This window comes from Doryrhamphus excisus, chromosome 1 (genome assembly GCF_030265055.1).
Source record: "Doryrhamphus excisus isolate RoL2022-K1 chromosome 1, RoL_Dexc_1.0, whole genome shotgun sequence".
NCBI classification, from domain to species: Eukaryota; Metazoa; Chordata; class Actinopteri; order Syngnathiformes; family Syngnathidae; genus Doryrhamphus; species Doryrhamphus excisus.
Window position 1 is genome coordinate 6,917,040 of NC_080466.1, and position 249,792 is coordinate 7,166,831.

Consider the following 249,792-nt stretch of genomic DNA (forward strand, 5'->3'; position numbering starts at 1 on the left):
GTGTCTGCCACACTCCGACACCCTGCGCCACCTTGCGCTGCGCCATGAATGATAATGCATAATAATTATAAGTGTCATGGTTTCAATCAGACCTCACAAATTTTTTGCAAATTCAGCATTGTTTACTGATGTAGGGTTTAGATTTAATTTGAAAGTCAATTCTGACTGCTGAGTCTTGTTTGGTTGCATATTATAGCACATTCGTAATTTTTTGAGAAAGAAATTTGTGAATTTGTGGCCCCTCCCCACAGGCGTTCATTTGGGTTCAAGTCTGGAGACAGACTTTGCCACTCCATCACATTCACACCTTCAACATCCTCAGCAAAGCACTAGGTATCTTTGAGGTGTGTTTGGACTCATTATTGGGTTTGAAAACTGCGTCCCAATTTTCAAAAGTGTGGCGATCTTGTGCTGCTTCGGTGTTACAGTACAGTGTTAGAATTCATGTTAATGAACGGCAGCTCCTCAGAGCTGGCAGCACTCATGCACCCCCAGACCATGCTGCTGATTTATTGCTATTTCGACAATTATGGTTCTTTGTCAGTTAATTTTCAGTATAATCTACACTGCTATACAGGCTGTACACTGACTACTCTAAAGTGTCGTCTGAATAGTATTGCCCCTGAGAAGATATACTAATAAAAAAAAACAGAAACCGACTACATCTTTTGTGTAAAACATTTTAAGTATAAGATATTATTTAGCTTTGAGAGATTGTTAATGTTTTCAGTCTGTTGTCTATAAATATCAACATAACCCTCCCACAATAGGGAACAAAACGAGGCTGCCAAACACCAATGCCATGTTACTGTAGTGTATCCCTTGGTGTTCTATTTGCTTTGGTGCTCAAGGTTGTTTTCTGTGTGTGTTTGTGTGTGTGTACGTGTGTGTGTGTTTGTCGTGGCTGGAACATTTAAGCCTTTCTCCGATTGTGTGTGTGGTCACCACTATTTGGAGTGCTCTCAGTTGGAGCTCTGAGTAAAACCTCATTAGTGCGTAAGGTTTGGCTGGTGCTCGTCAACTAAACATACTCGAGGGCACAAAGGCGTGTGTTTCACTGCCGTCGGTCCATCTGTCACTTTGGACCCAACACTTTTCTTTTATTTCTGTATACATTCATCTTTGTAAGTCGAGCTTGAAAGTAATCTAACCCTGGGCCAAGTGATATTTTACTTGTTTGCATTTTATGCATTTCCTGATCTAATGAATTGAACGGAAGGGGAGACTTTACCAGATCCTAGACTCAGCAGGGCTGTCCATTCATTCTTTTTCTACTGCTTATCTTCAATAGGGTCCCTGGACTGGTTGCCAGCCAATCACAGAGCACATATAGACAAACAACCATTCACACTCACATTCATACCTATGGACAATTTAGAATCGTTGTTTAACCTTACACTTGACATTTTTGGACTGTGGGAGGAAATCGGAGTACCCGGAGAAAACCAAACCCAGGTCTTCCCCATCTTGTGACTGTATGGCCAACATGCTAACGACTCGTCCACCACGCGGCTTGTAGCAGGGCTGTAATGTAATGTCCAAAAGGTGAGCTAATTGTTGCAGATTAACTGGTCATCCACAACCATCAAAGAGAGTATTTTTGGTTATGTATCTCTGGTATTTATCTTTTAAGGAACCATATTTGCTAACATTACAAATGATAATGAAATATATTTTATTACAACTCACTGGAACTGAATACTATCACCACTCACGGTGACTGATTGGTTAGTAGCAAACACTAATGACATCTCCGTGCACTGTGAGAGTTTGTTTTAGTCATTAAGTCCATTTTATTATATGAACTTGTCAAGAGTAATTACAACAGTCGTTTGGGTTCAAATCCATCTTGGGCCATTTTCTTCTTGTCAACCTCCCTTATGCACATTCCTCTATTAAGTCTGAAAACATAATTAAATACCCTCAAATGGATGGATTTCTTTTTATTATTGACTGTCCTTATTTATATGAGAGATTAAAATGAGTCACCTTTATAATCATGCAATTAGTGGTGCAGTAAACTAACTAGGTATCCCTGCTTATACATTAAAGCACTCCATGTCGTATAAATCTGTTTAATGTCAGCTGTCAGCTTTTAACACCTTACCTCAACATGCAAGATTTGTAGTCATGAGAAATCAGTTGGATTGTGTCCAAAGATTTCACTAAATGTAAGTATTTTGGATTACCTTTTTTAAATGAATACAATATATCATCGCTATTTAAGGATGGTTATGTTTCAGGACCATCTGTTAATAGCAAATAAACATGAGTAATTGAAATGTCTATTTTTGATACTAATAAAGCCTGGGTCATGCTTCAGATCAACATTTGCTACTATAAAAGTGACTGTTGTAACTATTGGATTGAATCTCTTTAATCGGTCCTTAAATGTTTGACGTCTACTTCACATTCTTATGAAATAATTTTCAATTGTGAAATGTATAAGTACTCACCACTAATGAACTATAATGGATGATGATTATATTTCAATGTATTTATATAGCGCCAAATCACAGCAACAGTTATCGCATGTCACTTTACACATGAAGGTTACTCGTTAATACTCGTTACTCATAAATGAAAACAGAGTATCAACTGAAACGCCACTCACATGATCAAGTGGGGTCTGGTGGGGGGCGGCCATAGGAAAATAGAGTAGGGGGATAGACGGTAGATGGGAGCACATTGTTCTCCTGGGTTGGTAGGGTACTAGGAGTTATTTATGTTATACCGGTGCCTGATCATGAAGTGCTTTTTAAGAAGGAGAATTTTAAACTCAATTCAAAATTTTACAGGTAACCAGTGCAGTGAGTCTAACACGGGTGTGTGCTCTTCTGGTATCTGTTAAGACTCGTGCAGCATGGATGATGAAATTTGCTGTGCAACATGACGATGATGAAGACATGTACAGCACAGCATGAACTGATGCTATAAATTTTAAAGACAGCTCTTACAGTGCTTCTGATATTTTTCTGTTTTTGCATTATGTATGGTATGAACAGTGCCTCATAATGGCGACCTACAGCGGCAAAAGTTGTTCCTGCGTGAACATATCCAAGTCCAACTTTGCAATGTAAATAGAAAGATCTATTCCACAGTTAAATAAAACAGACATCATCTGTAAAACCTTTCACTTTTTTGGACTTTTCAGTGTGAGTTTAAGGTTGTTGCAACCTTCATTGCAACAAAAACATATCACCAATCCAATCAGCATTCATGTTCTTACAGCTTAGAGTTGTGAAATATGGACAAATCTGGTCAAATGGTCCAAATACAATAATTATGCACGTGGTGTATATTTGCTTTTCCATCTTGCTGTTACATTTGGTGTGCATGTGAATGATGAGTTACAATTGAAGATTGTTTATAGCGCTATGAGTATATGACTTTTATGATTAACATACTGTATACCTATACAGTATGTTGAGACATGTACAGGTAGAATGCCGTTTTGAATGATGCCGTATACGTAATGTCACCGAACGTGTACAACAATTCTTAACAGTTCAAGTTGTGTTCCGGTTTATGTTTGTGACAAAACCCCTTTACAGTCGCCGTTTTAATGGCTCGACTCAGCAGGAGAAAGGTTAATTACCACATCCTGCTGTATACACACACAGTGGGAACCAGACTAGTCGATCAAAGACCGCTGTGTGTGTGTGTATTTGTGTGTGTGTGTGTCATATAAAGATGTAATCTAGCATCTGTTTGCCCTCATTTTCCTCATCACTCGGTTGAGGCCTCTCTTAACATCAGTTCCCTTAAATTCATTCTGAGCACCTTTTCATGTGAAAGATATGTCCAAAATCCCTTTGGATCAGATTTCATCACTTTGATAGCAAGTATGAATTGGGCAGGTCTTCAAAATGGGGCACAATTTGAGAAGAAATGACAACTGAGCAGGCAGAGGTGTGAAGTGGGTGCGATGCGCTGAATGATTGCTGTTGTGTTGCTCTGGTGAGGCCAAATGCACACACAGACACACACACACAAGAATGAAACTGACAACTCAAAGGAATATGACTTCTTTAAAAGAAAAGAAAATCCACTTTTGATCATCAACCTTTTGCAATATCTTTGCAGTCTTTCTACTTACATCCTGTTTATCTTCTCCGCTGCTCCTCCTCCCTCCTTATTGGTCTAGACCAGGGGTCAGCAACCCGCGGCTCCAGAGCCGCATGTGGCTCTCCAGCCTCTTTGTTGCGGCTCCCTTTGCAATGCTTGAATATTTTTTAGCACCCGTGTGGTGAAAATGCACGTCTTTGTTATGAGTTTACAAAAATCCAACTTTGTGTGAGACCATGAATGCATCCTGACTGAGTTCTGACTGGTGACTGAATGAGCAGACAGGATGCTATCCAGTTCTCTCTGACAGGTTAACATGAAGGGAAATGAGTAATACTTTGAGTTATTTGAGTTATTAATTATTATTAATGAGTTATTTGACGATTCTAAAAAATAAATTAGAGCTCATTTAAAAACAAAAGTTTATCTCCAGTACTAGCAAGAGTACTCCAACTCGTCTTTTTTTTCCCACCAATGTTGTTTTAAACATACAATGTTTTGCGGCTCCAGGCTATTTTTCTTTAGTGGGCAAGTGGGTGAAATGGCTCTTTTCATAGTAAAGGTTGCCGACCCCTGGTCTAGACGTCTTCAGCAGCAGGTGCCGAAGTTGGGAGGGGTGAGAAAAATGGGGTGAGAAGAAGAAGAAGGAAGAGGTGGCAAGGGAGGAAAGGAGCCAAGGGGATAAGGAAGACTGAGAGAGAGAGACAGAGATTAATAGATCAAGCGGCGAGGCGTATGATGAAAGTTTAGAGAAGAGTAGAGAGAGGGAGAGAGAGAGAGAGAGAGGAGAAGAGAGGAGAGAAGAGAAAAGGAGACGGATGTGAGGTCAAGTTAAGGTAGGCTTGGAGTAGAGAGGAAGCGGAAGAGAACTAAGTAAATGGTGAAGAGGCAAAGAGGCTATTTTAAAGCAGGTGCTGGAGGTAGTAAGTAGGGTGTGTGAAATGAGGAGAAATAGTCCTATAGGTAAATGTTTGGCCTAAAAATGCATGAACTCATGGATGGCTAGAGCATTTGAAGGATGGAAACTGTTTTTATGGGATTGGGAATGGAAGAGAGGGTGGTGATGGGTGGGGTGATAAGACCATAGCTCATGCCTGAGTGTGTATGTGCGCACAGTTTGTCCGTCAATGTGTGTTTACCTCCATCCTATTACTGATTTCCCTCTCACTGGAAGATGTATGCCCCTCATTTTTCACCAGTGTGATGACACACACATGTATCACATGTGTAAGTTCACACACGAGAGGAAAAGGTGATGCAACTTGCAATTGTATCAATACAGTAAAAGCAGGAGGATGGATGGGGCACACATTGTAGTCACTCCTAATATGAGTGACATTTTTTGCCTGATAAGATCATAATTGGTGCAGATATACTTAATTTTTTTTACTAATGAAACATGAAATAATCTGCTGTGACCTTTTATCTCAGTAAAACATACAGAATTGTTGTATTAGTGATGATCTAAAAGAGAATCCATCACACAGAATTAGCTTGGAATAAGAATTTCAGCAGATACTTGTGTCTAGAATAGTGCTGATTATCGAGCTGACCTTTGAGCCGAGCTACCTCAAGCGTCTTTGTACCTTATGAAATCTTTATGGTGCTTCTTGAAACATTTGCCTAAAAGGTTTGAAAACTGAGTTTGATATTATGCCTTCATCTTTTCTGGTTCAGTTTAAAAGCTCAAATAATTCATTGCTTCACACATGAAACAGTGTTACTTGTGTATGTCGGTATGGACGTTTTGTCAATAACATACAGCTGAGGGTATTTGTTTTTATTCAATTGCTTATTAATTCCTGTTTATAAAGTTAGACTAAGCATAATCGACTGTCAAAAGCAAGTTTCTTATACAGTGGAACCTTGGTTAATGAATGCCCCGGTGAGCATGTGTTCCCATTAACGTAAATAATTTACAACCAAATTTTGCCTCAGTTTACTTACATTTTGTTGTGTTATGTATACACTGTGAGTACAACTGGGCTCTTAATGTCTTTTTATCACAAAATGTTAGCCAGTTTGCTAATACATGGAAACAGGAAGTCATCTTCCTTCGCCCGTCTGTGATATCATCAGCAGTTGATTCTGTAGTTATTTGCTAAGTAATACAGTTATGCCACAAGTCTCAAAAATACATGTTTTTTTTTCTTTTGTACAATTAAAGTTTTACATGCATAAAACAATTCTAAACGCCTATGAATGACAAATGAAGAGGATAAATGAACATTTAAAATGACTTTTACCTTCAATAAAGTAGGGCTGCAGCGATCGAATATTTAGTAATCGAGTATTCTACTGAAATTTTTGTCGATTAATCAAGTATTCAAATTATCTAAATAATCGTTGCAGCCCTACACTGAAGACATGATACCATGTGGACAAAGATCATCATGGACGCCACCTTCCTGTTTTGCCATGACTTATTTCCTGAATTTCAAGGATAAATCAGCCAAGAATTGTTTGTATTATCCTGCACGCAATCCAATCACAAAGTTGCACACAAGCAAAGTGTGATGCAGGTAATAATCCCTAAGGTTTGAAGAAAATTGCAACATGAAACCTTTATATTGCTGATGCAGCTGCGGACACAGCGAAACAATTAAAGCCAAAAGACCATGCAGCGTTGTCTCTTTGCAGGGACAACAAAAAAACGTGTCCGTTTAATACAGCACACACACATACACACACATATGCACACAGACACACTCCCCCACAAATGCTATTTCTCCACTTGATGGAGTTTCCAAGCTTGCAACAATCCGTAGTTCAAAGTTTAATCCTCCTCCAAAAACTGTAGATCCTTAAGAGATTGCATTGGCAATGTGTGGAAAGCCCTCTCTGAGATCTCTCTAGCTCTGTGTTTAACAGACTGGTCCTTTAGTATAGTGTTTTCTTCCAAATACACCAAGTTCTCGTGGAAGTTTCAATTTGATAGACCCAGAAACTGCAGTCAGAATGTATTGATAATGGCAAAGTTCATGTGGAACATAAAACAGTTGATGTTTTTTTTAAATACAAGGTAAGGAATGTGTAATAGTAAAGTTAATAGAGTTTGTTGAGTTTGTAGGCTAATTCAGTAATAATGAATACATAAACACACTCATCCATCCGTTTCCTATACTGCTTATCCTCATTGAGGGGGTATGCTGCATGCTATCGCAGATGACTTCGTGTGAGAGGCGTTGTACACCCTGGACTGGTCGCCAGCCAATCACAGGGCACATATAGACAAACAACCATTCACACTCACATTCATAACTATGGACAATTTGGAGTCACAAATTAACCTAGCATGTTTTTGGAATGTGGGAGGAAACCGGAGTACCCGGAGAAAACCCACGCATGCACGGGGAGAACATGCAAACTCCAAACAGAGATGGCCGAGGGTGGAATCGAACCCTGGTCCTTCTAGCTGTGAGGTCTGCGCGCTAACCACTCGTCCGCCGTTCCGCCCACTTTTTGTAAATAGTTGCAAAAAATCTGTGTTTCTAGTTAACGTTACTTGCTGTTTATTATCCCTTATCGTAGTTGTGTGTTTGTTTACCTTACCTTATGCTATGCTGTTATATTGTTATTGTTATTATTTTGTTATTATTCTGTGTAGTGACTCTTCTGTCAGCTCCATCTGTTGTGTTCTTTATCATCTTTATCTATTTATCTAGCAGTGACATATGTGTTCATGACATATTTTATTCAAATTTCAGTTTTAATGCGAGAAACTGTGTCTTTAGACATGATATTAGTTACATAATAACTAAAACATACCGCAAACTAAACACATGTCAGCATAGTCTTACGGCCATGAAGCAAGTGCAAAGTCGAATACAGTTAACTTATTTGCTCCGCTCGCCGTGTTAAGGCTGTTAAGCAGTACTAGAAGTGATAAAGCAGAGAACTAAGTAGTGAGACCGTTACATTCCATTCCATTGCCAAGCAAATGTCCAATTGCCTTCTAAATAAATGCCTTACTTCCAATAAACCTCTGGTACTGAGATGACTGAATCGGAAATGCAAACGGGAAATTGGCAGTATGATAATGAAATTATTTCTGTTAAAAAGCAGAAGAACATCCACAGTTATGTCATACACTCAATCTCCTTTTTTTTGTCCTTTGAAATAAAAGTTCATTTCTGTGTTTTTGTAATTTGCACATTGACATTTCCTGCCACCAATGAAGACTGACCCCCGTCGGACACTTTCACCCACTCGAGTCCCAGTAATTCCAAGGACTAATGGCTCAGGGAAATTGAATATAAGAATCTTTGCCAGTCATTTTAGCCTTTTTTAATTAAATTTATGTATATGCTTTTCCCAAGAAGAAGAAGAAGAAGAATTTAGGGCAGCTGCATCAGTGATAGCGAGAGGAAGAAGAGAGGAGAGCGATAGAAAATGGGTCACTTTGGCGCAGGGACTGAGAGGCTTCATTAGGAAACCCTTTGCAGTCATTCTGGGGCTTTTTCTAATTCTGCCTTAGCTTTCCTGCACTGATGGGAGTCCAATAAAAGCCTAACATTTATGATCTCATCAAAAGTGAAAAATAAGTGCACGTCATGACACCTCTGTGACATTTTTTTCCACATCTTTATCATTTATGCTTAAACTAAAACACATGGTAATAGAAATGTCAGGTGTCTCTTATGTAAAACTTGAGCATCCAAGGGGCTGTATAGCGAGGAGAAGAAGCCAGCAACTGTGATACTAACTTGACATTATCTGTGCAAGGGGAGTAAAGGTAATGTGTAATTTACCCATAAATGTGTGAACCTTTCACCCTTTTATATCTCATTTGTACCTCTTCATTTGCAACGTCTATCTGCATATCATGCTTCTTCGTTATTCTTCCTTTTCCATCTGGATTGTAGACACTGTCTTTAACGTCTCTTTCTCATTCACTTTTTTTTTGTGTGGCCTGGAGCGCAGTAGTGTCTAACACGTCTTAAAAAGTAGGACACTGTTGAGTAATTTTTCGCTAAACCAAATGATAATTCACCATTGTCACTATATATCCATAATTTCAGGGCCACCCCAAGCAATTGGCTGCTCAGTCATCGTCCTTTCAGTCGAATTACCAAGAAGGGATTATTACACACAGGAGGCGTGACATGGTATCACATAAAGGATAGTTGTGCTGCTCATGTAAGCTGCGCCAATATTCTACCATTACATGGAATGTACAGTTTGCTGCCTCACTGTCTGACTGATATCACTTCTCTTCCAAGTGCTAAACTTGGGGATGATCATTTAATATAAAAATAAATGTTGCGGAAAGTCTGTCTAGAAGTCACAATGTGACGATTTACTGCAACTCCCAAAATGAAAAAAATAAAATAAAAATGAGTACAGTCAAACCTTGGTTTTCATACACTCCAGTTTGTGTATGATTTGTTGTTGTTTTTTTTTTTAAATTGTTTGCTCCCTACTATATTGAACTTAATACAGAATATAGTCCCTTTGGGCGGCACGGCGGCCTAGTGGTTAGCGCGCAGACCTCACAGCTAGGAGACCAGGGTTCAATTCCACCCTCGGCCATCTCTGTGTGGAGTTTGCATGTTCTGCCCGTGCATGGGTTTTCTCCGGGTACTCTCCGGGTACTCCGGTTTCCTCCCACATTCCAAAAACATGCTAGGTTAATTGGCGACTCCAAATTGTTCGTAGGTATGAATATGAGTGTGAATGGTTGTTTGTCTATATGTGTCTATATATGGCGACCAGTCCAAGGTGTACCCTGCCTCTCGCCCAAAGACAGCTGGGATAGGCTCCAGCACCCCCGCGACCCTTGTGAGGAAAAAGCAGTAGAAAATGAATGAATAGTCCCTTTGCCCAAACAGAGGATCCTCCACGTTGCTAACTAATTGCCTGTGCATTGTTATTGACCACAACTGCTGAATGACCTGCCATGGGGGCAAAGAAAGTTCTGGTAGTGAAGGTGAAAAACACTATTGAATTTGAGCTCACCAGAATGTACAGGAAGTCTGCATCAATAATAAGTTCCATACAAGTTACCACATCAATATGTCTGCAAACATTTTCTGCACATTGTGAGCTGATCTAGACTGACGCCATACATGATGTGATCTTGTTAATTCATAGTTATTGTCACAATCATACAACTTTTGCAAAAAAAAAAAATGTGAATGCCCTGTCTTGCCTGCAACAGTCTCAGTTGTCCATCCTGTCCGGAAAGGAACATTCCCTTCCTGTTTGAATCGTGCTGTCAAAAAAATCTGAAGTTACTTAGCCTAGCTTGAAGAGACAGCACATCTGCTGCCCTGCAAACCCACTTTCCTTGATGTTGAGTCGGGTTGACAGAATCCTAAGAAGAATGTTTCACACATGCTGAGTGACTGAAGTTCCACTGAATTGACCAGCTTGGGGTTACATATCAAAAACATTTTTCTGGCACATTGCTTGGCACAAATGGTATGCTTCATAGATTTTACTTTTGTCTTTTTTGACTTTACTCTTTTACCTTGTCATCGCCACCATGAAGGTGATTCCAAGAAGGCTTTTTTGAGGGATTCCTCTGGGATTCTCACAGGGATCAAAGTAACCTAAAGTGGTTATAAAAAATCATTGTTAGGCTTCATGGCGGTCTGAGAGATGTCATTATGTTAAATCCGTAGTTAAGTATAAACCTACATGCATTGTATTAGCACTACACACGTTTCTGAACAAGTGGCGGTGTCCTGGCTGAAACACTATTGCAATATTATATTTATTATATTATTTATTATTAGATCTACCCTATTTAAAGGTCACTAAAGTAGGTGATGTTATTCTACATATTCAAATCCAGTGTACAAATGAAACCTTATTCTTCAGACACATTAGCCATTAGACATAAAAAATCACTATGCACATTTTTAAAAAGCAGTGTGCCTTCCAGACAACTGAGAAACTGGAAATATCCCACTCGGAGCTTCCGAGGGCTGACCTCAAAGCATTGTAGTTGAAAGTAAACAACAAACATGGCTGACGACCTCAATAAGAGTGTTGTTGTTGTATAGGATAGATCTAGCACAACTAACTAGTCAGCAAAACTATAAAGCACAGGTTGTGTAAGTGCTCTGACACAAGCTTTCCAAATGATCTAGTTTGAACTCTTGCTTACAAGGCTGCTGATGCCTTAATTACTTGTGATGTCCCAGCACAGGTCTCATTAACAAGGTGGTTTTCCATCTGGGACTAGTGAAACCCCCACAGGAAAACAACATGATGGAAAGTAAAATTGGTACCCACAATAAAGGGTAACACATACAGTGGTGAACATTATCCGCTACGGCTGATGCTGGTTATTTTTAAGGTTATTTTTCTCTTCCTTTTCTTCATAGGAAATAATGTCAACTGAATTCATTAGTAGCGATTGACTGGCGGCCACCCCAGGATGTACCCTGCCTCTTACCCCAAGTCAGCTGGGATTGGCTCCAGCCTACCCTTATTTTTTTCTTTTTTGGCCCTCCACCTTTTGATTTTTCAGTCTGCAGGCCTAGAAGAAAAAAAATTGGACACCCCTTGTATATGTGATTCATCTTGACTTCTGGAGCTGCAGCAATTAATGGATGAATTGGGGGGGGTAGTTATCCATGGAAGTAGAGCTGTTATGTTTGTGTTTGAGGCAAAACAAAAATATTCACTTTGAAAACAGCGTTTTATGTACATTTTTGCCTCTTTTGTGATATGCTGCGGACCAAACCACTTAGTCTTTGTGTTTGATTCATATTGATTTGGTCTGTCTAGGGCAATCTCTTAAACAAAATAAAAGCCTTTATTTGTGTAAAATTAAAATACATCATAGGCCACTTTATACATAAAAAACAGATACAGCTTGGTAGTTTAAAAAAATGAAATGTAATTTTTTTGACAAGTTACTTTCAGTGTGGTCTCATCCTCTTCAACCAGAGCACCTGAACATACAGTAAAAAATACAAAAAAAAAGCATCAACTTCGGGTGTTTGCCACATGCCACATGCTCTGGAGCCGCGGGTCGCCAAACCCTTGTCTGAGACCTAACCGATTACTCAATTAAATGAAACAAGCAATGTTTTTCTCTGCCTGGCCATAATTAGTGGGAGCGAACACTCTCTCTGTGCTGCTGTTGTTGATGAAAGTAGTGTTGGTTGCCATGGATTCTGTGAAATCAGTGCACCCTGGAAGAAAGTTATGTTAATGCTAAGAAATGCCAGAAAATAGACTCAAAACATGTGAACTCGACTTGTCCTGTTCAATACAATACGGTAAAATAGGCATATTTCAGACATAGTTGCAAATGCTGAGTAATCATGATTCATTTGAAAATTGTGATTAATGGGATTAAACATTTTAATCATTTGACATTCCTAGTTGTCATGAATGTGCCTGCTACTACATGGTCACAGCACGTATATAAAATGACACAATGTTGGTTTTTCAAATGAAAGATTGACAGTTGGAATAATTGAATCTCATGTACATGCATTATTAGGTTATTCATGCTAGCAGTGTTTCAATATTTACAACACACAGAAAAGACAAAGACATACTGTATTTGTTCGTGTCTCAATAGGCTTTTTTTTGCCTTTAATGTGATTTCGCACTCATAGTGGAGATGGTGGTGTGAACTTTTGAGCCACAAAACTTGGTTGAACTAAATTAAATGTTGTATTCTCGTGTTAAATGATGCCAAAGTTTCAGACAATGAAGTGAGCCTTAAAAGAAGTTTTGGATGGCTCAAAATGCTTGTTTTGAAAAGACGTGATAAAAGAAGTAAGCACAAATCCAAGGAAATATAGCTGGAATAGGTGCAGATTATGGAAAATCGAAAAAGCTTTCTGTGCGGGTTATTGTGTGTAACTGCTCTATAGGAGACCACAACTCAATACAAAGGGTAAAAAAATTAGCATAATAGGTCCCCTTAAAACATTTTCAGATCTGTATTAATTTAATGTTTTATTTGTGTACATTCAATAATTAATTAATTCATTTTCTATGCTTATCCTCACGAGGGTAGCGGGGGGTGCTGGAGCCTATCCCAGCTGTTTTTGGGCAAGAGGTGGGGTACACCCTGGACTGGTCGCCAGCCAGTCACAGGGCACATATAGACAAACAACCATTCACACTCACATTCATACCTATGGACAATTTGGAGTCCCCAATTAACTCATATTTTTGGAATGTGGGAGGAAACCGGAGTACCCGGAGAAAACCCACGCATGCATGGGGAGAACATGCAAACTCCACGCAGAGATGGCTGAGGGTGGAATTGAACTCCTAGCTGTGAGGCCTGCTTGCTAACCACTCACCGCCGTGCGGCCTATTTGTGTACATTTTGGATCAAATATGTATAAAAAAATCTAATGTTACAAACACACAATAATACATATTTTGACATAATACAATACTTCTCTAGTGCCAGTGGGAATTGAGCATTTTTGAATGCAACTCTGGATGAAATGATATTGTGTACCTAATTTTGTGTTGGAGGTGGAAATTCCTTACACATCATCACTACCTGAAAAAGTGCTTTTATTGGTTAAAAATTGCAACACATTAGTGATACACTTCCTAGTCTTTCCTGATTTATATTTGATCTATCTACCAATGACTAAAGCATGCTGCCATCATGGTCTTCCATTATAAAGTAAGTATGCCAGAAGCACAGATACAGGTGTGGTGTAACAGCACAGACCAGTGGTGAATCAGTGCTATGGCATGTTGCTCCATTTACCAATGAGGCATCATAGTGCTTCACTCAACCTGTCTCCTGAGTAATAATGAAGAGTTGGATTTGCTAATTTGTGGGTGCTTGCCTGCAAAGATGGCAGGGTTACTTAAATTGCAAACCGAGTTGGCGAGTTCTCATAGGATGTGCAAATGTACACAGTGTCTTGCTGCTTACGTTGCACTCACTTCCGTGTTAGTATTCACATATGTGTCCTAATGCAACCTCTTTTGATGTGTCGGAAAATGTGCTTATCATACTGAGGTGTTGCATGCTTTTTCAACACTCATTTGCATGCCTACATGCACACACACTCTTTTTCTCTTGCTCGCACACGTGCACAACTTAAAAGCCCCCCCCCACCCGGTGTGGGAATTGAAACAGTGCCGCCCGTTTGACCCTTTGTGCTTTTACAACTCCACTGCAGTACTTAAACTTAGGATGCATACCAGTTCCTACAATTGGAATGCCGTGACATAAGCGCACGCACACACACGTGTGAATGAAGCACCGGAGGGAACTTAGCTGAAAGCCAGAGTTGGTTTTAAGAGCGTTGAATTTTGAAAGGCGAAGGCTCTCTTTCCTAATCTCCTCATCCCTTTCCCACCCCTTCCCTCTCTCCCTACTGTGTTGCAGGAGAATTCTGGGGAGATTTCTGACTCTTTCAATCCTCAAGGATGAAGCAACACTGGGGACCTGTTCACTGAGATGGGGTAAGGGCTCTCCGCCATGATGACCTCCACACTTTTATCTCCTTGCCCGGATTGCCAAAAGTTTATATATGCAAATAGAGAAGCTCTCGTCTATGGGAAAGTAAGCGAAGGCAGATTGGGAAAACAGATGAAAGTTTAACCACCATCTTCTACAAAGTGGACAGATGTGTGTAAGAAGCAGACAAGACACAGCGGTGATCCTGGGCTCTTTCTAAAAGGCCGCCTCTTATGCATTATTGACTGTGTAGCTCTCCAACAAATCGCTGAGCTTTTTTACTCTCATGCCGTCACAGTTCTAAATATATACCATGCGCTCACCCCGTTCACTTTGTTAAAAGATGCCAAGACTGTGTGTGTGTGTGTGTGTGTTTGTGTGTGTGCATGCACACTCTGGAATACCACTTTCCTTCACTTTTGTCTGACTCATTTCAAACCAGCACATTTCCATACAAAAAAGATGCTTTGAAAGAGGACTTCACTGGGAGTCCCATTTACTGTACACTCGGAGGAGGTCACATGTGTCACGAGGATAGCTCTCAAATAATCAAAAACAAGGAGCTTCGTTTTACCTCACAAGGGTCAGGGTCCTCAGGGTTTTTGTAGTACTCAATCTACTCTACAGGTGGCAGCAACACACCCAGCAGATACTGTACAATAACAACTCAGGGTCAGATCCCTGAATGGTCAGTCTTTTCTATTGAGCAAGGCATATAATTTTACTTTAGCAGACACTTTTTACACTTTTACATAATATTCCTGCACTATTATATTTTATTTTCTTATTGCTACAGTTGTTACAGTACATATTTTTTTTATATTACAGTGGGTAAAAAAACACAGTGCCACTGTTCCACCAGTATTTTTTTTTTATTTTAAGAACATTATTAAACAACGATTGCAAATGTTGGTACAGTATGTTAAAAAAATACTAATTTTGATTAATTCTAAATAAATATTCATTCATTCATTCATTCATTTTCTACCGCTTTTTCCTCACGAGGGTTGCGGGGGTGCTGGAGCCTATCCCAGCTGTCTTTAGGCGAGAGGCGGGGTACTCCCTGGACTGGTCGCCAGCCAATCACAGGGCACATATAGACAAACAACCATTCACACTCACATTCATACCTATGGACAATTTGGATTCACCAATTAACCTAGCATGTTTTTGGAACGTCGGAGGAAACCGGAGTACCCGGAGAAAACCCACGCATGCACGGGGAGAACATGCAATCTCCACACAGAGATGGCCGAGGGTGGTCTAAATAAATATTCTGATCTATAATTTTTTTTATATTGCAATTATTAATTATTAAGCCAATTCCTCAATGTTCCCAACACAATTGAATGCCTTCTTCGAGGACAAAACACAAGTAAACTGGTTGGGTAATCTTCCATGCACCCTCAAGGATCCTGCTGGGAGTGGAGAGTTGGTCCACATTTCCCACAAGGATGGAAATCACACTGCTCCTTAAGCCAAGATTCAACTATCCGCCGGACCCCCCTTTCGAGAATCCCTGAATAGACAATACCAGGAAGGCTGAAAAGTGTGATTCCACATTGGAAAACATAACACAGCTTCTCCAGACTCTTCCTACATCCCAAGTTTTTGCCTCCACCAACCGCTTGCAGCTGTGTCCAGCTTTTAGGCCCATGGGACTCCTTCGGCTTGACAACATTCCTCACCACTGATGTCTACCAAAGGGTTCTGGGATTTACACTATGACACTATGGATTTACACTATCACCTCTCAATGCATAGTCCTTCCTATATGATGAGGACTTTATCTCCCTGGGACTTCTCAACCTCGCCCACCAGCTCAGGCTGCTTCCCCATCAGAAAAGTGACATTCCATGTAAACTTTTGCAGCTGAGTATCAGACTGCTAAGGTCTCCTCTTATGGCTGCCACCCAAGCTCATGTTGCTTCCTTTGAGTTTTGCCTTGCTGGGCCCAGGGGGGCAGGCCCGGGCTACTTGGGCTATTTGAGCTACACTTTGTCTGGTCCCTCACCTAGAAGCTGTTTGTCTTGGATGGTCCTACCAGGGACATAGAAGCTCCTGACAACTTAGCTCCTAGAATCATCGGGACACGTAAACTCCTCCACCAGGAGGTGGTAGCTCAGAGAAGGTGTTCATCTATCATTATTTAATAAGTTATTGATTTCTGAATGTCGTGCCTTGGTTTATATTTTATATTTTATTTCTGTCAGTTTTTATGCTTTTATTTATTTATCCATCTATATCTGTCTTCAGTTGCTTTATTTAGTTGTATTATAATTAATTTTCCTTCTTCTTACTTCTTTTTGGACACTTTGAATTGTGCAAGTGTACTATAAATCTTCTAAATGTTCCATAATTTAACTTGTAAGTATGAAACAAATTAATCATTGCCAAAAATAAATGTTTTTGTATGTATTTCTTCTTTTTTGTGTATTGATACAATTCCAAAAATACACATTGACTCCTGTTTATTCAATTTTTCTGCTTTATTTACAATATTAGTTTTTATATATCAAAGTATGAAACTCGTTCTTTTACAGTTTATGTTACTTTATAATAAAAGTGAAGTAGTGTGATGACCATAGTAGATAATACATTCCATAGCATTACATACAATATTATCTATACGTACATGTAGACATTTTGTGTGTAACATGGCCAACACTTTTAGTAAATGAATGATTTTTATGTTCTTAATCATGAATTGATATATGTCAGTGAGCTGCAAAAAGTTCTGAAAAAGAAGAATTGATTGGCCCACTTAGCCAGCCAATGTGTCTGCAGGCCCTTCATCCAAACGACAAGTTTATCAAGCAAATTACTCTTCTGGACACGTGAGATATTGTTGATTAATCAAGTTTGCAGACAGTTAACAGTCTTTCTGTTCATTTCAGCTCCCACTTCAAATTGTCCTGCTTCCGCATGAACCATGACTAAAGGTAATTTGTGTGTTTCCGTGCTTGTGTGTGTGTATGTGTGTGTGGGCATTTCTGGCATGTTTTTCAAGTGATTTCCAGTCGCCGTCTGTGAGGGTGTTATATTGACAATGCACATTAGTGCTGGGGAGGCCTGAGTGGTATATGAGGGGTGCAGAGGGTGAGGACAGGGGGTGGAATTGGAAATGAAGTGCTTGCTGCCTCCAGCTTATGTGTGCAGTGTTGCTGGTGCATGTGTGTGTATGTGGTCTTGTGAGGATCGCCGTCAAGTTCCTCTCTCTATCACACACACACACACACACACACGTATACATATGTTGCAAATAAGAGACACAGCGTAGGTTGGGGGTAACCTGCCTCTCTGCTTCACACACCAACACACTGACGTCATGATTGGTTCCCAGATTTAAATTGAGGAAACTGGACTCTTCTCGTTTGTTGAAGATGTTTCACCTTTCATTCAAAAGGCTTCTTTAGTTCTATAATAATGGGCATAGAGTTTCCATATTTATGTCCCTGGTGAGTGTGTCCACTGGGGGTGGTTTACATTAAGATTGATGTTGTTATCGTGGCCTGATATTATTGGTGACAACATGACAATAGGTCATCTTATGTTGGCTTCAGCTTAAATGTCTTCAACAAATTTCCTTTGATTCAACCTTGTCGAATGACCATGTCGTTGGTTGACTGAGAATGGACACGCATGCCGTGAGTGGTTGTGTTTAGTGTCCCGTTCAATTGTCACGTCGATGGAGATGATGTGACACAGCTGTGTTTATAGGGTGAAATCCAGCTGGGTTTGCCAGGATTGTCTGAATTCATTCATTACTCATGCAACTCCAATTGTGTGGAGTCATAATACTGCCAAGGTTTGGCATGGGAAACACATCAGCATTGTAGAAAAAGAACAATTGTCTTTTGAAAAGCACTGTCACTGAAAACATTGACATAAACTGGAAAGTAATATTTAAGTACATATACAGTAATCCCTCATTTATCACAGTTCGGTGGTTCTGGACCCAACCATGATAAATGAATTTCTGCCTAATAGCAATCAATATTAATGAACCCTCTGCAATCTAGACATGAAATAACTCTCTTTGCTTTGATATTACTCAATATAGTAGATAGAATCAGAAAAAATAAGCCATTTAAGACAGTTTAAATCAGGTGCAGAATTGGTGGTGGACAGGAAGTGACGGCTATGGCCGGAACAGTTATGTTATTATGATGAATAGTATTATTATTATTATGATACTGCTGTTCTGCCTGTTGATAATTTAAATGTGTGTGTATATATATACATATATATACGTTTTCATGTCGCTGGTGCATTTAAGTGTTAATTCTACATCTTTTTCTGTCATGCCAAAATGTATTTTCACTGATCTCTGACACCATCAAATAGCGATCTACCACTATCTGCTGCCATCTGGTGGCTCTTTTTCCTACATTTTAAGCCGGCTGTCATCCGTTTATTCTCTGAATTTATGAGGAGGACACCATGTTTACACACCCGTTCATTTGAATTGCTCCATCAAGCCGTGATCAAGATGGTTAAGTAAACATTTCTAAGAAAAAGAAGATGAACATTGTCCAGAATAGATTATGCAAATGCAGCATCTGCGGTCAAACGCTCTTCAGACTTCCAAGAGAAAACCCACTGAATCATCTTCTGTTTAAATTAAAGCTGCCTTAAAAATGATCCTTTTTTTTAACATCATTAGGCAAGGATTTAAATTAATTCAGCCCAGAACATTGAGATTATGTTCCGGCATCATTATCTTCAACGAAGTAACACCGCTTCTACAATCCATGTTCTGCTCTCTAGCTCCTTTTAATTCCACTGTTACCACACATTTGCATGAGTTACCCAGTTTGTGTGAATGATGATGTTGAGATCATTTGAATTTTATTCAAAAAGTAAAGCATTTTTAAGATTGTGCTTCACCTTCTGATGTTGTTGACTTTGAAAACTTTGAAAGGAGTGCTGCTATTATGCAGTCAGTATATTAAACAGTTTCTTAAAAAAAAAAAAGTACACAATTTCATCCATCCATACATCTTTTTCCACTTATCCCGAGTCAGGTCATGGGTGCAGCACCCTAAGCAGAGAAACTCAGACTTCCCTCTCTCCAGTTAAATCGTCCAGCTCCTCCTGGAGGATTCTGAGGCCTTCTCAGGTCAGTTGAGAGATACAGTCTCTCCAACACGTCCTGGGTCTTCCCCCAAGGCTGGCCAGACGTGCCTGGAACACCTCCACACGGAAGCGTCCAGATGTAGGAGTCACCTCATCTGGCTCGTGTCAATGTGGAGAATAACGTCTCTACTCTAAGTTCCTCCCAGATGACAGAACACTCTCACCTATCTCTAAGGGAGAACCCATCCACCCTACGGGGGAATTCATTTAGGCCGCTGATGACCTTGTGAGGATAGTAATGTAAATTAAAAGCTGCCCCTTTCCACCATGATGGACCAATATCAAGAGATATTGACATAGATACACTGACATAAAATCATCAGACAGATTATTAAAATAAACAAAACTCATTCATTTTCTATGCCGCTTGTCCTCACTAGGGTTGCGGGGGTATGCTGTTTTTGGAATGTGGGAGGAAACCGGAGTATATCAAACAGAGATTCGAACCCAGATCTTTCAGATTGCCTGACTCTAACCCAGTGATTTTCAACAACTGTGCCGCGGCACACAAGTGTGCCGTGAGAAATCGTCAGGTGTGCCGTGAGGAATTATTCAATATCACTTTTTTTAATTAATATGTATTAATAATTTTCTGCAAATATTATGTAATTGTTGCGTGTCATTGGTGTAAAGACTGGCAGAGCAATACAATGTTCGTCCGTGTGGCAACACGTAGCTGATTGCCTCGTTCCTCTAATAGACTTAGTGATGCATGTGAGAGGTAGTGGTGACATGTTGTAACATTCATTCATTCATTTTCTACCGCTTTTCCTCACGAGGGTCGCGGGGGGTGCTGGAGCCTATCCCAGCTGTCTTTGGGCGAGAGGCGGGGTACACCCTGGACTGGTCGCCAGCCAATCACAGGGCACATATAGACAAACAACCATTCACACTCACATTCATACCTATGGACAATTTGGAGTCGCCAATTAACCTAGCATGTTTTTGGAATGTGGGAGGAAACCAGAGAAAACCCATGCATGCACGGGGAGAACATGCGACTCCACACAGAGATGGCCGAGGGTGTACATGTTGTGTACATGTTGTAACATTGTTGGTTAAATTAGTATGCAGATCAAAAGGATCTGCTGTGGCGAGTCCATAACAAGGAAAAAACTGAAAGAAGCAAATAATGTTGGTTAGTGGTGTGCCACAAAATTTTTCCAATGTAAAAAACGTGCCGTGGCTCAAAAAGGTTGAAAAACACTGCTCTAACCACTAAACAACTGGCCCTCAAAAAATACTTATAGTAGTGTATAATATAGTACCAGTATTAATGAATTTTTTGTATTATTATATTTAGTTGTAAAATATTGCCACTGTCTCAAAACTGCTTTTTTATTTCAATCAACATTTTTATTTGCAGTAAAAAATACAAATGATTGCTTTTGTGCAATATAGTTTTCAAAGTAAAAAATAGTGGGCTTGGCTAGCTTGTTTTTGTTTTAGTTACATATAATCATTTTTATTAACTAATATAGTAATAATTATTGCTGTGGTGGCTACAGATTTTTTTTATTATCAAGAATTTTTGTTCTTAAATAATTGCTAATGTTTTTGTTTGCAAATATTACCAATAGTCTTGTTATTACAATATACGTAATTGTATTATTTTAATTGGACTAAATATTGCTACTGTGGTGATAGTATGAGACAAAATGATTTTTTCTTTAAATAGTTTAGTGAAAAGTCCTTAATTGCCCTTGATTTGCTTTAAATGTTTGTGCATTGTTTCACTTTTATTCTTCTTGATGCGTTGGTGTCTACGAAAAAAAACTGTAATTATTAAGATGTTATAAATAGACTGTTTTTTAAATATTTAATTTCTCCAATACTGTTTTTTTATTTTGGGTGGAGGGCAACCTGACTAAAATTCCCATGTTATGTAACATTTGAAAGAAGCCCCAAGGCTTTGCAGCACATGGCCAGCCAAACATCACACATACTTGCCTCCTGCATGTGCAGTCTGCTGTGTATTCTAGTCCATGTGAGAGGTAGAATGTGCTGCACCTTGGCTTCACACAAGGATTACACCTAGATGATTCTTCAAAAGAGAATTTCACATTGGCCAGCAGGGCTTAATCCGTGCGTGTGGAATGGGACCTTGGCGCTGTGGAGCCGTGGCCAGATATGACGGAGAACAAAGAGCAGCCAGATTAGTCTCCACAAGGAAGAGGTCTGAGCCTGACAGGCCGTCTCCTGGCAGCTCCTCCAAAATCTCTCCACTCTCTCTAATAAAGTCTGAGGGAGACATTATTCCCCCTCCATTCCTTCCTCCCTGTGAGGTGAGCATTTGGGCGAGAGAGCAAGAGTGTGTGTGTCTTATTGCTTCATTAGCCTGTGGATTTCTGGGTCACTCGTAGCCTTGTTCCCACTGTCTCTCATTCTGTAATTACCCTCACGTGAGTCACACCACATAATTAGGATGGCCCCAGACCCATTCAGCAGGGCACACACACCCACATATAAATGTCAGCCTTACCATGCACAACAATGCTAATAAGATTAGCATTGTTGAGAGTCCCGCAACCGTTCACTAACGATGATCAAATCCATGGATTAAGCCGGGATATCTTGGTCATCCTGGCTCAATTCACTCATCATCCGGTTGCACAAAAGTGGGATAGTGGAGGGTGGGCTATGTTATGACATAAATTACCAAGAGGAGTTATTCTGTGGAGCTAGCCTGGACCAGACTGAGATTGATAGCGAGATCTATTTAAGCAAGCCGCATAAATACTAATCCACCTTGATGAATCTACGTCTGCTAATCCTGGCTTGGTCTTTGTGCAACCAATTAAGCTGAGACGCTCTTGTTTTGGATTGTTTGTAGCTCAGTCATTTACCCTGGATGTTTGAATCCTACTTTCCTACTTTTAATGTTGAGGTCACGGGCATGCTGGAGCCTATCCCAGCTGTCTTCGTGCAAGAGGTACACCCTGGACTGGTCGCCAGCCAATCACAGGGCACATATAGACAAACAACCATTCACACTCACATTCATACCTATGGACAATTTGGAGTCGCCAATTAATCTAACATGTTTTTGGAATGTGGGAGGACCGTAGTACTCGGAGAAAACTCACGCATGCACGGCAGAGCATGAAAACTCCACCCAGAGATGACCGAGGGTGGAATCGAACTCGGGTCTCCTAGCTCACATGCTAACCACTTTGCACGGTGCAGCATATTTAATGTTTAATATTGTAATGATTGCTTCTGTCTCCCTTAGCTGTATTAGTTAAAAAAGACACATAATTAGGGCTGCAAGTAACAATTAATTTCTTAGTCAATTAGTCTGAAGTTTGTTGTTTTGATTAATAGAATAATTTGTTAGGTCCTTGACCAGCCATCACCAAATAGCGAATCTCGGTTGGGCTCTGGAACAATGACCAAGGAAATTGAATGGGAAATATAATCACATGTAATGGGATACACCGCCTCTCGCCCAAAGACAGCTGGGATAGGCTCCAGCACCCCCTGCGGCCCTTGTGAGGAAAAAGCGCTGCCGGTGGAAATTGGGTTACTGTTGGTCAAAGAAGAAGAGGAAGAAGATGTATCCATAAGAAAAGAGAGATGTGTGTTGTAGTGTAGTGGTTGTCAATCATTTTCTGTCAGAAATATTTTCACATTTCTGTCTGTCCGAACGATAATGGAGATACTGGCATCGCTGTGTACAGTGTCACTGTCCAGGCAATTGTGTTGAGTGCTTCAGTGGATAACTTCAGGTCTTTCTATGGTATTACATGTAGTGTGGAAGTCGTGGGAAAGAGAGGGGCTCTGAAAGATTAAATACCATGCCTCACACACATTAATGTACAACAAACACACAGGCAATGGATTAGGATGGGGGATTAGGGAAGCATCCCTGTAGCCACAAATCAGTTAGAGACAGATCAGTGTCCTTCTTCATAAATATACTATACATAGTGGGCATGCATTAAGAATGTACAAAAAGATAGATTTGGAGGGCTTGACTTTTGTCTATTTTGTTTGTATAGAGTTGTGGACCCCTATAGAGTAGCTACACACAATAACCAGCACACAAAGCTTTCTAGTTCCTCCAGAAGCTGCACCTATTCAGCTGTATTTCTTTGGATTTTGGGGTTCCTGTAAAAATGTCCTGTTTTGCACCAATGGCCCGCCTGCAGGCACGCCCACTCCGCCGTGGTTGGCCACACTCACAAGTGTATAAAAGGACTTCCCTTGACAGCGTTCACTTTTGTCAGCTTTTAACCCAAGGCCATATGTGTTGGATTCCGAATCCCATCCAGTAGAGACTCGACAGTCTGACGTTTCTCAAGAAAGGACGTTACTTCAATATGTCTCTAAATGGTAATTAGCGTTAGCATTTTAGCATTTTCTATAGTATTGGTAATGTCTAATGTGGCCACTAATTGCAGGGGGATACGGCAACCCCACTTCCTGTATGCAAGAGCTTTTGCTCCATGACTTAGACAAAATAAACACAGTTAGGATACTGATAAACTGTTACTTACTGTTTGGTCTTCTGACTCTTCCACATGATCAAGTAGTTGGAAAGGCATCGGACTTCAGCAAGTTTGTCATCTTGTCCAGCTTGTCCACTGACCTGATGGTGCCGTCTTTAGGAATTCTAAACAAATGTGGCTTTCCCGTACCAGCCATTGCTAGCAAGTAAAAAGAGTAGCAGAGCTTAGGGGAGGGCAAAGAACTTATCTGGCTTACAGTATAGCCACTCCCATATAAGGAAGTCCACTCCTCTGTGACATCACAAAGGGGCAGTTTTACCACGCCTTTTGAAACCAAACGTTTTGAGCCATCCCAAACTTACAATACAACATTCTAACTACATTTATAGGTCAGAAAAGTGGAAAAAGCCTAATCGGTCCACTTTATTATTTGTGAGCATACTTACACTATAAATATGTGGGAGGAAAATCTGAAAAATCCCTTTTTGTGTTTTTTGTCCGACCTATTCTCAAATCAGCAATGTTTACTATGACAATAACAAGGTTGTCGATGTCAACGGATTGTCGTTATTACGAGTTTGCACCTACAATACAAACACATACCATAAACAATAAGCATGATTAAATGATGTGCAACAACTGAACTGGACCGCAGAGAAACGCCTGATTGTAATTCATAGATTCTGATAACCCATTGGAAAGTTGCACATTCATACGTTGCGCAAACATCCGTAAGAGAGAAAAGAAAAGTGCAATGTATGAAACTAATACATCCATCCATCCATCCATTTTCTGTACCGCTTATACCCGCTCATGAGGGTCGCGGGCATGCTGGAGCCTATTGGGAACACCCATTTGCTGTTAATGTCAGCCATTTTTATTTTTTTCTGGTGTCTTCTGTTCTTCACAATGCATTGTTTTGAATTAGGGCGGTATTTGTGCATTACATGAGCTTCTTTGTGTGCTCTTGGCCCCCATCATGCATTCCAAACACTTTCATATGGTGTTTAAAAATCCAGCCGCACAACGCTCAGTCATATCCTGCTCATCCATGATGGAACACTAGTCATACGCTGACTGAGTTCCTCAGTCTGTGGCGAGCTCCGCTTAGGCTTGGCTGCCTCTCTCATGTCTCGGGCCACCAGACATCTGTCATCAGCACGCAACTCACTGGAGGTCTGTGGCTCCCCATGAGGCCGTCTTCTCTACCACTGTCAAATACAATCAGCGTCTTTGTATTCCCTTTTTTTTTTTCTTCCAATCGACATTTCTCCTCCCCTTCTTTCAGCACACTGTAATACATAGCCAGCAATTTGCCAATCATGCCCACGATGACACCCACGTACGCAAATACACATCATACACACTCTCATAGATGTGCACATGAGGCATCCAGGCCTGCTGTGGTGTATAATAACAGATAATTGCCTATTGCGGGTTGGCCTTCAGCAGAGGGAACCAATCACAGTGACAACCACTTTGCGAAGACGCGTGAATGTGTCTGTATGCATGCAACACACACCATTTTGAAGTATCCTCCAAACCAATGTGCATGTTACGAGTCTCAATACTGCGTTTGCCGCTGTCTTTCTTGCATTTGTATTAAAATACATCTGTTCGACTGCAATATGTGCTTTTTAGAGGCAGTTGGTATGTTGGGCTGCAGCGTAACAAAATGCAGTCGTGCACTTCTTCACTAATATGGTCGCTGCTCAGCTTGTCACTCGTCACCCATTTGGAGAGAGTCAGCATCCCTGGTTAATGGGCTGTCCTCTTGCCAGGGAACCTGATGACTCCAATTGCTCCACACTCACAACATAATGCTTTTTTAGCGGGGGGAGGCGGTGTAGTTGGGTTCACACAGGGGCAAACGCTTGCTGCAGAACATGAATTTCGGAGGATCTCACACCAAAAAGTACATGGTAGCATCTAATGTAATATGTACAATCCGGATGGCTGGTCCATTTTGTCTGATTGTTCCCATCGGAAATAATAAGAATAATCACTTCCTTGTATGTATGCTGCCATTGTTAAAGGAACCGTATCCAACAAGCTCAAGGTTAAATTTTTTAAAACCTAAATATATACAGTTGGTTTCAATTTTTGTTTGTCTGGTACTCACATACACATTGCAGCTCGTCCACACAAGCAAAAGCACTTTCAGAAATGCAACTAACAATTTTAACGTAAATTGTTATTATTATATACACCCATCCATCCATAAATCTTCTATGCCACTTGCCCTCCCGAGGGTTGTTTATTACTTTTTGCAAATGGGCCGGGGGGGGGGGGGGGGGGGGGGGTCTGGTTGCCAGTCAGGGCACATATATCAAACAACCATGTTAATAACTTTATTAATTTATCTGTATAGGTTAATTGCCGACTCCAAATTGTCCATAGGTATGAATGTGAGTGTGAATGGTTGTTTGCCTATATGTGCCTTGTGGTTGGCCGGCGACCATTCCAGAGTAACCCGCCTCTTGTCCGAAGACAGCTGTGATAGGTTCCAGCACCTCCCGGTACCCTCGTGAGGATAGTAAGTGTTAGAAAATGAATGAATGAATTCATCTGTACAGTACAGACAGAAACCAGGAAAAATGGAAAGCATTCAAGCATATCCAAGAGTCAAATTGCATGTTGCCTCTAACGTCCCCCCGACAGTTCTCAGCGTCCCCCCGAGGGGACCCGCCCCAAAATTTGAGAAGCACCGGGCACTGTTCTATAGTAATAGTTCTCAGTTCTATATGAATATATATTGCTTACTTGTATGTGTGTTTCTTCACGAACCTCTTGGGAGAACACACCAGCTCCAGTCATGTAGCAAGTGCAGGATGACTCATTTTGGGCTCTGACTTTTTTTTTGCTCTTTTCCTTCATTTTCCTCCAATTTTTGTCGTTTATTTTTCCTTACTCTACATGTTTCTGTCACCTCCTCTTTGCTCACATTTTCCCCCTTCTCACTCTTGCTACATGTTTTTCTCCCGGTGTCTGCTGGCTTACCCAGCACATGCACAGTACAGTATACGTATACTGTATGTGTTCAGTTTATACTCTGCAAATACCATCTTTTCTCAACTGTTAATAGGTGCTATCATGAAGATGTGCACATCTATGTGCATACTTCATCTTTCCAGCCGGCTCAATATGACCAAATGCAATTTCCTCCATGTGGCTGGATGTTCATCATTCCTTCTTCCCCCCCTTCTTAGTTTTTAATAAACGGCTGGTCTCTTTTCTTTTGTGCTGTTTTTTCAGACACATTCTCATTTTCAGACCTTTCTCGTAGACACACATGCGAGAAGACACACTCGCACACACTGCAGAGTCATACCTTACTGCCATTTGCAGGTCTTGTGCAGTGTATCAATCTCTGCTACCTGATTAAAGTGCATATCGCAGCTCGTCCCTGACTGTTTCTTTACAATGCTGCTTTACATTCAGAGCTGGTAGGAACTCACCATCCAGCCTAGCCAAGTGCATCTTGTGTTGTCTCTGCAAAAGACAATTAACTCAGACAATGACGTTGTCACAGCACTTACGTTGAGATTGAAATAAAACACTTTGGCGCCAGCTTTAGTGAATTGATCAGTTTGCAATTGGAAAAGATAGCAATTACATTTTTCTCCTCAATAAAGCCACGGGGAGGCTTGCTATTGTGAGCACAAAATGAACACATTTAGATGCCTTTTAACAGGCCCATACACACATCACATAAAGAAGGCTGTGTGTCATATAATGGAAAAATGCTGTTGTTACTCTTCAATCTGCCGTATGATCTATATTATGACTGTGGAGCAATATCATGGCAACTGTGGGCATAAAAAGGAATACCGTAATTTGGACAATAAATTGAAAATAATAATTCATTCATTTGTTTGTGTTTATCCTCACGAGGGTCAGGGGTATGCTGGAGCCTATCCCAGCTGTCTTCGGGCGAGAGGCGGCATACACACTGGACTGGTTGCCAGCCAATCACAGGGCACATATAGACAAACAACCATTCACACTCACATTCATACCTATGGAAAATTTGGAGTCACCAATTAACCTAGCATGTTTTTGGAATGTGGGAGGAAACCGGAGTACCCGGAGAAAACCCACGCATGCACGGGGAGAACATGCAAACTCCACACAGAGATGGCCGAGGGTGAGCTTGAACTCGGGTCTCCTAGATGTGAGGAGATGAGGTCTGCGCACTAACCACTCGTCCGCCGTGCAGCCCGAAAATAATAAGAATTTTATTTTTGTAAAGTTATGATGTATTAATCATAGCATTACAACTTAATTAATGTAAATGGCAAACTTTGATGTTACTCCGCTCGGGCATCTCTGTGTGGAGTTTGCATGTTCTCCCTGTGCGTGCGTGGGTTTTTTCATGTACTCCGGTTTCCTCCCATATTCCAAAAACATGTTGGGGGCACTCAGATTAGTATGTCCCGGACACAGCCTAAGCTGTCAACAGCCCTGGATGTATGCACACTGTAAACCTTGCAATTCAACATGATGTGTGACTATTTTTACATCAAAGTTCAACAGCTGCTGCCTTACATTAGATCAAACTTACTTAAGATTTGTCAGATAAAAACACTTATGAGTTCTATCAAAACATGTCATAGTAGAGGCTAATTGGAAACTACTTGCTGGTGTGCCACTCTCAGCATCACAGGAACATACTGTAACTACACAAATTCACATTATAGTAGTAGCAGCTAAAATTAGCATCACTTGTGGAGGGTTAACAAGTACTAAGTAAACAAATGGGATAGTTATGGTTAAAGTATACACAAAATATTCAGCGAATGGATGCACATGGAAGTAGGGGTCAAGCGTTTTATCACTATTAATCATGAACCAGCGGTGGTTGAGGCAAGTTTGTGGGTGTAGAATGCAAGTGGGAGGCGCTGCAGCTGTAACTATGATGCTGACATTAATTCAAATGTCATGGCTTTAATGGGCTTCTGCTCTGCACCCTCCTCATAAGTCACTCGTTGAACTTTCAAGGTGACACAGCAAGGTTTGTCTGGGACTTGGGTTCTTTTATATATACAGTATATTGTCCGTTGTTAAATTGTTTATATTTAGCGGTTTACCTACATTAAAATGTCATATCAATTTCCGCATTGGCGTGCGTATATTCTTTATTGTATTCAGTTTATCTTTTCAGTGATACTTAAGGTTAGTAGCAAAACATTGCTATTACTAGTTAACCACAAACAACTCATTTGCATTTATTTGTTACGTTTCACATACTACATTGAACGATGGCGTCCTTCAGACAGCTGGAGGATATGCTGCATCCGTTCCTTTGAGATTAAAAAAAAACACACATGACTTGTTGAGTTACATTTTATTTCACGACCACAAGCTTTGGATATGTAACAAAAGATGTCAAATACAACAGCTTTTCACTTAAATGTAAACTTGTCTTGTGGTATTTCTTTCATTTTAGTGGGTTAGGCACAAAGACACTACAGTCATGTATTTCCATTAATAGACATTTAGGTCATAATGTTGGTGTAGGGTTTCCAAATCATATATAACGTAATTGAGAACATTTTCCATTATTCACCTTAAGAGCCAGAGGTATTTCATTTAGCCACCTTCAATTTGCTTAATGCGGTCGCAGGCAGTATCACGAACAATAAAGTGACAAGTCAATTAAAAAGTCACTTGTACAACTGTGTGTGTGTGTGTGTGTGTGTGTGTGTGTGTGTGTGTGTGTGTGTGTGTGTGTGTGTGTGTGTGTGTGTGATGCAGGGTTTAGTAGACACCAATCAAGTGTAGTGTAGTGACAGGAAATGTCAGGAGATAGCAGAGTTCATGCATGACTACAGCCACTGACAACTGATAAATTAGTTGCTTGATGCTATGTGTGGTATTCCCCCAGGGAGTGTGTAAAATTGGCTTTGTGTATTTGCGTGTGTGTGTTTCAAATCCCGTGATTTATCACATATACAGATACAGTAAAAGCAAAAGCCTTTAAATGGACCCTGCATATGAATAAAGATTCATCTGTGAGCCGCTTGATTATGTGATTGAGAGCCGCTAGGAAGCGTAGATTTATGCTGTCGGGATTGTGAATCGACAGAAGAAGCACCGTTTGATGAACGGGATGCATTTAGTGGAGGTCTATATGGTGAACACAGCTGTGCCTTGCAGCTTGGCGCCTGCGGTGCATTGTGGGTGCTCCCACACGAGGGCCATCAAATATAGCTCTACATCCCATTTCAGTCAGTGAAGTTATCTTGATAGCAAGACCCTTATCTCTAATGTGCTGAGTTATTATCTTTTGAGTGTCTCTGTGTGTGTGTGTGTGTATTTGATTGGAACCGTGTACAGCTCTAGTATGTGTGCACACTAGGGAGACCGCTGTGTTTATATATGTGTATGTGTAGATCTGTGATGCCTCTACAAAGATGATAATACAACAAGGTATTCATTGCACAGTGTGTGGTAGGACCTTCCATACCACTGCAATCAACACTGCATGGAACTGTCATGCAAACACAAATAACACAGTTATGAGAGCTGTCACTAAGCTTCCAGACTTTATGTTTCTTGTTATATAACAAACCAGGATCAACGGTGTGCAGCAATATCTATAAAGTCTTTATTGTTTTATTAGCACAACACCCTTAACAACAGCTTCTACTTCCAATTCTCCCCTAGAGCGATAAGGTAATGTAGTGCATGTCGACATTTACTAACACAGACTGGGTGAGAGTCGCCACTGACTAATTTGGGACAAATGAGGATCCAGAAGCTAGTGGCACACATTGTTGTCATCAATGGAAAGGCTTTGTGTATCTGGGAGGAGGACATTGCTCCAAGAGATTGCATCACAATGAACGAAGAATTATCAGTGCTAACAAACCCTGCAGTGAGAGAAACTTTTTTTTTCTGATATTTGTGAATCCGAAATAGGTGATATAGGTGAATCCCATTATGTGAATTATTAGTTGTTTATTTTTAGCAGTTTTTCACTATCTACAATGCACAGGAAAGGGAAAGATGTGTGTTATTGTCGAACATAAGGATTGTGGATGATGGGCAAATTTAATTTTTTTTATTTAAATGACATTTTAACATACTTAGCTTTCATACAGGCTGCACCGCAAGGAGACCCGAGTTCGATTCCACCCTTGTGCATGCGTGGGTTTTCTCCGGGTTTCCACCCACATTCCAAAAACATAAAAAGGAACGAATTAACTTCCATACAGCACAGTGTACAAGTGGTTAGCCACACAGCCAGGAGACCTGGGTTCGATTCCCCCTTGGGCATCTCTGTATGGAGTTTGCATGTTCTCCCCATGTATGCGTGGGTTTTCTCCGGGGACTCCGGATTCCTCCCACATTCCAAAAACATGCTAGGTTAATTGGCGACTCCAAATTGTCCATAGGTATGAATGTGAGTGTGAATGGTTGTTTGTCTATATGTGCCCTGTGATTGGCTCGCGACCAGTGCAGGGTGTACCCCGCCTCTCGCCCGAAGACAGCTGGGATAGGCTCCATTATACCCCCGACCCTCTTGAGGATAAACACAAAAAAATGAATAAACTTTCATACAAGTGTAAAAAGAAGTTAAGCATTGTTAATAGTAAGAACCGTGATGAAGATGACTCACATTTAATCACATGAAGAAGTTAAAACCTTAAACAATAAGTGTCATCATTTATGATGACACTGGGGTCATATTGGTTTGAAAGTGACTCGATTTTTTTCTCATGTTGTTATTCTCTTAACACTCCTTGATGAGGCTGCTCCTTTTGGAAAATGTCACTATAAGAGCTAGAAGAAAACAAAGCAAAGGCACATGCGTTGTTAATTATTTGATGATAGGCTTGTGTGGCATCCCCCGCAGTGGTGCTTCAAACTCTAAGAAAAGTACTTGCTCAGGCTTAAAAAAAAATGTAGCTTGAAGGTGAATGCTTCTATAACACTGTCCTCCCAAGCCTTTTCCCTTTAAAGACACATTGATGCTATTCAAGTGTGTTGTCCTTATGCACAAACTGCTGCGTCTGCACCCCATAGAGCCGCATAGGAGACAAAAATGTACAGAATCATTCAATTACATCCACCCCATCTTATCCACCGAGACATATTTTATTCACTGTTAAGAAAGCTGACATAAGCATTAGCTTTTGCATAAGCTAGCATGGTAATTGAATTTCTGTTACTCTTCAGTGTGGATGCAGTGATGGACACAGGCTTCGTTTTGATCATCGCTACAATGAATGGAACCTATATGAAAGTAGATGTAAATTGAAGCGATCATTGCAAAATTCTGCATCAAGCATCACTTTTTGAGGTTTCCTTTTTTCTGTGGTCAAGATGATGGCCAAAATAATTATCATTTCTATTACTGTTAATGGCTTCTATTCACAATTTGCTGATAACACCTTCCCCCGCTCTGTGTTTACAATCTTTCCTCTTGCGTTGGGGCTTTCCAGCCTGTCAGTGTGTGTGTAGTGTCCCCAACCTGAGGTTGTGTTATCTTGCAGCCAATGAGCAGGAGAGTTTCTGCAACAAAAGCGCGTTTATGCTCCTCCATCTCATTTACATCGCACTAATGGGAATCTGCTGCACCACTGATTATATTTGGTGTTCAAGGTCAGCACACTCAGATTAGTCAGTGCGTGCATGTGTGTGTCTCTTTGGATGTTGTCTCATGCACCAACATTGTTTTGTTTAAAATTCCATCTTCCATTTAGCCCTTATGCAAACAGGCCCGTTAAGACGCTCACCAAAACGTTGTGCATGCAAGCGTTTGTGGTTTAAATTTAGCTCCCTCCAACTGTTGTTAATTATCCTCAGTGCCTTGAAAATGATTTGCTGTCATTCATTCGATATAATTGCCCACAAAACTGCCCTGCCATGATAACATATATTACAGTAGAAATGTGCTGTTTTGGCTTCCAGATGACTGTAAAGATAAGTCATCCATCACATTTCAAACTGAAGTCGCACACATTTCTTGTTTGCCTAATAAATAGACATAAACCAAGCCAAGTCATGACATCGCATTGTAAATTACAATTTAAAATCTCTTTTAAATGCTGAGCGTCAAGGGAATTTGAATGAACTTAAAGGGACAGTATGCAGCAGATTCTTCCAGCCAACATTTGAATGTACAAATAGCATTATAATCTCCCTCTTTCTGCTTTGACCACCTAAAACTCATGCACATTCTTTATAGCGATGTAGCTAAGTTTAGCTACTAATGAAAGCTACCATTAACTGTACGGTAATGCCTCATTTATAGGGATTAATTGGTTCCAGACCTGACCTTCTTTATAGATGCGTATGACGTCACTTCCTGGATGCTTTGCATTTTTGTGGTAATATGAACAAGAAAAAATTTAATTTTAACAAAAAATCTGAACTGGGCATCATACACGGGAGTGTGTCCCGCTCGAGCATGAATGTTAGGTTAATTGGTGACTCCAAATTGTCCATAGGTATGAATTTGAGTTTGTCACAATGCATTTTAATCACTTTATTAACAACCAGAATGCTACATGCATTCTGCTACAGTGACCATCCACACAGGGGTTGCTGTCTGCCACAACTCACACCAGTCATTCACGCTCTCCACAAACTAACAAACTCTCCAGCTAGTTTCCCAGTACCTGCCCTATAAAGACACACATAAGTCACAGATATACACTATATACAGTATCACATCTTTATGGTTGAAAATGTGCAATATGTATGTATACTTTATGTATACTATACAATATGTATACTTTTTTTGTTTCAATCAGCCATAGCCTACCACTAAACAGTGCTACTTTATCAAATAATTTATTTAGAAAAAAACATGATAGAGTCGAAATTGAAACTGTGCAGTGGCAAGGAACCATGGTATAGCCTATTATAACCACACAACGACTCTTATTGTCCGTCACTTCTCTGAGACTCCTTTTGTGTGTTGTAATACACCACATACTTATGTGAATACCAGAAAACGGTGAGTGACAGCCATGAACGGTAGCTATTTTATATGGGTTGAACGAAAGTAATTTTAATTGTGGGAAAAAAATGTATATATATTTTGGATGATCTATTCTTTTAGACCACTATTGGTAACACGCTAGCGGTTGGTGGTTCTTACATTCTTACATTTGTAAAAATGTAGTTTTGTGTGTCTGTAGCTTTAATGCTAATGAGATGTGAGCGGTGTCCACACTCTTCTTAGAGTGTGTTTCTGTCTCCAAGAAGTGCTCAAGTGCACTTTATCCACTTTTTACATAATCACTGTTACTTTGCACTTGACCGTGTAATTGATTTAATATGTGTAGCTTAAAGTGGTGTGTATATACGTATACTTTTTCTTCATAAAGTCACCCAAAATCAACAGTTTGAGAGATATTAGATGTAAGGATGTGCATAATAATTAGTCTTGAAGAACTCACTCAACCTGCACTATTTGGATGCAACCAGCAGAGGTGCTGTTGATTCAATCACAATTCAAGTTGCTAATGCATGATGTCAGCTATGGGAATTTAAGACCTTTATAGTGACATAATGCCTCTGAGGGGCATTCTTTTGCTCCATACACCATTGTCAGTGGTGTTCCTGTCTACTTCTTCCACAGCCTGTTGATCCATTTGATCACTACCGCCACCTACCTGGAAGCTTATGTATCATTCAAACATGAATACCATGCAGGTAAACAAAAAAGGATAAAGCTTGAGGATTTAGAGCCTTAAAATAGACTGTAAATATGATTTAACAGTGACATTGACTGCAGATACATCAGTTAGTAGTCATCACATGCACTGATGGCTCTCCTGATAAACCCTCATTTCTAGCCACTCCAATTCAGGACCGGTTTGTGTACACTCTCTGTCTGAGCTGCACATTATACAACCTTTCTTCCAAAAAGGGCATTGTGAACTATGTGTGCAATGTGCTTTAACTTTGCTGCACTTGCAGCCACCACACCAGCAATATGGCATCTGCCTTTACTGAGTCCTGTCCACACTGGGCAGAAAATTATTGGAGCGAGAGAGACTGTGCAAGAGAGAGAGAGAGAAAGAGAGAAAGGGTGGGAGGAGGTAGCAAGCAAGGGAGGGAGGGAAAAAGCGCACGGTGCTGGATCATTTGGGCAGAGCGGCTGCAGCCACGGTGGATGTTAACACAAGACAGGCGACGGACGGAGAGAGCTTCAGTCTGCTCGTATTGACTTTTCCGTAGACAGGATGCTGATATGGTGAGTCTGCTCGCCCTTTATCTGTGTGTATTTTAGCATCAACTTCTCATGATAACATGTGAAAGCACCTGAACGCATCGTCTCCCATCCAATCACTCGTGCGTCCCAGACCTCTGATGACTGACACTTCAGCCTTCCTCTTTAGGTTGTTTTGAGCCTCCGTGCTGGCTTTGACTGACGGAATAATGATCATATATGTAATTAGATTTCAGTTATCTCACTGTACCTCTTTTAGGAGTTTGCTTGTGTGGTAGCTTCCTGGTGTGTGTGTGTGTGTGAGAGAGGATGGTGTTCTTTAGATCTTGTGGTGTAAAAGCAACAGTAGCTTACAGACCATTATTGTTGCATGTTATTTTGCACCCATGTCCACCAATTGACTGTCATGCTGCAGCTCCTGTCGCTGCAGGGCGACTCTATAAATGAGCTTTTGTAGCCTGGTGCTTATGATGACAGATTAAGGCTTGTTTTTTTTGCTTGGTGCCTGTCTGGTGTATTGGTAACCCTTTTCAGAGGGCTTTCCCAAGCACCCCCAGCTTTTAATGGGAATTTTGTGATTGGTGCACATAAAAAAAACACATATTTATTCTAATTTTAATCCATCTGTGAATGTATGTAAAATTGCACGACTCAAGAGGACACAGTGGATTACTGGGGAGTATTTCCCTCCGCCAACCTCTTTCCAATCAAATTAGAACACCCTGATTACAGTTGATGAGGCACATCATGCAAATATTATCAGATTACATGATCTCACCCGCACCTATGAAGTATGCTTGGCCTGACATTTACATACACTTATTTACATTTCTTTTCTTGCCAACAGAAAGTGGTTGTAATGTTCTGAAGTTGTGTGAGTGTTAATGTGTGTATGTGTGTTTAACGGTCGTCAGCAGTCTCTCACAAACATTATGGCAACATTACAGCCCTCGCTGGCTGGCAATCAGTCATGCAAGTACTTTGTAGCAATTAGACTCAACTATGTGTGGCAGATGTGTGCGAGCACATATACATATCCAGTATATATGTGTATATATATATATATATATATATATATATATATATATATATATATATATATGTGTGTGTGTGTGTGTGTGTATATATATAGGTGTGTAATGCACTATAAACAAAGAAATGAATGTGTTTGTTTGATGTTTATGCAAATCATTTCACAGTTAAATAACTTTATGATCCTGTTTAAGACATCAACACACACATTGACAGTCGTATCTGTTTTGGCTGCAGAGTAGAATGTATTGGGAACATATTGTACAGAACTCTAAAACATTTTAATGGTACACTGGCTGGCAATAAGCAAAATTGCATCGGCTTTATTGCTATGGCAACCATCAATATATATTATAGGTCTCTAATAGGGTTTGCAAAACTAGAATTTGACCATTTTTATACATTTTGTAATTTGAGTTTAAAAAACTTTTCAATTTGAAAAATTTGGGAAAGCCGGAAGCCCAGAGATGACCAATGTGATTTGAGATTTGAATATTATTGAATATAATATACATAAGTAGATAAAATAAGTTATTTAATACATAAATAGGACTCATACTCATGTGTGTTTCTATGAATGTGATCCCTTGGAGAACTGAGTGACGGGTGATCAGAGTTGACTTTTAGCTTGCCGTGGGTTAGGACCGCAACACTAGCCCTTGTTTTTATGTTTTGTTATATATTGTAATATATATATATATATATATATATATATATATATATTGTTAATTCAAACCTGCAATAAAAGCCTGTTGTTTCTGCAACCATTGTAGAATACTACATATCATTCACAGCATCTTTGAATGCGTCTGCTGAATACCTTATATTTGTACTTTACTTCATTTAGCCATTTCATGCTTAAAATTAATTGGAAAAATAAAATATATATGAAATATAGGCCTTATTCAACCACAAAACATTAATTATTAATTATTAATCATAAAATAATTCAGAAAAAGTAATGAATTTCAATCCACCAACTGGAGAGGTATGACTGTACATGTAAAAAGTGGACAAAGTGCACAATAGCCCTTCTTGGAGCCACACTCAATGTCGGAGATAGGAATGGTCAAACACAGCTCATTAGCATTAAAGCTACAGACAGTTAAAATGGTTTTAAACTACATTTAAAATTTGAACAACGCTTCTAATACACAATGGTGGTACCTCTGAGATTGATATAAAATTGTTAGAAAATAGAATAGTATGAGAGGTTCGAAAGTAAATGACACAATATATACAAGGGGAGTCCCACTTATTCCATACTTTTTTGCAATAATATTTTTTTTCTCCATTTTTCCATTTGTCTTGGTGAAATTATAGTGTATGTTTATGGAACAATAAATGATTGAATTGAAGGAATCCTGTGTGTAAGAAGTCAGTGTGTTGGCTTGTAAAAGTGTTACATTGCCATAGATGGACTTGGCTCCTTAAGCAAGTGGACTACAACCTGTTTTATGAGCCCTGCCAGCCATTCCTGGGTCAAAAGGTGCTTTGTCATATGCTAGTCTGTGACAAGTCCTTTACCCCAGCTGATCTTTAGCTGCTTTTCTGCGTGTATGCGTGTGTGTGTGTATGTGTGTGCACACACGTGCGTGCCACTGCAGCTGTTCCTCCTTTCAGAGAGATTAAGTTTCACAAGATGTGATGGATGCCAGTGTCTGCAGAGCCAGCTGTGTGTGTGTGTGTGTGTCAGCGCATTTCTACATTTTTCTGCGCCGCACACGTATGTATATATATATATATATATATATATATGTAGTAAGCGTTGTGTCACTGCACAACTCAGGGCTGGGTCAGGTTAGGAGTGGTGACACTGAGGTCACGGCTGTTATGAGTCGGCCTGGTAATTATAGTGATGGTCACTTGGGTTCCCACAGACCAGACCGACACAGTCTAAAGCGAGCAGGCCAACAAGATTCTGCCTGAAACAAACAAAGACGCCAGCCAAGAAGGGATGACAGACTGGAACTCATTTAATCTTAGTCCTGAACAGCAATGCCAAATATTAGAGCCTTAAAATATGAGTCATTCATAATTTGGATGCAAATCATTCCCTTAACTTAAAGTAGTGTATTGACCAGTATGGCATGTTTGGATTTGAGTACAGGAAATGTTCAAAATAACATTGCTAACTGTCATACAAAGGTAAAAAAAGATAACATTGTTTTATTATGAAGTTGTTAAAGTCATGTGGACTGGTGTGGCTTGTTCCAGTAACTGGAGAGTTTACCGGTTTGAATCCTTTCAAACCCGTATTGCCCACACATGGATATTTCACTAACCAAGATGCGGACCTACAACCCAGTCCAGCCCACTGCTCCTCAGGAGGGTTAAACACAGAGACAAATGCCCCTGTACATAGTAGGTGGGACCAATGAAAATCTTTTGTGGTATAGTGGTTAAGTGGATAAATCGGAACTCAATGCCAGCATTGTACTGAGCAGCATAATGCCGCCTGAATGCCGTCAGACATGTTGGTCTTCTTTAGACCACAAACCATCTGAATCTGAACCAACAGCAAGTAGTGCATCCATGCATATTCTTAATCATCATGTAAGTTTAAAAATAAGTTCAAAAGTAATAAAAATAATAAAATGTTCAGTCTACACTTTAATGATGCATGATGGAAGTCATATTTTAATTGTGTTCAGCCTTAAGAGGCTCTACGGCAGGGGTCTCAAACTCAATTTACCTGGGGGCCACTGGAGCTAGGGTCTGGGCAAGGCTGGGCCACATCAGGTTTTCCAAAAAAAAACCCAAACGCATTTATTAAAAACAGAAAAATATACAAACTTTTTCCGTGCTTTGGTTCCGATTTTCTACAATAAAAGCTCTGATAAAACATTCCACTGTTCTCAAATATCTTAATTTTTATTTTTCTGCACAAAATAAGATGAAAAATAAATAAACAAATCAAGAATAAAGAAAATCCATCAATCAGTAATAAATAAATATAATAATAATAATAAAACGGCAAATAATAACTTAAGAAACCACATATAGTTGGTGGGTAGACAAATTATTTTTTTCAGATTAAAATGAACAAAGCATTATTAGAGCCCTGTAGACATGACAAAACACGACTATAGTCACATTTATACATTTTTTATTTACAACATATTGCGCAACTGCAGGGTCTTGAGACACATGCTAACTCGCAAACTAGAGAGCTTGCGACCTAAACGGTAGCCTTCAAGTTATTTCCTTTAAACTTAAATAGCCAAAAACTTACCACTTCCACACGGATAGGGAGGATAACTATTAACAGTTATTTAACCTTTAACATGAACATTAATCAAACGTAATAATTTTTTCTGGGTATATGATACCATACAGCATCCATATCAAACTTGCGTGGGCCGCACTAACATTAAACTTTCATATCAAGGCGGGGGCCTCAAACTAGTGTCCTGCGGGCCGCATTTGGCCTGCGGGCCGCGTGTTTGAGACCCCTGCTCTACGGCAAGAAGAACATTTAAGTATTGAAACAACAGTAAAAGACAGAGATGTAATTTTCAAGAAAACCCAGTGCCAAAGCTGCTAGCCAAAAGCCCCCAAAAAACCGAGGGATTAAATCACAAAGACATGAATGGCGGCCAAGACAAGTGAAGAGCATTAATATTCTGTTTCCTCAAAAATTGCAGTCAATATAGGATGACAGTCTTATCTGTGGGTCTATAGACTAAAGAACCCTGTGTCAGCAATTTTACAGACGTTGTGCTGTAAATTGCACCCTTGGGTTGGAACAATGATTAAAGATTAGATTAAGAAGATGCAGCATCAGAGCCATGTCCTCACAGGACATTTAGTAGGATTTTGCATAAAATAAGTAGTGCACAGGCATATTATTGGTTAACTTTGTTCTTTTCAATTCGTGAAAGTTATTCAAGTAATCAGTCATAGTTGCATTTTGAGCAGGGCAGTGATGCTCATTTTGCAGGAAAATAGTTCAGAATAAATTGACCCGTCTCCTCTTTTTCAACATTTTTGGAAATCCATTGATTTATGATAGCAATTGTCCTTTGTTTCTCGACAGTTGTTTATTATTCTGCTTCATTGATCATCCATCCACCCATTCTTTATGCCACTTATTCTCACTAGTGTCGTGGAGTATGCTGGAGCCTATCATTGGGCGAGAGGTGGGGTGCACCCGGGACTTGTCGCCAAACAATCCACCCCCACATTCATACCTATGGACAATTTGGAGTTGCAAATTAACCTAATAAGCAAGTTTTTGGAATGTGGGAGAAAACCTACGCACGCACGGGGAGAACATGCAAACTCCACACAGAGATGCCCAAGCGGAGATTTGAACCCAGGTCTTCCTGATCGCCTGACTGTGTGGCCAACATGCTAACCAGTCGGCCATTATCATCATTATGTGTTTTTATCTATAACAAGACTAAAACGCAGTTTTACATTCAGCTCGATATACAGTCGCCCCCCGACAAATCATGGTTTGAATTTTGCTATCACTTTTTTTTTTTAATTAATAAATCCTGTTTTGTGGTTGAATACGGTTGTATTATTAGTGTAACATAAAATGCATTTAAACCATTTGTCCATATATATTTTACCAAAGCATTATCAAGCTTAAAAATGTATATGTGCCATGCAATTGGCTGGCGACCAGTCCAGGGTGTACCCCGCCTCTCGCCCGAAGTCAGCTGGGATAGGCTCCAGCATACCCCCACAACCTTACTGAGGATAAGCGGTATAGAAAATGGGATGGAAGCATGAAAATGAACTAAAATACCAATGAGGCATTCCAGAAAATGATGCTACGTAGTATTCTGCTCAGGTCACTAAGTGTCAAGTAAAGTTCCCATAATATTTGATGCGGAAAACAAGCATTAGACTTGACAACAGGCTTTTATTGCAGGTTTATCTCAAACCAATCAAATAATAAATGTCATAATAATAACTTAATAACATAGACTACTTTTGCAGCCATAATCAACTTCAAACCAAATCTAAACTCTGAACCCATGACATCACTTCCTGTTCTCTGTACGTCCGGAACACATTTATTGCAAAACACAACAACCACGAGTCTTATTTATGCCTTAAATGGCTTATTTTGTCTGATTATGTCTGCTTCATTGGGTAATGTGTGTGTAAAGGTGTTATTACATATCGAGGGGGCTATCATAATGTTCAAACACATATTTAGTATATGGTAATCAGGTTTTCTATGATCTAACTAAAAATATTTGATTTATAAATAAGGAATTCGACTTGCTGGAAATTCATTTATCATGGTCAATTTCCTACTAAATCCTGGCGAGAACACGTTCATCTTCAAACATGTTTTTCGATGGCTTTAATGTAGTCAAAAAGGCGCAACATTTCCTCTTATTTGATGTCATTAGTTTTTGCAGGTGTACCTAATGAAGTGTCTGGCGAGTGTAGTCAAAAGACGGCGAGAAATGCAGCTGTGTCACCACTAAGCACCCCTCCAGAGCAGATTAAAGCGTACAGTGGCAAAGAGGGGTGAGGAATAGAAGAAGAGGAACGAAGGAGAAAATAAGACTTTGTGGTCTGGCGCCAGTTTGCTATGTAAAACCATGATGCGTGCCGGAGGGATTGAGGATGGAGTTGTGCAGCATGGGTGAGCAGGAGACAGCAGTGATGATAATTATGGACTAGGACAGACGTGGACTGAAAAGACACGTCGAGGTGGGAAATGGTAATCCTTGCGGAAAAGCACAACATGTTTGGCTCTGATTATTTTTCAGCGTTTAAAAACAGACAGGTTCGGAGGAAGAAAAAATCAGCTTGGAAAATGGAATGGTTGGACTGGAATGGACTTGTAAGATTTGTAAAAGAATCCCCTCCATTTGAAGAAAAAAAAACCCCAAAAACAAAGTCCTTCCATAATTTTCTGTCTGATCTTCATATCTTTTCCATTCTTATTCTGGGAAAGAGTCAGCGATGCAGAGCGGAGCACATGTCCTGTAATAATAATAATAATGTCAAGTATGGAAATGTGATGCTAGCACATCTGCTGTGGAATAGTCACAGCTAAAATAACGAAAAATGTCTGCAGGTCATAAAGAGTTTGCTCGCCTGACTACGCTGCAACAAAAAGAGACAAGGTGAACTGCAATGGCCCTCATTGGTGTGCCGTAAAGACCTCCACCGACGCTGAATAATACAACTTTCTCAGTAAAACTAGCATGTTAATGCATCGGCAACTAAAGAGAACAGCTAGCCAAATTGTTCACTTAACTTATCAATTCAAGGGAATGTTTTTGCTTCACATTTTGAAAGTGTGTTGGAAATACATCCATTTTCAATATCAAATCAAATCAAATCAACTTTATTTGTAGAGCACTTTTCCTGCAAGGAGATGCAACACAAAGTGCTTTCCAGAATTAAAACAATTACCACAATTAAAAAGGAAAACAATGAAGAAAAAAGAAAGCCCCTCCTTCCCACCCTCCATACTAGACCCACACACACACACACACCCATCCACCCACACACACGCAAGCACACAATCACCCACAGTAGGGAGACATGGCATGGTACTGAGGAACAAGGAAACGCCACCTTTGGGGCCGTCCACACTGGGAGAAGCTGCAGGCCGTGCCATCGGAGGACCAGCACCCGGGCCCTCCGACTCCGTTAGACGGGCGGACCCCCACATTAAAGGGAGGAACCCCCCAGCCGGCCGTGTCGAAGGGACCCAAGGATGGCACCCCCTCGGCAGACCCAAACAGCCCCCAGTGTGGAGGACCCCCCTGAGGAAACACTGGAGTTAAAAGCTGAAGACTAAGAGCATAAAATAGGACTAACAAGATAAAAACAAAACACTGGAGTTAAAAGGTGAAGAATAAGAACATAAAATAGGACTAAAAGGATGAAAACATAATAAAAGCTTAACAATATTAGTTAAAAGCCTGATTAAAAAGGTGCGTCTTTAATCTTTTTTTAAAAATATCAATAGTCTCCGCAGTCCTGAGGCTCTCCGGCAGGCTGTTCCACAGGTGGGGGCCATAGTGGCTAAATGCTGCCTCACCGTGGGTTTTTGTTCTGGGTTTTGGTATAGCTAAAAGGCCAGTGCCGGAGGACCGCAGGGTCCGCAGGGGTTGATATGGTAAAAGCAGATCAGATAAATAAGAAGGGGCAAAGCCGTTAAGACATTTAAAAACCAGTAAGAGAATCTTAAAATCGATCCTGAAGCGGACGGGGAGCTTCTCCTCAGCCAATCAGAAGGCTGTTAGAAATATTAATGACAAATGCTTGCATTTTCAATTTATTTGCCATTTTTCAATTGGACAATTTGTGGGAAACACAATTTGCAACATTCTTAACGTTCATCTCCACTGTACATTTAGAACACCGGATGTAACTATGTGAAATGGTGACATTCGATATGATTCATTTTTTCAGAACATAAAAGAAAAACAATAAAGAAACAGTGAATATGTATTTTAATTAAAATACCACTTTTGTGTACACAATTTGGCCATGGTATGAATACTTTTAAAACTGCAAGGTGAAAAATTATTACAGTATAAAATCATTCATTCATTTTCTACCGCTTATCCTCACAAGGGTCGCGGGGGTGCTGGAGCCTATCCCAGCTGTCTTCGGTCAAGAGGCGGGGTACACCCTGCGCTGGTGCATCTAAGCCCATTTCAGCCCATTTTATGTCCTTAGCTACTAAAAATAGATCCATTTAATTTATTCATTCATTCATTTTCTACCGCTTTTTTCTCATGAGGGTCGCGGGGGTTGCTGGAGCCTATCCCAGCTGTCTTCGGTCAAGAGGCGGGGTACACCCTGCACTGGTGCACTGGTGCATCTAAGCCCAAATAGATCCATTTAATTTAGCAGTTTAAAAATGATTTGCTTTCTTTATTTTTCTCAAGTTACTGCGTCTCCGCTGAAGTCCTCTGGCGCCTCACACAACCGTGAATTTAGTAAAAAAAAAAAAAAAAAACACTCAGAATATGTCACCACAGGTCCTTGTGAATACCAGCTCAAGCCGTGTATGTGAAGGCGGTCTAATGGATGGAAACCACAACAGTGAAGTCTACCAAGTCAAACAGACATCTCAATAAAAGTATTTAACATAACTTGCATGACGTCAGACAGAGAAATGGACAAAAAAGGCAAAAAAGAGGACTGAGCTGACGGACACATGAGGAGGAAACCCCCCCCCCCCCCCCCCCCACCTCCCACCCTTCACCACTGACTATCTGGTAAATCGATAGCATCGCTGCTCCTCTTTTGCTCCTTGCTGCTGCACTTCCTATCAAGGAGCACACAGCGGGATCCTGGCAACCTGCAGCCACCTTGCCTGCCAAATCCTCCTTCAGGCTAGATCTCAAAATAGCCTCTTTGAAACTAAGGGAAACTTTGCTTCTTTTTTTTTTTTTTTTTTTACCTCAAGTCAAGGAGTAGAAGATCTTATTACATTTTAATAATCAGTATTAAAAGGCCGATCTCAATCTTATATTTAATTGTATCACTGTGGAAGCTCTAATTCTGCATAATTCATTTGTTTGACCAGTTCATAATGCTCATTACTGCCATCTACAGAACAGGGGTGGAACTATGTGTTGTAAATCCAAATAAGGCAGGCGAGTGGTTAGCGCGCAGACCTCACAGCTAGGAGGACCAGGGTTCGATTACACCCTCGGCCATCTCTGTGTGGAGTTTGCATGTTCTCCTCGTGCATACGTGGGTTTTCTCCGGGTACTCCGGTTTCCTCCCACATTCCAAAAAACATGCTAGGTTAATTGGTGACTCTAAATTGTCCATAGGTATGAATGTGAGTGTGAATGGTTGTTTGTCTATATGTGCCTTGTGATTGGCTGGTGACCAGTCCAGGGCGTACCCCGCCTCTCCACAGCTGGGATAGGCTCCAGCAGTAGAAAATGAATGAATAAATCCATATAATCATTTCCAGAGACCCAAATTAATTTGTTGTCATCAGTATATTATTGATTATATAAAGTCTGCTACTTTACAAAAAGCACAAATCGTTGGATGATCTTGGATGTTACGTTCAAATTTGAACTTGAACACACTCCACTTTTGAGAATGTACCAGAGAATGTCTTCTTCCTTGGATAAACGGTCCAATCCCGGTCAACGATAAATGTACAAGCTTTTCATGTGAGCTGGAAATGAAGCACTGTTGTCTTATATCAATCAGCAATGGAAAAGTAGAACAGACGTTTTTATGGATATTTCATAGCCGGCTACCTCAGGCGAGTGAGGAATTTTCCAGCCCATTATATGAGCAGAGTGTGTTTTTGCTGCGTCCTCAGCGGGAGTTTTTTACCTCTGCTGTGGCAAAGCTTCAGTCCTTGGCTGCCGTTCACACAAACTCCCCATTCACGTTGGCCGGGGCCAAGTGGCACCCGAAGGCCTCAAGATGGCTCCCGCCAATCCTCCTCCGCCATTCTTTTGTAGTTTCTAATTATCGCGCATGTTTAGGATTAGCTGTTCGGGTGCAGATTTGTAATTAATGTCTTTGATTGTTTGGTTGTTTTTGTCAATGGAATCAGGATAAGACTGATGAGCGTCTGCGTTTCTTTTGTCCTCTTCTTTAGCCTTCATCCTATAGTCGCTCGCCTGCCTTCGTCCTCTCTTTGGGGGGGCTGCGAGTTCACCACAAATCCCATTTCCTCTTGTTCATGTTCAGGAATTATGTGCTGCCCCTGCCTCTCCCCCATTCCCCTCAGACTCCCTGAGGCACCTGGGATTAAATGTGTGCATGTGTGTGTATGCTATTTCCCTCACGAGCTGGGATTGTGCTAGGGCTTTCTCTGTGTAACAATCATGGTAAAGACAGACCTGAGATGAGGTTTAAAGGTTTTACACAATGCTAAGTATTGCTCTGCCATGTGGGCTGTGCAAGCTCGTGCATGTGTATGTGTGTGCAGCCCCATGTGGATGAATAATCTCTTTACAGGCACCAAACATTCGAAATTACTAGACGTGCTCTGACCTCACAAGATAGAACGCCACAGGCTTGGAAGCAGACCTGACCTGAAATGTCCTGCAGGATTTTTGGGATTTAGTGTGTTTAGTGAGGATGCTGCCAGGTTAAATGTGTGTAGCAGCAAAGCATGTAGTCAGTAGTTAGCAACTTCACTAGATATGGACATCAATAACACGATTATTTAACTTATTCTACCCCAGGTAATATAAGACAGTCGAATGGCCCTGAAGTCCTAAAAGTTGTACAAAACCTCAGAGGTCATGAGCTATGTTAGTGTACCACACAAGAGCACATGATTCTTTTTTTTTAGACTTTTTGTGCTCTTGATAGTCAAAGGTTACATATTATACTGTTGTTCAACAATTTATATCCTTGATGGTGGAATTTAGACGGTTATCCGTGTCTGTAGCTTTAATTGTAATGAGCTGTGTTTGTCCACACTTGTCTCTGTTAGTGTGTGCAATTCCAAGAAGAGCTATTGCAAACCTTTTTATTCATTCATTCATTTTCAACCGCTTATCCTCACGAGGGTCGTGGGGGGCATGCTGGAGCCTATCCCAGCTGTCTTCGGGCAAGAGGCGGGGTACACCCTGGACTGGTCGCCAGCCAATCACAGGGCACATATAGACAAACAACCATTCACACTCACATTCATACCTATGGACAATTTGGAGTCACCAATTAAGCTAGCATGTTTTTTGGAATGTGGGAGGAAACCGGAGTACCCAGAAAAAACCCACGCATACACGGGGAGAACATGCAAACTCCACACAGAGATGGTCGTGGGTGGAATTGAACTCGGGTCTCCGAGCTGTGAGGCCTGCGCGCTAACCACTCGAACACCGTGCAGCCCCCTTTTCATCCAATTTTCATCCAATCTATACCACAAACATTAGAAATTCTGTGAGAGTTCTAACATTAAACTTCCATTTTAACAGCAACATCATACTGGGTTAGCCTCTCCATTGAAGAAAAGCTAAATAATCAAATGTAATGGCAGAATCTTTGGCTTTATTTTAATATATGTAGTGAAGCCTTATCTAGCTAAGGGTGAGTCAGATGTGGTAACATGTTCATGAGGAAAGAGGATTTTCTTTCGTCATACAAATCTAAGACTTCAAAAGCAAACCATTTGAGCGCCTCTTTTCTCAAAAGTGGAGCAAAACGAGTGATGGAGATGATAGCTTTTTCTTATGTTTGGTGCTCATAAAGCGGCTTTAGGGACACATGTTTCTGTTACAACATCATTAAGAGGTCCATTTTGCATAATAGGGGACCTTTAAAAAATGAAAAGAACTCAGCCCACAAGTGTGTGTCCTCATTGTGGAAACTAACCATCATTAGCCAACAAAACAAATAAACAGAACAGATCTTATCAAGCAGCTTACTGTAATTACTGCTGGGATGTAAGAAACCTGGGACTATGGGCATTGCCTTTATTGCATTATTTCCTTATTTTGGCTATGGTCACCAAAACAATGCAGTTTTTTTTCTGAATGACAGTAATATGGGAATACAGTAATCATGAAATCATGAAAACAAAACCTATATACTCACCTTTACTTGCATATTTCTCAATATAGTAGCTATAACCAGAGGATATAAGCCACTTAAGACATAAATTTGGTTGTTATTATTGCGATTAAGTTAAGTAATGTGTCTGTTCTGGGTTTGTGTTGTTGAAGAGACCGGAAGGTCAGTTGAAAGTTGATTATATAGACAAAAGTAAACAAATACAACAACAAAATAAAGTGCAGTGATCTTACTGCGTGCCAGGCCCATACACCATCCACAACAAACGTGAAAACAAGACTTATTATCTTTGTGTTTTAGCCAAAAACAAAAACTTTTCTGATATGTTTAGGATCCAACCATACCTTCATATTAATTTGATCCATCTCTGGCAGGGGTCTCAAATCCAATTTACCAGGGGGCCGCTGGAGGCTGGGAATCTACGGGTACCTCATGATACAACATAATACTACAATAATAACAATAATATATTGATAAAAAAAATAATTTCATAGTTTACATTTTGCTGCATTTAACTGGGATAGGCTCCAGTTTACCCATGACCCTAATGAAGACGAATTTTTTACCAAAGTTTTTAAGTGAGTCAATCACTGAGTTTAAGTGTAGGCTTATGTGTGTATCTTACGAGTAACACTGGCTTGTCTCATAACAGGCGGGCAGCAAAATGTTATCACATGGCCCGCGGCCCATGAGTTTGAGACCCCCTGATCCATGGTCTAACCCTAACCGATTAAGCGATTAAACAAAAAACTTAAGATTAATCAACATGAAAGAATGTGATCACAATTGCTTTTTTGTCTATGTTTGTTTTTTTATTGAAGCTATGTATTTGACAAACATTAATATATATATATTTACATTTTTTAACTAGTGTTTCTGCACTTTTTTGCTCTGTCAGTTCAAATCTTCGATTTCTCAATAAAGAGGGGGAGATTAAAAATGTGTAACACTACAGTATGCACATCTGATCATTAATAACTAGTGTTCAATCCTGCATTCACAATCTGAATGCGTCTTCCAAATGCCTTATATTAGTATTTTAGTTCATTTAGCCATTGTTATGTTTGAAAATGAATAATTTCTGAAAAAAAGTGCAATTTGCTTAACTATGCATATACATACAGTATATATTACTTTTACTAATAGGCCATATTAAACCATGAAACAGCTGCAAAAGTCAACTGCAATGTGATAAGGGACAACTCTTGTGATCTTTGTAAACATATACACTCATTATTCCAATGTTATAATGCAGCCAAAATAGACAAAATCAGCTTTTGTTTTATAATATATGCGATCTACTTTGTGTGGTAAACTCCTTAATGTATCCCAAATCCCCCGACTCAGCAACGACTCCATTCGCGGACAGCCCTCAGACACAGGAAGTGCCTCAGCACATCCTCCTGATATTAAATTTGAACTGTTATCTAATACATCCCTCCGGTGAAGGGATCGGCATCGTTTTTCCATTCGCATCCATCCGAATGTCTCCACTAAAACGACGAGACACCCTAACAAAACTGCCCCCCCCATGCCTCCCACATGCTTTAATAGATTATTGAAAATAACACGGTTGTCTCTCAGAGTTACAGACTCCGTCTCCAGCTTGGACATCAATAAAGTGCGGCGGCGGGTTTTCTAGCTTCAAAAGGGAGGTTGTGTTCATTGGTGTAAATAAATCACAGCTAATGTGTATTGGAGAACAAGAAATTGAAGACAGAACAAACAAGGCGCAAAGCAAATTCCTCTCCATCTGCTCCGACTCTTTGGCGCTTTCTCCAAAATGCTAAATGCTCAATTAAAGTCTTGCTTTTATGTGAGGCGTGTAAGAGCACCGAGAGAGTTTAGATGCTTCTCCTCATCAATTGACTTCATTATATAAATGCAATTGGCCTTCAGTTGTTGTGCTGCAGTCGCTCTTCAGGTTCAGTAATGTGTGTGTGTGTGTGTGTGTACACAAACCATTTAGGCATCTGCTTTTTTTGACAGACATAATAAGGTGGTGTTGATGCCAAGTTAAAAGGCACCAAAATGCAGGATTATAACATAATCTGACATTTCTTGGCTGATATGATGATTCACCGATTAGAAACCAGTCTGCCATGCCAGCATGTGTGTGTCTTAGAACAAGAGACAGGATGGATGATAATGTATTTGTGCAATTGTGTGTGTTCATGTGTGTTTGTGTGTGTGTGTTGGTGGGGATTTATTTGCAGGCAAGCTTAACGTATGCTGCCTGCTCGACTACATGAAAGAGAACAATCATCCGAATGAGAATTGCAAAGCCGCATATTTCAAACTGTCAACCGCTGTATTGGCATCCACACACACACACATACATACACACACACACACACACACACACCATCACTCTCACATGCAACGGCACAGCATGGCAGTTTGCGATAAGCTTGCTCGCTCTCTCCAGACGGGCTGCAGCCACACAAGCAGTGCAGGTTCGCTTTAAAAAATTTGTCTGCACTTTCTGGAGTGTACTGATATGTTTGCTCTTCTGTGTTGTGTTTTGTTGTGTGGTGTTGTGTGCGTGTGCAAGCATGCCGGCTGTGCTCTTACACCCTTTAGCCTCTTCTCTGCGGCGCTGGGTGACAGCCAGCAAAATGGTGGCGCTCATTGTGATTGTGGCTGCCATTGATTTGCCCAGCAGGTCTCTGGGCTGGAGTGTGTGTGATGCAGGCAATGACTGCTCTCTTTTTTTTAAATAGGGCTGTCTTCATCGAAGGATTTTAATTGTCAATCATTAGATTGAGTCCATATTTGACTAATATGTCAAGGTTTAGATTTTGTGCAACAAAAAGCAATAGAAAAAAATCCTGGAACAAGTTTAACCACATCCATTCCTCCACAAGTTACCCACAGTGAAATGGTAGGACAAAGTACCAGATACAGTGATCCTTGAACAGACTTGCATGTCCATGATTCGTCAGTCTCAATTGCGATGGGCGGAGCATGTTACAAGGATGCCAGATGCCAGATGAGATGATTCCCAAGAGTTGCATTTCGGAGCATTTCAAGGATACCCTAAAAGTCTCCCTGAAAGACTTTGGTGTGGACCACAAATTGTGGGAGAATCTTTCCCAGGATCAACAGTATGGCACAAAGCAATCAGAAAAGAAGCGGTAGTCTGTGAGACTCATCGTCTGAAATCTTACAAAGTTACTTTCGTGCCATTGAAAATTTACCATCAAATGCTGATGCTCTGCACTTTCTTGCTCCGACTGCACACGGACCTTCCAGGAATTGGATTCACCTCATCAGCCATCTCCGCACCCACCTTGCCCCACCACATGGAAGACTGACGTATTAAGATCTTTTATTAAGGTATTAAGGTCTTTTTTCAGCAGGAAGGACAAAGAAGCAGTTGACACTAAATGAGCAATTTTATTCTGTTGGTTTGGAACAACAATACGTAACAAAAAGTAAATAAAAAGTAAAAGATACAAATAGTATCTATAATATAAAATATTAAAATGGCATATAGCGGTTCAAAACAGCACTAGAAGAACTATTGATGGAGTGAAATAGAACCATCGAATTACAGTATAGCATTATTTACAGGAATACTGAGAGTGTAATTATATTTGGATATTTACAATTGTACAGTGTGCAACATGAGCATGTGCATTAATGAACATGTTATATAACATTTGGAGTTCATGCAAGGGTGAGGGGGTCAGTGGGGGTCCACGGCCTTGTCATGGGGCTGGTGAGAGATGGAAAGAGGATCTGGTCCTGATAGCCGAAGCCATAGACTCCTGCTGTAGGGCAGTGATTGGAAAAGTATGTGACTGTGGTTGGGAGAGTCAGCCACAATCTTACCGACACGCTTCAGAGTCCTGCAGGCATACAGGTCCTGGATGGAAAGCAGATTGCAGCTGATCACCTTCCCTGTGGAGCGGATGATACGATGTAGTCTGCCCTTGTCTTTGGCAGTAGCTGCAGCGAACCAGATGGTGATGGGGAGGTGAGTGAGGATGGAGGAGGTGATGGAACGTCTGAATGTCTTCAACCACCAGAGGAACTACATCCCCTGCGGGGCTTTTTTGTTGAGGGAGCTGATGTTCTGCTCCCACTTGAGGTCTTGGGTGATGATCAGAATGACTCAACATTGACAACTGGAGAGTCTGTCAGTGTGATGGGGGTTAGTTGGGCTGTAGTCCTCCTGAAGTCAAAAAAGCTTTGACCTCCAAGTTGTTCAACCTGTTCAATCAGATAATCTGTCTCCAACCTCAAACTCAAACTCAATTTACCTGGGGGCCACTGGAGCTAGGGTCTGGGCAAGGCTGGGCCGCATCAGGTTTTCCAAAAAAAACGCATTTATTAAAAGCAGAAAAATATACAAACTTTTTCAGTGCTTTGGTTCCGATTTTCTACAATATAAGCTCTGATAAAAACATTCCACTGTTCTCAAATATCTTAATTTTTATTTTTTTGCACAAAATAAGATGAAAATAAATAAACAAATCAAGAATAAAGAAAATCAATCAATCAGTAATAAATAAATATAATAATAATAATAATAAAACGGCAAATAATAAAAACTTAAGAAACCACATATTGTTGGTGGGTAGACAAATTATTTTTTATTTTTATTTTTTTATTATTTTTTTAAAATTAACAAAGCATTATTAGAGCCCTATAGACATGACAAAACACGACTATAGTCACATTTATACTTTTTTTATTTACAACATATTGCGCAACTGCAGGGTCTTGAGACACATGCTAACTCGCAAACTAGAGAGCTAGCGACCTAAACGGTAGCCTTCAAGTTATTTCCTTTAAACCTAAATAGCCAAAAACTTACCACTTCCACACGGATAGGGAGGATTAACTATTAACAGTTATTTAACCTTTAACATGAACATTAATCATAACGTAATAATTTTTTCTGGGTACATGATACCATACAGCATCCATATCAAACTTGCGCGGGCCGCACTAACATTAAACTTTCATCTCAAGGCGGGGGCCTCAAACTAGTGTCCTGCGGGCCACATTTGGCCCGCGGGCCACGTGTTTGAGACCCCTGCTGTCGACGAACTTGTCTCCCTCAGTGATAAGCCCAATGAAGGTCGTCATGTCATTCACGAACCTCAGGAGCTTGACAGAGAAGTGATTGGACATGAAACTGCTGGTGTGCACAACAACTAGCTGAAACCTTCTGTTAGCAGCATTGCATTGAAATTCAGCCTTACTCTATCTACTCACTGCTATTGGCATCCTACATACACACCCTGCAGAGGAAATCCAAGCCTAATCAAGGTTTATTGTGGTGAATCGGACCCAACTGTACAGCGTGGTGAAAACTTTGACAATGTAAATCCATAGCAGTCACTTGCACAATGCCACAGGGGGTTTAACGTACAAAGTACCCCATAATGTTGAAACCTGTATCCTAAAAGCCACGGCCACTGAAAGCTTCCTCAAGAATGACTATTTCTTCATATTTTTTTCCTGTGTTTCATTTTATCCTTCACTTCTTTTTTTTTTTCACGCAGTCTTAGACGAGCTTTGAAAAACAAACAAAAGGGGAGCTAGCATTGGACTATAAATAATGCAAAGACACAGATTGGGGTCAAATGCTTTGGATTCCACAAAGCATACCCCCTCTGACTGAAGTGCACACACACACACATTCTCATTATTCACTGTTTTCTTTTCCATATCAGAGATATGCATTCCCCAGCGAGCAATCAGTGTGATGAAGTCTGGTATGCGGTTTCATGTGCACACTCTTTCTGCAAGAGGGTGTTTCCTGCATCCATCTCAATTGCTAACAAAGCTTTGGGAAACATTAAATCTCTTCAACTCTCCTTTTCCGCCATCATCTATTCCAAAACTGCGACAAGGACAAGTTAGCCATCTTTTCTCGACGTAGCTCCGATCCATCTTTAACCTGCTGACGGTTTGTGATAAATTAGTTTTCCTGTTATGATGTATGGGCCTATCAGACTTTGAGGAAATGACAGATACATCATTAGGTCTCTTTATGATCCATGAATCTTTGTTTGTACGATGCAAAAAAATATGTATGCTACAAACACAGTTACATGTATACTGTAACTGTAAGGGTTTTTTTGGTACGTGTAAATAAGGGAACCTTCTAAATACGGTGCTCTTTACTGTATATGTGCACCGAGTACCAAAATCTGTAAAAGCGTTAAACCAATCAGAGAACATGATATATCAAAGTGCCTCTCAAAGCGTTTTTCTTAATGTCTTATAGTTGTATTTTTGTTCATTTTATGCTTAATTTAAGCCCAGCATGCATAAAATTTGCTAGGCATTCATATTTACTAATGATAGTCGGTATGCGAGCACAAAACGCAAATTAGGATATTTTGAAGCCATGAAATTCAAAGCACAATGTGACAATGGATGGCGATGCGGCCTACTCAGTGACTTATTATTTTCTCACATACATCTAAAACAGAGCATCGATGTTCTAATAACGGATATCATCTACTGCCTTGTTATTCCCAAATTACATGTAATAAGTGGGGCTGCATTTTCATATAGTTCTGAGACTGATCTACAGTATAGTGGCAATAGAGTCGCATATATATATATATATTTTAATGATTCATCTGCAGCATATTTATCTTCTTCTCCGTGGCGGTCTACTAATCCTGTGCATGCAATAGATCAAAATTATAGATGGTCATGGTCTAAAAGGCTTTGAATTTTCATATTTCTGCCTTATTTATTTAAACCGAGCTGAGACAGAGAATTCGGACATATCTAGATTCATATTCATGCATGCATGCTTGTCGGGTCTTTTAAATTAAATTGGTATCTCTTATGACACAGTATACATAAACAGCATCAAATACACAATACAGTAGCTCACTCCTTACATTTCAGCAACCATGTCTATTAAAGTATATCTTCTCAAGGGAAGTGTGCAGCTTGTATTTATTAGCCAGAGAAAATGATTCAACACAGAGCCATTACAGGTGGTGCTCGGGTTATGAATGACCTCCGTTCCTAGACTGTGATGTAAGCTTTAGTGTGGATGGGGCGGCATGGCTCAGGTGGTAGCGTCATTGTTCCCCAACCCGAAGGTGGAAGGTTTGGTCCTCACGTGATCATGTGGAAGTAGTCTTGGACAACATACTGAACCCCATTTGTTCTTAATAGTGTGTCATCAATACTTGCACACTGGAAGGGGCGTTGCATGGGAGAGAGAGAAAGACCTACTGTGATATATTCTGCAGAAGGTGCTGATGTAGAGTATACCAGACCATTTATAGGCCTTCCTGGAAGGATAACCTCTTCTTCTCCTCCTAGATGTCACAGAATCCATGACCACTGTAGCATTCAATAGCAGTCAATCATGAGACCAAAAGAGGAGCCAATATTGGTGGCAGAGCTCTTGGAGCTTTTTATGATGTTCATTTTTTACTTTGATTTTGATAGTTTTCCTTTTCTTTGGAACACTGCCGCTTGGGAGACATAACAAAGGGCAAAGTGTTATCTTGTTGTGTAGCTGCACCGGCACACACTGTATTATTTTGTATTATTTGTGCACACTGTAACTAGCTCTTGAGTGGATCTTGTGTTTATGGACCAAAATTACATTTTTAATGAATTTATGGGAGCACATTTTTAGCCGCCAAGGTAATTGTGTCTTGCCGAATGCCCTCTGTCCAGAGTGCTGCCATCTGAGTGAGGGTGTACTCACTTCTGTAAGATATGATGGATCTCGGGAAGTATCGTAGATGTTCATAAGAAGGCAACATCAATAAATAAGACCATTTTTATTAATCCTAACCTTCAAATCACCAGCAGAACTGATTCAGTTTCTTCTTGCTACTGTGTTTACCCAGTGAAGCGCATATACTATATTATATGAACAGTACCTGTACACAGTTTTCATTGAGCCTAAGGGCATTATTCCGTGACCCCAGGCTCCCTGAATCCCCTGCAACTCTGCAGGCATCATGATTGATGACGTCATTAGTGGCATCAGTGAGACGTAAAAACTAGAGCAGGGTTTGATGGACATCTGCTCGACCTCATCCGTTTCCCTTGTGTTTGGGCTCCGCACGACTATAAGCCATTTCTCTTCATACAGGAATGTGTTTTATTTTCCTGCTGTGAGCAACTACCAAAAGGGGAACCTTTTATGTATTTGCTACATGTTACATGCCACATATTACAGCGCACACACCCCAACATTCTCTTCACAGCTGTGGACGACAGTACACTGTAAGACAAGTTCTGCACTGCTGTCAAAAGGCATTATAAAATATAGAGAGACGTAAAGGGCTGTTCTCCTCTGAGGACCAGAGATCAAATACACACACACACAGTATACAAGCATACATGTCAAGTGAAGGGCGCAGATGCACATATGGCCTATACTGTATGCACGCTCTGCATCACCCATCATGCACTAATTGGTCTCTTGAGTTTGTTTCAAGTGAGTTTCCTTCATCTTTAAATTTGCTGACACACACATGATAATGATGACGATGGGATAACTTTAGGAATAAAAACGTTAAAGTAATTTCAGTTAAGAACTACATACCGATGGAGAAGTCTGTACATTTATATATGACATAAACTTCCTTCTTCAGTGACATCACTAAGATGCAGTCCCTCCAGCTGCAAAAAGGGGTGGAGGTGACGCTTATGCTCACATGTCTGATTTAATTCACCCTGACAACCAAGGACCATTTGGGAGCCCTGTAACCACGGCAACTCCCATCACAACATTCTGGATAGTTAGCCGACAGTGCCGGTCAGGACCTGTGTTCCTTGCATCCATTTTTAATAGCCAGTGTACTTAGTCGCTCTTCCTGAGGCTGTCTCCCAGCGGTCTCATCTCCAAGAAGAAGAGGCAGCTCTTGGTGGAAAAAGCCCCCATTACATATTTATTGTCCATAGTCTTAATTATTGAGCTAGAAGGGATGTGGGTTCTCACTCACTCTTCTTTTCTCTCCCGCTATGTCCTTAAAAGCTATGCCACTCCAGATCCATATAAAGTAACCACCAGTGGAAAAAGTGATGTTCAGTGTGTGCTCCACTCCAAGGAGCTCATGTTATGGAGCGTTTCTCACACACACACACACACACAGCTCAAACATTCCAGCACAGACCAGAAGAATTTGCCTATGTGACAAGGCCTAAGTGATGTTTTCCTTCCTCTCACGATTCCCTAGTGTATAGCTCATTATGACATCATTAGTAAATAGGCCAACTGAACAAAGCCACATTCTGACAGACCATTAACGTATACAGCTATGATGCCGTGTTAGATATTCCATGAGAATTTAGGGGGAAACCAGACTAATATGTAAGCATTATAATACACAGTACATAGTATAGTTCAGTATAGTATAGTTCACTTTTCCAAAATATTATTTCCATAAGAAGTAATGGAAAATAGAAATAGTCAGCCGTCATAAAACGTTTGTGCATTCTTAGCTGTCCATCCATCCAATTTCTGTAACGCTTATCCTCATAAGGCTTTTGTGCAGGAGGCGGGGTACACTCTGGACTGGTCGCCAGCCAATCACAGGGCACATATAGACAAACAACCATTCACACTCATATTCATACCTATGGACAATTTGGAGTCACTAATTAATCTAACATGTTTTTGGAATGTGGGAGGAAACCGCAGTACCCGGGAAAAAAAAACACACATGGGGAGAACATGCAAACTCCACACAGAGAGCCCAAGTGGGGAATTTAACCCATGTCTCGTAGCTGTGTGGCCTCCACACGGTTACCGTGCAGTCATACAATTATAAAAATAAGTTAACTGCTCATAGTAAAACATAACAATACAAAAGCAGCATCACTCAAACACTCAATTGGTTTTTGCAGACTATGCACCCGGTGACTAGGAGACTAGTTGGCTACAAAATACAGGCTTGAAATTTAGCATTTTCTGTATATTGCAAAGAAAACACTATACTTTTTGCATTAAAAAAAACAATAATAAAAATTATTATTATAATAAAAATCATTGTAAGCTGTTTGAGTTTTCCCCTAATAATGTTGAGAATCCTACTTAATTCCCACGAGGACAAGTTAGTTTCAGGTTGACTAGAGTGTGTGAAATAATCCTAAATCTGTTAGCGGATCACATCTTTGCATTTCCCTGCATGTTATTTTGAGTCTTACTCGTGTACTCTCGCTGCGGGGCTGGCCAAAATCAATGTGAGGGAAAAGGTTATGTAACCCCATCCTTCTTTTTCACTCATTGTAACATGACATTGGAGAAGATTGATCAAGAAGTGTATTTTTGGACTCAATTGTTCCCTTTGACCTTCATCATGGAGTGTTAACATGATGTTGCTTAGCTCCCATTCTTTATGTTTCAGTTGACTTGTCAAATCCACTCCATCTCTACTCCGGATTGTTGATCTTGTTTTTGGGCAGATGTGTAAACATTCCACTGGTTATTCTGGACTTGCATTAGAGAGATGCTGTGTTGCATTTTGCCCACACCACATGAAACGACTTTAAAGTGGGTACAGATTGAGTGTGGCTCAGTTTTCTGACACAGCTGGTCTCGATGAGGTCTGCTTTGACAATAGAGGCACTTTCTTAACTTGTGGTGCGCTGTGGAATCCAGTGAGAGTATGGTGGCGGAGGGTTCTCCCTTCTTCTTGTGAGGCTCATTGAGTCATTGAGATTTGGATGACGTCATTTCTAGTATTTAATAATGTTTAAATGGTTGTTTTTTGTGCAGAAAGGTAAATATGAGGATGTGTGAAGTAGGTTATAAAGCAGCATGTGGGTAAAAGGTTCAGTTATTGAAGAGGTTAGCCTGCTTCCGGGCCCTGGGAAATCCATATTTTATTGGAACGTGGGAGCCACACAGGGCCTGTAAATTATTACTGCTGTATTCCACCTGCTTTGTGGAGGTCAGCCAGCCATCCTCCCATTGGCAAGATGTGTGGACGTGGTGGCAGTGGCCCAAAGTAGTACGTGCTGGGCTGAAGCAGTGGCAGTGTCACCATACTGCAAGTTCACCCATCCATGTAATAAAAGTCATTACATAGGTGACTGCCTCAGATGGGCCATTTTCCTCCCAGCACGAAGGGCTCGCCACTGTATTGCAGCTGTGGGCCGGAAGTATCGTGTCAGACCACAATGGGACGCACACATGCATGTAGACACTGACACGTGCAGGTACATACTGCCGTGCATTGTTGTACATTTTAGATACTTTTTAATAGTCACAGCAGGGCTATCTGGTGAAATTGTTCTGTTGGCCACACTTTTAGAAAGCCTACCTACCAAATAGATAATGTAGAATAGAGTAACATGCATTTTAGTGTCACTATACGCAAGTACAATGACATTCAAAGCATCTCTGTGAACACAGTCTGCTGTTTGAAATTCAAAGATCATCTCTATGACAGGAAAGCACAGGACGATCTGCAAAAATGCCGGTCAAAGATCCTCTGTATGACAGGAGCACTAGTGGTAGTATATATGTACTCAAACAGGGAACAAGGCAGACAAAGTACAAGGGATTAGTCCAGGGGTGTCCAAAATGTTTCCATGTGCTGCAAGGACAAAGGTTTGGTTTATTATTGGTTATTAGTATGAATATTGTAGCTTCTTCTCTTGTGGCCGACTGGACACCCCTGGATTAGTCAAACAATCAGCAATAATGAAATAGCGACACAACAGTACTTTGTCTTTCTATCGCTGCCTCATGGCGATCATTAATCAGGCAATCAGGTGCCGGCAAGTGGCTCCGCACCCAGGAACGCCAAATAAGGGCACTGAAAAGCGAGAACCAGAGCAGCGACAGAAGGACTGGCACATGTGTGGTAAAACAGGCTCATGACATGAATGTTATTTAAAGAAGCTGCAACCCTAAAATAATGCTGTGAACAATTGTAATTCACTTTTCATTTGACTTTTCTTGGACTTCCTGTGACCAGAAGAGTCTGTCTTCGGAGACGTAATAAAGGTCAAAGTCAAAATGTTTAATAAAAACAAAAAAAGGGTGTCTCAACATGTGACAACATGCATTATTCCACCGAGTTGATGTTTTCTTTTAGACAGTATTAATAAACTACAAAACGTCGTAAACACAAGGGCCAACTGTAATGAATTAGCATCTTCTAAAATCTCACTTCTATCTGTCCCTAAAAGATGATATATTTGTAGAAAAGATGACATCTGGTCACTCTAATTTCACAACTATGCTGCTACTTTATATGATAAAATCTATTATTAGGTATAGCGAGAAAACAGTTATCATTCGTCCTTGGAAAAACACTTTTTCTTGCCTTAGCAGTTTTGCTCTATTTGCATTAAATAGCATACTCTTTTCCGGACAACCTCCTGTTTCTTTCTTCTTACTCTTGCTTTTCTCTGTCCGTGACATTCCCTCTCACTGCACCCTTCATCTCAGTTTCTTTTTTTTTTAACCTCTTTGCCACCTCAGCTGGTGCTCGTCCATCATCATCCAAGCCTGGCTCTGTCGTGCCGCTGCTTCTGCCTTAACGGGCCTCATGCAAATGCTCAATTAGCCTTCAATGAGGTCTCCACTGAAAGCTGGGTAAATAGGTAATTACACGTTGTTTTCTGCCTACCTCCTGCTAATTCACTCAACTTTCCTCCACCCCTCTCTCACTCATGTTCTCTCGTCCCCTTCTTCCATGGATGGCTGGCTGCCAGAGATGACCCAGCGGAGGCCCAGCGTGGGCCTGTTAGTCACAGCTGGCTTAACCCTTGGAGTGGCCGCTTTCAGCATTCTGCCTAGCGCACCGTTTTCGCTTTCTTTAAGCGCTGCACTTTAGATGTAACAGTGGGGACACTTTGTCGTTAGAATTGGAAAATTGAAGGCGCCCACGAGCTAAATGCTGATGTAATACAGAGCTGCTAATAGAGAAGGATCGATATGTTCTAAACGCTTAGGATGTGGCAGAATACGCCAGACAGACAACACGCTAAGGAGTCTGAATTTAGGATTTCTTCCTACGCATTTTGTCTCTTGCATCATCAGAAACCATGTTTGTCCAATCATATCTTTGCCATGGATCAACACAGCTCAAAGAATTGGAGTGATATCATACTTTGTGTGTGACTTTTACATCAAGCATATAGGGAGGAAATGAGTAAGGCTGGAAACGGGGAATAGAACAAAGCAAGGAAGAAGAATGCAGAGGAAGTGAAAAGTTGAGTAATGCCAGACAGCCTGAATCCTCCTCTCAATCAATCAAATGTTCCCTTCCTCTTCTCTTATTTTGTCGTATTGATTCGTTGTTTTCACCACAGTGCAGTGCTGAAAATGCTCAAATGACTTTTGTGAATTTTAGGGGCCCTCATCTCCCAAGTGTTTTTTGTTTGTTTTGTTTTTTTCCTCTTAAGGTGTTATGCATGAGAAAATAGGAGGAATTGCAACATGACGCAGATATTTTTATATTTAATGTTATGAATATAATACATGGTGGACAAGTGGTTAGAGCAAGGCCACATAGCTAAGAGACCTGGGACAGATTACCCGCCCTGGCATCTCTGTGTGGAGTTTGCATGTTCTCACCGTGTGGGTTTTCTCCGGTACTCCGGTTTCCTCCCACATTCCAAAATCATGCTAGGTTAAATGGCAACTCCAAATTGTCCATAGGTATGAATGTGAGTGTGAATGGTTGTTTGTCTATATGTGCCCTGTGATTGGCTGGCGACCAGCATGCCCACAGCCCTCGTGAAGATAAGCGGTACAGAAAATGGATGGATGGATGAATATAATGACAGACATGTGGATAGGATAGAAGGACAGAAGTTGATTCTTAGGTTGATTTGGGTTCATGGTAATGGGGGGGGGGGGGGGGGGGGGGGGGGTCGGAGGAAAAAAGAATAATAAATGTTCCAATCAAGGCCTCTATTATATTAAGTGGTCTACCAAAGCAGGTGACTGGCGGTGTCTCTAACTAGCTACTCCTGCAGGCAATCAGTAGCTGCAGTATCATGAGTGGTCAGCATCCAGCAGCTTGATATACCTTTATAAAGCATGCGCTTTAAAATGCGAGTTGCACGACTGAAACCCATGGTGTTACACTTGCCACATTGTTGTTTACAAAAAAGTTAATAGCTGTATGAATAGTATGCTTTTTGCAGCTTTTACAATATTGGTTCTGTTTGTGCTGTGCTGTTCAGTATACATTAGTAAATAACAATATGGTCAGAGGGCGGCACGGCGATTGAGTGGTTAGCACGCAGACCTCAAAGCTAGGAGACCAGGGTTCAATTCCACCCTCGGCCATCTCTGTGTGGAATTTGCATGTTCTCCCCGTGCATGCGTGGGTTTTCTCCGGGTACTCCGGTTTCCTCCCACATTCCAAAAACATGCTAGGTTAATTGGCGACTCCAAATTGTCCATAGGTATGAATGTGAGTGTGAATGGTTGTTTGTCTATATGTGCCCTGTGATTGGCTGGCGACCAGTCCAGGGTGTACCCCGCCTCTCACCCGAAAACAGCTGGGATAGGCTCCAGCACCCCAGCGACCCTTATGAGGAAAAGCGGTAGAAAATGAATGAATTAATATGGTCAAATCAAATAATTCTGTGTGTCAGTATTTGTTGATCAAATTTAAAATTATGATTCACCTTTACATTCGGACATACTGTACGTTTGACTGAACACTTAAAGTATAATGCATATATGTCCCTCAGTACAGCAAAGCAGTGTATACTGGTTATTTCATGCAGGGTTTGCTAATGTATGCAGATCAGGTTCCATTGGGAAAATTTTAGATTTTTTCTGTTGTCTAGAAAATGTATAGATGGATATATTTCAAGTAAATTGCTTTTTGGTGCATGTTTACTGCTCTTTAACATAAATTGATGTGAATAAATGTATATGATATGATATTGTGGCAAAAAGTTTGGGTCTTGGGGGTGAACCAGTTTTGAAATGAGAAAATGGGAAACCAAGTGAGTTATTTTTATTGCTTTTGGGCTCCTTCTACACCAGCAAAATGTGTCGTATATATAACATTGTGGTTTGAAATGATTGATTATTTAATCACGGTGCTAACATTATCCACACTCGCGCTGTGAGCTGTGGTCACCATAGCAACGGCAGTGATGCTGCTCTCCTAACAAGTCTCTTTGAAAGTCAGATTACCAAATTGTGCTTCTTTAAAATGGATTTGTGCAAGTTCACCTCATATGTTATATGAACCCAGCAATTCAGAAATGTAATCACCAGTGCTTTTTTTGAAAGGGGGAATGGACTGGGGGGGGGGGGGGTGAGTGAATACATTATCATACATTATAGATTGGGCCAGTCACAACACAGGGAAAATGTTCCTGTTGCCATCCCCTCAGTTCCAAATGACATCTGGTCATGTCAGGCTCAATATTATTATCTTATTAATATTATTACTTATCTTGTAAAGGAAGAAGCCATTTGTATGTCAAACCAGTCTATTTCTACCTGCAGGTTCAAACCACCTGAAGGGGTAAAACTGGAATGCACATAAGTGTTTGTAGTGGGTGCAAAAGGAAGACGAGTCACCCTGCACAGAGGCAATTAAAACCTGTCACATAGTGATGTAATCAGTTGACATCCCTCCAGACTTTGACATTGGCTTCTGCACCAGTAAAGATCAATGCCTCTTGAAAATGTGCTCAGTGTCAATCATAGGAGAAAACACGTCATCAGCAGTGAGCATGCACGAGTACACATCTTTGAGTGTAGTGTCCGTGGCATCCTCTCACGTACCTTCTATTATCTTATTTGTCACAACAAGTCATTTTTTGGCCCTTTGTATTGAGTTGTGGACTCCAAAAGAGCAACTACACACAATAACCAGCACAGGGAGACATTGCTAACACCGTAAACAGAAAAGCAGAGCTTGGAGCGGTTCTCGTCTGCAGCGCTCGCCCATATAAGGAAGCCCGCCCGCTGTCACACAAAGGTGTGACAGTGTCACTACCTGTGAAAACGTATGCTGTGGCGTCACACACACAACTTGTGTTGACATCAGAAACAACATAGCTATATTTTGTTGCTTTTTGCTTGCTTGCAAGCCCAAATATTGCTTCACTTTAAAGAGCAGAGGCGAAGAAACACTTTGAGGTCGGCCATCTTTGATGATTCTGACTGGATAGAATTTTCGGAACTACTGCTGCCTACATGTTTGCCATACTTATGACTGTGGTCTCCAATGCATTTAGACAGTTAAGTGAGGATGCATTTTTTTTTTTAAACAGAGTTTTGTGGACACCATTTTTTGTCATAATCGGAGAGGGGGAAATATGCGGTATTAAAAATACCCGCTACATGTGGACAAGGCCAGAAACGAAGCATCTTGAGTCATCCCAAAGTTTTCTCAGAGCTTACTTTCAAATAACATGAGAATACAACATTGTAACCACATTTATATACTATATTTTTATGATGTTTCTGACATGTTGTATGACATCCCCATTAGCACAGTGTAGTGCATCAACAGTGACCAAAAGTACTTTGCTTCTCAAAACAATATGCAAAAAGAGCAAAACATTTTCATCACCAAACCTCACTATCGCTTGTTGTTATTTTCAGTGTCGTCGTGCCACTGAGAGATGCCGCCTGTCCACTGTTGTGTATGTTTGACAGTGCTCTCACTTCAGCTCGCTCACATTGCAGCAGCTGTCATCCGCACATGTAAACAAACATGTAAATGAAAAAAGTGGGCAGGCGGAAACACACACTGGTACAAAAGGGGAGAAAATAACGTCTGACTTTTTTGCGACAAACAGTTTTGTGATGCAAATATATTACTCTTTTGAAACAAAATTGTTTTGAGAAGCAAAATGATTTACTTAAGTGACCCTAAAACTAGCCGGAACTAGTTTAGTCAACACCAAACATTGACCAGGGGTCTGAACAATACATTTTGCGTATGTACATCATTTTATTTTATAATCATGATAATAATATTATATCTCATCATATAATATCATATAATACAATATAGGGCGGCACAGTGGTCGAGTGGTTAGTGGACAGACCTCACAGCTAGGAGACCAGGGTTTGATTCCACCCTCGGCCATCTCTGTGTGGAGTTTGCATGTTCTCCCCGTGCATGCGTGGGTTTTCTCCGGGTACTCCGGTTTCCTCCCACATTCCAAAAACATGCTAGGTTAATTGGTGACTCCAAATTGTCCATAGGTATGAATGTGAGTGTGAATGGTTGTTTGTCTATATGTGCCCTGTGATTGGCTGGCGACCAGTCCAGTGTGTACCCGAAGATAGCTGGGATAAGCTCCAGCACCCCCCGCGACCCTTGTAAGGAAAAGCGGTACAAAATGAATTAATGAATAATACCATTATTGGAGCCCTCCAGACATGAAATAGTACCCCTATAGTCACCGCTACACTTGTATTAGACAATATAGTAGACATAATAATCAAAAATAAGACATAATATAGACTCACACATGTTAGCATCCGGAGATGTTAGCTTCCTTGTTGTTTTTTCCCATTTTTATTTCTGGGACTTCTTGTGTAACATTGCTAGTCACCAGCGTAGAATACTACATATCAACGCTCTTTCAGTGTGTTTTCTGAATGTCTTATATTTGTGTTTTAGTTCATTTAATCATTTTCATGCTTGGAAATGCTTAATTCAGGCCAGAAACTTGTATAAGTTGCTTAAACGTGTGTTTTTGGACTCATTAACAGCCATAGTAAGCCATGGATGATTTCTTAATGTGTTTGGAAAAAAACGTGATAGAGTGAAGCCATGCATGATGTGGTGGGGGACGACTGTATAAATTGTAGAACGGGCGGAGGTTGTTTTCCCCCTTACTTCCTGTTGTCTGCCATAATGCAACAAATCCAAATTGTCACTATGGTTGACATTTGTGTCAGCCACTGTTCCAACACGGCAAATAGAATAAGTTAATAAGTGTGTCTAATTGCATTCAGTGCCTCAGCTTTGGGAGTAGCAAATCAAATTATGATATTTTGTGTTGTGTTTTTATTTTCCACAGCACACACTTTGCCTTGAGCTACGCTTTTCAGGATCAGCCTTTTGTCTGCATCCTATCTTTTGTCAGCCTGCGTTGCAGCTGCATGGCGCCTTCATGTTCCATGTCTAGACCGGTCTGCTTCCAATCAATCCAGCCACCCTTTCCCTTTTTTTTTTATTTTAACTTAGATTTGTTTTAGATGTCTTTCTTTTTTAATGGTGCTCATTTAATCTCAATTGAATAAAAGCTCTCAACCCAACATGAAGCCAGAATGCGAAACTCCACCAAGGCTTAACATTGGTCACCTGCAAAATCAACAAGTGAAAAATGAAACTATACAGTATTTTAAACGCTAAAAGGAAGTATGGTGCCATATGCAGGTAGACAATATGCAATACGATCACACATAACCACAACTTGGAGATGCTATCACTTTCACTTTCAGCTTCTTCAGCAAGGCACTTGCCATCTTGGAGGTGAAAAGCTGCCAAGGGAGGGGATCATGCTTCGTTTCAGGCATGTTTCCTTCAGTGAACCACAGCTCCCCAGTGCCGGTAGCATTCATGCAGCGACTGAACACACATGACTGTAGATAAAAGATGATTTTTTAGACAATTTTTGTTCTGTTTTTTTGTTTGAGTCAAACAAACACTTTAGTATTGCCCATTTAGAAGATATATGGTGGTTAAAAAATATTTTATTATGTTAAAAGAATGGACTTCAGCACTGACCAATGGTAGTCTGGTTGTAGTTAGATATAGATGTATGTAAATAAATATATTAGTTTCCATTTGTTTATTATTTATCTAATTTCCAGCATTTTGTCTCTCATCTGCTCATGTTCCTCCCTTGTCAGCTCCCCAGTGCCGGCAGCATTCATGCAGCCCCTGAACACACTTGACTGTAGATAAAAGATGATTTTTTAGACAATACTTGCTGTGTTTTGAGTCATTTCACCGGATAATAAATCTATTCTTTTGCTTTCATTCCTTTAGTATTGCCCATTTAGAAGATATATGGTGGTTAAAAAATATGTTATTATGTTAAAAGAATGGACTTCAGCACTAACCAATGGTAGCCTGGTTGTAGTTAGATATAGATGTATGTAAATAAATATATTATTTTCCATTTGTTTATTATTTATCAAATTTCCAGCATTCTAGTCTCTCATCTGCTCATGTTCCTCCCTTGTTGTGTCTAGGTGTCACTGAGCCAGTCTTTGTTCTGTCACAAGCCATCCCTCAGATAAGTGTGACTGATAGTTGCAGTCTCGGCCAGACAGACAGTATATAATTGAGCGATAGGGACTAATGTAAGTGAATGGCTGAGAGCAACTGCAATCCAAACAAGCAACAGCTCAAGCTGGGAGGCAGCGGGAGGCTTTCAGTGAGGGCCTCAGTAATAAACAAGCACACCACCACACAGATTACTATCTGTCCAATACCTGGCTGTGGGTCTGTTGGCTTTTTATTCCTTTTTCTTCCACATTTCCTCTTCCCTATGTGCTCACGTTGCTTGCCGTCTTATATCGACTTATCTCTTGTTATTAGGACCCAGGCAACGGCAATAGCGGTGCAAAGGCCCTTTTGCAACTGCTTTGTTTATTATTATTAGTAGTAGTATTATTAGAGCCGGAGCACCAGTGATAGCAATAGTGGATATGGTGGGTTAGATGACCTTCCAGATATCAGTCGACTTGTGGATAAATATTGTGCATATTAAAATTCTGCTAGAGACGTCCTGATGCTTTTCTAACTCTGGATACCGGCGTTGTGTCCTGCGTCCTGCGTCGGCGTGCCTGCCAACTCGCATGAACACAAGAGTTACGTTGGGGGGTGCAAGGGCCCATTCAACACTGCTCACAGCTTTAATTTTATTTTGTCTCTCCCTCTCTATTATCTCAGCTCTTTAATTAACATGACACGCTGTGAAGTGAGCTACTAAATAATGCAGACTTTTCCAGTGACATTAAATCAGCCTGTGTGATTAGTGGCCACACATACGCAAACACACCATAGGATGTTGCTCTCTTTTGTGATGTTGGCATTGTGAATGGACAGAAAATATACAAACAAATGCATGTGTAATCAGAACGCAATTTGAAGCAGCACTGGCATGTAGCGCATGTAGAAAGTAGCTGTTGAAAAAAAATACATTTGGCAACTTGTGAACACCACATATAGCTGTATGCATTTTGCATGTATAATTTTTGTATTATTTTTGTATTATATTTGTAGTTTTGTATTTCATGTATAGTTTTGTTTTTTTTTTTTAAAGCCGAAAGGGATTTTTTTTTTCAGAATTCCTAGCTGCACCCCTGCTATTTGGCTGTATGATAAGGAACCATAAAATCACCTGAATTGGGCAAAAACATGTTTTACTTTTTCAAGAGCCCATACCACCGTACTTTAAGGAGGCTTAAAATGTCTGATGGAGCTCTAGCAAGATGACCAGGAAGCACAAAGTGGGGCTCCAAGTGAGAGAACATCTGTCGAACCCGGTTTCTCCCACCGTTGAGAAAGGCTGATCATCTCGTCCTATTAATTATATTACTTTTTGGGTTAATTGCTTCGCCTTCCGACTGTCACGCACATACAAGCGAGTGTCCAGCGTTGGTTGCGTTAGCTGCCGTTTGACTGATGCTGCACCATGTGATCGGTGTTGCAAAGCATTCATCAGCGTATGTCGATCACATTGGTTTTGCATGGAAATCAGCCGATATTGATTAATGGAACATCCCTTATATTTGCAATAGTACGGGTCCATGGTTGGTTATATTACCACTTTAGCATAAACTCAGGCTCTCTTCTTTGGACAAAACCAACATTCAAAACTCCACAAGCCTCTTTAAGTTTCATGATTGTGATGATGCAGTGAATATCATATCATGTCCAGAGTTAGTATTGTTCCAGTCACAGCTTGTGCAACAGTAATATACAGTAAGTCCATCACCATACCCGTCCCATTTCTGCGGTAGTAGAGTAGTAGTAGTACTACTACTATGCAGATGATTCAATCTGTGCAGGTGGAAATCGAGGTTATCCCAAAGCAATTGTTTCAGAGCAAACGTAATGAAAAAATCCAGTGTGGGTTTAGTAGTTTGTGCTTAGGCTTGCAGGGATGTGGAGAGATTTAGGCTCCTGCTCTGATCTCCCTTTGCCCCCTTGTCGCTCTCTCTCTTTTTTTAATCAGATGGCTTGCAGAGGAGTGGATAGAATTTTGGACTACTGCTGCTGTTTGTGCAGCTAATGATAATGACCAGTTTTGGAAACACATTCACATACCGTACGTGCATGTCATCCAAGTGTCTGCACGTGGACAGATTAGGTTCCATATATGAGATGAACCCTGCATGCATGCATACATTTACATCACAAACATGCAACACCAGCTAAAAAAATGTATAATCAGCCAAAAATGCATGCATGAATGTGGATATTGTCTGCTCTGACTAACAACCGCTGTCTTCTGGACAGAGTAACACTGATCCGTCGTGTCTCATTGTGTCATGAGATTTGAGTTGTGATGTTTCTGACAGTCAAGACGTCGCCTGTCTCGTCTGATGCCAGACAATCACAGTGGACTTTGCTGATAGCAGACAGACGACGTGAGAAATGATGAGATGAGGGAGAGCATGACGAGGATGTTTTTAAATGTGAACTACTGAAACAAGGACATATAGTATAACATAGGACCACTTCCATTTTGTTTTTTTTACAGCATATCTTCTCAAGGGACAATACTATTGGAAAGAATTTGAATGTAACAGCGTAGTCAGTATAGATTCACTCTTCACCGAACAGCCATGGTTGTATAAATAGCTGTCAACATAAGTTTTCTGTAGTGCGGTGGAACCTCGGTTAGCGTCATTAATTCATTCCAGAAGTGAGTCTAACCGAAATGGACGCTAACCCAAAAAAATTTTCTTCAAATTTAAATCCCATCAAAAGCCAAAGATTTGAACACAAAACACATCTGTACAGTTGTACAATGTTTTTTGACATGCTGAAAACAATTTGAAATGCATTTAAACACATATAAATGATGAATAAAAGGCACAAATTGAACATTTAAGGTTACTTTTACATAATTCCTGACATACTGTCCCCCAAAGATATGATGTGGCAGTGATATCAACCAACGCCACCTTCTTGTTTTGACATGAGTTTGTTGAACTTAATAGTGTTTCTCACCTCAATACTGTAACCAACAATAGAGCCAAAGGAAGTTACAAATGCCAGCATTTTGCTAAATAAGGTGAGAAACACAATTTAATTCAAAATACAGGAAGATGGTGTGATGTGGGGTGGGGTAAACAGTATTTGCCAATTAAGGTAAAAGTAACCTTAAATGTTCAGCCTACATGTTTAGCCTTTCATTCTGCATTTATAATTGTTTTATGCATGTAAAACTATAATTTTAGAACTGTACAATATGTATCTTGATGACATCATAGACATGCGACGTAACTAATGTTTTCTGGATATTTTCTGATAAGAATGCCGATAGACTCACACAGATTATTAATAACACAACATGATGTGTGCCATATTTTACAGTAGCCTGTGAATGCATGCAAAACCAATGCAAAATTGTGGAGTCAATTTTCAAAAAACGCTAACCAAGGTTCCGCTGTATTGTCCCTTCAGATGTTATAATAAATGGTTTCTGAAATGTTAGGGGTGCACAGTCAGATTTGTGCATAAAGAGCAGAAAAAATAGTGGCTAAAAAGGCAAATGTTTTGAGTGCAGGAACAGTGTGTGCAACATAATCAGTCAACCTCCTTCCCTTCATGCATCTCTTCTTTTTCTTCAATCTGCAAATTCTCTTCTTGCAGCTTGAGGAATTATTTTAGGGCCAATTCGGTTGAAGTTCAGGGGCAATTTTGCACACACACATACACACACACCTCAGGTAATGTCCTCAGGTAATGTTCGGTCCTGATGAGGCAAGAAGAGGAAGACAGCTACATAACTGGAGTGTGAGGCCCAAGGGGAACTCACACATATTCCCAAGTGTGTGTGTGTGTGTGTGTGTGACCGCATGTCCTTTATATATTCGCTCTACCAAATGTGTGCTTTTGCAAACCATCCTAATAACGTGCACCTTCTCTTTTTTGTGTCTCTCCCATGCAGGTTGTGAGGGCTTGTCTCTATTGTCCTGTTGTACAGTGAGGCAGTGAGCTCACGGTGGATACAGCATGCATGTGTCGATATATCCCACGATGCACTTTGCCAGCCCGGGCCTGCTCCTCCTCAGCTTCCTGTTCCTCGCCGATGCCGACTGTGAGTGCATCCCTGTGTAGATACAGCCTGTCATATTCATATGTCTGAATCCAGCCTCAATGATATTGCGTCCCCGCTATTCAAGAGTTTATCTCTATTTGTTGGCGAGCAGGTTTGATGTGAGGCCAGCTGTTTTTGTCCATCTCAGTATTACTTGGCAATGCGAGTCAGACCACATATGGTAGATCAGATAATTTCCCCTGCTTGTGTGATTACGCTGATTCAGTGTGTGTTGATGTGTGTGTGATAGAGACAGATCCGTGACTGTGGCAAATATACCCGCTTGTATACCTCGGCCAGTGCTCCTTGCTCTGGCTACACAGTTATTAGTTTCATGCATGTTTTCTGTTGCAGTATTAGGATGTGATGTTGACACGCAACCTCAAGTAACTCAAGTTATTCATCTCCCGGGACAAAGATTATCCTGAAGTCTGATAATCCGCATCTTGAGTTGACTGGCACTCGTTCTTTTGTCTTTATCCTGTTTTTTGCGAGGTTTATATATTCATATCTATGCCATGATGTCCATTAGTTCATTTGTTTTTAAAAATGTAATGGTAATGGTTTTATTTCATTTGAACATGCGTCAGATTACAATTGAATGCATCACATAATCAGTTCCCAGTTCCACATGTCCAAAAGGAGTAGGAAGAAGCAAAGCTTATTAAATCCTACCCCTCCATCTGGCACTTTTACAATCAGTAACTGTTACATTTGTTCACTTCCTGCTTTCCATAATACAGTTAAAGGTTTTTTTTTGTTTGTTTGGTTTTCAGCAAGTTGAAGTATTTGTGATTTTAGAAATAAGGAGTTAATATGTTCTCTGTAGGCGGCATTATGAATTATCCTTACTGACCTTTTTTGCAGTACATTTAGCGAGTGAAGATTGCTTTTATAGTTATTACCCCATATTTCCACACAATAAGTAAGATATGGTAGAACTTTTAATGACAATTGAAGCAAAGTATCCGACATCATTACAAATGCTCTCAAAACACCCTTTTATTAATCCCCCAAAAACATTTAACCAGAGAGCTAACACATGATGGATTGTTTTATAATAGTTCTACAATGCTGTCGGATTTTCAAACAACAAAACATCCATCCATCCATTTTCTATGCCGCTTATCCTCATGAAGGTTGCGGGCATGCTGGAGTCTATCCCAGACGAGTACACCCTGGACTGGTCGTCAGCCAATCATAGACAACAAAACATTATCGGCCAATTAGAGTAACAAACAGAAGTTTAAACGACCAAATTTATACTATTGACCTGAATGTAAGACATAATGTGTTAAAGTACAGAAAAAAAATCATTTCTCATGCTAAATAATCCTGCTTAAAAATCTAGTTTTAAATATCAGTAAAGTAAAAAACTGATTTGATATGATAAAAAACAATATCACATTTTTAGATGCTCAACAGTTATTCGGTAACTGTTTCATTGATCACTATTAACTTGAATGTAGCATCAGTGTTTAATAATCATCTTTGAGACATTTTTACTCAATTCAGGTCACTGGTGTGTGAGTGTCAAGGTACATAAAGTTCGAACTCACTTAAATTGAAGTTGTCTGGCACCACCTGTCTTTTTTCCAATTTTTCCCAAGGAAAAAAATACCATCTTAAAGCATATGCGGGTCAATACAGTTTGTAGTGTGAACTTGAGAAGCACCCAATGTCAACTGTAAAAACACATCAGTAGAATAATAACATACTGTAGTTCTTCACATATTTGCTTTTTGTGATGTGACGGCAATTGCTGCACTGCTTTATATATTATATTATATACTGCTTTATGTATTGAATATATTGAATATCCCTGCTATACAGTGGATCCCCACATATTCACCATTCAGCAGACCTTGCAAAATCGAACTATTTTTCTTATTTGTTGGAAAACCCACCCAAATCCACCTCATTCTCAAAAAGTCGGCCATTGTTTTGCACAAAACCTTTGTGTGCAATGTGATAATGTGATATGTGATAATGAAGTATAACATCTCCTACTACTACAGTTTTGCGTACTGTGGCAAGCTTCTCATGTCTCACATGTGGTCATCATCTCGAACCACTGTTTCACTCATGGTGCAATCAACACAGAGAGGGTAGCTGTGAAGCCCGCACACACATCCCCAATATGCTACCTTGTACTTCCTGAGACAGTACTTTCCTGGGACAGTAGACAGTAGAAGGACCATCTCAATACATGCAAGAAAAAAACGGTTACAACAATTGCACTTAAAGAGATGAGGAGGGTTATTATAGCTGAATCTAATTTAAAGATTACAATCACTTGTATTGCAAACTTAGATCCGAAATCCGAGGAGAAATCAACCCCAAACTAACGAAAGTTTAGAGGGACATTAGCGAGCCTGTGTAACGTATGGTGGGGCCTCGACATATATTTTTATGGACGTCTCAATTTGTTGCATTTTCTCGTCATTTGCGGGTGTCTCAGAGCTTCATCCCCAACGAATTGCAGGGATCTTGCTGTCTTGCAAAAAAAAAAAAAAACGAAGCAATTGAAAAAAGCGGGGGGTGTACAACATGCAAAAACATGCATTGCCTGCAGGCAACACTTTGATTGACACGGCGTAACTGTCAGGCTGAAGATTAGCTGTGTGGATTCCGCTCTCGTAACATTGGCGGTGTAACAGACTGACTGACTGATTTGGGTAGAGGCTACGAATAAAAAATGTGAGAATACTTAAAAGATGTAATAAAAAAATAAAGCAGGGGGGCGTTGGAAATGATTGAAAAGGCAGAGGGGAAAGACAGATTAGTCGTGGCTCACTCGGTGCCTGGTGAACATCTGGGAGTCATCCTGGTACTGAGGATAGAAATGGAAGAATGGTGCCTATTGCTAAGCTTTGCATTGTGTGAGCTAACTCTTCTACCCTTCAAGCGCTGCACACAAAAGTGTAAAAATTTGGATAAAAATGCACCCACGGTGTGTTTTTTGAGCATTTACTTTCACAACCACATAGTAGCACTGGTATTAAACCCCATCATCTTTTGTTGCCGCTGTACTGGAGAACGTTTTAAGTGTACACGGTCATACAGTGTGCAGTAAAAGGACCCCCATCAACAAACACTCTTGTTTCCCTTTCAGCCGCGTGCCCTTTTGTCCCCAGTGTAAGCTACTGGGGTCGTCCACTAAAGGTCCAGTCATCCATCAAAATGATGATGGTTCAGACTTCCTCCCACATGAGGGTGGGAGGAGATTCATGCACATGCATTTGTACTCCTGTCCCCCCCTTTAATTTGCTCTGACTTTCTCCAGTGCTCTTTTTTTTGCCTCTTCTTGTCACATCCTTATAATCGTGTGAGAAAGAAAGGACAGAGGGCTAGATGTTAGGGTAAGGGAGGGTTTCTCCTTTCTCTTTAATCTCACTGTGTGTGACGTGCAATGCCTGTTTTAATATCAACAACTGGGACTCAGGGGCTTCCATGTTGAGGCTTAGACTGCTGGGACGGGAACATCTTTGTGCGTCCATATGTTTTGAAAAGTTAAACGCTTGCTGACAAAATTTCCAATTTAACGTGCAATGAATGAAATGTACTCTTATGTATTTCTGTGCAAGATTAGCTTTTTGCACTTGGACACACCCATGGACTGAGGGTATTAAGATGCAATCAGATGATAGAGTATCCTTTGTGTAAAGCTGCAAACCTTGCATGACAATACACCATATGTGCACAAATGGGTAGTTCTGACAATGCATGTTTGTGTCAGAGTTTGTTCCCGATACATATTTGCCTTTTTTCCCACCATTTTGGTATCTGTGTGTTTGCCAAGCGCATGCATGCAAATGACATCTATCTGGTGGATTAAGAGTAATGCCCTGATCCTGTCGCAAACTGGGCCACTGCTCCGTGTACGCGGCGAGATGCCCTTTGTGAGAATCTCGACCCGTCTGTCGTTCAGGGGAATTGAGACAGTGGACAGACATTGTTTTCTTCAGACCTCACTGAAACAAACTGTTGTGCTACTTCAAGCAGTTTTGGCAGAAGAAAAAAAAAAACAGCGTTTAAAAATGCAGTCATCATAAAATATTGCTGAGTTCTGAGTGCTTTTGTAAGCAGAGTGTGTGTTTTGGAAGCCAACAAGTGGGGTGCTGCCTGGGGAGGCCCTTAATAGTGAGAAATTCAGTTTATATGTCACAAGATTGAAAAAAAAAAATAACCCTTTAGTCGTTGCTTAGAAGGGGAAATTAAATCATTCCACCCTGCTCCACCACACTGTGCATTCCCATTATCAACATGAACAACATGATATGGTGCCCTATTTGCTACCATTGTGAACCCCACTGTTAGATCCGAGTACATTGGAAAACACTCCTAGTGGCTGATTGACCTGTCAACATCCAACCAGAGTCCCGTGGCCTGCAGCTTGACAGGGATCTAAAAGGTTTTCAGGTCAGTCGTCCAGGATGACTGAACCATTACCTGCCAATGTTGAGGAGCCCTGAAGCGAAGCAACAAATAACAGCTGCTTTGACAGGAGCTCTGAGGTGGCCGGTGAGTTTGTGACAATGCTATCCCTGGGGTGCTTAGTTCAGGGGTCGGATTTACAATAAACAAAACTGTATGGGTAGCAGAAGTGTAGGAAATTTAGGTAGTGGTGATTTTTATAACTAATTTTTCTCCAGGTACTCCGGTACATACATGTTAGGTTAATTGGTGACTCCAAATTGTCCATAGGTATAAATGTGAGTGTGAATGGTTGTTTGTCTATATGTGCCCTGTGATTGGCTGGCAACCAGCATGCCCACCACCCTCGTGATATATAATACCATATAGGCCAGCACGGCGGTCGAGTGGTTAGCACGCAGACGTCACAGCTAGGAGACCAGGGTTCGATTCCACCCTGTGTGGAGTTTGCATGTTCTCCCCGTGCATGCGTGGGTTTTCTCCGGGTACTCCGGTTTCCTCCCACATTCCAAAAACATGCTAGGTTAATTGGCGACTCCAAATGAATGTGAGTGTGAATGGTTGTTTGTCTATATGTGCCCTGTGATTGGCTGGCGACCAGTCCAGGGTTTACCCCGCCTCTCGCCCGAAGACAGCTGGGATAGGCTCCAGCACCCCTGCAACCCTCATGAGGATAAGCAGTAAATGAATGAATATTATAAGGTTGAATCATTCCTGGTAAGAAGTTAACCACTATTAAAATCCAACAGCTTAAAGACATAGCATGTTTTCTGTGACAAGTAATGAAATGTCTTCACAAATACAGCTAACATCCCAATCTTTTGTTGACTTTGCCATATTGTACTGAGTAGCCAGGACATTAAAGGTCCTTAAAGTGCATGCTAACGCTTCTTGGAGCCACACACCCTGTCTCAGACAGGCGGTAACAACAGGCAGTTCCCAGTCGGGCTTACCAAAAAACACTTTTCAAATGTCGGCATTCCAGCAGCAGGGCTCGATCCCGGACAGTGAATTGTCATCCATCAGTTAATTAACACATCATGCCCTCTGATATGCTTTGTTATGTTTAGCAACACACATGATTGAGCCCCTTGTGATTACAGTATGTCTGGAGTATTCTATACATAAACACGTGTAGTCGTTTGAGTAATGCAAGAGATTAGATTGCAATAAATATCTAGTTACGTGCAAGCGTAGCCTCTCGGCTGATGGATGACAACTGTCGTAGGGTCACAGGGATCACAGGGTCCTGCCCCCTGGGGATTAGATGAAGGGTGTGAAACATATGCTAAAGTTTCATCTGTGTTTCTGTGATTGATTGATTTGATATTCCTCATGTGTGGAGTTCCAATGCCACAAATGTTCTTGGAAGGTATTTTAGAAAGTAGTACAATCGTCTTCTGTCACTTTGCGGTTAATAATTCATATGACTACGATCACGAGCAAACAGGAAATACGGCAGAGGTGGAGGAAGAAGATTGACAATGGGTGGGTTCTCACCCTCTACTGGTAACAGTAGTAAATATGACAAGAAACGCATGCAAAGGAGCACTGATAGATCACTCTAATACACCACAAGGACACAGAACACATTGCACATTCATATGCTGTAAAAAAAAAACCAGCAAAATTGTGCTGAAAAACCTGCAAAACAGCAAATCCACGAAAGGTGAACCACAATATAGCAAGTGAACAATGTCTGTATATTTTTTCCATCACAGTAGTGAGTACTTCTATTTTTTCACAATTTAAAATGATACATTTTTATTGTCACACCTGTCTTGTGAAGTTATCCTAGCATTAGCTTTGCCTTAGCTTAACTTTAGCTTATCTGAGTGCAGATTTTGATTGGTTTTGTTAACATGATTGTTGTTAAATCAACTCAAAGTTGTACAAACATGGATTATTTGAAAATAAGAAATAGTACACATTTGTGAGATATAATATCTGAAATTATATGGCCTGGAATGTTTTCTCAAGTACATTTAAATGCGTATAAACCTATTTTCACGTACTGTTTTTGCAAATGTTTCCAAACACTGCTGCAGGGTGTTGACAGTTGTCTGTCTGTGTTAGTGGCTCCAGCAATCCAAATGCATTTGTAGTATGAGAGCGTGAGCAGCTGATAATTTGCTGTTAATGTGTTGGTTTGATGTTAATATGTTATGGTTCTGGCTAGCTGCCCGCCCACTCTGGAGATTGAGTATCATATCCGTGGCTCGGGCTCAATGTTGGCCTCGTTTCTCAACTTGTCTGACGAGCCTGACTCACTTCTCATTTGTGGGGAGTCATCCGCTAAACTGCCTACCACATGCATGCGGCAGGGATCTTCCCTGGCAAGGTTTGTAAATGACTCATTACATGCTTAACTATCAACCGGAACACCCCCCCCCCCCCCCCCCCCCTCCTCGCCACCGGCCCCAAACACACACACACACATTGGGAAAGATGGGGTACAGGCACAGATGGTTTGATTCCATCAAAACATCCAGCAGCGAGATATAGCAACTCCCAAATGCTATTCAAGTCTATTAAAAGCAGGGGTCTCAAACTCAATTTACTTGGGGGCCACTGGAGCTCGGGTCTGGGTGAGACTGGGCCGCATCAGGTTTTCCAAAAAAAAAACGCATTTATTAAAAACAAAAAAAATTTTAAAAACTTCGCTTTGGTTCCAATTTTCTACGATAAAAGCTCTGATAAAACATTCCACTGTTCTCAAATATCTTACTTTTTATTTTTCTACATAAAAATAAGATGAAAAATAAATAAATCAAGAATAAAGAAAATCAATCAATCAGTAATAAATCAATATAATAATAATAATAAAACAGCAAATAATAAAAACTTAAGAAAGCACATATAGTTGGTGGGTAGACAAATTATTTTTTAATTAAAATTAACAAAGCATTATTAGAGGCCTGTAGACATGACAAAACACGACTATAGTCACATTTATACTCTTTTTATTTACAACATATTGCGCAACTGCAGGGTCTTAAGACATATGCTAACTCGCAAACTAGAGAGCTAGCGACCTAAACGGTAGCCTTCAAGTTATTTCCTTTAAACTTAAATAGCCAAAAACTTACCACTTCCACACAGATAGGGAGGATAACTATTAACAGTTATTTAACCTTTAACATGAACATTAATCAAACATAATATTTTTTTCTGGGTACATGATACCATACAGCATCCATATCAAACTTGCGCGGGCCGCACTAACATTAAACTTTCATATCAAGGCGGGGGCCTCAAACTAGTGTCCTGCGAGCCACATTTGGCCCGCGGGCCGTGTGTTTGAGACCCCTGCTTGAAAGGGATCTTGTCCAAACATGAGGATGTAGCTGATATTGAGCTGATCAGGAAGTTCAATAACCAATTATCCCCATCATCCTCTTGCGGGATGAGGCAGTACCACCTGTGAGCAGTACCAGCCACATACACCAACACTCGCTCTGGATTAGCGATTGTAAATGTTTGGACTTTCCCTGAAGCTCGTTTTTCTATTGAAAGCTTATGTATATTCTCTGAAGTGGAGGGTGCTTATGTTCAATTTGTACATTTGCTACAAACAAGATCAGACAGATTCCATCAATTTTATGCTGCTGTGGCCATTGATCTGATTTGTTTGGATTGGAGATTCTGCTTTATGCTTTTTTGACTCAGATTCAACTATGTGACGATGAGGCATGTTTTGGAAAGATTTGCTGGAGAAACTAATACAGTCTGGCAGTAGCATCATTCTTGAGTTAATTTATCAGGCCATTGCTAGTGTAGTAATTCATAATTCTGACTTGTGGGGTCAATTCCCATGCAAAATGCTTTGCAATTGACAGCCAGTCAATCAAGCTTCTAGTCCACCATCTGTCAGCAGATTCTCATCCAGAGTCAGCTCCAGCTACAGTCCTCAATCATGAGCCTGAATGGCAGAGACAAGGATAAATGAATACGAACATTGTCTAACAATTAGGGCGTACTTATATTAGGAAAACTGGACCCACTTAACACCTAAAGTCCAGCACATTTGACGAGTGTATCCCTGCTCACATCTGGCACACCTCCCCTAAAATCGGTACAAAAAGGTGGACTGATCATGCACCTACCTGTGCAACTTAGCGTCATAGAATGCCTGATGCAATACAAATGCTTCTTAACAATAGCCAACACATTTTGTAATAAAAGTACTCAAAATAATCCACAAATCGAAAAACCACAGCACTGGCTTATTCAGGATGGAGTGCATTTGTGTGACAATAGAAATAATTGATCGCTCAAAGCCGTTCCCAGGCCAGTAACCCGTCCAGTATGGGCTCATTTTGCCCTAAAGTTGGTTGGTTATGTGCAGAACATCTCCAAACCCTCCCCACAGAACACGTTTCCTAGTTAGGGTATAGCTCCTCTGTTCCCGTACCAGGACAATGTTGCACTTCCCAGATTCAAGTTTGAACTAGCAGTGCAACATTCCTCTCAAGTATCCACGAAAGCATTGAAGAGATGTTTCAGAACATTTCTCCTCTATAGTTGGAAGACTTCCTCTTTTATATCCGCTGCACTTACCACCGCTGATACCCTCCTGATTTATAAAGCGACTTACAGCCAACAGTATCTCTGTACACATTGCCTTTAGCTTAAATTAATCTTGTTTTTGGTCTTTTTTTCAAGGACTGCTGTGGAACGTTTATCATCCCTGTGCAGTTTGCAGGTTATCACATTGTAGAGTTTATCCAAGTGTTATATTTGTCACAGTTTACCAAAGTAAAAGACAAAAATAGCCAGAAGAAAGGCACAGCTATGCTGCATAGCGTCAAGTAATACCTCAATAGATTAAAGGTACTGCGTCAGTAACATCTACTTGGGATGGGCAGTTAAGAAATGTCCTTATTGGAAAATAAAGAACAATTATTGATTCAGAGATGTGACCACCCATCAGTGATTCAAATTTGGCAACTAGACACTCACTGGAGAAGCCTTTTGGGTTTCATTTTTTATATGCTGTACTCCAAAATCAAATCAAGATTTCAATTGACTTATTCCTCCCACAAGCAGTCTCGTGTTTTTTAGTGCCTGCTTATGGTATGAATGTGAGTGTGAATGGTTGTTTGTCTATATGTGTCCTGTGATTGGCTGGCAACCAGTACAGGTTGTACCCCACCTCTCACCAAATGTCAGCTGGGATAGGCTCCAGCACGCCCTGCGACCCTTGTGAGGAAAAAGCGGTAGACTTGTGATAGCCAATCACAGGACACATAGACAAACAACCATTCACACTCACATTCATACCTATGGACAATTTGGAGTTGCCAATTAACCTAGCATGTTTTTGGAATGTGGGAGGAAACCGGAGTACCCGGAGAAAACCCACGCATGCACGGGAGAACATCCAAACTCCAGACAGAGATGGCCGAGTGGAATTGAACCCTGGTCTCCTAGCTGTGAGGTCTGCGCGCTAACCACTAGACCGCCGTGCCGCCAAACAGCAACCATTTATTAATTCATTATTAATTATTGGGGGGGGGCAACAATTGTGTCTAGTTTTGCCTAAAACACATAGATGATATGTCTGCTTCCATTAATAACTAAGGAGAGTAACAATATACATATATTCACTTTTAATCACATTTTAAAATAAAAAATTATAAGTCAAATATCCAAATAGTTGCCAATTAAGTGGATAATCGATTAATCAATGATTCAATGATTAACTGTTGTGGATGGGTAATATCCAAAGTCTATGTTATACTACTTCATCTCTTGTGATAGAAAATAGTTGTGTTCCAGCTCGGAGTCAAGGTTTATCGCACATCTTTACTTCAAAATGCGTCTAGTGCAGGGAGCCGACTCTGTAATCCCCGCCATCTGCTGTGTAGATCAGATCTCACTATATGCCGACCTTTATGTAGGCCATCCTCCCTCCAGCCGTCCATTCCACACACATACACACATCAAGAGGGGGAAGATTGGCACTGTCTAATTCCATCTAAATCTCTTGCTGCGGTCTCACTGCGTAGTTTCACCGCTCCTTTTCCATCTTGGGTCCAACCGAGGAGATAGGAGGAGGTGATCAGAAGCCGCCAAACCTCTGACTTCCTCTTTCGAGTTTCACCCACTCATTTGACATCATTGAAATATTAAACCTGCCGCCCTTCTATGTCCACTGCTATAAATTCCAACACTGATAGCTCCAACATGGAAGAAAACAGTGCTAAAATCAATACATACAAAAATAAAATGAATTGGAACCAAAGAAGACCATACTGTTTCATCCCCCCTTCCCCTCATTAAGTCAGTCAATGTGACAGGAGGACTTACGTAACACCCCAGAGATGGAGGGAGGAGATGGAGAAAGAGTAACAAGGAGGAGGATGAAAGAGGTAGCAACAAGAGCAGCTGCAAAAGGGTGAAGATGTGCTAAAGTGACAAAGAATCAAAAGTGTATAGACAGAAGAGAGGCAAAATATAAGAACAGACTAAAACAATCAAACATGAGCTACCATGTTTGAAGGGAGGGGATCAGACGAGGAGGAGGAGGGATGGATGGGTCAGATAAAAAAGCAATTGAAAGATCTACCGTTCCTTTTAGTGTGGCTCCACTGGTTTTACACTTTTCATTTGTTTTGTGGGGGAGAGATTATCAAAAGGATTAAGAGGGTGATTCTCCCTCCCGCTCCTCATCCGGCCATCCTTTCCCTTCCCTCTCGTTGGCTACCTCTCAGATGGGAACATGCACATTTGCTCGCTCACTCATGCATCCTGTGAAATTAATGCACAGTTTGCGCGCAGGATGACCGCTTCGGGCTGCAGCTAAACATTTTTTTAATTTTTGGTGGGGGGAGTCAAGTCAATCTGTTGTTTCATTTCAGATGCGTCTTACATTTTTAATATAGAAATAGGATATGGCAGTTTCTTTACAGCCCAGAATGATGTTTTAATGCTGCTGGGGACTTATGCTAATTTGTACAAAGTTGTGGACTCCCATAGAGCAGCTACACATGATAAGCCATACAGAAAGCTTTCTCCATCTTCCAGAATCTGTACCTATTCCAGCTGTATCATTGGATTTCCAAAACTGTCCATTCCAACTGTGTTTGGTCCCACTCCCGAGTGCTCCAGAGGACTTCCAGTTTACTGCCGAACCCCACTTTCTATTTTGTTGGTATATGAGTTGATAATTTAATGACAATAGATGATAAATAAATAAATTAACCCTTGAGCTACTTGAGGAGTGGTTAGGAGATACCGGTAGCTCATGGGCTACTGGTTGGAGACCCCTGACTATGTACAAAAGGTCAGTGTTTACTGAGTGTAGACAATCTTGACACTTTATACATAATCATTACTCCTTGTTCAGGGGACTCGTGTTTTGTTTGTGGCGGAAAAAGGCCTACAGCCCATATAAGGAAGCGGACAGGAAGGGATGTCAGGGGTTCTAAATTGAGTTTCAGCCTTGAGTGGGTAAACCCGAAACAATAGCCTTTGTTTTTGTTGGGGATTTTTATTTGGGATTATTGTAGGCACAACATAGGCAACATTTGCTTAAGTATGCATATATTTGTACTATAATTGGTCGATTTAAACCATAAAACGTGATAGAATGAAGCCGCAAAAGTTGAAAATGTGAGCAGTCTCCAATGTCTCCAAGGTACTTCAACCAATGTCACCTACTAACTTACACACAGATGGAAAAAAAATTAAACAGGTTTTTTGATATTGTTTTGCACTTTTGAGCCTCAATAGCAGTGTTCCATTGCCCCAGAATTCCAAATGGTCCAGTTCAGTCATCCCTCGATATCGCTGATTTGGATTAATGAGCTGTTGGGTTTATTTGACTTGTAGTGTGTTAAGATTTATATGTTTCACTGGTAGCTAAGGAATGAATCACTGTTTTGTGGTAATGTTTGGTTTCATTGCCACAACTATTTATTGCCATGTACTCTGCTGTTTGGAGAAAGTGTAACTGGATATAAGTACCATAGTTGATTCCACATCAGGTGACTGGTCTCTCTCTCGCCTGCCCCCCGCCATTCACCTCCCACTTCTAGCGTCCAGACGCCTCTCTCCTCCCTGATTTCTCCCTCCATCTGTCTCATCTCTTCCTTTATCTCAGTCATTCTCCTGTTCTGTCCCCTCCACGCTTCCAACGCTGTGTGCAAAGCTGAGCCACTCTGCCTCCTTCCTTTTAAACAGCAAAAAGCAATTCCTCTCCCTTTGTCAGGGCAGTTGGCGCTAAGCCCTTAAGTAGGGATTTTCTGGTTTGGCGGGAATGCCATTAGGCGAGCGGCCGATGACGTGCCGTGACTGACGTGCAGAATCTTTTTGATGTCGTGATGTCACAATCCCGCGGAGGCAGTGGTTATGATATTGTTGGCGTCCCTGGAACGAGGGGGCTTTAGTGGTCATGTCAGAAGTAAGTCTTCATAAATCCTTTATGGCACAGCAATATTAAGCTTCTTTGGTGCTGCAGGGGCAGAGACAGGAACATGGTGGAATGTGAACATGCATTAAAAAAAAAAAAAAAAACAAGATGCTTGCAGAGACACAAAGCCGGCCACACACACATACACACACATTTTTCATTAACACATTGACATTGACAGTATGAACTCCAGGAATCCATGGAGGAAATATCAACCAGTTTCCAACTTGTGTTTTATTTTTACAAATCATTTCATCTTTTATCAAAATCGAGAGTGATTTAAACTGCCTTCACCTCTCAAATACTCTTTTTATTAGTGCAGTCATTCAAACGTGAGTGCTGCAGATGTGCGAATGAAAGATTACAGCAGTTCATCTGTAGTATATTTGGTGCCTAAGTGCATTTAGAAAAATGCAGTAATCCATTAGAGGATGTATTGTATGTGTAAAGAGCAGGGTAGTAATGTACTCTATATGTGATTTGTTTGTCATTTAAGACTGACCTTACTGTCCATCAAAATTACTGTCGTTACACACACGCACACACACAGAGTACATTTCTGACTTTTTATTATGTCTTATCTTACAGCCCCTCCACGATTTACCCGAACTCCAGAAGACCAGACTGGAGTCCAAGGCGGAGTTGCGTCTTTTGTGTGCCAGGCCACCGGCGAGCCCCAGCCCAAGATTGTGTGGAATAAGAAAGGCAAAAAAGTCAGCAACCAGAGATTTGAGGTACGTTAATCACAGACAAAAAAAAATGTCAATGGAAGACAACCTCTTTTAAAGACTGAAAAAATTAATTTTATTGAATGATGAATAATGAATTGAAAATTTAATTTAATTTAATTTAATTCTATTTAATTTAATTTAAAATCCTATATCACATCCATACATACTGTAGATACCTATAATATAATATAACTATAAAAATAGTGATATACTCTGTGCTTTCTAATGATATATGAGTCATTACGGTAATCATAGGGACTATGCCAGTGTAGCTCCCGAAAGACAAGAAGTGGGTGGGGTTTCTGTATGCAGAGATGCTCCAGCTTGTGTGACAGAGAAGATCGGAGAAGCACAGTTTCTGTGACAAAGTTCTGAAGCCAAGTGATATTTAATTTTTTTTTTTTTAGGATTTTTTTTTCCATGTTTTTTGTCAATATTTTGCTGTGTTTTTGCTCAATGGTAAAACATGTCAAGGGGGTCGTCTGAGGACTTAACATATATTGGTAGTAGGGATACGCAGATCAGGGTTTTATACGGCCTATTTCAACCCTAACACCACTGATCACATGGATTAAGTGTACATTTTATAGTTTATTTATGATATGATGATATTATACACCACCTATTTAGCTGAACTAAATAATAATAAACCAAAACAACAACAGGTGTGTGTAATAAGGAACAGAAAAGCAGCCAAAAACAGAACAGAGCTACCATTTTTACACAATGATAACATCATCCTGGAACTAATACAAAAAAGTACAAATAAAAAAGCTGTCATGCTACGCCAAAAAGAAAGAATGATTCACAGTTTGGTGCAAAATCATATAACACTGGAAGTCGTTTTAATGTTTTGATATTCTAAAATGGTTGGCGCTGCTTAAAAATGCACACATTTAGTTGTGGTTAATGTTAAAAATATTCTATGGCTCTCACCGAAATACTTTGTAAAGTAAATCAAAGGATTTTTTTACCAAAAAAAAGGTTACCCGACCTCTGCTCTAATACTACTTTTCTCCTGGGTGTCTTCTTTTTGTTTGTGATTGAATCACAAAGGGATGTTTAGTTTTTAATTTCTAATACAGTATATAAATCTTCTGTCCTATTCTGTCCATCGGGAGGCTACTGTGGGAATTTAGATTTATTGGATTTCAGTCAGCTGATGTCTTCTCAGAACTCAAAATCCTGATCTCTTACATGCATGTACCAATCATATTCAAGGGTAGTTTAATCTAAGTAGTCCAGTCCACCAAAGGTTATTACATATTCTAAAACGAAAAATGACAGCAGAGATTTTACATTTTTTCATCACTTGTTGCAAATGGTCCTTTACTCAAATGGGTTCTCCTCATTAATACATACATTGCAACCATATAAACCTTCTTGTTCCTTTAAAACAGGTAATAGAGTTTGATGACGGGTCCGGTTCAGTGCTGAGGATCCAGCCCCTGCGGACCCCTAGAGATGAGGCTATTTACGAATGTCATGCCTCCAACCCGGCAGGAGAGATCACCGCCTCCACCAGACTAAGTGTGCTAAGAGGTCAGTGCCATCACATGCATACTGTAGGTTGGCACCGTGCTGCCAAGCACCCATTTATCCATGTTTTATACCACTTAAGATTAAGATATGCCTTTACTCGTGCCTCAGTGGGGAAATTTGCATTGCACAGCAGCAAGAGTACAGAGTCAGTTAAGCAGTACAAAATACACAATATAGAAAAATAAAAAATATAAACAACCAAAGTATTAACAAAATCAACAGTTTTTCCCAGAGTTACGTATATACAATACAGTATGTAGATAATATGAAATGAATGAGATATATGACCAGTCTATACACTGAGATCTTGTTAGAGAGTTAATATGAGGCATTATGGAAATACTTCACATAGAACTTAGTATATTGCATTTAGAGTAATATACGGGTCATGGATGAGCTGGAGCCGATCCCAGTTGGGAAAGTGGCGGGTTATCGGTCAATCACAGGCAACATGTAAATTCCACACATGATGCATTCCACCAAGCAATGTTTTTCAAACCTTATACAAGGATATGAGTGAAATGCTACATTATTAGGTACGCCTGCACAATCCAATAAATCCAACAGAAGAGCTTTATTAAAATTCTGCCTTCAAAAAGGACCCTAAACTTAATTGAAGATGGGTTTTTTTCCCCGCACAATACATGCTCAGTTTCATAACCCTACAGCTATTCCACGCTGATGTTGGAGAATTCCGTATATTTCCACACATGTACTTAGTACATTATTCATTCATTCATTTTCTACCGCTTTTTCCTCACGAGGGTCGCAGGGGTGCTGGAGCCTATCCCAGCTGTCTTCGGGCGAGAGGCAGGGTACACCCTGGACTGGTCGCCAGCCAATCCCAGGGCACATATAGACAAACAACCATTCACACTCACATTCATACCTATGGACAATTTGGAGTCGCCAATTAACCTAGCATGTTTTTGGAATGTGGGAGGAAATCGGAGTACCCGGAGAAAACCCACGCATGCACGGGGAGAACATGCAAACTCCACACAGAGATGGCCGAGGTTGGAATTGAACCCTGGTCTCCTAGCTGTGAGGTCTGCGCACTAACCACTCGACCACCGTGCCGCCCCATAGATCCAACAGAAGAGCTTTATAAAAAATTCTGCCTTCACAAAGGACCCTAAACTTAATTGAAGAGTTTTTTTTTTTTCCGCACAATACATGCTCAGTTTCATAACCCTACAGCTATTCCACGCTGATGTTGGAGAATTCCGTATATTTCCACACATGTACTTAGTACATTATAAATTAGAAATATTACTGCTGACAAAGCTGCAAGCCAGGAAGAAGGGTCTCTTTAGAAGTCAATAAGTGTAAAGGCTGCATGCTCTTGTTAGTGTTAGCAGGAGTCCATTAATGCAGATGGTGATGTTAGTGTTAGGAGTCCATTAGGAGAACATTATGCTCCGGTGGTTGGAAGCTCACGACTGTCTTAGCGAGTGAAGCCGCTCAAGTGTGGATAATCACACCAGCTGCCTTTAAAGTCTATGCTTGTGGGGGGAAAATGCAGCCGATTGTTTCTAGCCTCTTGTCTTTCCGAAGTACAATATACTTAGTCTATGTACTTTTCTTTTTCATCTGAGCTGCCCTTATTTTTCTTATTCTATCTATCTCGCTGTCGCTCGCTCCACATGCTCTTAGGTCCGTCTCACAACAACCTCTAAATTATTCACATCTGATGGCTCTTTGCATCCTATGTGCTGTTCATCTCCATCGTCACATGCTGTGTGTGTGTGTGTGTGTGTGTGCTCAGTGGTGCATGCACATCTGTATACGCTCCTGCTGTGTCGACGCCGCCTTTATATTTGATTTTCCTGCCTCTCTTGATGGAAGCCTATTCCCACTACCCCCCACCCCCACCCCAATGGCTCACTTCCTCTTTATCCAGAGCATTTAATGCTTATGTACCTACGCACAAGCCACATGTTCATCCTGGGGTCTAAGAGCATTCTTTACACGGTGATTAGCCTTTTTTCGACGCCACCTAGGAGCCAGTTGTTACTGTGGATGAATAAGAGCCCACATGGGAGCTGCTAATAGTTCCTGATAGATTGTCAGTCCAAAATGTCAGTTCGACTACACACACACACACACACATACGCAGAAGCACAGATTGGTCAGTCATGTGTCTCTGTCCAGTGACGGACTGTCTGACAGGAGGGATATGATGCTAAGGTCAGCCGGCTTCATTATGGAGGATTAGAGGCAGTCTAATTGAAATCTTGGCCTTCAGTAATGGCTGTGATTGGCAAAGGCTGAAATAATAATGAAGTGGAGGGCAGTCACTCACTATAGGATTCCTTATGTAGAGCTGCTGCTGCTGCTGTATTATTTATAAAGTTTGTGTTCGTTCGTTGGAAAGGTAATCGAAATAGGAATGATTATAGCCGCAGTTTTTTTTTTATTGACTATGCCACCCGCTAATTAAAAGTTACAGATCTTACATTACAAGACCTTTTTTGTGACTTTTTTGAAAATGTAATGACAATTAACATTGCATAGTAAAATAACATTAAGACAATGTGTAACATTCTTTTTCTGAGCGTTCTTACCTTCATGATTTAATGATCTGTTTCTCCAGTGGCTTAAACATGAGTCGCACTTCATAAATAATAATAATAATAATAATACATTTTATTTGTATAGCGCTTTTCAAAATACTCAAAGACACTTTACAGAAGAATGAAGTTGAATAAAGCAAGTAAACAGAATAGAAGACACACCAAAATACAACATTCATTGGTTAATACACAGTTAAAACATGAGTAAAAGCGGGGCGGTGCACAGCAGTCAGATATAAAAAGTTAGACATTAAAAACAGATTTAAAGAGGTGGGTTTTTAGTTGTTTTTTGAAGGAGGGAAGGTCAGGGCAAGCACGGAGTGAATGGGGCAAAGAGTTCCAGAGGGTGGGGGCAGCGATGGAGAAGGCTCTGTCTCCCCAGGTTCGGAAATAAATCATCTGGACGCAAAAAAAACAAACAAACATTGTTTCTTACTGTGACTTTAATGGTACCAGCCATGTCAATGTCAAGTCTATGATGAAAATACACAACCGGGTAAGGTAAAGTTGACATGATGACGCAGTTCTCAAGTTCAGTTCACACCGGTTTCCTCCCACATTCCAAAAACATGCTAGGTTAATTGGAGACTGTGTGAGTGAGTGATGTGAGTGTGAATGGTTGTTTGTCTATATGTGCCCTGTGATTGGCTGGCGACCAGTCCAGGGTGTACCCGGCCTCTATCCTGAAGACAGCTGGGATAGGCTCCAGCACCCGCCATGACTCTCATGAGGATACGCGGTAGAAAATCAGATTTTTGCTTGTATAATATGACAGCCACGTGTGACTTGACAAATATTTGTGCAAGGAAGTGGCGAAATGTCCGTCTAATACTGTGCATTCTGTAGTCTAGCTATCTTTAAAGCTCTTTCAATCCCGTGGGTATTTGTGTTTAAATGTCAAAGACATATTGAACAACATGAAATTTGTACGTTGTGAGAATGTGATCGCCGGGACTTTATTTTATTGCGTCCACCCACACACACCGTGTAGTTACAGACGGCAGAAACGGTCTGTAGAACTTATTACACTTGGGCTTTCTGATGCAGTGATGCGGTCTTCCACATTTACAGATGACAAATCCAACAAGCAAATGTGTGCACATTTCATTTTGGATGTCCTACAAAGCAGATGCAGCAGTTTGCGAGGCAGTTCCCATGACTATGAGACCGGCTTTGTCTACGAGCTGTGAAATTATCTGGCCTATGCACACAGTGGAAGCAGTGGAGTGGGAGCGCGTCCAAATGAAACAGTGGGCGGCTCCGTCAACACAGGAGCGTTGGGTTACGTGTCTGCTCTGACCTCAAGGAGCAGTGGTGTTACTCTGAAAACATTTTGGTGTTGTTTTACACTTGTCCCGATGATGGATGACAAAAAGCTTGTGTTATACACGTGGTAATGTCCTCGCTTTGCCTTTTGTAGGTCATTTGTTCAGACTATTCATGCAAAACTGTCTTCATCTGTTATCGTATCCAAATGAAGCCAAGATGTGGACACTGTTTACTAATTTAGTTTGTAGATATTTATCATATCTGAATGGTACTTGTCAGTTGTCCCCCAAAGGTGTGAGTTATTTGCAATTCTTCAAAACCATATACCTGAACAATTGCTTCAGCAATATTCACCAAGAGGAAAAACCCTGCTGGGCTTTCACTCATGCTTTAAGACTCATGCTTTTATATGATAGTTCCCAAAACGGTCCTCTCATAGTTTGTCGTAAAAATGCAATATGTGTTTTTCCCCACAAAAATCACATTAAAATACTTACAACAATGTAGACCTAACCAAAGATATAACATTTTGTGGTTTTTTTTGATAGTTTTTATGTCATTTTTGGCATCATTTTACAATCGGAAAAACACAAAATGTGTGTTTATTCCAATCAGAATAATGTTCTAGCGTTTAGCCTCATCATCAAACGCAAATAAAACTCTTCCGTCTGCTGTGGCATCGCCTCCATCTCCCTCAAAAGCGGCAAGCAAACTTAGGAGGCGCTTTTCTCGCGCAACAGCCTGATAAGGAGTTTTTTTTTTATCAAGCCATGTCTACATAATCCCCACTGCTCGTCTTTTGTAATTCCAGTCACAATTCCTCATCACATATTAACTTTTGTTCACATGATTGCAAGTTTTGAGGCTGGATTGTAAGAAAGTGTACCAAAGACGTCATGCATAATGGTAACTCAACCTGACGGCAGCTGAAAGTATGACAACTAATGAACAACTAATAACAACTATCATTCATTCATTCATTTTCTACCGCTTATCCTCACAAGGGTTGCGAGGGGTGCTGGAGCCTATCCCAGTTGTCTTCGGGCAAGAGGCGGGGTACACCCTGGACTGGTCGCCAGCCAATCACAGGGCACATATACACAAACAACCATTCACACTCACATTCATACCTATGGACAATTTGGAGTCGCGAATTAACCTAGCATGTTTTCGGAATGTGGGAGGAAACCGGAGTACCCGCAGAAAACCCACAGGGAGAACATGCAAACTCCACACAGAGATGGCCGAGGGTGGGATTGAACCCTGGTCTCCTAGCTGTGAGGTCTGCACGCTAACCACACGTCCACCGTGCAGCCCTAATAACAACTAATCTCAACAAAATAGTTTAAAATGAGGTGCTATAATTTTTCATTGTATTGCACCTGTTGGCAGCCTTTATGTTGAAATAAATATGTGTTTAATGCGCACCCTTCAAGCTATATAATTATGTCAGGCAGCAGCTTTTTTAACTGTGCGTCCTCACAGCTGAGCAGTGTCCCACCCCAGGTAGATGAAATAGAATGCATTATACTGTAGCTGCCTATGAGGGGCTTTCTTTGAAGTAAGTGTTTGCATAATGAAAGCAGAGAGAATCACGATTGTTATGCCGCATTCCCTCTCTTGTGCTCCCTCTCTCCTGTTTTTTGGCCCTATTTTCCTTCCTTTGTCCCGCTATTCAGTTTCACTTTTTTTGCAAATATTGCTGTTTTTCTCTGCCCACCCACCTCCGTGTGCATACAGGCCATCACACAAACACCTTCTCACCTTGTTCCCTTTGGTTTATTATGTCATGTTTCCATTTGTCGGTGTTATGATTGATTGAAACCAGAGCTGTTAAAAGGCCACACATATGTGCTTGCAGAGCTACTGTCTCACGACCCGCTGGCTACACTTGGATGGGTTACTACCAGAATTAGCATCTCCTTGGTGAGGCGCAGTGCTAGGATTTCCCATTAATGAGGCTCACTGAGGTTGAAAAGGATCACAAGGGATTCTGTTTTTTTTTTTTTTTTCAAGAAGGTGGGAGGTGGAGGCAAAAATGAAAATACCTCCGAGATCAAACACATACAGGAAAACACACTCTCCTTCCATGTCTATCTTTGTATTATGGATGACCTTTACGTATGTTTACTTAATGTATCCCACTGAGAATACATTGGATTCATAATAGTCCGAACACAGGAACAAAGTCAAAGTTCAAATATTATGGCGTTCAAATATATTATGTTTGAATAATGACTGATGTGTTTTCATACTTTTAGTGTCATAGAATAAATATTATGCTACGTATGCATACAGTAATACAAACAACTAGCTGATGGCCAAGGGGTACACTGTGGGTGTCTACAATCATGCATTTCTAGTTAAAAAAAAATTCAAACAATTATTTTGTTTATTTTATTTATTCATTTATGGCATTTATGTGATTGTTTGTTCTAATGAGTACCATTTCAGTCTGTCTGTATTTGTCTGTCTGTAAATCAGTATTCATTCATCAGGGTGGAATTGAACTCGGGTCCCCTAGCTGTGAGGACTGCGTGCTAACCACTACTCCATCATGCAGCCTAAATCAGTATTATTAACGTAAAATTCCTCCTCTTGCTTGTTTTAATTGCTTCAGATTGTCAGTCAATTTCCATTTGAATTTCCATCTCCATCTGACATGAGAATAGTTAAATCATTGCATTTCGGAGCAAAACGCCCCAGGTTCAAATCTCCACTAATAAGCAGGCATCTTTGGTATTCATCAGGAAGGGCATCTGGAATATAAAGGGCTCAAGCCAAAATCAGTATGCAAAGTTTTGCTGTGGTGACTCTGAAACCAGGAAAAAGCCGAAAGAAACAAACAAAAAACTCTTTGAGCCCGATCTAATCAGATCCCAAATACAATAAGCAAATTACATAAGCAAACTAATAAACACTGCACATACTAGGGGTGTCATAAGATCGCAAATGTAAAAGCTGACTCATTACGAAATCAAATGTCTCATGGGCACTAAGCCTGAGACAATGACAAATGAATGAATTAATCACACAATAAATGCAAATGAATAAAAGGGGAATGAATTGATTGCCTCAATATATTGCCTTATGCATTCATGTCTGTTTTCCTCGTCTCCCACCTCCAAAAGGACAGGAAAAGAGTTGATTGCGTGTATTGGTTTCCACTCCTTGGCTAGTTTGTTCCATTGAACAACAGCAAGAACGGAGTGAGCCCTTTTGTCAGTCCTACAGCCGCTTTGTCTCGGTGGGTGGGATGGGTACCTTTCACATTTGAACTGATATACAATATACCGATACCTGTGTGTTTGTGTAGTAATAAATACATATTTTTTAATTATCCATCTGGAAATACAGCAATTAATTTTTGACGTAACTCCATTCCCTTTTTGAATCTTTGCATCCACCTTTAAATTGCGGTAAACAGATTTTGCTAAGCTTCTATTTGTGTCAATGTGGTATTCATTAGTAAAAATGTAGAAACATGCTCACTAAAAATGGAAATGTGTGCCTTGAGATCAAACAGCTTTTTTTTTTAAGTTTTGCCTCAGTTGGCATTGCTCCATCATTCACACAGATGACAACAGACTTTATCGTTATTAAAAAAAAAAAAAACAACAACAACAGCACATTTGCACATGTTTTTTGCACATTAGTAGATTGGGCTCTTAAAGTTTGAATGCTTCTCCTGTTTATTGATCTCAGAGTGGGAAAGACTCATTATAAATAAACAAACAAACAACTCCATGTAGTAGTTTTTAGAATAATTTACGAGATAGTTTGACGTTTTGAGTTTAGTTTTAAAGATGTACTTGGATAACCGGAACAATACTACACTCAAGGGAATAGGGAAAGAAACTGCTTATTCTTTTTGAGGGTCTCAGCTGTGCAGACTGTGGAGTGCCTGAGGCTCTACTGAATGTGTCCCATATTACAGCTATTTAGCCTGCTCGTTTATGCTACTTTATATCCCCACTCAAGTGAAAAAAGACTTTGGAATGACTTGAAATTTCTCACACTGATTAATGTGCAACTGTATGATGGACGAGTGGTTAGCAGGCCACACAGCTAGGAGACCCGGGTTCAATTCCCCTCTTGGGCGTGTGGAGTTTGCATGTTCTCCTCGTGCATGTGTGGGTTTTCTCCGGGTACTCCGGTTTCCTCCCACTTTCCAAAAACATGCTAGGTTAATTGGCGACTCCAAATTGTCCATAGTTATGAATGTGAGTGTGAATGGTTGTTTGTGTATATGTGCCCTGTGATTGGCTGGCGACCAGACCAGGGTGTACCCCGCCTCTCGCCCCAAGACAGCTCCGAAAGGCTGGGATAGACACACCCACATGCATACCTATGGACAATTTTGGAGTCGCTAATTAACCTAACCTAACCTAGCATGTTTTTGGAATGGGGGAGGAAACCGGAGTACCCGGAGAAAAGCCACACATGCACGAGGAGAACATGCAAACTCCACACAGAGATAGCCAAGGGTGGAATTGAACTTGGGTCTCCTAGCTGTGTGGCCTGCGTGCTAACCACTCACGCGCCGTGCAGCCCCAAGTATGTACATTAACACGTCTTCCAAAGCATTTTCAAGACGTAGGCTAAACTAATAATTATCACAATTGTCCTTAATTTTCATAAATTGTCATTTTTGTGTGTTTTTTGTACAGTAATGCAAGATTATAAATAAATTATTATTATGATTAGAATAAATAAAATCTCATGAAAGTCAATCTTGCTTGAAAAAAATAGATTCAAATGTCAAAATAAATGTTGGAATCATCCAATCATGACCAGCTTGTAGCCGTTACAATAATGTGATATCACAAAACAGTGTGAAATTTCCCTAAGGATGAAGCCCAAATATCTCCATCCACGTTGGATCTTGTATTATCCTGCATGTGATGCAACGCTCTTTAAATCCCAATACATGTGGTCGGCTTATATAAACATGTTTTGTTTTGTTTTAAAGTACTGTGCACCTCTGTTGTGACGCATATACTGTACCTGTAATCCTTACAGAGGACCAACTGCCTTCAGGGTTCCCCACCATAGACATGGGACCCCAGCTGAAAGTGGTAGAGCGATCGAGGACCGCCACCATGCTCTGTGCTGCTAGCGGAAACCCTGACCCGGAAATTAGTTGGTTCAAGGATTTCCTACCAGTCAACACATCCAGTAACAATGGGCGAATCAAGCAGCTCCGCTCAGGTAACCAATGATCTTGTCCTCCACCTCTTCTCCCTCCCTTCAATCCCAGGTTTAGTTCCACCTTAAGAGCATCAATATTTCCCAACCCTTTTTATATTTCTGTTTTCTACAACGCTTTTGTGATCTTTGCCACTTCCTGCCGTGGTTACTGGCCGTGCTGCTGCTGCTCCTATGAGTTGCCTTGAATGGTTGCCAATCCCTCTTAACTCTTCCAGGCCTTTCAAAGTGAACTTTCTTCGCTTCGTTTCCAAACACTCTGAGGCCTTCCTGTGCAAATCACCATTACAGCAGATTACATATGACAAAATATTAAAAAAATATATCACTATGGTTTGCTTTGGAATTTCTGAATGTGTTTTTTGTTTCTTAAACCCAATTCTAAGAGATTGAAACCCAAGTAATGGTGGCGTGTTTAAAGGGAATTGCCTTTTCTAAGTAATCTCACTGCTGTGACTAATCCAAATAAATCAAATCACGTTTCTCCCTTTTTTTTCTTGGAAAACTGTGAGTGGACGTGAAATCACAATTTGTGGGATCCAAAAAAAATGTCCACTCTGTTGTCTCTTATTGTGTTTTTGTTTAGCCACAGTAGTGTGTAAAACCCCAACAAGTCTCCTCGTCCCCCCTCTCCCCCTTCCTGCTACTTCCAGGGATGAACTCTGGACCTAAAACCCTCTCTTGTGATTGGTCACCCAAATCTCTGGCTTCTGTGTGGACAAGAACCTCTTTGCTTTTGTACATGCTTGTTTTTTTATGGCTCAACCCAAAGTCCCTGCTCAGAGCCCCCTTACACTTTTTTACTACTAAGTCAATGTAAAAAATATTTGCAAAGATAATATTGCTAAGCTTTAAAATTAAGAAGTGATTTTGCTTTTATTTTATTCATAATAAGCATAACTTTTAATGTTGTAGCTAATGAATACGTTTCTGGGGATGAGGGGGGTGCCAGTGTTTTTCAAGGTGTATCATGAATGGACCGATTGTAATGCCATGTCTATGCTGTTTCTTTTCTCTTTGTATCTTTTTAACCACAGAATCCTTTGGTAAGTGCTTTTGCCCCGAGGTCCACACCCTCACTGTCCACTCTTCTATATACCTTTCACTAATATTGCTGCTCTTCCTGCTGCTGCTCACCTTTACAACATTGAAGCGTTGTTAAAACGCATGGCATGCATTTTTACTAACAATCACACAGGACACAGACATGAGATACAACACATAGAATACATTAACATTCCGTTCATATTCAACATATTACACACATTATACTAGACGTGCAATAGATGGCCTCACCTTCACCTGTGCACCTGCAGCCTTTCCACAATCCAGGGAATTCTAATAACGCTCTCCTCACACTCGCCAATTTACTTTTCCACTCCTTCACTTATTTAATTATTCCTTCCCTCACCCACTCTGTCATTCACTCACCCACTTACTTTCCCCTCCCGCTCCGCTGTCTAGAGTTACCAGTCAATAAGTCATCAACTCGAGATGGCTGTTAGGCAGGCCTTAAGCGGAGCCACTGTAAGGAAATCAATGGCTACTATATTTCAGACTTCTAGACAGTGACTTTCCAGGGTAGCCTGTATACGGATAACCTCGTTACCACTGCTTTGCTATACCAGCGCAAGATAAGCTCAGCATGTAAACAAAGAGAATCCACCTTTTGTTGCTTTAGCATTGTTGTTCTTTTTCGATTCATTCTCTCAGGGTGTTTGCAGGAAATATCTATTCTTAGTTAGTCCTGTCACTCACTTCCCAGAATTATGTATTGTCAGCACATCTACGGTCTCTGGGATATCTAGAGTTTGTTGTACAACTACCATGCATTTTTGTAATTGTTTCTTTCTCTTGTCAGCCTGATGCTTATAGTTGCATCATAACATAAAGAGTCTGACAGCATACCGGTATTTATGGTCCTTTTCAATATGTTTTTAGTTTTCCCATTCAATTCTTGCTTTCATACGTAAGCAACAATTTGCTGCTAATCAATCGGTCAAAGGACTGTTGTATCCAATGCTACCACGTACTACTAGTACAGTGGAACCTTGGTTATCGTTATTAATTAGTTCCGTACGGTCCGACAAAAAACTGAATGTATGAAATTTGAAATTTCCATAGGAAAGAATGTAAATCCAATGAATACGTTCCAGACACCCAAAAATGTTAACAAAAAAATTTACATTTTTATATGCGGAGAAAATGCTAAATAAGTATAAATGACGAGTGTAATGTGTAAATACATTTTAACATCAATTTTACCTTTATTGAAAACTCTTGTTGGGAAGACAGGAGTAGTAATATGGCAAGTAAGATTTCCATTTTCATGATTCAAGATGGGTGAATAATTAGCGTACCAAAGACTCAAATACAAGAGTCTGTTATACGTCCAAAACTGAGTCATATGAAAACTGAGATGTCCAAAAACTAAGGTTTACCTGTATATGAAACTGGTAGACTTTACAACCTTTGTCAATGAAAATACAAATAACAGCATACGTTAGACTTATTGACCCCTTTTCCACTGCACAGTAAGTTTTCACTTGAAACAGTAAGAAAAATAAACATATTTTATAAGGGACTAAGGCACAATGTGTGCTTGTGTGTTTTTTTTGTTTTTTTTAATACTTTTTTCATTGGAGAAACGTCAATATGGAATTACAGTACGCTGTGTCGAGTGGACGAGGTAGCGTCCAGTGGAAAGCATAGGAGACTCGCTGTTGCCTCCTGAGGCCTTACATGGTATTACAAGATCAGTTTGAGCTGCAGTCGCTTGTTCAGGGTAAATCTAAAAGAAATAATGCATAAACTTGCAGTTATCATAAAGAGATCATAAATTGTCTAACCTGGCTGTAGTACAAGCTCGTTCTGGTGCAAGCTGCTTGCGCTCCGTGGATTCCGTGATGCCTCAGCTTGACGTTTTCGGGCCGTTTTAAATGTCTTTGCTGTCAGAACCTCTTGTGGTTGCTCTGGAGACATTTTAATCCGATGGTACATCATATGCCTTTAAGTGTTATAGCGTTGGGGATTGGATTTGTTCCCTTTTTTTTAAGCAAGGAATTTTCGGGCACATTCACACAGCAGCATAGCACTGATTGTGACCCACATGCAGGATAAGTGTAGGTTAAGACTGAGCATTAAGTACACTTCCTCGGCTGCCTCTTAGAGACCCACTACAGCCACATCTTACTCCTTCTTGCTGCAAATCAATGAAGTCCAATCAATAAACCATCTCCTTATAGCTCTGTCACTATGTCTTTCTATACACAATCTGTCTCTTTAATCTTATTCTGTCTTAGTTATTTTATCTTTTTAATCTTAGTTTTTATCTCTAATTTGGTTCTTCTTTCCAAGTTACTCCCCCAGTTCTTTCAGTATCCCTCCCTTGCCCTTTTCCCCTCCTGTGGCACTAACATTTTCTTCTTCTTCTCCCTCTTTAATCTCGTGCATTCATTGCCCACTCAGGTGGCACGCCCATACGAGGTAAGATCGCTGGGAGGACCAACATGACACAGTGGCCTGATTCCATCCCAACCCTCTGCTTCCTGACTTGTCTCACCAATGTGGGAAGTGGCTCAGGATGAGTGAATCAGTGTGTGGGTTCAGTCCAAGACTATGTAGTGGTAACCACTCATCCTGCTGCTTCACATCTGCAGTGGGGAGCAAGAGGAGGAGGTTGGAGGGGTGGATTGGAATTGAGCGAGCAATTCATTATATGATGACTTTTAATCACCTTTCCCTCTTTTCATCTTTTCATGATCTCATAGCTCATTTGTTCAATTTACCATGTCAGCCCCACACATTGGTTACCAGAATCCCATTGCTTCCTTAATCATCATATTGTGATCACCGTTACTTTAATACCATGTGGCTTTTAATATTGACTTTATGGTCAATTTAAAGCATGGTGTGTTTTTTATGTTGCCTAGATTGGGTTGTCAACGTTTTTGGATTTATTTATTTATTTTTTGGTGACCTGAATTCCCTTTTTCTTTTTTTTTTGGGGTGGTCTTGACCTGAGCTTGACCCCGCGCTCTCTCTTTCCTTTTTACCTTGTCTATATTTACCCAATCAAATGTCCCAGTTTTGTTTTTCCCTCCCAGCTGTTATTCACTCGGCCCGAAACGTCCAGATGGTGAAAACACACTTTCAGACATTAGTGTGTTCGCATACACGCACAAACATGCACACACACACACTTTTCTTCATGATTTTTTTGTTTTTCCTCAACCATTGCTTTCTCTCTTCTCTCTCATTGCCAATAAAAAGCCCCAAACAACCACTTTTTTGATAAAGTTTTTAATGGGCGCTTTTTTGCCTTCCAACACCATCTTTTAAAAAAACGAAAAACTCTGGTTGACGTTTTTGACAGTTTTTCTATTTTCAGGGAGTGAGAAAGCATCGGCCCCTTCCAAAGGCTTTGCGTATGTCGTACTTTTTTTTTTTTAATACCTATATATTTACCAATATATCTGTTGGACTTTATGGAGGACAGCTGATTTCTTTACCTCCTTTCTGGGTGTGCGTTTAATGACATCACACTCCTGATCCCATTGGTGGATCTGAAAAAGCTGGGATTGAATTATTGCCATGGCAATGGTTTTGTCAAGTTCTTATCCTTGAAAAGTGATGTAAGTGCATCTCGATTTGCAGACAATTTTCAAAAGGCTATTTGTGACTGGATTTCTCAACATGTTGATTGCTTGGCTTATTTATTTCTGTCTTGCATGAAGAACATTATCCCCCTTTTATGGACTTTTTGTTTCTTTCTCATTTCTAAATCAGGATGCTGACCTTTTGTTTTGAGCAGATTTTTGCTGGCTGTGACAGATATGTATTTGTCCCCGTTGAATGGGCTCTTTTTTTTTAGCCCACTTCTCAACGGGGTTCAGTTTGTGCTGAAATTCAAACTCATTTGTCTTTTATAATAATAACAGTTTTTTTACCAGATGATATTAGTTTAACTGTTGTTCCTTCAATGTTTCTGTTTGTCCTCTTCTTCTTCTTCCTCTGTGTCTTTTCATTTCCTCACTCTTCATACAGGTGCACTACAAATTGAGATGAGCGAAGAGTCCGACCAGGGCAAGTATGAGTGTGTTGCGACCAACAGTGATGGGACTCGCTATTCCACACCAGCAAACCTCTACGTTCGAGGTGAGTACATAGCAGACCTTTTTTCAAGGCACTTATCGGGTGTGAAGAACTGCACTGTCTTTAAAGTGAGGAAGAACTTGCATACTTATGCAACTTGTGCATCCATACGTACATTTTCTATACCGCTTGGCCTCATTGAGGTCATGGGTCAGCTGGAACCCATCACAGCTGACTCTGAGTGGTGGGCGACGGTACATCGTGGACTGGTCACTCAACTCTATGCAGAGATGTTCCATTAGAGATTCAAACTCAGATCGAAGCCTACATCTGTACATGTGTATAGCACTACCGCTATCTATGTTTACACCACATTGCACAACTCTTACACGCTGTCTACAGGATCCCTACAGGGACACAAGAGAGGGCCGCCGCTTTAAGCATAGCAAGCTATCGAGCTAACTAGTTAGCTTCCAATTTATTTATTCTGAACTTAAGAAAGGATTTGAAACTGAGTGGGGAAGAAAGATAAAGTAAAGCCAAAAACCACTTCCACACTGAATGGAAGGACAACTTTTTTCACTCTTCCATGGCTGAGTCCATACAGTTAAGGTAATCATATAACATTACACTAGTGACCAGTGTAGAAAGCACATATGACTCGTCAATCTTCATCAATGACTGCAATATTTTTTTAATAATAATAGGCCATAGTCAACCATGAAACAGCGATCATTTGTTGATCAAAAAAGAGTGACAGAGTGATCTTTGAATCGAGGGACAACTGAAATGGTTGTTTCAGCGTTTATTTGTTTATTTCCAAATGTGAAAATGTTAAATAGGTTGTTATATTTGTAAATACATTTTTATTTTGATGTAAAACAACCCTGTATTTTTTATGGTGTCATATAGTTTCTTAGATAGTTCAGTGAAAGTGAAAGTTCAGTTTGAAATGTTCTACTGCTGATTATTAAAGAACGTAAAAAGGTCGATATTGAAGGAGGCCATTTTTTAAAAAAAATGACTGGGATTTAATGAGTTGATTATGTATGGATTTATTAGTGAAAACAATTAAATGACCCATCTATCCATTTTCTATGCCGCTTATCCTCATTGGGGTTGTGGGGGTATGCTGGAGCCTATCCCAGCTGACTTCGGGTATGCTGGAGCCTATCCCAGCTGACTTCGGGTATGCTGGAGCCTATCCCAGCTGACTTCAGGCGAGAGGTGGGGTACACCCTGGACTGGTCGCCAGCCAATGGCAGCCATATGACATATAATTCTATTTAAAATCAATAAAATTATGCCATTTAACCTGGTTATAACTGCCAAGCCAAGGTTCTTCCAAAATAGGGTTCTTGTTTCTTGAGTTGAGGCAGGGCTCAGTTTTTTTTTTTTTACTGATGCTATTAATCTCTCTGCCCTCCCTTCTTAGCCTTTAGACCTCAAAAACAGACAACAAATCATTGTCTGGTTAGGACTTGTGTTTCTCCCCCCAAATTCTGACAGGCGTCTCACCTCCTCGGGCGCATTTCACACAGAGTGTTTGAGTCTTTTGCTCTATTGCATTTAAAGAGCGTGATTGTAACTACGCTCTGGAGGATTAGAGACAAACACACCACTGATGCACAATTATGAGCAGACATAAATGTCATACATGAAGAGATATATGTATATATACGTCGTCAGTGATGTGTGTCTACTAGTGCTTGCAGGCTCACTAAAATATTGCCGTGCCGCTCAGTGAGTGTTTGACAGGCTGTGACGGGCTTTGGCCGACACGCTGGCTGTCCACAGCTTCTGTTTTTCCCTTCTTTGTCTTCTTCTCTTGAGCACTCCCTCGCGTCTGTTGCGGCCTTGCCACGCTCCTTTGTCTAACGTGTTTTCTCTCCCTGTCTTCTCTCTGATATTGGCCATTTTTCCTCGTCTTTACACCCCCTCCTCTACCGTATGCCGCCCCTGCACTTGTCCTTACTCCCTCTGCAGAGCTGCGAGAAGGTTGGTACTGTCAAGACAGTGTGACTTCATTGAGTTTCTCCATTGCAGGGGTGTCCAAACTTTTTACATTGACACGTGGATATTGATTAAACGTTAATCAAACATCAATTCGGTGTGGGGTCAAGATATGCTAAGCACTTAAATACTGTAAACTCATGGGTGTATTTTTATTGTTAGCTATTATTATTATTATTGTTGTGGAAATTAAATCACTTTTTTGATACACTTTATTCTGGTGGAAAGTGGTGGAAACGGAACATAACTAAAGTCTGGAATCAGACACCATTTTGGTCAGCACAGGACAGCGACAGGGGGGTGATTAGGCCATTTAATGTTCTAATGCCAGACGTGTTTAAATTTGATCCCAGGCCACACTTTGGACACCCCTGCCCTGTTGAGTGTTTTTTTTTCTTCAGTTAATTTGAAGTTGGTGTGTCTGTTTAAGGTTTGCTCTCATGAGATATTTCATCAATTCTATTTTTTCCTTTGAGTGGACATGTGATTATTGTGCTTTTTTGTGTGTGTGGTGTCATTTCTGTTTCCATGCATAAAACATTTCTGTTCAAACCTATAAACATCATGAATAAATCACACATGGCCAAGTGATGACTTACCTGTCAGAATGTTTGCTATTGGTTTCTGTTTGCCGTGGAAGTTCATCTGTATGCACTTTACCAGGCAACGGTCATAAAATTCTAATACTGCTCCTTTCTCCTGCTTTGCTGGTTTTGCTGCCACCCATCCCAGTTCGCCGCGTCCCCCCTCGGTTCTCCATTCCCCCAGCAGACAGCGAGATCATGCCAGGGGGGAACGTCAACATCACTTGTGTGGCAGTGGGCTCCCCCATGCCTTACGTGAAGTGGATGCTAGGAGCGGAGGACCTCACCCCTGAGGACGACATGCCCATCGGCCGCAACGTCCTTGAGCTAACGGATGTACGCCAGTCTAACAACTACACTTGCGTTGCCATGTCGACGCTTGGCGTTATTGAAGCAGTGGCGCAGATTATTGTGAAAGGTGAGGCGATGGAAGAGGAAGAGGAAGCTTTTGGCTGAGCAGCGAGAGTTTAAGTGTGATAAAGAAAGTTTGCCCTTGAATGAGTCTTCCATTCAATTCCAAGTATCTTTTATATGTTACCGGGTAGGTTCTAAAAATGATATGTACTTTACGTGCATATTATGCTACTTGATATAATTGTATACATGTAAAACGGCTCAGTCTTACTCCTTAATGTAATCTCTGTGTCTAAATGTATTCAATATGATTAAACATATATATATTTATATATATATATATATATATATATATATATATATATATATATATATATATATATATATATATATATATATATATATATATATATATATTTATTATTTCTTTGTATTTTTTTTATCTCTCAACAGCTCTCCCAAAGGCTCCTGGCACCCCAGTGGTGACTGAGAGAACTGCAACAAGCATCACCCTAACCTGGGACTCTGGCAACCCTGAGCCTGTCTCTTATTATATCATTCAGGTAAGTGGCAGGCCCACAAAAACACGCAGCAAGTTAAAAACTTTATATTTATATAAACACACAGCTTAATTTTCATTTACACGTCATAAAAAGCATGCTCTGCTTGGGTTTATTTGTTGGATGAAATGCTCAATGTTCTTCTTTTGTCATAAATCACACAATATGTTTATGTTTAATGTTGGCGCATGTTATTGTGTTTTATATCTCCATGCACTCTGTCTTGCACCAGCATCGTTCCAAAGGCTCCGAGGACCCCTATAAAGAGATTGATGGCATCGCCACCACTCGCTACAGCGTGGGCGGCCTGAGCCCTTACTCCCATTACGACTTCCGTGTGGCAGCTGTTAACACCATTGGCCAAGGGCCCTCCAGCGAAGTGGTGGAGGCTCGCACAGCTGAGCAGGCACCCTCCTCGCCTCCCCGCCAAGTACGCAGTACACTGAGTTTGGAAAGTAACTTGTAAGGAATCATACATGTAATTGTATTAGCAATATTATGTATTTTATTGTGGCCTGGAGGTAAGAAGATTTGATCCTACATGATCCATTGGGATACATTTGATTCATAGTCCTGAGTCCCATTTTTTGTTGTGCTCAACATAGTTATACAGTACTTGGATCACATTCTAATTTGGTGTATTTATAACAGAGCTAAATAGGGCCAAACAATGTCACATATTAAAGGTCATTATCAAATTTTATTTGAGGTGGCATTAATTATTTGAACTCATAAACAGTCTCATAAAGAATTGATACGATGCTGTGGTTATCTACTACCATACCTATGTAGGCTTGACTCCTTTCCTCATCCATATTTGATTATCCTATTCCTCATATTGTATTGAGCCACCCAATGCTTACCATAGTAGATTCCCTTTTTTAATCTATGGTTATCGTCATATAATTTCCTTGTGTTTTTAATGTTATTCTATTGTGGTGTCATTACAAAAATTTATAAAAAGGGAAAAACGTTTCACATAACGTCATGTGTGATGAAGGTTTTAACCTTGCATTAGAGCACCAAACACAAGGAAAAGTATGACGATAACCATAGATTAAACAAGATATTTTGGGTAATTCTGTGCTTTCGGAAGCAGCAAAGCATACGTATATATATATAACCATTTTCCTTCAGTTTGCTGTCAAAGAATTTCAATCAGCATGTTTTGACAAATCATACTTTTATAGTAGAAAATATTCCAAAATGTGTAGGCAAGGTTCCATAACATTTTTGTCCACATTGTGCCAGTAAAACTGCATCAAATATCGTAGTAACAGAATGCAACAAAATATGACTCATCTGCAGGTCAGAGGTCGCATGCTGAGCACCACAACAGCAATCATCCACTGGGACGAGCCAGAGGAACCAAACGGGCAGGTGGTGGGCTACAGAGTCTACTACACCTCTGACAACACGCTGCCAGTCAACCAGGTGTGTGTTGATACGCTGGAGGTGGATGTATGGAGGTGGATGTATGGAGGTGGATGTATGGAGGTGGTTAATGATTAATAAGATGGTTACAAGTCTAATGCTTGGGTTCACACGTTGCTCCTGTATTGGTGCGATACAGTGGGAGAAGCAGATGGTCCGCAGTGCCAACTTCATCACCATTCAGGGTTTGACTCCCAACAAGACGTACTACATCAGGGTCCTGGCCTTCACCTCAGTAGGAGATGGTCCTCTTTCCCAGGACCTGCAGATTATAGCCAAGACCGGGGGTAAAAAAACAAAAACAAAAAAAACACAGATCAATTATGTCATCGTGTGTAGATAAAAAGGAAATATAATACATTTTTTGCAATAATCACAATCCTTTTAAATGCTCCAGTTCCATCCCAGCCTTCAGAATTCAAGGGGGAGGCCAAATCAGAGACGAGCATCCTGTTGTCGTGGGTGGCGCCACCCCAGGGTGGTCCTGACAACCAGATCACAGGATATGAACTGGTTTATCGACGAGCAGACGATACAGAGGAGGTAAGGACAAGATAAGAGGGGTTTAATCTTGAATGAAGAAGAGGGGAGTATACTGTTAACAAGTTCAAAGTTGGCTCATGATATTTTTTAGTAGAATTTGTATTATGGTTTTCGATATGGGGCTGCACGGTGGTCTAGCGGTTAACCAGTCAGCCTCGTACTCTGGCTTTGAATCTTCATTGGAACCAGTATTCCGCTGCTGCTTGCATGTTCCTGTGTACTCTGGCTTCATCTCACATCGGAAAAACATTGCATGTTAGGTTAATTGAAGTCTCCTTAATTATTCATAGGTGGGAGTGGGTATGATGCATGTGCCCTGTTACTGACCGGTGACCAGTCCAGGGTGTACCCCGCTTCTTAACCAAAGACTCCAGCTCACTTGTGACCCTAATGAGAGATGAATGGTTATTGATAGCTATTAAGTCCATCATTATTAATGTCATATTATCTTAACATCCCTTGCAGAAGAAAGTGAACTTTGAGCCTACCACCTCCTACCTGTTGAAGAACTTGAAGCCTTTCTCAGCGTACACTTTCCAACTGGCTGCCAGGAGCAAACATGGAATTGGTGCATATACCAACGAAGTATCCATTGACACGCCTCAGACACGTGAGTCCAGTTTCATGTTGTACGGTGTGAATGGAGCGAGTGAAATGAGTTAGGCTTTATTTGGACAATGCAAACATGCTAATGAGATGAAATGGTCGATATCCACAGTATCAAATGTTAAAGTATGTTTTAAGACGATACCTCATACCTCATTTGACTTTTGTGGAATATCTTTCCAGAAAATTGTAGCTTATCTCCAGATGGTGTAACATCTGACTTTCAAGGTTCCACAGTATGGAATTAATGGTATTTTTGTAGAAAAACATTTTGCATTGTTACAAATAGCCCAACCTGTCTTACATTGACCTCAGGGTTGATATTTCAACATACGTTCTTCACATATCATTCATGATTGGCAGTCATATCTATCATTGTTGGCTATCAATGCGAGGTCTGTAAGAGACTAAGTAGAAGCATGGGTAGAAGCGAGATGTTTGTAGCTGGAGATGTGATCTCTGTCATGGATCGAGAGCTCAGACTTGAGGTCTGGAGGCAGGTATGTTTGTGTGTTTTAAGCTTTAGTCGGTGTATTCTGTGTTGCGTCTCTTTAAGTCATTCTCTCTTTTCATCCGTCAAGCATTCAATCAAACAGACGTCAACACCCATCATTAAGTATCTTTGTTGAGTCATCTTGCTTTCTAGTCAAGGGCCATTTTTTTCTTGATAGCTTCTGTTCTCCAGTGTTTTGTTTTCATTTTGTTTCTTTGTCTTCTGTTGTCTTTCGTCTGCTCCATTCCATCCCCATTCCTCACCCCTCTGCACCCACCAAATAACAACTCACACACAACTTGCACACACCACCTACTCACACTTACCCCAATACAACTTCTCCTCAAAACTGGCCAACCAGTTCCTTCAGCACCTCCCCAGGACATAACATGCACCAGCCCCACTTCTACCAGCATCCTGGTAAGTTGGGCACCACCACCTATGGAGTTTCAGAACGGCGTCATTACGGGATACACCATCCAGTACTCCACTACGGGGGGCAACAAAACCTCCAAAAGAATTGACGACATTCTCCCGGAAAGTTCTCCATATCTCTTGGAAAACCTAGAGAAATGGACTGAGTATGGAATAACGGTACGGGCGCAGACGGAAGCCGGCGATGGACCAGAGAGTTTACAGCTGATTATCCGCACCGAGGAAGATGGTATGTTTGCAAACAGTCTTAGGATGCGCTGCCCCTACTATCAATGGCTGCCCCACTGATACGACTAATGAGCTCAGAGCACCCTTCACTAATTAACTACATCATGACTTTGAGAACCTCTCCTTTATCCTTTTGCAACCACCAAAACTGGAAAAAAAATTCCCTTTACTCTTCCCCGCCACTTTCTATCCGTCTGCAGCAACCCTTTTTCCCATGCTGTTGTTTTTATCCCCTTTTTTCTGCTTTTCAACTCCCAATGTTGGGATTTCCCTTCCTCAGAATAACAATACTCCTCAATAACTTATGCTGAACCTTGGCCTTCCCTCACCTCCAACTGCCCCTCCGACTCCCCACAGCTGTTTTTCATGTATTTTAACCACATTTCTTCAATGTGTTTGACTAATTTTCAGCAGTATTTTGACTTAGTGGCTGATACTCCCAGTGTTTCCACCAATAACACTCTCTCCAGTTTTGTGGGGGAGAAGTGTAGTTCTTGGCAGCACAAGAGAGGGTTTTTTTTTTTCTTGATAACAGTATTTTCTCTTTGACTGTCTGCCACTGTTTATCTGCCCATGGCGACAAATCCCTTTCTATCTGCCATTCTTATCTTTCTCTACATTTGCTTCTTCTCCGACACTGCTTTTTCCTCCATGTTTTTCCTCGAGCACCCACATTTTTTTTTTTTTTTTTTTACTATTTTGACCTTTTTCTCCCCAGACATTAATGAAGATTTAGACTTTTTGGATGGTTGTATTTTTACATCAATTTTTCTGTATATTTTTTTTATCTGCCCCAAGCTATTTTTCATTAAAAAAAAATATAGTTCCAGCTTAGCGTTGAGACATTTGAGTACCAGCCAGTGACCCTTGACCTCTATTCCAAAATGCATTTATAGTTCCAAGTGGTCCTCCTCGAGGGGTGGACGCAGAGACAGTGAACGCCTCAGCCATTAGAGTGAAATGGCGAGCGCCAGCCCCAGAGCTGCAGCATGGTCAAATCCGAGGCTACCAAGTCCACTATGTGAGGATGAACTACGGCGAGCCTCAGGGTCAACCCTCTATCAAGGACATCCTCATAGAGGACTCACAGGTATCAGTCCCACTATGAATTCAATTGAATTAGTCCATTGCATTTTAGATTCTTATATTAAGAATTGCTTCTTTTCTGTACTTTTTCTCTCAATTTTTAGTGGGAATACACCCAGTCAGCTCAATACGTGAGTAAACATTTCTTTTACAATCATTGTAAAGCAGGACGTGTAGTTCAAAATTGATTTTCCAATTTAAGTGAGGCGTTCAAATTTTGCTGACAAAATATGCATTTATACTAAGAAACAAACCTGGATGCTAAACCTTAAATGCAATTGCTAATCACTATGTAGCTTTGTTAGAGTATGTATGTCAAAATGAAAAAGTTCATTAGTTCAACAAGTTAGTGGTGGGATTTACGCAGTACTGCATATCTACCCTTGTTTTGGATACAGCTAAGTGAACAATAAACAGAAATATTATGGCTGTATAATAAAAGTTCAATGTATGTAGATTCTTAGCTGTGATTATGAGGGTAGTTATGAGTAGAGCGGCCAACAATGCGGAGCAATACAACTAACCAATCGCCTTGTTTTGTCTTGCAGGAGGCAGTTCTTGGAGATTTGAAGGCAGACACCTCCTACTCCGTTTCAGTGGGTGCTTACACCGCCAAGGGAGATGGCGCTCGGAGCAAGCCTGTGAGCGTCTGCACCGCACTGCCATGTAAGCTACAGATGTGTGTTTTATGCAAATATTGGAATATATAGTAAATACAAGCAAAAACTAATAATGACATCCCAAAGCAGCTGTCATTGCATTGTTCACCTTTTATATATCATACAAGGTAATAGAGAACTGCAATGTTTATAGACTGTAAATCCTCAAATTGTGGCTGTTAAATGTCAGCTGTGAAGTCTGCTTAAGCATGTAAAAACACAAACTTAATAGTTTAGCATCCGTTTTCTTCCCACGTAGCACACACAAGATATTAGACAAACCACCTATCAATGGAAATAAGTGTTCAGTTAATAACATTTCTCTCTCTTTCGGCTTTTCCCCTCAGGGGTCGCCACAGCATATCAATCGCCTCCATCCAATCCTGTCTTCCGCATCTGTCAATTAATAACATATACTATACAAAAAATAAGTATCAGCATGGCCGCGTAGCAAGTACAAACGTGAGTGGACATCACAATACAACTCATATCTTAATGAAAATAATGAGTTGGACAATATCGGAGTGTTGGTTTTTGGAAAAAAAAAGCCATTATCGGACATCCCTATACAGGCGGGGCAATCACTTTTTCCACACAGGGCAATGGAAGTTTGGATTTATTTTTTTTTTTTTTGCCCTTAATAATAAAGTTTAATTTAAAAACTGCATGTTGAGTTCATGGTCAGTTGTCACTAATATATAAATTCGTCTGACAATCTGCAACATTTAAGTGTGACCAAAAAAAACACTTTTTCACACCACTGTATATGATATTTTAGCCTTTTTTATTGTATGTTTGTGTTGAAAAAGCAAAAAAATAAAAAATATATATGTATATATATTGCTTTATATATTTTATGCTTATATATATATATATATATATATATATATATATATATATATATATATATATATATATATATATATATATATATATATATATATATATATATATATATATATATATATATATATATATATATATATATCCTGAAATGCTTATATATATATATATATATATATATAAGCATAAAAATATATAGATATAGATATACAAATATATATATATATTATATAGCCAGATGGCCTTCATGCTTTTTCCCTCTTTTTTGCAGTGCCTGAAAAGCCCAAACTGATGGTGAGTGCAACTGACTCTGGCACTGCGATCCTGCAGTGGACCCCACCGCCCAATCCGCCCACCCCTCTCCTGGGTTATCGCCTAACCTTCGGCCGTGTGGACGTTCTTCCATTTACGGTGGTGGAGTTCCCCACAAAGGATAATCGCTACACAGCTCAGGACATCCACAAGGGTGCCAACTATGTCTTTAGACTGTCCGCCCGCAACAAAATGGGCTACGGAGAGGAGGCGGTTCAAGAGGTGGCCACCCCTGAAGACGCTCCAAGTGGCTACCCAGAAAATATCATCTCAGAGGAGGTGTCTGCCAACTCCCTTCAACTGACTTGGAAATCAGTCCCACTCATTGAACAAAATGGAAAAATTGTCAAGTACTCGGTTCTCTACAAGGATGTAAACAGTCGGGGGAATGCCTCCGAAGTTGTGGTGCCCACTCCGGGGTCAAGTGTGTTATTGGAGGGTCTGAGCGCTGATACTGTGTATCATGTCAGGGTGTGCGCGTTCACGGCTGTCGGGCCCGGTCCATACAGCCCCGGTGTCCAGTTTAGGACGCAGCGGCTAGACCAAGGTAGGACTCACACTCACTGCCTAACAAGCCATCTTCCATCGGTCGGGATACCACACAAGCGTCCTGACATAGGACCCTAGTTCCAACATGCACACAAACAGACACACATCTGAATACATCCTAAGTGTCCTTTTTCATTGTCTTGTCGCTGTACTCTTAGACAAAACATCCTTTTCCCAAAACAAGGTAAGTGTCTTGGGTCTGTCCAGTCACACTGACTGGGTCTCTGATACAAGCAAATAGATGGCGTATACTAGAGAGTAGTACCCAGGTATGCCCTTTTTGCCCGACAGGAGTTCACCATCAAGTTAATCTCTATTTCTTTGTTCTTTGTTTTTTTTTCTACTGTAGTTTTTGCCGCCAACTTCAGAGTGAAGGCCGCCATGAAGAACTCAGTTCTGTTGTCCTGGGAGATCCGAGACAAGAATCCTACCCAGCCATTCACTGTAAGTGCAATGGGATGATTGGGTTTCTCATATAATAGCCAGACATAAATTCAGGTTCAAATGGGATAAGCATTGATAAATTATTTTGTGGATTCTAACCATATTTTACTTGGATGATCTTTGGGTGAATACAGAATATCTCAGATTGCGAATTTTACTAATCTCGACACTATTTACCCAAATTCATAACAATTATTGGAGTTGCCACAAATGTAAAAATGATATTGGAATGAACAGCTTTCAAGCAAAATAATATGCCCGTTGCAATATTATTGCAAATGTGTGGATAAAAATAAGATCTTGTCATAATTTTATACGCTTTTACTCGTGTTTTAACTGTGTATTAATCAATCAATGTTGTATTTTGGTGTGTCTTCTATTCTGTTTACTTGCTTTATTCTACTTCACTCTTCTGTAAAGTGTCTTTGAGTATTTTGAAAAGCGCTATACAAATAAAATGTATTATTATTCAATAAAATGTATTATTGAGTATATTATGTTGGCCGAATTCTTCAAAAACATGTTAAAATCTGCTCCATATTCAGATCCTGTATGGAAAGGGTCAGTCTGTGGAGGTGGACGGGAAGCAGACCCAGAAGCTGATCACTGGTCTGCAGCCAGACACCCTGTACTCCTTTTTGCTAACCAACCGAGCCAACAGCGCCGGGGGCCTCCAGCACCGCGTCACAGCCACCACTGCTCCGGATATCCTGAAAACCAAGCCCATCGTAGTGGGAAAGACCAATGCAGATGGCATGGTGACTGTGCAGCTTCCATCTGTGCAGACGGCAGCTAAAGTCAAGTAAGGAAAGCAAAAAAAAAAAAAAAAAAAAATGCAGATTTTTCCATCTACAATTAAGTCAGAATGAAATGGAGCGCTCTATTGGTCCTTTCAGGAAATTCCGCCAACTTCCTTTGCATGCTGTCTTTATTGGGCAAACAGGAGGGATTTCTCCTTATGAGTTGGCGGCTATTCAGTTCTTCAAACTCCCACATCAGGCAGGGTTAAAGCACAAAGCTCGTAATCTTTTTCAAACCAAGAATAAACACAGCGAAGCAATGTACTCCTTAGAAATCCTCTGTAAATTTCAGCATGAGTCATTCCACTGCAACACCCACCATGGCGGGCTCCTGTCTCATTATTTTCTGTGTCTGTTCCTGTCCTTTTGGACCTTTGCCAGCCTGCACTTGAAAAGGCCGAGAAGATCGCAGAGGACGCTTTATCAAATCCACTCCAGTAGATTTTCTGGAGTTTGATTTAACACTTGAAGTATTTACAGGATAACAGGTTAGGATGATAACCTTTAAATCAAAGAGGAATAGCAGCACATCATAGTTGTAACTTCAGGATAATAATAGTTTACAAGTGGTCTCTCCCGTCTTCTCTCGTCATTCAAATCATTTGTATAGTTGTGACAATGATATCTGAGTAGTTTTTACAATGATCTTTGGATTAGATCTTTCTGTTGTCGACTAAATTTACAAATTATTTACTTTTTATGCCATCATATGATGTATGTAATGTCAAACAAGTCATTTTTCCAATATTTTGCTGCATGGTGGATGAGTGGTTAGCACGGCACACAGGCCACACAGCTTCAATTCCCTGCTCGGGCATCTCTGTGTGGAGTTTGCATGATTTTTTTTCCGGGTACTCCGGTTTCCTCCCACATTCCAAAAACATGCTAGGTTAATTGGCGACTCCAAATTGTCCAACATTAGGTTGGACATTAGGTATGAATGTGAGTGTGAATGGTTGTTTGTCTATATGTGCCCTGTGATTAGCTGGCGAACAGTCCAGGCTGTACCCCGCCTCTCACCCGAAGACAGCTGGTATAGGCTCCAGCACGCCCACGACCCTTGTGAGGATAAGCGGTACAGAAAATGGATATTCGCAAATTAGCCAAATTCGCAAGAACAGTTCCATCCTAATAAAAGATCGAGACTCAAACTAACCAGTTGCACATTTCATTTTATTGCAAAAACACGTCATCTACATTTGGACTTTTTCAGGTCATCCTTAGTATTTTGCCACACTGATGTAATGCAAGTTATGTTATTAACAGCAAGCAGTGGAGTGAGTCATGCTCTGGGGGACACATGGACCATTTTAGTGTGAGTGCCCTTCAGGCTAATGACAAATTCTCCTTCTCTAATGATGCTTTTACTTTTGTTCTCCTACATGGCTTAGGGCCCTTTAGACACTTCATTAGGTACACCAGTGCGAGAGCTGTAGCATAAATCCTGCCTTCATTGACATTTAGCAATATGATAGTTGTAAGAAATGAAGAGTAGCTGATGGTCTATTCATCATGGATGCTGTGTTCCAGGGGTTATTACGTGGTTGTGGTGCCCCTGAAGAAGCAACGAGGAGGGAAATTCCAGAATCCCTGGGAGGAGCCAGACCAGATGAACCTGGATGAGGTGAGAGCATCATGATGTACTTTAGAAAGTGTGTGGCCCACCTATAATATCTCACATTCCTCACTTTTCAGCCACCATTTTTACTACTGTAAATCTTCTGAAGGGACAATACCAAAGAAATGAAATGTAGATATACTTTAGAGTAGTCAGTGTAAAGCTTGTATAGTGATATAGATTGCCTATCCATTTAAAATGGTGTGCTCTAGTGAGGATAAGCAGCATACAAAATGTATGGATAGATACACTCTAAAAAGATCACTGATACTTATGTGAATATTATGGTCATAAGCTATTTTGTTCTCACTCGTTGTGCTCAATGTGTCTGTCTTGTGTTTCTGTTCTTTCCTATAAGCTTCTGAAAGAGATTAACAGAACCAGTGTGAGCCGAGCCCTCCGTATCCGCAGACAAGTCGGTCTGACAGATCCCAGGTCGTACGTTAGCGCTCACTTCAAGACCCTGCCCATGGAGTTTACGCTCGGCGATGGCCGAAACTACGGCGACTTTCGTAATCGTCCACTGCAGAATGGCCAGGAGTATGTCTTCTTTGTGCTTGCCCTGCTGGACTTCTCAGAGAATGTGAGTTGCACAATATAAATATTTGTTATACGCAGGGGTTTGAAAACCCCCAACTAAATGCTCTTGTGAATATTACCTATTATTATCTATTATTATTATCTATTATTATTACCTATTGTTATCAGTAACACCACATGCTCCCACACAGACAATGTTCTCCACCAGCCCGTATTCCGATCCTGTGACATCATCAGATGTAGACCCACAGCCCATTGTTGACGAGGAGGAGGGTCTCCTGTGGGTCGTGGGTCCTGTGCTGGCTGTCATCTTCATCGTGTGCATAGTCATCGCCATCCTTCTTTTTAAAAGGTAAGAGCATGGGAATTTAATTTAAAAGTGTTCTTAGCCATTTACTTTTTCTTTGAAGCAGGCTAAACCTTTGACTTGAGGCTTTTACTGAGTCAATTAACATCTCAAACGCTCTCATACCAAATCAGGCTTAGTTTAATGGGACTTGTAATCTGTTTTGAAATCTGCACATAGAGAGGTTATCTTGCCAAACAAATGGGAGGTAGATACAATTATCAAAACATTACCATTATTTATGATAATCATCAGGCCTCCCAGCTATAGCTTTGTTAACACACATGAATAATTACTGCAGCGGATGCGGTACGGCAAAATACATTTCCCTGATGCTAATGATCTTAAGTTCACGATCCATTAGTAACCGCCTTGTTCATGAGTGTGCAAGGGTGAGATCAGTGGAATCTAAATATACACGCAGTCGTTTTCTTTTAGAAGTGAAATCAGAATAGAATGATAAAATCTGGTTTGAGTTTCTGTCTTAGATGTTAATAATAATAATGTCCTTAACAATGTCTTGTTTTGTTTTTTTTTTTGTTTTTTTGATAATCTCCATCTGGATCCAGCAAACCTGACAGGTAATCAACCTTTATTTTTTTCCTAATAATTTTGGGAATTTTTTTCCTAATTATAGATATAATGGAGATATGGCCCCAACTTATATAATGTGCTCACTTAAAGTTAAATCCAAATAGAAGCCATCAGTAAAAGACAGCAGTCCATCGCGGGTATGCTGGAGCCTATCCCAGCTGACTTTGGGCGAGAGGCGGGGTGCACCCTGGACTGGTCGCAAGCCAATCACAGGGCACATATAGACAAACAACCATTCACACTCATTTTTGGAGTCACCAATTAACCTAGCTGGAGCCTATCCCAGCTGAGTTTGGGCGAGAGGCGGGGTACACCCTGGACTGGTCGCCAGCCAATCACAGGGCACATATAGACAAATAACCATTAACCATTCACATATAGACAAACAACCATTCACACTCACATTTGGAGTCACCAATTAACCTAGCTGGAGCCTATCCCAGCTGACTTTGGGCGAGAGGCAGGGTACACCCTGGACTGGTCGCCAGTCAATCACAGGGCACATATAGACAAACAACCATTCACACTCATATTTGGAGTCACCAATTAACCTAGCATGTTTTTGAAATGTGGGAGGAAACCGGAGTACCCTGAGAAAACCCACGCACACACGGGGAGAACGGGCAAAACAGCCAGGCAACCAAATGTTCAATGACGGGTGATGGCTTTCCCATTAAGAATGAATAAATAAATACATTTTGAAAATGTATAATGTAAATCTGACTCATCCTTCAACACTTCTCAAAAACCGTATTTTAACCACCACATTCGCCACATTTTGGAGCAGTGATAAGGTGTCTAATGTTATCCTAGGAAACGAGCTGAGGCCGAGGGCAGAAAAGGCAGCTTCCCCTGCAGCAAAGCCATGTCGTCTCACCACCCCACTGATCCCGTGGAACTGCGTAGAATCAACTTCCAGACTCCAGGTAGCGTGCGCACCCTGCTTTTACAGTGTCTACATAGTTGGCTGTGTTTTCTTTAACCCTGGTATTGTTTCCTTTTCAGCCTACCGTGTATCAGTGTACCGTGGTTATCAGCGTTTGTCAAGTTAGTTGGTCTCAGTCTGCCAAAGATATGCTGTCATGGTTATCGTCCTCCTACTCGCCAGTTCATTTCTGTCATTCTTGGGTCTGTCTCTGTTTGTATTAGATGTTCATGCTAACTAACTTCCATCCCACATAGGATGAAGCTGCTTCAATTGACAACATCTCATCAAAAAACCGTGGGAATACAGTGGAACTGCTGAAGTCAAACAATCGATTAAACGCTGGTCAACATACCGTTTCTTTAGATTTAAAATCATATTGCACCATTTTCAAATATTTATTAAATATCTGGTGATTGCGGGTTTAGTTGTATTGTACCTACATCACAATAACTTACATGTTTAGTTCTATTGTTGTTTTGTTAGTCGAATTGTGGTTTGTATAACTTAATGCAAATTGAGAGGTTCCACTGTATTTCGTCAAAACTTTTTTTTTTCCTCCCCAATGCTAAATTTTTAACAGCTTGTGTCACAGCCTTTTTTAATCTCCAGCAGCCGCACAGACTCTAAGGACATGTTATTATGCCTCAGTAACTTTCCGAACATGCACATTGTTCTTTCTGTCTGCTTTGGAGAGAAAATGGTCACTTAACAAAGAAACACTTCCATTTGCTTTCTCCGCTGGCACTGTGTGGACAGACACTAAAAATGTATAAAAATAAATAAAAACACCTCCTCTGAGGACCCTCTTAACTCTCTTAACATTTTCTTTGCAAAAAAGCAAGTGGAGTTGTTCCAAAATGGCCTTTTTTTTCTTTTTTTTTCTATTCCGGTAGGCATGGCAAGCCACCCGCCTGTCCCCATCTCGGAGCTGGCAGATAACATTGAGCGCCTGAAGGCAAACGACAATCTGAAGTTCTCTCAGGAGTATGAGGTAGGAATGCTGATGATTGCCCCCCCCACTCCCCCACCCCCTACTGAGAATCTACATGCATGTCGATCATTGCCATTATCTCTTAGCCGGTTTTGGTAACTTTGGATTAAGACTCACAAACTCTTCCAGTAAGTCTACATTGTACAGTCTGAACAAAAGTCTTGGGACACCACTGAAACATGAACATGAGGATTTTCTTCATTGTCCCAAACCAAAGTCCATTGACTGAGACATTCATTCATTTTCTACAACTTATCATCACGAGGATCGCGGGGGTGCTGGAGTCTATCCCAGCTGTCTTCTGAGGCAGCATCATACACAAACAAAAATGAAGAAAAAGTTAAAGATACTTGTAGTGTCACAGACCCAGACCCAACATGTAGGAAATAAAGTAAAATAAATCCAATATTTCCATAGAGTATAGAAAACCTGTTATTCGAACAAGTTTGACCTCCTAAACCATGGGATTATTAAACTTTACAGGGACTTTCACGGACTTGCGGTGTTTGAAATCTGCAACCTTCTAAAGAATTTTTAACATTAGAGCTGTCTATACTCGAAATAACACCCCTATAGTCACCTTTACACTTACTTTTCCCAAGACAGTAGACCATTCATTCACTCATTTTCTAACGCTTTTTCCTCACGAGGGTCGCGGGGGTGCTGGAGCCTATCCCAGCTGTCTTTGGGCAAGAGGCGGGGTACACCCTGGGCTGGTCGCCAGCCAATCACAGGGCACATATAGACAAACAACCATTCACACTCACATTCAATTAACACAGCATGTTTTTGGATTGTGGGAGGAAACCGGAAAAAACCCACGCATGCACGGGGAGAACATGCAAACTCCACACAGAGATGCCCGATTGAACCCTGGTTTCCTAGCTGTGAGGTCTGCGCACTAACCACTAGACCGCCGTGCCGCCTCACTATGAGATCTTGCTAGTAAATTAAATGTGAAATATGAAGCTTTAAGAATATTACACTTAGAACTTAATATCTTGCACTAGTGTTATTAGTGTTAAAAGTCAAATCAAATCAAATCAATAAAACAAGGGTGCCCAAATGTATACACCTGCCTATTTTGTTTAAATAATTATTGCACACTTTCTGTAAATACGATAAACTTCCTTTTATATCACACCTCATCAATCACTATCATCATCAAGGGTGCCCAAACTTTTTCAAACCATTGTATGTATCTTCCACTCATAACACCTAACCCAGGGGTCAGCAACCCACGGCTCCAGAGCCGCATGTGGCTCTTAAGCCTCTTTGTTGTGGCTCCCTTTGCAATGCTCAAGTTTTTTTTTAACACCCGAATGGGGAAAATAAGCATATTTGTCATGATTTTTTTGCTTTTTCTCCTCTGAACTACTTTGATACCTCCAAATCTGGCAGTCAATCAAAATCTTTGGAGACTCGCAATTTGCTTCACATTTCTTCTGAGGTTTAACCAAGATGATACTATCATTACCCTATGAGTTGGCATCCATCACAAATGAACACTTCACTTCTATTTATTGGATTCAGCTGTTAAAACTTGTTAAAATAAATTAAAAAATTCAAACTTTCGAAAGTTTATAAGATATTTTTATCTACATAGATTTATATTTACATAGATTGTTTTTAAATCATGTTTTGTGGCTCCAGTCTATTTTTCTTTAGTGAGCGAGTGGTAAACTGGCTCTTTTGATTGTAAAAGTTGCCGACCCCTGACCTAACCAGTCCTCCTCGGAACAACACTTTGTCATTGTCACAAGACAATAGCGAGGTGCATTCGGGGGCACTCGAAACATCACAATATATTTCACTATGCATGTCTGCATGGTCGAAATAAAAACAAAGAAAGTAAGCGGATACATTTAAGTATGCTAGGAATTCAACATAAAAAAAATCAGTGATGTTTTTGAATGTAACTCATAATAACATGGTTAAATTGTCATTTTGCTACTATTAAAGAAAACTCAGTTTTCAGTTCATTTAGAGGTGTTGATATTGTCATGATTAATTCATTTCTAAATTGTGAATAATATTTTTAATATAAGGGCGGCACGGTGGTCGAGTGGTTAGCGCGCAGACCTCACAGCTAGGAGACCAGGGTTCAATTCCACCCTCGGCCATCTCTGTGTGGAGTTTGCATGTTCTCCCCGTGCATGCGTGGGTTTTGTCCGGGTACTCCGGTTTCCTCCCACATTCCAAAAACATGCTAGGTTAATTGGCGACTCCAAATTGTCCATAGGTATGAATGTGAGTGTGAATGGTTGTCTGTCTATATGTGCCCTGTGATTGACTGGCAACCAGTCTAGGGCAGGGGTCAGCAACCCGCGGCTCCAGAGCCGCATGTGGCTCTCCAGCCTCTTTGTTGCGGCTCCCTTTGCAATGCTTGAATATTTTTTAGCACCCGTGTGGTGAAAATGCACATCTTCGTTATGAGTTTACAAAAATCCAACTTTGTGTGAGACCATGAATGCATCCTGACTGAGTTCTGACTGGTGACTGAATGAGCAGACAGGATGCTATCCAGTTCTCTCTGACAGGTTAACATGAAGGGAAATGAGTAATACTTTGAGTTATTTGAGTTATTAATTATTAATGAGTTATTTGACGATTCTAAAAAATAAATTAGAGCTCATTTAAAAACAAAAGTTTATCTCCAGTACTAGCAAGAGTACTCCAACTCGTCTTTTTTTTTTATCTGAACTACTTTGACACCCCCAAATTCCCTCCAATGTTGTTTTAAACATACAACGTTTTGCGGCTCCAGGCTATTTTTCTTTAGTGGGCAAGTGGGTGAAATGGCTCTTTTCATAGTAAAGGTTGCCGACCCTAGACTCTAGGGTGTACCCCGCCTCTCGCCCAAAGACAGCTGGGATAGGCTCCAGCACCCCTGCGACCCTTGTGAGGAAAAATGAATGAATGAAATTTAATTAAAATAAAAATTACAATTAAAATTACAATGTTTATTATTTGACAGCCCTGGTGATTTCACATTCATTGTGGCAAAAATTGAATAAAACTCAGTCACTGTAGAAATAGAGTCGACCTCACTGTATATTGATCAAAGTGAGGCAAAACGAAGATGGAAATTGAAAATGCAAGGCTCAAGGAAAGTTTGCTTACAGACAGATTGTTATCCACTTCAGTGGTGCAGAAATAGGCGAAGCAGATAGAAGTAAAGGGACTACAGCCTTACCATGAGACACATATAAAGCCAGTCAGTCAGGATTTTCCTTCACCATTGTCAATATCCATCAACAAAAAGAACTAGGCCAATACTGGCAGGTTAATAGCAAATAGAGCAAGCATCACATTTAGCTTCGGCTGTGTGACTTTAATTGGTCCCCACACGGGAGAAAAATACAGTGTAGTGTACTTAAAGAGGAACATTATAGGAAAGAGTAGAATAACAGCACCAGGGAGAGAACGTAAAGAACGATGGAAGAGCCGGTGTAGGAAGCGGTTCCCTCGCATTCCCTCTGCATGACTGTGTGCTTTGTTCGCAAGCGAGCCCCTAACGAGGAAGCAGGAGAGAAATGGATCTTGGATGCATTGAGCAGGGGAGGCCAGAAATGATTGCGGTGAAATAATCAGACACACATGATATCAGGAGTCGCCCGAATCACACGCATACAAGCACACCCACCACTAGTATCACCTCTGTCCACCCTCCCATACCCCATTCACCCACCCACCCACCCACTAAACCATAATTATGTGTGGTATAATATTCAGAATGGCTAAATTGCTCTGGCTCGCTCTCATCCTCATCCCTCTCCATTGACAGCTCCATAATGACCTCATGTCTGCCTCTCCCAGCTTACACTGTAATTACCCTCCAGGAACTTAATGTGTTGGTCTAACACAACCATCCTCTCTTTCCCAGAGGAATCATTTTGAGCTAGTATCATCTTTCTCCTGCGAGTTCTCTGTGGAGAAAGCGGAAAGTCCCTCCGTCGTTTCTGCTCCGTTTAGTGAAACTCAAAGTCTATTTGCATTTCTTTAAACGTTCGCTTTGTATTGGCTTTAGAAAAGACAGTGGCATATTAGAAGTGACTGGAGTGAAAGTTTAAAGGCGAGCTATTATGCTCATTTTTTGGACCTTTGTATTGAGTTGTGGACTCCTATAGAGTAGCTACACACAATAACCCACACAGAAAGCTTTCTAGATCTTCCAGACTCTGCACCTATTCCAGTTTTACATTCATTCCACACACAGCATGCCTGCGGACACGCCCACTCTCATGTGATTGATCCCACTCCCAAGCGCTCACAAGGACTTCCAAACTACTGCCGTCATTTTGAATGTTTTTTTCAGAATAGCAGTTAATAATAAATGAATAAACCCTTTGAATAGCTACTTGAAAAGTTAGGAGTTACTGGTAGCTCATGAGCGACTGGCTGAGACCACGGTGAGCTATTCTGCTCATTTTTTGGCCCTTTGTATTGAGTTTTGGACTCTTATAGAGCAGCTACACACAATAACCCACACAGAAAGCTTTCTAGATATTCCAGACTCTGTACCTATTCCAGTTTTACATTCATTCCACACACAGCATGCCTGCGGACACGCCCACTCCCCACGGAGTGCTTACCAAAGTAGCACAACATTTTTATAAATTGTGGAACGGTTTCTAAAGCTCATCTTTTTCAATCAATAAACTAATATATAAATATACCCTGAAATGAAATGATACACATATGTTTATTATTGTGGTCATACTGAGGTGTCTTTAATATTTGAATCATCGAATTTTTATACAACTCTTGTATCATATGAGATCAATTATACTGTGGGCGTTCATCATAAAGAAATTGGTCGTCTTTAAAGCACATAGATGTAGTCAAGCCACGTGGGCAGGAAGTGACACGTGCTTTGACTTCATCAACAGTGGAAAATATCTGTAAGCTCCAATTTGTGAAACACACTCCCTTTCTTGGCTTGTCTGGATGGCGTTCCAGATGTCAATTTGTACATTTTCCATCAAATCATGGCACTGAAAAAACATACATGCTGTGGTGATTTGTCAGATTGTAGTCCAGCTGCCAGACCATATGCAGGAAGAACCATTTCAAAAACATCTTTTATTTGGAGTCAAAACACTTGAGAAGCGCCGTGTGTGATCGTCATCCAAAACTAGCACAACTCTCCGCCATGTTTGTTCCCTAACTCTGGTCGGTAATTTCTGTGACTTGCAGTCCATTGATCCGGGTCAGCAGTTCACGTGGGAGAACTCCAACTTGGAGGTGAACAAACCAAAGAACCGTTACGCTAACGTCATCGCCTACGACCACTCCAGGGTGATACTCTCCAGCATCGAGGGTAAGAGATGTTGTGTTTGTTGTGTGCGGGCGGATGCTTGGAGGAACAAAAAGGCTTTTTGGCATCATGTGTACTTTCTCTCACTTATAAGGTTAACTTCAGGGTTGTCGCATGCTGTGCTATTTACTGCCACCATTTTGTGTCTTAGTGCTGTTCTTAGTGGGTGTCTGCAGTTGCGTTTAGCTACCTCAGGTGTCAGAAATTGGCAGCACCAATACAGATAGAGGGAGGAGGTGGGAGGCCAAGCCCAAACAGATGAGCCTTATCTGGGTAGAGCATGTGTGAGGAGCCCCCCCCCCCCCCCGCTTTTCCTGGAGCCCTGTCTCTCATATAGTCACGCGCAGCAACAAATACGCTTGCTTGCTTCCAGACCACTCACACACACACACACACACACACACTTCCTGGGAAGCTTCTTCAGCTGCCAAACAACTCTTAAGTGAAAGTGTGTGTATTTGTTCTATCTGCACAATGTGTCTGCTCTAATCCCGTGCAATAAAGTTAGAGTGTATCAAAACACTTAGCTAAGCCGCCTGCTACAGACTTTTGATAAACATATGTTTGGACTGCTACTGCTGTCTGCTATGTTCATTCATTCATTCATTCATTTTATACCACTTTTTCCTCACGAGGGTCGCGGAGGTGCTGGAGCCTATCCCAGCTGTCTTTGGGCGAGAGGCGGGGTACACCCTGGACTGGTCGCCAGCCAATCACAGGGCACATATAGACAAACAACCATTCACACTCACATTCATACCTATGGACAATTTGGAGTCGCCAATTAACCTAGCATGTTTTTGGAATGTGGGAGGAAACCGGAGTACTTCCCGATCTTCCTGATCTCCTGACTGTGTTGTCAACATGCTAACCACTCATCCATTGTGCGGCCCGGCATGAAAAGTAATCCCACTTATCTAATAATCATGATTTCTTTTGAGATCAGTTTCATATCATAACAAAGAAAATTGCGGAAAATGCTGTGTCAAAAGGTGGGCAACAAGAAAAATCATTTGAAAATTGACAAACAACCATTCACACTCACATTCATACCTATGGACAATTTGGAGTCGCCAATTAACCTAGCATGTTTTTGGAATGTGGGAGGAAACCGGAGTACCCGGAGAAAACCCACGCATGCACGGGGGAGAACACGCAAACTCCACACAGAGATGGCCGAGGGTGGAATTGAACCCAGGTCTCCTAGCTGTGTGGTCTGCACGCTAACCACTAAACCGCCGTGCCGCCCTCTGCTGTATTCACTTAAGAATAAAAACTTATTTCTAAGGTGCTACTGAGTGGTAACAATGGATTCTCATTAGCATCTACTAACTAGCAGCTTGCTTTTAAGGCCCACTATCGGCAGCCTTGGGGGGTTTAACAATTTGGAAGTAAGATGAGGGAAAATAATTGAGTGAATGCTGAGCTAATGCTGTTACACATCCAAAAATAATTATCTTACCTTGCTTAATAGCAGCGGCATTGCCCATCACCTGTTTGTCATTTGAAGTGTTTTGGTTTTCAAGTGTTTTGGTTATCATTTTTATCATTGGACCCAAAGTTGACCATTAACAATGTATGCATACTATACATTGACAACCTGAATGTAGAGTGTGACATATTTTTATTTTTATAGTCAAAATGATTCAAAAAATGTTTTCATGTATAAGAACACACTAATAGAAAAAAATGTGCATCAGTTACAACGCTTATACCGAACACATCTGTTAAATATTCATGGTTTCCTTCAGCTTTTTGCTGTCAGCTTAACGCCGATCCACAGTATGTCTTTGGTCCTTGCACCAGTCACACAGGACGTGACAGGAAGCAAAACCACTGCATACTTCTAATTTGACATCAACTAACACAAATCACTTGATCAAACAAACCACACTTTCAGACCCATCGCAAAAGTTAGTTTTAAACCGCCCAAAGCTACACAGAGTCTAATCAATAATGTTGTCGTGTGTGTGTGTGTGTTACCATCCTTAATTTCTGCCCTCTGCATTTTAACACAGCACCTCTCAGCATTCACAAATAAAAATGTTTATAATAGTAGAATTTCTAGTAAATTTGATTTATAGTCATATCTGCATTTAATGTACAGACTCCCTCGTCTGCATCTTTTCACTCTAGTTGTAAATTGTCATCAAAAGATGCAAAAGGAGGTTTTGTGGCTCACTTTGGCAGAATCAGGTCACGGCCCGACAGCGCGTGCGTGTTTGTGTGTGCGCCTACATGCGTATTTCTTGTGTACTTGTGTTTGTTTGAGCTATGACTCAGTGAATTTAGGGATTATGGTATTAGTCCCCAGATGAGCAGGACTGATCCGAAATCAAACTCACACAGATGGCCTCTCACATCACACACACACACAGTTACACACACACACTTACACATACACAATCCCAGTGTCAGCCTCGTCTTTACACAGAGGCGGCCTTACAGTCATAGCGCCATTCAAAGCCACACATCCAGGGTATGCTCAGATTAGACACGTGATCGTCTTAGCATGTATTATAAAACAAGACGGCTGAACAATCCAACACTAAAGGACTAGGCCCAGTGAAAATATTAATCTTCATGCCACAACCTTAGTTGGTCCACACCCTTCAATACTGAGACATAAACCTGCTTTCATACTAGAAATAATCCATATAACGTCCGTTATTTCAAGTTTGTCTTCAAGGAAAAGTGCTTTAATATGATCGTCAAAGCCCTGATACTCTTCCTTAATGACTTGTATTCTTCACTCGCAGGTGTCCCAGGTAGTGACTACATCAACGCGAACTACATCGATGGCTACCGCCGTCAAAATGCCTACATAGCCACTCAGGGCTCCCTCCCCGAGACTTTTGGGGACTTCTGGAGGATGGTGTGGGAGCAGCATACGGCCAATATTATTATGATGACTAAGCTGGAGGAGAAGTCAAGGGTAAGAACCGGTGGATGGAATAGCAAAGACACGGTGGTGTCGCACACTGCTGGAGCAATACTCGCAATAATAATGTAGCGTAGTAAGAAACAGGAAAAACAACAGATGCATTGAATTGCAAGGGGAAAATGTTACACCTTGCAACAGCTGTAAAGCTTATATGCTTGAGTCACGTTATTGTAGCTTGTACCAAATGCAGATCATAATTGGACTTACCGTGGATGTCATTTTGTTCTACAAAGCAAACATTTGCAAAATTATATTTATAGTGCATGCCGTCAGCCATGACGAGCTAGCTTTCGCAGTTCAGCCTCATTTTCATTTTTGGGGTGCAATCACTCAGGTAAACTAACATGATGTATGAGACAGTACAGATGTTTATAGAGATCATAGCGAATATTTGCACTTGCAGCATGTGGACTTAAGCCTTAAGACAAGGAGATGATGATTGGTTGCTTTTAAAACACAGAATGGTAAGTGGAAATTACTCTAGAGTTGCTTGTCCTTCAATTATTGTTTTAAGTCGTCTTCTTAATGAGCGTAAAGGGGTTTATATAGCCTGATGGTGTGTATATATGTAACCATATTGCTGGAAAAATATGTTTATATAACAGGTTTAATGCTTTGCAGCCTTTTTGCTATTTTTATTTCTTTTATAATTTTATACCTTTTATATTTTTATATTTTATATTTTATATTTTTATAACTTTTATATTTTATATTTTATATTTTATATTTTTATATTTTATATTTTATACCTTCCTGAAATAGATAAGGCCCGCAGGATGTGTCTTCAGAGAGGCTTTTCACGGCATCCGTAGAGATTGAATAACGTGTTGCCAGGTGAAGCATAATCACCTGTGCAGTAAATATCGTAAATTTGTTTTTGTTTTTTGGGGAGGAAATCCAGGTGCTGACTTTTTTTAGACCAGGCAGTCTATTTACTGTAGCTCCAATGTACTGTTATTAATAGAATATAAATTACAATTCAAATTAGAAAGAATGGCTGAGGTGTAAGAAAGAATCCTAATCAAAAGTGGTACCCGGTTCTTTGTTGCAAATGATCCTCTCCTCTCATCTGTGCTTCTTTTCCTATTCTTATTATTAACCTGTTCATTGTGTTGAAGCTGTCTCCTTTCCAACCTTCTCCAACTGTCTCTGTTGTGTCTTTTTGACCCTCAGATGCCCTCTTATTTCTTCTCTAAGGCAAGAGCTCGCTTTCTCTCCTTTGCTAATCCCTTTTCAAATGCCTCACATGGTTTTCTCCTTACCCCTTTCCTCACCCCCCCACCCACAACCCTCCCCCAACCACCACCCTTATGCAATAGCCAAATGCGAAGAGTTGAAATAGTTTCAAAGCACCACAAGGCACCCACAGTCAATGAGGGCTGACATGGGTTTTTTGTTACCACTCAAGTTCAGAAACAGTGCACATTAGCGTCTGCACTTGCATGATCACACCTACAAATGGTCTTCCTGTCTAGCTGTGGTGCTGTAAAGTGTGTAGCATTACGTTTCGTAGCACAGGAGCACTTTATATCATGGATAAGAATGAACTCTGTGGCACGTTTGCTGTAAAAGAACATAAACCGTCTCATAAACATGATGAATTAGCCTTTTCTCCAATGTAAATTGTCTGGTTGTTTACTATCTCTTGCTGGAGGGAATGATGTGATCACTTTTCCAAGCCATAAAGGTTGTTATGTGTTTAAACATTGCCAACACAAATCATCGTAGATGAGCAAACCACACAAGAGCAAAGCTCTGCTGGTGGTCCTCATATCATCATAGTGTATCGTACATTTTCTTATATGTTGGGTGTGGTTTGTAAACCTGCTCTTCTCACCGTGGACGACTCTTCGCGTCCCGATAGTGTCTCAAGGTCTGGTGGGAACACGGTTGGAAAGCTGTAATTACAGCCTGAACGTCCCAGGCCACGGTGCTTAATCCTCAGTCTGGAGCAGCGGAATGCAGAGTGAGCTGAGCTGAACTCCATTCTGTCTTTGATGTGAGGACCGGAGGGATCAGCGAGCAGCGTTTGGTTTGGCCTGATTCTGCCAAGGCTCTCCTACCTCCCGCTCCGCTGGGATGGCTCCCTCTTTTTGTGGTCTCTGAGGCTGAGCTGAGGAACTACAAGTATGATCATATGACGGAAGGGAATTTAAAGGTGTTCGGGGTGGCGAGGCGTGCGTCGTTGTCGTCTTTTGGGGATTTGTGAGGTCAGAACGTTGAGGCCACGTTGAGCCATGTGATACTCCTCACTTTTCCAGCTTTGTGGTGGATCCCTGTGAGCGTTTGCCAAGCATACGGTATCTTCATAGTGCAGAGTTTTAGCCAAGAATATCAAACAGCAGTTGTACCCTAGAAAAGCTACACGACACCCGTCTCGCATCACTCCACACATGCACTAAAACCTCTTTCACACACTGGGTTCCCTCAATGTGCACAATATTTTCCAACGTTTCTGTCTGAAAAAAGTCTCACAGATCTGTTTTAATCCCTCTTTCCTTATTCCTTTATCCTTGCACACCAAGGCTATTTAACTCAATTGTTCTTTGGCACACATTTTCACAAAGCTAAGACTTCTCAGGCTGTCATACCTACAAAGGTCTATCTTAGGTGCAAGAACAAAGTCATACATTAAAACAGAAACAATATATTTGCATAGGTCAAAGATCCTCAGTATTGCAATGTTGAAGGACCTTCCACGAAACAACAAAGATCCTGTATATGAAAAGATGTTTTATGGACCTACTGAAGAAATACAAGTCAAAGATCCTGTTGTAGAAGAAATTCTCCGCAACCTAATTGAGGCCTCCAAGACCACTTGTTTAAGTAAATTTCATCTCCCCAAGCGTATTCGTTAATCTCCACTTATGAGAAGGAATAAAAGTCACACACTAGTACAAGTTAACATCATGTATTGTAAAATTTGTCAGACAGAATAAAATCACAAAAACACGGGATCCTGGGCTGAGTTTCTCTTCAAATGTCCACCTGCAGCCTCCCGACGATAAGAAGGAAAGTCAGCCCCGATTCTTGCATCCCAGAGGTTTTGTAGATCTCCTTAAATGGGGTGGAGTTGGGGGTATGTGTAGGGGATGGACCAGGACCAATTATTTAAATACTAGATTAGACTACAATCCTCTATAAGGACCTACCGCAAAAAGGCTATGCAAAGAGCCTCTATGGCACAAGCACACTCCTGTTTTATGGACCTACTGCAAAAATGCAAGTCAAGATCCTCTATATAGCAGGAGCACTCTGCTGTCTTACAGATGTACTGCTATTCAAAGCCTATTCAAAGATGCTCGATGGTAGAACGCTCTGATGTTTTAAGAGCACACAACAAAAAGTCAAAGGTGCTCTACATGGTAGTTTTGCAAGGGCCTACCAGAAAGATCCTTTTTAGCCCCTAAATGCAAGTCAAAGATGGGTTATATGATAGGATTGCTCTGCTTTTGCTGGTCCGTCCAGTTGAATAGCTGTACTGTACGCACTTCTTTCTCTTCATGTTGTCCTCAAATGCAAACAAGCGCTTACTATATCTCACAATATTTACCGTCCTACCTTTTAAGGTGAAGTGCGACCAGTACTGGCCAACACGAGGGACAGAAACCTACGGTCTGATCCAGGTCACTCTACTGGACACAGTGGAGTTGGCCACCTACTCTGTGAGGACCTTTGCACTCTACAAGGTAACATGTGAAGTCAGCCGTGGAACAGTTTTTACGAGTGTGTATTGATCCCTTTAAATATTTATGCCGCTTGCTTTGGCGTATTGATGCACTGTCGTTATATTATGCTGTTAGTGTCAAACAAAGGTAAGCATTATCATATTTGCTGTATTTCTTGTATTGGATGTCACAATATATGTATCTAATGTTTTGACCCATATAGCAAACAAACCAATGCATTACCACCACCACCAGTATGTTAGTTTGTTCCAGTCAATACCATACACCCTCCGGCTGCTTTTAATACCCTTTCTATGTGAATTAAAAATTGAACTACAGTACATGGGACTACTGACCCACTTTGGAAGATAGGTCACTCAACAGATCAGATGTGCTGTAGCATTTGATGGTATTGGAACATGTTTTTGTTATGACATTGTGCCATTTAGTAGTCACAAACATATTTCTCACATTAAATTCCTTGGAATAATCAACTATTAACAATTTGGGCACTAAGAAAATATTCAGTTTTGATCTTAATTTCATCTCCAAAAGAGGGGCACTGCAAAAAAGAAGTCCTGACCGGAAAAAATATTTTTTGAGGCAAAACTACAGTACATAGAAGGGGAAGGGTTCCTTTTTTTTGGAAATGTTGATGAAAATCGGAGGAGAATGTCAACGTCAAGCGAGATTTAAGAACTTCCAATAATTGACATTTTGCACTGCTAGATCTTAAGTGAGACAAAAATATTTTGAGTATGCAATTTATTGCTAACAAGCATTAAAGTGAAATAGGCTGTTGAACATCTTATGGAAATTTTAAAACCGTAGCTTTTAAAAGCCAAACCCTGGGCAAAATGTGGATTCAATAAATTTTCTGTCAAATATTCCCACTGTCATGATCTCTTGATGGCAAAGGCAAAACAGCTTTCTCTCTTTCAATGCAGTGGGATTGTTGAGCTTCATAAGTAAGGCCTCTCACAGCGCATCATTGCTGCTAAGGTTGGAAGCATTAAGACATCAAGTCATTTTTAACTTCTTCAAAAAAATCCTGACGGGTATGTAACAAAAAAGTGAAATGGTAGACCCAACAAAATGTCACTGACCCCGAGCTGGGGAATCAGACTGGCTGTCCGTCAACACACGTCTTCACATCTTCATATTCAGTCCTTATGAAAAAAAAATGTCTTGACAGGCCTCATCTCCTTGCCAAAACAGAAAGTTTTCTGATGTGAGAAAATGTAACCTTAACAGTCCCGATGGCTTCCAGCATTACTGGCATGAAACGGAGATCCAACGTGAGATGTTTTCCACATGGCACAGTGGAGGGGGCAGCATCATGATGTGGTGTGCTTTTTCCTTCAATGGAACAATGGAGCTTCAGGTTGTGCAGCGGCGTCAAACAACAACTGGCTACGGTGGAGATGTTGCAGGGGATGTCCTTCATAAATGAATTCCCTCGCCTGTGTGGTAAAGAATGTTTTTTCAACAGGACAACGCTGTAGTCCACAATGCCTGCCTGACAAAGGAACGTCTTCCAGAGGAATAACCACATTCTTTTGGAACATTGTGTGTGTTCCACTGATCTAAATCTAATTGAGAACATTTGAAGATGAATGGCAAGGGAAGTTTACAAAAATGGACATAAATCCCATGATACCATCTTCACCACCTGGAGGAACATTCCCACTTGCCTATTGGGAACACCGACATCCAGCATGCCCAAACCAATTTTTGAGTAATTGTCAAAAATAGTGCAGCTACTAATTTTTACTTTTTGGAATTTTTAGTTCTAGTTTAAGGGATTTTTAGGTTGGTTTTTTTGTTGGTTTTTTTTGTTTGCTAGACTAGCCTCTACTTAGAACATTCATTCATTCATTCATTCATTTTCTACCGCTTTTTCCTCACGAGGGTCGCGGGGGTGCTGGAGCCTATCCCAGCTGTCTTAGGGCGAGAGGCGGGGGTACATCCTGGACTGGTCGCCAGCCAATCACAGGGCACATATAGACAAACAACCATTCACACTCACATTCATACCTATGGACAATTTGGAGTCGCCAATTATACTTAGAACAGGGGGAGGCAAATATTTTGACTAGTGGGCCACATTGAGTTAACAAAATTTTCCGGTGGGCCAAAACATATATTTAACACACACACACACACACACACACACTATTTTATGCTTAGAATGTTCCTTGAATTATTTGTGTAATTTTATCTGTAAAAGTGTTATACTATCAGCTGTATGTTCTCATTTAAACAAAAGACATCAGACCACATCAAACTATGTAATTTAATTTTACAGTTTTTTTTTTTTTTTTTTTTTTACTAAATAAGACATCCGACTTGCAAGTCATGTTGCCAGTTTGTATGTTAAAAGTTGAAAGCAACTGGCGGGCCGGATTTGAACGTGTAGTGGGCACATGTGGCCCCCGGGCCGGAGTTTGCCCACTACTGACTTATAACCTACGTAAGATCCAACAGTGCAAAATGTAAATTCTTATAAATTCTCAAACATTACCATTGTATCAATAAATAGTACTAGATCATATACAGTGAGCAGGATTATGCAAAGAAAAACATTTGTACTTTGTTTTTTTAGACTGGTGGTGCATGATATTACATTTTGGTTAGGATTTGGATCAAAATTCAGCAGATACAGGAATTATTCCCATGCACCCACCCTAGCCCATAGAATCATAATAGCACTGCCCATCTGTCCATCAGTACACTGCTAACTAGCAAACAGATGGACAAACACTAATGCCATGCTTCACTTCTGCATTTTACTGAGAGACATGATAGTTTATGTTTATCATACCATTGCTAAAACTTACCTAAGTCTTATGCGTCTTTTTAAATGAGTTAGAAATAAATGACTGGAAATTAAATAAGGGACAAGATACTGTATCTGATCTATCATCAAGCTTTGTTGTGGTCTGGAGTGTCATGAGTGCTGCCGGCACTGGGGAGCTGTGGTTCACTGAAGCAACTATGAAATAAAACATACTATGTACTTATGTACTGTGACATTGTGAAGCAGAGCATGAACCCCTCCCCTGGGGAAAATGAGCAGCATGGTAACCCGACCCCTTAATGTGTGTGTGTTGATCCAGAGTGGCTCCAATGAGAAGCGAGAGGTTCGTCACTTCCAGTTCACCGCCTGGCCAGACCATGGCGTACCCGAGCACCCCACCCCGTTCCTGGCCTTCCTGCGTAGGGTCAAAGCCTGCAACCCTCCTGACGCAGGACCCATGATCGTGCACTGCAGGTTTGCGTCACTTTTTTACCGTGTTGATACTCATTCATTCATTCATTAATTCATTCATTTTCTACCGCTTTTTTCATCACGAGGGTCGCGGGGGTGCTGGAGCCCATCCCAGCTGTCTTCGGGCGAGAGGCGGGGTACACCCTGGACTGGTCGCCAGCCAATCACAGGGCACATATAGACAAACAACCATTCACACTCACATTCATACCTATGGACAATTTGGAGTCAACAATTAACCTAGCATGTTTTTGGAATGTGGGAGGAAACCGGAGTACCCGGAGAAAACCCACGCATGCACGGGGAGAACATGCAAACTCCACACAAAGATGGCCGAGGGTGGAATTGAACCCTGGTCTCCTAGCTGTGAGGTCTGCGTGCTAACCACTCGTCCGCCGTGCCGCCCCGTGTTGATACTTGATTGCTTTATTTTATTTTGCATCATCAGTGTTTTACTGTTAACCACTCAAGCTCGCCCTGCTTCATAAATTTGCATTCAATTACCGTCTCAGCCAGAGGAAGGATTTTTTTTTGGAAGCATGTTGTTAGAGAGCTAAAGGGAGGCTGTTATTTGCCGTAACCAGGGGGAAAAGGATAGAAGGCTGCTGATGGAATGTGGGCCAGAAACTCCAGAGAGGAAGAATTAGTGTGGTGGAGATGCAGAATGGAGAAAAAAGACAATGATTGAGAGGAAGCGTTAGCGAGGGACTGGGAGTTTAAATAATGAGATATGAGCAGAATAAGAGTGACTGTGGGAGCCCAGGGAAGAGATGAGGTCAAACCTTGGACACGACCAATGGAAGTACTGAATTAAAGAAGAGGAGAGGTGGAGAGAAAATCCAGGCTGACGACAGTTGGTGGCTGGTGGGAGACTTTGTGACAGGTACTTAGTGGAAGTGGAAATGAAGAAAGAGGGCGTTGAGGGCGAGAGGCATGGGGGTGAAAAGGTTTGTCTGCAGAGAAGCTCCTCATAATCTTTGCTTGCAGTCAGATTGAGTATCTAACAGGATTAGCAGTCAAATTTAATTATCTGGGCAAGCCTCTGTCATAATGTGCCGTACCATATCAGGCAGCCTGTGAATCAAACAATAGGCCCAAATCTCATTCCACTCACACACACACACACCAATATTCATTCTGCTAAGAGGGTTTCCATTTACTTGCAAGAAGTTGCTTGCTCAGGGTTTCACCGTTCCACTACCAGCACAGCATAATGTGTTAGAATAGGCTTCTAGATGTATTTTAGATTTGGAATATATGTAGATAGGAAGGCATATCTTTCTAATGCCAATGCTGACTCGTCACTGTCATTTTTCATTTTTCACTCTGTTGAAAAATTGCAAGACTGACCCTCAATGCTGGGCTATGTTCACATTGCAGGGTATGATGCCTAATTTGGATTTTTTTTTTTTTGTAAAAAATCATATTTTTCATGTGACTTGTCAATGTGAATGCAAAGCATCATTGCAGGGAAATTACCAAGAGCTGATTCACTGAATTTTAAAAATGAATTTATGGATGAAAACAAGAGAAAAGTGGAAAAAAGCATAATAGTTCCCTTTTAAGGTTTAATTTCACTTGTATTGTCCCTGGAGAAGTGAAAATAAAAACACTATTATTAAAAGACACTATTATTTTACAATACTTCATCATTCATCCCTTTCCCTACTCAGCGCTGGAGTCGGCCGCACCGGTTGCTTCATTGTGATCGACGCCATGGCCGAGCGGATAAAGCATGAGAAGACCGTGGACATCTACGGCCACGTCACGCTAATGCGCTCCCAGAGGAACTACATGGTTCAAACAGAGGACCAGTACATCTTTATCTATGACGCGCTGCTGGAAGCCGTCACCTGTGGGAACACGGAGGTCCCTGCCAGGAACCTGTACTCCTACATCCAGAGGCTGACGCAGATAGAACCTGGCGAGAACGTCACAGGCATGGAGCTGGAGTTCAAGGTGAGCACAATCTACAATAACTATACAATTATAACATAAAATAAATGGAAATAATTCAATTGAGAGGAAGCAGTAAACACCAAAGCTACCCTTGGAAAAATCTTTGCATGAACTTTCTCTGGTTACTATATACTATATGTATGACCTTGGAAATTTGACCTTAATAGTGTCTGACAGCATCTTCCCTAAGGCTGTTTTCAAGGCTCTTCCAGTTCCAGCAGCCTCTTTAGAGAGTTTTCATATAGTCCAAATAGACGGTTGGAATGGAATAAGTATCACAGAAGGAATAGGCCATTTTATTGCTGCTTTTAGGAGGCCAGCAGGGAATACAATAAAAAAAGTAAAAGAGTTCTTATTATGTCATATTATGTATTATTATTATTATATGAGCAAAATGTCACATGTCTGCTCGGAAAGCGTGATTTAAAAAAAAAGCCTCTTTTAGTGACCTACTCGGTTGATGAACGTCAGAATAACAATGAACTCTGCGCCCTCTGTGCTGTGTTTTCCAGTCTTACATTGATGGAAAACACATGGAAGAGTTGGTTCGTTCACCAGATTCCATCTCAGTGTTACACTTGCACAAACACATGGAAATACACTTTTCAACATCACTGAAGAGCAAAGCTGTAAATCCGACATGAACATAGTACGGTGAAGCCTCTAAAGCAGGGGGTGCAAACTTGATCGCACAGGGGGCCAAAACTCAAAGCCAACTTTTAGCTCATGGGCCAACCTGGAGAGCATCGCAAGTCCCTTTTACTTTAACAGAAATGCTGATTGTAGCACACGTACTGTATGCATCATCAGTGCACACACACAAATGCCTCAAAAAGTAGCCATTAAAATGGTCAGATTCTGGGATTGGAACATAATGCACCACTATGGTTGCATTTTCAGACTGCGACAAAATGCACATAAACCTCACTCATGTGATGATTGAATGAGTTTGTTCTAACTGTTGACTCTATGATCCAGGAAAATATTGTTTGTTTTTTACCAGATTTTCTCGATAAGACTATGTTGATTGTCGGCAATGAAAACCAGACTTAAAAATAGCAAAATAATCCAGTCTGGGTTTTTTTAAATAGGGGTTTTCCTGCTTGGGCTCTCTGCCTAAAAGAAAATAAAGTTAATCCTGCAATGGTGACCAATATTAGAAACAAACTACTTTGAGAGACCCCATTGTTATCGAGCAAAGGGGTATTGTTTCGTTCCCCCTGGAGTCTGTGGTTTGTCTGTGGTCGCTGTTGTTCCTTCTCTTGTTTTAAGACGTCATCCATTTGTCCGGTATGAAAGAATACACACACGTGTGAATGCATGTGCGATCTGGGGTTACAGGATCAGTTACACATCACACACATGTACCGTGAGACAGCGTGGGGCCTAGCGGTTTTTCCTGCAACTAACTTTGTCTTATCCATCTTTCTTATGTGCCCCCCATCCCATAATATTGTCTTTATTGTCTTGTCTGCTGACTGTATGCCCTAAGGCCTGGCAAGAAAAGAGGAGTTTTCTCATTTCACTTGTGCAGTGTGCCAGAAAACATTCTAGTGAGGTTTCCATTTTCCATCTTTCCTCTTTATCCCTCAATTTGTTTATTTTGGTCATATTCTTCTCGTGCATAGTTGTGTGAAAAAATGGTATAAGTCTTCAACTCATGAACCGCTGCACACAAGAAGGTGAAAATGAGTTGCCTGTGCTGTTATTTCTATGGCAAATCCACCACACGGTGTTGCCAGGTTGGTTCAATTCGCTCTTCAGACGCCCAAATGTAACTTAAGGGTGTTTAGCCGAATCACCATAAAATTTGTAATACTCGTTCAGAGGACAGACAAGCACATGTGTGTAAATGTTGGGCAACATTGGTTGAAAAACAAGGCCGCCATCGAGAGAAATGTATTTTGTGGGGGCTGTAATAGGCTAAAAAGATAAGACGCCTTGATTAGTCCCACAGGATTCATCATAGCAAAAGTACAAAAAAACACACAAGAGAATAGAAAGTGCAAAATCAAGGTATTAAAAATCAAGACATAGATTATTTACATGTTACTCAAGCCACACGTTTATTGCACAGTTATTGCACGGTTATTGTACAGCAGTTTATATCATGGAGTCTGACAGCTACAGGAAGAAACTGCGATATCTCTCCTTCACACACATTGGATGTACTATCCTGTCCCTAAAGGTGAGAGTGTGTGCTGGGGGGGATGGTAGTCTTTGTTCATCACGCAGGACAGTTTGGCTCCTAGAGGACATCCCAGGACAGGGATACCTTCTTAATCAGCTTCCACAGCCTCTTCCTTTCAGCTGCTGTGATGCTGCTCCCCTAGCAGGCCACACCAGAGAAGATGGCAGTCACAGAGTCCTAAAGGGTCTTCAGGAGTGCCCTTGCACCCCCAAAGGACCTCATCCTCCTGAGAGATAGAGTTTGCTCATGATAGTTCTGAGGATGTCTGGATCACAAGATATGCTAGCATGTCTTCCGGAGCCTTTTAAGCACAACCTATAGGGGTCACCACAAATGGTTTAGCCCAGGGGTCTCAAACTCAATTTACCCGGGGGCCCCTGGAGCTAGGGTCTGGGTGAGGCTGGTTTTCAAAAAAATAAAAAAATTATTAAAAACTGAAAAAAAAATCATTTTTTACTGTTCTCAAATATCTTAATTTTATCTTAAATATCTTAAAATAAAAAAATTAAATAAACAATTTAAGCAGTCATTTCTGGGTTCATGATACCATACAGCATCCATATCAAACTAACATTAAATTTTCATAACAGGGCCTCAAACTAGCATCCAGTGGGCTGCATTTGGCCCGTGGGCCGCCAGTTTGAGACCACTGGTTTAGCCCATTATGTAGCTATTTACTGTCTTTCCTTTGCCAGCGTCTGGCCAGCGCCAAGGCCCACACGTCACGCTTCGTGAGTGCCAACCTGCCCTGCAACAAGTTCAAGAACAGGCTGGTCAACATCATGCCCTACGAGACCACTCGTGTCTGTCTGCAGCCAATCAGGGGAGTGGAGGGGTCGGACTACATCAATGCCAGCTTCATTGATGGATACAGGTCAGTGTTCATGTACGAATTGGTGTGATTTTTTTTTAAAGGTTACATGTGTTTCCAGGCAACAGAAGGCCTACATAGCAACACAAGGACCATTGGCGGAGACCACAGAGGACTACTGGCGGATGCTGTGGGAACACAACTCCACTATAGTTGTTATGCTCACTAAACTGAGAGAAATGGGACGGGTAAGACCATTAGAAACAAAGAACATTATGTTGTCTAAAGACAAACACATGTACACTGTTTGTACACTTTATTTGTGCCCATGTAGGAGAAGTGTCACCAGTATTGGCCGGCAGAGCGCTCAGCTCGGTACCAGTACTTTGTGGTGGATCCTATGGCGGAGTACAACATGCCTCAATACATTCTCCGAGAATTCAAAGTCACCGACGCCAGAGTAAGCCATCAAGTCCATGTAGATGTTTATGATTATCGTTCTTAGGGTTCCAGGGGGAGTAAAGTGATGCCCCCACTCTTTTCCAGGACGGCCAATCTCGAACAGTTCGTCAATTCCAGTTCACAGATTGGCCAGAACAAGGAGTGCCAAAGTCAGGGGAGGGATTCATTGATTTTATTGGTCAAGTGCACAAAACTAAAGAACAGTTTGGCCAGGATGGACCAATAACTGTACACTGCAGGTAACAGCATTCTTCCTCCATCCACACCAGGGTTCAATTCCACACTCTGGCATCTCTGTGTGGAGTTTGCATGTTCTCCTTGTGCATGCGTGGGTTTTCTCCGGGTACTCCGGTTTCCTCCCACATTCCAAAAACATGCTAGTCCATAGGTATGAATGTGAGTGTGAATGGTTGTTTGTCTATATGTGCCCTGTGATTGGCTGGCGACCAGTCCAGGGTGTACCCCGCCTCTCGCCCGAAGACAGCTGGGATAGGCTCCAGCACCCCCCGCGACCCTCGTGAGGAAAAAGCGGTAGAAAATGAATGAATTAATATTTTGCTGACAAGAATATTTTGCTGACAAGAATTTAAGCAAAATTCTAAATTAAACTTCCCACTGTATATAAATGTTTTAATAATCCCTATGATGACTTTTCTTATTAAATGAAGAAGTGTTTACTTCAAAAATGTTAAAATTTTCCTGGAAAATGTCCCCTTTCAAAGATTCCACTTGAGTAATATTGAGTTTTAAACACCACAGTGCTGGAGTGGGCCGGACCGGCGTGTTCATCACACTGAGCATCGTGCTGGAGAGAATGAGGTACGAAGGTGTGGTGGACATCTTCCAGACGGTGAAGATGCTGCGCACACAAAGACCTGCCACCGTTCAAACAGAGGTGACTTATATATCTCTCTCCTTCATCCATATCTGTCCTTCAGCTGCTCTCATTTTTTTTTTAATCTGCCTCCTTTCTCAGGATCAGTACCAGTTCTGCTACCGGGCCAGTCTGGAGTACCTGGGAAGCTTTGACCACTATGCAACATAAACCCAGCGGCCATCTTTCATAGCACGTCCCAGCTAGTCCAGTCGTCTGTGGATGAATGCGCTAGGCTGTGACGCGTCTGTGAAGAAAGCGCCAGCACACGCAGAGTGAAAGGGGGGTTCATTGCACCTCTAACTGAGCCATAGCAACCTTCTCGACGAGGGGTCTTTCCACCCAAACACGTCCATCGCTCACTCTAGTCAGTCTGGTCAGTCTTGATCGGAATCTACTTTGTCTTTGTTTCAGCGCTGTTTCGGGGCACTTAGGTTGCTTTACATTGTCGAGGTGTGGAACTCTTCACCTCATCCACCACCAGTGTAGCATCACCAACCTTGATAGAGCATCACAGGACATTTGATTTTTCTATCTTTAGACCTCCTCTCCAAGGCATCCATCATATGGACGCCTTGTGGACGGACACGACTGGGACAACTGGGAGCACCAGAGAATTGCCAAGAGGAGACTCACAGAGCACACAGTATTAAGGACACAGCCCTCAAAAAAAGGACACCAGGAAGTGTTGTATACCCTGCTTTTTTTTTATGTTTTTCAGGGAAGCAGACTCTTGTTTTCCGAAAAGACATTTCTATCATATAAGTAATACAAAGCACCACTTAATGCTTCACATTTTAAGACAAGGGATAAACTGAGAGAGCTTTAAAAAGCACCACCCTCACCACAAAAACTAAATACTTGTGACGCCTTTTCTTAAAAAAAAAAAAAAAGCGGGCTCTCTTTAAGTCACTTTTTTTTCTGTGTTTTTAATTTTATCTTTTTTTTTTATAATCAAATATTTTCTGAGAGAACAACGTTGAGAGTTTTTGGAAAAGTACCACCATTAAGTCACTCTTTCAAGTGTATTTGCATGAGCAACTTTGAACTATCCACCTGATAGGTGCTTGATGACACCGTTTTGTTGGATAGTTTTGTGTTCAGTGGTAGGGGTCTAGGGTTCTGGAAGGGTACATGGTTAAAGATTCAGGGGTTTGGGGTTACAGTTCAGTATTCGGGGAGTAGGACCAGGGTTAGGGATTTAGGAAGATGTGATCAGGGTAAGAGGTCGGGAGGGAAATTCAGGTTTTGGGTTAATGTTAGGGTTTAGGGTAGGGATTCAGGTCGAGCTTACAGTCAGGGTTTAGGGTCAAGATTTAGGTTTAGGGTTGTCTTGCCACAAAGTATTAATGAGTGTGCGACTACCAGCCAATTCTAAGTCCTTCATTTTACATCTAAGGAGAGCGAGAAGAGTCTCCATTATAAATCCGTAATCCAAGTGTTTATGGGATGTTTTTGGGGGGGGCGGGTGGGCGGATTTCAAAATATATATATATATATATATTTAAAGCTACACCAAGATTTTGGAGCAACAAGAAATTTCTCACTGGAATGCTCTTGTGTGTCTGATTCAGTGTGCAATAATAATTATAATAATAAGTAGATGTATCTATATATTTTTGTGTTCACTCACTAACAGCAGTCAGATGCCATGAGGATGGTACATCATTTTCTAGACTGCCCCTTTCTCCCACCTCCTCTTATCATGTCACCACCCCGCAACGGACATTATCGTCACGGTAACCGGACAACCAAGGAATGATTGCAACTCCTCCTCCTCAAACTGCATCAGATAGTTTCATTTTAGATTTCTAGTGCCTTATATTACACGCCTATTTTGATAATGTTACGTTAAAGGGTTCTTGTGTACTTTATGTATGCACACTATATATATATATATATATATACATATATATGTGTATATATATGTGTGTGTGAGTGTGTTTTGTTCTGTTGAGTATGAGTGTTGTTTTTCTAAAGAAGCCTGGCTCCTCGTACTCATCACTCGAAAAGGAATGCAGTCATATCACTTCAAAGTCAATAAGATTGAAATGCAGTTCAAAGATATTATTCAAAAATATGAGCTGTAACTGAAATGAGCATTTTATTAAGAATAGTGTCTACATTGGCAGCCATTTCCCCTTTTTGGAAGCCTCAAAGTCTGACTTTCTATGCACCCTATTTCCTCCGATAGTGGCCAACGCCTGAACGCCATCTCCCAGTTACACATCAATTACTTGATTGTTAGAGGAAATTCAATCAATTCATTCTTTTTTTTTTTTTTACAACAAATCCTCTCTGAATGTTCTTAACTCCTGTTTCCATCCCAGTAGTGGAACAAAAGCGGTAACAAAATAGTTAAAATGACTCAACAGTGCCTCTGCTGGTTTCAACTAAATATTGCGCTCTATTTTTGTCAAGGGCTTGCCCTCACTGATGCTTGGTACTCTCTGCAGTTGAGTAAATGAATGTCTGCCTTGGACCAAACATGATTAATCGAAACAGCAGAATCTTTTTACTGTCAAAATAAATATTCTTTGCATACAAAAGTCATGTGTGTTCACCTACTCTCTGCAGTTGAGTAAATAAAATGGCCACTCTGAGTAAATAAACAGCAGAGGCTTTTTTACTGTCAAATCAACCAATGAGGTGTGGTGTTTATCTAACTTCTGTAGTTGAGAAAACATAAGGAAATAACGTAGGTTTCTATAGTCAAAATAAAGTAATGAGTTTTGCATACATTTTTTCGGCAAAAAAATAGTTAAAAATGTAATGCGTGTTCATCTACTCTCAGCAGTTGCATGAATGAACGCCGCCATGGTCACTAAAAGAGGAAATACGGTTCATCTAAACAGCTAAGGCTTTTACTGTCATATAAAATGACTTTTTTTTGTTATGTTTTTTGCATACAAGCGTGGATCCCGCTTCTGTCACCAAAAAATAAGCCAACCACTCAATGTGTGTTTCTCCTCCTGTCTTGCATATACCTGTACTGTATGTTCATGACAAAAAGCCCAGGTGCTACTTTAGCAGCCAAACAGAAACTGCATCTTAGTTGTTTCCACCATGTTGTGGTGACCCTGGTGTTGTTTGTATGCATGGTACCACTTTGGAGATGCCCCCCCGGCCCCGTTGGTCGCACCTGTAATGGGAAGACTTGCACTTTCTCTTTTACTATGCACTAATCCTCTTATCTCTGTTAGTCCACCTCCCCCCAAAAAAAGATGTTTTACTTGAACTAGCTTGAGACGGACCCTGCAATGCTCACAGTTGTGTATATGTAAATAACACCAGACACAGAGTAATTCTTAAGGTGAACTCTATTGGATATACAGTGATTTTATATAATAGAAAATGCACCAGAAATCACAGTTTATGCCACAAAAATATGTGCAATACAACACATTGTGGCTTTGTTGCACCACAAAAAAACGGAACTTTTCACAATTAAAAAGTATTCCATTTTAACCCCCCCAGTGTATCATGTAGATGGATTAAAAACTGGAGTTTATAAATTGTATAGAAATGAAAATAATGGTGTGTATTACGTGGATCGGTTACCTCCAACTGGTATGTAAATGTAAACTTTTTATGTTTTCTTTTCTGTTCATTTTTCTGCTCTGAGTCAACAAGTGCTTTTTATTTTCTTACATGGGTTGTCGGAGTGTGGATGGGGACAAAATACAAAAAAAGAAACAGGTCTGTATGGAATTCTGTTGTTTGTCGACACAAGTTTCATTTGTTACAAATAAACTCAAGTGAAATAAAAAGACAGAATGTGTGTCGTGAACGTGTGGGTCCTATTAAATCTAGATGGCAATGTTTAGAGGAAATCATGGCATCACATATTAGTGGGTGAGGAGATGTACGCAGGCGTTAGATTTCTGCTCACCATGTCCAACTTTGACTGAAATGTATGCTAACTGAATCAACATGAAATACATTCTTATGGTTATACAATTATGATTGTACATTAAAAAAACAATTCTAAATACATATAAATAAATATAAACGATGAATGAAAGGGATAAATGATCATTTGATGTAACTTTTACCTTCTTGAAAGGGCAACATCAACACCACATTCGTGTTTTGCCATGAGTTATTTCTTAAATTCAATTGTTTTGTCACTACAAGTCTGCTTTTCTTTTAATCACGGCCACAAAATAACCCAAAATGGAGCCAAAGATATTTGCAAGATGTCCCATTTTGATAAATAAAGTGAAAAACACAACTGAATTCAAGATACGTAAAACACGAAGGTGGCGTCTGTATTGATCTTTGATCTTTTGAACAGTTGCGTCTTCAGTGATGGTCAAAATAAGCTTATAAATGTTAATTTAGCCCTTTCACTTGTCATTTATATGCATTTACAGTTGTTTTATGCATGTAAAACTATAACTGTAAAGCTGTAAAAACATGAACTACAGTCAACTGCTGATGACATCATAGAGGGTACTAGACATAATAACGACTCACGTTGCTCACGTTTTGTGATTTTGGGCAGTCAATGGATTCAAATATTTAATCGTGATTAATCACATTTTGTCCATAGTCAAAAGTAATCCGTCGCAGATAGAAGTTTTTATCAATAAGAAGTGTGCCTTTGAAAGATCATTGTAAAGTCTTGAATAAAACTATCTACATGACACTAAATAATATGTTTGCTTTATGAACATTTTTGTTTTTTAAATATTCTAGTTTTACTACAGCTCACACAAAATGGACCTCAATGTATCAAAGCAAACCACGATATACACCAAACAGACATTAGTAAGGTAAACTGTCCATCATTCAAATATCATTCTCTTCAAGCAAAAATAATCTCACAAAATATAATTGCAACTAGTATAAAATAAAGTTTTGCAAAACTTAAGTCAAATAAAAGGATTATGGCCCACCTCCCGGACCAAAAAAAAAAAAAAAGCCAATTTAAAGAATGTGACAAAAAAAAGCTGCTGACCTGAAAAACTGCCGAAAAGTGTCGGGGGTGTTTTTTGTTTTTTTTGGTTTTTCATTTTTGCCAGATGAACATGTGGTGGGTTTGGTCCACTTCCCGGACCATAAAATTAGCGTTTCAGGGCTTTCAAAAAAGTTGATTTTGTGACAGCCATGGACAAAAGATCCACAAAACACCCATTGGAAAAGTGTCTTCTTTTCATCATGAGACATTCCAAAAAAATACAGATTTAAATGAGTGTGTAACTAATGCATTTTTCGCAGAGGGAACTTAACTTAATGATGAAGTTTGAAATATCAGTCTAATTGAATTCTATCTGAATTATGTTTTTGTAGGGCTGTAGTTTGTGCATAATAATAATACAACAACAACAATAATGATAATAACATTAATATAATAATAAAACATATTTTAAAAAATCTAAAATTACCATTACAATAATCATCACTACCCTGGAAAGGTGAAAGGTGAATAAGTGCACAAAATGAATATGACATTCACACTAATGGAAGCACACTTCTGTGGTGTCGGAGAGCATATGGATGTCAAATCCAACAATCAGGCTCATGTTGTCGTCAATGAAGCACTTCATTATGTCTCACACATTAGGAGTGAATCATGTTGGTTATCAAGAGGGGGGTTTGCATGTTCCAGTAAAAAGAAACACAACGTTGACAGGCAGACTATTGTGCTTTCAGCAGAAATGTGGAGGACATAAAGTACTGGTAAACACAATGACAAAGCTCTCAGTTTTCAACATGGTGGACCGAGCTAATCCTAATGATGTTTTCTTCAACATGAGGACACCCAAGAGAGCCTGCTGATGCCAAAGTGTCTTCCACCATTGTCTGAGAACATTTCAAATCTCGTACAACTCAGAAGAGAATTAACACAGTCTTTTCATGGATACCTGCTTTTGGAGCCTTTGAGCACATGAAATTGAGATCCTCAGGGTTTGCTCAGCCAACCTTGAAGAAGACTTTTAGTCTTTGATTGGAATTGCTGGAGTGAAACTACCCCGAGGACACCAGCATTCCCGTCTGACAACCTGGAGCTGATAATTGTATCTGTGAACAAACGCTCCTACGTTTCCACTGCGACACCCTTAAGATTCACTTTAAGTGCATCAAGTGCAACCATCCATAATCTAGAACAATGTTTCTTAACCATGGGGCCGTGGGACCACACACAGTACGTTATCAGTTGAGGATACAGATATTGCTATTATCCGTGAGATCCAATACAATTATGTCATCTTAATTTGCTAGTCACATAGCAATGTTTATATACTGCACTGCCCCACCCCTAAAAACGATTTGAAATATTAACATATATCACCTTCTTCATATCATGATATATCCCAAAGGTATTGTAATATATATGCTAACGTCCATATTGCCCAACCTTAATTCAAACTTACTTATTTGCTAATATGATGTACACAGAGCAAGGAACAACTAGCCGCTCTGTCTCCTTCCCGCTGAGGTCTCCTCGCACTGTGGGGTATTCAGGCACACTCGTAATTTTTAGTGTTAGGCGCTAATTGTTTTTTCACTTTTATTCACGTACCCCCTTATGGCAATTGACGTACGCTTGGTGGTATGCGTACCCCGCTTTGGGAACCACTTTACTTTGGAAACAGTGCAGTGGGTTAATTTGTGTGTCATATGTGTTGACTTGTGTTTGTTTAGCGTTATGGTCGAGGTGGTTGCCAGCTTGTGTGTTAAAAGTTTATATTAACTACTTTGGAAGCATCTGGTGGGACAAGGTCTGGTCAAGGTTGACACTTTTACATTATTTGAAAATAATTGTGTACTTCATTAACTTCACTTCATCCACTTGTATTGTTTGGTTACTGTACATACTTATGTGTCATTCACCACTAAACAGCCATGATGTCACTCAGTTTGTCTATGTATTGATCTGGAGCTCAACAGAATCCATTTTGAGATATGTAAAAAAAAAAAAGTCATTGGGAATTTAAAAAAAAAACTTTTATTTTCCTTACAGCAGTTAGCAATAGTTCAACTATAGCAAGCACAAAAATAAATACAAATTTTAAATAATTTCATTCAACAGAGTAGCGTTCCACGTTTTAATAGGGTGCATACAGCCATGGTTTCCTGTCTTGTCTCTTTGTCCTTTGGAAGTTATTAGCAGTTATCGGTTTTCGTTCTCGGTCATGATCAAATCGGAAAATAAACCTAATCCATATTTAATAAGAAGCAGACGAGAAGAGCAGAGAGGAAGCCAGGGTGGTGCGCTTGGAGAAGCAGTGAAGCGACAGTGTTAAACATGCAGGGGAGAGATGCGGTGACACATGAGGAAAATACCAAAAGCAAGGTGCATTCAGGTTCAAAATCAAAAAATCATTGCAACTACCATGGGGGGAAAAAATACATCTCTTATGTAAAAAGAAAACGTTGTGACAAATGGAAAGTCACAGTTTGTTGTGTTTTCTCCCTGATGGATGTAAAAGCACGAGGCAACAGAGGAGACAATGTCCTCTGTGAACCTTTTCTCCGTAAAGTCCAACTGTCCCATCAGAAAGCTCCTCCACAAAATCACTGATGTAGAATTTACAAATGCATTAGAACATCCAGCTAGAACCAAAGCACCCTCCCGCTGTCTTGTTGCTGGTCACAGGGAAATAGTTTACAGCTCAAAAAAATATATGTTCCCAAGCATACACACACACACACACACACACACAACTTCGCATCGACTATGACTTCAGTGCATTCATTTGTCTCTGTCAGGCTACCATCACTTTTATTTCCCTTTGTGGGTGCATTCTTTGTGCTCCCATGTGCTTTTGGCTGTCGTACGGAGGTCAGGCAGGGCCACATAGTCTTTTTGGAAGCGGGAATTGGGCGTTCGCTGCCGTTTCCTCTCCCCTTGCGTGGTGAAGAAGGCATCCTGGAAACGCATGCTGGACGCTGTAGACTGTCAGTGGGAGAATGGTTTTAAGTTGCTGGGCATGAGAAAAGTACAGTGCAATCTCTGACATGGAACACAAGTACACTTTCAATGTGTTTGCATTCTGTATTGTTCCCACAGGAAATAATGGGAATTCCACTGTGTATTTTTTTTTTTGCACTCTAACTGTAATACTTACAAGTCTGCGCTTCACCTTTTTCGGCAGGTCTTCGTCCAACGTATAGACATCGTCTCTTTTTGCTAGCACCTGAGAGCCATCCTCAAACTCCACCTGAAACATACACATACCCACGGTGGTCATGTACAGGTAAAAAAAAAAAAAAAAAAACCTCTGCCAAGGTGGAAAGATGGTGGTCTGCACATCAATATAATGGATGCTACTAGCAAAACTCTCATTTGTATAAAAGTCGAAATGATAAAACATGTATACATTGCGCTGAACTACACCATGAACATGTTTACTTGTGCCATCACTTCATAACACTAGTGCAGCTCTGACCGTTACTTCATTAATACTACATTACTGCAGCTTGCATGGCCATAATGTCATGACACTACATTACTGCAACATATGGATTTGGTAAAATATGTAACAAGAGAAAATAATTTTGTCTATGCGCATTTTTATTCGCATTTTAATTTAAATGTTAATGGGTTGTTGCTAAGGATATGTACCATCTATCCACAAATCTTCATTTAGTTTTTGCATTATTACAATAATCACCGCGAAACAGATGAAACGGTCTGTGTCACTGATGTTTGGGAAAAGTCCTTGAATGAACTCCTTTAAAACAACCTCAACTTATGTGAGCGAGTGCGTCACGGATGCATTAGTGCATAAGTAATGGTTGACGCCCGGCCGACTAAATAAAGCTTTAAGTGGAGGCTGCATGACTCTTAGCTTGGTGAATATTTCAGAGAGTTTGAATAATGCACGTGGTCACATCCTTCTCTCATTCGCGCATCTAGCTCTCTTCCCATCAGCTCTCACTCTGAACGGTGCTCATGGCCGCCACAACTTCAGCACTTCCCCTTCATATCGAGCCGGTGTCTTTTCTCTCCTGCAGCTATTCTCATATGGACATGAAAATTGTTGAGAGTCACGATGGTTCTGATGTCAAGGGAGTTCAATAACTTTGCCGCCGCCACCTCCTCGCTTCCACGCAGACACAACTTTGCATTCAGCTCACATTCGCAAAGAAGAGAGAAAACTGTTTCAGTGGGTCACCTGTGTCGGTATCATACCATACCTGGTACATGTAGGACACGTTGGATCCCAAGTATTTGGCACCGTAAAAAAGTCCATCAGGCCACTTCACTTGAACAGCTTCCCCAACTTCTGGAGGACCCGTGTTGACGCAATCTCTGCTCTATAAATATAAATAATAATAACAGTGAGTCTGTCAGTGTGCAGAGAATAAATGTTTTAAGTTAGTGGTCCCTCAACACTTTGCAGGTAAAAATTCTGTGGCTTCACTCGATCAAGTTTTTTTTAACAAATAATGTCAATATTTGGCAAGGTTTACATATCCTGGTCTTCGTGGTGTTCCACGAAGTAACACCCAAAGCCGCCTTTACACTCCTGTAGTTTTTTTGTTTACAATAAATTGCTGAACTCCAATGCAAATGTTACAGGAGAATGGTTTTAACGCTGCTTTTAACATAGCATGCTACCGAGCTCATAGTTATCCTCCAATTTGTTTATTGTAAACGTAAATGTTTTCAAACAAGGTGGGGAGGCAGAAAATATGGAGTCAAAAAATCTTTTTTTTCACCATGTCATGTCAAACATCCCATGGCTGGCTCTATTCAGTGTGAACGTAATCTAATGTAATGTCTCATCAATGCAACGTCCTTGACGCCTGGTGAACAGAGGACTACACATAACTTGGCTTTTCATATGTTTGATTAAAAACAGTCCACCACCAAAAACATGCATGTTAATTTAATTGGTGACTCCAAATTGCCCATATGTATGAATGTGAATGGTTGTTTGTCTATATGTGCCCTGTGATTGGCTGGCGAGCAGTCCAGGGTGTACCCCGCCTCTCGCCCCAAAGTCAGCTGGGATAGGCTCCAGCACACCGGTCGCGACTCTAATGAGGATAAGAGGCATACAATGTCTTATTGTCTCATTTTCTGATATTATATTGGGTAATACAAGTGTAATGGTGACTATAGGGGTGTTATTTTACCTCTAGAGGGCTCTAATAATGTTAAAAACGTGAACCTATATGTAACCAGAAATTTTCTGGCTTCCTCACTTTTTTTAAGCCTCCCATAGATTTCCTAGAAGGGGGAGGCGACCCTTCCATTGTGGCCCTAATTAAATACATCCTCACCACTATATCCTCGGGGTAGGTATCATTGGAGAAGGAGCCATCATCAAACATGACCTCATAGAACATCTGGGAGGTGATCTGCGTGACCTTGGAGCTGTAATAGCGCAGGTTCTTGTGCTTGGAGATGACCGTCTGGCCAAGTGAGATGGGTGCTTGAGACGCCCGCTGCTTCTAATGAAAGACAAAGAGCAGCAATTAGATGTGAATAAAAGGTGATTACACAATCTGGTTGAGCTAAATTCTTCTGCTACTCTACACCTTGTTGGTATTTGAAGGGTTATTTTGAGGTCTCAGTGTAATTTACAACTCAGGGCAAATAAATAACCAAAAACAGTAGTTGGTGTGTTTGAACTAGTGAGATAAATCAATAAAATTGACTTAAATCAGCGCATTAAAGAAAATTCCCTAACTCAAATTCAACTGTTAGAAGTGCTCCATATTGTCCTAAAGTATCTCACAAAAGTGAGTACACCCCTCACATTTCAGCAGCCATTTTAGTATATGTTTTGATGATACTATATGTCCATGCTGAATGAGCACAAGACAGCTGCAGGAAACACCACAGGCCTATAACTTACAGCCGAAGAGCTCCGTGACTGGTGTCTATGGCAGGTGATTGACACCACATATGGCCAATCATCAGGCTCCATGACAACCCCGGCAGCATGGCCACAGGTCACATGAAAAGAGGTGGGGCACCGGCCGCACGAGCACTGGATGCAAGCACCCGCCTGCCGCTTGCCTGCCCAGCGCTTACGACAATAGATGCACTTCTGTGAACACACACAGACCACAACAGTGACTGACGTGGAGCAGCTCACTCCACTACTTATTAACTTAAAATGTCACTATGCAATAGAATGAGGGTCATTGGGTCTGTCAAACAGAATTTGTCTAGTTCAGGTCCTGGCAGGCAAAAGTATTTGCTGTCGTTTCATAATAAAACAGTGTACACTCCTGATCACAATTTTAAGACCAGTTGAAAAATTGCAAGAATTTACATTTTGCATTGTTGGACCATATGGAGCTGCAGTGGTTAGTGTGCAGGCCACACAGAATGGAGACCCGGGTTCCATTCCCCCACTCGGGCATCATTTGTATGACTTGAACTGAAACGTATGCTGACCGAATCAATAATGTAACTCAATTGTGTTACAGAGAGCCCAAAATCGTAGCATTTTGTAGAGCTTTACATGAAGAAAACTGTTTAAAACACACGTAAATACAGATAAATTATGAGTGAAAAGGATAAATGAACATTTAAGGTTACTTTTATGCGATTCTTTTATGTGACTTCTCCTAAAAACACAATGTGTCAGCAAGACACCAAACAGACACAATTGTCCTACGTTGCCATGACTTATTTATTGAATTCAATAGTTTCCCGCCTCAATAAACCAAAATGAAGCCACAGAAAGTTCTAAATGCCAGCATTTTGACATGATTGAGTTCAAGAAATAACTCATAACAAAACAGGAAAATGGTGTCCATGTGGTGTCTTGCTGCCACATTGCCTCTTTGGGAACAGTCACAACATTTAAGGTAAAAGTAACCTTAAATGTAATCCCTTTCTTTTGTCATTAAAATGGTTTTAGAATTGTACTAATGACATCATAGACAGGCTACATTGCTGACTTCCAGTTGCGGTTTTGTTAGCAAGCTATGCTAGCAAGAAAGCATAAAAATACAATAAGAAGACAATTAAACTAATGCACTTGTGTTAATAATGTGTCAATGTGCACCATATTGTGTGCTCACCAGAAAATGTATGCATGTATTAAGCATAGCACATCCAACTTCTAATATATTTATTCTAAACTTATGACAGGGTTTGAAACAAAGTGTGGAAGAAGGACAAGGTAAGAAGCCAAAAAATGTACCACTTCTACACGGAATGGGAGAACTTTTTCCACTATGTCATGTCGGACGTTGCATCCAAGGCTGGTAATATAATGTCTCATCAATGTAACATTTCTGACACCTAGTCACCAGAATATTACATATGATTTGTATTTCAACATATTTTGACTACCACAAAATAGTATTTTGGAAGTCAAGCTGGCTCATAATAGTTCATTTTAAACTATTATGTTAAGCTTCAACAAAACAAACATGGAACAAACGTGATTAACAAGCACACTTGCAGTGACGGGATAGTACTATTTACATTAATTTGAGTTTACAAAGCAAAAAGCATCTTTTCATTCCTAGCTTAAAATTCACTGTTTTGGAGTCCTTTAGTTGCACCTAAACATCATCAACTGTGTGGTCTTTGGAAGCTTGCTCTGCATTTCCATGTGGGAGTGCACAAGAATGAGTTTAAGAAAAAAACAAATTAAAAGACAATAATGTGAGTCAGCCTGTGGTCATGCCTTGGATTTCTCACGTCATTTAAAACCACAGTGTACATAAACAAATGGAAGCGCAGTACAGATCCAAGCAGCAGTGTTGTCCACACACAAAACATCCTGTTCCAGTGCTATGATACTAGAAGGAAAGCCCTAAATGAGACCAATCAAATGACATCATCTGAGGTTTTGGCACTGCAGTGTTTATGTTGTGGACGGACATGTCCTGCACACAAACGCTACCACCATGCATCCATGCGCAAACACACTCGCACCTACTCCACAATTTGGCACAATAAACAGCCTATTGAGTCCAAACACATCATTGTGGCATTTCCGCTCTTGTCAAATCATTTGCTCTCCAACTAAGGGGGGAAAAATGATGACTTCCTTCCATTATAACCCCGATGGCTGCCTCTGCCAGGATGTTCCCCATCACAGCCCATTTCTTTCAGAGGCATCTACACTGTGTCTTTAGCTGCACTTTCACATCACTTGAAATATGATTTACTCATTAATTCATTTCTAGGGAATCCTTATAAAATATCCATGAGTTTTGACAGTAAAGAATTAAAGCCAGTCAATATAGACTCGAAAGAACTCAGCAGTAGCTTAACCTCAATGGGAATTAGATGGGTGGTAAATGTGTACACGATGCATCACGTCACGTTATTAAAAATCATAGAGCTACATGATGAGTGTAGACAAGTGTGCATGCAAAAGTACACAATGTTAGAATATTAAAAAGGGCAAGAATGCAGTACTTTAATAATTATTTGTTTTAAAATTTTAGAATATTTGAGCTACACAGGCAATATTTTCAGTTGCGTAATAATTGTAAAACATTGAGTCCTTAAAGGAAAACTGCACTGTTTGGGGAATTTTGCCTATTGTCCACAATCCTCATGTGAAACATTTCTGTGACTTCTAAAGAGAGAAAAACACTTAGCATGAGGGCGCTAACAATGCACATTATGGGACACACCTTTTAAAAGACCGTATGAAAAAGCACCAGCTTTACAGTACAAACAGTATTGTGTCTTTTTTACTTTTTGTAACGGTAGCCCAAAAGGTTATATAAATGCTTTATTCCAAATGCTCAGCGTTTTTCTTATTAATGCGGCCTCCTTAGCTTTGCACATGTATTTCTGAACTGAGAGACGTCCGCTGCCTGCGTGCCTGATGACTAACTTGGCCTACATTTCCTCAACTTTTCCCACACCTCTTCTATTATGGACGTCCGCGTGCTGACGTGCCGGCCAGACTGTCTTGTCTACCTATTGAGGCCAGCATGACAAGATTCTGACTGGCATGCAAACCAATCGTGTGTCTGCAAGAGGAGAGTGTTTTGTGTTAGTGTATGTGTAATTGTATCAGCTTAACATAATTGTTGGAAAAACAATGTGCATGAGACCACAAATAGTGTGAGAACATTAACATACTTTTTTTGTTTTAGCATCCTTATAGGAGCATAAGCCTCTTCTCGCAATGCTTGTGCCCTCTCTGGGGGTGCGTTCGGGTGCCTGTGTTGAGCCATGCGTTAAGAACATTCCCACCGTAAATTATGGATGCGTGCGCGCCTGTGTGAGTGTGTGTTGTGGTAAAAAGTCAATTATGAATGTAGCGGGCCGCTGCAGGGGCAACGGGTCCAGTGCTGGCCTCAAAGCACGTGGCTCATGGAGGATGTAGATAGAACAAAGGAAAGGTATAACATCCATAAACACACACACTATAAATAGACAGCTTCATAGTGATGCTTTGTAATGAGATATAGCATCTCTTTCATTGCCCGGGCAACATCATCGTGTGTGTTCAATAGTGATGGTGGATTATCGCCCTTATTATAGTTGTACAAGTGCTTCTTTTTGTGTTAATGTGTCACTTCCTGAGGTGTTAACATTACATTCTGTGCTTCTAGACACTCAAAGAAAGTTTATTTAAAGACATAATGTAATGTGATCACACTAAAATGTTTTACAGAGGCAAAGCAACAGGCTTAACAATACACAATACAAATACACAAATCTAACAGGACGTTGACCCTTGGACTGTTTTACCTTTCGCAGCTCTGGTAGCAGCGGGTTGCTCATTTTTGTCCCACGGATGAGCTCCATGTGGCATTCATGGGACAAAAGCCAACTTTTTTATAGTGTTACTTAATGTTGCCATCTTGTTATCATTATAATAGTTATGGCTTGTCTTCCAAACACTAGTTGTGTATCCAAGTTCAACATAAACACATAGTGTATTGATGCTATCATAGGGGTCTCCAACAGGTAGCTCGTATGCTAGCAGTAGTTGATGTTGAGTAGTTGATCAAAGATTGTACCCCTGAATAGTCAATGCTATGATATTTATTATTCATTTTATTGGGTGCTATTGTAACATCTAGCTAACAAACATCCCATCATGTCAGCGCATGTCCAAAGAGGCTGCTGTTGCTTATTTCAGGCTTCCGATTGGCTAAATAGCACTTGATAGCCTGCAAATGCATTATGTATTTATCGATTATTAAAATGTTAACCCCTAGTGCTTAAGTTTATTTGCTTTATGTTGTATGCAATAATAGTTATTTGTGACACTATAATGCAAGCGGAAATGAGCAGACAACATTCATCTTGGTTTATCGACTTGAGCTAGGAACTTTCCTTTGTGTTGAGCAATCACGGTGCCTAAAGCACAGTGCTAACTATGGTGCTAACATGTCAGGTCTGCTGAGACACACTCGGGCTCTCTCATTAACCAAACACACGCATGCATGCACACACACACACTCACACAGCCACACATTTGCACATGGGCAACTTCACACACAAAACTCCTCTTGCACCCACCAGTGGTTAATTATCTCGCTTTGATTGCGGGCATGTTCATCGCACGTCGTTAATTGGAGCTATGGACACTCCATTAATTAGACGGGAGCCTGTCCTTAAGGAACTGAGGAATCGTGGCACTGGATGCGGGTATGCGAGTAAGAGCTGCTTACCAGTTTGTAGCGCTGCATGGGGATCATACTGGTGTCAATGGGACCCCGTTTGGCTTTGTTGTTGAACCTCGCCTCCGGCAGTGCTACTGCACACATGATGTGAGCCCACCTAAACACACACACATATACACTGGTGTGATTAAGACACTCAAATATTTGTCCATGCTCTAGGGATCACAGATGACTTTGCTGAGCTAATCACAGAACAAAATGATTTCTACTCACTTGTCATTTTGGGTTTTCTTCAGTGCCCCACCTCTGAGGTTACACAAACAGCATTCCTGAGAAAATATTGAGAGAGAGAGTAAAAGAAGATTTTAATGAGGCGGCTTTCATGTGTGTCTCTGGGTTTGGTTCATAGGAAAATTATTTTACACTGATGGAGTCATTTTCAAAAGGCTTAAAAGGTTGCCGTTTTCATTCAGTGCCTATCAAAAAGGAGCCCACGCTGTGATTTACGGCTTATTTAGTCAGGTAGTACACAATATAAACAACTAGCAACATTTTTGGGACAGGAACAGAGACCAATATTACGACTCACAAAGACGTAAGTGTAAACAAGCGGGAAATTTTATATTATATTATACAGTATTATATTGCTTACCGCTGTGGAGATGCCCTCTGCACAGCGATCACAGGACCACTGATCACTGGCGTCATCCGCAGCAACGCCATAGCAACCTAAAATGACGTCGGAATTGTTACAATTACAAAATAGTTGCTGAGCCAAAACTGCAGATCGGGATTTGCATTGTGTGGTGTATGGCAAGGTTCTAGCAATTAATTTCAATTATTTACAATATTACACTGCCTTCCGTAAATGTAATCATAAAGTATAAATAATTGCTAAATAATAAAGTTACTATTAAGTTTTAAAGGTGTACCAAGCCTGTATATAAAACCTGTGTAATATTTTATGACTCAAATTTGCTCTGCACAGCTCTTCAAAGTACTTCTACTACTAGGAAGGTTCCCAACAATGTGTGCCCTTAGAGCTCATCGAGGCATTATGGATCAATGACCTCTTGAGGACAGCTACTGTAGAGTTTTATTGTTTTTGTGGACTTATTATGCATTTCCATTTGTCTTATCTATAAATGTTGTTACAATGTTGCATTCTTATGTTAAACAATGCCAAAGTTTCAAATAATGGCGTTTGCACGTTTGGAAGTCGGCCCTAAAATAAGTTTGGGATGGCTTTGAAAGCTCGGTTTCAGAGTTTTTTTTTAATCTACCACCATGTTTTGTGACATAAATGCGATCTGAACGTCCTTATATGTGCTAATACAGTATTTCTATCTCCATCACGTTCAGCCTGAAAAGTTTCTTCCATATCAGAATATTTTACCACCAATGATTTGTAAATTACACTCCTTGCTAAAGAAGGAGTCATGGAGCATTAAAAATAGCAGCCTTGACTGGAAATTTATACAAAAATGCCAAGAACAAAAGCTGGGAATAACTGAGCCTCAATATGTCCTTGCTGTTTGCCTGATGTGTTTGCAATCTACATATCAAAGCGCTCTTTGCGTGACAAACCCCAAATGCCCCCCAAACTCATTGCTGCCACAGTATGCTGGGACAATATGCTTCCATTCATGCAGCCAGTCCTTTGTAACCCATATGGCATGGCTGACTGACACAGCGAAAACATAAACAGTATGAAAGCAGACACTTTGTGTGAATGTTGTTTTCTTTTGTTTTGATCAATGTCCTTGGTTAGACATAGCAGAACAAATGTGTCATGAAAATGGTGGTCTCTGAAAAGAAAAACAATATTTGGGATTTTAAAGTCAGGCAAACGTGAGCCCATTCAAAGCAATCTGCAGGGTAAATTTTAACTAACAGAGACATACAAGCTATGGGAGTTTTTGTTTTTAATTTGCAACAAACACAACTTTGTGTATGAGTGCTTGTCTCTGCTCTTTTCCGCTGTTATCCATCACCAAACCAAACGTCCAATCCCACCTGCCTTTCCTTCCCAGAGTTCAAATAACAGCCATGAGGGAGAAAGCAGCGTCAATATGTGCTTACAACCAAACTTGTGGTATTGTCATCAGTGTCAGATGACACAGACTGCAATCCTACTCTGCAACCATGCACACATAGAGCAATTAAACATGTGTAGAATACATACAGTGTGGAGCGGTGAGGTGCACACCTACACACTGCATAAATAACACTTACAACACTCTCCGGAATAAAACATGAAGTGAGATCAACCCTAGTGGCATAGCAAGGATTGAAAGCGACTTAAGGATAAGCTATGTCATTTTTGAAGCAGGGGATTCTGGGCCGAGGACGAACATTTAGGATCTTAAAAGTGCGTGTGCGCATGTGTGTGTCTGCGTGCGTTCACCAAATAAGGGCTTAAGATTTTTTTTCTAATGTGTGGATTTGGGGAAGAATTGGATGGGAGTTTAAGTGTGTGAATGAGGGATTTGAATGTACTGTGCCTTGTGTCTGTGTTTTGACACTGGTTATAGAAAGACTCTGTAGGTCTCAGTGAAGGCTTCTGGAACAGACTTGGGAGCTTTTGGGCAGGAGGTATGAGAGGCATGCACAGAGGATGCATCCTCGTCCTGTTGACGAGGGCAATAATAAACTTTAAATCCACAGAAAAAGGGGGGTGGAACTTTGAGAAGAAAGGATTCTGAGCTTAAACCCACTGACCCTCTAAGAAGCGAGCATGAGATGTGTCCCACTGGAGTCAGTGGCAAACAAAAGTCTTGAAATTATTAACAGTATTTTCTACACCACTTCTTACTGAATTTAAACAATGTTATGTAGACTTGGAAGATACATACTTGCATGTACTTGAAGGCAGCATCCCTGGCAGTAGAGCAGAGGTGAGGTGCCGTCTTCCTGTAGCAGAGGGTTGGTGGGAGTTGGGGGGCAGTTTTGCTCACGGAAAGAAAAGCAGATCTCTGGTATGAGAGGCTTGCTTTTCCTTGGACCCAGGTAACAATGTGCAGGGCCTTTGTTAGGGGACGAGGACTCTGATGTGTCCTCCGCTGTATTGGGCCTGCTGTCCTCTGCTTTGTCTTCCCCCTTGATGGGGAAATTAACATGTGATTTTCAGCTTTTCAACAGAAGGGAGTACTGAATAAAATAATGATTCCACTCCATCATTGCAATAAAATGCTATTTTAGCAGGTGGCAAATAATAGTAATGGTTATTCAATGATAACTACAAGATCTAAAGAATGTGACAATCATCACAGAAGAAAAATATGATTCTGGAAATCAAAGAACATATTTAAAATCGGTATGATTCCTCTTAGAAAGCCAACTTGGGTAGTGAAGCCTCACTGTGTAGCGAGCCCATGTTGAGTTTAAATGAAATACTTTGGAAAGATTGGGCGGGCCGTATTCAAACACTTGGCGGGCCGGATGTGGCCCCCGGGCCGTAGTTTGCCCACCCCTGATCTATTCTATTAATGACTAGCCTCCAAATAAAAAGAAACAACCACGATACTGGTAAATAACCACAATATGAGAATTATATAATTCTAATACTGTCATACAATAAATAGTATGCCTTATTTGTATGTACTACAATACATATGATATGCTAGTATATCTTCTGTATTTTCCATTTAAAATTTCCATTTATAAGATTATTAAAAATCTATTCGTACAAATAAAGGCCTCCTCCATGATAAATGCCTTGTCACTACAAAGACGCCCATGCCATTATTTAAGCACAAATTGCATACGTTATAGCAATTCAGGAACTGGCAGGAACCAAATATTAGATTTATGAAATTTATGAAATGAAAATATTTGAGTAACCATGCAGTACTGTGTTATGACTTATTCAATTATGTGTATTAGATACCTATTGATGTAATTTTTTTAATGTCCATGCATGCTTCAGTGCCCACTCAAGGTTATATACAACTTCCTGTGTCAAATAAATCCTCAATGTAAGGGGCTTTAGGGCTAAAACTATTAAGTCAGACACAAAGTGGTGTGTATGTGTATCGATTTCTCTATTATCAACTAAGTGACTAAAGGTCAGAGGCTCAGCTATATTTAAGATGTGTTACTGCATGGTGGCCATCTTGCAATCAATTCAGCGCTACACATACAAAGCAGCACCTCCAGCTCACCTGATAGTAGGGCATGAAGAGTGTGCATACAGCACAGTGTGGCTGCACGGTGGCAGCATGAGCGTTGTACTCCTTCTCATCTGTGAAGCAACTCTTTCTGTTCTGCCATAAGTAGATCAGCGGCTTCGCCCACGCCTCTATCTCTGGCTCCTCCCCTTCGTCCGCGAGGCTTGCTTCAGGGGGCTCTAGGTGTGGGCATATTAACATCAATCACATTCAAGCACGTGGTGCATATTTATTCAGTTTTTTAACATGTGAGTTAGTATAAAAAACAACTTGCTGCTAAATTGCATCAAATCTATCACAGGAGATGGCAAATCTTGTCAGCGCAATGACTTAGATTTACAGAAAAAGACAAAATAACATCAAATTATTGTCACTGTCGTCATAAAACAAGCTTCTCAGTTACTGTAATTCCATTGTAAAGAGTGAAGATGTTGGCTGAGTGATTGAACCTTCAACACTAATGTGGAGATGAAGGATGTAAGTGAAGGATGAAATTGCGTGTACATATGAGCCTCCACAGTTGATCATTTAAGGCCCTACGGCTTGTAAACCATAAAAACAAATGGAGTATCTATCACTACGGTATTTTATTATAATGGCCAGAGAAGTAAATCTTTTTTGCTTAATGTGCACATTGATGTCAGAAGAATCATTTGGGGGGGAACATAAAATGTGAAAAATGAGCAGAGGTGAGCAGTGAAATGGTTCAGCGGTTGTAAAAAGCAACACAAAAGCTACCTGACATTGCTTTGGTTTCTTCTTCTGTGTATTTAGACAAAGTCACTTCTGTTTAATTCACAACTGATGTAATTTTCCTCATAGTTTCACTATGTAAACAGAGAAAATGGTATGTGCCATCATGTTGTTGATGTTGACTAATGATTCCTGGTCATCAGAGCCAACTTGTCTTCCGGTTCACGGCTATCCATAAAAGAAAGGTAAATGATCATGGCTTCTGGCTTGGTGCCACCCGCTATGCAACACAAACCATACTGAATGAGAATAGCACTTGGTTTGCACGTCACTGTTAGTCTCTCGTAAAGGCTAAACCTCACTCAATGAACTGTGTTTGAGTCTGTTTGTGTGTGTGTGTACTGACCATCATCACTGGCAGCCTGATGTTTGACCGCAGTGGGTACAGCCCTGGCAGTGGGTTTCCTGAGTGGGAGACGCCAGCTCTTAGTGGTCCTCTTTACAGACAGTGCAGGGTACTGACATGAATAGGAAGGTGGGTGAGTGCAAATGCATAATTTGTATAGGAGGACTGAAAGACAACTCTTTGATAGAACACTTACAGGACACACCTCCCCTGGTTCCAAGACTGAGTAATCACACTCAAAGCTACTTGGATCACTTTCCTCCTCATCAGACGAGTCACTGCTGCTTCCTCCATTGGCACTACTTGGGTTGTCGCGCCCCTCAATGTCAGACTCCCCTTCCTCCATATCAGACACCCCATCTTGTTCTTCTTCCATGAGCAGAGGTGAAACACCACCACCGCCCACTTCACTGCTTGGAAATTTTTCACCAAACTCCATATCCTCAGCAGCACCGACTGAAGCTAGTGAAGTGGGCTCTAGCTGAGCCCAGGTAAGAGGTCCACCATCCTCCTTTTGGCTTTCATGAAGGTCTTCATCTGCGTCATCCAAATGTGTTACCTCTTTGCACTGGGACTCGGCCCACAAAGTGTAATGTATGGGGTCATGGGTGAAGACGGAAGGTTGATCTGAAGAGACGCTTTGGGTGAGAACAGCAGGATTCTGTGAGTTGAAGTTATTCCAAATGCTGCTGTGGTCATCTTTGAGTTGTGTGTGTGGGCTAGGTGGCGTACAGTAAGGAGGACAGTGGGGTTGCTGTAATTCAGAGTGATTGTGCTGTGGGGACATATCAGTCAAAAGAGGGTCAACACTGTTTTGGACTAGCTTGTGATCATTTGGCGCTACCTCTGTTAAAATGGAATGCTGTTCTATTTGGGGTTCTACGTTCTCATGAGAGGTGCCAATGTCTCTAAAATTCATCATCACTGTGTGCTTTTTTGCATCAACTTCTGACATGAACTGACTTTCATGGACAACAGCAGATGTTTTGTGAGTGTCACTGTTAGATAGATTACTTTCTAACCTTGAAACCGCTGTGCTTTCTAATCTGCCTGCACAATCCGAATGCCAGTTATTGGCATGTTCTTTACAATGCCGTGAATCACTCTCTTCCTGCTGGGCTTCATGGGAGGATGGACGGCTTGCTGATGTCTCCCGCTGCAGCACAGGTGCAAAGCGGTGGGCGCACGTGCTTGATTTTGTGGCATCAGTTAGCCCATCCTCAGCTGGTGTGAGGGAGGGCATCTCTTGGGTCAATACTGGCGGTAGAGGGCTGATGCCAAATGTATCTGCTGGCTCTGGGGTGAGGTGGGGCATTTCCACTGCACTCCTTTGTAGCAATGGAGGACAAACATCCTCCTCAGTGTTTTTTAACAGATGGTCCTGTACTAAAGAGGAGGAAAAGACGCATGACGTAGAGGTGTCTACCTCTACTAGTTTCGGCTCTGGTGCTTCCGCTGTAGTGCCTTGCGGATGGATATGTTTTTGGTGAAAAGTGTGTGATTTTTCTGACGCTATGTCAATGCTGCTGTTAGTGTTTGGTTCTGGGCTACTTAAGGGGTTTGAAATCTGAACATCAGACTCAAGAGGACACAAGCACATTCCTGTTTCAGTGGAGGTACTGGAGGAGGTGAGTTCAGCGTTCGCCTTGGGAGGGTCCCTAGTAGAACGGTCCTGAGAAATTAAGAGGTCTTGAGGTTCAGGAGGGCAACACGGCGACTTGTTAATTCCTTTGTGAATTTGAGTTGGCTCTGACCGATCTCCAAGTCTTTCAGGAGACCTATTCTCTGAATGAGAGAGGTGTCGAGTATCACTCTCTGTGTCAGTCTCGGCCTTCAAGTCCTGTTTTGCTGAGGAAGCAGGACTGGACTGAGCTTTTTTGGGATCCGTAGTAGAAAAGCCCAAACTGTTGCTCTCTACTCTGTTTACCTTGACGACACACATCTGCCTACAGCGACCTGTGGATGAATAACAGGTTGAATATCAAACTTTTAAACATATTTTGGTATAAATAAATGGCGTTTTACCAGGAAGCTGAAAAGAGTTTTGACAGTGTTTCGTCTTCCTTCCTCCACTTTTCTCATCCTCCTCCTCTGACCTTTCGGACAGACAGGCTGTTTCCCCGACAGACCGTCGCAGTTTGGACCCAGGTGGACCACAAAGGCCTTTCCTCTTGCTGCTGCACAAAGAACTGTCATCCAGGGCAACAGGCTCCCCCGTAGTTCTGAGACGCTTTGAACGCATTCGAAAGTGGCAGCTGCTGAATGAGAAATGAAAACAATAAAACATGACAATTCAACGCAGACACCGTCGTTTCTACATTTAAATGAATATAATTGTCCACTGCAATCCAAGAAAATAACACAACTAGTAGAATAGAAGAACAATACCTTTTATTGGAGGATTTTGTCCTGCAGCGCCTCTGCAACCAACTCTGCAACTCAGGTGTTGTACTGGGAGTGGCTCGTGTGTGGTCAATGGCTGTTGAATCTTTGCCCAGCATCCAGCTGGCATAGCGGTCTGGTTGAAAACGCTTTACAAATGGCTCCATGGATATTTTGACCATATCTTTACTGCAAGTACACTACAATAGGAAAAAAAACAGGGAATTTGACAATTATGTTAAACTAGCATATTTGTTTCAATAAATATTCATTTAAATAAAATGACAGTTGCATAAACACACCATACTCCCAAGAGTCACCAAGTGCTCTGTGCATTATGCATATTATAAGAGGAAATAATCATTTTTAAACATGAAGCATAAAAAGTTCAAAACAGTACCTGTCTGGCGTTTTTGCCATAGTCGATCCAGCGTACAGTTGCAAAGTTTGTCGACTCAGCGCAGTTGAAACCATGATTGAAGCCAGCGTGGTATCCATAAGGGAAGGTGACCATGAACTCTCCAGCCTCCTGCGTAATCTGAAAGTTTGAGAAAGAGAGGGATATAAGAAAAACACAGATCGGTGTCTTTTTAATGACAAATGAAAGAAGAGAAATGCATGATGGGGGAAAAAAAGACACTGCATGAATTCTTTCAAAATATGTGTGGGATGGAAATCCGTTTTCTTAAACTTCATACATAATACAAATTGACACAATAATACAAATAAATAAATAATACAAATTCAATGTCAAGACGAGGAGCACAGAGTACATTGTTTCGACAAAGGAGGTAAAGCCCACCTTATCAAAAGGAATGCCATACTTCTTCAGCACAGAGGGCGAGATTAGAGTCATCTTGTGACGGAGAAAAGCCTCACATCCTTTGAAGCTATTAGGAAAGAAACCTGATAAAACACATGAAACAATTAAAAGTAGAATTCCCTAAAAGACTGTTTTACCACTTAAATTTTTTATTAAACAATTGGGTTACATTAAAGTAGTAGTAATAGCATTCCAATTACCGGTAGTGTTTTTCTTTTATGTACATATTAAAACTGTTCTTCAATGTTTACTTCGCCGACTTGATTTATATAGACCATACATTTGAAATGACAGTTTACCAGTAGCTAAGCGTTCCAGTCTTTTCCCATGCTCCGGGGGAATGGCATACCTGTTAGGCAAAAGAGAGACATTAAGGCACTGTTAAATCACTTTAGAAGGAAGAGCTAGTATTATATCTTGCGTGTGGCTCAAGCAGCTAACCCAAGACTGCCATCTAGTGGAAAGTTAATGAAAACATGCGGGAACAATTAGCCTGGTTGCTGTTTAGGGTTCCCTGAATGCATAACGTTACCCCCCTTTTAGATGTGTGGGATATCCATCATTATATCCCTTGTAAGCTTAACAGAACAGTGAGTGACAAGGGGAGAAGCTGAGGTGACCTCAGGAAAGGAATCATAGGTAGGTGGTGTAAAGGATTCTGCACTGGTGAGAGCATATTTCTTTAAGCTGCTTCCATCCAGGGATGATGCACTGTATCTCCCTCTGTGTGTGTGTGTGTGTGTGTGTGTATCACTGTCTGGCTGTGACACTGATCCCTGCAGGGTTGGAGAGCCTACCCTGCTCTAATGAGAAGAACTTCCTCCCAGGCACAGACAGAGAAATGGAGCAAACAATGCTGACAAAGACTTTTTTTTCCCCTCCACCACCTACAATCCTGTTCTTTGACTTGATCATTTTAAACTTTGCTTCTTTAAACCCTGCTTCTCCTATTAATCATACACCTATGCATTCTTTTCTCTCTGAACTTACATCAAAAATGTAATAAGGCACTGACTTGTTGTTACACTATTTGTAATTATGATACTAATACAACTTTAGGCACACCTGCAAAATCTAATAAAATTGTTTCAAAATGTATTGTCGTGCATTAATTGTATAAAACAATGAGTCGGGAAAAGCTACTACCCATACAGTATTTGCAAAGACTGAAGGGATACCATAGATGCTCCAACTAACGCCTCTATTCAATTGACCACCAATTCACCTATAGTTACTAGGTGCTGGGTCAAAAAAAAGCACCTAACCTCCAGTATCTGTATTTAGCGCCCGTCTGTACGCAACCACCTGATGTACCCCCCCCATAGCTATTTTACATTTGAAGCATCTTGAGTTGTCAGCATCCTGCAGCTTTATCTACCTCTGCAGGTGCTTCGAAATGCTGGCTGCACTACTCAGCTGTTTGTTGTGAAACTCATGCATCTTACAATGAAGTGATTAGCAGTATTATTGCTGACTGGCCTAACAGAGTCATACATACAGTGTGTGGAGTGATAAGTTACGCTCACTACAGTTAGGAGGGACAACTTCACTTAAAAGAAGGAAGTGAATTTAGGCATCGTAAAACGCTCAGTGTCAAAGTGGCGGTACTGTATCAACCCATTGGCTGCATGCCCGGTCCAACCTCCTAAAACACAGCAACTGTCAACAAGCATAAAGATGGTATTCTTGAACATATGAAAGGATCTTCTACTTTGAAAAAGATGATAACTAAGCAGTGTCATGGGTCTCATTATAACTTCTTCCTCCCGGTAAGCGCTGTTCTGTGTACTGTGACGTGTTTTAAGCTATAAATTCTGACTTAAAATAAAACTCAGTTTACAAAGTGGTAGGAACAAGTCATTCAAAGACTGAGGAACACCTTAATAACATATTTTCTTTATAAACTTTAAAAACTAATCACCTGCTTGTAATTAGCACTCCATCTTCTTTGCAGTTCAGGTAATTACGCATTTAAGGTCAATTAAAATATCGACGTGGCTGCCCGGCGGACGAGTGGTTAGCGCGCAGGCATCACAGCCAGGAGACCAGAGTTCAATTCCACCCTCGGCTATCTCTGTGTGGAGTTTGCATGTTCTCCTACGGTTTCCTCCCACATTCCAAAAACATGCTAGGTTAATTGGTGACTACAAATTGTCCATAGGTATGAATGTGACTGTGAATGGTTGTTTGCTTATATGTGCCCTGTGATTGGCTGGCGACCAGTCCAGGGTGTACCCCGCCTCTCACCCGAAGACAGCTAGGATATTCTCCAGCACCCCTCGCGACCCTTGTGAGGATAAGCGGTAGAAAATGAAGGAAAATTGATGAATAAAATATCGACTTGGACTGATTAATAAACCACAATGCCACCCCATAAACAATGTAATTTCCTTTTCCTTGTTCCACTGGTCTTACAAAAACAAATGTTATACAACAGCAGCCATCTGATCAATAGTTATCGTGTTTTATTAGTTTAATCTAAACTACAATTGCTGGTCTCTTTATTTTGACTAAAAGCTTTCTTTGAATGCAGTGACTTTAGTGTATTTACGTCCATTGTGTACGCAGAATTGTAATGCAAGTCCAATAACTGCCTTGACTGGTCAATAATGAAAACAAGCACTGTGGCTCGCCCTGGGCTAAGTCAGTATGTGTGAAGATTTAAGTGGGGAATAAGTTGTTGTGAAGGTTGGAATTATATTCACCTTTTAGGAAAAGGTTTGTTGGTAAAATATATTTGTGGTATTTTTACAAAGAGGCATATAAAAAAAGTGTTTGATTTTCCATCCACTGCACATAAACAGCCATACTTACCAGGATTTGGGCTCGCCAAAGTGAAGGTAGTTGATGCTGTAGAGGTCCATATCCTCTGTGTGCCAGGAGAAGGTGGTTTTCCACATGCCAAAGTACAGATATGGAGTGTTGACGCCTTGAATAGACACACCACAGTCCTCTTCAATTACGTCCAAGATAGAGTTCAGGTGGCCAATGTTCCATTCCTCCACATCCTACATGATCAAAACACAGTGAGACTGGCATTGGAAATTGAACATACAAAAGGTATTGTTATAAATATATTGCCTCCTACAACGGAGCCTAATGCTGTTTAGGTTGTAAAATTGGCAATAAAAAAAATAAAATACTTGGGAACGATGTGCTCCTTAAAATTGTATGAAACATCAGAGTTCGAACTGTTGCATTAAGCAAGACGCAAAGCACGCTTTGGCAAGGAGCAACAAAGATGCAGCATTTTAAAGTGGACAAGGCAACACATGAGAAGGAATTGCACCAAGAAAAAAAAGCCCAACGATTATTAAAAAGAAGTCTACCTCATCGTAGAGGCTGCCGCCAACATCAGCACCATATATAGGTGAAACAAAAGTGAGGTTCTTCCAGTATTTACGCTCCAGATCTTCATAGTTTAGGTAGCGAGGTGTGCAGTACCTGTGGAGTTAAAAGAACACAGCTTTGTGAACCTGGACCATGGATAGTTACCGACTCATGATGTCAGTGTTTTCCAACTTCTCCTCGCAAACAAACACCCCTGGTGTAAAGGAAGAAATGCCTGTTGCTACAATTATATACAGGGCATGTAATTTAAATTGCCATATACTGTATATGGTATTGTTGAATGAAAAGGATGCACCGCCAAAATGTATGATTATTGGAAAGGGACAATATTTTTCTTTGTCTTCATAAATGAAAAGTTTGTGAAATGTACATTCACCAATCAAAAATGTCTTGAAAATGTAGAATTATTAACATTATTAGCGCTTATTGAGATAAAGTATGAAGTACTGTATAATAATGTACGCATACAATTGTTTCTACTGTACTGTACTCACATGTCACTGTTAGCCAGTCGCCTGAACTCCTGCACACTGAGTGGCTTCTTTTGAATATTGTACTGAGTGAAGAGCCCGGACTGCCCGGCCACCATCTGCTGGATGGGAGCGTCGATCATCAAGTCATCGATGTCATCATAGGTACGGCGAGGTTTCCAGCCTTTTGGAGGAATCACCTGAAAGACAGAAGAGAGGAATAAGGTACTGTTGGTTCCAGGAAAAGTACAGAAGCAGACAAAGTAGGGCTTTCCTACCTTAGCCAGACCTGCACGATGTGCACCCTGAGATTCCATATAAACTAGGTATTTGTTGAAGTCCTTGAACTCCTCCATGGTCGGCCTGAAGGTCATGATCTTGCAGGTGGGGTTTGCAGGGGTGGACACCTCTGCTTCCGCCATCCTGTCGCCTCATCAGATGGAGCCTGGAAAACATGAATGATAAAAATGAAAGAACACCTTAATATGCTTATATAGGCATGACTGAAACCCTCAAGCAGCACGTTGTCCTGAGGCAAAAGAAAAAGAAAAGTTTATTTTTCTATTCAAGAATTAAATGTTGTGTTATTCAATCAAGAGACTTGTGTTTACTTTATGTCATTTATTGTCAAACTTGTTGTGCTGCTCAATTTCGTCCAGGTCATTCTCTGTCTCTTTCTGGTGAATACCACACTACCACCATAAAACATTCATTCATTTTCGACCAGTTATCCTCACGAGGGTCGCAGGCGTACTGGAGCCTATCCCAGCTGTCTTCGGGCAAGAAGCAGAGTACACCCTGGACTGGTCACCAGCTAATCACAGGACACAAATAGACAAAACCATTCACACTTACATTCATACCTAAGGACAATTTGGAGTCACCAATTAACCTAGCATGTTTTTGGAATGTGGGAGGAAAACGGAGTACCCAGAGAAAACTCACACATGCACAGAGAGAACATGCTAACTCCACACAGAGATGGCCCAGGGTGGAAGTGAACTCGGGTCTCCTAGCTGTGTGGCCTGCATGCTAACCACTTGTCCGCTGTGCCGCCACTAAATAAATATGTATTAAATATGTATTTTGGCCAAACCTTTCATAAAAGAAAGAATCAAAAGGCAAGATGAATGTTTGGAGAGAAGCATGTTTACTTCTCATTTAATTGGGTCTGATTGGAAACATTATGCTCCGCAACAGGAGTTGGGCATCTTATACAGCAACATGCCAGAGTGAATGCAAATGTTCATCATAATGAAGGACAATGTCCCCCTGTCACACAATGTCCCCTGTCACACAGCATAACAGGTGAAGCAGTTCCTAGAAAATGAAAACTCTGGATAATGAAAGTGCCAGCCCAGAGTGCCCAATAGAAAGCCAATAGAAAATCTCTGAAAAATATTTGGTGACAAAGCTATTGAAATGCTTAATTTAGGCCAAAAATACTTAACATTAAACATGTAATTCATATTAAACAACATGAAGTATGCACATATCTTAACTAACAGACCATATTCAAAAAATAGCACGATTTCTTAATTAACATATTGTTTAAAAACCGTGATAGTGAAACCCCAAAATTCAATCCATACAGTGATGAGGAACAACTGTATTGATATATTATTTAATTTGTGTGTATCAAGTTAAAAATATATATATATACACATACTGTGTGCACACACGTGTATATCTGTATATATAATCATTAGCTTTGTGAATAAGCGAGCTTTCATAGCTTGTACTTCACGTGTTGACCACCAGGTGGAGGTAGAGATGCCCATAAAATAAATTTGATGCCACACGATCCTTTCACGATGCCAAGGAGGACTCTTCTAGATTTGTCTCATGGGCCCATCCCACTCCCAAATCTGACTTGACTTCCCGAACAAACAAAGAAACACAATGCCCACATTGCAACCTGTGTGATTTTAAACCGTATGCGGATTCGTGTCGCGCCGTAATGGCGTGAGACGTGATTATGTAACACACCTACAAGCTAATCCAAGATGTTATTTGAGCAAGAACAACTGATTTTTATACTTTTGGTTTAGATCACTCGCCATTGTACAGTTCATTACTTTAAAAAAACAATTAACTCGCGTTAGTCGACACGCCTCTCATGAATATAGAAGACAAATTGTAGATAAGACATTAATGGCTTCTGTCACAAAACTTGGCTTTTAACATTGCATGAACGTGAGCGACACGGCTCATCATTGTTGTCTAGCTGACTAGCGTACGTTTTGTTGTGATGCTAAGTAATGGCCGAGCAAATAGCTCTGCTCGCTAGCTCATTACATAGACGTTGGCTTCGCTTTAAATATGCGTTTACTGAAGATTACTCAACAGTGTTGCGGTGGCTGTTAAAGACGATCTCTTTAAAAAAAACACAGCTAACTACTTAGCTAGCCACTCATGTTGCTAACTTCTGAATACACACTGGATTTAAATGTCCCATGCAAGGTGGCTACACAAACAGGCCCACAACAACCACTATCGGTGTGGTTAAGTGCATTGCAAGTGATTTCGTTTTAAATCACCGGTGTATAAATACTTGCGCAGTCCAGTCGTGAATAAATAAACACAATGCAATTTGCCCACTGGCATTAGCCAACTTATCTAGCTTGCAATGCTAGGTATTAGCTGTTGATGGAAGCGCAGGGAAATGTACAAGCCTGTGGAACTGTCTGCCTGAAAAGACCATGCAGAATAATTACAAGTGTGGAATATTTTGAGTTTCGAAAACAAACGATGCATTACCTTGATTTAGAAAGAATGAGTCGTGTTGTTGTTATCCCTTTCCTTCCTTGTCCGGGCCAGCTGATTCACATAACTGCTGCTGGTACTGGTGCTGCTCGTCCACGATGTCCCGTGTTACGTCGACGTGACTACAGAGAAACGCAGACCCCTCTCGGGAGCGCGCATAAAGACGAATCTGGAATTAAATGGTTTGGATTTCTTCAACACAATCAAATTATTCAATTGATCTCTTTTTAAAGCCTCGCATTAGATAGTAGTCAGTAGTTAAAGTTTAGGTTTTTCATGCACAACCTTAATATAACATTACATGTGATGTAAACATCTTTACATTGTAAATATAATTAGTTTTACCCTTGTTCCTCTCACCAAAACAGTATATTGATGGGTGGAAAAAAACCCACAAATAGTGCGATATTTGTTCACACAATATAATGAAAAAAATGTTCTGAGTATCAAATGAGGATATATTAAATATTATGGGTGTCACAAGACACTCAATTCACGAGACAAGACGATATTTTAACATTACTTTTCAGAAAAGTACAATGAAAAATGAAAAATAATGTTCACTTTTGAATACATACATATGTGTGTATTTTATTTTATTTGCGCACCGGTGGTGTTGTTGTGGGTGCAGTGACACTCGATGATCTCTAGGGGTCACTAATGACTCCATGCAAACATGGCTGCCCAGGATGAACTCAGTAAGTTTCTGTCTGCCTTAACAGTGATTCACATCTCCTGTTATTTATATTCTAGGTTTTTCTATCAAATGTGTAAGTGTTAAAACGTTTCACGATAGCCTCCGGTGTACTGAATTCGATTCAAATAGCAGCAGGTGTAAACATAAAGGCAAAACTGTTCGTTTGCTAATTAGCCCTAGCTAGCTTACTGTCGTCACAAGGCCGTTTGCCCAGTCATGGTCAAACTGAACGAGCAACAAACATCCATTAAGGAAGGTAATGGAGATTGGCTTTAACGAATGACAATATGTGACCCTCGGGATTACATTTGCACGGTGTCGTGTTTGTAAGCTTTAACATTTATAAGAGAAAATGGGGGAATTGAGTGGTTAGTTTGAGATGTAGCTTATCGGGGAGCTACGTCAAGCAAGCAATAACAGGCTGTGAAATGACTTTAGACATATACAGTACAGTAGATTATATCACCAAAATGATAACACAAACGTGATTCCAGTGGTGAAGTTATGGCATACCTAACTGGCTTGTTGTTTTTATTTTTGTTCGGATGAATCTGCAAACCCTTTTTTTATGCATGTGGGTGGTAACACCCAGTTGCTCATAGAAGTGGTGTGCTGATGTCAAGTGAATATGATCCCCTTACTTTTCTGATGACATCTAGAAAATGAGTTCTAATGTTTTTTTTTTTTTTTTGACAGATCAACTGGAGCGCGTATTCCTGCGCCTGGGCCATGCAGAAACGGATGATCAGCTTCAGGATATCATCTCCAAGTTTCTTCCCCCTGTTCTCCTTAAACTCTCAAGTGTGCAAGAGGGTGTGCGGAAAAAAGTAAGACCTCCTTCCCCAGAAATATTCACATAAATACATCTTTTCATTATATTTATGCAGATGTCATTGTCTAATACAGATAAATGCAAGACTGTTTTGCAAAGTTTGAGACACTTATAACCTTGACATTTTATATTTGATCCTCACGTAGCCCATGGATGGACCCCTGCTTAGTCAGTGGAGTGCATGCTAAAACAGTCCGAATCTCAATGAGCAACACGTTGTAGACATCATAATACCTTCTTCATATGCCGTAAGTTTAGTAGAGTCAATACACATTGATTACATTCAGTGTCTCTCATGCTAGGTAATGGAGCTTCTGGTCCACTTAAACAAGAGGATAAAAAGCCGACCTAAGATTCAGCTACCAGTAGAAACTCTACTGGTTCAGTACCAAGACCCTGCAGCAGCCTCCTTTGTGACGAATTTTACCATCATTTACATCAAAATGGGCTACCCACGCCTAGAGGTTGGAAAGCAATGCGAGTTGGCGCCCACTCTGCTGACTGCAATGGAAGGCAAGCCTCAACCGCAGCAGGACAGGTAAGGGGACCTTCTGTTTGTAACGCTTTCTTGATGCAGTGGAACCTCTAAGATCAAAACACAGAGCATGAGCTCTTTTTGTTGTCCAGTGTCAGTCCATTGCACCAACACACTTAAATAATCGGATAGATGCTTGACAGGTTCACACCAACAGCTACTACAATCTTAAATCAGGGGATTTCCTATCTTCCTCTGATGCTGTTTTTTAGACCACACACCCAGCGACTATAGGCGATTCAGTGTTTTGAATTGAATTAAGCATTCACAGTATTTCCACCTTAGAGGTTCAGCTGTATATGCATGAACTTATCCACCTTCATGAAATGCACCACTTGGGTTAGTCCTTTTAGTTGACCTGAACCTTTTTTCCTTTCCTCTTTTGACTGAATTATTATTTTGCATCTCTTCTCCATCCTCTCTTAGCCTAATGCACCTGCTGATTCCTACTCTTTACCATATGAAATATCCAGCAGAGGTCTCAAAGATCGCATCTCCTTTTAACTTAACTGAGCGGCCAAAGACAATACAGCTCCTGCTCGAATTCATGTTGGACGTCTTGCTGATGCCTTATGGGTGAGTTGGGGCGCAGACTTTTGAAATGTGGTATATTAATTCTCCTCCTTTTGTAATGCTTTAGTAAATAATCAACACTATGGACTTGTCTCCTTAGGTTTGTGCTGAATGAATCTCCCACTCGCCCTGCACCGTCCTCCTCCCAGGGAGGTTCTGCTGATGGGTCGTCGGGTTCATCTGCACAGAGTCTTCCCCAGGCTCCCCCAGGGATGAATATTTACGCTGCTAAGAGGGTCATTGGTGAGGCCCAGTGGACTTCGGAGCAGCTAGAGCAGGTACAGTTGTTGTGCAAGGGCATGATGCTCATCTTTTGTACAAGGCTTCATTGTGTGTTTGGCCACTATAGTGTAAGCTGGGCATAGTGAAGTTTATTGAGGCAAAGCAAGTGCCAGAAGTGGAAACGGTCGTTCACCTGGTGGTGGCGTCCAGCGACACGCGACATAGTGTGGCTACTGCTGCTGATCTGGAACTGAAGAGCAAACAGAGGTTGGTCTAAGAGTCCAGATTTGCATTTTTAAGCCACAAATGTGGATTCATAGCCTGGATCTTCCTGACACAATTCTGCACATCTGCTGAGTGTTTTTGTGCTTGTTTTGCTTTCTTCCAGCATTATTGATTGGAACAATCCCTTGATAATCAACAAAATGTACAAAGTGTACTTGGGGGATGTTCCTCTCAAAACTAAGGTTTGTAAATTCACTGCTACGCTTGCCAGAGATAATTCTGCATAAACCTAATACGCTGACATGTTTTCCAGGGTGGCACTGTGAAGCATGAGCTCAAACACGAACCTGTGAGCACGAGAGTCAAGTTAAAGATCCTGCCGCATCTTTTACGCTCGCGCCTTGCTGCAGAGTGTTTCCCAGCTAATATCCAGGTGGGTTGTATTGAGGAACTCTAGCGAAGTTGGATTTTGTTTTGCATACAATTCTTCTCCATTTACCTCCCTTTTCCTATCTTTTATAGGTTGTATATGATGGTTTGTTTGGAGCCAACACCAATAACAAACTACTGTCTCTCACGTTGCAGTTTGTCCATCACATCTGCATGGTGTAAGAAACACTCCTCTGTTATGTCACAATATGTTTATTATAATTTTATACACAAATTTGCAAATTGAAACTTTTAAATGTGTCTTTTGTTGCAGGTGCCCTGATACTAATAAGCCCTTAGGACTGATGCTGCTGAATGGACTTACTAAGCTTATTAATGAATACAAAGAGGTATAACCATATACAGATACATTCCCTGAGAAGCCTCTTTCACGCATGCCCCTCTTCCACTATAGCAAATGTTTGTGCTAGTGCCCGGTTAGGTCGGAGACAGAGTCAAGGTGGTCCTAGGTGGCTCTGGCTGTAAACTGATGCTAAATGCAAAAATAGTCAGACCAGCTTCCTTCCCCCATTCAATGTCAATATAGGTTTGTGTGGAATGGTGCATTTTCCTGTATTACGTTTTTACTCCTTCTAAAGTACATGCAATGTGTTTGGCAGGATCCTAAATTACTTTGTGTTGCATATTCTGCTGTTGGGAAGCTTTCAAGGTATGTTTTGCATATTTTGGTCCATATTTATACTGAAATTTATTTTATCAACATGGTTTTTACAATTGTTTGGGTTTTTTCTAGCCGTATGCCGCAGCTCTTCACAAAGGATATTGCTCTTGTGCAGCAGTTTTTTGAGTCCATGTGCAAGGTGGGTCAGAGTTTATCATACTACCCAACGATGCAAAGGGCAGCACAACATGGTGTGTAGGTGTATGACTTGCATGCTTTTATTTTTCAGGAGGAGCCTGATGTTCGCCTTGCCATCCAGGAGGCTTTGTCTATGATGGTTGGAGCATATGCCAACCTCCAGGGGGCACTACTGAACCTGATGGAGGCCTTAGTGGCTGCATATATTGTGAAGGTGAATTCATCACATATCGTTATTTCACTCTGACCCCCTCTGTGGTGGCTCACAAAAAGCCAAAGAAAAAGCAAAACACTTGAGATTTGCTGACATGTCGTGGTGTCATGCATGATGATGATTTGACTTTTGAGGTATGATTTTCCCACTGCATTTTTGTCAAAAACCAAACTGTATTACCACTGGGGCATTTGACTTTGATTTCACTGTCTGCGTTTAGCTGTGGACCACCCGGGGTGCACCCTGCCTCCCGCCCACGACCCTAGGGAAGACAAGCGATGGATGGATAGATTCCACTGTAGTGTTAATAAACAGATATTTTTCTTTGTTATTGTTCTAAAGCCTGAGGTCCAAGTTCGCCAGGTTGCCATGAAGTTTGCCAGCACAGTGTTTGCTCCTGATCATGTGCCATCAAGATACCTGCTGCTGCTTGCTGCTGGAGACCCGTAAGACCCAAATACCTTCAGTCAAGCCATACTGACATATTGTCATATCATAAATTGAATGTATTTCAGACCTAAGACATTTTTTGCTATCTACATTTTGTGTTTCAGGCGTGATGAGGTGTGTGGGGAGGCTCAGAGAGTGTTGCGGACATTTTCAACTAAGAGTTCAGAGAAGGACGGACCCAAGCCGATACCTTCCTTTCCCGAGATGGTGGCCTACATACAGGAGAAGGTGAATCTCTGCACATATCTATCTTTCTTATTTTCCCATATTGTCTAAAAATGGGCATTTTCCCGTTGTATTTATTACAGGCATCTCAGAGAATCAAGACTCCAGCAAAATACGTTGTTGGAACCTCTGCTATTCCTTTCAACCCATCTGCCTTTGGAGAGGTAAATGTCCTCTGAGCGCTAATCTTGGCTATGACTTCTACTGCAATATGTTGCATTTTCTCCCCAGATTGTGCTCTACCTCAGGATGTGTTTGGTGTACACTGCCGGAGCCACGCCACAGTCCACTCAACTTGTAGACATGCAGGATGATGCACCAGCCATCGGCCGCTATGTGGAAGTTCTGTTGTCTTCTGAGCCTCAGGCTTCAGGGTCTAAGGGCACTGAAACCAATCCTGTTTATGTCTACATGGATCTGCTGCAACAGCTGCTGTCTGCTGTAGGAGGTAACATCATGCACATTTAAGTTACCAAGTCCTGAAATAAGGGACATGCAATGTGTCGGTATTACATATTGTTATGCTTGATCTCTTCACAGGAATCCCTGTAATGTACTGTCTCTTGGAGGTGGTGTCTGTCTGCCCAGAAAAACTGGCCCCCAAATTTGCTGATAAAATTGACTGGATTAAGGTGACTCGTGGTCTCCACTCATTCATGAAACATTTGTTCTGATATGCATGCGCAGCTGCCAATGCATCTAGCTTGTAACACACCTTTTCCTCACCAGAGTCTGATGAACACAAACAAAGAGGACATGAGGGAGCTTGCTGCTCAGTTGTATGCTGTGGTGGTGTCCACCATGACAGGCAATGAGCTTCAGGCTGCTGTGCACAACTTGGTCAAAATCACCAAAGACAACCGCGTAAGCCACCTTTTATATGATTATATATAATATATATATTTGACGTCATCTATGCCTAACTGTGTTTGGGTTTTGTCTCAGAGCCCTGAGACCCAGCATGGTGCCGTCTTGGCTCTGGGCTACATGGTGGGAAGGTACATGAACAAAACAAAAACTGCCGCATACAGTACACTTGCCTGCAATGTGGAGAAGAGCATCACATCTCAAGAAGATGATGACGTTGTTGCTATGGCTACAAAAACAATTGGTATGCATATTTTGTATTATGCTTGAGTAGAACAAAAATTTAGCAGTATTTTGTTTCCTTCCTGGCTCTTATAAAGAAGGCTTCGTGTTCCATTTCAGGTTCTTTCCTGGACAGCAGTAGTGGACTGTTGGCAGTAGCAGCATGTACAGCTCTTGGAGAAATTGGTCGGAATGGCCCCCTGCTGATCCCTTCAGAGGGTGAAGGCCTCACTAAATTATCCATTGTAGAAAACCTGCTTGCTCGCATCCCTTCTGGCAAAGAGAGTGCAAAGGTAAAACGTTTTTTTGAAAAATAGCAGTAGAAGCTACCCTTCTACTAACCCCACATAAAAATACTATAAGTTCTTCAGGTGAGCATCAGTGACTTTCCTCACCTTGCTTGTGTGCATTTTCCCATGTACTTGATATAGACAAAGGAGCGCTCAATCCAGACCTTGGGCTATTTACCAGTAGGAGATGGTGACTTCCCCCATCAGAAAAAGCTGTTACAGGGACTCATGGACTCAGTCGAGGTGTGCCACAATATTGTTGTTACTGTGGGTTTAGACACATTTGGATCACTTATGTTAAATTGTATAAAACAAGCATTTGTCACAATGATCCTTACAAGTTACATTTTTGTCGTTTATTTTCAAAGGCCAAACAAGTGGAGTTGCAGTTCACAGTGGGTGAGGCCATTACCAATGCTGCTCTAGGCACCAGCTCTGGAGCTATAAGAGATCCATGGACCTGCACTGAAGACCAGTACAGCCCACCACTAAGTAAGAAGTGTAGTGTAGACATACATTGTTGCTTGGAGCTTTGTTTAAAAAGCCATTTATACACGCCTAATCAAACATTTTAAGATTATGGGACTACAATTAGCCTATTTTTGTTATTTGGTTGTTTGCAATCAATAGTTTACTCAAGTTTGTTTTGTCTCACTCCCATTTCTTATTTTTGCATTCTGAAATTCTACTTATAAACTCCTATAAGATCCAACATTGAAAAAATTTGAATTCTTGTCTTAAAATTTTCATCAGTATATATAAAAGTTCAAATTTCTGTATTTTCAACAGTGTATAAGTTGGACTAAATATGATGTCTTTTATTTCTTTGAAGTAATGACATTTTCTTGTGGATTCAATGCCATTAAGTAATTCGGTTTCATTTTTGTTGTTATTAATTAGTCAATAGTCATTGTTTTGCAGAACAATGTCCAAGGCACATATCATAAACATATCAGTATCATAAATAATGCTCTTTGGGATATAGTGTGGACATCTACAGCCATTGCTCATCTGTGTCAAGCGTCACACCCTGTACTACAATTCTTAATTTGCACATTGACAGTTAGTGACTAATGTAAACATGCAAAATGCATTCTTTCATTGCCAGATTTGAAAAACAATGATGTGGTTCCTTGGGTCCTCAACTCAGTCTTGTCCAAGTACATACCCAGCCAGAACCCTCATATCCGACAGGCAGCATGCATCTGGCTTCTCTCCCTAGTTAAGAAGCTCAGCCAACACAAGGAAATCAAGGTATGCTTTGTTTATTTAAGTGCATGGGCTGCATTACGTTATTATTTTTTCTACCAAGCATTGCTCCATGTTTTCTCTTATCTTGCAGTCCAATTTGAAGGAGATCCAAGTGGCATTCATCTCTGTTCTTTCAGATGCAGATGGTAAGAGACATTGTCCAAATTGTAACTCAACACCGGTCTAGGATTGTTGCAACATTACAAACAACTCTCTTTTGTGAATAAGAATTGAGTCAGGATGTGGCATCGAAAGGCCTTGGTCTGGTCTACGAGATGGGTGGGGAGGGAGACCAGCAGGAACTAGTGTCCACCCTGGTGGAAACACTCATGACTGGCAAAAGGTGAAGCGATTAACATGAAGATAGATCGAGATCTCTAACATTAATGCAACATAATTTCCACACAGAATAAAACACGCTGTCTCTGAAGAGACAGAGGTGTTCCAAGGAGATGGTTTGGGCAAAACGCCTGATGGGTAAGTACGTAATCTACTGTTTCTGTTCATGTATTGAGGCATATGTTGATCGTCTCACATTGTTCCCAACAGCCATAGCCTGTCCACATACAAGGAGCTCTGCTCTCTGGCCAGTGACCTGAACCAGCCTGATCTTGTCTATAAATTCATGAACCTGGCAAACCATCACGCCATGTGGAACTCCCGAAAGGTCTCTGTCACCACTGCAAATAACCACAATGATGAATATATTTCTAAATGACTGCTAATGACAATGTCATCCCAAACAGAGCAGCATTTTATCTTATGATCTTTCAATCCCAACATGAGTTCTCCTTCTGTTCAGGGTGCTGCATTTGGCTTCCATATGATTGCAGCCAAGGCCGGGGAGCAGCTGGCTCCATTTCTCCCACAGCTGGTGCCACGGCTTTACCGCTACCAGTTTGACCCCAACCTGAGTATTCGTCAGGCCATGACCAGCATCTGGGATGCCTTAGTCACTGATAAGACTCTGGTAGGAGATGCACCGTGCCCATCCAAATCTAAAAACAAAAGCATGTGTATATTCACATTTGTATTTATTGTGGTGGGGTTCAGGTGGACAAGTACCTGAAGGAGATCTTGCACGATGTCATTTCCAACCTCACCAGCACAGCCTGGAGAGTCCGTGAGTCCAGGTAAAAACCGAAATGTAAAGCATGTGAGATTAAATTGAAAGAAATGTGTGGTGATAAATGTGAATCCTTCCAGCTGTCTGGCTCTCAATGACCTGATTCGAGGACGCCAAGCTGATGACCTCATCGACCACTTGGCTGAAATGTGGGAGACCCTGTTCAGAGTTCTTGACGACATCAAGGTGAGCCCCAATAGATGTGAATTTTAGTAGCAAGACACAAGGTGACCATGCTGGAGGATGAAAATGTATTGTGCACCGCAGAAATATCACTATTTACAAATACATACATGAATACATTTATGAATACATATATTTTTTTCTGAACTTGCTATTATTTATTGTCTTTGAGGAATCTGTGAGGAAGGCTGCAGATATAACGCTGAAAACTCTCAGTAAGGTAAAGTTTACAGTCATTCCTGAATTGAATGTTCATGTTTATAAAAAAAATTCAGTTAAAATTAAACAAGCATCACTCCCCTCTATACAGGTGTGCACTCGTATGTGTGAGTCTACTGGTTCTACAGCTCAGAGAACTGTGGCGGCACTGCTGCCCACCTTGCTGGAGAAGGGCATTGTTAGCAATGTCTCTGAGGTTCGCTCGCTCAGGTACTGTCACCGAGTTTTTGTGTTGATGTTGTGGTGGTGGTGTCTAATTCTTTAATTTCTAAATATTGGAGAAAACCCACGCACGCACAGGAGAACATGAACTCCACACAGAGATGACCAAGCGGAGAATTGATACCCAACGCTATTTTTAAATGGGTGTTTTCTTTTTGTGTCAGCATCCAGACGCTGGTGAAGATCAGTAAGACAGCTGGTGCCCGACTAAAGCCCCACGCTTCCCGACTCATTCCAGCCTTGCTGGAGGCTCTCAGCACCTTGGAGCCTCAGGTCCTCAACTACCTCAGCTTAAGAGCCACAGAGCAGGAGAAGAGTGCCATGGATGCTGCCAGGCTCAGCGCTGCCAAGTCCTCTCCAATGATGGAAACCATTAATATGGTAGTAGAATATATTAATCTCACGGTGTTTTTGTTTTCTACATGAGTTAACCATTTTTGTTTGTTTTGTGTTCAGTGTCTGCAGCACGTCGATATTGCAGTTCTGCGGGAGCTGGTTCCAAGGCTTTGTGAGCTGCTGAAGAGTGGAGTTGGTCTGGGCACCAAGGTAGAAACACACAGCTGACTGACTAAGACTATGTCCACACAAATACGGATATTTTAAAGAAAAAAAAAACACACATTTTCCCTTCTCTGGTCTTAAGAAATTTACCATCTACACAGTGGCTTTTCCAAAAAAGTACAGAAGTTTGCAGAACAACTCATTCACAAGCAGACATGTTCATGTCAAAGTAATAGCAGTGCAAGCAGCCATGGACTGTGCGGCGATTTTTGACGGCACGATAACAAACTTGGCGAGTCGCATGGGGAGATAGGTGTGGACTAATAGCGAAGTTACTTATGTAGTTTATTTCACATTTGTCAGCAAAATTTCAATATAAAACTTTGAAAATGTAACAGATGTTCCATTGCAACTGTAACAAATATGAATAGGATCTGGATCCAAGGTAGAACTCACCAAACTCTCTTTTCTACTGCTATGGTACTGAACCCATCCTGTATGTGTGGCTAATTGTCCTTGTCTACAAAGGTACGCTTTTAATGTGTGGGCAAAGCAGCCCAGTAATGATGTCCTTGACATGAGGAAATTGGTATTCTTTCAAAATAACGACTTGCTGGTAAGACCTGTCCCACTGTCAGATGGGGCCATCATTGGCGGGACCGTTGTAGCAGTAATGGAGAGAAAAGCAGCAGCATCATTCAAATCCCACAATCAAAAGGACCTCAAAGTACTGTCAGTTCAAAACCAGCAATCCAATGCTTGCCATTACGTATCTAGTTTGGAAATGATGGTGCATAGTTGTTTCCTCGTCTGACAGCATCAAGCCAAAATGTCGGATGGATGTATTTTTTCAAACGCTACATTTTTAAGGACAAAAATCTACATTCGTGTGGATGAAAGCCCAAAATTTATATTAGAAAACAGTTTTCATGTGGACATAACCTTGAAAGTGTTTCAGTAGTAGTCTCCTTTAATTCTGAGATCCTTCTGACAACCAACTGCAAAGAGGCTACATGTGTACATTTTGTCTTTTCACAGGGGGGTTGTGCCAGCGTGATTGTTTCCCTTACAGTGCAATCTCCCCAGGACCTCACCCCATACTCAGGTGCCACACCACTCTTATGTAGTGTAGAATGGCTACCAATGTCATTATGTGAAGAAGCAAAAAATATTGTGGTGTTTGTGTTGCTTTCAGGTAAATTGATGAGTGCTCTGCTTAGTGGCATCCATGACAGGAGCACTGTGGTACAGAAAGCCTTTGCCTTTGCTCTTGGCCATCTTGTCAGGGTAAGGATGATTTGGATATTTAACACCATACTGTAGAGCCACCCTTCCACCATGGTCTAAAGATCAATGCAGCTTAGTGTGGAACGTTAATTCATGATCAGCTTGTGTTTCCACTGCGGTATGGTGACTGTCGGAAGTATAACTTTTTCAATGTTTCATTTTGTGTCTTATATACGGTAATTGCAACCTGAACTTTCATAACCTCATTCCACTTGTATTGCGTCATCAGACGGCTAAAGACAGCAGTGTAGAAAAGCTACTACTGAAGCTCTGTGCCTGGTACCTGGAGAAAGAAGGTAAGATGTTTACGTTTAAAGCAGCCATTTGCATGAAATGGTTGTAATAGTTTGTGACATCAAAACCCTGTGATCTATTACCAGAGCCTGTGTACAAGTCTTCGTGCGCCCTGACAATGCATGCCATCAGCCACTATAGCCCCGATGTGTTGAAGGCCCACGCAGGAGTGGCTCTCCCGCTGGCTTTTCTGGGCATGCACCAGGCACCCGGCGCAGATGAGGACAAAGGCGAGAGCCATGATGCCACCTTGTGGGCCGAGGTGTGGCAGGAGAACGTCCCCGGTGAGGAACATGAACACATGGGCTTTTTGAAGTAAAACATCAGTAATAACTTACAAGTTTCTCTGGTACCAGGAAGCTTTGGAGGCATCCGACTCTACATGACGGAGCTCATCGCCATTACCCAAAAGGCACTGCAGTCCCAGTCTTGGAAAATGAAAGCCCAGGGCGCAGCTGCCATGGCAACCGTTGCCAAGGAACAGACTGGCTCGTTGGTGGCACCGCACCTCGGCTTGGTGCTGACAGCCTTGATGCAGGGCCTGGCGGGACGCACGTGGGCGGGCAAGGTAATGGCCGCCAACAAAACAAAAGGATAACAAAGTGATGGGGAGTGCTCTGACTGTTGTTTCTTTGTTCTCCTCTCCAGGAGGAGCTACTGAAAGCCATTGGATCAGTTGTGTCCAAATGCAGGTGGCCTATTTTACCACTGTTATCACTTATACAACATCATTTCAGACTTTCAGTACTATATGAGATGTTTGGAATATTTAACCTTAAAAAAATCACCAAATTACCATAGTTTTTCAAGTTAATGCTGCCAAAATATTAGGTACACCTGCACAAGTTAATGAGATCTAATACAATAACTGTATGTACTACGATAATGCTCACTTTAGATTGACACTTTGTAAACAACAACCACAATAATGAAGCTATTGTGATATGAATAACTATCTGACCATGTCCATCAAACTTTACTTTTGTTACTGTTGTAAAGGTAGAATTATTTATACAAGTCTTGAATTGTTCTTGTGTTCCTAATGTTGTGGCCGTTGAATGTATTCACACAAGCTCATCGCTGCTTTATCTTGTACTTGTTGTAGCACCGAGTTACAGAAGCCTTGTCTCGGGCAACCCACTATCTCTGAGGTCCTGGAGGTGGTCTTGAAGGAATGTCGTAAGGAGAATATTGTGTACAAAATGGCCGGCCTGCAGTGTGCTGGCGACATCCTTCACAGTTGCCAGGAGGACCGATTCAGCGACATGGCAGACATCCTTTTCCCTCTCATCAAGAAGGTACCGTATACTAGTTGTGTGTATATCTTTGTATTTTGTCAAAAGTGTGGTGGCACATGAATTCCTTTTTTTTGTTTTTACTTTTCAACAGAGCTGTCCTGAGAGCAGCTCAGCGATGCAGAGGTCACAAGAGAGGGATGATGATGACCTCACGATGAAGGAGAAAGAACTGCAAACGGAAGCGGTGCTGTTTGCTTTTGAAACTATGGGAAAGACTTGGCCGAAGAACCATCAGACACAGTGTAAGTGGAAAAGTTACAACACTAGAATGGACTTGCTTAGAGTAAATTAGACTCTTTAGTCTTGTACTTGTTACACTCGTCTTGTTAAGGCTTCTGTATTTTTTGAACAAGTGTTGCATAAACCAACATATGCTATTTAAAGGCATAATTTGCACCCCAAAAAAGTTTGATAAAATTGGACTACTTGTGCTTGGCAGCTTCTACTGTAGTATTATGCAACGATAACTAATACTGCTGCTTTGTCTTGTTGCTCACCTCACATAATAATAATACATAATCTACGTGATGTGATGCTACAGTCCGTTTCCAGGTGGAGGTGTGCAGCCTCATGTGTGACAAGTTAAAGCTGAGTACATGGAAGGTCCAGCTTGCTGTTCTCCACTGCATGAAGGCCTACTTCCAAGGGTACATAACCATCAACTGTTGTTTTTGTTGCATATTATGTGTCTGACATGTATTTTCCCTCGCAGGTTATTGTTGTTAGACAAGGACAGCAGTGACGTGAGCACACTGTCTGGCATCCTAACAGACTCGTGTGCTGCTCTCACTCATCCTTTAGGTAAACTCATCACAATGTCATCAGCGTAGTATTAGTACCACTTCTGTTTCTACCTTTCACTCCTTGCACATTTGTTTTGTGTCTTTGTCTTTTTTTTAATCAGAGAACAAAAGTTATTCATCTGTGAGGACAGAGGCCCTTTCAGTAGTGGAGGTGATTGTCAGGAGAACTGGAGGTATGGAGGACATTTTTATTGTTTTTTTATACATAGTAGGAAACAATTGCTATCCAGTAGCCGTGCATGGCCTCTGGTTGCAGAATTTATATATATGAAGATAATGACTTTATAGGACCAACCCACAACTGAGGAGCGACTAACGTTTTTGCAGCAGATTCCTCAAAACAGTGGCTGCTTATTGCATTAGCAATTTTACGTAGCAATAATACATCCAAATATGACAAATAACTAAAGCCTAGTTTACACTTGCACGCATTTTGTGGCCGCAGTGACACGCAATTTTGCAGGCCAATCACATGCCAGTGACTAAATTAGCAGTGCATAGGTGTGAAGTTTGTGCACAGAGAACATGTTTCTGGCACCCATCATTTTTGTGATCATTTTTGTGAACTTGTCATCAACGCACCGCAACTGTGTGGTGCGTATGAAAGCGTGTTTCATTCACATGAATGGGTGAAGTTTTCCACCACCTCTTACAGCAATTTGGGGTGGATTCTCAAGTAGTTTCTGTAGCCCTTTTTGCATCTCCCTTGTGAATTTATCAACTAATCATAATGCTCGAAGCGATATCTTCCAGTCAGCAATTCTCTCTGCACCCTTTGCTAGTTTATGCCTCCTTCCTGGTGTTTCTGCGTTCTCCTTCTGAAGCTGCAGGATAATATAAACGTACCTTTCCTTTGTGCAATGAGAGCTTCTTCTCTAGTGTTAATGAAGCTGGGCCCAATGGAGAGCCATGTTGGAAAATTTGGACTAACACTAGAAAGAAGACTAAGCCCAAGCAGAGAGCACCCTATTAGAGAGCCAGGGAGAGGAACAGTGGAACCAGGTTGCCCATTGACGTTTATGTCTCAAGTATTGTTCTCTGTTTGCGTGTCCACCAGAGAGCGAACAGTGGGACTGTGTATCAGTGAAGAGTCGGGAGCAGTTGCAGCGGTCCCTGTCAACCCTTCAGTCGGACAGCAGACCAGACTTGAGGGACAAGGCCCAGGAGCTGCGCCGGCATATCCAGAGCCAACCCTAACTAACACTCACTCTGCTGCAAAATTGCAAGTCTAAATATAAATGCATCAACAACACTTGCTAAAAAGCAAAACACTTTTTGTAGTGTCCTTTATATGTGTCTCTTTGAAATGGACAGTTATAATCATAATAATAATATTAAACCTAAATGGCATACAGCAGAGTTGACACTGTAACTGTTTTACTACTGGTGTACGTTTGTGTACAGGAATAGTTTGGGTTTTTTTTCATCTCCATCAGCGGTGTAGTGCGTCGACAGTGGCGTTTTCCCCACTTCATTCCATGAGCTGCTGAGCGGTGGTCATTGTGGAGGAAAGTAGTTCCGGCTACTTTCAGTTGAGTGTTGCGTTTTGCTTCTCAAATATCCATCCATTCTTTTTCTGTAACGCTTATCCTCACAAGGGTCGCGGGGTACACCCTGGACTGGTTGCCAGCCAATCACAGGGCACATATAGACAAACAACCATTCACACCTATGGACAATTTGGAGACGCCAATTAATCTAGCATGTTTTTGGAATGTGGGAGGAATCCGGTTTACCTGGAGAAAACCCACAGGGAGATGCAAGGAACTACTTTCCTTCACAATGAAAACCAACCAGAACTCTGCTCAAGGAGCCGAAGTGGGGCAAAAGTCACCGTTGACGCAGTACACTGCTGTATGTAATACACAAAAAAAATCCCAACTGTCCCTTTAAATATCAGTCGTTTACCTTGGCTGATCTCGAAACGTTGAAAGACACTCGGCTATTTACTTTTTGCCAAATGATGAATGAGCAACTTTTTTTTTTTTTGTCCAGAACTGAAACAAAGTTACATCCCTGTCTAAGCTGTGTTTTAGTTGTTTGAATTTAAATAAAAACATCAACAGAGATTATTTGACGAAGCCTGTTTTTCTTAATAATATGGTGAGACTGTCGTTTAATGACATTTAATTTCCTGGTCATGCTGGTTTGCAGGTGTTAAGACGGTGCCGACTTTTGCACATATTGCAAACATTATATATTGCCCTCTTACTGCGCTGAGCATGTAAGCTGGCCCCAGGTAATACACATGTGCAGGTGCCTTTTGCTAAGTGCTGGCAGTGTAATTTGCATAGTCCCTTTCATGAAAAGACAAAGAAATTCATTACATTATTTTTTTTGGCAAACACTCTGACACACTGGTTGAGGACCACCGTTAAACATTAAAGGTAAAGTAATAAAACCATAAAAAAATTATTACGAACAGCGAAAACGTATTCACACGACTGATCAGTGTGCAGCTACACTTTCGCATGATGAGTTTACCCAGGCGGAAGAAAAAGTAGTTCCAACTATCCGCTCGTCACTTCAAGTCTCAATGTAATTACTTTCCAATTTGTTCCTATTAATGATACACATTATTCCTCAAATGACAGAGGTAGCAAAGTATTAACATTTTGATTTGGGAATTAATTTTAGAGTATAATGATACCAGAGGCATCAATATTTAAGTCAGTATTGGATTGTTTGAGTCCCAAAGGAAGCAAAAATTACAATCTCAACATTTGATGTCTTTTATTAACATGAAAACACGTAAAAGGAGCAAAAGTCATGACTGGAAAAGACAAAGTAAGAGAGGTGAAATACAAAGTTTTAGGTGAAGAGCGCTATAAAAGTAACAGCCATATGTTATTCAGGCTTTATCGTACAAAAAAGGACAAATTAACAAAATGTGTGACAAGGATGGAAGCTACTTCACCCTCCTGTCTTTGGCTCGTGCCTTGTCGTGACCTTTGTGGGGGAGGTTGGCATCGCTCTGGTTGAGGGCACTGCGCGTCACGGTGGACATGCCATCCACGAACTTGGTCTTGAAGAGGACGTTGGCGTTGGTGAACATGCCATCCTTGAGGGACACCACCACAAACTGTTGGGGCATAGAAGAAAATGTATAAATAGGAAGGTGTGAGAGTGTCTGTGTCTCACACACACACACACACCCACACACCTGAGAGTGTCTAAAATGTGCGCGGAGCATCTGCCCGATGTTCTGTGTGTGCGAGAGGTCCAGTGCGGCGTCCACCTCATCTAAGATGTAGATGGGAGCAGGCTTGAAGAGCAGCATGGCCAGGATGAGTGACAAGGCCACCAGAGACCTACAGAATGCAACTTGGTGTTATTAAAAAAAACAAACAAAGACCTTCAGCTATCACCATCAGTTCCTGCTGACCTTTGCCCCCCACTCAGCTCCGACAGGTTCTCCTTCCAAGTAGTTCCGAGAGCCACCTTGAACTCCAAGCCATCCAAGACGCCGCAGCCCTGTGGGGGTGCTAGCTTAGCCGTGGCTCCTGGTAGCAAGGTGGAGAAAATGGAACCAAAGTCCTTGTTGACCTGGGACAGAAAACAAGACAATTTAGACCAATCGTAACTTTTCCTCTACTTTCAATGTGCTCCTAATCCTCCTTTTTCATGTTCTGATGTGGCCATCTTTAATTTATCTATAGAATGCCAATAAACCTGGGGGTGAGGCATCAGTGGGCCCATTATAATAATAATAATAATAATAATAATACATTTTATTTCAAAACGCCTTTCAGGACACCCAAGGTCGCTGTACAGAAGATATAAAAACACATATATAAAATACAAGATAAAAGAGAACAAACAATGAATAAGAACATACAATAAAGAAGGGGGCGGCACGGCGGTCGAGTTGTTAGTGCGCAGACCTCACAACTAGGAGACCAGGGTTCAATTCCACCCTCGGCCATCTCTGTGTGGAGTTTGCATGTTCTCCCCGTGCATGCGTGGGTTTTCTCCGGGTACTCCGGTTTTCTCCCACATTCCAAAAACATGCTAGGTTAATTGGTGACTCCAAATTGTCCATAGGTATGAATGTGAGTGTGAATGGTTGTTTGTCTATATGTGCCCTCTGATTGGCTGGTGACCAGTCCAGGGTGTACCCCGCCTCTCGCCCAAAGACAGCTGGGATAGGCTCCAGCCCCCCCCCCCCGCGACCCTCGTGAGGAAAAAGCGGTAGAAAATGAATGAAGGAATGGTCTACTGTCTTGGGAAACGCAAGTGTAAAGGTGAATATAGGGGTGTTATTTCGAGTATAGACAGCTCTAATGTAAACCCCTGTGACCCTCGTGAGGAAAAGCGGTAGAAAATGAATGAATGAATAAATAAGGGGGGGGGGGGGGGGCATGTGACGCAGTTAGAGAGAGTAACTTAGTTTGAACAGATGAGTTTTGAGTTTGGATTTGAAGATGGGAAGGGTGGCAGAGTTATGGAGGTCAGGTGGCAATGAGTTCCAGACTCATTACTACTACTACTACTACTACTACAGTATCGCATGTGCTGATTGGATGAGAGACGAAACCTTCTGCCAGGCCAAATTCAGAGCCTCATTCTTTTTCTGGTCCAGTTCCTCAATGGTCTGCAAGATCTTTGTCTTGTCGCTCTCCACGATCCTCTTCTTCTTCATCAAGTCATTGTACTGCACACAAGACAGACATTGTTGGACTTTCAATCAAAAAGATTATAGAGACAAGTCATGTCACAAAAGTGAGCACAAACCTTGAAAAGATAATAAAAAGTTTATTTTTATTTCCCTCACCCTCTCCTCTGCTTCATTCAGCATGTTCATGGCGCGTTTGTTGACGTTCCTCTCCAGCCTGTTGGTGGTTTCCTGGAGCTTCTTGAGCCGCTGGCCGGCCTCGCGGGGGTTGTTGATCTTAAAGTCATAAGAAGAGTTGGGCTGGCCAAAGAACTGGCGCTCGGACTGGATCCAATCATGTTCCTCCAGCATGCGAGCCACCTGAGAGGACGTCAGACTAGTAAGCATGCTGATGGAATTGAAATCATTGGACATGAACTTGAACTTTTTACCTCATCAGATGCATTCTGGCTGTCTTTGTGGTGTTTACTGACGTTGTGTTCAAGTTCCTTAATCTTCAGCTGAACTTCGTTGTTTTGCTCTCGGATCTTATTGGCCTCCATGGTCTTACCCTGGGTCATTTACGATATATTTTATTTAACTTATTCAACAGACACAGACATCTTCGCTTCAGGGCTTATCAAGTGTTTACCTTCATTTCTTTAAACTGAGCCATGATGATTTCCTTTTGCTTGGCGAGTTCCTCCTGGGCCTTTTGGACTGCCTCCTGCACAGTAACGAGTAACGAATAATGAATAAAGAGCACAGCAGGATACATTTCATTCATTCATTTTCTACCGCTTTTTCCTCACGAGGGTCGCGGGGGTGCTGGAGCCTATCCCAGCTGTCTTCGGGCGAGAGGCGGGGTACACCCTGGACTGGTGGCCAGCCAATCACAGGGCACATATAGACAAACAACCATTCACACTCACATTCATACCTATGGACAATTTGGAGTCACCAATTAACCTAGCATGTTTTTGGAATGTGGGAGGAAACCGGAGTACCCGGAGAAAACCCACAGATGCACGGGGAGAACATGCAAACTCCACACAGAAATGGCCGAGGGTGGAATTGAACCCTGGTCTCCTAGCTGTGAGGTCTGCACGCTAACCTAAAGCAGGGTTCTACATTAAAAACAAAAATGACTTGCCCATGGGGAATCCTTAAGGTGAGAACTACTTGCCCCATGTAAAATGAAGACTGCCATAATGATATCATCTCATTTTTGTGGCATCACATGAGAATCTCAAATAAAGATGAAATTATTCTCATTTCTTGTGGTTGTTTTCCTACATAGATCATGACGTTGCATGGAAATCTGGATTGTCAAGAGACTTCTAGGAACTTTGCCTTGATAAATAAAAAGTACATTTATGATTGAATAAACATTGTGCTTATTAAATAATAAATGACAACAGAAGTTATTGGGTGATTTAATGCGATTCAGTCACCTGTGCCATCATTTCATTTGCTGCCGCTAATAAAATACTTGTTTAGGAGGCACTGGTTCATCACTTTTTTGGTGTTTTCCTTCAGAAGTTGTTGAAGAATTAGACCATGTTGGCAGGGACGCCATGATAGATGTTTTCGTAGTCAAACGATCGCTGATTGGTTGATCGCGAACAACGGGTGTGGGTAAAACGCGGACTGTGGACTGCTGACCGCGGTCTAAATAAACGATTCTGATTGGTCCATTGCAAGTATTGGTTTGCAAATTACCACCGGAATTACACAGTCCGTGTTTTACCAACACCCAACTAGAACCGCTTTAAAAATAAATTCTTAGCAGTATGGCATGCCGAAGTGCACTTGCCCGATGGGAATGTCACTGATTGGATTTACGTGCCCGAATTTTGTTTTAACTTGCCCCGGGCCATCCGTACATCGTTATTGTCGAGCCCTGATAAAGTGCAAAATAATGCTTCTCAAAGCCACACAAAGACAGACGAGACAAACAGCTCATTAATATTAAAGCTACATACACACAAAACGGTGTGTCCCCAAAAGCACTTTCAAACTAAATTACAGCATAGATACATTTTGAACAACATACTATTGTGGAATCTCTGAAATGTATTTAAAACTATTGAAAAACTGTACTGCAGACCTTGTTCTGAGACACTGTGCATGCCATGCTGTCAATCTGCTCCTTGATAGCCTTGGTGGCCTCATCCACAGCTTGAATCTGCTGCTCATAACCAGTCTGCTCCCTCTGCAGCTCCTCCAGCTCCAAGGCCACAGCATCAGACTCCTGCCAACCGGGAAAATAGAAGCTGGGTTTAGATTAGCGGCCAATTGTGGTTTCAGATTGATAATGATGATCCTTTATGTGTGTGTACCTGCTGCTTCTGTTTGAGATTCTTGTTGAAGGCGTCTGCTTTGGCCTTGGCTGCGTTGAGCTTCTTCTGGGCAGCTTTCAGTTCCTTCTCTCTCTCTAATTCTGCATTCTTCATCTTGTCTTCCAGCACTTTGTACTTCTCCTCTGCACGTTTCTGCACATCCTTGGTAACACGCAGAGTCTCCTCGCTCTCCTCTGGTGATAAAATCCAAATGAAAGATTTAAAAATAGATTGCTTCGAGGAGGTGAGTCTTATTAGTAGTCATATTTTTCGGACCGATGGCTTTGCGCAGCCTCTCCAGCTCCTCCTGCTGCTGATGGAAGGAGCTCTGCTGCAGCTTGGCTTGCAAAATCTGCTCCTCCTCCACCTTCAGCTCGTGCTGCTGCTTCAGTTGGCGGTGCCTTGAGGAACACGAACATTTAGAAAATTAAACCACTCCTAATGAGCGCATGTAGTGTACATGAACTAGTGTCAATACTTGTCAGCGGTTCCCTTCAGGCTGGCCAGTTGTTGCTCTATTTCCCTCAGCTGGGCTTCTTTTACATTCAAGTCGCTCTGAACCTGCTTCACCTCTTGCAGGCTGGACAGCACAGATGCAGACTGTGAGCGGGCTCCTGGAGGTGGAAAAAGAGGTAGCATAAGTTAGCTCAATGGCTACAACTTTACTGTACATGAGATCCAACACAGGAATTTTTTCCAAAAATATGCTTTTGCAAAGATCATAATGCTCAAATTCATATAGATAATAGCTATTAATTCACTGATGTTTCATTATTACATAAATAAGGAGAGAATGTCAAGCCATCGAGCGGAAATATACAGAAAAATGGCTAACTATTTGGACTGCTGGAAATAATGTACCAGTATGTGGAATCAAACTATGGAATGGATTGAGTAAGGACCTCAAACAATGCACAACGATGAGCCAATTCAAGAAACAATACAAGCAGTTGATGTTTGCTAAATACAAGGATGAAGAGTCTTGAGCCAGGCATGATGTGCTATATATATATATATATAATATATATATATCACTATATTGACACTTACTATGGTACACATTATGTCATTGGATGGTCATATTACCTCGTACTTCGGTACGAGGTGCATTATTAAAAAAAAAAAAAAAACTTAAACTGTATTATGGAAAGCAGGAAGTGAACAAATGTAACAGTTACTGATTGTAAAAGTACCAGATGGAGGGGTAGGATTTAATAAGCTTTGCTTCTTCCTACTCCTTTTGGACATGTGGAACTGTGAACTGATTATGGGATGCACGTTCAAATGAAATAATGGGTCCTCTGTGTGAGCATAAGCATTGGAATAATTTGGGGAAAAAAAACACTGTATGCTTTCTTCTCCCTCTCACCTCCACTCAGAGTTCCTTGTGGATCAAAAATGTCTCCTCCAAGAGTGACGGTCTTGGTCATCACCCGCTTGTCAAAAGCCACCCTCTTGGCGTTGTCTAGGGTGTCGCACACCATCGTGGAGCCAAACACGTACTCCATGGCTTTGCGTACGTCAGATTCGTAGCCCACCAGGGACAGCGCTGTGTGGACATTGTCTTCTCCCACCTAGAAGCAGCAAGTGGAGATGTTGGTGAAGATAACTAAAACTGTGCCAGAAGATACATTGAAGAAACAACCATGAAGCGGTCGCCTGTGTTTAATTCTTTTGAAATTGTACTTTGCAGTACTTGTTCTTGCCATTAGAAAACGTTAATAGCAATTTTATAGCCAGCCAAGCAGGCACCATCCAGAAGAAAAGGGACAAAAAACTCATTAATGCCAGATGGTCTTGCTTTTCTCACCAGGTTCTTGGCAGCTTTGACCACTCTGTCATCCAGCGTCTTAGCTGAAATAGTGTTCAGTGGAATGATGGTGTACCTCCGCTGCAACTCGCCCTTTTCCAGCAGCTTTTTACCAGTCACCTAAGCAAGCACAAAGATGCACAAAAGACTTTCAATATGAGAGGAAACAACAAAAACTTAACGCATATATCTTGCAAGCTCACCTCTGTGTCGACGACAATGTTATACAGTCGTCCTCCGGCTACCACCTCTAGGGCGGTCGCATAAGAAACATCGCTGACTGAGATCAGGTTCGCCAGCAGCCCCTTCACTTTGCTGCGGTTCCATCCTGATTCAGGGTCTCTGAAAGACATTTTGACAAAAAATAAATATGTACTGTAGCAAAAAAGAACATTTGTTGTGGCATACTGTATAGAGTCTCCAAACGTCAGGCATTGGCATTTTGGTGCTGAGACATCACTTTGTTTTACATGCTGCCACATAGTGGCAGTACACAACTTAAATAGTTCAGTTAAAAAAAAAGGGTAATGTACTTCTTCTCAGTGCAGGGATGCAACTACGTGTTACTTCATCAGTCGGCCAAATCTAGTAGTGTTGCAGTTAATGTGGGAACAAACACAGAGGAGAAATTGACAACAAAAGGGGCATTTTCAATGACGTTTATCCTCAAAGCCCTGGAAGACAGAAGTTGGGACGAGATAGAACAGCACCCTGATGATCCAGAGTGTCCATACTGTAGAAATAAAGAGCCACTGACAGATGCAACCACCATCACTATGCCGACAGTGCACTATTGCCATTTATACAGTGGTACAGTACCTTGACATACGAGAGTCCCATCAAAGAAGGTGTTTTTATACACATAGCAACGGCTGCAAGTGAATTTATTAGCGTCATTACTATTATTTATTAATGTTTGAGCAGGAACTTCTGTGCTTGTAAAAGAGGACAAAATAAGGCCTGTATGTTGCTATTTAGGTCATGTGTTAAAATGTGTTTGTGTGTAAAAGAGTGCTTAAAAGTGAAGCATGAGCTATAACCTGACTGCGTTACATGGGCTTCTGTAAACGGCTTACACCCTTTTTTCATTTCACTTTCAGGTACTAGTTGGGTGTTTTTGTAAACCTTCAATTGTGATGTTGGTCACAATTATATTCTATTTATGATTTGCTTTGGGAGAATGTTATTTAAGTGATGGACAGTTTACTTTACCAATATGTACTTTGTGCATTTTCTGTCTGTTTTTTATTGATGTTCATTTTGTGTTGAGTAGAACAATCAATAAACATTTGGATAAAGCAAACATATTGTCCAGTCCCATGTTGATAGGAGTATTATTATTGTTGATATATTTTTTTAATTCTATTGGTGATTAATTACAGGTTAAGTATGGGCAAAATGTCATTAAATATTTTCATCAATTGACAGCCCTAATACGTATGTGTGTGTGTGTGTGTGTGTGTGTGGACTCAACCACAGGAATAATCCATCCATTACTATGCTACTTATCCTCATTAGGGTTACGGGCGTATGCTGGAGCCTATCCCAGCTGACTTTGGACAAGAGGCAGGGTACGCCGTTTAATTTCATTCTTGTATTTAATCTTCTTGTTACTTGTTATTTTATATGGTCCTTCATGTGTTCTGTGCACAGTGTGAGTGACTTCAGTTCAATGAGATTATTAAGGTATACGTTCCGACTACACCAAACGATACTTGAAACCAGAGAACCAGTTTATTTTTTACATAGCTCAAAAGATGATGTACAGGTGACTTACTTGTAGTCAAAGCGCAGGTTCGGGAAGCGAGACACAAGCCGCTCATAGGTCTCTTTAAGATGAGCAACCTCTCTGGACAGCTGTCTCCTCTTCTCCAGAAGACTTTCCTCCTTCCCATCTGCATGTACATGAAGACACAATCATCAAACGTCAACATAAACACGGTAAAAAGACACTCTGGCAAAGTACCTTCATATTTGAGTTTGGCAAGCTCAGCCTCTAATTTCTCTCTGCTGCTTCTGATAACCTGTAGGCTGTCCTGGTCCTTTTTATAGCCACTGTCCATCTTTTTCACCTCGGCCTGCTTGGTCTTCAGCTCAGCCTGAGTGTGCTTAAGCGTCATTTGTGCCTTAGAGGACAGAAAGTGTAGAAGCATTTCTTAAGACAAGACGTGGTGCTGAAAAACAATAAATAGTTTTTTTTTTTAATCAGTTTGTCCTCACCTGTTTGGCCTCAGTATCAGCCTTACTTATGTCATTCTTGCAGGCCATCATCTGACTGGCCAGCGTGGCCTCCTCTCCATCCTCATTGGTAGACAGGCCGGCAGACACAGCCTTAAAATGTTGCTCTGCTGCCTCCAGGTCTGCGCTGTCCTTCTGGCCTTCCTCCTTTAGAGCCTGGAGTTTCTCCATCACCTTGGACACCTCTTTTTCTTTCACCAAAAGCATCTTCTTGTCCTAAAAAAGGAAGGAACAGCTCAACATGAACTTCCCAAAGGCTGTTAGCATTATGTAGTGCGGAGGATAACGTAGAATGTGGTCATGTTACCTCCTGCATATTCTTGACAAGCTCTTCCCTCTTCTTGGTTTCATCTTCAAGGTTCTGTTTTTTCAGATCCAGGGCACTTTGAGCTTTGGCATCCACGCGCTGCACGTTGGCCAGTGTTTCCTCCAGAGATTTTAATACGCCATTCACTTCCTGAACATTAGCAAAACAAAGATTTGATGTAGTTGTCTTGAAAATACTAATGTGTGATAAAAACGATATGCAATAGAACCTATATAAAATTGTGCCATGACAAAAAATTTACTGCAACAAACTGTAACACATTGTCAGTAAACTAAGTCAACAGGAGATGGTGAAAAAGACAACATCCATCAATTTGGGCTTGGTTTGTATTCATACTATTCAACCATCAGCAGAAAACTATACTCTGCAGAGTGTGTGGGGCAACAATTCCGGCAAAGAGAGGTAAAACCGTATGACCGGATTTGTTTTACCAATTGCTATTGCACAGTTTTGCACTTTTTTGCCGTCTTTGGCAGGGGTGTCCAAACTTTTTTTGCACTGTATGTTGAAAAGTTCAAGTTCCTTTGAGTGTACCTGGTTTCTTTTGGCCTCCAGTTGCTCAATCTGGGCCGAGAGCTCCCGTACTTTGCTTTCGTTCTCGGTCAGGGCTGCTTGCATCTTAGCAATGTTGTCCTGCATCACTTTCAGATTCTCTGCAGACTTCACCTTGGTCTCCTCAGCGCACACAAACAACCAGGCCACGTACAAGCGTGACAGGTGTTGGATCTCACGCATCAGTTTTTGGTACTCCAGGTACGACGATCGCTCCTGCAAAGAAGAATTGGGTCACACAATACTTCTTTTTCTAAGCCTGATTTAAGATTTAAGCTATTTCCCATTTTTTAAGAAAATATAGTCTGTGGGAAACCTAATCATTTGAACATACAGTCGAGACAAATTAGATGCCATGATGCACTCTCCACCCGCAGATGGAGATAACATTCATGCAAAATGTTTGATCTTATTTCTCCATCTAACAATCAAGCTAATTAGTCAGCTATTGTGACAATATGCAGCAATAATTACCAATAAAGACTTCATTTAGGCATTTAAGGTTATAAATCAAACTGAGCCTACCTCTTGTAGTTTCTGCATGGTTGGAGTAATTTCTTCATCCAGAATCTGAAAAAAAATAAAGAAATGTTGTTAATGTTATTGAGAAATACAGTAGAACCTAGGTTAACGCCATTACAGAAGATACGACTAAAACCAAAATGTACACTAACCAAGTAAATTTTCCCCATATGAAATTATGTAAATTCAATTCATCAGTTCGAGACAGCCAAAAGTCAAAAGCACGCCAAAAAGGGCTCCACTGAATATGACAATAAAGAAACATACAGTGTGAATCTCCTTCAGCTTGGCTTCTTTCTTCTCAATGGTCTTCTGAGCACTAATCTTTTTACACTCGTACATCCTGGTCCCTGCAGCTTCTTCGATCATAGCAAGGATCTGCAAGAACACAATGGAAGAATCAGCGGAAGAGTCCAACTGGGCCGATTTGATCCAGTATTGGTATCTGGTTCCGATACTAACTCAATTCACGTATTGGGAATTGCCAATACACCTGCGGAAATTTCCAATCCATGAGCCACGGGTGTGCTTTAACGTTAGCAGCACACATCGCTAGATAAATATCAGCAAACGTAACCACAGAGTATCAGCCGACATAGCCGTCTTAACATACAGTATGCACTGCAAGAGTTCTGTGGCCATGAACGCATCAGGCTGAGGGCTTGTGTGTATGTGTGTGTGGGGCCCTCACTCCATGTTTGACAGCTACAATGATTTATTGATTTTCTTTGTGCTGTAGTTGCATACATATTAGCTCTGATATCAAAATTGTATCGGTATTGGCAAATATCCAAATTTACCAAAACCCAAAAAAAGGGGTATTAGTGCATCTCTACTTTGGATATGTTGGATATGATATTACCTCTGGTGGCTTCATGTTCAGAATTTTGGTGATCCTTCCCTAAAAGGCAAGAAATAAAACAACATGCATGTCAGTTTATACTATGATGACAGAAACATGTGCTCTCAAGACTGACCTGCATGATGAGGAAATGTGGGTTGTTGACATTGAGGCCAACAGAGCAGAACAGGTCTTGAACTCTGGTGTTGTTAGCATTGACACCATTGATGACATACCTGTTCCGGCCACCGATTACAACCTTGAAGAAGAACACAGTTATTTACAGCAAAAGACATCCGCGGAGCACTGAGTCACATGCAGCGGGTATTTGAACAGAGCACAGAAAGGTTCCGATGTGGCGAAAGCGTACATTAAATGTAAATTTTAGAAGCTTTTTGTGAAAAAATAGCAGAATGTAAAAATGACCAATGTGCTCAACCCAGCATACAGAATTTTGGAATATTTCAACAGGTCATATTTAGTCCAGACCAGAGTAACAAACTGATGCTAATGATGCTAATTTTAAGATAATTGTGATCTATGACGCAGAGTCATCAAACAACAGTCAAGCAGGTCAGAAATATGATAATAAATTGCAATCAATGAAAAGTACTTTAACTAATATTAGACAGATTAAAAAATGTCATCTTAAATTTTTTTTTCAACAAAAAGTTAGGGATATTCAGCTGGTCTGGAGCAGGCTAACACCACAGAATAAAACTTAATGGTAACTTATGTCACAACATATTCCACTTTCCCACTTTGGTGCAACCAAATGATGGATAAATTGAGCCAAGATAACCAAGATATCCTGGCTTAATTCCTTACTCTAGTTTTGTGCCATAGGCCCCTGTACAGCCCTGACATAAATAGACAAAAACAGTGAGCTGGCATTTTTCAACTACAAACCGAATTACCGCATAGAACCCATAGCAGTCATTTGTTGACAAAATGTTGACGTACTGACGTTTAGGTGACTCCCAGTGTCCTGTATATGTTGATTTGTCATTCCCCACCTGTCTGGTGACTGTGATTTCATCGTGGGTCTCAAATCCCAAAGGACTCTGGCTTTTGTTCGAGTTGTCAAATGTGATGGACACAGTGGCTTTGGTGATACCACCCTGTCCATTTTTGTAGACGAGGTCCTGAAGGTTGGAAGCTCGAACCTTTCTCAAATCAAACGGCGTGATTACTAACAAACTCACATGAAGGCCAAACGCAATTTAACGAAGTCATCTCAGTGGTACTTACGTGGGAAAGGTTGGTAATGCCTAGGAGAAAACATATGGAGTCCAAGATGTTCGACTTGCCGCTCCCGTTTAGACCAGTGATGGCATTGAAGAGAGGGTCGAAGCCGTTGATCTCTGTCCGGTGTGCGTAGGATTTGAATCCTTCGATGACGATTGACTTGATGTGCATTTCACAGCCGACCCCTGTCTAGCTCCTTCTGAGCACTGCTTACGGTATTTGGATGAATATAGATGTTACAGTAAGTACGGGATCGACCAACTTACTGCCGCTGTTCTTCTCACTTGAATTTTGGCGGTACACGTTGAGTCCCAAGGCCCCCCTCTTTACGCCGGTAAAAAAGAGTAAATATTCTTTCACTTATATAGCGACACACCAAACATGAAATAAAAATACTAACCACAATATATTATATGTTATTGTATAATTATTAATCTAGAAATGTTGACTGGTTTGCTTTGTATTTTATTTGGTGATAGCAGCCATCAGGCATATCTCAGGACAGCTAACAACAACTACGTAGTGTTGTGAATGACGTCTCACACAGAATTCAAAAGAGATGCAATGGAACCAGTACTTTTCTGTGTGTAATAATCAAATAGAATATACAACTAGGCTGCAGTGGTTAGCGCGCAGACCACACAGCTACGAAACAAGAGTTCGATTCAACCGTGGCCATCTCTGTGTGGAGTTTGCATGTTCTCCCCGTACACGCGTGGGTTTTCTCCGAGGACTCTCCGGGGATTCTACGATATCCCTGCATCACGCCGTGTCTGTATTAGCCCTTAGATGTGAGGAATACAGCTAAAATATTAACATGCTAACAGATATCATGTCAGCACCAAAAGTGCAGAGAAAACATTCCTACGCCATGTGTATGTAGGCGTTTAAACAGGAGTAAAATAGCCAAAATTCCAACATACTAACAGTTACCATGGTGACACCTAGCAAGATAGCACTATGTGGCCAAGTGTGTATTTTCATTTAGATATGCATAAAAACTCAAAACAGCTAACAGTTAGCATGGTAGCATCTAGCGAGAAAGCACCAAGTCCAAAAAAGTGTTACGGCAGTCCCATAGTGTCCCTACATCATGCCATGTGTGTATTTGCCTTTAGACATGAGTAAATTAGCTAAAATGCTAACACACTAACAGTTATCATGCTGGCACCTAGCAAGAGAGCCTCAAGTACCCAAAGTGCCAAGGCTGTCCTATAACCTCCCTGCATAATGCCATGTGTGTATTTGCCTTTAGACATGAGTAAATTAGCTTAAGTGCTAACATGCTAGCAATTAGCATGCTAGCACCTACAAACATAGCACCATGTAGTGAAAGTGATCAGGCACTCCTGTCGTGTCTGCACATGATGTCATGTGTTGTTTTACAATTGCATGCAGTACTAAAGGGCAGAGAGGTAGTGAGGTGAGGGTCGATATCAAACTATCGATTTCTGACATGATGATACACAGCTTAATGCTGTATGAAAATGTTGATATTTTGATACTCCAGTCGTTTGAGGTGACTGCAGTCTAGAAAGATAGAACTTTTCAATCTCATTGTCATAGTGCATTTCTACACACAGTCGTCTTAAAGGGAGGGTCTTGGAGGAGGAGTAGAAAAGGTGTCAACGTCCAACGAAAAAACACAGAGAGACTTGAGAAGTTTGTCGAAAAAATGAGCCATTAATCACGTTTCTACGTGACCGTTAATGGCTAATCTACAAGGCTGTGAAAAGCTTTCTTCAATTGTCATTGTTCACTCACAATGTAACGCCGGGCTGCTGGCTTTCAATCAATATTTTTTAGATTTGTCCGCCAGGTAGAGCTGCTTTTCCCATTAAAAGCGTGCAGCACCTTTTACTGTTTTATGACCATTGTGCTACAAAATTGCTTTTCTGGGGCTACTGCTTGAAGACACATGCAGTATCAAGAATTTCAAAATGATTTAATTCTCACAAAAGTGAATACAACAACTTTTTTTACACAAAGCAGGTGAAAGTAGATTATACACTTGGAACCTGCATTTGCCATGAACATAGTAAATTTTGCAACTCAGCAATAGAATGCTAAAAAATAACATTGCCAAAGCCTGGGTAATGCAACACAAGTGTACATGAATTGAGTAAACATGTTAGAGCAACACACATATACACAAGTCATTGTGCAGTTCCATTAGGCATCCAGTGGCACAGGACACATGGACAGACATACCAAGTTGAATGCATAGAAGCATATCTGTGATAGCACCACACAATCTCCTCTGTTGGAGTAGAAGGATGTGGGCTTGATGTAGGCCCAGTCAAAGTTGTGCAGGTTCAATGGCCTCTGACAATACTGCTCGCTGAGAGCAACCAACGAACGCACAATAGCGTATTTGGCTGAGCAGCTGGTGGCTTGCACTGTACGCACCTTGCCAAAGTGGAGCAGGAAACACGGGTCATCCTGCAGGAGAGATACAACAATCTTAAATCAGTTATAAGTGTATTATTCAGTGTTCTCTGATTGTTAAACACTCAATGTTTTCTGCAATATAATTTACTTGGTAACAGCAAAAACTGCATATATCTTGTGGTTGCTGCTAGTGTTGATTTATTTATTTCAGGTGTGGTAAACCATAGCTGACATGAGGCAATCAAGAAAATGTGACAAAGATGAATTGACAGCAGTTTTGATTAACATGATCATGGATAATGTGGTGTACAATCGTGGAAAAATGGTTTTCTTTCACAAAAAGTAATCAGCCATACAGTTGAAAAACCAGCATATCGAGAAATGCTGCAAATGTTTGAAAGAATTGCCTCTGAGAAAATACGCGCAACAAACACCAATTCCACAACTTTACTGAATGAAAGATTAAATATTAAAAGAAATATTGCATTATTATGAAATTATAAATTATCTTAACTCATTCGGCTCCGGGGGTGGATGAGTTCCGCCCAGAATTCCTCAAGGCTCTGGATGTTGAGGGACTGTCTTGGCTGGCACGGTCTCTTCAACATTACGTGCAATTCGGGAACAGTACCTTTGGATTGGCAAACCGGGGTGGTGGTCCCCCTCTTTAAGAAGGATGTGTTCCAACTATAGGGGGATCACATTCCTCAGCCTCCCTGGAAATGTCTATTCCAGGGAGCTGGAGAGAAGGAACGACTGTTGGTCGAACCTTTGCTACAAGAGGTCCAATGTGGTTTTTGTCCAGCTGGGAAAAGGCCCCAGGGCAGATCTGGGACACGCTGGAGGGACTATGTCTCACAGCTGGCCTGGGAACGCCTTGGTGCCCTCCCGGTGGAGCTGGAGGAGATGGCCGGGGACTGGGAAGTCTGGCTTCCCTACTGAGATTGCAGACCCGGATAAGCGAAGGAAAATGGAAGGATGGATTAACCAATTCACAACCAAATACGTATTAACAACTCGCTCACTTAAAATGTATTTATACATTTTAATTCAATTTTGAGAAGCACAAAGATGTGATGATGCAACTCCACAATAGAAGAGCTTATGTTTGATGCAGTTTTAACCTGAAAAAACGGCCACAAGGTGGCAGAAGTAAATTTTCTAAGAGTTTGATATGCATCTCTCCCATAGAAATACATGCACTGCAGCAACGCGGAAGTGAAAAGGCATCTCGCTGTGTAGCGCGAAGGAGGCTACGCATTGAAGGTAAATGTTAAAGTTGCACGCGTGCACAAACGCATGTTAACAGGATACATCAAAAATTGTATTTTCAGTGGGACTGCACCAGCTTTTTGTTATTAGGAACAAATGTAGCACTTTGCCAGTTTAGGCTAACTGGAACGGAGATGGCAATTGTAAATTTAAAAAACGAATATCCTCTGACAAATTTGACCTAGATACATTTAACACAGGGCTTGAGGCTTCAAAAAAACAACTGAATGGCACAAAAAACTCCGGACTATTTTAGGGGCTAACATTTCAGCAACTTACCACATCAGGGTCACGTCCATCCACCAGAGTCAGGTCTTGCAGCGACCAGGATTCTATCCTCCTGTAGGACTCCTGAATGCTGGACCGCTTAGTGTGGTGTCCTCGCTTGGATCCGGATTTACCGGGTGTCTGTGTCATCTGGCATCGCACTATACACAACTGCACCAACCTATTTTTGGCAACTGCAGAAACATGACAACACACTTTGACTACTTTATTTAGCTATACATATGTAGCATGACTGCAAACACAATAATATGCCTTGTCAATCAAAACTGGGATTTGTTATCTTTGTCAAGGCAGAATTGATGCTACAGCAGCTGTAGTGATCCAGTGACATTGTGCAGTGGTTATAACATAAGGACTTGTCAGTATAGACCACAGACGTGGACTAACAATGCCTACAAGGATTAAAGATGTTTTACTGTTATTACTGCATTATTAGATCATGTGAAAATTGATGTTACAACAATAACAGTAGCAGCAAACAAAGTTTCTTACCCGATACACAGAGGAAATGTCTTCCAAGCGCTGGTTCCTCAATCTCAATAAATTCCACCAGTCTCTGTTTTGCAGGTCGGAATAGAACCCTCTGCATCTCCTCCCTCAGAAGAGACGACATCACCAGAGTGTGCAGAGGACCACAATCACGGCCAAAGGAATCCTGTAAATGTGGCCAAAGGAATATACAAAGATGTAATGAATCCACCTGACAACAGAGGCGGGATGGTTTTTCCTTTCTGCTCAGTGTGTGAAATGAGTGCTTCCTTGAGAACACACACACACACACACACACACACACACACACACAAGGGTACACACTCATATCTCCACTCTGCAGTAATCAGGTTGAATCATCCATGTTATTCTTGCTACTTTACTATTCTAGCTTCATAAAAACTTGCCTGGGAGAGACTGAGCATAAAGGGAGCAATAAAGGCCAAAACCTTTTTAAGGCCCATTATGATGAGATTCCTCACAATCAGGAGGATAGTTTCCTGCAAGATTTAAGTGGTTTACTCCTATTGTCATAATGCACTTTATAAACACAGTGGAAAGACCAGCAGCAGAATAGGATAAAAAATAAATAAATGATCAAATATGAAATAAAGATATGTTAAAAAAAAATATATATAGTAAGATAAGATTAAGATATGCCTTTATTCGTCCCTCAGTGGGAAAATTTGTAAAAAGTAATATAAGTAATATAAAATAATACAATTATATTATAGTATAATAATACTATATTATATTATATTATATAATAATAATATATAATAATAATATATAATATAATAATAATATATAATAATAATGTATAATAATATATATTTTTATAATATTATACTATTTAATAATAATATATAATAATAATGTATAATAGTGTAATATACAAAGTATAATAATAAACACATTTTTTCAAAATTAAATATATATTTGTATTAATTAATATTACAATATTTTTTAATGAATTAAGTTAAATTTAAAAAAATAAATGAGTGAACTATGGAATAACATTTTTTATTGTTACACTGGGTAAGACCACATTCTTTATGATCAGATTTATTATATTACATTATTTTAATTAAAGGTCATGTAATTAACATTAATACATGTATAAACGCATTTATAGAATATATATAAATATAAGCCATTTTAAGCTATTAGTGCACAGTTAGTGCACAGGCCTCACATCTAGGAGAACCGAGTTCGATTCCACCCTCTGGCATCTCTGTGTGGGTTTTAGTGGTTTCCTCCCACATCAAAATCATTCATGCTACGTTAATTGGCAACTCCAAATTGTTATGAATGGACAGGTATGAATGTAAGTGTGAATGGTTGTTTGTCTATCTGTGCTCTGTGATTGGCTGGCACCCGAAGACAGCTGGGATAGGCTCCAGCACCCCCGCAGCCCTCATGAGGATAAGCGGTAGAAAATGAATGAATGATACATGTATGGATTTCATCCTTGGAATTGGACTTAAGGGCAATGTTGCTCACACTATAGAAACGGTAGGGGTTTGCACAAAGTCCCATGACTTGCACGCAAGCACTCACCCAAAGGTTCCTCCTCTGGTCTTTCTGTCTCCCCTTCACTCCCATATTGATGTTACTGTATGGTATGGCACATTGCCCAATGTTTCTCTGTGATTAAACGCTTGTTGTGTGGGAAATGGATGTCCCACAGCACTCTGCATGTTTTCCATTAACCCTCTACTGTAGACACTGGCTCTCCATGAGCACAGGTGGGGGGTGAAGCACTCAAATGGGGGTGGGGGAATTTTACAAGCATTCAAAGTATGTACAGATAATCAGCGGGAGCGTAACAGTACACACTGAGCAATTCTTTAGTTGCACTTTAATATGAAATATGAGTCCAAATATACGAGCAGAACCTTGCTGTGTGCAAATCCCAGCAGAATAAACCGGAGCAAAGGACTGATTTGATTTGTTGCCTCAATGCAATGTGGCTCCATTGGATTTGTCACATTTATGAAAACAAAGACGGGTCGCTCCATCGCTAAGTGCTTTTATTATAATTGTTGGTCTTGATGGTTTTTTGTTTGAAAGGCTTTTTGCCTCTGAGATGGAAAGATGAGCGGATAAAGACAGGAAGTAGCCAGCAAAGGATACACGTGTTGAATCTCATGAATAACATATGAGGTTTATTGTACTTACATATCAGTAGATTTAACCCCAGCAATTCATCATGTCGCTGTTATTTACATGGAGGGAGAGAGCACCAAAATGGCATCTATGTTATTTTTATTGTGCCTGCTGTGAGATCATTCAAACCTGCAATAAAAACCTGTTGTTCTTGCAATCTATTCTGGTGTGTTTCCTCTCGGAACATGAATGCATCATTACTAGTGACACCTAGTGACCAATGTAGAATACTACATTTCCTCAATGTCCGTGAATGCCTTATATTTGTGTTTATTTAGCAATTTTATGCTTGAAAATGCTTAATTTAGGCCAGTAATACATACAATTGGACTAACAATAGGTTGCAGTTAACCACAAACCAGTGATCAATATTCATTCAAAACTGCAATAGAATGAGGGTGCAAGGTTTAAACTGTGAAATGGCGCGGCACGACTGTATACATTTTGCAATTGAATCAATATTCTTTATCGCCATCTTTTGGCTTCAATGGGGCACTGCTGCACATACTCTAGACATAAAATTAAATTTTGTTGATTCCCATCAGGAGTTTGCATGTTCTCCCCGTGCATGCGTGGGTTTTCTCCGGGTAGTCCGGTTTCTTCCCACATTCCAAAAACATGCCAGGTTAATTGGCGACTTCAAATTGTCCATAGGTATGAATATGAGTGTGAATGGTTGTTTGTCTATATGTGCCCTGTGATTGGCTGGCGACCAGTCCAGGGTGTACCCCGCCTGTCGCCCAAAGACAGCTGGGATAGGCTCCAGCACCCCTGCGACCCTCGTGAGGAAAAAGCGGTAGAAAATGAATGAATGAATGAATGAATGAATGAATGAATGAATGATTCCCGTCAGCACAATCACAATCACTTTTTTGTGAATATTTGCAATGTATGTAAGAAACAACACATATCATTAAACAAAAAATGGCGGAGTGAGCAGAGATTAAAGGTCAAAATCAGTGCACGTGCCTGTCCATCTCTGACAATTTATTATCTTATCTTATGATCTTATATTATGGTACACATAAACAAAGAGTCACATTGAGTTAATTTAAGAGGTCATCTGTACATAGAGATGTTTGCAGCTATCCTCACTAGGGAAGGGCCGGATGTTTGGCAATGACTCATCTTTAGTACATGAGTGTGTGTCGAGGGTGACTCACCTGCATGCATGCATGTATCTGTTTAGATGATTTAAGCACACAAAACAGGGTCACTTCACAGTTCATATTTGGAAATAAAAGTAGGCATTAATTAAATGATAATAGGTTGGATTTATAAAACACCTTTTTGCCCATGACTTTAAACCGGCTTTATATTTCAGCCTCCTGTGCTATTGAGTTAGATTGTAGATTATTATTATTATTTCCCTTTTGAATTCAGTACGGCTATGTCATGGGGTAGAGTGTGGTTATTTCTTTCAGGTTGACTGTGCAAAAGATGAAGTACCATAATAATAAAGTGAGGGGAACCTCTATACAGGGAGTGGTATAACGTCACAACCTGTAGAGCTTGTGATTGGATGTCGATTAAAAGGGGAAACCCCGCTCTCTCACACATAGTCAAAACCCCCCTTGGCGACCCTGCAACATGACAACAAAAATACTGTATTGTGTATATAGGAAATGTCACGGTTGACACATCATCGGTCGCATATTAATGCATGTTAAAGACTGCATTGCGCAGTATTATGTTATATCTTGCATGTACAGTATATATCTTGCACATTGATATTGTCAGAAAATAAAATGAGATGAGTGGAGTCATTTGCGCAGATCCGTGGTCGGTCTTCTTCTTGGCTGTTTGTGTACAGTACTTGCCAAATAGTGCGCCCTACTGTCTGTATTGCGCATGACTGTACGTCGTAATATGAAGTAGGCCTCCTGTTTTCCTCCCCAAGCCGGAGTCCTCCTGGCCCCCGCCGCCGCCTCCGCTCTCCATGCAACGCTACGACCGAGAGAGAGCCGCAAAACAAACGAAGGCGTTTGCGGTGAAACACTCGACGAGGTGAGGCTGTTTTATTCCGTGCTGCGCGATGGTTAAATGTTGTTTTGTTGGGCGATAGCGAGAGTGGCGCGGAAGCGGGCGGACTGCAGCGGAGGATCGGGGACTGTTTCCGCACGCTGGAGGGCGAGCAAGGCCCAGTGACCCACATTCTCCTCGGCAGCCTGTGTGTCTATGCGCGCGTCCGTCTGCCTCCTTGTCTGTGTGTGCGGGCGTGTACGCGCACCTGTTTGTATATGTGTATGTACATCTGCCGCGTAAATGTTAACACCATTCATTATGTGACATATTTCAATGATAAATCTTAGGAGGCTTTTTTTGTTTGTTGTTTTAAGCGGAAGCTCTCAGTGTTCCCTTGCAGAGAAGCCGCAGCAGTATTTTACGGAATAATTTGTTGCGTGACAGCTAGGGCTCGACGCCAGTTTTGCTCTGATATACTCATTTTTTGTGCTCAATTTTAAACTAACGCGGTATTTGCCATGTCGGCAAGCGAATGTAAGGGAAGGAGACGCGACGAAGGAAGAAGGTAGTGAGCTAAATTGTCAGTTTTCGGTAGCAAGCTTAGTTAGCATGCTATAGCTAGCTATGTGGGTTGCTCTCTCCCGGTTGTATAACGAACACCTGTGGCACATATGCTCATGGTTTATGCTCATGGTTTATTCTCTTAATTTACAGATATCTGCTCGCTTTAACGCGTACTATTTGCATCGTGGTGTACTGCTATTTAAACGTGTGGTCAATGTGAAGTGGGCAGAATGGCACAATGAAAAAAGCTTAGCCATGAGGATTACTGTACTGTAGGTCAGGGTAGTGCTTCCCACAGTAGAGCCACTACAGGGTCATTAAGATGGTTGCACTCAAACTTTCAATATATGTCGCTAGTGATGTGCTTTAAATCAGTGCAAAACCGATTTATGTTGTTACACTTGCTGCACAATTATTGTAGCTTTTGTATTGCTTCGGTGGTAGATTTGGTGTGAATTATTCATCATCTTGCCAAGTGTGACAACATAAATGTGAAGAAATGGTTCCAGCCGCACCAGAATTTCAAATGGCAGCATTTTAAAATGAAAATGAATCTGATTGAATACGCCAGAAGATGTCATCTTAGATTGTGTGAAACTGCAACAGGCTTTTGTTGTTGTCCCTATTGTTACTAGAGTAGTACAGGGGTCACCAACCTTTCACTTTTTTTCTTGTCAAGCTACTTTTACAAGCTAAAAATGACTGAGAAGTACATATTTTTGGAATGTTTATTTTCATAGCTTATTGAAACCCAAACAAACTGTGTACTGTATGCTTGTTTTAACAGGGCATGATATCCACAACTTACATTTTGGATGAAAACATCAACAAAATGTTGTCCATCTGCATTTTGTGTTTCAGAATGCATGTCTTTTGAGTGTATCTCACGCCATTAACAGAAAACCTCAATATAAACCAGGTTTGCGGGCGCCTAATGTGGTCACGGGGGGTGTGAGGGGCTATGTTGGTGTCCCCTGCTTCTTAGTGTATTTCAATAATGGTTCCACCTTTGTTGGCTTTTAAAATGGGAGCATTTTTTAAAATGTATTTTGTCCCAAAGTGAAGCACAGTCATCATTAAGATTTTGTAGTAGTATGTAGTGGTAGTATGACTAAAATAATTGAAATTTTGATTTTATTTCTTGCCAACCTTGCTGCACAATTATTGCAGCTTGAACAAAAAATGCATTAATTAGCTTTAATTTTAAATACCTCTTTTTTTTGCCTTTTCTTCTCGTTATGTCACACACCTTTTATGATATTTTATTTCACACTAATTGTGGTCAATATGTAAATAATAGGCTACACTGTCCTGTAGCACAGGGCTGCTCACACTTCTTCAGCTCGTTGGCTACTTTTAATAGGACGATGTCCAAAGATCTACTTCCTACTTCTTCACTTTTTTTTGCCACAGAAGTAAAAGAGCAAATCAGGAGGGGGCTTAATGTCAAAGTGACGGTTATGATGTGGATGGCACACAATCGACCCACACTACCCTTGCGGTCGATATAATAGGCAACCCAATATAGCATATATGTCCATTCATACAATGTATTACTTACAATTATTAAAAAAAAAAAAATCCAAGGTGTAGTGCAGCATGTAGCAGAAACCGTGAATTGTATTGCTTAGGTCAGGGGTACGAGTATGAAACAAATACATTCCATCATTATCCGTATTTGTGTTTAATGAAAATGCTTATTATGTATTCGCTCTTCACGCTCTGTGATTGGCTAGTCACATTCAGTGACTGCCTCTTCCTAGACTCTGCAAGTGGCAGCCCCAGGGGAGCTCAGCTTATTCACATACGCAGTACAATTGGGAAGTTGAAAATGGCTCACCGTTTGTCACAATGCCTCTACTTTATAAGGTTTTCTTCAGCTCGCCTCTATATTGGTTTATATCTGAAGTTACTTGGTAAACTTGTTGCGTAACATGCGCGGCGCGCACAGCTGTGCAGGTACTCAACAACTCAATTGGGGTAGCATGACTGCATTTTTTTGCCTTGAAAAGTGTTTTTGTCTTATTCTATGAAGTCATCATGAAACAGCCGTGCTACTTACCATTTAAGAATTTTGTTAATTTTCTGTTAGCAGTACACAGTGGTAATGGTAACCTGCATTGACTGGCCACAACATTAGGTAAACTTGCACAGTAGCACAAGAACAGCATCAAGCATCCTGCATGTATGGCTGACACAAGCGTGCTAAAATGCATATTACACCCCTCTCAATATGTTTCAGTATGCACCTTGCAACTTGTCGCATAACTTACATGGTTCATTTCACAACACAACGGGGCATGATCCTGCATCAGTCACTGACGGTGTATTTTTTTGTTGTTGTTTTTTTTGTTTTGGCTGGTGGTATAAAGTCAGTTGGAAAACCGCTTATACTGAAGATGATCTTTTTGAGAAAAATACAGTCAACAAAGCTGACAGATAATTTCCCTGTTTGTATGCCTCTCCAACTTCACACAGCTGATTAAAAATAATTAAATATAATAATAAATTATATAATAAATTAAATAATTAAATAATAAAGTCTCAAGGATCACATACACAGTACACATTTAGCTGAATAATAAACAACACATATAGCAACTTCTGATCAATCCGTATCAATTTCAGACTTAAAATAATGTACACATTTAAGCCCATTTGTGTTAAACCCCTTCCAGTTTATACGCCGTCCTCTGATACAGATACAGATAATTAATTACGACCAAAATGAGACCAGTGATGCCACTCTAAATTGTGTGACACAGGAAGAGGCTGTTTTGTTGTCCCCAAGTAGAGTTCAATAAGAAGGTTGTATTCAATTTTAATTCAGCTAATTAAACTCTCACAAAATGTGAAGTAATTGTATTCCCACAATGGTTCCAGCTTCATCAGCTTTTTAAACGTGAGCATTTCTTTTTCCAAAATGATTAAATATGACTAAAGTCCCCTTGCATTGTGTAATGATACTTCAGTGTTTGCCATAGGTCAGTACATACAGTAATTCATGGCGGTGGGAGTGGGGGTTGATGATGGCATTGTGTTTTATTTTGTGTAGTGATAGTCACACATGGGCAATCAAAAAAAACATTCATATTGTTTCCTAGGTTGTGTATAACTCTGTGCAAATTTTAAGGATAATCTACATGTCATTGTATGTCTACTATATTTCTATACTGATGAACAGCTGCATTATAATGTATGACCAAGTCAGCTGTGGTATGTGTGAAATGCATGCCAGCTCGTGTGGTTGTGCTATAGTACTGTAACACCTCTGCATGTGGTCAAGCAGAGACACATCCGCTAATGCACTTTCAATCGCTTTATTAACAGGTGCTAACATAAGACACAAGTCTGCACCCAGAACGCAAAGTACCTGAGCTAACACACAACTTCCCTCTTGTTCAGCAATGTCCCACATCACTCACCAGGCACCACCACACAATGGCCAGGGGGCTTTGGTTCAATGATTATGCTGCTCGACACTGCGGACACTGGATCGAACCGTGCAGGGTACAGGGTTGATCCATGTACAGTATGAGGTGTGTTAAGAAGCAGAGTTACCACACCATCTGCTGTATAGAGATGTAACGACAGCCTAGACAATCAGTCTCAATATAATGTGTTTGTGGCCAAGCCTGAACCCCAAGGAGGGCCAAATCGTTTTGTAGTGGTGCATATTAAATTGTGGCAGGCCCCTACAAGTAAATGGACTTATGGGAATCACTGTGGTTGTACTCAAACTTTCAGTTCACGAGTTCACTAGTATGCTTTTGATCAGGGGTGTCCAAACTGAAAATGAAAGGATGCCGGGGGCCACTTTTATAATTTTGTGTATTTCTTCATGAATATCGGATAATATCGACTTCCGCCACCAATCTGGTTGCCGTATCTGTAATAAAGTGCTACACACCAACATGGTAGCTGCGGTAATACACCTCATAGGTGGTTGCCACTTGACTCCCGCCACCCGCGTACAATAGGCAACCCTACCATGCAGGCATGTCCATGGTGTTTCACTTTGGATGTTTAGATATTAGGCACCATAGGTACAGCAGTAGTTCCCCCTCACTGTGCTGGACTGCTGTGTCATGCTGTGGGGAGCTCACATGGGAAATACCGTCACTACAGGCAGTAAATTACTATTTCGTTGAAAACACTCGTTTGTTTAAAAAAAAAGAAGTAATATTTTAACCATGTTAAATGCCCTACCCTAAAGGTATTTTGAAAGGCTATTTTTTCCCATTTGAATTTTTATTAGATGAGAGACCCAACTCACAGAGGTTTTTTACAAAAGCCAAACGATATTGTTGGTCATGCTGTATAATAAAAAAGTTTAGCTATACTTGGCTTGCATTATTTTTAATGCTTAACCATACAGTACATCATTATAAACGCTGAACAATCCCCTCCCGACCTCAACAGATCTCCTCTGACAGAGCGCGAATGGAAGCTCTGAGGGGTTAGCTTGTGTGGCTGTATGTGCACAACTCGGGATCGATGAGTATATTTTCACCATGTTGTGTCTTATTGCTTTAAAGTAATAAACGTGTCACAGTGCCCGGTGACGACGTGGAAGTTCTGAGTGGGAAAAAATACGAGAAGCATGTTTATTTTTCAACCTAGCTTTTCTTAGCCATAAATACACATTCTCCACACACGGAACACAATTCCGTGACGGTCCTTCAAAATAAGAGCGCCATTTGCCCCATGTCTGCCTCCACAAAACAAGAGTGTCATAAAATTATCTTCCATATGCAGTTGAAATTGCATGGGTGACTACATCTTCCTAATCACAAGCACAGGCATTACAGTTTGTTGAAGAGTTGGTATCAATGTGTGCCGAGGCTGACATCCCATTAGAAAAGTTAGCCAGTTGGTTGACTCTGCTTGATTAAAATTTTACATTTTATATCTTCATTTCATGATATATCCTAAAAATATCGTGAGATATGCTGAGATTCACATCGCCCAACCCTAATTTCTACAGTGTGCAGTGTGCCGATAAAACAAAAAACTGCAACCTCAGGCCACACTGTGGACACCCCTGTTTTAGCTCATTGGAAAACTTTGAAAATTGTTTTTAGAACAAGTAATTACCTTGCTCAGGTAGCAGAAGTGGAGTGATTACCAACTAAATCTCAAGATATAAGAATTTTCTTTTATCAAAACGATTGAATATGACTGATACCTTAGATTGTGTGAAAATGGAACAAGCATTTTTGGTTTTCCGTAATCTAGTTATAGTCATAGTTTACCGTTTTTCTCCTGCATCAACCAATCTTGTGTATTTCTCTTTGGCCTTTATAATTTGCATGCATAGCACACAGTGTGTACAGTTCCATGTTTTGTTTGTTTGCTTGAATGGGTCTTTTTTTTGTCTGTGTGTGTTACAGGTGAGGTGTGGCTCATACAAAAAGACCTGTAAGCACTCGGAAGGATAGTCTCTGTAACAACAGCCTCATAGGGGCATTCCAGTGAGTAAGTTGACAGTTTTGAATCATCCTGTGTTTTTTTTTTCCTTCACATAACTGGGTCACAGTGCTCTAAAATATTTTCACAAGAATGTGGTCTAAATGTGTGACAAATTACTCATTTCCAGCTAGGTCTCTCTGCATTGATGACATGTCATTGAGTTGTACTTGAGGGCTTTTTGGGTTGGAGCCAAATGTTATATTCTGTAACAGCAGTTGAAAAAAAGAAAGAAAACAAAAAGAATACATTTTTCTATTCCCTGTCCTGTCATTTGACTAAATGAAATAAAAGCTGAGCGCAAACTGACCTTATGACCCGGTGTCTCTTCGCTGATTTGTCCTTTAGGTTTGGATGACCGCCATGGCTTTTTCGTGGTCTGGTGACCCCTGATGACTTTGGCATCAGCGCTGTCCCTAAACCATTTCTTCCACCAACCCCCTGAGAAAAGACATTAAATCACACCGTGCATAAGCTGCAGTGGGGTGAGTGTTACCACACAAACCTGTATCAAATGTGTTGAAACTAAAGGCTATTCATTATTGCAGGCCATCTCAGTCCAATATGAATTAGTCTGCTTTGTTTGTTTTAGTCCAATCCGTGTAATCCATTTCTTTGCCTTTCCCTTCCAGGTGGATTTCCAAATGCCTACCTCACGCCTAAAGAACAAGTCACCACAACCACAACCCTGATCAGCAGCCACCATGACATCAAGCATAGGGTATGTTGCAACAAACAAGCTGTGTACCATCACGTATCTTCAATGATGCACAATACAGGCATACTTTACAATAGCTGTGGCAGAACATGGCAGAATACTTTTTTTTCGTGTTTGTACTGTATTTTGTAGGAGTGTCTTAGAATACAGTATTCCCTTGTTTATCACGGTTAATTGGTTGTAGCCCCAACCGTGATGGGTGACCGTCGACTCATTGGCTCATAATGGCTACTAAAAAAAATCATCCAAACTATATTGAAAATGTTAAAGATGACTCCACAAAGTGAAGTACAACACTGGTCAGCAGAAATTAGGCTGCTAACTGAGAGTTTTGGCAAGTCGTTTTCAAGCCATGTTGTTCCTATTCTATGTGCACTTTTTGGATGTGTGTCAACAGCCACTGTGTTTCAGTCTCATGTGTTTTATGTTCTCTGTAACTAAATACATCAATTTACTGTTGTTATACACCTACCATGTTTGTTTATCTGAGTGTTTTAGCCTGTCGCAAATGAGGTATGTTTATTTGTCGGAATTGCTCTTAGATCTGCTCTTTAAAAAAACATTCAAATATTAGTTGACTGTGGACAAAATATAACGAATCAGATTTGATTTATAAATATCCTTAGTCAAAGACAACCCCAGTATGTTTTATTCTTTCAACACCATTTCCTTTTTATACTTTATACTCCTTTACGGGCTTGTTGAAATATGCAAGTGTCACCGTGACCTTCCTCTATGTAACTTCTTAAAGTATGTCCGTAACAACTAAACCATATCATACCTCTTTCCAATTTCAGCATCTTGACAGGGAATATACAGTATGTTAAATTAATTATAATTACAATACTTCTCATCAGCAGTTATGGAAGGAATCCATTTGATTTGTTATATGATTGAAGGCCAGAAAGTCCAAGATGACGTGTTGGCTTTTCGAAATTCACTCATAACCTCCTTGGCAAGCACAACACATTCCTGCTATCTCTCTCTCTCTCTGTGTGTATCTCTGTTTTTGTGTGACCCAAAAATAAGCCTGCCGTTGGCATGCAGGAATTCTCTCATTAGCCAGCATCCACCATTAGCTATTATTAACAGTGTGTATCTGCTTTGAAGCCACCAACAAGTGGGTGTGAACATACATGATAACAACAAGAAGTAAGAAAAACATGAATTAAGTGTGCTGTTTTCTCTCCTCGGCCAGGGATGATTGTAGCATCTTTGATGGGTTGATGGAAGAAGATGAAAAGGACAAAGCAAAACGGTTGGTATAGAAACATTAATGTTCTATTCATTTGCTAATTCCTAATTAATGTTTTGAAAAGTTTTGCAGTTGTTTAATTAGCCCTGTCTTTCAATTGCAGAGTGTCCCGAAACAAGTCAGAAAAGAAGCGGCGAGACCAGTTCAATGTCCTCATCAAGGAACTTGGCACCATGTTGCCAGGCAACACCAGGAAGATGGACAAGTCCACTATCCTGCAGAAAAGTATCGACTTCCTGTGTAAACACAAAGGTCAGGGCGCTTCACTTCCTGTTTCTGCACAGCCTGCCGTCACAGGATGAAATGTTCCAACTTCTAAACTAATTTTGTCAATTTCTGTTTTCTTTCATTAGAAGATTTTTACATGTGTGTTCAGTTATTGCTCTTGAGTTTCATTCACTTCACACCCACAACCTTTTAGTGTTATCATCTGCACTGTGTTGTCTAGTATTCTGTTTATCTGCCACGTTTTCACACTAAGCCTTGTACTATTTTGTAAGATGACGCCTTGTAACATTTGTTTTAGTTGCTTTTTCATTTCTGTCCCCTCATCAGTGCTCCTTCACTGGGTTTCCTCTTTCAAATATGTTTCCCCCTCTCACATTAGAAATTGCTGCCCAGTCTGAGTCCAGTGAGATCAGGCAGGACTGGAAGCCTCCGTTTCTCAGCAATGAGGAGTTCACACAGCTGATGTTGGAGGTCAGATATCTAACTTGGTTTATGTTCTGAATCCATTTTAATGGGTTGAAAGGACACTGTGTGTTTTTTTTCCCCTTGACATTATCAGGCTTTGGATGGCTTCTTCATAGCAATAATGACTGATGGGAACATCCTCTATGTGTCAGAGAGTGTCACCTCATTACTGGAACATCTTCCTGTGAGTAGCCCAGTCTTTTTTTCCACCCTGGTACCATAGCCAATGTCAGTCACAAATTCACACATTTGGTTCTCTCTCTTTTTTTCTTTTTTTTTTTTTTACACACTCCCATTTTGCATGTTCATTTTCCTCATTTTAATTCATGTCAGTTTAACATTAGAATGCACCATCTAAATGTTTTTTTCCTCTTTATTTTCCAGGCGGACCTGGTGGACCAGAACCTGTTAAATTTCCTGCCAGTTGGTGAACACTCAGAAGTATACAAAGCCCTGTCCACACACCCCAACGACCTTGAGAGCCTTACTTCGGATTATTTAAAGAGTTAGTAACACAATTACTTTATGTCATTGTTTGTTTACTAACATGATCACAGTTTACATTGCTAATTAACAATGTAAACTGTTTCTTGGGCAATACAATAACCATTTTCTTTCCTGCAAAATGATAGATTGATTTATACAGTACATACATACATACATACATACATACATACATACATACATACATACATACACACATACATACATACATACATACACACATACATACATACATACTGGTGTTCTTCATTTTAAAAGTGAGTCAACACTTCAACACATCTCCCCCATTGCAAGCCATTCTTTAGCTTCCAGACTCTTGTGAAATCTCAGACCTCATCTGCAACTCTAAACCCTTAACATGCCAGCTCGATACCCTCCCCACAGCTCTGGTCAAAGCCGGCCTCCCCTCTCTCTTCTGTCTCATCTCTGCCATCATCCACTCCTCACTAACCGCTGGAACTGTGGCCCAACGAACAACGACGTCCTCATGGCAGTGGATTCCAGCCTACTTACCAATGTCATCCTCTTTCATCTACATCTTCGACACAATCTCTCACACCATCGGCATCCACACACACCCTTACTGGTTTCATTCTTATCTTTGTGGCCGCACTCCCACAGATCCTTGTTTTCCCCTGTTACTTCAAATGTGCCTCAAGCCCCTGTCACGAGACCCCTCCTTTTCATCATCTCCCTTCTTACTCTCTGCAATATATTCCATAAATACAACACCCGTTTTCATTGCTTTGTAGATGACACCCAGCATTCAATACTCCCTCCCTCCACCATCACCACCATCAAATACTGGCTCACCTCAAATTTCCTCAACTGTGGAAAAACAGAAATTATTTTGGTTTCTTACAAAACCACACTATCCAAAGTTGACAGTTTCTCCCTCAACATCGATAACACCATAGCCTCTGGAGTCTTGATGTCATCATTGATGGCTTGCTGTCATTTCAGTCCCACATCAATAACATTACCTGGTCTACATATTTCCAATCAATCTAGACCCACTTGTTCAGGACATTCTATAATTTACCATGACATTTTTATTTGATCTTTTATGTGTTTGCAGCTTTTATCTGTGACTACGGGGTCCTGAGAGGGACTTACGAATAAAATGTTATTTAAAAAAATATATATATTCATATTTATAACCAAGAAATTTCTCTCATTCACTCATTCATTCAAATTCATTTTTTCAAATGTTAGCCTTAATGATATGAATGTCAGTATATTTTTAAATAATATAGTTTAACATTCAAATTCTTTTTCGTCCAGGTAAGAACTACATGGAATTCTGTTGTCATATGCTTCGAGGGTCCATTGACCCAAAAGAATCTCCTGTCTATGAATATGTGAGCTTCATTGGGAACTTCAAGTCACTCAATAACGGTATGCCACTTTCTTTTACTTTTGGGAATCCATGCAGAAGTCATTATAACTAAATATGACATTGTGCTTATCAAGCTTTAAGCATCGCTACATCGCTCTCTCACTCTCACTATTATTAATGAATGATTGCTGTCTGTTTTGTGGTTGACTATACCCTATTAGTAGTCAAAAAATATTGAAAATCAAGTTAAAAGTAGTATTCTGTTCACTAGGCATCAGTAATGTTACGCTGATGAGCCATGAGGTTGACCATCTCACTGCATGTAGTCAGCCATGGCATGTCCAACATGATATAGTGGGAAAAGTTGTCCTCTCCTCCCATGTGGGAGTGATACATTTTTGACTTTGACAAGGGTTGGGAATCATTTGAATTTGAACGGTTCCGACTTCGGTTCCTAACAATTCTCAATTGCAACACAAGGCAGTGTCATAAAATTTTGTATGGTTTAATTGAAAAGATTTCTACACCATGAATGGCTGACCTCTACTCAAGTTGACCTTGTTTTGCACTGAGCCAACCATGTTTTTTTTCCATGAAGTTAAGCCAAACTTTTTAGATGCTTTTTCACCTGTGCTTATCAGCTTCTTCTTTGTTGGTGTTTGCGGCTATTCCTAATAATCAAAATAAAAACATTTGAACAATCCCGAGAGAAGGGTCATGTTAGTTCCAGTGCCTGTCAATGTTCAAGACTTGATGCACATCCCTATTCCTGACACTGTTTGAAACCCTTTCTTAAGGGAGAAATTAACAAATTGGAGGCTCATGATTTACCTCGGTAGCATGCTATGTCTAAAGACGCGGCCGTCTCTGGTCCCTGCAGTGATCCCGTAGCCTGCGTATTACGGTAGTAATTGATTTTAAAGGTGACCATATGGGTGTTATTTCATGTCTGCAGGTCTCTAGTAATGGTAAGAAATATATATTTTAAAAGTAATAAACAGGTTTTCTTTGCTCTCGTTCCCAAAATATTCCATTCATTAATATTGAATCCTTGTTTGTGGATTTTCACTTATCGTGGTTGACTCTGAAACCAATAACCATGATAAGGGACGACTATAATTTGATCCGTCCAAAATTGGCAACTTCCAATACACTTGCTGTTTTCTTGTTTTCTTTCTAGTTCCTAATGTGACGAGGAATGGTCTGGCAGGGGTCTTACAGCGCTCTCTGCAGCCTGCCTTTGACGACCAAGTGTGCTTTGTGGCAACTGTACGGCTCACTAAACCTCAGTTTATCAAGGTGGATTCTGACACGTTCACCCAAAATCTGACATTGGATTATCATCTGCTAAAGTGCTTTTTTTATCCATAGGAAATGTGTACAGTAGAAGAGCCCAACGAAGAATTCACATCTAGACACAGTCTTGAATGGAAGTTCCTCTTTCTCGATCACAGGTAAACAAACTTGTAAATGGGTTTAATGTGCAAACTCAGATGTTTCATCTTAGTAATGACTGTTTTTTTTCCTCCAGAGCTCCACCCATTATAGGCTACCTGCCATTTGAGGTTCTGGGTACTTCTGGGTATGACTATTACCATGTAGATGACCTGGAGACTCTAGCCAAGTGCCATGAACACTGTGAGGGCTCACTTCTACTTTCACTCAAACCGCATTGTTAAAATTGTTCCATTTTGTGCTTCTCATAGTCATGGTCTTGGCCCCTTTCCTTTGTCTCTTCCTCATTCAGTGATGCAGTATGGTAAAGGGAAGTCTTGTTACTACCGTTTCCTGACTAAAGGTCAACAGTGGATTTGGCTGCAGACACACTACTACATCACCTATCACCAGTGGAACTCCCGCCCTGAGTTTATTGTCTGCACACACACAGTAGTCAGGTATTGCAAGCAAAGATTATTATCCAATATTTTGATTTTGCTTTAATGAAGTCACTTTGAAACAATGAATAGACCCCCATACTGACTCTGAAATCTCTTACTTCCTACCCAAAAACATCTCTCTGTAGCTATGCAGAAGTGAGGGCAGAACAGCGAAGGGAGCTGGGCATTGAAGAATCCAACCCAGAGGTCACTCTGGATAAGGTGAAGAATAGTTTCTATGCTGCTTTCAACTTGCATATTTAAATGTATCACCAGTTGTGTATTTCTATATTCAATATATTTCTATAAGTAGTAAAGTTGCTGAAGCCGGCAGAGCATGTTTGATCACAGTGTCACGACTCAAACCTTGTGACAAGGTTCTGACTAATTTTAGACTTTTAGGGCTCTATTTTCGTAGACCAGGCACAATTTTCGTAGACCAGGCACAAGCGCGGTGAACCTGTCCAATGCCGCGCCTACTGACTTCAAATGTTTTTTTTTTATTTTGACAGAGCCAGGACTCTGGTTCAGAGCTGAACACATCCAGTCTCAAGGAGGCATTGGAGAGGTTTGACCACAGCCGGACACCCTCAACCTCTTCACGAAGTTCACGCAAGTCTTCATCACACGTATCCGACAACACCTGCACTTGTAAGTGAAAACAAACCAAATTTCAGGAACATTACTATTTATTTTAAATAGTAAACAAACAATAAAAGGGTAGTCCTGTCTACCTTTACTATCAAAAGAGAACGTGTGAGAATAAAACGAGTACCTATATACAGTAAGTGAGGATTTATTTACTGAAAGTCAGTGGTTCAGATTGCCATGTTTAACAACTACAATAAAAATGGCTATTACGATACCAAACACACAGAGAAAAGACTGGCGACACTGTCCAGGGTGTACCAAATTTGGATAAAGCTGATTTAAGGCATGTCTTAAAAAAATGTACATTTCTGAAAGTGCACATATTCTGTCCTGTTTTGAAAAAATAAGATTAAATAAATAATGTTTTCAAATTTTTAGTTTTGTTTGCTTAATGATGGCATTTATTCTTGGTAGTAGCATCTTGTCTAAGCCATGAGGTTTTGTATGCTTTAATAGAGAGACAGAATTTTATCTTCAACATAATTTAACTTGACAATATTTTCTGTTTCTGGTTATATTGCCCACACCTGAGCCACAGTGACACAGAGTTAATCAATGTAAATATCTGAACCAACAGCCTCTAAGCTACATATGGACACGGCCACACCTCCACGACAATCTCTGGCCTCAACGATGGAGGTGACGTCACAGCGCCGCTCATCCATCAGCAGCCAGGTGAGACTTGAGAATGAGACGGCAACATATAGCAAACCATAACATCACATATCTACATCTTATCTTATTATGTGTTTTTAATAAATAAACGTGTGTCCATATTTGCAGTCCATGAGCTCTCAGACTACCAGCCAGAGTGTCACTCCTGCTATGATCACTCAGCAGCAGCAGCAGCAGCAGCAACAACAACAACAACAACAACAGCAACAACAGCAGCAGCAACAACAACAGCAGCAGCAGCAGCAACAACAACAGCAGCAACAGCAACAACTGCAGACAAATGTACAGGTTAGTTTTCACTACCATTGACACCTTTGGTGCTCATTTCCCTGTGAAAAATGTAAAATCAATGATAGTTACTGACATGCATACATAGGGTGCAAAACTTATTTTTATGGACACTTTTCTGCTTCTTGCAGCCGGTGATGGAGTTCTCAGCGCAGGTGAATGCTATGCAACACCTAAAGGAGCAGCTGGAGCAAAGGACAAGAATGATACAGGCCAACATCCAGCGGCAGCAGGAGGAGTTAAGAAACATTCAGGAGCAGCTGCAGAGAGTCCAGGGGCAGGGAATACAGGTAAGGCCCCCCACATAAGATCCAAATATCCCATCAGCATTTAGAAAAGTGGTATTATCAGCGCCACACTTTGCCTGTCATGGTATCGGCCTCATTTAATTTAGCTGAAGAAAACAAACGCAAACCAGACAATAGCCAGAGGCCTGTACTACGACGCAGAGTACAGAGTAAGCTTACAAGCCTAACATTTATTAAAGACACTTTTCGCCTCTTCAGATGATAAGCATCTTCACAAGACAAATGTTTCAAGTGCCCCATAGATGGAAATAAAAAAATACAAAATAAATCCTAAATACATTTGACTGTGGAAATGCAGAAGTAAGTCAATTCATATTTGTCCTGTTAATATGCTCCAAAATAGCCAAATGAGCGAGCAGCTCAGCCAGGAACAGGAAGTAGAAACGAGAGTTGATTTGAGGCAAAAAATTACTACTACGGCATTTATAAAAAAAGGAATCCTACTTGGTGAAAATTCACTTATCACGGTCAGGTATGGAACCAGTTAATTTGCAATAAACGGGATTACTGTTTACCTAAAATTCAGTAGTCACTCTGACAATTGGTGACAGCTGTATTGCCACCAGCAACGTTTCCCATAGTCCCCATAATTCCCAATGAACTAGTTGATTTAAATTCAGTGCTTGTGTCCTTGTCACTGTGCAGATTACTATTAGTATATCTTATGTGTGCTCCACAACACTGCTTTCTAAATTTAGGACATCGCTCACTTGAACAAAACTAGAAGGTGATTTGTGCATGTGCAATTTCGTCTGACCTAGAATCAGAATCATCTATTATGTATTAGTTGCCTTCTGAGGGAGCCATGATAATAGTGGAGACAGAGGAGCATTCTCTCTAAATCCTTTTATTGTCTGCTTTACACAAACCAAATGGGTTTGCTCCTTGCAGATGTTGTTGCAGCAGCAGGGTGGCGGGATGAACGTGCAGCTTCCCCAAGTGGCGCCGGTCCAGCAGACGACTGCTCTGAGCGGTCAAGTCCAGCAAACGGTGATCAACCCCGTCCATTCGGGAACGCAGCAGCTCACCATCCAGCAGCAGGCAACTCCCACTCAACAGAGCCTTCAGCAGCAGGTGGGACTACTTACATAAACACACCCTGCTTTTGTATTAGCAACACAGGTTATATGTACTGTAGTTACTGGATGATGATGGTACCACCCTTCATACTAGCCTTGTGTACAGTAAGTTTGACATTTATGGTCAAATTTGACTTTATTATTTATTATTATTATTTGTCTTAACATTTTCCCATTCTAAAACACCCCTGGCCAATAGCACTCGTCATAAATGAATTTACAGTTAATCCATATGATTGGGATTGGACGAGTTCACTCATTCAACATCAGTAAAAGATCAGCAGCATAACACCCTGATTGGCGCATCCCTTGTAATTGATTATTATTATTAATGTAATGTAGATACGTCTAATAAATACTCATACACACACACATACACATACAATCGTCTTATACTATCCATTTCTTTATTCAAAATGTGATCTTTTTATATTAAGAATATGCTGTGACAGTGACTGTCTATTTGTGAGAATTTCTGTCTTCTGTTTATATTGGAATATTGCCATCCATATAAACAGCCTGTGCTACTGCTCAAAATAGTTACCATCATGTGGAAATAGCTGAGAAGAGGAAAATAACATTAGTGTTTTGGTAGTCTCCCCTCTTGTTTATGGTAATTTAGGTTCTTATTTAATGATTCCACAGTAACCACTGTGGACTGCATCCATTGTGTGTTTACATTACAAGAAGAGACAAAGCATATGTTTCTCATTTTGTTTCCCAAAATAGAACCTGATATAACTTCAGTTCAACCTCCAGTTTTGCAGAAGTATGCAAATTATGTAGTTCAAATTTTGTTCTGAATTTGGTCTTGAATTATAATTGTCTTGTGTGTTTTGCTGACTGCCTCTGTGGCTGCCTATATGTTTTACTCGGGGAAGAGACATTACAAAATGTAGAAACATTAAAATAGATCCATTCTCTGCCCATCTGCCTATCTCCAGGCCCAACGGCAGCCTCAGCAGCCCCCCCAGGCACAGCCGCAGACCCAGAACTCTGTGCCTGCTCCGCTGTACAACACCATGATGATATCTCAGCCGGGGCAGCCCAATGTGCTGCAGATCAGCACCAGCCTGCCGCAGAACAACACGCCTCAAGGCACCACCGTGGCCACTTTCACACAGGACCGACAGATCCGGTAGATGGGCAGTCATGACTAGCAGGATCTTAATCAAGGAGATGTGCGCTTATTTTCTTTCCTCCATTGACCTTTTCCCACCAGGTTTCCAGCAGGGCAGCAGTTAGTGACCAAGCTTGTAACGGCTCCAATGGCTTGTGGTGCTGTCATGGTGCCCACCTCTATGTTCATGGGCCAGGTGGTTACCGCATACAACCCTTTTGGTGGGCAGCAGGTAAGGATGTATAAATCATACTGTATATTGACAAAGGCTCTTGTCCTCAATATCTGCACAGACATCAGAGGTCTCTTGCTAACCGAAAAGGTTTATTTGAAGATCTTCTGTTGTCTTGTTTTAACTCTTTCACATCTTTAGCAGGGAGGACAAACCCAGACTCTAACTCTTCAACCAGCACAACCTTCTCAAGGGCAGCCGGATGCCCCCAACCAGACAGCTGTAGTGGCGCAAAGTGGACAGCAGGGACAACAGCAGCAACAACAGCAATTCCTCCAGGTATCACAAGAGGGCATCAAATGTACATATATGGTTTAACTAGCAATTTTGTTAGGACTAATGATGATGTGTGTATACAGTGTAGTCTGCATACAATGTTTTTCATACTATTTTTCAATCTGAAACCTCCCCTGTAAAGGCTGTGTTCACACTCATAAGTGGGGGGGGGTCTCTTGTCTTGACCAAAGCAGAAACTCCTACATGGTTGCTGTGCCTTTTGTCCAATTTCACCGTATTCAAATTGTCTTCTTTAACATCAGACCAAATGACCAAACTAATCAAATGCCTTGATATGCTACAGTGTACCCACTATGCCACACCCTCGTGATCCTGTGATGCTTTTGTGACTTGCAATGCTTTGCTAAAACACTAGGGGCAGTGTTTCCCTTAAAATGAGCAAACAACTCGCAGCAGTGTTAGCTTGGACTGTACTTCATTAATGACATTTCAAACTATTTTACTTATTAGCGCGCAGCAGTATAATTGACGTGTGGGCAGTAGCTTGAACCCATCAGGCAATAAGCCAACACTTAATGCAAAAAATGCAAATATTTTTGTGTGTGTTTTTTTTCCTCCTAGGGCACTCGTCTTCTCCATAGTAATCAGTCCACCCAGTTGATTCTGCAGGCAGCTTTCCCACTTCAGCAGCAGGGCACTTTCACCCAGGCAACACACCAACAACAACAGCAACAACAACCACAACAACAACAAAGGCAGCAGCAGCAACAGCAACAACAGCAGCAGCAGCAACAGTCTCACCATCAGAGGCATCAGCAGCTCAAACCTCAGCCTCAGAAACAGCAGAAAGCGCCATCATCACACAGGACTGACAGTGTCAGCAGTCAACCACAGTAAGGAGAAAGTCTGGAGGGAAACACACTTGGTTGGGAAAGAGGAAAAAAAAACAGGAAATAAAAGTCTAAGGGACTGCCTCATACATTTGTTTTGCTTGTGTGGCTCAAGCCTTTCCTGTCAAAGATTTTTGGTCTGCCTTTCTCTTGCTTCAAGGCGTGATCACGTGAGCACGGTAAGCCTGTGAGTCCACTAGGAACTCATCAGTGATTTTCATCAGGCATAGAGGGACGAATTACCCCCATCCCCTAACCTCCTTCCCCGTGTTTTCCCTTGGGGGGAAGGGCTGGCGTTTCTGCGGAAGATGACCTTATTGCCACATTCTCTTGGAGATGTGTTAAAGTGGACTGACCTTGTACAAATTTCCTGTATGATATTAAGAAAACCATGTGTAAATACCCAATATAGCCTAATGGGAAACAGAAATGTAGTATTTTATATGATTGCATGGAAAGAATAACTGTAAGCTTTTATTAGTCGCTTTTGAAAAAAAAAAAACATTTTTACTTTGTTCAAAGTATTTCCTGGTGTGATATTGAAGCCCCACCCCCAGCTCCTCCCTTTTCTCACGTAAGGCCAGAATTGGGTTTTTAAAAAATCTGTTTGGGGGGGATAAAACAAGATGTGAGGGCTGATTTGTTGTTGTTTTTTTTGGAACTCAAGTGTTTTTAAGCACTACACCATTTTTTTCAGAACTTATTGACGCAAAACGTTTGACTACAGTCCAACTGAAATGTTCACAGAATGATCTCTGCAAGTACAAGAGGTTTCAGCGATTCCAAGTGCCAATTATGTAGTTCATTTTGTTTGAATATCCATCAGAAACCTCTAAGGCATGCATACATAAATCTATATTTTCCAACAAAGCCCTAACAATGCTCATGCACGTGTGTGTGTGCGTGTGTGTGTGTACAGTATATAGAAGGGATTATTTTCTAACAGTCAGAGAGAGCCCTATACGTAACAAACAGTATATCCTCATGAAACTTTAGCACTTGATGTGGTTGTGTACAGTAAATCACTGTCAAGACCTAGTTGTTAGTTGTTTAACTGTGTGTGAGTGCGTGTGTATGTGTGTTTTGAAAAATTCTATCTTGTGTGCCTGTGTAATGTGAGTGTCTGTGGGCCCCGTGTGTCTTACAGTAATCGACTTAGTAAAGGTTCGGAGTTGCTAGATGGTACTTCTACTCTCAGGAATGTGGAATTATTTCAAAATTTTGTTTCTGCCTCAGTCTGGAACCAGACCAGGAAGGGTTAAACGATGATGCTGCCAAGACCTAGAGCATGGCTTTTAAAGTATGAGGTAGTGCCAGAAGACCAGCTTGAGAAAAATAAAGAAAATACATTTTTCCAAACTTGTTAAACTAACTTCAAGTTTAATTTTTTATTTCCATATGGATTGAGACAAAAAAAATCACAAAATGTTCATCACACTTTGTAAAACCACTGACCTAAAGGCAAGATGAATACAAAGAAAGTCAACAAAAGTAAAACAGGAATGTGGCATAAAGGCTTCTTCAGTATGAAGCATTCTTTGTCTGCTACTTAGTCTTTTGCATCATCAGTTTAACCCTTCTCCTCGTTGGGCCTCATAAAAATTCTCATGCAGTTCACTTCAGATGTCTCTCAGTTCTCAAACAGCAGTCTAAAGCAGGACCAGGTCCACATGGACTTCCTCACTACATTTTTAAGCCATATCAAAACGCAAAAGCCTCGGTTTGGAGTGTTAACGGTTGGTAAAGGAGTGATTCTTTTAGAATGTGTTATGTCTCCTAGTGTGTGTGTATGTGTGTGACTATTGTATCTCTTCCTGATTCTTGTATCTCTTAGGGGGTGTCAGTATTGGTTGCCCCCACTGATAGCCAATCAGTTCTTGCGTTGCAGTATGAAGAAAATTGTAATATTCAAGAAACTTTCCTTGCCAGTTGGGCTCAGTGTTCTGGAAGCCCCAGTGTGGGACTGCTCCACTTGAATACGTGTGTGTGTGTGTGTGTGTTTGTGTGTGTGTTTCTGCATGCATGCACGTGTGTATGATAAACATGTCACTGTAACCACATTATTTTCTTATGGAGAGTATGTATGAGTGAGAAGAATGGATGTTTGTTGGCAAGGCAGCACACAGGTCCCCAAACACCTACCAACCTCACAGAGGTGTTTTAAAATGACTGACAGCTCATCACAGTAACACTTCTCTCTCGAAAAAAAGTTTATTGCAACTCTGATCAGCCATCACAAAGCTGGCATCTACTGTGTGTATGACATGATCCTTTGCTTAGTATGCGTCACTGATAAGCCAGCCCAAAGAATGTACAGTATAGGTGTGTGTTCTGTTTTCTTTTTTGTTTTTTTTGTTTTTTAAAAAAAGACTAATGGATGTTGTTTATGTGAAAGAAGGAAAACAAGGGGAGACAAAGAACTTTGCAAAAAAAAACAAACCTAGAATATAATAATCCTATGAACAGGTTGTAAAAGAAGCTCTTGAGTATTATGATACTTATTTCCCAAAATCAGATTTTTTATTTTTAAGTCGAGATGTATATTTGAAATCACTGACAAGACAGCGAGTGCCCCCACCCTCCTCACAGATGACAAAAAAGTTAGTGTACACAAAAGACAACCGTATTCAGTGCAAAACGGTGCTATTCTTTTCTGTACTTTATGTATGTATATCTCCTCTGCTCTTGAACTGTGCTCCTTTTAACTACCCCAAAGTCAAATGTAATATTAATAATCAATATTTTGAAGCAAAAAAAATGCTATTATTATAACCACCCCACCCCTCTCTCCCTGTTCTCTTGGTCAATTTGAAAAATAAACACAGCTGCAAATATATGTGACAATGTGATTCCCTTGTGATTTATTATTTGCACACTAAGAATAAACTACAGACACATTAGACTCGCCTACCGTCACAGGTACCTTCTTTATTATTACAAGTCAACCAACTGTATCAAAACTGCAGGAAACTCCAAACATACCCAGTCAAAATCTAAAGGCACATCTCTATTGTATTTACATTGCATACACATAATGAGACAAAAGAGAACCCACAATCAATCGTGCTAAACTCAAATGACCCCACAAATACATACTGTATATGTTGATAAATCACACTACTCAAATATATGTACACATGTAGGCTCTGGTAGCAGACATCATATGTTGATATTTATCAGTTACCACTTGCTTGTGGTGTTGACTCTCAGGGAGACACTTCATCAAGGAATTATTAAGGCCAATTTGATGATAGCTGGTCCCGTAAAATTAGGATTTGTAAAAAACAAACTGTCCCAAATGTGAGGCTAACACCATTACTACGCTGAACAAAAGCAACTTAAAAGCAACGTTTCCATTCTTGATGCTAATGCTAAGCTAAGGCAGCAAACAAACAACTGTGTATAATGTGAAGAGAGGTATTAGGTAAAGTTTATGTTGACTGAGCTATCTGTTTTGGGTTTTCATGCTAGGCTAATGTAGCTAGCAAGCTGCTTTGGTGATAAAACAGATTAAATTTAGTCAAACTAAGTACATTTGAGGTGTTTCAGTGTTTTTGGTCTTGATACCAAGTTAAGGTAGCTAACAAGCCACCTCGAGTGGGAAATATTTGTTTGCTTTCTGTATTTCTGGCCATGATGCTAAGCTAATGATCAGTGAGCTTCTGGTCATGATGCTAAGTTTGCTAACAAGCAGATGCTAAAATATGTGAGCCAACATCAGTGTGCTTTCTGTATTTCTGGCAATGGTGCTAAGGTAAGTAAGCAATGCATGTTTATGTTTTTGGCTTTTAATATCATAATTATGACATTTTATTTAATAATTTTGACTTTTTATCTCATAATTGTGACTTTTCATCACATAATTTTGACTTTATCCCAAAATTAGGACTTTTTCATTTCATGATTTTGACTTTATGTCATAATTATGATTTTCTTATCTCATAATTTTGACTTTTTATCTGGTAATCTCGACTTCTTATCACACAAATATGACTTACTGCCTCATAATTATGATTGTATCTTACAATTCTGACTTTTTATCTAATAATTTTGACTTTGTGTTATAATTGGGATGTTCTTATCTCATAATTATGACCTTTTATTTCATAATTTCCAGTTTTGTGTTCCCAGTTTTGATGCTAAGCTAAGTTTGCTATCAAGCAGCTGGCTCAGCCCTACTCAGAGATGACTCTCTCTGACACACATTCAATTGAGTCAGATAAAAAACTATTTGCCCAAGCGTTTTAAGATACTGTATAATCCCAGTCTGGATTCATCACTACCATACTGCTTATGTTTATGTTGTCGTGCTGGACTTTGCTTTTTGTCGACATGCATCTGAAAGTTGTAACACACAGATCAATACAACAGTTGACAGAAAGCATTACTGAAAGCAGTGCAGCTTATATACACCTTGTACCACATAAAGCCCAGTGATCTACATTCACCTTGAATGCACAGAACAATTTGGCTCCTGTTTGTTGAGAAATGGTATAGATATGAGTGTGTATATATTGTATGTACTGTATGCGTGTGCACGCAACCTGTCTCCACAAGAATTTAGTAGAATTTAATACAGAAAACTGAAGTATTTAAAGGAAAACTGCACTTTTTTGGATTTTTTTCCGCAATCCTTATGTGAGACTTGAACGTGCATGTCTTTGTCTTTACTGTGCATTCTAATGATATAAAAACACCTAAAAAGAGACAGCTCAGAATGCACGTCTTTGAAATGATGACAAAATATAGCCACGACCACACATTCTGCTGCTGGACTTTCCATGTATACTACGTACGCTGAACAATACCATGGTTTGACTAGAACCTTTCGTATGACATTCTACTAAATTAATGTGAGAAGTGGTTCAGACGTAGTCCAGGAAGACGTCAGCCGTGCTCTGCAGCAAAGGCTGGGTGGGTGCTGTGGTGCTGCACACTGAGCTCAGCCTTCGTGATGGCACCCTCTGCTGCTCTGATGGCCCTGAAGCGTTGTTCAGTGTTAGGTAAACCTGAGGAATGACACGCACATACGTTTGAGAACGTTTGGCCTACATTTTCAGCTTCAGACCCAAATTCCAAACTTGCTTTCTCCTAATACAAAAGATCATTACAGTCACACTGAAAAGGGACTTGTATATTTTTGAAAAAGGCCTCGGAAAAGGCATTACAACTTGTTCCTCACGGTGTCCTGTGTGGAGTGCTTTGGCAGTACGGTTTCCATGGAATGCTACTAGGTGCCATTCAGTCCTTGTACAACTAGGTAGGAGTCAGCAGTAAGAGATATTTACGACACAATATATTGCCCTGCATTGCAAACAGCCTCCTCTAATAAGAAAATTAATGTGCCGAAAAACAACACTTTTTATGTGAAGATGTACCAGTGACGCTTGAACACTGAGCTATCAGTGATCTTTCCCCCAAGAAGAAACCAACACTGCCATACCACATGCTGACATTTTGAATACAATTAAATATAATCAACAAAGTATCACAAGGCCCGGACATGTGATGTACCCTGATATTAAAATACAATCAAAATCATTCATGTTTTTTTTTCTACTTACATTCCTGGTATTTTCTGACAAAAGGAGTTCAGTTCTCTCCACCAGTTTTCTAAAAGGGGGTCTTTTCAAGGGGTCCTGATTCCAGCATGAGAGCATCATGTCATACCTGCGGGGATCAGATTCATATTTTTTGTAGTTAACCCATCAAAAAAAGGCATATTAACATGAAAATAAATTATTGGAGCTTACATCTGAGTGGGTGCAAACTCTGGTTTGCTCATCCTATGGCCTTCTTGAATCAGTCGGTAAAATGCTGAGCCCACCTGCATCCCAGGATAGGGACTGTTACCTACATCACACACACACAATGTGTATGATAAGGTATGGTATGGAAATGGAATACATACTTTTTGGTATTCTGAAACTGATCAAAATGAGCATGTTTACCCAAAGAAAAGATTTCCCATAGCAGGATGCCATAAGACCAGACGTCACTCTCAAATGTGTAGACACAATCGAAGATGCTCTCGGGAGACATCCACTTGACTGGGAGACGTGCCTGCGGGAATAGAGACAACATTACAATTTTGTCATTTTCCCCTCTAATAATTAACCTAAATGATTGTAAGTTATTGCTATAGCAGTCTAAACAATTCCCATAGTTGATGAAATCAACACTAACACAATTTTTTCAAGATTTTGAATGAACATTTATACAGTGTATAATCCCGACTCCACCCACTGACACAGAGTGACTGAATGACTTATAGGAGGGTTCACTCACTCTGTTCATTCCGCTATATTAGTGCAAATGAAACTGTTTTTTGAATTACATTGAATCTATCAGGAAAAAAATATTCTTCAAAATTGAAGGAATGATATTATGGAACCTGTGTTCTGTGCACAAATGCAGAAAGGAAGACAAATGGAAAGAAAAAGATGTGTTTACTGACGTTGCCTCGGAGCACATAGCTAGAATCGGTGGTGATGTCCCGTGCCAAGCCAAAGTCACAGATCTTGGCCACCCTGCCGTGAGTCAGTAGAACATTCCTGGCTGCGAGGTCTCTGTGGATGCACTGCACGCCCACATATGTACGCCCACACAAACACACACACACCAACGGGCAAACACAAACACGGATGTGAGTATTATTGACTTTGGAACCGGTTCTGCTAGTCACCAACAAACTGAATGTTTGATGCGTCTTTTGTTGGATAAGACTGTGATGGCTTCTTGTAGACTTACGTTTTTTGAAGTGATGTATTCCATCCCTTTGGCTACCTGGTAGGAGAAGCTGAGAAGATCTTCAGAATCCAGAGAAAGCTCATCTACATCATCTAGAAGACATTAGGCACAACATTATTTACGTATAAAGGCTGGACTGTGGATGTGCAGTTTTGCTGCAATGCATGATGGAAAAGTGTTTTCTTACCTGACTGGGAGGATCTTTCTTTGTCAGATGGACGCATAGGCATATATCCTGTACCTGCCACCTCTCTGCTGCACACACACATGCACACAGAATTAGAACTATACAATATATGTGAGAAATATATGTGATTTGTACATTTGTACCTCACCTTGTTGGCTGTGTGTGTTTGGAGACATTGCGATAGTAGCTGTCACCAATTTGGGAAATTAGGAAGGACTCTCTTTTTCTGCGCAGGAAGTTGAGGAGGTCGCCATAGCAACAGTATTCAGTGATAACTAAAATTGGACCTGGGGGTGCAGAATTATAAATATGGAAATCTGACTGCAACTCCACAAAACAAATACACTAAGCACTGAGATGCGGATGCTGTTTGTGATTATAAGTAGTTCATTATAGCATGAGTTGACTATGTGAGCAAACACCAATATTTTATCTTAAAAAAAAAAGCACAATTCAATACATTTAATGAGTTTTCATGCCATCAGCACCTGCTTCATCTCTTTCTACTTATATGCTGTCCATCAAGATGCTGCAGTGCGGTCGATGAGAATGCCCAGACAGGTAGATATTATTGCTTCGCTGCACTCAATCTACATCTTCATGGTAAGGCTGGCCCGCCATTGACTTGACTGTCCAATATTGGATTGCTATTAAAAGCATAATAACCGCCTTGCATTGCAGCAAGTTAGTGCTTTTAAGCCACCTCAAGCAGCCATGAAGAAATCAATAATTAAGTCAAGCCAAAGCAAAACCTGAACACAAGACTGAATGTAACTTTTTCTTTCTTTTTGTTTTTGTTTTTTGGCATCTAGGTTCAGACGGCTCCTCTCACCTCCAACGGTGCAGGCTCCCAGCAGGTTCACGATGTTCATGTGGTTGCCAAGATAACTAAGCACCTTTAACTCTGACATCAGCGCCTCCTTCTCTGTGGCGTGAGCATTGTCTGCAGTGACATCATCAGGGCGATAACTGAAGCATCTTTTTAGAGTATCGCTTATTGATTAAACCTTTGATTTCGCTTACGTTTGAGCATCTTGACAGCAACAGTTGTGATGGTGTCAACCGAGCACAGGCCGTATGCTGTGGCTCTTACCACCTTCCCAAAAGCCCCAGAACCAAGCGTTTTTCCTGCGTGGTGACATACATGTTCGTAGTTATTACAAAAAAAATTACAACTCACAAGAAAAACACAAAGCTTGACATGCTATATACCAAAGCGTAGCTTCTGTCGGGAAAACTCCCATTTGGAGTCATATGGAAGCTGGTTGGGGTCAAAATATATATAGTTGTTGCCATGGATACTCTCGATGACCTTCCATTGGATTTGAAATTTTGGTTTCTGTTGAAAAGTGAGAGGAATGAGAGGAGAAGAGTTGGTGCTTAATAATACAGACAACAGTTACATGGAGCAATTCTATTGATAACTCATCAGCAGCCTTAAAATCAGGTGCACTTGGACAATCATTTACTCATTAATTTCATACTGCTATCCTTACAAGGGTTGCGAGAGTGCTGGAGCCTATCCCAGCTGTCTGGCGAGAGGCGCGGTACAGCCTGGACTGGTCGCCAGCCAATCACAGGGCACATATAGACTCATTCACTCACATTCATACCTATGGACAATCGCCAATTAGCCTAGCATGTTTTTGGAATTCAGGAGGAAGCCGGAGTCCCTTTAGAAAACCCACGCACGTATGGGGACAACATGAGATGGCCGCTAACCACTTGCACGCCGTGCAGCCCTCTTGGGCAATCAAATAAGAATTAATAATTCTTCGTAAAGGAGACATAAAGTCATGGATCGATTCTCCGCTGGGGGCATTTTTGTGTGGAGTTTGCATGTTCTCCCGTTGCGTGCTTGGGTTTTCTCCGGGTGCTCCGGTTTCCTCCCACATTCCAAAAACATGCTAGGTTAATTGGCGACTCCAAATTGTCCATAGGTATGAATGTGAGTGTGAATGGTTGTTTGTCTATATGTGCCCTGTGATTGGCTGGCGACCAGTCCAGGGTTGTACCCCTCCTCTCGCCTGAAGACAGCTGGGATAGGCTCCAGCATACCTGCGACCCTAGTGAGGATAAGCGGCATAGAAAAAGGCTGTGTTTTAAAATTTTTGAGTGGCTAAAATGTTGTACTTTACTGTTACATTTTGGCTCTTTGGCGCTATGTAGTCGCTTCAAAAAAAATACAGGCGGATCTTTACTCAAGTAGCTGCCAATTAATGAGCGGAGAACCGTGCTGTGACGGCAGCCTATACTGAATGGCTTCTTGAAACATTTTCTGACGTAGGCATCTCACAAAAACATACTCGGTTGTCTGAGGAGTCTGAGTCACGGCATACGAGTAAGAGAAAGATGTCATCCTGTTCAGATGCGTGTCAATTTAATCTATCTGATAGCTGACTGAGTCATTTCAATTTCATTAGGATACACTTAGATTGTTCAAAAAGGGATGAAGAAGCTCATCTGAGCAGGATGTGTGTGACTTTCTGGAGGCATGACACATGAAGCAGATGAATGAAACCCCTTTTTCCAGGAACCGTCGAGGCACCTCATATTTTGTCAGTAAGGACGATGGGATCAAATCCTTTCTAATATGAAATAGTAACTTAAGTTATTTGGTTCTTACCTGCATGTATTTATAGAGCAGAACCACAAGGAACAGGCAGAGTAAGGCGCCGATGGCCACTATGCCAGTTAGAAGCGGGGTGAACAGTTTATGGGGGACAAGTCGCTCTGAGAGAAGAACAAAGCCACAATGAGAAGGTACACACACAACTTTACACACAACATAGGCTCAATATTGAGACACCGTATTAAGACAGACAGCTGCAGCAGTGGTGTTTGTTTGTGTGTCCTGGATTAGCAAGGCAACGCCATCTAATCCCAGCCTGCACTGTCAGCAAAATCTAATCTCATTCAATCTGTAGCCAGTAACCACACACCTGGCCACCATGCACACAGGGGTCAAAGGGTTTGTTTATGTGTATGCTTATGGCGGGGGTTTATGAGCTAACCGCCTCTTTGCTGTCTGCTTTAATTGTGTGTGTGTGTTGGAGATATTAACGATGCGGTACCGCTGATGGAGAAGAGCGTGAAGGCTTCTTCTCCCTCTGTCGAAGCCACACACTCCAACGTATGGTAGTTGGCGTGCACCTTGCTGATGTTCAATCGGCTCTCCACCTCACTCCTGCTAAAGGTGGACTCTGTCACCATGGTGACATCTACGGTTTCCCATTGGGTGGCATTGGGCAGCTGTGAGCACCTGTGGAGAGGTCATCAACAAGATCACTTGTGTAGCATTGTGTGCACACTATCAAAAAACTCAATATATTATTTTTTTAAAAAGTCTTAGATGTTTGTTGCCAAAAATCTAACCTTGATGCTGAAATTAAAGATTCTAACAACGCTTATTTTGGTGGTCTGCAGATTTAATGCTAATGAACTGTTCCACGAATAACAAATCTTTGGAGCATATTTTCTACTCACCCCAGACTTACTGTAGTTACTAAGGTTTTAAACATATATAAAGTCAAACAACTGTGCCTCCCGTAAAGTCTTACGCCATATTCCGTCAGTGTATAGGTGATATTAGTATAATGTAATACCTTGTGTGAGGAAGAGCACACAGGTACCAACTGATTTTAGGAACTGGATGACCAGCAGCCACACACTTGACCTGACCATCGACTGGCCCTTCCTGGGCGATGATGACTGGCTTACCTTGTAAAAGTGAATAGACACTGTTATCAAAGATGCTCATTTAAACTGTATTAATGTTGAAAAATGACTTACTATTGACATATACTTCAAAGAAATATTCAAAGGATGCGTCTTCATGGCTGGTGAAGAATTTATAGATCCCACCTTCTGAGCCAAGAACTCTCACCAGTCTCAGCTCACTGATGAACCTGAAATAAAGTTGATTTTTTAGTATATTCAGATGTGTGTACTTGTACTGGAATCCTATTGTATGTTACAGTGATACCTGTATTTGTGTTTGTGGATTGTGATGACGTGCTCTGTGGTGTTGAGCAGTCGTTTGTCGTTGTAAGACCAGAACAGTGTGCCGGGTGCCGGATAGGCATCAAACTCCACTCTGAGACTCAGGCTCTCCCCTTCTTGCACATCGGCTCGGATGGGACTTGGATGGCCAAACATGGTAATGAACCCCTTATCTGTATAAGATATATGATAGTTAGCAAACACTGTTTTATGTATTTGACACTAGAGTTGGTCACTTAGGTGCAAAACCTGCATGTTTAGTATTTTTTGTATGTTTGGTAAATGTTGACATCCATGAATGGTCTTATTAATAGTGCATGTTTCTGCCTTTGTGTTATTCATCTTAAAGTGCTTAAGAATTGCTCTGGTTCCACTGCACAGTGCTACCCTCCTTGGTGTACGGGGAAAATTATGAAATCCAAACCGCATCAGCCAGTATGGTACATGCAAACATCAACCATGGAGGAGAATGAAGGTAAGGAGAGCTAACATAGCAGCAGGATAAGCTCATGTTATCAAGTGTGTGTTTATTTTTTTGTCACTTTTGTCATATATTCTCAATGATAGTCATGACAATGTTGCTTTCCACGAATAAGCTCCAAATGTTGAGTGGCATTGTACGTGGTATCTATGTGTCAATATTGGAATCCTGGCATGACGAAGTATGAAAAATAGTACCCGCTTTTGCCAATGAAGATGTATCAATGGCAACAGCTATGCCAAATAGTGGAAAATGGAGGTTAGAGTCCAATTATATCACTCAGATGCCCATTCTGTATATAATTAATTACTATTTTGGCATGGTAACTGCCTCTCATAGCATTAACATACATTTTTTTGTATTTATAGCCCAAAAGTGTCTGTTCAAATAAAATAAACCAAACTATTTTCTTATCCGGGAACTAATTCAGGTTTATGTTAAGTCTGCCTTTTCATGGGTCAATTTTTATGATGTACCAGAAAGTCTTCTCCTGTTTTGTTAGCAGACCGTTTCTGCTGTTTGTTCTGTCATTCTATACGCTCTTAAAACCTGGCTCCCTCTGGTCATGGTCTTGTTGGCAAGTCGTGTCTTGACATGCCCCAACTGGCTTTTTCATTGGATTTTTTCAAGTGAGGGTAGATGTCCCCCTAGGGCACTTTATTTGCATAATATGCAAAAAGATCGTTTTTAAGGCGTGTCAGGGTTTTTTTTTTTCTTAGGTAAGAAAGCAACAATCTTGGTTGCTTTTAGTGCAACACATTTCAGCAGGTGACATCATGTCGACAGTTAACAGCTTTACCTTTATTACTGTGACGTTAACCTTCTAATAGGTCCATTGAAGAAGGGAAGTTGTATCATACATGCATGTTGCATCAATCTTGTTTTTATGAAGTATTCCCCAAGGTTAGATGATTTAAGAAAACTCACATTGTACGTATATGCATGAACGCATAATTCTCACCACAGACATTCAGCTGTAGTCCTGTGGAGCTGCTGCCTCTCTCATTGTGGGCTGAGCAGCGGTATGTCCCTGAGTCTGTTTGGTCCACAGATGTAATCACGAGCCGGGAGCCCCTTTGATAACCATGAGACCCAGGAAGGATGTGTGAGGTGTGGGATTCATCTGGATGCTGCAGAACAAAGGGGGCACAGCTAAGCATATGTGACCAATACAGAAGTACTGTAAACAGGATCTTATACATCTATAAAGGGCCAGAAAAGTTTTTTTTTCTACAACTTTCATAGAAGCTGCCCTTTGCTGGCCTTTATTAACTTGCGTTTGTTCCCAAGCTAATGAAATTTCCTTCAGGCGTGGCTGACTTGTCACATTAAGAAGAACGGGATGGACGCAACCTTTGTTCAGCAAAATCAAATCACCCTTGCAGCCAAATTGCAGCTTTATTACATTTGAAGAAAACGCTCTCAAAGCATTCTTGAGGTTGTACTATTAATATGGGATGTTCAAACATGAGAAACGGATGCAGGCCATGATCAAGTTTGTGCTTTAGTCCGTCTAACAGTTCTATTTGCCATTAACTGACTCTTCAATGGTGTTCTAACAGTAATATGTGTGCCTCGAGCATTTTACTCACTTCTTGGCTTCACTTTTGAGACTTTTCAAACAGTTGCTTTTGAAGTTCATCAATCATCATGAAGGAAAGACCTTGTTCCTCATAGAGACAATCTTTAGCTCACATAATAGTGTTTGTAAAATGTTAATAAGGGGCCGGGTATTAGTGCTGTGTCCACATGGGCAAACGGCGTGTTCCCAGTACTAAAAGCACTGTCTGAATTCCAGCATCAAGGACAGCAGATTTAGATTTTGGACAGCAGACGTGTAATACACTATTACGAGACCTTTAAGGCATATTCAAAACTGTTTTCCTCGTCTCTCGCCTCCAAACAGCCAGGAAGAGAGTTCACGCTGCGTTGATTCTGCATTTAGACACTTCACAGAACAACAGTGAACAGAGTGAGATCCCTTCTAAGTCTTACAGGAGTGGAGGCTATTCACGAGCAATGCAAGGTATTGTAGTAGAAATAAGGAGGGGAAAAAGATGTTTGGAAAGCTGTGGAAAGCCAAATGGCACAGTCCCCATGTGGGAATGTTAACGAACTAAGATGAGCAACATGAACAAGTTGGTATGCCAAATTTATTCCAAAGTGGTAGCAACATAAAAGGCAATAAAATGAACTTGCCCACCTCAAACATATCCAACTAACTACACATTGAGGCGCAGAGCCTTCGTTCTGACAGTCAACACTCACTGAGTCATGTGGTTTGCCAAATAAATTGTATACAAACGGAATAAATGGTATACACTCACATAAAGTCACTGCAAAAGAAATGCTGCTCTTTAATGCAGTTGACAATCCAGCATTCCAAGAAATGCTGAAAACGTTTAACAGACAGTACCAATAGCGTGTGAGAAAATACATGTCATAAACTTTACAGAGTGAAAGAAATATTAAAGGAAATATTGCATTACTATTATATCTTATTATTAATTTTATATATTATCATAACGGTGGCTTATTTGGTATTAAAAATGTTGACAATAACATTGTTTTAGCGTCAATTTGTGGGACAGTAAACATTTCAAATGACACCTGCAATTGGATATCGTCTTTTAGTTTTTGTGTTGACTGAAGTGAACGCTCTAGAGACCCAACCTCAAGAAACCTTTCCAAATTAAACATGCCTTCAGCCTAAATATTTACTTGTCCCTTAAACAGAAACAGCCCGTGTTGTTTCGAGGAATAGCCACTTGATGCCGTGATTGATGCCAACTCACCGCTGTTGAAGGGTAGTCCCACTTGACATTAAAGTCTGGATTGACATTGGAGGAGCTACAAGTAACTTCAAACCTCTCTCCTTTCCGCAAGATAACCTTGCCCCTCTCAGACAATGTGATGATTGGAAGCACATCTGGAACTGGTTAAAAGGAAAAAATAAAATAAATAAATGCATTAGAGCGTCCTACACATTTCCGGCTCCGGAAAGAATTACTTTGGCTAATGTTGCCATTTAAAAGAATACATTTGACAAGCATAAACATAATTTGTATGCATACCAATGAATCCAATTAACTAAAAGAGCCTCAAGAGTGTCATTGGAAAGAAACGAGTTAACCCCACACACATGCACACTAACACGTTTATATTTGCATATATCCTCAATCTTAGGCAGACATAAACAGCTGGATTAATTGCTATCAATAAATGTCACTGACGTCACTTCGCCTCTCGTGTTTGACAAAGGTTGTCATAACTCTGTTTAGCCCAAACATCGTGTGCATGCGTCGTTACAAAGCTTTGTTAAATACGAGGCTCTGCTAATCTCCACGTCCTTCACCACATCCGACTCTGCATCGGTCAAAAAGGAGACTGGTTTGTCTTTGGAAATTGTGATGCAGTGCGGGGATAGATAGAAACATGAAGGTCAACACTTCATTTGTCAGTGATGTTGAGAGTTGTACCAACCTGTTTTATATGCCAGTGATCGCTTTAGGTTTTGTCAATAGGCTTGGATTTTTATTACCTCCACCAAGGTTATGTTTTCATTGCTTTTGTATGCATGTGTATACAATACTATATATCTGCCTACATTGCCAGTGCAAACTATGCATCTACCTGTAATTCGTATTTGAAACATTTTCAAGAAAATTATGGTATAAAACTTAAAAGATAAACTTGTGATAATGGTTTTTGCTTTTGATTAAAAAAAGAAGAGAATGAGCTAAGCCAAATTGTTTGTTATTATTATATTTTACTAACTAAATAACTATTTTACGGACTAATCTCTTTTTACACTTCATTGTGTTGAAAAATGAGATCAATGAGGTGTATATGACTTGTAAATGTCTTTCACCTTTTGCACTTTTGAGTGTTTTTGTCATTTACTATTAACATTGGTTTTGTTTTTACAGCCTTTTAGTTGTTTGACAGATGTTTAATCTGTGCCTACTGCTCTTTGCAGAACTGGGATAGAACATTCATTAATTAATTCATTTTCTACCGCTTTTCCTCACGAGGGTCGCGGGCGTGCTGGAGCCTATCCCAGCTGTCTTCAGGCGAGAGGCGGGGTACACCCTGGAATGGTCGCCAGCCAATCACAGGGCACATATAGACAAACAACCATTCACTCTCACATTCATACCTATGGACAATTTGGAGTCACCAATTAACCTAGCATGTTTTTGGAATGTGGGAGGAAACCGGAGTACCCGGAGAAAACCCATGCATGCACGGGAGGTCATGCATGTGAGGTCTGCGCGCTAACCACTCGACCGCCATGCAGCCCGGGATAGAACATTATGATTCATATTCATTACGTATTCATATTATTCATATTCATTCTACATTATGATAAAACATTACATTATCAGTTTTATGCTTAATTTGATTAATAGCAGAAGAAGTAATGCCACGCTTGGCCGGTGGCTTCTCCTCTACTGATTGCTATTTGTTCCAACATTCGTTCCAACATTTTCCCACCAGCCCCCATTCAGTCTCACACTGTTAGTGCCCAAATGACAAAAAGAAGACGTTCTTTACCTTGCCGTACATCCACAGTATACTGGCTGGATGTCACATTATCTCCACCTCTCTGGCCCACACACACGTAGCACCCCTCAAACTCCTTCCTTGTATTGCCAATAATAACACCTTGCTCACGGTGGGTCCAGTAATTCATATTGGAGGGCAAAGGTCGCCCGTCACATGTCTCCAAAGCCAGCAGGGTGACTTCAGGGTCAGTCACGAGGCAGGGAATGGTGCAGTTCTCCCCAGCCCGCACCAGGATGACATTGACCATGGTGCGCTGGAACGCATTAACAGGGTCTGCGCAGATAAAAGGTGTAGAGTTGACATGGGAGTCTATGAAAGGATACTGTACTCTTCATGGCCCATAACACCTACCTTTCACGTATACATAGATGGAGCTGTGTTCTTGTGTGCTGTTGTTGATGCATGTGTAGCGGCCCATGTGGTAGGCTTGTGCCGCAGGTACCTTGACAACAACCACGCCGCCCTCCCCCACCTCGCCCTCCAGTCTGCGAGCTTTATCCCTCTGCCACCTCAACCTGGACGGCACGCCAGACGTGGTTGCATTGTCATGGCAATAAAGCTCCAGCTTCCCCCTCTTGGGGACAACAATGTGAGGCCCGTTGGGGGAGATGACAGGCTTACACCACACTGGAAAAGAAGACATGGGATGAGTCTTAAAGGTCCTACCCCTTTAATGTCCCAATGTCCCACCAGATCCAGCAGAACGCCCAGTGGCATCAACCCCCAAAACTATTAGACCAGGGGTCTCAAACACGCGGCCCGCGGGCCAAATGTGGCCCGCAGGACACTAGTTTGAGGCCCCCGCCTTCATATGAAAGTTTAATGTGCAAGTTTGATATGGATGCTGTATGGTATCATGTACCCAGAAAAAATTAGTACGTTTGATTAATGTTCATGTTAAAGGTTAAATAACTGTTAATAGTTATCCTCCCTATCTGTGTGGAAGTGGTAAGTTTTTGGCTATTTAAGTTTAAAGGAAATAACTTGAAGGCTACCGTTTAGGTCGCTAGCTCTCTAGTTTGCGAGTTAGCATGTGTCTCAAGACCCTGCAGTTGCGCAATATGTTGTAAATAAAAAGAGTATAAATGTGACTATAGTCGTGTTTTGTCATGTCTACAGGGCTCTAATAATGCTTTGTTCATTTTAATCTGAAAAAATAATTTGTCTACCCACCAACTATATGTGGTTTCTTAAGTTTTTATTATTTGACGTTTTATTATTCTTATTATATTTATTTATTTATTACTGATTGATTGATTTTCTTTATTCTTGATTTTTTATTTATTTTTCATCTAATTTTGTGTAGAAAAATAAAAAGTAAGATATTTGAGAACAGTGGAATGTTTTATCAGAGCTTTTCTTGTAGAAAATTGGAACCAAAGCGAAGTTTTTTTAATTTTTTTGTTTTTAATAAATGCGTTTTTTTTGTTGTTTTTTTTTTAAACCTGATGCGGCCCAGTCTCACCCCACCCGAGCTCCAGTGGCCCCCAAGTAAATTGAGTTTGAGACCCCTGTATTAGACCATCCTTTCTCTGCTGTGTTGGGCTTCTGCCTAGCAGCAGGTGACCATGTGACTTGAGGAAAAACAAACAAACAAGCATAAAGTTTTCAGTAATTAAGTCAGACTATTTTGTCTGTGCATTTTCAGTAGCAGAGCGACCAGCTGAGGACCTACAAAATAATACGATAGAATACTATGCAGAGCTTAATGTGATGATTAAATAGCATACTTTGATTTGCACACAGCCTCCGAAGACATAGTGCTCAGTGGACCAATCAATAAGTATGAGCTGTCTAGAGCTGAGTAATCATTACCTAAGGCCCCTAAAGTCATTCCATTAGGATGAATAAACATTTCCATAGTGTCTTTCTCTTTCCTCCTTGTGCATGTTTGCTGCGTTTTCAAGAACAGGATCTTCATGTGACTGTTGTGCCTTTGGGCCAAGCGCTATAGGATGGACATGCAACACTGACGCTGAAATGTCAATATCTGCTTTTTTTGGGGAGAGATTTGAAAATTACAAATATTTTGACCTTTACTACAGAGGTAATGCAATACGTTGTCAGCTTTATGAAGCTGAACCATAATCAGAGTTTACAGTTTGGAGATATTTTGTTTGTGTAAGACCACCATCTTTGTTCTGCTCAGTGCACACAAGCTATCATTTCGGGCCGATGAATAATTGATTGCTTTCAAACTGACAACACACACACACACCTGTTGCTTAGTGAGAAAAGAAACTACACCTCCGCCCTTTCCCTTCTTAGCGACAAGGTGGTTATGCAAATGAGCTGTGATATCTGTAAACTTGAACTGACAGGTTGAGTTAAAGTGCACTATTAAACACCAGCATACTAACTCCCTTTATTTACGCTTGTAACTCAATCATTACTGCCTGCATTGCCTTTGGAATTTGCTACTACAAATATGGATATTTTTAATACATCCATACTTTTGCTATATTTACTACATAGGCGTCTCAACTCATGCCTTGTGAGCTGTATCCGGTCCAGCATGTCATATTATGATATTATGTGGACCATATTTCACATTTATTATTTACTCTGGTTTTTTGTTTTTTGTTTAGCTTTGTGAGCATTTCTGTAGGACATTTCTCAGCAAATAATTCTCACAAATCATATTAACACAACATATACAGGGAGTGGACATTTAAATAGGCTTACATGCTTTATAGCTTATACACTTATCAATTCCAAATGATGCAATAAAGCAATAATGCATTAAAAATGCCTCCTAAAAGAGAGCAAAGCTTTGGTGCAAGTGTAGCTAAATTTGGCATACAACACTATATAAAGACTAAGTTAACTGTCAAGACAGCGCTGTGTTTTTCTTACCTGTCAGTGGCAGGAAAACCAAATGTGATGCAAAAACAATCCAGAAACATGTCATGCTGAAGTGTTTCATGTTGGCTCTCCACTCTATGTGCCTGAGGCCATCCTGCACAGTAATAATAAAGACTATTACTCAACAAAGTGTCCAGAAAAGATCCACTCTAGAGTAATGAGCTGTAAAGGAAGAGTCTTCTGTGATGGATCCAGTTGGTCTTAAAGATACAGTACACTACTCAGCCTCCTCCTTCTCCCTTTTTCTCTCCTCCCTACATAGGCACCTCCCCCCTGTTTCGTATTGGTTGGAGGCAAGCCAAAGGAGATGAGAAGCACATTACTGGAAATTTACTTGACAATTTCCAGCCTTGCCGCATAATTACAGAAAGAATGAGACAAAACATGGAATTGTGCTCAGCTCACTTACTTTGATGAGGTGCTAAATGTCTTCTCACACATTTTACTTCCGCCTGCTGTGATGCTCATTCTGGGCTCAGGGCTCATTCTGTTGGTAATGCTGGCATTTCATTAGCTACCCCAGTTTAGTAAAAATCAAAATAAACTTTTATAAAGATAATATATCTCTGTCAGAGAACTATTCATATAATAGTTAATTAATTAATAATTAATAGTTATCTTATATGTGACAATATTTACAGATTGTAAACCGATAGCAATGGCAAATTGGTTCCCCTTTTTTTAATTTTAACAAAAATACATCTTCTCAGTGGGCGGCACGGTGGAAGAGTGGTTAGCACACAGACCTCGCTGCTAGGAGACCAGGGTTCAATTCCACCCTCGGCCATCTCTGTGTGGAGTTTGCATGTTCTCCCCGTGTTTTTTTCCAGTTTCCTCCCACATTCCAAAAACATGCTAGGTTAATTGGTGACTGCAAATTGTCCATAGGTATGAATGTGAGTGTGAATGGTTGTTTGTCTATATGTGCCCTGTGATTGGCTGGCAACCAGTCCAGGGTGTACCCCGCCTCTCGCCCGAAGAAAGCTGGGATAGGCTCCAGCACACCACGCCCCCACCCCCTCTTGTGAGGGAAAAGCGGCAGAAAATTAATGAATGAATAAATATGGGTATGCGTGGGTTTTGTCCGGGTACTCTGGTTTCCTCCCACATACCAAAAACATGCAAACACTCCAAATTGTCCATAGGTATGAATGTGAGTGTGAATGGTTGTTTGTCTATATGTGCCCTGTGATTGGCTGGCGACCAGTCCAGGGTGTACCCCGCATCTCGCCCCAAGACAGCTGGGATAGGCTCCAGCACCCCCGCGAACCTCCTGAGGAAAAAGCGGTAGAAAATGAATGAATGAATGAAATATTGTAAATAATCCAAATTGTAAAAGTAGATCAGTGCTTCTGTGTTTGGGCCGGCAGAGAAAGCTTTGCTGGCCTTGACTGCACACCACTATTTTAATAATATACACAAGTCAAAGAGAAGCTGCCCATCGACTGTGCCATTTGTGCTCACGCTAACAGATCATGGACATAAGACGCCAAAGACACGTGGAGTCTCTTGTTCTGTCATCACTATCACTCTGCATCACTCTCCTGGGCCAAATGAGGTTTATCGATACACAGAAGCCCTCGGTAGCCACTTCATTCACTTGTTCTCCTGCTCTATATACACTTCTATATGGGGGGGGGGGGGCGTTTGTGTTTGTGGATGTGTGTGACTTGCTCCTAAGAAGCAATATGTGAGCAGACAGTGGAACTGTTGTATTACATCTCCCTGTAGCTGTTTGTGCTTTTTCCAGCACATGATATGATTCTAAAAAAAATACAGAATGTTGCTTTTGTGTGTCCGATGATTGTCCGGTTAGTGTCATATATTCTGATATTTTTTTCTTACATTTAATAATTGTATTCAGTAATATACTATTATATGGAGTTTTACCTCATGAGTCATTTAATGTAATATAAATATGGGTGGCACGGTGATTTAGTGGTTAGCGTGCAGACCTCGCAGCTAGGAGACCAGGGTTCAATTCCACCCTCTGCCATCTCTGTGTGGAGTTCCCCGTGCATGCGTGGGTTTTCTCCGGGTACTCCGGTTTCCTCCCACATTCCAAAAACATGCTAGGTTAATTGGCGACTTCAAATTGTCCATAGGTATGAATGTGAGTGTGAATGGTTGTTTGTCTATATGTGCCCTGTGATTGGCTGGCAACCAGTCCAGGGTGTGCCCAAAAACAGCTGGGATAGGCTCCAGCACCCCCGCGACCCTTGTGAAAAAAAGTGTCAGAAAATGAATGAATAAATATGGGTTTATTTTAATTTCCTGTTTAATGAAATGGATCAGCTAAATTCTGTAATGCATCCCTCAGCTCCATAGTACTTCTGCCAAATAGACAGTTTTGCGTTGACAGTGCGACAATGGGATTACAATAGTATAATCTGAAGGGTGGTGGTGGTGTGGGGCGGCATGGGGTCAACAAGGTCATTTTTCCTCTGTCTACCTTTTTGTGGTTACTTCAAAGCAAACCTTTGTCATTGTCCAGCTGGGAGATGTGTGCTGAATAATATTGTTCTTCCAAACAATGGTGAAGGTGTCAAAGTATACGACGCACCTGAGCTGAGCATATGTCAGTGTGGGGATGACACTGAGTGTTCTTCATCACCGTAGCCCATACAGAGTTCACATGTCAGTGGAATGGTTTATTTGCCTCTGCCTCTTACATTATTCATCAGTGAGGTGAACGACTACAGCAAGATCTGGGCTGACTCACTCTGACTTAGCTCGTGTGTGTGTGTGTGTTTGTGTGTGAGTCACTCAGTGCTTTTAGACAGATGAGGACGGCAGACTAGTGGAGGACAGCAGAGGTTTTATACTAGAAAAATAGCCCCTTCGATTAGATTACGTCATGAAAAGCATTCTCTCTCTCTTTCGTTCACCTTCCTCTCTCCTCTATGTCTCTCTTTTCTCCTTCCATATCCAACATGACACACACACACACACACACACACATGCGCAAACTCAATCATCAACAAATGGAGTTCACACCCTCGGGCGTCCACGTGGAGGCTGCCAGAGATACAGACACTAAAAAAAAAAAACAAATCATACCTCATGATGGTTTAGTGTTTCACTGACTGACTAGGCTTTTATTCTGCTGCAATCCAACACTCTCCTCACTGAAGCTGATCTCTCCATCTTTATCTGCTTTCATGCAATAATACTGGAGCTGTAGTCCAGTGCATTTATGATTTTTTTTAGCATTACGCACCCTGTGGTTGTGTCACTTTATGGTTAATTTAGGGCCTTTTACACACTGGTTATGAGAGTACACTGGAGTACACAGGTTATAGTAAGTATAGTAAGTAAGTGTACATTCATTCATTCATATTTTTTTTTCGCTTTTCCTCACGAGGGTTGCGGGGGTGCTGGAGCCTATCCCAGCTGTCTTTGGGCGAGAGGCGGGGTACTGGTCGTCAGCCAATCACAGGGCACATATAGACAAACAACCATTCACACTCACATTCATACCTATGGACAATTTGGAGTCACCAATTAACCTAGCATGTTTTTGGAATGTGGGAGGAAAACCCACGCATGCACGGAGAGAACATGCAAACTCCACACAGAGATGTGGAATTGAACCCTGGTCTCCTAGCTGTAAGGTCTGCGTGCTAACCACTCGACCACCGTGCCGCCAGTGAGTGTACACCACTGTTCAAATTACATTTAAAACCTGTATAGTTCAATGCTTCTGAGGTTGTCAACCTGATTACTTTTATTTCTAATTTCTATTTCAAATTTTTCTCATAGTATATTTACTATCTATTTGCTATTCTTTCTGTTCCAGATACCCAGATAATTATAAAAGATTGATTAAATAAATAAATGAACATTTCAATTCTGACTTTCAGACTTTCCGTGCATCCTTCCGTGCATCTTCGTTCTTTCTTCAACTCATAGTGTTTCTCACTTTCTTTCAAATAGCTTTCTGTCAAATTGCTGGCACTCGGAATTTTATTTGGCCACACTGTGGGTTATTTAGCAGTCACATGCAATAAAAAATGGTCACTCAATTCTGTGGATACAGTATAGGGCAAACTGTTCATTCTAATATTCTAATTTACCAAATGAATGTGTCTTACAGGATACGCTAGTGTTGTGTCAACAAAGTATGTAATATAGAAATAAGAATCTCATCAACAGATGGATCTTTGTAGTGTGAAACAAAAAGAGAGAAACTGCCGTGTTGGGAACCCATATGTGTTATCCAAAAACATGACGTGTGGTTTGACAGCGTGCCAGTGTACCCCGGTGCACGTATCTGAGTAAGCTATTATCAAGCATGTATAATTATACTGATATCCCTGTGATCACCGACTGTCTAGATAAACATGATTAGCATCGATTTGGCTGTAATCTCTGCCTAATCCATCGAAAGCAGGGATGGAGTGTGGGCGGGTGGGTAGGGTAGAGAGGGGAAAAGGATGAAGGAAAGAATGAAAACATGAAAGATGGGAATGAAGCGTGGTGAGAGGAAGTCTGACAAAAGGATGGAATAAAAGCCAAAACTTTCATCCAGCCATCCATTTTCTATGCCGCTTATGCTCACTAGGGTCGTGGGTATGCTGGAGCCTATCCCAGCTGTCTTCGGGCAAGAGGCCGGGTACACCCTGGACTGGTCGCCAGCCAAATCAGGGCACATATAGACAAACAACCATTCACACTCACATTCATACCTATGGACAATTTAGAGCAGGGGTCTCAAACTCAATTTACCTGGGGGCCACTGGAGCTAGGGTCTGGACGAGGCTGGGCCGCAAATAAAACGGAAAAAAATTAAAAATTAAGAAACCACATACTATAGTTGGTGGGTAGACAAATTATTTTTTTCAGATTAAAATGAACAAAGCATTATTAGAGCCCTGTAGACATGCCAAAACACGACTATAGTCACATTTATACTCTTTTTATTTACAACATATTGCGCAACTGCAGGGTCTTGAGACACATGCTAACTCGCAAACTAGAGAGCTAGCGACCTAAACAGTAGCCTCCAAGTTATTTCCTTTAAACTTAAAAAGCCAAAAACTTACCACTTCCACACGGATAGGGAGGATAACTATTAACAGTTATTTAACCTTTAACATGAACATTAATCAAACGTAATAATTTTTTCTGGGTACATGATACCATACAGCATCCATATCAAACTTGCGCGGGCCGCACTAACATTAAACTTTCATATCAAGGCGGGGGCCTCAAACTAGTGTCCTGCGGGCCATATTTGGCCCGCGGGCCGCGTGTTTGAGACCCCTCAATTAGAGTCACCAATTAACCGAGCATGTTTTTGGAATGTGGGAGGAAACCGGAATACCTGGAGAAAACTCATGCATGCACGGGGAGAACATGCCTGCATGCTAACCACTCCTCCACCGTGCAGCCTGATTGAGAATCATAATTTAAACAAAAAAGGGTTCATGTTACAAAAAGTCCATATTTTGGTGTTGAACTAACAAAATGTGTAGAACAAGTTGACATATGAAATAAAGTCATCATTATTCTATCACATTTGCTCTTGCCACTCCAGTATAATGTTTCTGAGTCTCATTAGATTGAGGAGCGTCTTCCTATCCCTCCCTACTAAATGATCACACATTCATCATAAGACTTATTTTAGAGTCAGGCTTCTTATAATTCCAGAATCATTCGAGATTCAAGAAAGCAGAGAATGCGGGGAAGGCATGAAATAATGAATAAGAAGACAAAGACACAAGAAAAGACAAAAGATTGAGGGATGAGAAGGAAGAGGCAAAGACAATGAAACAAATGCAATTTGAAACACTGATCAGTTTATCTGCCTTGCCCCTCCCTCCACTTATTGTGTGTGCGTGTGTACAACAAATAGTTGCACACAGAGTCATACATTTAAAAGAATACAGACGTATAGGTGGTTGTCACATACGCAATGACTCGATTAACAGCGTGTGACCATTGTCTTCATGTTTATTTCATCTGCACATTGAAGCATGTGGGCATTGTTTCCACATGCAGTATAATCACCACAGTAAAGAGGTGCTAATAGCTAAAGCGGTGGAAGGAACAAGAGAGTGAGAGAATCTACAGATTTCAAATGTCAATTAGTGACAAGCTAAAGTGGCCCCTCTTAACTGGTTGCAAGCCATAAATGCATTTACAATGCGTGTTGCATTACTGGGGCCAACATAAACCGCAACAGCAACAACTTGTGAGACCGCTTGAGTGGTCTTGACCAGACAGCTTCTTCATACGCTCACAGGAGACTACGCCATTGGATAGAAATATTAAAATGAAAAATAAATACAGTAGTACCTCAGTCTTTGTGAATGTAAATCAATTAGTTCCAGACACCCAAAAATATGAACAAAAATACATTTTAAAGAGAATAATTATGGTTTACATGCAGATAACAATGAAGGAAGGAACAAATTAATGTTTTACATAATTTTTACTTACTGTAAAATTCTTTTTTTTTAAATTTCTTACCTTCTTTTTCAAATTGCTGGCACTGGAAATGTTATTTGTTTTATTTAACAGCTGCACTCAATAGAAAAAAGTTTTATTTAGCAAGTGTTAAGTATTGACAGTGAGTATCGGGTGCTTGTTTGGACACTTGATTGATTCTGCAGAATGACACAGTACAGGCAGTCAGGAAAAGATGATGAAAAAATGCTGATAATATAAAATACTGTAAATATTAATTAATATTAATTAACATAAAATAGCTGAATGTGTTCATTTGATGATCAAATACATGGCAGACTTCGTGCTCAAGCCTCTTTTCCACTGAATTGGATCATGACGCCTGCCATTTTGTGTTTGTCAGCATGTCGCCAATATTAGAATATTGCAGAAACA

General features: G+C 40.8%; 7 protein-coding genes across 31 annotated transcripts; 3 read left to right on the forward strand and 4 right to left on the reverse strand.

Annotated features, from left to right (window-relative positions):
* Positions 1–14,404: 14,404 nt before the first annotated feature.
* On the forward strand, positions 14,405–141,053 carry LOC131137438 (receptor-type tyrosine-protein phosphatase delta-like). Of its 14 annotated transcripts, XM_058085433.1 has the most exons (41): positions 14,405–14,481; positions 17,374–17,418; positions 70,889–71,038; positions 84,480–84,625; positions 86,023–86,164; positions 95,032–95,220; positions 98,686–98,703; positions 100,264–100,374; positions 102,298–102,309; positions 103,057–103,326; positions 103,716–103,825; positions 104,055–104,252; positions 105,131–105,256; positions 105,396–105,543; positions 105,654–105,799; positions 106,265–106,409; positions 107,260–107,562; positions 108,458–108,651; positions 108,752–108,778; positions 109,196–109,313; positions 110,421–111,008; positions 111,360–111,454; positions 112,000–112,256; positions 113,785–113,878; positions 114,231–114,455; positions 114,604–114,764; positions 115,328–115,339; positions 116,166–116,278; positions 117,174–117,271; positions 122,471–122,594; positions 125,351–125,526; positions 126,709–126,732; positions 129,105–129,224; positions 132,323–132,477; positions 134,148–134,433; positions 137,320–137,498; positions 137,557–137,683; positions 137,770–137,895; positions 137,982–138,136; positions 138,657–138,792; positions 138,874–141,053. In XM_058085433.1, the coding sequence occupies exons 3-41, from the start codon at positions 70,954–70,956 to the stop codon at positions 138,940–138,942; spliced, it is 5,808 nt and encodes a 1,935-aa protein (XP_057941416.1). In that variant the 5' UTR covers positions 14,405–14,481; positions 17,374–17,418; positions 70,889–70,953; the 3' UTR covers positions 138,943–141,053. The 14 variants fall into 14 exon arrangements, with proteins under 14 accessions (XP_057941416.1, XP_057941410.1, XP_057941431.1 ...); XM_058085427.1 differs by lacking the exons at positions 14,405–14,481; positions 17,374–17,418 and adding an exon at positions 35,167–35,281; XM_058085448.1 differs by lacking the exons at positions 14,405–14,481; positions 17,374–17,418; positions 126,709–126,732 and adding an exon at positions 35,167–35,281.
* Positions 141,054–145,710: 4,657 nt separating this feature from the next.
* Positions 145,711–169,500, reverse strand: kdm4c (lysine (K)-specific demethylase 4C). Of its 4 annotated transcripts, none has more exons than XM_058085649.1 (22): positions 169,354–169,500; positions 166,872–167,038; positions 166,618–166,793; positions 166,102–166,216; positions 165,587–165,780; positions 163,072–163,121; positions 162,752–162,855; positions 162,350–162,487; positions 161,956–162,149; positions 161,593–161,822; positions 159,764–161,523; positions 159,568–159,679; positions 158,463–158,647; positions 157,155–157,398; positions 154,952–155,028; positions 154,573–154,628; positions 154,348–154,456; positions 149,592–149,786; positions 149,014–149,184; positions 147,922–148,041; positions 146,850–146,942; positions 145,711–146,677 (listed from the first exon to the last, which is right to left on the reverse strand). In XM_058085649.1, exons 2-22 carry the CDS (start codon positions 167,013–167,015, stop codon positions 146,504–146,506), a joined length of 4,641 nt encoding a protein of 1,546 aa, XP_057941632.1. In that variant the 5' UTR covers positions 167,016–167,038; positions 169,354–169,500; the 3' UTR covers positions 145,711–146,503. The 4 variants fall into 4 exon arrangements, with proteins under 4 accessions (XP_057941632.1, XP_057941641.1, XP_057941627.1 ...); XM_058085658.1 differs by having other exon boundaries at positions 159,568–159,658; positions 161,593–161,825; XM_058085644.1 differs by having other exon boundaries at positions 161,593–161,825.
* A 411-nt stretch (positions 169,501–169,911) lies between these two features.
* Positions 169,912–185,213, forward strand: ecpas (Ecm29 proteasome adaptor and scaffold). Of its 2 annotated transcripts, none has more exons than XM_058085549.1 (47): positions 169,912–170,057; positions 170,753–170,883; positions 171,191–171,426; positions 171,850–171,999; positions 172,097–172,274; positions 172,346–172,485; positions 172,607–172,685; positions 172,757–172,876; positions 172,966–173,051; positions 173,147–173,222; positions 173,493–173,542; positions 173,627–173,693; positions 173,784–173,906; positions 174,249–174,352; positions 174,461–174,584; positions 174,665–174,745; positions 174,813–175,029; positions 175,122–175,213; positions 175,311–175,445; positions 175,527–175,692; positions 175,791–175,963; positions 176,102–176,203; positions 176,329–176,452; positions 177,069–177,214; positions 177,303–177,357; positions 177,440–177,554; positions 177,620–177,688; positions 177,761–177,878; positions 178,014–178,181; positions 178,265–178,344; positions 178,418–178,523; positions 178,693–178,740; positions 178,831–178,949; positions 179,126–179,342; positions 179,418–179,507; positions 180,501–180,567; positions 180,658–180,749; positions 180,979–181,045; positions 181,130–181,327; positions 181,400–181,611; positions 181,692–181,735; positions 182,149–182,341; positions 182,433–182,583; positions 182,883–182,988; positions 183,054–183,142; positions 183,246–183,317; positions 184,202–185,213. In XM_058085549.1, the coding sequence occupies exons 1-47, from the start codon at positions 170,036–170,038 to the stop codon at positions 184,339–184,341; spliced, it is 5,538 nt and encodes a 1,845-aa protein (XP_057941532.1). In that variant the 5' UTR covers positions 169,912–170,035; the 3' UTR covers positions 184,342–185,213. The 2 variants fall into 2 exon arrangements, with proteins under 2 accessions (XP_057941532.1, XP_057941523.1); XM_058085540.1 differs by lacking the exon at positions 169,912–170,057 and adding an exon at positions 170,150–170,312.
* Positions 185,214–185,852: 639 nt separating this feature from the next.
* Positions 185,853–197,950, reverse strand: smc2 (structural maintenance of chromosomes 2). Its single transcript, XM_058085679.1, has 25 exons — positions 197,623–197,950; positions 197,388–197,537; positions 196,508–196,630; positions 196,393–196,431; positions 195,798–195,908; positions 195,534–195,578; positions 194,991–195,224; positions 194,436–194,585; positions 194,111–194,344; positions 193,857–194,016; positions 193,668–193,785; positions 192,094–192,232; positions 191,891–192,010; positions 191,450–191,654; positions 190,559–190,694; positions 190,357–190,481; positions 190,081–190,274; positions 189,849–189,992; positions 188,391–188,465; positions 188,191–188,310; positions 187,919–188,119; positions 187,682–187,798; positions 186,530–186,690; positions 186,308–186,455; positions 185,853–186,226 (listed from the first exon to the last, which is right to left on the reverse strand). The coding sequence occupies exons 1-25, from the start codon at positions 197,788–197,790 to the stop codon at positions 186,053–186,055; spliced, it is 3,591 nt and encodes a 1,196-aa protein (XP_057941662.1). The 5' UTR covers positions 197,791–197,950; the 3' UTR covers positions 185,853–186,052.
* A 1,766-nt stretch (positions 197,951–199,716) lies between these two features.
* Positions 199,717–202,228, reverse strand: exoc1l (exocyst complex component 1 like). Its single transcript, XM_058083460.1, has 3 exons — positions 202,063–202,228; positions 201,562–201,743; positions 199,717–200,061 (listed from the first exon to the last, which is right to left on the reverse strand). Exons 1-3 carry the CDS (start codon positions 202,181–202,183, stop codon positions 199,792–199,794), a joined length of 573 nt encoding a protein of 190 aa, XP_057939443.1. The 5' UTR covers positions 202,184–202,228; the 3' UTR covers positions 199,717–199,791.
* A 3,846-nt stretch (positions 202,229–206,074) lies between these two features.
* clockb (clock circadian regulator b) lies at positions 206,075–226,936 on the forward strand. Of its 7 annotated transcripts, none has more exons than XM_058069343.1 (24): positions 206,075–206,235; positions 212,151–212,239; positions 212,575–212,711; positions 212,859–212,947; positions 214,143–214,202; positions 214,303–214,451; positions 214,807–214,898; positions 214,987–215,076; positions 215,277–215,397; positions 216,681–216,794; positions 217,916–218,034; positions 218,107–218,189; positions 218,267–218,373; positions 218,483–218,630; positions 218,759–218,834; positions 219,125–219,263; positions 219,841–219,938; positions 220,047–220,226; positions 220,358–220,516; positions 221,426–221,608; positions 222,558–222,751; positions 222,836–222,965; positions 223,107–223,244; positions 223,824–226,936. In XM_058069343.1, exons 4-24 carry the CDS (start codon positions 212,931–212,933, stop codon positions 224,097–224,099), a joined length of 2,673 nt encoding a protein of 890 aa, XP_057925326.1. In that variant the 5' UTR covers positions 206,075–206,235; positions 212,151–212,239; positions 212,575–212,711; positions 212,859–212,930; the 3' UTR covers positions 224,100–226,936. The 7 variants fall into 7 exon arrangements, with proteins under 7 accessions (XP_057925326.1, XP_057925384.1, XP_057925334.1 ...); XM_058069401.1 differs by having other exon boundaries at positions 223,110–223,244; XM_058069351.1 differs by having other exon boundaries at positions 212,151–212,235.
* A 64-nt stretch (positions 226,937–227,000) lies between these two features.
* Positions 227,001–243,170, reverse strand: kitb (KIT proto-oncogene, receptor tyrosine kinase b). 2 transcript variants are annotated; one of them, XM_058069328.1, is made up of 21 exons: positions 242,938–243,170; positions 240,433–240,708; positions 240,070–240,354; positions 238,308–238,447; positions 236,474–236,642; positions 235,015–235,204; positions 234,822–234,937; positions 234,635–234,749; positions 234,104–234,291; positions 233,656–233,762; positions 232,242–232,368; positions 232,053–232,157; positions 231,862–231,972; positions 231,178–231,316; positions 231,030–231,094; positions 230,843–230,934; positions 230,550–230,672; positions 230,044–230,155; positions 229,846–229,945; positions 229,657–229,762; positions 227,001–229,101 (listed from the first exon to the last, which is right to left on the reverse strand). In XM_058069328.1, exons 1-21 carry the CDS (start codon positions 243,005–243,007, stop codon positions 228,958–228,960), a joined length of 2,880 nt encoding a protein of 959 aa, XP_057925311.1. In that variant the 5' UTR covers positions 243,008–243,170; the 3' UTR covers positions 227,001–228,957. The 2 variants fall into 2 exon arrangements, with proteins under 2 accessions (XP_057925311.1, XP_057925302.1); XM_058069319.1 differs by having other exon boundaries at positions 231,030–231,097.
* Positions 243,171–249,792: the final 6,622 nt, after the last annotated feature.

What these genes read in the sequence shown, in the direction of transcription:
- ecpas (XM_058085540.1), top strand. Translation starts at nt 170,273, where the DNA reads ATGGTCAAACTGAACGAGCAACAAACATCCATTAAGGAAG. An exon ending in GTCTTGCTGATGCCTTATGG is followed by an intron (nt 172,000 to 172,096) that starts GTGAGTTGGGGC and finishes TTGTCTCCTTAG; the next exon opens with GTTTGTGCTGAATGAATCTC. An exon ending in GAACTGAAGAGCAAACAGAG is followed by an intron (nt 172,486 to 172,606) that starts GTTGGTCTAAGA and finishes GCTTTCTTCCAG; the next exon opens with CATTATTGATTGGAACAATC.
- exoc1l (XM_058083460.1), bottom strand. Translation starts at nt 202,183, where the DNA reads ATGTCGTCTCTTCTGAGGGAGGAGATGCAGAGGGTTCTATTCCGACCT. An exon ending in ACATTTCCTCTGTGTATCGG is followed by an intron (nt 201,744 to 202,062) that starts GTAAGAAACTTT and finishes ATGTTTCTGCAG; the next exon opens with TTGCCAAAAATAGGTTGGTG. An exon ending in ATGGACGTGACCCTGATGTG is followed by an intron (nt 200,062 to 201,561) that starts GTAAGTTGCTGA and finishes TCTCTCCTGCAG; the next exon opens with GATGACCCGTGTTTCCTGCT.
- kitb (XM_058069319.1), bottom strand. Translation starts at nt 243,007, where the DNA reads ATGAAACACTTCAGCATGACATGTTTCTGGATTGTTTTTGCATCACAT. An exon ending in GGGAGCCTGCACCGTTGGAG is followed by an intron (nt 231,317 to 231,861) that starts GTGAGAGGAGCC and finishes CTGCACCCCCAG; the next exon opens with GTCCAATTTTAGTTATCACT. An exon ending in GAGTTTGCACCCACTCAGAT is followed by an intron (nt 229,763 to 229,845) that starts GTAAGCTCCAAT and finishes TGATCCCCGCAG; the next exon opens with GTATGACATGATGCTCTCAT.
- smc2 (XM_058085679.1), bottom strand. Translation starts at nt 197,790, where the DNA reads ATGCACATCAAGTCAATCGTCATCGAAGGATTCAAATCCTACGCACAC. An exon ending in AAATCACAGTCACCAGACAG is followed by an intron (nt 196,631 to 197,387) that starts GTGGGGAATGAC and finishes TTCTTCTTCAAG; the next exon opens with GTTGTAATCGGTGGCCGGAA. An exon ending in CACATTTTAGACACTCTCAG is followed by an intron (nt 186,227 to 186,307) that starts GTGTGTGGGTGT and finishes ATGCCCCAACAG; the next exon opens with TTTGTGGTGGTGTCCCTCAA.
- LOC131137438 (XM_058085433.1), top strand. Translation starts at nt 70,954, where the DNA reads ATGCATGTGTCGATATATCCCACGATGCACTTTGCCAGCCCGGGCCTG. An exon ending in TATCCGCACCGAGGAAGATG is followed by an intron (nt 107,563 to 108,457) that starts GTATGTTTGCAA and finishes ATGCATTTATAG; the next exon opens with TTCCAAGTGGTCCTCCTCGA. An exon ending in ACACCCAGTCAGCTCAATAC is followed by an intron (nt 108,779 to 109,195) that starts GTGAGTAAACAT and finishes TTTGTCTTGCAG; the next exon opens with GAGGCAGTTCTTGGAGATTT.
- kdm4c (XM_058085644.1), bottom strand. Translation starts at nt 167,015, where the DNA reads ATGGCGGAAGCAGAGGTGTCCACCCCTGCAAACCCCACCTGCAAGATC. An exon ending in AACCAGGGGAGGTGTGTCCT is followed by an intron (nt 159,680 to 159,763) that starts GTAAGTGTTCTA and finishes TATTCATGTCAG; the next exon opens with TACCCTGCACTGTCTGTAAA. An exon ending in AGTCACGGAGCTCTTCGGCT is followed by an intron (nt 149,185 to 149,591) that starts GTAAGTTATAGG and finishes GTCTTTCATTAG; the next exon opens with AAGCAGCGGGCGTCTCAAGC.
- clockb (XM_058069343.1), top strand. An exon ending in CTAAACCTCAGTTTATCAAG is followed by an intron (nt 218,035 to 218,106) that starts GTGGATTCTGAC and finishes TTTTATCCATAG; the next exon opens with GAAATGTGTACAGTAGAAGA. An exon ending in ATCCGACAACACCTGCACTT is followed by an intron (nt 219,264 to 219,840) that starts GTAAGTGAAAAC and finishes CTGAACCAACAG; the next exon opens with CCTCTAAGCTACATATGGAC.